This window comes from Pelodiscus sinensis, chromosome 3 (genome assembly GCF_049634645.1).
Source record: "Pelodiscus sinensis isolate JC-2024 chromosome 3, ASM4963464v1, whole genome shotgun sequence".
Classification (NCBI taxonomy): domain Eukaryota; kingdom Metazoa; phylum Chordata; order Testudines; family Trionychidae; genus Pelodiscus; species Pelodiscus sinensis.
In genome coordinates, this window is record NC_134713.1 from 153,753,767 (window position 1) to 153,996,858 (window position 243,092).

A 243,092-nucleotide genomic window follows, 5' to 3' on the forward strand; every position below is an offset into this window, starting at 1 on the left:
AGTTAAATAGACAAGTCATAATTTCTCTCCATCCATCCATGAAGAATCAACTTGTACCTAAGGAACTAAATTGGGACTCATTAAGGTCTGGATCTGAGGACTCAGTAAGGAACTTTTTTGCCAAGAGGAAAACTAATATCGGGTATGTCTACACTACAAAGTTAATTCGAACTAATGGATGTTAGTTCGAATTAACTTTGATAGGCGCTACACTAGCGCTCCGCTAGTTTGAACTTAATTCGAACTAGCAGAGCGCTTAGTTCGAACTAGATAAACCTCATTGTACGAGGACTAAGCCTAGTTCGAACTTACTAGTTCAATTTAAGGGGTGTGTAGCCCCTTAATTCGAACAAGTGGGAGGCTAGCCCTCCCCAGCTTTCCCTCCCCAGCTTTCCACTCTGGCCAACACCAGGGAAACTCTATTGCCCCCCTCCCGGCCCCGGACCCCTTAAAGGGGCACGGGCTGGCTACGATGCCTGTGCCAGGTGCAAGCCTGCCAGCACCCAGCCAGCAGACCCTGCAGCTGGCACGGCTCGAGCCAGCCACCCGATGTCCCCCAGCCCTCCCCCTCTTCCCGGGACCAGGCTGGCGGCTCCCGGGAGCTTGCCCGGGACCGCAAGAGGCAGGCACCCGCCTGGTCTAGTGCGGACATCGTGGACCTCGTCCACGATCTCCGCACTAGGCACAGGAAAGTGGCCGGCTAGGGCAGGAGAGCTGCCAGCCTGGCCACCCAGGAGCAGGTGTGCATGAAAATCAAGGTGGCACACTGAGACCCCCGACCCTGAGCCCTGAGCTTACAATGGCCGTCCTGGGTCAGACCAAAGGTCCATCTAGCCCAGTAGCCTGTCTGCCGATAGCGGCCAACCCTAGGGACCCTGGAGGGGATGGACCGAAGACAGTGACCAAGCCATTTGTCTCGTGCCATCCCTCTCCAGCCTTCCACAAACTTTGGGCAGGGACACCATTTCTACCCCCGGCTAATACCACTCCATGGACCCAACCTCCATCACTTTATCTCACTTCTCTTTAAACTCTGTTTTAGTTCTCGCCTTCACAGCCTCCTGCAGCAAGGAGTTCCACAGGCTGACTCTTTGCTTTGTGAAGAACAACTTTCTGTTACTAGTTTGAAGCCTGCTACCCATTCCTTTCCTTTGGTGTCCTCTAGTCCTTCTATTATGGGAACTAATGAAGAACTTTTCTGTATGCACCCACTCCATCCCACTCATGCTTTTATAGACCTCTATCCTATTCCCCCCCATTCTCCTCTTTTCTAAACTGAAAAGTCCCAATCTCTTTAGCCTCTCTTCATATGGGACCTTTTCCAAACCCCTGATCATTGTAGTTGCCCTCCCCTCTCCCACCCTCTCTCTTCCCCTCTCCCACCTCCTTTTCCCAGTCTCCCCGAGTTTTGTTCAATAAAGAGAGTTTCTATTTTTGACCACACGTTTTCTTTATTTTGTACATCAGGAAGGGGGGCTAGGGAAGGGTAAGTGGAAGGAGGTGAGGGAGGAATGGGGTACGAGCCCCCGATGGGGAGGACTGGGCTGGCTCTGTGGGCTTCTGGGGGTGGAAGCTCTCCTGCAGCCCCCCAATTTCTCCCTCTCCCCAGATGGCAGCCTGTGGCAAGTGCAGCCTGTCTGATGGCCGAGTGCTGTGATGTGCCCAGTGTGGGCACTCAGGGCACTCCAAGCCAGGACTGCTTTGCAAGCGGGGCACCCCTGAGAACTGTCTGTCCGGGGTGGGGGTCAGGTCCCTTTAAGCACAGCCCTCGGCTAGCCTGAGGCAGCAGCTCCATGCTCTAAGTCCTCATCCGATGCCCTGCCGGCACTGCTTCTGGCCATTCTTAACACTGGTTCAGGGTCCACTTAATGTGGACATGCTAGTTCGAATTAGCAAAATGCTTATTCGAACTAGTTTTTTAGTCTGGATCCGTTAGTTCGAATTAGCTTAGTTCGAATTAACTAATTCGAACTAAGTTAGTTCTAATTAGCGCTGTAATGTAGACATACCCATCCTCCTTCCTAAGCAAAGAGGAAACTCTGACCCTTTTGAAAGGTGAATAAGGCAGGAGTGGGAAAGAAGTGGCCCATGGGTTGGATGCAGTTCACCAGGGCTAGCCTCTGGAGGGCTTCCAGCTTCTTTATTTACCTGAGCATCTGCAGATACATCTGCTTGCAGCTCCTCTTGGCTGCGGATAGCCGTTCGTAGCCAATGGGAGCTTCAGGAATTGGTGCAGACTGGGACATTGTTTCCTTCAGATTCCATTGGCCAGGAACAATGATCTGCAGCCAATGGGAGCTGCAAGAAGTCTACCTGCAGATGCTCAGGTAAAAAAAGCGGGTCATGATCCACCAGGAGCTAACCCTGGCGAACTGCTTCCAGCCTTCTAACCACTTATTGACCACCTCTGGTATAAGCAGTCAGATTCTGAGCTACTCCTCATAGGAAGCATGGCCCAGAGAGAGAAGGGCAAAGGTAATACTGAAAGACTTTGCCACTGCCCAATTTCTGGGTTGGCTGGAGGCTGATGTAGCCCATGGCATAAATTAGAGCAGCCCTGGGCCAACTCTAATTTACAGCAAGCTTAATCAGCTGGTGGGCTGCAGATGTGCACCTCAAGGCGAACACACTTGAGTAAGGTTTAGGTGGACCCATAAAGTATGTATATGTTCTCTACCAACGATTATCATTTTTTAAACATTTTATTCAGCCCAATCCTTCAACCTGTGCTTAGGGAGAGTTCCATTAATGTCAATGGGAATATCCATCTGAGTCATAGGACTGGACCCGTTATGAGTGAGCTGAGGGAAAACAAGGATGTTAACTGTTTGACTAACTTGCAAACTTAACGCTTTTTCCATGCGTGAAAAATTGGAGTGTCATTTAAATGCATGTTGCTGAGATTTCTATTTGTGATTGATTCCCCTCTTTTACTAGTTTTCCTTCAACTCTGCTTTCCAGTGTCACTGAGTTATTAATATCCAGATCCAAATCTTGCAGCTTCACTGAAGGGGAACATGTATTAAAATACCAGATTTGCCAGCAAACATCTGCACCTTGCAAGCCTATTGTATTATTATATGTGCAAATCATTGTAAATTCTTTTAAGTCTGTAACTTATTTCACGTTAACACACTGCGTGTTTTACAACACAATTTAAAAAGTTTATGGCCTTTTTTCTTTAGCCGCTTGTTCCAATTGCATCTTATATTTCATCAAATATGGTAAAGAAACCTTGAGACTAAATTGATGCTCCATATGAATTCCCTTTTAAATGATGCTGCCAAAGTGCTGTGAAATGGTTTTCCTTTTTAGCCCTACTGAACTGTGAGTAGGTTTCTGAGGCCAAATTCTACAGGGAAACATTATGACCATTTAAGGTTTCCAAACTTTATGCTTCAGTACAAAAGGCCTAAGGGTGAGGATTTAAAATGGATGAAGTGGAGAAATTTGCACTTCCTTAAGAAAACATATAGCATTTCCTTCCATGTGTCAGAAATGAAAACAAAAAATACAAACTAATTCATCATGGAATTTTCCTTTTGTAATTCCCTCTTTGGTTTGCCCCCACCTAACAAGTCATATTTCCTACTCTTTCTTGTCAGCTTTATGGCTTGTTGGTCACAGTTTCAATAACTGTGATGGACGATCTTCTGTTCGAGATATTATGTCCAAGAATTCGGCTTGTGTTCACAGCTTGTTTTCTGCCACCCACTCTCCATATCTTTTCACAACACACACACACGTCTCTCTTTCGAAGATGTGTATCATTTAGGGACATTAGGAAAATAAAAGATAATACTTTACTGCTTGGGTCTAATTGGACAGGGGTGTAAAATGAAAAACTATCATGAGTTACTGTTTATTAATAAGATACTGTAATTCATTAATTAAAGCACATTCATTCCAGACTCGTGACTTTTTCATTCAAGCAATATTATTTCAAATGCAATGCGGATATTTTTACTCCCAGGCATTGCATAAACCTCAAGGGATTTTCAGCATCAATTATTTTTTTTCGTTATATGCAAGAGGAAAAAAAATGGGAGAGAGGGAGAGAGCAAAAGAAGCACATTAGCCAGATAATCTGGAATTATTATTCAAAAGAAAAATAATCAAAACAAAACCAACAATCAAAAGCTTCAGCCAGCTGAGTAAATGTTATTGTCAACAAAGAAAATTCAAAAGTCTTCAGCAGCAGCTCTGTCCTAAACCCCTCCAACCTTCCATAGTTCTTAGATTTGTCAGAAAGGCTCCTTTTGGCTAAGGTTTCTTGTCCAAGTTCATGTGCTCAAGTCTATATTCATTTATTCTGTTTTGAATGATAAATTCATTAGTGCTTTGCAGGTGGATTATCTATAAATTGGATAAGCAAGAAACGCAGAGGACTAGCAGATGTAAAGAACAAATATATAATCCCAATGTTGTATTTGCTGCTTCAGTGAAGTTCCAGCTCAAGCTGTCCCCCCTGGTGAAGCTATGCTGTGTTTAAGTGTAATATAAATAAGGATGTTCTTTTCTCTTTCTTCCAAACTTCCCCCCTCCAAATATTCCTTAGTATTGTGGATGTTAAAAGCAAAATTTGCCCTTCCTTTGAAGCCATTTTTTTTATTAAATCACAGCTGTGTGGTCTCCAGCCAACTCAAACTATCTTCCCACTTCAGTTCATAGGATCTCACTGCATGCCCAGTCTGTTCAGACTTTGTTATGAAGATAAGTGATCAGCCCAACAGAGAACTTCACACTGGTAACAATATTCATAAAACATCCACATTCTCTCAGTTAACTACTTCATCCATTTACAGGAAATGATTTGTTTAAAACCATCAGAAACCTGTGAAGGCAGCATTGTTTGAAAAACAACCACAAACAAATTACAACATCCCACTTATCCTAATTTGAGACATGCAAGAGATTTATTAAAACTGCAGCTGAATTTACTATTTCTATCTTAATTTAGCAGAATAAACTCCATGAACATACATTGTAAGCCTTTGTTAAGAAACAAACATGGAACAGTTCACGATGTGGCTTCTTTGTGGGTAACAAAATGACTTATTTCACAAGCTCCATTAAACAAACATTCATCCAATACTGACTCAGCCACAAGAATAGAACTTTAAAGAAATTTAAAAGGCAAACAATGGCTGTATTTAAGTACTAACATAGTAATCATAAACTTCTTTGGAAGTATCCTTTGGAAACTAAATCCATAAATTTTATTAGTATTAAATGTTTCTAACGGGAGTTGACAAATAGTTGAACTGACTTGCTTTTTCACTTTGCATTTGGCAAAAGGAAAGGAAAAAAATCCCTATTACCCAACAAGAAATGCATTAATATGAAAAATCCATTCATCTCAATTTTGTACAAATATAATTTAAGACCTTCTGCAACCATTGGTGAAATTACAATGCGCTGCAGGGAAGCTGCAAACATTTTACGAGAGTAATAAAATTGTCATTTTAATATCATTATAGGGTGCAGGGACAATATAGATATTTGAATTACCTATTACTTTTATGCCAGGTTGAAAAAAAAACTACATGAAAGAATTACAGCATGTAAAGGAGACAACTGCTGAAACAAGCCAGAGGAATGAAACCAAGGTCCACTTCTAGATGAGCTAAGAAGAATCCCCATTAAAGCTTTGGAATCAAAATAACCTTCCTATTTGGGTTGACAGCAATGAATTTTAAATGAGCAGTCTGCTTTATTTTCATGTAAACAACTGTATTGAGACCATCTGATTAAGCAGTTATTACTCATATAAGGTAGTGTCTCATCTGATAAATGAAGTTTTTAGCTTCCGTAACACACATTTCCTGCAGTTACACTCAAATCTGGCTTAAGGTAACCAGGGAAAGAATGATGGTGGTCTCTCTTATTCTGCCTTTGTAATTGATAGCCAAAAAGCTCTTCGGTAGTGCGTGGCAAAACAATGAAATCTACCATGGGATTAACATAGTGTTAACTTTCAAGGAATGCTAAATCCCTTTATTGAAGAGCATTGCTGCTGGGATATCTTCAGGGAAAGATTGCTGCACTCTACTTGTATTTGCAACAGATGAACAAAAGGAAAAAGAGAGGAGAAAGGGACTCTATGTTATCAGCATTAGCTGTATTCAAAAGAGTAATAACAGAACTGAAACAGTTCAAGCATCTGCCCTTGGCTGAGGGACAGGTAATTATGCACTGTGGACTCCACTCCCTTGGAACAGTTGTCTTTGATTTCTATCTCTTCTTTTATTATGACTGAAATGAAAAACTGATGAAGCCACTCCCTTCTGGTATGAAATTTACAAATACAGGAGAAACCTCTGCAAAGTTGCCAGAAGCCAATACTTTTACAGATGGATGGGAATATATGGGCACACGCTGTACACTCTGTTGCTAGCTCTTAAAGATTCCAGTGTTTGGGGGTGGGACGTCTGTGGATTTCTGGTTTTAGTTCCAGTCTCAGTAATGACTTAAGAGTGAGAATAAGGACATTTATTTTATTTTCTGTTTGATAATAGCCATGTTGGGAACAGTGGAAGTTAAGCTGGTTGTTCTTAGCCCCATCAATGATTATTCCATTACCGCTGAGGTTATGGAAAACTGCAGTGCAGTCTTACAGTAAAAATTGGTATCAGCGATTGAGTTTAGGTTCAAATCATAATAATTTCATACATCTTAAAGCCTAGGAGCCTATGCAGTCCCAAATGGGAGTACAAGTGAGTGAGAATCTCACTTATTTCCTACCTGGACTTACTTGCAGACATAAGGTTTTCCCAGGAGAAGGTGGGTGGGGAGAGAAAGTGGAACAGAGAGAGCCCAGCTCCACACACCTTTTCTCTCCTACTTATTAGTGATTCCTTTTGGGATTTTCAACTTGCAATCCCTTAAAGAGGTCTGATTTTCTGACTCAGGCCCCTTAGTGTGTCGCATCTCGGGCACCCCAAATGGAGGCACTCAAAACACAATCACTGACCATTTTTGAAAATATAAGTTTTCATCTTTATTTAGCTGCCTTTTGTGCACCCTTGCCACGAGGTGGCAGTACAACGGTATAAGACTTTGGAAGGAGGTCTCAGGGTAGCTCTATTAGTCTGCATATGTGAAAACAACGAGGAGTCCAGTGGCACCTTTAAGACTAACAGATTTATTTGGGCATTTGTGGTTAAAAACCACAAAAGCTTATGCCCAAATAAATCTGTTAGTCTTTAAGGTACCACAGGACTCCTCGTTGTTTTTGGAAAGAGGGCCATCACTTAAATGAATGGAGACAAAAATCAGCCCAGATGAAGAGTTGCTCCCTTGATATGGTATTCTACTAAAAGAAGAGATAGCTTTCCTGCACAGTAATGGAAGCTGTTCAACAATCTGGTCTTCTGCCATGCTAGTCACAGATTTCATCATTTTCCAAATATGACATTTTCCTGCACTGAATCCTTGTATTTATCTTCGTTGTAACCTTGGCTAATATGTCTTGTGAGTAACCGCAATATAATAAATTTCATCGAGCATGACCAGCATACTTAGTTCATATTATTCATTTGCAGTCATTTATTTTTTCCAACCTCTATTTTCCACCTCTCCCCCTAGTCCACACTCCCCAGCACTTACTTTGCGGAATGATAATAATACACACAGAGAGGGGCCTGGCTGAAAAGAACTTAAACACAAGTAAGAAGATCTGTCTGTGCTCACACCTGTTTTAAAATTTGTTATCCTTAAAAAGAAAAGCTGTAGGGATTCACTCTGTTTCTTCCTTGTGGATCCCAGTGGAATACACCATTAAACCACAGGGAGGAGAGAAAGCCTTCAGAGCACTTAAATATACTTATGTCAAATCCATCTCATTCTTCCAGCCTTCTTTCCTCAGTGTAGCCACCGTTCCCAGGGGCTGGAGAACATTACAACCTATTCACTTTATATGAATGGGCACAAACAGACTTTTTCACCATTTCGATATGTCCACATTTGCAGGCATATCCTGTAGGCCAACTGAAACAGCCTTAATTTCAATTTACTGTCTCCCAGAGGGGCATGCCATTCTCCTAAAAATGGAAACACCATGGCCATTTTCTTCCCCCTTCAAGTTGAGATGTGAACTGGAAGTAAAATTTCTCTCAAGATTAATGGACTGTAGTTTTGATGCTTAAAACAGGACACACAATCTTTATTAATCAAGTAATGAACAAGTTGTACCAAAGCACTGTGTTTGGAAGGTATTCAGAGATACTGTACATGGCACAGCTGAATCCTGTTCTAAGTCTCTGTGAACTGTTACTATTCTAAGAACAAGAAATTAAGCCTTAGCAGCCATTTTACTCTGCCTGTTTTTTTATTAAGAGCTAGTAATTAAAAGAAAAAGGAAGAAAAAAAAAGAGAAGCTGAGTTCCCTGTAAAAATTATGATGCTTTTCACTGGTAATCTACCAGACCTGTATTTATTCTAGAACTTCTTCAGTCCACAGTAATGATGAGAAGACCCATCCCGAACTGTTTGTTCTTATTATTTCTCCAGGAAAAAAAGAAACAGCGTAAAAAACACTGAGGGACATGATGCGAGGCTGGTGATGGCTAGTGAAGATTACAGATTAGAGAATGCTGAGGTATGGAAGAACACCCCTACCCCTGGCCAATCCTAAGTGGTCTAAGCCTCATTTTAGAGCAGTGATGAAGGCCAGGGGCTAGGTCGGGCGGTAAAGTATTTTGCATTGCTGTCTCACAGGAATTATGATGTCCCTCACACTGTCATTGCACCTTGAACAGCAGCAGAAACTCACGGATTTTTTCTTCAGGAAACTGAAACCTACAAATTCATTAGTCAATGTATGTTTCTGGTTTATTGAGATGAGGTCCAATCAAATCAGACTTCATGTTCAATGCTGTCTTGATCATCAGCCTATACAGCATGTAGGTTTCATGCCCGTGACTGTAGTGTGTCTGAATCTGTAACTTATTTGTGGACTTCTGTCTGCATGTAATCTAGGGCTCAGTTCTGTATTATTCACGCAGGGAATTTCACTGAATTCAGTGGGAATGTGGACTATGAAGATTTGCAAAAGGGAGCAGAGCTTTCTGACGTTGAAAGCACAGTAACCACTGCCACTTAATAAATAATTACACAGCACAGGCAGGGCAACACCTCTGAGTAAATATGTATAAACGCCAACCTAGTCTATTAAACTCCAACCAGCATGCCTATCAAATTATCCCTTTCCTAGATTTCATTGCTAAATCATGATGAATGTAATTATTATACAATAGGCATAGCTTTGGGATTTTATACCATTAGGCATTCAAGCTATTTGTGGCATAGTGAGCATGGAAGGCGGGGGGGAGAGGGCATAGGTTTTATGTCTTTCTATTTAGATACTTTTTAGTTTGGTGGCATGGAATCAGCCAGTGTAAATTGCCCAGAGCTGTGATTTCATCCTCATTTACAATTGGTACTTCTGAGTGCACTGATAACTGAGGTCCCTGATTAAATAAATGCATGTAAAGACTGAAAGATTAAGAGTGAAATCCTGCCCAACTGAAATCATGGAAGTTTTGCCATTGACATCAATGGAGCCAGAATTTCACCATATGTCCTAGTGATGCAGTGTTCAGCAGGCCCAACGAAGGGGAGGCTGGCAAAATATAACCAGTGACCGGGACAAGTTATAACAGCTGGATCTCACTCTACATCCAGATCAAACAGACCTCAAGGCCAATGAAATTTAGATTGAGAGTTTTTTTTGTAGTCTAATAAAAAGGTAAAGAACCAGCTGTGAAGTTTGGATCCTGATCTTCCTCTAAAAGTCCCCACGCTGCCTCAAGCGTTTCACTCAGACATATCTCTGATAATAGTCAGTAGTCTCCAGTAATCGAGAAAATATATTTTGGAATTATTTATCCATAGGGTTGCTAGCATCCCTACCAATAAATGTCCTTCTAACTTTCTATTAAAGTAGTCAGAAAATTTCACCCCATGCTAATGTCAAGAGGCATTAATTACTAGGTCTCATTCCAAGAAGCAGAGATGCAAGGGGTAAATATATTTGCAAGTGCATCAAAATTTGGGGAAATGGAAATTAAATTGGTTGACTGCCTTTTTTTTTTTTTTTGCCCTTTCGATTAAAAAATACATTGAAACTTTACAGAACAAATCATGTGAACAAGTCTCTTGTGTTGTTTTTTTCCTCCTCTCTTTTCAACTTGTAATCCACTCTGGAGTTTCTCTGTATTAGAGATAAATGTGAAAATTTGGAGATAATTATTAGATCTGCTGGAACTACAACGTGGTTTCAAGTAGTTAAGGCAAGAGTCCTGGTATGTGGGTTGAAAAAGAGAGTCTATAGAATATTTTAACTTTCTGAACCTTCAAAAATATAGAGAATAAGAAGATAAGTAGATTTGGATTCAGATTTCAGATAGGTGGGAGCTTTGAGATACTGGTTTGCCAGCCTGAGTTAGATTATTAAAGCCTTTAATGCACTTGAAAGTGATACTAGAATATGCTATTGTTTTAAGTGAGGAAGAGACTACAGTAACATTTATGAAAAAACATGCATCAAATTTTCTCCAACAAAAGCAACGTGGTTCATGTGCCCAGAGAGCTTTTTCCCTATTCAGATGCATGTAGAAGTACTGTATTTGGTACAATATCATGGAAAATGAGACAACTGTCAAAAATCACGTCAAGGCAGCTAGTAATCAGAATCCTCCATGCCTGACTCAATCTACTGTGGAGCTCTGGTTGAATGTCAGATCTCTGAAGTGTGGCATGTATCTTACAGATTGGTTTCTGGGAGAAGGGCCAAAGCCTTATTTCTGAGTCTGGTAGGTCTTCAAAGATAACATTGGCAGATGTAGTACAGACATTAGTAGGACTGGTTATTTTTATAGGTTTACAAGTCGGTTTCTAAGAGAATTATACTTTTCTGGCACTCCTGGCATGTATGGTTTGTAGTCAGGGTCCAACTGTAAATAAAGACTGATTGGCAAATATCTGAAGCGCCTGATTAGCTTTTCTGATGCAATACATTCTCTATGGTTTCTTTGCATAGGGCCAGATCTGGATCTCAGTTACTCCAGTGTAAAGCTAGAGTAACTTCAGTGACTGAAGTCAGAATCTGCCCCACAGTAAGTGGAACAGATTTCGGGTATGTCTACAGTGCAAAGTTTTTCCAGAAAAACGGCCATTTTTCCAAAAAACTACACTTACATCCATACTGCAGTTGTGTACTTTCAACAGTAAGTTGAAAGAATGCAGGGTTTTTTCTGGCAGCAGTAAACCTTTTTCTACAAGGAAGATGCCTTTTTCCTAAAGAGCTCTTTCAGAAAAAGGCGTGTGTGGACAGGGAAGAGGGTTTTTTTCTGAAAGAAGAGGTCTCCAGGAAAAAGTACACGTGCCCTGGTGGCCACTCCATCTATAGTAATCACAACTTAAATGCGAGATAGTGTCCAATCAATGTGTACGCTATCTTTTGGAAAAGCAGATTGCTTTTTTAATGCGTTTTTGCTGCGTGGACATGCTCTTTCAAAAGAAGATCTCTTCCAGAAAAGCTTCTTCCGAAAGAAGCCTGCAGTCTAGAAATAGCCTTCCAGATTCACATTTTATGAACCACCAGAAAGAACCTCCCTGTTTTGCTTTGACATTCAGCAACATGAATCTGCAAAACAGGCCAAAAATACAAATTAAAAAAACAATAAAAATCAGTTGTTACTAAATGTCAAAGATTTTTTTGGAAAAAGTCTTGAGGGGAAGCAGAGGTTGACACAGCGATTGCTTCATAGGCCACTGGTAACTGCAATAATGATCTAGTTTTGGAACCTATGTCCATGCTCTTTTAAACTGTAGCCAACAGTTGTATAATATTCACATTGTAACTAAAAAATAGCAGTAAGGGCGGCGGTTGCTGGAACAAACACGCAGAAGAATAATTCTATGTAGGGAAATGAGCCTTGCTCCAGGTAGTCCCACATAATTCCCTCGGTGCATAATTAGATGTCTCTTCAGATTGTCAACAACAAGAGAAAAATAAAAAACAGAATAGAATGACAACCCCCCCCCCCCGCAACTGAAAATTCAGAGCAGATACAAGGATCTAAATTGAGATCTAAAATTTGGGTCTGGCAATTATAGAGAGAAAAAGGAATGTGGTGAAGCTGGATCTAGACCCAAATCCAGCACAGCTGTTAAGAACACTCAGAAATGGAAGTTTGTTTCAGGGCCACTTCCTCACCAAATCAGCACAACAGGGATGGGGAACTTTTTTTGGTTGGGGGCCACTGATGCAAATTAAATCAGTCAGGGGCTGCACATGAGTGAGAAGTTTAAAAAACAAACAAAACCCCCAACTCCTCACTGACCTGGTCCCTGAGAAGGACGCTCCCTGCATTCTCCTAGCACACCAGAGCCTAGGGAGGCCTAGGCTAGTAGATTTTGTATGCTCCAGCCCTTTGGTGGGGCAGCAGGGGGCTGGAGCATGAGTGCAGGCTCCCCAATGCTGAAGGGGAGCCCTGGGCCATGGGGGCCAGATCTAGGCAAAATGGGGGCTGGACAAGCCTGAGGTTCCCCACCCCTGATTTACAGCATAACGTGGTCATTCTAGAAGTCATGCTGCTAGCTGCTTCTATGGTTTGGATTGCAAACTGAACAAAAGATACACTTTCAGAAAAATTCACTTTATGGCTAAGGTTTTTTATGCTTGGGCTCTGCCAGAAGATGAACTTCTATCATAAACTTCTTTGCAGAGAGTGTGATAATGTGTTTGAATGATAGGAGAGTAGGGTTAATCACCACCAAAAATCTTCACTGCCCATGGTCAAAATGTTCTAATGACATTTCTTTGAAAGGGAATATAGTAAAAACAGATGAAGATTGAAACTGTAAATTTGGCATGGATGTAGTCAAGCACCTATGACCGATTTTTGCTTTGATGAAACTAGACATGTTTGGAGCATGGGTAGAGTATTTTAATTAAACTTACAGCTGTGTGTTCATAGGGGCTACTCCTGGAACTCCCTCTGACATCAATGGGCATTCTGTCTCTGGAATTAACTGCAGGATCAGGCCCTTATAAATGAGGTCTACCCTGTGTGCTTGAGCAGCAGGAAAGTGTGCACTGTGTAAAGGACTCACTAGTATTGGTTATCCCAGATGTTATGTTAATTGGCTTGAAGCTCAGATGTGAGAAGCCTGTTTTACAAACACCCAGAATGAAGGCTGTTAAACCTCAATTAGGAGGCAGACAAGGAAGGTGCAGATGAGTATGGAGTAATTACTGGGCTGTGTCTGACAGGCAAGTTCCTGTATTCTCAGCCAGAGCAGGTGATTCTGAAACCTAATCTCTCAACAGCTGCAGGCAGGGCAACACATTTACACAGCACAGCCTGCCCGGGGTGACCTTTCAACTGCTGACAGCTCTCTGCAGTTTGCTGCACATGAACAAGTTAGCACCATGTGGGTAAATCGAGCTTTTGGTTTTAATATCCAGGGATCGGGATATAAGGAATCACACAGCTGTAACTCAGAGAGAATGCAGCCCAAAGCCCATTGGAAGTTATCAATCTGCCACTGGGACACTCCACTCTGCGATGCTATTTATATGGTCAGCCTAATTAGCAATGGGTAAACCTGAGTAGCCTTGGAGATACAGACTGATTAAAGGCACTGTATGGAGCACCTCCAAAAACCTACCTCTTTGGCCTAGGTATTGAGTGGGGAATATCATAGCAGGACATTCTTCGCATGCCTAGACCACCTTTCATTGCAGCCTCTCAAAGTGCAAGGGAACATGAACTAATTCTCATGATGCACCTGTGAGATCGGTAAGTCTTGTAATGAGAGGAAAGTGTGTATAAGTGTACTACCGCCCTGACTACAACTGTGTGTCACAGGCCCTACTGTGCTAATATTCTTTCTTAGCAGAGGATGCACACTAAGTCACTCTGGCCTCTATGGGAAGAATTGTCTAGTGGGTAGAGCACCAAGCCAGGGATTGAGAAACCTGGATTCACATCCCTACACTACTGCAGACTTCCTGGATGATCCTGTGCAAGTTTCATTGAGTTAGTTTCATGCAAGTCTTTATGTCAAAGAGAGATACTAGACCTCTGTACCTCCCAGAAATGCTGTGAGGACACATACATTAAAGGCTGTGAGGGGCTCAGGTACTGTGGTAATGGGGGCTGTGTGAAGATAGGGAGAGCAATCCTAAGATTTCTAGGTGGCTACAGTATGAAGTGTGGGAGGTTTTTGCCCTATTGTCTCCCCTTTCCAAATGAGGAAATGGAGGCACAGAATGGTAGCCTGACTTGCCCAGGCTCACACAACAAACAGTAGGCATCAGGGGCAAATTGGGCCTTTAAATCATTGCTGCAGCACTGTGCCTGAGCAGCTCTGAAGGCTGTGGTGGAGGTTGGTGCCACACACTCCAGGGGATGCTGAGAGATGGCTGCCCTCAGCCCTGCCCCTTCCAGGAGCACAGAGCCGCTACCAGCAGTTTGCCTATGGAGCTGTTGGCCCCTCCAATAGGAATAGACTCATAGCCCTGGTCTACACTAGGGTGTTATTTCGAAATAACAAGCGGAGCATCCACATTACCAAGCCCATTATTTTGAAATAAGGAGCTGGCTATTTTGAAAGAATAACTCCTGATTTCCATGAGGAATAACGCTTATAGTTATTTCAAAATAGTGGCAGTGTGGATGCTCCACTGCTGCTATTTTGAAATAACTATTCCCCAGAGTCATTCAAAGTAATTACTCCCCAGTGCTTCCTGGGGCTCTAAGTTGAGGTGGCGCAGGCACATTAAGGGAGGTTGCCTCGGACTAATTTTGAGACGTTAGTGTGGATGCGCTATTTCAAAATAGTTATTTCAGGAGTTTATTATTTTGAAATGAAATGATTTTCTAGTGTTGACATGCCCAGAGATTCCAAGATCACAAAAGACACTGTGATCATCTAGTCTGACTCTGTATAGCACAGGCCACCAGACTACACTGAAAAGCTTCTGAGATAGAGCACCTCTTTTAGAAAAACACCCCAACTGGAGTTTAAATTTGCTAGTGATGGAGACTCCATCAGGATAAATGGCTCCCGTAGTTAATAGAAGCCAGATTCTCAGTACTCTTCAGCTACTGGCCAAAAAGCAGAACTCTCTCTCAGTACTACCCCAAGCTTTCTATATTTGGTCAATATGAGACTGAGATCCCAGTGCTCTTGACCTGTGCTTTAGCACAGCGGTTCCCAAACACCACCGCGAACCCCTGGCTGCTGGGCAGCAGCAGCTCTGGGGGCCAGGGCTGGGATACACCACCCAGTGTCTCTCCTCCTGCTGTGCCTGTTGGGAGAGGCGTGTCCTGCCCTGCCTATCAGCCAACCAGCACCAGACAGGGGTGGGGTTTCCTCCCGGCTGCAGAAGAGCAGCTCATTGCTTGGCAGGAGGGCTAAGTGGAGCTTGGCATGGCAGCCTTAGAGTAGCCAAGACCCGGGCAGCTCTTTCAGCTGGCAGATGGGAGGCAGAGCAGGGCTAGCTGAGGGGGGACAGGGCTAGTGCTGGGGAGTCTGGGGCTGGGACTGGAGGGGCTCTGGGGTGAAGCTATTACTGAGGGGCTTTGGGAGTGGGGCTAGTACTGGGGAGCTCTAAGGGGTGGGGGGCTCTAAGGAGGGGGATGACACTGTGGGGCACTGGGGCATCCAGGGTGAGGAGCTGGAACTGGGGGGCTCTGGAGGTAGGGCTAGTAGGGGTCAGGGGTAGGGCTGGCACTGGGGGGCTTTGAGAGCAGGGCTAGTAGGGGTGGCGGGTAGGTACACGGGCTCTGGGGATAGGGCTAATATTGGGGACTGATGGCTGCCACTGGGGGGGCTTTGAGGGGCTTGGGTGTGGTGGGGCTCTGGAAATGGAGTGGGCACTGACATGTTTAGGATGGGGGGCTGGCACTGGGGGACTCTGAGGTTGGAAGCCTGGCATTGGGAGGGTTGGGTGCAGGGGACTCTGGGGTCAGTGGCTAAGGGGCTGAGGGAGCCAGGATGTACCCCAGCCCCAGCCCCCAGAGCTGCCGCAAACAGCCGGCTTCAGCTGCAGCAGTCGCCCGCCATGTAGTGACTGCTGGAGCTGAAGCCAGCTGTTCTCAACAACTCTGGAGGCAGGGGCTTTTGGTGGACCTGTAACATTTTATTTGCAGATTTGCATATTCATGCAAATCTGCAAATAAAATGTTACAAGTCTGCTAAAAGTTTGTGGATGGGTTTGCCAGTCCACAGTATAAAAAGAGGTTGGGAATCACTGGTTTAGCAGAACTGAAATGCAATAGAAATCAAAACTTCACCAAGTGGCTTTGCCTAGCTCTTTCCTATGCTACTCACTACACACAGTTGCCCACCTCTCCAAAAGTCTTGCTTTCAGCTGCAGAGATGTCACAGCAGCTTTTGCTGCAGAAAGCTAGCACTTCCAATCTCAGCTGAAACCCCGGGGAGAGCTCAGTGTTTGCAAGTCAACTAGTGGATTTCAAGTTCTGCATGAAGAGGCTGGGGAGTGCCTATGTAGCTGACTGCAATAACAAAGTTGTAATGAAAAGCGGATTCATTTTCCAGAAAATGTATGGGGAAACACATTACTCGTGAAAAGATAAGAGATTGGATTGTGTCTCACAAGGAGTCCCTCGATGATTGCTGATAGATGGAACAAAAGATAGTTTTCTGGAATGGCTCCTTAGTATCTGATCCAGAGCAATGCATAGGCAGGGTCAGCATCATGGTTTCTGACGTAATTTGCCATCCCATGAGGGGTCAGAAAGGCCCCAAATATGCTGAACTCAGCTTCCTCTCCCTTAGCAAAATGTAGTTTTGGGTCTCAAGTCACATGAATCTGCCATTCTTTATTTTGGTAATTTGGACATATGTGTGTGTTTCCCTACAGTTATAGTTAAACCCAATGTGTTAACAGAAGTCACACACACTTACCAAGAAAGAACTTGGTGAATGCTCCTGGTCCTCCAGCAGTACATGAAACACACAGGCTTAACACAGGAATCTTTTTCTTACAGTAACTTTTATCAGGAAAACAAACTCAGTTTTGTTGATACAAATATCAGTTTTTTTTTTAAAAAAAAAACCCTCAGTAGTCTGCGTAAAAATAAAAACAGTCTTGATTTTCCCATTGAAACAGAGCACATTTCCTATAAAGCGAGCTCTATTTTTTGAATATGCTATCCCAACAATAAGTCACATAAGGAAACATTCGCCAGCTAAGTTACTGGGAGGTATCTTCACGCAGGTATGAGTAGGCTCAGTAACCCATGAAGATGAGCACACAAGACATAGTACGTCAGCACAACATTTATGTGGAATATTTGAGGAAGGCCTGAAGCACTCAGGTGAAATAAATTGGAGCACAATTTCTTCTCTGAGTGCTGCTTCATCTGCCCTTCTCTTGCTGTTTCTTAGTGATTTATCTCCTTACCCTGCCACTGCTTCAGCGATGAGGTCACGATAAATTATTTGGGATGGGTGAGTCCTGAAATCTTCACCGAGGGAATATTCCACAGGGAACATCAGTTTGAGGTACCACATGAAGGAAATGGGAGGCATTTATTTCTGCGAGGGCAGGCCTTCCCCAGTGCTTCATGAATAGGATTTACTGGGGCTCAAAGGAGCTCCTTTGAAGTCAATGAAAATTTTGCCACTGACTTCAGCAGGAGCAGGATTAAGATCCTAGAGTACAAGGTCTTCTTCAGATGTATTGCCTGAGCTAAAGATATAGGTACTTAGCCTGTTCTAAAGCAGCCACTTTTGGTACTCAGAACCTGGATGCATTCTACTGAATCTGAATAGACTCAGTTTCTCAGGCTCCAGGACAGTTGAGCTGAATTCCTTCCAGCTCTCTTTTGTGTTCCCAAGTTCCAGAAATTCAGACAAGGCAGTAATCTGGGCTGCACAATACCACAGTTTAGATAATCATTCACTTTACTATATTCTGGAACTGTAAAGGAAATAAAATAGCTGAGGCAACAGGTCAGTGGAATGTATTTTAGAAAAGGAAAATTAAATGAAACTCACTGTACTAGATTTTGAGAATGTTTAAGGCTGTGTTTCGATCTGAGGAATGCCAGGAAATTTAAATGATAGATGAGGGGGGAAAAGCACGTCCACTCTCTTTCTCTCCAAGATGTCTTCCCATGTGCCTGTGCATGGCTTGCTGTATGTATTACATTACTAACTTCACAGGTCTCCTTAGATTCTAGCTGCCCTACGTTTATTTCACTAGCTTCTAATGAACTATTCCCTCTTCAGGAAGAATGTGGGTTATTTATAACATTATTATAAACCTCCTTGAGATGCTACAGGCATGAGACACCATCAAACGTCTACGGTATAGAGCGAAATGATTAGGGCCTGAGCCAATAAAGTCAATGGTAGTTTTGACATTGATTACAAAGAACTTGTAAGTTAGGACTAGACCCTGGCAAGTTATACAAAACATTGCATGTAAATATTCTTTAGATGTAAATACAGATTTGTTTTAGGCATCCTTACACTCCTGTTTTGTGTTTTCTTTCCATGAACATTTGTACAGGTGAGCTTTTTATAAGCAGCAATGCTCATAGAAGGCAAACTTTTAATTCACTTCCTGAAACCAGTCACATGAGAGACCTGGGTAGATGCATTGCCATGCCATGCGACTTATACAATCACAAACAGAAGCCGATCACATGACTCACCTCACTTACATGGCCAATCATAACTAAATTGTAACTTTTTGGGGGCAGGGACAATCTTTTAGCTCTGTTTGTGTACAATGCCAAGCACAATGGTGCCCCATGATGGGGGCCCTGAAGTGCTACCAGAATCATATATATAGTAGCCCAGTGTCTGTGCGTCTGTAATGCTGACGTACATGGCCACGCCCTCTGGCCGTGTATGCCAGCGCCCTGCCCCCCTTCCCCTTTCACTGGGGTGCTCTGCGCCGCTCAGCAGGGCCCCAGCGGGGGAGCAAGCGGCAGCAAGTGGCCGTTTGGGGTCCGCAGGAAGCGCAGGACCACAAACAGCAGCTTGCCACCGCTTGCTCCCCCGCCGGGGCCCAGCTGAGTGGCGCTCGCGCTGCACCACTCAGCTGGGCCCCGGCAGGAGGGGAAGGGGGGCGGGGCAGTGATGTACACAGCCAGAGGGTGGGGCCGTGTATGTCACCGCCCCCCCTTCCCCTCCACTGAGGCGTTCAACTGAGTGCTGTGACCCTCATCCGGGCCGCCAGGGGAGCCAGCAGAGCAAAGGGCCATTTGGGCTCCCCTGGAGTGGGAAAGGAAGGGGGCGGGGCGGTGACGTACACGGCCCCGCCCCCTGGCCGTGTACGCCACCGCCCCGCCCCCCTCTCTCATGGCAGCCTGGCTGAGCAGGCAGCACTCAGCCGAGCACCACGGTGGGAGGGAAGGGGAAAAGGTAGGGGATCAGGGAGAGAGTGAGGGGAGAGAGAGGCAGGAGCAGGAGGAGAAGAGAAAGGGAGAGTGAGAGGCAGGAGGGGGAGAAGAGAAAGAAAGAGATGGAGAGAGAGGCAGGAGGCGGAGGAGACCTGAGAGAGATGGGGAGAGGCAGTAAAAGGAGCGAGCGAGAGAGAGAGACGGAGCGAGAGAGCTCAGGAGAGAAGACCTGAAAATCCCATCTTATGACGGGCTAATTGGCTAGTACAAATAATAAATAATAAGAACAGTTCAAATTTTCAATCTTGAACAGTGCCTGGCTAGTTATCTGATAAATATTAACTAAAGATCTTGCTTAATAATTTCAAGCAAATAAATCGGACAAAACCATTCCTATCCCATTGATAGTCCATGTCCAGAAAAAGTGGAAAAATTAACCAGTTACCGTATTTTCCGGCGTATAAGACGACTTTTGATGTTAAAAAACATCCCCCCAAAATCGGGAGTTGTCTTATACGCCGGGTATACAGCTTTGCGGCTTTGCAAAGCCTCGGGGGAAGCCGGCGGCGGGGCAGCCCACGCGCGCCTGGGCTGCCCTGCCGCCGGCTTCCCCCGAGGCTTTGCAAAGCCGCGGAGGGGCTCCGGCGGCGGGGCAGCCCAGGCGCGCCGGGGCTGTCCCGCTGCCGGGGCGTCCTCAGAGGCTTTGCTCCCGGTGTCCCTGGTCTGCTGGAGACGGTCCCCAGCAGACCAGAGGCACCGGGAGCAAAGCCGAAGCGGTGGCGGGGTGCCACACTTCTGAGGCTTTGCTCTGGTAAAGCCTCAGAGGCACGGGACCCCGCTGCTGCTGCAGCTTTGCTCCTGGTGCCTCTGGTCTGCTGGGGACCGTCTCCAGCAGACCAGGGACACCGGGAGCAAAGCCGGGGAGGCGGAGGGGCACTGGGGTATAAGATGAAACCCTATCTTTTAACTAAAAAATTAGGGGGTCGTCTTATACGCCCAGTAGCCTTATACGCTGGAAAATACGGTATGTAATTTTATTTGTTACAAATTATTTATTTGGTCAGACTTTGCCTGACTACTCTAGATCACACCTGAGTTGCTAATCTGAAAGAACCATTATGAGAAATCAGCAGCAGGCTAGAAAACATGAGACACTGAAAATGTTGTCTTTATAAAACCTAGCACATTTTTCTAGCAGTTAAAAATAACATGTATATTTGGATATGTACATACTGTGGTTTAGAAAACAACATTTAGGAAGGTATACCTTAGCTAGAGGGGATAGCTTAGTGTGGTTTTCCTAAATTGTATATCTTATTTTGAATCTATTTCAAAATTGCTTATTTTGAAATTTGGCCTGTCTACACAGCGCCAAATTTTGAAATAACATGCAATGAGGAGTAACGGTAGTCCGAATTAGGAGCTTTAGTTCGAACTACCTAGCCCATGCCGCGTGTAGCTGTGGGCAGGGAGTCTGAACTACCGGGCATTTAAAAATGGTGGCGCCCAGGAACATGCAAATAAAGCCCAGGATATTTTAATCCCGGGCTTCATTTGCAAGTTCAAATGACTACATTAGCCACCCTAGTGTAGACATACCCTTAGCTATTTAGTCCCTCCCGCTACCAGTAATTTGACAGTGGCATAGCCACATGAGTGTTCTCATTAATACTAAACCAGGTTGTTTTAACCTCCCCTTCCTTGCTCATCTCTAATGCACATAGCACTCCATGCATGCATGGGCTGGCAAACACATCTAGATACAGTAAAAATGCTCTGCTCACACTTATCAAAATGCAAACTGAACAGATTTGAAGGCTAGAGAAAGTTTGCGATAACTTTCCTCCCTTTTCTTACATTTTTAATATTTGAATGCCTCTGTACTTCCAGGACGAGAAACACCATGATGGCATAAAAGAAACTAATCTCTTTGTTTTCCTGGACAGTTTGGGAGGAGTGGAAATATCACGAGAGGGACCAGTTTGCTTAAGATTTTATCCATTTTGCAGATGCAGGTGGTTTGATTTAAGATATGAAATGTTGGTGGCTTATGCAAACTGAAGGTTATTTCCAAGCCTTTGTGAAGTCTCCTGTCACTACCGCAGCAGCAATTCATTTTAGTGTTACTGAGCAGTATTTGGAGTAGAAGGGGTTCACTCAGATATCAACATTCTTGGCAGAAAGAGCAGATTTCATAAGCTCAGGCTCAAAATAAATCGAACAATATGCTGCAGATGAAACATACCTCCTTTGTATTTAATCTGCAAAGAGTCTTTATTCCCGCAGGCAATGTGTACAAAATTTTAAACATAAATTATCCTGATTAAAAAAAATAGCTTAAAATCATCATAAAGGCATAAAGGAGACAGTGTTGTCCAGTGGCTCCTAGGAACTCCTAAATTCTCTTCTTGCCTATGCCACCAAGTTGCTGTGTGACCTGTAAAATAAGGCTAATAATTCTTCTTTTCTACCTTACAGGTATAGTGGGATATTACAGTAGTACATCATAAAGTGATTTGAAAGTGGACAGCAAAGTACTTTATGGCTACACTGGCAGGTTTTTGCGCAAGAACTCTTTTGCGGAAGAGTTCTTCTGCAAAAACTCTTCCAGAAGAGAGTGTCTACACTGGCACGTGCTTTTGTGCAAGAGATGTGCTTTTGTGCAAGAGCATCCATGCCAGTACAGATGCTCTCTTGCGCAAGAAAGCTCTGATGGCCATTTTAAACATAGGGCTTTCTTGCGCAAGAAATTCAGGTTGCCTGTCTACACTGGACTCTTGCGCAAGAACAGTTGCACAAAAGAGCTTATTCCTGAGTGGGAGCATCAAAGTTCTGGTGCAAGAAGCCCTGATTTCATACAGTAGAATGTCAGTTTACTTGCGCAAGAACACGCAGCCAGTGTAGACAGGCAGCAAGTTTTTGCGCAAGAGCGATCACTTTTGCGCAAGATTGCGCCAGTGTAGACACAGCCTATAAGTGCTAACTAGTATTATCAGCTGTGAATATATATGATCAGGAAATCTTCAGCAGTCTACTGTACTTAGTCAGCCAACTCTAACCTCATTTTATACAGGAATGGCCAAGTTGAAATATTAGGTTGCTGTATATTAAAATGCATTAGGGATTAGCAAGTAACTGTACAGAAAATCTCTCATCTTAAAGGTAGATGGTTGAATGAATTCATAAAATAGATTACGAGTTTATTTTCATTTCTACTGCCCAAGATTGGCAATACATGCAAAAATTGAATTTGAACTGAACATTGTATATAGTTGTGTAAACAAGTAATTTTTCAGTAGTTCTGAAAATTGAAGAAAGCTTATTTCAGGATGAATTGACATTAACAACTTTTGGCTACCTGAAGACTTGAAAAATATTGTTTCAGGTCAAGCAAAATGTGTCACTTTGTTTTTAAAAATAACGTTGAAGGCAATTTTGAAACAGTCATTTCAAATGTAACTATGAAAACATTATTTAGAAAATGTGGAAATGAAAGTTTGATTTTTTTTTCCAATTTTAAACAATTGGATGAAATTGAGCCTCTTTGACTGAATGAATCAAATTTGTTTTTTGATGAAAAAGGTTTGGTTGGTTGTGGGTTTTTTTTGTTTTTGTTTTTTTTGGGGGGGGGGGGCTATCTTCACCTTCTTTGCTCACTAGTGTCAACCCAAGTCAGGGAATAAGGTGTGTTAGTTACATGCATCGTGAGAAGCAGCAGAAGGCCTTTGATACAGAACAGTGCCCTTTGTCACAATCTTTCAGGGGGAAGATTCTGAGTTCATATAGGCTGTCCTAGGGTTGCCATCTTGGAGTTCCCCCTTCTGGCGCATGGAGGCACTGCAGGCACTCCACCGTCAGTTTTCCCTTCTTATGGCTCCTCAAGAACATTTCTCCCACGCAGACTAGAATATGAAATGGGTTATTTTTTTTTAAATAGAGGCACCCCAGAGCACAAAATAAAGTCCAGTACTACAACCCAAAAGGTATAGGCTCCACCAAGCTCTTTGTCAGTCTCAATTATCCTTCAAACTGGAAGGTTTCCTTAGTAGAGCGCAAAAGCGCTAATGAAGCAATGACTCAATGCTATCTGCCCAGCCTTGGCTTATGAAAAGTCTCTCATTCCTCCTGCATCTTTTCCAGCTCCCTGCTCTTTGTGCTAGAAAGTGGCTACCTCCTGGCCCTGGGCCTTGCTGCTGGTCCAGAGTCGTCGTCCACACTACCCAGACCTTCTGGCCAGTGAAAGCCCCGCAGCTGTTCTTTTTGTCCCTTTCCCAAATAACTCGCAGGCCTGACTCATGAGGGTCCCTTTTATAAGGCCCAGAACTGCTCTCTTAAGTCCAACTGGGAGACTTCTGATGAGTCACAGCTGCAATCCTCTTCTCTCTTAAAGGGCCAGTGACACCCAGTGACATGCCTCAGAGTTACACCAATGTAACTCCACTAGTGACTATACCATTACTTCATGTACACTTTGGTGTAACAGATCTGAATCTGGTGCAGTGCAGTGCAGGGCAATTTTAAATAATATTCATGAACATTTTTAGAAAAAGATTAAGACTGAGCGTGAGTGAGAAGAGTAAAATGTGCATTATACTCTTGGCAGAGGGATCGGGGCAGGTTAGTGTTTATGCACACGATTGAATAGAAATGCTCACCTGCATTTTATAGACCCTACAATGCAAAACACAAAAAGATTCTCCTTTAGCTGAAGCACCAAGGGCCTGTATTTCCAGAGCAGAATGATCAGAGTCCTAGACCTCCTCTTGTTACGCTGTTAGCAACTGGTAAGGGATTTGTTACAAGATTACCTCTGATGCTGATAGAAAAAGAACAGGCTCTGATAGTACTTCTGAATGAGGAGGTTCTGAACAAACACCCCTGAACTCTAGGCTGTTTGAAATCCAAATCTGAATGTTGTAGCTCAGGCTAATGCTGAGCCTTGAAATGAAGAAACATTTTCCTATGCAAACACACAAAAAAGTAAGTCCCATTGGATTAGCTCTGTGTAACTTTACTTGCTTATTTGCTGAAACATAATACAAACATATATGACAAGCCAAGTTTTAGGAAAAGGTGTTCCTAAGCTATATTCTAACAGCTTGAAAAGAGGTCAAATTTTGGACATAACGTTTACTTGGCAGTGTCCCTTTAAGAGGACACAACTCTTTCTTGCGCTTTAGCAGTGGATGCCAGTTCATCTACTCCAACTCAAGCAGAACTTAAGACTCCAGTTGAAATTTTGGTTTGGATGGTAGGAAATATCATGTTGTTTGACCTCCTCGCTCATCTCTCAGAGCCCACTAGGGAGAAGGAGGAGCTACTGCAAAGAGCAAAGCCAGATTTTGAAAAAACAGGAACAAGGGAAGCAGCTGTTACAACTGCAAAAGGCTGCACTTCCAGAATGAAACCAAGTACCTGCAGGAGTCTCCAGGCCATAAACTGCTGCAATGTGAAATGTTTTCCCAGAAACACATGTGCCTTCCAAACCAGGGGTGGATTCCAATTCAATGGGGAGTTCCTGAAGTGGGTGTGTTTCTCTTTGAGTTGCCCTGTAGCCTTTCAGTGTCTTATTGTACTGCTCATTCCATAAAGCTGGCCAAATCTTGCTCTTAGGTGTAAAGCCAGAATAACAAATGGCCAGCTCCTCAACTGGTGTAAATGACTGCAGCTCTGTGGAAGTAAATGGAGCTGTGCCCATTTACACCATCTGGGTTCAGGTTCATTAACTTCAGAAGAGCTTATCTGGATTTTCTTCATCTAAGTATGGTTATGACTACACTGGCGCGATCTTGTGCCAGAGCTATGCAAATGAGGCTAAGCGTGGAATATCGCCGAGCCTCATTTGCATATATAATGAGCCACCATTTTTGTGGAAGAGGCTCTTACACAAGAAGGAGCTGTCTACACTGCCCCTTCTTGCGCAAGAAAAACCCTCTTGCGCAATGCCGTTATTCCTGAAAATAATCGGCGTAGCAGCATTGCGCAAGAGGGTTTTTCGTGCGCAAGAAGGGGCAGTGTAGACAGCTCCTGGCACAAGAGACTCTTCTGCAAAAATGGAGGCTCATTATATATGCAAATGAGGCTCGGCGATATTCCATGCTTAGCCTCATTTGCATAGCTCTGGTGCAAGATCGTGCCAGTGTAGACATAGCCTATATGTTTGTGTAAGCAGAGCCTGAACTGCTGCTTGCTATCAGCCAGCTAAAAGAAGAGAGCTGTCCTGGGCATGGGTGTGCCCACTACAATTGTTTAGCTCTGCAAAATAATTAACTATTAACTGTTGATATGTAAATACAGCTCATGCCAGGAAGGGGAGGGAATCCGAGGTGTGGCTATGTAAATCCAATTCAGCCAGGGCTGATGGAGGATCAGTGTTGGAATGGAATGTGGTGCTTGCAGGAGAGACATCATCATTGTAAGAAGTCTTCAAGGAACAAGCCTTCCCCCTTCCAGAGTTGAGTGAACTGAGCTGAGGGAAGGGCTAAAGGGCATGAGTCAGCCTATGTCACACCTGCCAGGTGTAAGCTGTAAGACTGGCCCAACCTGCCCCTTTGTTTTAAGGACAGACCTAAACCAGACTCCACGAGGAGTCTTTTTGCTGGTTCAGTGGAAGCTGGAATCCTTTGTCAGTCTAGGTGGTGGCTAAAGAGTTGAAATCACTGAGAGCTGAAATCACTGGTTTGGCTGGGATCTAGACCCATTGCAGCCAGCAAAGCGGTGGCAGCCACTGGAGTGGCTGGTGGGAACCACTGGCAGGCGACTGGTAGGAGCGGCAGCAGGTGAGAAGCGGTGACCAAGCGGTATGGCTGGTAGGAGGGGCAGCAGGTGAGGAGCAGTGGTAGGCGACCAGCGGCACGGCACGGCTGGTAGGAGCGGCGGCAGGCGACCAGCGGAGCATCCGGTGGAGTGGGACAAGACAGCTGGTGGAGCATGGCAGAGTGGCTCGTGTTAAAAACTGCAGCAGAACCCTACAGAGAGATGGGGCCATCGGCCTCGGACCACATAAGGTGCCCCCCGTCTATCTCCCCACCTCCATTTCTACCCAGGTTGTGAGGTAAAATCCTGCAGGTGAACTTTTGGACTCTGGGCGGCATTGACTAGGGACAGAGACTTTTGGGGTGTCAGACTTTGGGACTTCGGGTGATTCTTGGCTAAGGGGGTGGGGGCTTAGCTAATGTTTGGGCTATGAACTCTGTTTGTGGTATTTTTCCAAGTCAGTGCCGTATGACTTCTCTCTCTGTTTTATTAAATGTTTCTTTCCTACACTCAGACTCTGTGCTTGCGAGTGGGGAAACATTGCCTTTCAGGGGCACCCAGGGGTGTGTGAATTTCCCAGGTTACTGGGTGGGGGCTCGAGCCGGTTCTGTGTGAGATGGACCCCTAGATATTGAATCTGGCCCTGGTTGCTGCCAGGCCTACCCGGCAGAAGGGTTACATTTGTCTCAGGATTAGAAGGACAGATCCTCAACTGGTGTAAATGCCATAGCACTGTTGACTTCAGTAGCTTCCCACCGAAGGTGCTTTATCAATATGAGCTGAGGCAAGCATTGTATCCATTTTACAGGTTTGTTCTTTGAGGCAAGAAGTGGTCAATAGCTTGTCTAAAACCACAGTGCAAGTTAATGGCTGAGTTCACTATTAAGCCCAGACACACTGGCTCCTGATCACTGTTACTGCCCTGGCTCCTATTCCTTGCAATTAACTGAAGTAAAAACAATAAAAAGAGGAAAAAAATGGGCCTGTTCATACCCTGGTTTAATGACTTGGCTGAATAGTACTTTAAAAAAAATATTCTAGGGATGGGTCCTCTAGAATTAATTCTCCCTTTGCCTGGCAAGGCCCCATTTTACAAAGCTTTCTTCTTAGAAGGGCTGGATCCATCTCTCTTTCAGTTACTGCTGCTTTTCCAGTTAGTCCAACAGATGTCGAAGAGAGCAGTGCACTCTGGGGCTTCCCTTTCTCCAGAGGCAGAGCCCACTGCCCTCACTTTTCTGCCTTCCATTTTCTTCCTGATGATCTACAAAACATGGATTAGGATGCAGATTTCCCTAACATGGCTTGTTGAGGTTTGAAGTTGTCTGCTGCTATATAGCTAAGGGAAATTCTGATAACAATAGAATCTTATGATCTGCCACTAGGTGAGTCTCTCAGTGTATTTTTCTATCAGCCTAAGAAAAATGTGTGCCCCTAAGTTTTTGGGGTAGAAAATAAAAAGCTGGTGGAATTACCATACCATGTACCTTAAGTTACTTTAATGGTAATCATGTAGGTTGGTGTTTCAATATCGGATGGTCCAGCCAAAAAAATCAGCTGCATGCAAAACACGGGGTTAGTCTTTCTGAGACTAGCAGATGCATCAGATAGTCAATGCATGTTATGGACGAGACAAGGAGAGAATTAATCAAGGATATTTTACTTCCATGAAAGAAAGGCAAGGGCAGAAAATGAACAGGCACCAAAGATGGTAAAATGAGAAACATGCGGATTGATAAGCTTTCGCTGGCTCCTTCAAGCTAATGAATTTGGAAAACACTCTCCGTCTTCTAGATAAAAGGCTTCTCCTCTAAGCTTGCAATGACCATCCAGACAAATTCCAGCTCTCTGACTAACAGCACATTACTTATGATGACAGGTAACAGACAGAAACCCTTCTAGTGAGTAGCATTGTTAAAGACACTCTATGTCTTGTGATCTACAAGAAATGTAACTTTTGCGCAGTAGCAATAGAAAACAAACAAATAAATAAATAAATAGTGTCCATTATTCAAGTGCATTTTAAGGCACCTAAGAGATTTGTATGTGTGTATCTTTAAGGCTCCTTAAAAAATTTCAGAGGGGAAGCCGTGTTAGTCTGAATCTGCAAAAGCGACGAGGAGTCCTGTGGCACCTTATAGACTAACTGAAGTGTAGGAGCATAAGCTTTCGTGGGCAAAGACCCACTTCGTCAGATGCATGTCTGACGAAGTGGGTCTTTGCCCACGAAAGCTTATGCTCCTACACTTCAGTTAGTCTATAAGGTGCCACAGGACTCCTCGTCGTTTTTAAAAAATTTCAGATGTTATTGTTTGTTGAGATCCGCACTAACTCCATAAAAAGAACCCACAGTTCTGGGGCCCTTGACAAAATTCTTAAAGATGCTCTTCACACATAATGGATGCTAACAAGTGATCTATAGACAGCAGTACCCTGGCAAAAACCTAAATATAACAAACAGTTGAATAGCTCCTCCAAAAAATCACCACCACCGTCTCATTAGCAGCCATCAGGCTCAACGGGGCTATAAAATATTTGTACAAGAATCCTTTGGGATTATTCCCTAATCCTTGTCAGCATCCTTTAATTTGTTTGGCAAATACAGATGCTTATCAGACAAAGTGGAAAGTATTTCTTGTGCTTTATTAACTGGAATATGGAAGCTTGAGCTCATGATCATGTTGTTTTATGCTAAACATTCTCTTATTCCAGCTCCTGATGTTTGTATATTTGCTAGCAGCCCCATGGATAACAGCAATATATAGCACTTGACAGGTGGTAGGTGAAGTGAGAATGTTTGAGGGTATAGCTTTCAATAGAAACTTCCCTATTTCTCACTAAGAACTTTTAGAGTAGTTTTCTTATCCTTTCCCTCACATGTACCTGGAAGATGCAGAGTAGGTTTTATGACTTTCCAAGGACAATGTTAGATCCATAACTAGCATAGTGCAATCCTTGGTAAAACAGATATTCACAGATTTACAGGGCTCTACTGATGGACAACAGCGGCCATCCAATGGTTCTCTGTGCATGAGAAGCCAGTGCAGATCCAGTGAGAGACATGTAAGACTATTATTATTAGACTAAATGATCTACACTTTAGGCAGCTTGAAAACCAGAAGAGAGGACAAAATCTCCCCCTTCTTGTCTATGACTACACTATGAACTTTTTCTGGAAGAGGAAATGCAAATGCGCTTTTTTGCGCACAACCTTCTTCCGCAAAAAAGAATGGAAGAGATATGCAAATGAGTGCAAGATATGCAAATGAGTGCTCCATTTGCATTTCCTCTTCTGGAAAAAGTTTGTAGTGTAGCCTTAGCCTTTTAGAGGGGGCACTGTTTTCTTGCTATAGGAGGCCAACGTTTTTATGGGATGTTCGATCAGCTTACTGTGACCATGTCCTTGACTTCATCCCTAGAGGTTATGCTGCAGCTCCTCCATTCATTGTGTGTCTTACCTCCTCACACTAGTGAAAGCTGGTCTCCCCAGTGGACCAGGCAATGATTGACAATGCTCCCATTCCCTCATTGGGGCACCTGCAGTTAACCACCTGAGACACCTCAGAACAGGAAACTGTTTCCACCCAGCATGAACATGCAAGTGGCGTGTGATGCAAGCAACATGATTATTATCCCTTTTTTAGCTAACTGCTCTGGGTGCCCGCATGATGTCTGCATATTTGAGATGTCATCACGCAGCCAGATGTTGGGTCTCAGTCATCTAAATCCACTTGAATCTATGGAAAGTATTGTCTGTTTGTGTGTGTGTCGGGGGGGGGGGGGGGGGAAGGATGCATCATGGGGTTTTCTATGAATTAGGAATTATTACTAAATTGTGCATTTGCTAGGAATAGATCCTTATTAATGCTGCAGGTGTTAGTAGTAACTGCTCTTTGAAGCATTACTTAACCACCCCCTTTGCAAATCCCTATAATCCAGCACTCATAAAATACATGGATTATTGATTGAGAGGACCTCTGGGATCCCTAAAAGGAGGCTCAGTTCAGATGCCTGTTCAGTGCAGAAGGTGCACTGCAGATTGCTCCTTGGAATATCTGCCAGGTGTTTGCACTTTCATGCATAGCATGTCTCAAAAACACAAAAAGAGGGAAGGGGGAGGCAGAGGGAAGGTCATTCCCATCTGGGAAGACTAGACTCAAGCAGAGGAAGGAGGTAGGAAAGATGAACGTTAGTAAGAGCTGGAGAGGTTGAAGGTGAGAATGTTAGATGGTTGGCTACTTTCTCGCTATGGGACCATTTAACATACAACAATAGAACAGGAAATTTTTTGAAAAATTTGTTCCTCTCCAGACTATAATGCATAACATGCAGTCATTTCTTTGACACATTTATAAGGCCCTCGCAGTGCAACCAAGCAGTCAAACTGAGCAATGGTTGTCTTGTAATGTGCCTGATATAAAGGTGGTATGATAAAAAGCATTTTAAGATTCTCACATAAGAGGTGAAATTTAAGAACAAAGTATAATTATGCCATGGTGACATCTGTAAAGTGGGTAACTGTAGGGTGGATGAAATTAAAATGCACATATTTTTCCTGGACATTAAGCAATCAAGTAACTGACAAATAAAAGGTTAATTTTATATCAGACATGGAAGTATGATAATAAAATGATTCAGTCTCTCTTTACTGTCTAGTATGGTATTTTGTCCTTTCCTTATGGGGGAAAAAAAGCATAATATACAAGTTGATTTAATGCACTGTAGGGAGTGTTTTTCAAAGAAGCTTCAACCATTTACAATCAAAACACATACCATTAAGCCTTGACACCCTCTTCTTTTAGGCTTTTGTATGCCAAATGACTACCTGACTTAGATAACTTGGATAGCCATTTCTTTGTAACCATCTTATTGTGTGGTTGTCTGAAAATAAATCAGGCAACAAACACAGTAATTTAAACAAACATAGCAGTTGAAAACAAACAGAGCAGATAGCTGCTGTTTCTCTTAGTGACGTTCGCTCATACTCATAACTACAATTCACAGATCTCTTGAGTCGCATTACATTCTTCTAATATTGTGTAAGTGGATATAATGCTTTGGAATGAACAAAACTAACAGCACTCAGGCCTAGTGCATTGCAGCCACACACAAAAATCAAACCATGGTATTTCTTTATGATATTTAACATGACACCATCTTACTGTTTACAAGTGTGTGGCTAATGTCCGTAACACATTGCTTTTTTCCCCCCATGGACCCAAGATGGCTACACATTGTTCACAAGGAAATTGATGTTGTTGTTGTACTATAATATATTGAACCTGAATCAGAATAAGAATTCAGGAGACAGGTTTGTTGGAGAGACGATCCAGCAATTTTTGTCATCTATGTCTGAGTGTGCTCAGTCTCCTGGAAATGGAGTTTATAGGGGCACACTCCAAGCCTTGGCTTTAGTCATTATTGTAGGACTTGGTACAAAACCTGGTGGAGCAAATGGAAAAACTCCCACTAATTTCACTGATTTTTGGATCAGGACCAAATTCACTCTTATATGATAATGCATGCTTTGAATCCTCACTTCCATTCTTGTATCGTAATCACTATTCCGATAGTCACCATAAACATAGAGGTCGTGGCTGATACAATGTACATTGAATGTAAGTTGCCTACACATCAAACACTATGACATTGTTTACTTTAGCAGTGTATTTGAAAACTGCAATATCCACAAAGTTGGTGCACTTCTCTGGAATAGTAAAAGATTCATTAATAATATTTAACGTGGCACTTTTAATCTTCAACGAATTACAATGATCTGCTGAGGACCCTTCATTAACCCTTTGTGGTAATTTTTTCCCAATTGTAGATGAGAAAACAGATGCAAAGAGGAGAAGTGAATTTTTCCAAGGTCACAGAGGGTGACATTATACTGTGAAAAATGGTGGAGCTCAGGATTGCTTGATTAGGAATGTTAAGCTCAGAATTCTAGCTCACCGTGATTTATGGGCTGAAATCAATGGGACTAAATTATGATCCTACCTAATATACACCTCAGTGAAATATGAAAGAGGCACGAGAACAAGTACAAACTTTTAAAAAAAGAACTTCAAGAGTTTAAAAAATTCCTTAGGGGAAAGGATAGGTGCAAAACACATACCCTGACAGAACTCTGTGGCAATGCTAGATTTTTTCAGGATACCTTCATTTGTTCTTTTTTACGCTGAATAATCCTGATCATATTACATTACAATATTATTATTATACAGCAGTGTATTATATCTTAGAAAAACATAAGTGTGAAAAAGATCCATAACATAAAATTTATCATTGGAATAACAAATACAATCAACACCTTATCACCCTTTTGTCTCATGAAGACCAATATAACTTTGCAAATATTTTCCCAAAGCAACTGATATAACTGAGGTGCTGAACATACATATGCACTTACACACAAGGGAAGGTGTGTGTTCCGGGGGGAGGAAATGAAAATGTTTACCTTATACTCCCCTTAATTATCATTCTCTGGAGAGTTCAACATTGTATTTGTAATAAAGTTCACAAATATTAAAGTTACCAATAAAAATATTTCAGGGCTTTTCACTGTCCAACCTACAGCTTCTACTTTAGATTTTCACTACCTATGTGTGGGGTTTTTGTTGTTATTGTTCCCTTTCCATTTTGCCTTGAACCTTGGAAGATGAACAGCTAGGATGTCTCATCTAACTTCCTCAAGCCATCTTGGAGCACTCAAAGTTTCCCCCCTAGTATCCTAATTACGGCAATATCAGTCTCCCTTTGGGACTGAGGCAGTTAATGAACACCATCCGGCAGGTCACTTATAAACTATTTGCCCTGAGATTGAGAGCAAACTGTGGTGAATTCCCAAGGAAAGAATCAAATGAACCTGTTAATGAGCACCGCCTTAGGAGAGAGAAAAAGAGACAGGAAAAAAAGGAAGGATCTGAAGTCTTAAGGAAATGTAGGAAATGCAGGTTTGTTTACTGAATGCTTTTATTGGTGTCAATGAGCAGACCTCTCCCTCCATTTTAAGGCAAACATAATATTTGGTTTCAGTTAAGCTTTGAGTTAGTTTTTACATATGACATTGGTAAACATTCTTAAAGGAATGGAAACAAATAGGGACTGGTAAACTCTAGTTACAATAAAAATGGACACCAACATGTACCTAAATCTTCTAATTAATTAATATTTATAGAGTCCAAAGAGTTGTGGGGCAGGTTAGAGTCTACTGAGACAGTCACTGTAGCAATATAGTAAGTAAAAGTCCACTCCCTGCCCCCCAAATCTTACAGTTTAAGCTTGGCTAAACTTTCGTGTACATCTTTGTATTTCTAAGATCTGAACTGAATCAGAAACACCATAATAACCTGAAAGACTATGTGTTGTTATAGTTTGTTAGACAGCTTACGAGAGCCTGATTCTGTGAGATTTTCAGCCAAGTTTCTATAGAAATTGAAGATCAGGTAAGAATCTGACAAAAACAATTGAATTTTGCCTGTCACTAGAATGACTAGTGTACTGAAAAAAAACAACAAATCAACCAACCAAACCAAAACAAACAAAAAAAACAACCCTGAGTGTATTCAAAGAACAACTAGACCGTGTCTGAACTTATGCACTGTATGTAGATGAAGTCCTCAGTTTGACTGAATTGGAGGTTGCGCCTCCTTTGTTTTGTGGCACTGAACTTATCTTTATTTTCCTCAAACTGTAATGCACAATAGCACAGAGGACTGTGATCCAATTTGAGCAAGTAGCAGAAGACTGGGAAACAATTGGTGGAAATGAATTTAAATCATTTGTGTTCTTTGAAATGAGAGTTAAAAATAAATCAGATGTTGCCAAATTGGGTAATTGATAAAGTCTCACCCTATTCAACTGAACTTTCATACAGTTCAAAGTATATTGGAACACAAAGTTAAACTGATGTGCATTCCTAATATATACTCATTTGAATTAGTTTTCTGTTTATTTACAGAAATCAAAGTGTCACAACAGCAGCTTGCTTTTTGTGAGAGATAGGTCTACAGCAAAACTCCAGAGCTAAACCTTCCCATATAGTGGAAAATTCAGAACCCAATTAAATGTCCCTGTTTATTCCCAGTCTCTGAGCACTCAAAACTTTGGATACATTGAGATCTAGATGTAAACTCTGCAGCTGAAGACCAGAGCCAGTTTAGACAATGCTGCCAAACCCACAATCATAAAGGGCCCAACGCAGCAGGAGAGGTTTCAAATTCTGATGTGTTGTTTTGTGCTTGGGCCATGCTGCAGCTCTGAGTACAGTAAGAGTCACTCTGCGCTGCCTGAAATCTATGATGCCAATTGCTTGAGACCACTGGGAGGTCAGATTGTCTCAGTTCCCTAGGTTGGGGAAGTTGACAGGTTCCTCTGAAAAATTATGTCCTATTTCTTCAGACCTCTAGCAGGAAGCCAGGCAGGAAGAGGGCTGGGGGAAGCTGCAACTGAAGCTCCAGAGTGAAGCGGTTAAAGAGAAGGGATAAGACAGTTTCCTTTTTTCTAAGAAAGTTCCCTGTTCAGTGCTAGAAGAAAGCGATGGAGTTTTTACCATTATCATGATAGGGGATCAGAAATGGACCCATTTTCTGAACCAGTATAATTAAGATGAAAAGAAAATAACAGTACATGGTTTCCTTTAATCTGCTCATCCTCCTTTCTCACGTGCTTTTACCAAAAGAAGTGAAGGTCCAGGGAAAACACAGAAGCCTTAATAAAGGCCATGCAGGAACAACCAGAGCATTGCAACTTAAGTATCAATGAGGAAGATCATATAAGTGAACCTCTGGCAATCAAAATTTTAAATAAGGAAATTTTACAGTAGAGGTCTGTAGTAGGTCTGAAACATTCAGTAACAGCTACCAGAAAAAAGAAAACATAGAATTGGACTGACAGCTCACAGACTAGTGTCCTTCATTTATCCACCCTGGTTATTATCACACTGGATAGATCTTGCCCTGTGATTCTGCCCTTCATGCATCCTTCTCAACAGCTGGAAACTGACATCTGGCAGGAGGGGACATGGCTGGGGCATGCCACATCTAAGGAGGATTGTGTATTTTTTAGCCTCACAAAAGGACATATAGGAGGGAGAAAAGGTGGCTGAAATCTGCTGCTATATTTCTTACTATTTCCTACTACAGTATTAGTGAAATGCACATAGGTCAGATCCTATCCCTGAGGCCACGAATCTGTATAGGGTTCCCCTTGTAGAGTTTCTTCTGCAATCTCTGCTTGTCAGGAACAGGCTCTCTCTGTGAAAAAGAAGTGGTGGGTGGGTTCTCACACCACTTGGATCCCAGGTTTGCAAGAGACACAAGAACCATTCATGTGCCAGGAGGGTTTGTGTTGTCACACTAGCTTGAGGCCTCCTACGACTCTGACCCTGCTTTCCAGTAGTGTTACTAGAACATAAAATTTCCCCTCCATTAACAACTGGCAGTTGTGGTAACCTTCAGTGTTACTCGTAATCACACTCAGATGATATTTTTGGACAGAACTGTGATTTATTTCAAGTGGATAATGGGCAAAATCCTCTCTCAGTTGAACTCAAGAGGTGTTTTGTCATTGACTTCAGTTGGGCCAAGATTTCACCCAGGGTCTCTAAGGGCATGTCTTCACTAGGAAATTATTTCAAAATAACTTATTTCGAAATAACAACTCTCAAAAAAACTATTTTGAAATAACACGTCCACACTACAAGGCAGCATCAAAATAGAGCCGAATTATTTTGAAATAGCACGTCCACACTGATTGGAGCCTGCATTGCATTTAAAGCCCCCAGAAGAACTCAGGGAAGGGCGAACACTTCCTGTAGCTGCTTGCTGAGACTAGCTGAGACATGCGCTTAAAGGGGTTCCTCTCTATAGCTGCGTCTCACACGCCACTCCTCCACTGCCTCCCCCCTCGCAGGACACCAGATGCATGCTGGGTGCTCTGGTTGCCCTTGCAGACACCACGGCACTTACAACATGGAGCTGGAGCTGCTGCAAAGCAATGCCAGGCTCACGGGCCTCGTGCTGCACCTCATGGCACAGTTTATCCACACTGCCCACGTGCTGCTTCAGGATGACAATGACCAGCCCGGACCAGGAGACTTCTTCATCCAGACTCTGGCGCTCCCAATGCAGCAAGTGATCCTGCACCGTGCAACACCGCTTCTGTCAGAGGGAGTCCAATTGAGACTGCTGGGACTGCATTGTCCTGCAGCGATGGGACAACCAGCAGTGGCTCCTGAACTTCCGCATGCAGAAGGCCACTGTCCTGGAGCTCTGTGAGTCGTTCTCCCCTGCCCTCAGGTGACAGGACACCTGCATGAGATCAGCAATCCCCTGTAATAGCAAGCTGCCATTGCCCAGTGGAAGCTCACCATGCCAGACAGCTACCGTTCCGTGGGGAAGCAGTTTGGCATGGGGAAATCCACAGCTGGGGCTGTGCACATACAGCTATTCAAAGCCATCAACGCCCTAGGCCTCTATGGACTGAGGGGCATCACCCTGGGGAATGTTGATCCCATCACAGAATCATAGAATACTCAAACTGGAAGGGACCTTAAGAGATCATCAGGTCCAGTCCCCTGCTCTCATGGCAGAACCAAGCACCATCTAGACCTTCCCTGATAGATGTCTATCTAACCTGCTCTTAAATATCTCCAGTGATGGAGACTCCACAACCCCCCTACGCAATTTATTCCAGTGTTTAACCAGTCCAACAGTTAGGAAACCTAAACCTCCCTTGCTGCAATTTAAGCCCACTGCTTCTTGTCCTGTCATGAGAGGCGAAGGAGAACAATTTTTCTTCCTCCTCCTATCATGTCCCCTCTCAGTTTTCTCTTTTCTAAACTAAACAAGCCCAATTCTTTCAGTCTTTCCTCCTGGCTCATGTTCTCTAGCCCTTTAATTGTTTGTGTTGCTCTTCTCTGGACCTTCTCCAATTTCTCCACATCTTTCTTGAAATGTGTTGCCCAGAACTGGGCACAATACTACAGCTGAGGCCTCATCAGTGCAGAGTAGAGTGGAAGAATGCCTACTTGTGTCATGCTCACAGCACTCCTATTAATGCATCCCAGAATCATGTTTGCTTTTTTTGCAACAGTGTCACACTGTTGACTCATTTTTAGCTTCTGGTCCAGTAGGACCCCTACATCTCTTTCTGCAGTGCTACTTCCTAGACAGTCACTTCCCATTCTGTATGTATGTATAAGAATTCTTACTCAGTCCTGGGCCCCTGGCTGGTTCTCAGGCCTAACTTACTAGTCCAGCGGCTCCTTTAAGACAGTGCAATGCCTGCACTAGCCTAAATGGCAACACAGCTCCGATCCTGGTTCAGGGCGGGCAGGCAAGCAAACAGCTCCCACAGTCAGTTTTAGCCCAGGACCTGGTTCAGGGTGGGGCAGGAAAACACACAGTTCTCAGCACAAGTGGGGAGGGAGAGACTGCTACCCAGTATAGGGATTAATGGGGGGACACGGGCCCTCCCTACTCCACTGCGTCCCAGCCCAGGGTGCTTGCAGTGGCCGCCTTGGTGGCCACTGGGGTCAGCAAGGAATCCACTCTGAAACATGCTGACACACATCACAGGGCTATCAGGTTGAATAGCATTCTTCTCCATGTCACATCCAAACCGCTTACTACATTGCACCTCACTTCAGGTTGACTCAAAATCCAATAAAAGTATAAGTAGTTGGATTTTTAACCAGAAGACTATTTTGAAAATGTTGATAGTAAAACTACAGTAACTAACTGCAGATGCTTCCAAAACTATAAAGCTACAATCAGTATGTTTTGCCACATTAGAACGTAACTTTACTATTTGACTTAATAAACTAGTATTTTATTATTATATACTGTACCTAGCTCCTGTCATTTTATTATAGTAACTGTAACCCAGCTGTGATCCAGGGAGCCTTTTGCACTGGGGAAAACTTTAAAAGTAAAAACACAAATAAATTAAAAAACCCAAGTAAAAAAACACCTTATATTCATTATAATTTTTTACATCCCCCACCTTGATATTTGTATTAACTGAACAAGTGCTTTAGCCTCCAAACCCACCCTTTCCTTTAGCTACAGTGGATGCAGCTTTATTTTTGGTTATTACATCTTGGTGGGTTACCATTAGATATAGGGCCAAGCCATAACATTTAGATACTGATTTCAAACATGACAAATGTTGGAGAGTCTGAATTTGAAGAGGTGATTCTGGGCCACTCTAAAAAGAGGGGCCACATGCAAATATTCTTTTAAAACTTCCCTACCAAAGCTTGGAAGCCTTGGGAATGGAATTCATCATACCTATGCATGAATAAACAACAGAGGACGCAAAGTTTCCCTATTCCCATACTTATGTGACTCTGTCCAACACACATGGAACTCTTTTGTGTGTGCAAGGTTGATAGATTTGTGACATGAAAAAGCTAATGGATTAAACAAGAGGCTCACAGGCCAGAGACGGTTCACCAGGTTAGCCCTTGGCAGGCTGCCAGAAACTTTATTCACCTGTGTGTCCACAGGTACGGCCACTTGCAGCTCCCATTGGCCATGAACAGTAAACCACGACCAATGGGAGCAGCAAGTAGCCATACCTGCAGACACGCAGGTAAATAAAGCATCTGGCAGCCTGCCAGGAGCTAACCCTGGCAAACTACATCCAGCTAACCATGACCACTCATCCTGGACTAAACCAAACATTTCACACTGGCACCAACTGCTATCAGACGCTAACTATTTTTCCTCACGATGAATCAAGCTTGGATTTGACCCAGACTGCTCCCATTAATTTGAGTTCCAGATGAAGGCTTTAAAAAGAGGTGCTATAGAAAATAAATTTTCCTTGCAGTGAGGAGTGTTGTGTACCCAAAAGTAAAACAAGGAAAAATTGGAGTTTGACTCAAATCATAGCATCAACAGCAGTAGCTTGGTTGCTGGCGCAGAAGCAGACATATGCTTCTTTCCAGCTGCCAGAGACTGCACATGTCCCTGTAGCAGTTTTCAATAGAAAGCTCTTTCATTTCAATAGAATGTCAGAACACAGCAGATACAGCAAGAGCATCAGTGTCTTTGCTTCTCACCACACGGCATCATTATCGGAGGTTTGCTCTAATTGGCTGTTCTCAAAAAAAGGCAACTTAAAATGGAGCAATATTGGCAGAAAGAACCTGAAACCCAAGCACTGAATTTGTTCATACCCTACTGTCACTACTACACAAACAAAATCAGCTTTCAAGCATTTACCTAAAATAATAAATTCTTCTAGTCGAAGGAGAATCACTATTGGATTTAATCGTTTTCCTCTTCTGACTCTCCCAGAAGATGTCGCCACTGAGTGACATGACTGGCCCAAATTGAACAGGGTGTACTATTCTAAGTACACAACCTACAAGTCACATTTTTTTGTAAACTTTATTTTGCATTGCTGAGGTGTACATAGACAGACCAGTGTCCTGTCCTAAGTACATCCTGAACCCAGACAAGGGATACAGACAATCCATGGTCTTGGGGAGTGCTCTGGCTTAGATCTGAATTTTGTGATTAAGACACATTTCAGTCATGAACTGAACTGAAACAAAGAGTGTAAATACCCCCAAACTTTGGGAAATTCAGACCAAGGTCCAAATGACATGACTTTGCAATGAGTCAGTCTAAAATACTGAATCAAAACTAATCCACATTTGTCCACACCCTAACTTCATGACTTAGACCCTCCCCGAGACCTGTCTGGTCTTCTCAAGCCTTCCCTACCCTAGAAGAAATAATCCAAAGCCTTGAGATGCCACATTACTAAATCCAGCTGGCCACTGAGAAATATCAGCATCAGTAATAGAGATGTAATAGAGCCATTAAATACTTGGCCAAATTCAGATCCACCTCCATTATTTTTGTTTCCTTCCTCATTCATTTGCTATCACAATCCTGACCAGTGCTGGGAAACACACACACACACACATGGGGGGGGGGGAAGGGGGAGGAGAGAGAGAGAGAGAGAGAGAGAGAGCGCTATTTTAGGCAATGCAATGTATGATTGCAGAGATACAGCCTAACTTCTACATAAACTAATTCCAATATGTTGCCAAGTAAACCCTGCACTGACCTTTGGCTTCTTCATCTGAAATATGACCATAAAAATAATGAGTGTGTAAACGTCTTTTGGCAATTATATTGCTCCTGGAATGAAAGGACATTGTCATTAGCATGCAGCTTATGGACACCAGCTTGCTGGGCTTGGCAAACAGCCAATCTGGGAAATGGAGCTGGGTTTAAAACTGACACAGGTTCAATGGTATAATTAGGCAGCTTTTTGTTCAAGTTTGTTGATATAAATGTGCTACAGATTAGCCTTTCCCCTCTGCGCTCTGGGTAATGATCAGGGCTAACAGGTGGCAAGCTAATGGTGGAACGTGAAATTAATACTTTGTTTCCTGCTACCTTCCTTTGTTGTTTTTCTGTACAGGATTTTTTCAAAATCTTCCAGCGTATTGTAAGCACCTTTTCTGTCCTGCTTACGTTTAAACATTGCCTAAAAAAATCCACCAAGAAGAATGTGTTGTCACGTCACACCAAAAGCAGTGAGGAAATGAAGACTGGAAAATAAATTACAAATAAATAAATAAATAAATAAATAAAACTCATTGGTAGACTGAAGAGTTAAACTTATTGGAAACTGGCCTAAAAGTTAAAATAATAATCTTTTTGAAATCAGGAGGGATTTGCCTGAGGACTAAGGAAAAACAGACTAAGGACTCCCTGGACTTGACCTAATTATGATCCAATTACAGCACAACCAAGAAAAGCATTGAGGACATAGACATGGAATTGAAACATAGATATTGCTCTAAACACAGGTAAAGAGTTATCTTAAGAGTTGGCTCTTATGTACCTTGTGACAGGGAGCAAGGGTAGGAGTTAGTAGTGCCAAATACACTTAACAGGTCTCTATAAATACTACAAGTACATTCTATGTATGCTTAATGTTAAAGTGAGCAAGGCAGCAAGAGACCGCATATGTACGTGGAGAGTGGTACGCTGCCACCCCATGTAAGGAATATGCTCTCATGATAAGTTCATATTTACATGGCACCTCATGCCTTGAAGCTTCCCAAAGCGTTTCTTAAAGATGTTACTTACATTCTGCTACTGCTGATGTAGACTTTTGGCTTGATCAACTTTAGGTGAAATAGTAGTTGCTGCTCTGCACTAGCCATATGAAAGAAGAAGGAGGACAATATGTTAAAAAGAGTTAGGAATGAACCTCCCTTAGGCAGCATGCCAAAAGCTTTCAGCAGTGTAGCATTCACTACAACTAGGCTATGGTACCTCAGCTTCCTTTTTATTCTTCAGGTTACCAACAGGTCCACTAATTCATTTGTTGTTAATGGGGAATATTATTTTTACTAGGGCTTGGATGATATTTTGAGTGACCAAGTAAGTGGTTTTTTTTGTCTTAGTCCAAATGTATTATTAATTATCTATAGCCTGGGGCTAGGCAGTTTCTTCATTTAGTGGATGAAATTAAACTAAGGCTTTGTCTGCTCTATGCTTTTCGGTGATGAAATTGAATGGGACTCTTTTTCATTTGATTGTTTCTCTTCAGTTCCACCTACAGTCAATGCTCTCTTCTCCTGTTTACTAGAATATAGAGAATCCCCATTAACAAAGCCTTCCCTGTGCAATGTTTCTGTCTGAACCAAACCGATTTTGACTCTTCTACCAACACTGCAGGTGCAGATTAATAGTGAACACCATGCTATTAGCTCAGTGTCTTATGAGTCATCAGGTCTTCCCAAGAGACAAATATATCTTGTTGCAAGTCTCAGTGATTCCTTCACCTGCCACATATGGACTCTCAAGTAACTCATTATAACGATCCAGAGAACCCTGACACTGATTACCACCTTCTATAAGGCTCTTGGGTATTAATTGCTTAGTATGTAATTTTTAAAAGCAAGAGTGAATAAAAAGAGAGAGAGAGAAAATAGAACCACTTGCAGGTAAATATGAAGTAATTGACATGGGTAGAATGTATGTTCTAAGAGTTATTCCAAATATATGCAAACTAGCAGGCATGAAAGAAGGTCAGAGAAGGGCTAGTGTCTCAAAACTCAGATCTGATTTGCAGTCTCCCACCCCCCCACAAGTTTGGGGATAACTCAGATCCAGCATATTGTTTTGTGCCAATAGTAGGACCTATAAAGATGAAATCCATCTGCAACAATGAGACCCAAATTTAAATTTGAAAATATCCTGAATCTTAGGATGGATTCAAAAGACAGGTTGTGGCTTAGCCTTCTGTCTGTAAAAATGAATAGCTACTGATGAAAAAAGAATGCAGATGTTCATTGTTAGCACAAAATGGGCCCCATGTTTAGGCATACACTTGCAAAGAGGCATGCAAGCACCACCATAATTGCCACAGATAAATATCACATCCCTCTTCTGTAAAAATGACAGAAGTTTTCTACCTTTATTCCTCATGCAGGACTCTCATTGACATCAGAGCTCTCACTCAGAAGACTGGATGGACTACACAAACTCCTTAGAGAAAGGCATTTATAATCAGCTGTTGTACCTGGGGCATGATCTATCTCTCACTTATGCCTATTTTCCATCCATTGACTAGAAAGATCCTTATTTGCATAGCTGGGAATGGAAAAATCAGGCCCCTAATGCCCCTAAACTAGCTCAGTTGGTGGGGATCCCACAAGTGAGCTCAGGAGATGAAACATTCTAGCTGCATGAAGGGTGAAAAAGATTTCCAGGGGGAGTCACAAGGAGCAGTCTCAGGGGACCTCACATTCACATCCTGTAACAGCTCTGTCTTCATCACTTTCCTCTCTTCTCAAATCTGTTGGAATCCACTTCCCCTTCAGCAAAACACCAACCAACTTTTTCGTACCTCACTGAAGTTTGCTGCCTCCTGTAGCAGTCATGAATTTGTGCGTATCCCAAGCATTGGAAGAGGAGTTAAGGCTACTTCCAGCTGGTCTCCCCTCCTACCTTGGGACAGGGATGACTAGTGGATGAGAAGACATGAAGCAAAGTCCATTACAATACCAATAAGCTAACCAATCCTCAGAACAGTTAAAAAATCTCCCAGTAAGACAGAGACCCCCAAAAAGCTGAGATTGGGGTGGAGCTACTGATGACTTAATACACTATGGCCGTGTCCAGACTCAGGGGTTTTTTCGGGAAAAGTAGCCTTTTCCCGAAAAAACTTCCCCTGCGTCCAGACTCAAGCCGCGTTCTTTCGAAATTATTTCGAAAGAACGCGGCTTTTCTTTCGATGGCGGTAAACCTCGTTTCACGAGGAAGAACGCCTTCCTTCGAAAGTTCCTCTTTCGAAGGAAGGCGTTCTTCAATGTAAAGAGGCCATCTTCGAAAGAGAGCATCCAGACTCGCTGGGTGCTCTCTTTCGAAAAAGCGGATTTTTCTTTCGAAAGATCCGCCTGCAGTCTAGACGCGATCTTTCGAAAGATGCTCTTTCGAAAGATGCTTTCGAAAGAGCATCTTTCGAAAGAAGCCTGCAGTCTAGACATAGCCCAAGTTTCCAATTAATTCCCTTTTGGGGGGGGGCAGTAAATCTCATTATCTAATCTTACACACATGGATCTAACCTACATTTATTTTCAAGGGGATAACTACTATTATTTATTTAGATGGAAAGATGCCAAAAATGTGCTAACCACAGAGGAAGACACAATGTGTGTAGTTTGCTGCAAGACACTTGAAGTATTCCTGTACAAGGCTGGCTGGATTTCTAAAAAGCTGATAAGGAAAAAACACTGAAAAAGACAAATATTGCAGAAAGGGGCCAATAGGTCTGAGTCAAATTTTGAATGAATTGCTTGTCCAAAATATAACTGATATGAGAAATGTCGAGAGATATTGGCCTTGCTTTGCCAATGACTAATTCATGTAGATTTTGCTTATAAGTGGTGATGAATATACATGAAAATTTAGATAGGAGAAATATCATATACAGAACTCAGAACTGAGTGTGCAAGTAAAATCGATTCATAGTACAGTAGAACCTTCATACTTTTCAAAGGATGAATTCCCTTTAGCCTAAGTTCCAATATAGGCTATGTCTAGACTGCAGGCTTCTTTCGGAAGAAGCTTTTCCGGAAGAGATCTTCCAGAAAAACTTCTTTCGAAAAAGCATATCCACGCAGCAAAAGGTCATCTGCTTTTTCGAAAGATAGCATCCACATTGATTGGACGCTATCTTGCATTTAAGTTGTGATTACGATGGATGGAGTAGACACCAGGGTACCTGTGCTTTTCCCTGGAGGCCTCTTCTTTCTAACAAAAACCCCTCATTCCCGTCCACACAAGCCTTTTTCCGAAAGAGCTCTTTTAGAAAAAGGCTTCTTCCTCATAGAAAGAGGTTTATCACGGTCAGAAAACCCCCTGTGTTCTTTCAACTGTCTCTTGAAAGAACACAATTGCAGTGTGGACGTAATTATAGTTTTTTTTGAAAAACGAAAACTCTGCAGTGTAGACATACCCATAGGTAACACTGCAACAAACAGACACAGTTTGGGACTATCATTGTACTTTTCTCTGAAATGTTGGATGGCCCTCACCAAAGCACCAAATCTGAATATCCAGTAACTTGGTGTGTGCTGGAGAGGAGTGGTTGGTATTTCAAGGTCCAGATGCAAAATGTGCTGCTTAGATGTACCTCTACACTAAACAATTTCACTGCAGCTTACATGCATTGCTATAATAAATATCACTGTACATTAATTTCAATTTAAGTTCATTAATATTTCTCAACTAAAGTGCTGAATTACTGTCACGCCTGTTTCTATTTCTTCAGATGTAAGATTCTATGGAAGTGCAAAATTATCATTGGAGTTTTCTTTTTAATCTCACCCAGACAGCATCAATTCTTCTCCTCAAAGAAATCTCATAGAGCAGACCTTGAAAACAATGACAAATATTTTCCATGGAGAATTCCAACCAGGCTTTGCAGTTTGGTCACCCTCCCAGAAAAAGCAACAGGTGTTGCAGCTTGTTGGAGGGAAGCACAATTCTTTAGGGAATCTTTTCTGAAGAGATCTTGGAAATCCTTATGGCACATTTCAGAATATATTGCTTAATAATAGTTTCCCCCTCTCCAGTCTCCCTTTAGTTGCAATTTAGCATGATGAATTCATATTACATAATGAAATCATCTAATTATCTTGGAGCACTCAGAAAAGACAAGGCAGCTCTATTTGCAGTTGAGCTCAAACTCAAGGAAGGAGCCAAAGAGACAAGTAGAAAATACTGCAATATTTCATTACCTCTATGTCCTGAAGTGAAGGCTATTTCTGCAGGTGAAAATGAAGTTACTATGGGAACTGTAAAAGGGAAAGGCTGTAAACAACATAACACAGGAGATAAAGATTCTTCATTATAGTGCAATTAAAAGTTACTTCAACAAATCCCAACAGTACACACAGTAGTATTACCTTGGCAAAGTCAGTACTTTAAAGTAATTAATATCTAAGTTATAAAAGATTTTGTTCAATGCAGCTGTGTCAAGACAGATAGAAAGGCAATATTGCCAACCAGCAGCTGTATGCTTCCAAAAATGCTATGCAGCAGGATGTGCACCAGATTCACACTATTGGTGGAAGGTATAAAATGTACTATATTTATGAGCAACATTTGCATTATAATTAAAACCGAGGCAAATACCACGTGCCTGAGGTGACCAACCTCATGCTTCCAATACGAAATAGGAAATCATAGAAATGAATCATTTGTGCCCACACCTTAGACTGAAAATTATTTATCCAAACACTTTGAAAAATATGATCAAATAGCCAAATACACTGTCAAAAATGAGGATAGCTTCTTGTACAGTGTGTGAACAGGAAAGACCTGTTACTTGCATTGGATCATTTATTTGTAATGATTAGCCTGAAGAGGGACAGTCGTAATTGACACACACATGCCGAAATTCCCCATGGCTGGTGTGTTTGTGTTTATGTTGGACTGTATATGGCAGCAGGAGTTTAGACCATATTTGAATGCTTTGTTGAAAATGAGAAACTAGTGAATGACCATGCCCAGTTGAAGCTGTTTCTTTAGGCTGCAGTTATTAAAATTTGTCTTGCAGGCTGGACACTTGCACTATACTTGAAAGACATTTGCAGCTGATGATGGTTGGTTTCACCAAAAAACATAAATCTGCTGTTGTTTATTGAAACTCCTAGACAGCAGGAATCCAATGTGGGGGAAGGGGAGGCGGGAACTAATCAACAATTGTAATTGAAAGTTTTTATTTATTAGTAGTTTCTGGTGATGGTGCAATCACAAAAGACAGTCTTTGCTCCAAAGGCCTTACCTTCGAAAAGGGCATACAATGGATAATATTTAACAAAATACATGCACACATACACATATTTATTATCTACACACTGTCCCCAAGTATGCCAAAGATATTTGTTTAACAAAATGTAAGGCTTTTTTATTACAATACATGACTTCTATACAGGGTTATTTTAAAGGAGAAAAATTCTCGTGAGTAAAAATGTTCAGAACTTTGCTGCCTGCTATTAGGCACCTACATCTATATGTAGGTATCTACTGGAGACTATTGATTTTCAATGGGATTATTACGCTCCTAAGTCACTGACGTGCTTTTGAAGATCCCACCCGAATAAATGGCCTGAGGGTGCTGAGCACCTGTCGATCCAATTGTTGTCTGTAACTTCAATTTGAACTTTTTGGTCTTAGCTGCCCCAGTCCATATCTCTACACTCTTTGGTAGCTCTGTTATTTCTCCTTCTTCTTGTCTTCAACTTACAGCCAAGAAAGTGGCTCTTATTGTTCACATTTCTATTAGAGATGAGTCCTATCCACATCCTGTGGATCCATATCTGGATATTGAACACCTCCAAAAGTTGGGAGTGTTCAAATTGGAGAGTGTTGGTTCAGCCCATTATATATATATAGAGAGAGGGGATACTTGCAAAATTTGGAACCAAGTTCAGATGCCAAACACCCCTAAAGTCTAAGAATTTGATTTTCAGCATCAATTCTACTGTCTAGTTTTTAATGGCTCTTGATAAGCTAACAATAATTATCACTTCTCTTCCATTTGCTACAGATGTAAAGAATATTTATGTGCGAGACAGAGGGAGACCTTATAGAATCCGTACTGTCTAGGAGAAAGAGAAGGTTTATAAGGTCCCCATTTTAAATTCCTTCAAATATCAAATTTACATGGAAAACGCCCATAGGAATGAAACATCACACATTGGCAAAGCAATTTCAATTTCTTCAAAATGTAGTATGTACTCTGAGAAAAAACAAATAGAATTTCTTTTTCATTAGGAGCAATTTAAATCCTATGCTTGAAAACAGCCCAAGAATTTAAAGCAAGAATGAGACACTCATTATATGGTTCTTTCTTTAAAAATAATTCTTCATCAAGGGAGTTCAATCTGTTTCTCTTTAGCTCCCTAAGTTAAAGGGCCTTATGGTAGGTTTCACATAAGGAACCTTTATCCAATCTATCTCTCTGGCTCACTGAACATGTAATATGGAAAAAAGTGCATTTATTTGAAAAACAAATCTTGAAAGTTTAGCCATTAGCCTCGATGCCTATAAAATCCTTTAGTTTGGTCTGCAGCCTCTCCGGGGTAAATCTACAGGTGTCAAGTGTTGAGCAGCTGCAGCTAGTGATGAATTTAGGGAATGGCAGTGAATTTAAAAAACAAGATGACCAAATGAGATACATTTTACAATCAAAGCCCAAGCTTATGTTAAAAATTAGAATGCCTTTATAGATGCTTTTGTTTTTCCCCTGAGCCTTCTAAAATCAGCATGGCAACGAACTCAGAACTAATGACCAAAGTACCGAGTATTGCTTGCGAGTTCTGGCACAGTGAAAAACTGGAGGTTAGAATGTTGTGGGTTTCCCCCCCTCTCTCATGTATGTGGCAATTAGATAGATTCAAGATGAATCCTAAGGGCCAGATTCTCATTTATACCATAGCCCTTTTATAAAGCACTGAGGCTGTGTCTACATTGGCACCCTTTTCTGTAAAAGGGATGCTAATGAGACACTTCGGAATTGCAAATGCCGTGGGGGATTTAAATATCCCCCGCGGCATTTGCATGAACATGGCTGCCGCTTTTTTCCGGCTCGGGGTTTTGCGGAGAAAAGCGCCAGTCTAGACTAGATCTTGCGGAAAATAAACCCTTTTCCGAAAGATCCCTTATTCCTACTTTCAAGTGTAGGAATAAGGGATCTTCCGGAAAAGGGTTTATTTCCCACAAGATCCCGTCTAGACTGGTGCTTTTCTCCGGCAAAACCCCGAGCCGGAAAAAAGCAGCAGCCATGTTCATGCAAATGCTGCGGGGGATATTTAAATCCCCCGCGGCATTTGCAATTCCGAAGTGTCTCATTAGCATCCCTTTTACAGAAAAGGGTGCCAATGTAGACACAGCCTGATAGTATAATGGGGCCTTAAATTGGCCATAAACTGAATTTACATCTCTTAAAACTTTTTGTATTGCCAGAGTGGTGTAAGGGGATTTAGTGTAAATGTATATCTACACTGCACGCTTGTTCTGAAATAAGCTATTCCGGGATAGTTATTCTGAAATAGCTTATTTCGAAATTGCACTTCTATACTGCAGGGAAGCCTCAAAATTAGTCCGAGGCAGACTTCCCTAATGTAGATGTGCTATTTTAATTTAGAAACTCAGGAGGCACTGGGGAGGAATAATTTAGAATGGCCCTGGTGGGTGGCTATTTCAAAATAGCAGCAGTGGAGCGTCTACACATGCCTTATTTCGAAATAGCTATTTCAGAATAGGCCTTAATCCTCATAGAATGAGGTTTACAGATTTTGGAATAAGCTGTCCGTTATTCTGAAATAACGGAATGGCTGAGTAGACGCTCACATTGTTATTTCGAAATAACACTAGTTACCTCTAAATAAGGGTGCAGTGTCAACACACCCTAAGACAAGTTGGGGGCCTCTGACAAACAGTGAAGATTGATTGCAATGAGTGGTGACTGCCACACTGAGGGGGCCATTTGGGATCTTAGATCTTAGATGAGACTCATACCCCATGAATAAAAGATCTGACTAACAGTACCTAGAGAGCTGTAGTGTTGGGCTCTATTGGCTTGCCTCCCTGGGAAATCTAACTGGCATAGCGAGAGCAGAGTAATTGTCCAGCTGCTGTTCCCATGTGGACACTTTATTCTAGAATAAAAATGATTTTAGTCTAGAATATTTATAATGCTTCCAAAATGCTAATGATTCTAAGTGAAATAGTTATTTCAGAATAAACTCGCTTATTTCAGAAGAGAGTGTCCAGACAGGGACCTTATACCAGCACAATGAGAACAGAATGATTATTCTGCTCTGTCTATGGCAGTCAATTTCCCCCTGGAGTCAAGACCCAAGTAGTCTACAAATAATCCTAGAAAATTGATTAGCAACTCTGGAATTGAAAACTTGGGATCAACAGGAGTTGCATTTGCCTGGTTTAGACTCTAATCTTGCGAAGAAAGCTCTGGGTGGACCCAGGCATTGACTTCAAAGAAATAATGCCACACAAGTACAAATCCTAGTGTAAGGGAGATGAATCAGGGTGGATCATTTTTTTAGAATGTAAAGGCACTTGCAAAATTCCTGGTCTTCAAAAATGCCCGTTAAAGACACAAAGTTTTCTGCAATATTCGACTAGTCCTGGTGCATTCTGTGTCCACCAACTCACATTCTCCTGATGCTAATGCATCTGCCGCATTTTCTGTATGTTCCAAACTACCAGTGGTTTGGGCTTTTCTGTCACTTGCCACCGTCACATCAGGTAACACCAAGAACAGAAAATGAAACAATTCTAGAGATTTTTCTGCTCAGAAACCAGAGAGAAAACGTTGGAGGAAATGAGAAGCAAGGCTCAGTTTTGATCACTTTTAAATGCTCTAGGCCAGAACTACCTCCATTGGTACCAGCTGCCCAGATCTGGCCCAATATCAACAATCCACTTGTTTCAGTTGGTAATTAAGCTGACTTCAGATTACTAGTGCTAAAGCATATAATGGCAACATCATGCTCTGTTGTGTGGGTAGGTGTACCCAGGGGTGACAGTAAGCGGGTGTGCCCTGCTGTGCAGCTCTGGAAAGAGCTGGCTGAGCTCCGGAAAAAGCCAGCAGGGAGCTATTGAAAGAGCTGGCAGGGACCTGGATTGCAATACGACAGTACCTGGAAGAAACATTAAGTTACTTTCACCGCTGGGTATAAACTATAATCTAAATCCCAGGCTTCAGTTGCAAGTTCAAATGCCTACATTAGCCACCCTAGTTCGAACTAGGGTGGCAGTGTAGACATACCCTAAGAGCTGAAATCCCTGGTTTGGCCGGGAGCCTGACCCATTGCAGCCAGTGGAGCAGCTAGCAGGAATGACCGGCTGGCAGGAGCGGCCAGTGGACTACAGGGCTACATCCACACTAGCAGCTTCTTGTGTAAGAACAGCTGTTCTTCCGCAAAAACTTTCCGGCTGTCTACACTGCACGAGTGTTCTTCCAGAAGTAAATTTACAGTATAGCGTTGGAAAACAGGGCTTCTTCCGGAAGAGTTATTCCTCTCCCCACAAGGAATAAGCCCTCTTGCGCAAGAGCTCTTCCAGAAGAGGCCAGTGTACACAGGTAACATGAATTTCTTGTGCACGAAGCCCCTATGGTTAAAATGGCCATCAGAGCTTTCTTGCACAAGACAGCGTCTACACTCCCACAGTGACAAGGAGTCCTGTGGCACCTTATAGACTAACCCAAGTGTTGGAGCATAAGCTTTCGTGAGCAAAGACCCCTGGGCGCCTCTGAGAGGCAATGCTTCCGCACTTGCAAGCACAGAGTGAGTGAAGAAAAGTAACTTTCAATGCCAAAAGCACATGGCAGTGTAGATGCTCTCTTTTGTGGAAGAGCTCTTGCGCAAGAAGCTGACAGTGCAGATGTAGCAGGAGTAGCACAAAGGTGGCCTAGCCTCAGGCTCAAGGAGGGGAGTCATTTGGATGATGTCAGGGTCTGCACTGACTGGACAGAGCTGTAAGTGGGGCATCTGAAGTGGGGTACGGAGAAAGTTTGGGTAAGTGAACTCTGTTGTGGTATTTTCCCAAGATAATGCCATGTGACTTCTCTCTCTTTCATTGAAAGTTTCTTTTCTTCACTCAGACTCTGTGCTTGTGAGTGGGGAAGCATTGCCTCTCAGAGGCACCCAGGGGTGTCTGAATTCCCCAGGCTGCTGGGCGGGGACTTGAGCTGGTTCTGTGTAAGATGGACCCCTAGGCTATGTCTACACTAGCAGCTTCTTGTGCAAGAACATCTTGTGCAAGGGTTCTTGTGCAAGAACTCTTGCGCAAGAAAATGTCCACACTGCCATGTGTGAGGTGTGCTTTGGCGCAAGAGCATCCATAGCCGTTTGGGCAGTCTCTTATGCAAGAAAGCTCTGATGGCCATTTTAGCCATAGGGCTTTCTTGCACAAGAAATCGCTGCCGAGCGTCCACACTGCCCTTTTGCGCATGAGCTCCTGTGCAAGAGGGCTCACACCTGTTAAAAAAGAGCGTAGCTCTTGCGCAAGAAGCCCTCTCTTACCACGCCATCCTGTACATCTTCCTGCGCAAGAGCGGGTGGGCAGTGTGGACGCTTTCCGGAAGAACAGCTGTTCTTGAGCAATAACCCGCCAGTGTAGACATAGCTCTAGATATTGAACCCAGCCCTGGTTGCTGCCAGGCCTACCCGGCGGAAGGGTTACACATGTAACAGCAGGGCTGGGTCCTAGAGAGGGCCGAATGCTCTGCCTGCAGCAGTCTGAGGGTGGGGGAGGGGGATAGGAATTGGCTGCTGGAATCTCTGGAAAGGGAAGGGGAGAGGATAGGGGTGGAAGAGCAAGTCAGGCATTGGGGCACCAGTTTAATAATCTCGCCTAGGGCACCATAAATCCTAAGGACGGCCCTGCCCTGTTGTGCTCCAGATTAAGTTCAAACTTCTTGTCCTTCCTTGTAATACCTCATGTCACTCAAGGTTAGTGACTAGTCATTTCGCTCCTTGGGTTTCTCTTCCTAAGCCAAGGAACACTTCCTCCTCCCCCAGCTTATTCGTTGAACCTAATCTCTAAGGAAGATGTGAACCTATTAAGTCACTGTGGCTCATGTCCCCTTTCACCACTCGCAGGAGGAACTAGGTTAGACATTCTGGGAAAATCCTTCAGATCTAGCTCTGTGAGCAAATGGACCATTTATATTATATTTGAGGAACACGTTTACAAACCAACCCCCACCAAATGGAGGCTTTTTTACTAGGGCAGCTAAAAAAAGAAAGGGTGAAAGCAGACAGCTCAAAATGAGAGCAACAAGGAAATCCTAGTACCTCAGCATAGAGACTCTTAAGTTAAACCCAAGGGAAAGAAAAAATGGATTCTTAAGGCTTGAATGTACTTTAGCAAGCTTTGGATCAGAACCTTAGGTTGTTTACCTCACCTGCCTGTGTTTGACTCTGCTTCCTTTGTCCTGGACATTACTTATGGGTAAACAATAGCGAAGGGGAGCCCCTAAAGGTTTTCTATCCAGATATTTACTACTTGTTTCAATCACCAAAGTAAAACTCTAATGGATTTCAATGGCAGCAGGAAAACCAGTGTCTTCTGCATTTACAAGAGCAGTCATCCTTTAAAAATGGCCAGCACACACACGCATCTTGGTTCAATAACAACCCAAAGTTCTTAGCTCTTTTTTTTTTTTTGCCTTATGAGAAAAATCAAATGCCTCATTTCATTTGTTTCTGATTTTTCTACCCTCATAAATAACCTGGCTCAGAACAAACAAGCCCAACCATATATTTATCATGTTAATCTCCAAATACGATTCATACTAATGTTCTTGTAACCTATGCTTCCAAAACTCTTTTACATGCTTTATAAACACTATTAATCATACACAAAATGTTAGTGGTGTTAGCAAAGCACGCAACATATTTGGAACATTTGCAGCACAACAGCTTTGATTATAAAGGTCAGCATCTCCACATTAACTCCATCAAAATAAATGGGTAAATTTCCTTTAAAAGTACACTAAATTGCTTGTCTAGGAGATCCCATGTGGTGTCTGAACCCAACATCTGTAAAAGAAAGCATGGGGTTGAATGTATAATATCACAAAGTTGCATGCAAAAGATCAAAGAAGGTATTTGCTTATGTTAGCTCACATATAGGAAAATGTCAAAACCATGAAGTGCACCAACATATCCAAGTCAAGCTCTTACAAATGAAGCATTTTTTGGGGTGGAGATAGGAGCCCTTATCCAGCTGAGTGAGGAATCCAGCTGATCTGCGTGGTGTTCTGAGGAACACTGTGACTAAATGGAACCCCCCTGTCTTCCTACTCCTTTCTTTTTTGTTGGCAGTGATTGTGGATCTTTTCCACTGGACATAAGAACTGGAAAGTGACCTCTTCTGAAGGCAAGCCAATACTACTAATCAAATGGCAGGGAGCTGTCATCACTTCTCTCCCTTCTCCATCACTTTGTCTGGGGCTCACTATCCAAGGTGTTGCACCTCATCTCCCAGCCTCTTTTGCCAAATTCTTGGAAAGGAGCCACTGGGCAGCCATAAAAGTGTGATCGTGAAATTTTAAAAATAGAGGTCACTCATTTCCTCCACACAGCTCACACTCGGCTGAAATGTACCCTTCCCCCCAGGAGTACATCATGAAAAATAATGCTCTAAAATACAACTTTCCCCTGGTGGTTCCACTGTATTTCATACCTGATTTGTTTCACCTTTGCATTGAGCCTGTGAATACCTTGGGGTAAGCAATGCATCTTCTTTGGTGTAAAGTACTCAACTCAGAATTCTTTGCTGACAACTTATAAAGAATAATAAAAAGAATTCACATGCCAGAGATTCACATACCTTAGCCTGACCCGCTGAAAATAATAGTTTTAACCACAATTGCAACCAAACCAGAATGTATTATTTATAGTTGGGCTGAAATTACAAGCCCAGTGGGCCCATCATTGTTTGGATTCAGAGGGGTTTTCCCCCTTAGTCCATTTCTAGTATTATTTAGGGTGATTTCAAGGGAACATGGATCTAGTGTGGTCCTGTGGGAGCAGTTCTGGTTTCAGTCCTATTCAGTATATTACTCCATTATCCAGGTCATTAATGGCAGCTATGCTTATAAAATCTGAGATGCCACCAAACTGGAGAGGGGAGAGGGGGTGGTGGTTTCAAGCACTTTGGAGGACAGGATTACAATTCAACATGACCGTCAAAAATTAGAGGCTCGGGTCTGAAATAAACAAAACGAAATTCAATAAAGACAAATGCATAGTTCTACCGTTAGAAAGGAGCTATGTCAGGGACACCATTCCTGACCCTCCTGACTAATAGCCATTTATGGACCTATGCTGCAGGAGTTCTTATTTGAACCCTGCTATATTCTTGGCTTTCACAATATCCTCTGTCAAAGAATTCCACAGGTTGACTGCATTCTGTGAAGAAATGGTTCCTTTTATTTATTTTAAACCCACTGCATATAAATTTCATTTAGGAGTTCCCTAGTTCTTGTGTTATGAGAAGGAGTAAATAACAGTTCCTTATTCACTTTGGGTATGTTTACACTACAGCGTTAATTCGAGTTAACTTAATTAGAATTAGTTAATTCAGATTAAGCTAATTCAAAATAACGCATCTATACACAAAATCTATTGCGAAATAGCGTTTTGCTATTTCGAAATAGCACGTCCACACTGAGTAGACCCTGAACCAAAGTTAAGGCTGGCCGGAACCAGTGCCAGCAGGGCATCAGGTTAGGACTTAGTGTGTGGGGCTGCTGCCTGAGGCTAATTGAGCTCTGTGCTTAAAGGGACCCTGCCCCCATCCCGGACAGACAGTTCTCAGGGTTCTCCGCTTGCTTGTCTACCTCAATGAGGGACAGCAAAGCAGTCCTGTCTTGGAGTGCCCTGAGTGCTCTCACTCGGGACACCACAGCACTAGGCCACATGGAGCCAGAGCTGCCCCTGGGCAGGCCGGTGCGTCTCTTTGGGTTGTTGCCGTCAGCCCGGCTGCACCTGCTGCAGGCTGCCATCCAGGGGGTCCATCGGGGGGGCTGTCAGGATCCAGGAGGCCCTGCAGGAGAGCGTTCACCCCTCAGAGCCCTCAGAGCCCTCAGAGCCCTCAGAGCCTCCCTGGTCCTCCCCACCAAGGGGTCGTGTCCCATTCCTCCCTCACGTCCTTCCACTTATCCCTCTCTAGCCCCCCTTCCTGATGTCAAATAAAAGACCTATGTTCAAAAATAGAAACTGGGTTTATTGAACAAAACTCGGTGGGGGGGGATGAACCTCTGGGGAGACCGGGGAAGGGTGGCAGGAGAGGGGAGGGGGAAAACTTGGAGGAGGGAGCTGGAAGGGGGAAGCAAGGGGAAGAAGGGGGAGGGGAAGCTCAGGGCTCAGGGTTGGGGGTCTCACCGGACCAACTTGATTTTCATGCAAACCTGCTCCTAGGTTCGCATGTGGCCTTTGGTGGCCAGGCTGGCAGCTATCCTGCCATAGACAGCTGCATTCCTCCATCTAGTGCGGAGATCATGGATGTTGGGGGTATCTCCCCCCCAACCTGACTAAGGTCCATGATCTCCACCCTGGACCAGGAAGGCGCCCACTCCTGGGAGCTGGAGACTGCTCCTGGGGAGCGATGGAGGGCTGGCTGCCAGTGGCTTGCTGGCTCATGCTTTAGGGCCACTGGGTCAGGGGCCCCGGAGGCCACTGCTGGCTCTGGGCTGGCAGGCTTGGAGCTGGCACAGGAACTGTGGCCAGGGTCTACCCCTTTAATGGCTCCGGAGCCGGGGGAGAGGAGAGTAAGTTTTCCTGGTTGTGCCCAGAGTGGCCACCAGGGCTCCCTGGGAAGGGCTGGAGGCCCCCTATTTCGAATTAAGTGTCTACACAGCACTTAATTCGAAATAGCTATTTTGAATTTGGCATTACTTCTCGTAGAATGAGGTTTACTAAATTTGAATTAAGCACTCCGCTATTTCGAATTAATTTCAAAATAGCGGTTTGCATGTATAGACGCTATTACAGCATAACGGCTGTTATTTCAAATTAACTTTGCAGCGTAGACATACCCTTTCTCCTTTATTGAGTGTTTTCATTCAATAAAGATTTAAGATGTCTGCTGACATCCTGTAATATATAAAGGAAACACAGAGTAGTGTATTTATTCTATAAAATGCCAGACAAAGCACCAATACATATCAATCTTAGTCCACAAAGGTCCAGCCAAGACTAGTGAGTGGGCCATATGAGTGGCCTTCCTTCACATCTGTGGTTCACAAGCTTGTCATACCCAAGACAGCCTCTCGGGATAGGGTAGTTTTGCTATCTGCGCTTGCAAACCTACAGTTCATAGGGTGTGCCACTTGAACCATTGCAGGACTTTGATTGGCTGCAATGTTGTGTGCAATCAACAAGCACCTCACTTCAGGTGCCCTTGTTTGACATGTGTGTTACTTTAGTAATACTAGTAGAAAAAAACTACACAGATGAAAACCAGCAGAATCTGACAACCCTACGCATGGGCAACGGGAAACAAAATGTCTTGTGGCCACATATAGAACCCCAATGGGCCACATGCAAATAACTTCATGCATCCCCTTCCTTTCTGCCTCTGATAAAGAGGCAGCAAAAGGGAGGGTGGTGGGAACGATGCTGGTTTCGGTGGAGCTGCCTGCCCCTCCCCACCTCCACTGCTGCCTCTGGTATACATGGGAAGCTGGCTCCCCACCACGCTGCTGTCTCTCTATCAGAGGCAGCAGTGCTGTGGTGGGAGGGGGAGGAATAGATGGGAGTAGCCAAGAGCCAAAACACATGCGGAGCTGGTTTTTAAGCCAGTTCTCCGTGCATGCTGGCTCATGGAGCCACCTGTCCTCCCTTGCTGCCTCCCATAGAGGCAGCTGGGGGGGAGGGGGGGGAGAGGAGAGGGGTAGGCAGGAGCTGGTGCTCAGGGGGAGCTGGTTTTTAAGAGCTGCCTCTCCCTCCAGTACTATATCAGAAGTAGCAGCACAGGAGGTGAGGGGAAGCGGGTGGAATCCCAGGCAGCATCCCAAGCATCTGTCCGCAAGGAGCTTTGCCCCTGCCCGTGAACAGGGGCTGCTTCCATCCCACAGTGCTGCCTCTCTATTAGAGGCAGTAGCACAGGGCAGCAGGCAGGAGCCAGTCCACACAGGGAACCAATTTTTAAATTGGCTCCCCTCACCAACCAGCTCCACTAGCCACCCTGCACTGCTGCCTCTGAAACAGAGGCAGCAGTGCAGGTTGGCAGGGGACTCCTCAGGAGTGGGGCTAGGAGCACACTGGCAGCCAGTTTTGCCTCTGGGGAGTATTTTAGTATCCATGTAGCTGATAAACTTTTTGGTGGCTACACATTTACTAAAATAAAGATGATCTAACATCCCTAATGGAAATTTGAGGCATTTACTCTTGTGGATTCTTAGTGACTTTCACTCCCTGTGGAAGTGGCCAAAGCATTTGACAGTCCATCTCCTAATAAAAATCTGTCAATAACTGGGGATCCATCTGACATCCATGTTGTCTTGGTAGTCAACTCTGACATAACATGGTCAGCTCCACCACCTTGCCTCTTCTTATACTATTGAGCTAGAACCCCACAGAAACTCCAAGACTGGACACTACCTGAACCTGAACCTGTGGGTTCCTGTTCCCCTGTGCCTATGGAAATGGAGAGCCTTAGAATAAAATATTAATTCATAATAAAAAATTTTCCACAAATCTGCTTTGTCAGCTGAAGTCAGTGGTCAAATGTATACTCTACAACAGGAAGAAGCCAATGATGATTTCTGAAAATTCTGTGAATCAGTTCCATGAAAAATACACAAGACCCTTATGAAGAGAGAAGTAGTTTGAGTCATTGAGAAAGACAGAAAATAAACTTGTGAAATAGCTATGATCAGAACCGATTTTTTCTCTTGCAAGCTTATTGAAAAAAATAAAATCTCCATATATTTCTTTTTAATGTGATTTTTGTTGTGCACAGTTGCTCTAGGACTAACACTTTGACTAACTTTTTGTGTTGTCATACAATTGGAAAAACCTGGCCCTCCATTTCCCAAAGCTGCATCCTCTAGTTCTTGAGACCCAACATTTCCTTTTTTAATTGAGAGTTATTTAAACTTGAAGGCTACGTCTACACTGCCCTATAAAATGGAATAGTCATGCAAAGCAGGTAAGTCAGAATAGGGAAATCCGCGGGGGATTTAAATATCCCCCGCGGATTTAAATAAACATGTCCGCCGCTTTTTTTCCGGCTTGGGGAAAAGCCGGAGAAAAGCGTCTAGACTGGCGCGATCCTCCGGAGTAAAGCCCTTTTCCGGAGGATCTCTTATTCCTACTTTCAAGGGCTATTCAAGGGCTTTCAAGTAGGAATAAGAGATCCTCCAGAAAAGGGCTTTATTCCGGAGGATCGCGCCAGTCTAGACGCTTTTTTCCGGCTTTTCCCCAAGCCAGAAAAAAAGCGGCGGACATGTTTATTTAAATCCGCGGGGGATATTTAAATCCCCCACAGATTTCCCTATTCTGACTTACCTGCTTTGCATGACTATTCCGTTTTATGGGGCCAGTGTAGACGTAGCCAAAGGATACAAGATAGGGCTCTAAAATCAGACACCTTAAAATTTTGCTCCAAACTATTACAGAAAATAAATAACTGGAAAAATGCCTAAACAGGGAGAATATTGGAACCAAAGCAATTATAGCAGTTATAGGTCTGCATCATGTCTTCCTTCTGATGGGGACCTCACTTGGCTCTGTAGAACATTAGTACAATAAAGAACAACAAGCCATAAAAAAAGTCAAATTCCAAGGTAACCATAAGCAACCAGAGGTTAAGCATTGCTTCCTCTGTGTATACAAATCATAGTTGAGAAATAATTTGCAGATGGAAAACTGCTAAAGACTACTGGATAGAATGAGTCAATACATTGTGGGGAAAGAAAACAGGTGTTTATGTATAGAGACTAACATTATTGTAACAAAATAAAAAATGTGATTTGGGGGCCATTGGTGGTTTCTGGGCTTTGCACAGCCCTGCTTCTCAGATTCATGGAGTCACGTTTTAAAATCATTCTTATAATCTAGGTATTTCCAGTAGTTGAATAGTAAAAAAAGGATCCCAGCTTGTTGTGAACAATCTCAAATCTAGAGAAAGTTTATGCCAGGGTCTGAATGAATAATTTTGTTGTTTGGGCTCCTTTCTAGTGAATAGTTTTTCTTGTGCTAGATATTTATAATGGCTTCTTTTACAATTTCAGTGTAACTGAACTGGCACTCGTCACCTGTCATACAAAGGCCCGTTTTATACCCTCCTGACTGGGAGTTTTAAGGCTATCCAGCTCCCTGGATTTACACTGGGTTATCCCCAGCAAGCCAGTGTGTCTAAACAGGCCACCATCTGTACTTAGCTTTCTCTACCAAGCCTATGACCAGTATATTGTCTGCACTTAAAAGTTTCTAACTCTCACAAGCAACCAACCAGAAAATAGAAGCCAACTATGCTTAAAACAAGTCAATTTCTGCTTATTATGTATGGGTAGACCTGGCAAAAATATATGGAAACAATAAATGTTTCTAAAACCATGCTCACATCTTACAAGAGATCACCCAATAATTCTATGGGACCCTAGTAGGTCAACTTCATCCAACTTTTCCCTAAGGGTTGAAGTCTTTCCTTGGATAGAAGGTCCTGTCCATTTGCTTGATTGGAAAGAAGGTCCTGAGTCAGTTTAAGCCCAAACTATCTATCCCGAAGTCCTTTGTACGTTGGTCTCCTATGGACTAGAATGTAATCATATATAAACTCTCTCAAATATCTCTTGAAGTTGCAATATCTGTCATACCTCTCCATAGTGAGCTCACGTCCAATCCCAACCCACAGCAATACATAAGGTTTATACAGTAAGGACTTTCAAGACTATTACAGGAAATTCTCACAGTTCCTTTCAACAAATATTATGACCACTCAAAGACATGTAGTGGATTAGCCCATTTGATAAGTACTATTTATAGCCAATTTATGAATTATCATAGATTAGCAATATATGTGTATTTCTTTTTTATTCATATTCAGTTTTGGGAATTTTACCTGCTCATGGAACATAATCCTGTCTTCATGGTTTGAATAAATTGATCTTAGAGATGAGCCAGACTGATTTGTAACCCATCAGGATGGCCATGGTTACTGATAGTATATTCATGGATATTTAAGCAATGAAGTCATTTAAATCTGACCCAGCCAGTATATGGAAAAATTGCCTGAGTGTTTTGTACCCTAAGAAACAACTGGAAATAGACTCTCTCAATACCCAACTCTGCTCCCCCAAATGAACCAATCTTTTTTGTAATTTCCAGTGTCTCTATCCCTGGGATAAGGGAGAAATGCTGTGACTTTTTTACTTCTACACCAATCTGACCTCACATTGTTATAACTTGGTCTTGTGGGAGAAAGATTAATTTAATTTCATGGCCATATGGTTCATGGTCTCTCTGCTGAGAGGATCAATTAATGCCAACAGCTCTGGTTTTGTCAAATAAATAGCTGCCTACTAACAACGACATTAAGATTATCAACTCTTTTTCAAACAAGCCACTGAATGAAACACCATCAGAAGGTAAGAGATTTCTGTCACTCACTAACACCATTAGCCAAAATCAAACCAGTGAGCCAGAGGAGAGAGTTTCTGCATCCCATCATGAGGTCCTATTTTCGAAACCTTTAAAATAATACAGCAATACACACAAGCTGGGTTTAGGGACATCAGGTAGGGCAAAGATGGCACAATGAGTACATTGTCTAATGTGCTGAGTATGATGTAATTCTTTAATGGACCCAACTCACAGTCCACACATCTACTATATGTTTGAGAGAGTTTGTGCGTTTGTCTGTCTGTGTGTCCAGCTATATGTCTGAGAGTCCATAAGTTCAAGAACTCCTACAGCATAACAACTAGGCCTACTAAATTTGGCATGCAGCTTCTTGTTAGCATAACTTTAAAGAAAGGTGAGGGGTTAGTTGTTCCAAGACAATAGGATGTGCCTGGAATTCAATTGTTTCTCCTTAAATGGAAAAGAAGGGATTTGGTAGGAGTACATTTGTACTGTAGAACAGAGGTGGGAAACCTAAGGCCCAAGGGCCAGATGTGGTCCCCAGCTTGCCTGGATCCAGCTCCCAGGGCTCAGGGCTTCCCCCCGTCCCCAACATTGGGGAGCCTGCACTGGCACTCCAGCCCCCGCAGCCTCCTGCCCAACTGATTTTTCTATGGGTCGGCAACCCCCAACCCAAAAAAGATTCCCCACGTCTGCTGTAGAATGACCACAGGGCAGTAAGAAGTCAGATGCGGAAACTGACACAGCTATAATCCTATTGGGCCAGCAGGGGGCAGGAGTGAAAAAAGAGACTGCTATCTACTATATATTTGAGACAGTGTGTCTGTTTGTGTGTCTGTTTGTCCACCAGCCAGGAGACATGCACCTCTCCCCTAGGGCAGGGCCAGATTAAGGGGGGAAGGGTGGCTAGCCGGGCAGCTGCCCGGGGCTCCAACCTATGGGGGGGCGCCTGACTGAAGTGGTGAGGGGCGCTGCGCGCCTGGGGACAGGGCCGCGCATACGCTGCATGCCCAGGCGCACGGCGCCCCTTGCCACTTCAATCAGGCGCCCCCCCCCATAGGTTGGTGCCAAGGGGTGGGGCTGCGCATGTGCCACTCACCTGGGAGCGTGGTGCCCCTTACCATGTCAATCAGGTGTCGCGTTCCCCGGGGGCAAGTATGGCTCGGTCCGGCACTGCCCTAGGGCTGGGCCTGCTGCAGCTGCAGTGACCATGGAGAGGTGTTTCTCACCTGGCCCCAAGCTGCTGTGGTGAGAGAAGACTGGGATTGTCCTCTCTTTCCAGGGCAGCCTGAATCCCTCCTCCCCAGCCCCACCCCAGAACAAAGCTTTAAAGGAAGAAAAACAACTTATTTGAGCTAAAGACCTAGGCAATGCTCCATAAATCTTCTAGTCTTCTATAAAGGCCATCTTTTCCAAAAAGGCATGGGCCTAGCTTTTGAGGGTTATGAAGTGCCATATGAATTATACATAATGGTCACACTGCCAATATTATTGGAAATAACTGCCAGGGTCTAGAATGTATTAGAAGGCACCAACGCCAAGGCTGTGTCTAGACTACACCTCTCTGTCGACAGAGAGATGTAGATTAAGCACGTCGAAATCGCTAATGAAGCAGGGATTTAAATATCCCATGCTTCATTAGCATAAACATGGCCACCATTTTTTTTTCGAAACAGAGCTTTTTTGAAAAAAAGCCCCAGCAGTCTAGATGCGGATCTATCGAAAATAAACCCTTTTTCAACAGATCCCGTATTCCTCAAAAAATGAGGCTTACAGGATCCGTCGAAAAAGGGTTTATTTTCAACAGATCTGCATCTAGACTGCTGGGTTTTTTTCAAAAAAGCTCTGTTTTGAAAAAAGCGGCAGCCATGTTTATGCTAATGAAGCATGGGATATTTAAATCCCTGCTTCATTAGCAATTTCAGCGTGCCTAATCTACATCTCTATGTCGACAGAGAGATGCAGTTTAGACGTAGCTCAACAGTGGTTAAGGCACAGTATACCACTGCTTGCTACTCAGCAGTTCCCTTCAGGGAAGCCGACAGCCTCTGTGGGCCTGTGACCAAGCTATGTGTGTGTGAGGATTCCACACTCCTGGAGGGGATGGGGCCTTGGGCAGAAGGAGCTGGGCCAGGGGCAGCTGCCACTGTTGCCGCAGTAGCAGCAGTGGCAGCCAGGAGCCCCAGACCCCCATGACTCACGGGGCCCAGGGCAACTGCCCTCCTTGTCTTCCCCCCACGGGCCTGGTTCTCTTCTGTCTGGTCGTCAGGTTCTATTGACTCAGAAAGATAGTCAGAAGATCTGGGATGGACTCCTGACCTCACATCCTTTGGCAGAATGGGGTCAGGATTTCATCTCTGGATTGTGTTTCTGGCTCTGCCATTGACTCACTGTGCTCCCTCCGGCCAATCACTGAATCTATTTATTTGACAAAACCAGAGCTGTACACTGGGAATACTTGTCCACCTTCGTAAAGTGTTGTAAGGTCTTGGAAAGAAAATTTTAAATAAAGAGGAAGAAGAATTTGTGTGTGTATGTGTGTTAGTCAGAAAGAGAAAGAAGGATGTCAAAGGTATGCGTCTAGGACTGAGTAGTATTTCTGATAAACTCAATAACAGTAGTTTCTGTGAACAGTAAACAATGGTATAATTAGCAAATGTTTTTTATATTTACTTCCTCTAATATGCAATGGGGGGAAATGAAATAAAATGTCAAGGACTCCATCAAACAGATGGTTCTGCACTTATTATTTTTCTCTTCTGTATTGTGTGCGTCAACTGAAGAAATTTTTTTTTATGAAGTGTGACTCATGGATTCCTGTCCTCCTTCTCAGTTGGAGGAGGACATCAGGGAATGAGAGGAAAGGGGCGGTAAAAGAAGTCATATCATGAGCTTTTATTAGGAGTATTATTATGTCTCATTAATTAATCTGACCACTGGTTTAGTGACGTCTCGGTCTCATTTCACAGGAAAAAATTACTCTGGATTGCCAAGTTAAATAGACAATTACAGGAAGAGCAAATTATGCCTACATTGCATTCCCTCAGGGCACTGGGCCAAGTTCATGTCAAATCCATAATAACTAGAATATCCTCACTAAAAACAGCTCCTGTGGACATACGTCATGAGCCATTTGTATTATACGCAGAGGATGTATTGATCTTCCTTGGGCTTCCTTTCTCATAAATGCATAATAGAAAAGAAGGGAATTTTTAAGCATCCTAACTCTCTTCTGCATATAGGCAGAGTATAAACAGTGTTAACTCCAATAAAGCATAATTCAAGTTTAAACAGTAGGGCTACATCTACTTTGCACATTCTTGTGTAAGAAGATATGCAAATGAGACGTGGCAATGAATATTGCCACACCTCATTTGCATACCTAATGAGACACCATTTTGCGCAAGAGGCTTTTGTGCAAGAAGGAGCAGTCTATACTGCTCCTTCTTGTGCAAAACCCCCCTCTTGTGCAAGAACCGTTCTGCCATGTATTTTCATTTATTAAAACAAGCATTGGAATTTTTCTTTGATCACACAGGCGCCAAATTGAGAGGTTTCTAATCATCTGGTACAAAAACCTTTCCAAATCTCCCAGTACAATAGGTGCAATCTCCAGAGCTAGTAGAATGAGAAGGACATTGTTGGCCAGAAGAAAGAGCATTGGGATTTAAAACAAGTTGGCTGATTTCAGCCTCAGTTGAAAGTAACAAGGAAGTTTGTGATTCATCCCCACATCCTGAAAACCTTGCCTGCTGCTACTACTTCCTGCTTCTTCACATGCGCTCCACTTCTCCAGCATGCCAGACGACCCTGCTCCCAACTTGTCTCCAGGCCTTCTGCAATGCTGTCTCTTCTGCCTGACACTCTGCCTGTCCTGAGGCACCTTGGAAAACACTTCTTCCTTGAGGACCCTCGGTAGAGACTTCTCCATGAACTGCAGTGTTTAGCACACCATAACACACAGGCCTCGGCATGCCCACAGGTAGCACTGACTAATGTCCTTCTTCACGTACCCCCATTCCCATAGCCACATTTTAGCTCCCTCCTATATGGCTAAACTGTGGCAGTAGGGAGGACCTCTACTGCCTCCTCCCCCTTCTTTTAGGGCTCTTGCTCAGGGTCGACCATAATTTTCCCCAGAGTGTTTAATTGTTGTCTAAATTGATCTTCTTAGATGGTAAGGAGTCAGGACTGGCACTATGTGTTATCCTTTGGTTCTTTACAGCACAGAGCATGGGACTAGCAGCAGCTAATCATAATCAGATATTTATTATTAATAGTTGGCCAGATCCTGACATCTTATCTCAGATTTCATGCTGTTCTCACTTAAGCACAATTCCCTGGATTTGACCAATAAATATAAATACTGACAAATTAATAATAAATATAGAACTGTTTTGCTCAGGTTAGTGCTAACAGTTGCTTAGATTTGGATTCAGTGGGTTCCTACCTTACACTGTGTATTTCAGTGTTGAGCCCAACATTTCAAATCAAAACGTACACACATACTCATTGTGTCTCACACTGCAACTTTGTGAAACAAGCCCAGGTTGTCTCAGACTTGCTTTCATGGTTCACAAATCTCAGCTCACTTTCCAGGCAGCCAATTGGCTTAAGTTTCACAATGGTTTACAACCCCCAAACACAATCAACATTGACTTGGTTTGTGATTTTGACATGCTTCACACAGCACTCCTTACAAGTCCATGCTGATTTTTAAACATGTTTTTTGTAGGCTAGCATTCAAACTATGCTACTTACAAATTTCATTGAGAAGTGTATGCAAGCACTGTAACTATTTCTATGGGCTTTTATTTTTAAATATGTACTGAAATTTCTAAGAAGCCTTTCTGTTAGTAGGAGAAGCAGCCAATTTATGTTCCACAAAGTTATAGCTTGCACCAGAGCAGAAAAATGTGGTGATTGCTCTAAAAGATTTTACTTTTTTTTTCTTGCATGGTTGTTTCTCTGAATCTAAAATAAAGTAATAAAAAACAAACATCCAGATGGAACGTTGCTGTGGAGAACCACACGTCTTCAGATCTCACTTGGGCAGGTGCACAGTGCGGGAACTGCTGAGGATATTTTTGTGGCATCTGACCTCATTTCCTTTTTCAAGAGACTTTTTAGTAAGAATTATTCAGGATCAGCAATTTCCCTGTTTTGCCTTTGCCCTTTTCCTTTAGCGCAAGCACGGTTCGATTTCAATTTCTTTCTCCCATATGACGCTTTCCTTTGTCAGAATCCTCATGACCCAATATTTCCCTCTCTTTAAATATGCAATGAGCAAGTTCCAGCTGAAACAAGTTTCATGTGGCTTCTATTGGCTTGGCCTTTTGGCATCAGTCTGTGGAGCATGAAGGTCTCCTGGTTAATTCTGTGCTGTGACATGGCGCAGCACACTGAAACAAGCCCGTTAACAGTTAACTAACGGGGACCACTCATAGGCTCAAACCCACCTTTTCTTCCATAATCCAAAACAAATGTTTGTCTTCTAGAGCAAGTTTGCTGTTCTCATCCTTTCAGGGTTATACTGTGAAACTCAGAGCACAACTTGAGTTTTTCTTCTCAGTGCTCATGTCACCCCCTTCAGCTGCCAAGGTTTTTTTCCTATTATAAAACAGTGAGAACTGCTTAACCAGATGGATGAGATTCAAGTCAAGCCCCCAGAGGTGCAGCAAGCTGAATGTGAACTTGGGTCTCATGTAAAATTTAGAATGGTGTTGGACATAAATTTTGTTGTTTTTGGCATCTTGAAATGAAATCTTGGCCACTCGGTTCATGTCTGTCAGAGTCAGCATGACAGAAAAACACAAAAACAAGCTCAGGGATTTGTTTCCAAATTTCTAAAGGGATTCTGAATCTGGACACACACACCCTAAATATCATAAAAACTGTGGGAATTATTGATCCTCCCCCACCATCAGCATCTTGTTGTTTTAGAAAGGGAAGATGGGACCCATTTGGAAATATTTGCTCTAAACAGAACTATGACAATATTAATTCTTATTGTCTCAAATTACATGAGCCAAGCATGAAGTTTTCGCAAGTATTTGCAGAAATTAGTGAGCCTGAGGAAGGTTAGAATTTTACCATACCTTTCAGTGGCAAAGTGCATCATTTTGCTAAGTTGTTTTCAGGCAATTTTTTATCTTTGAACTGTAATGAAATGGCAGCATTTTGGTCTCAGCCTCATCATGGATGTTCTCCCTGCCCTACTTGTAATGATTAAGTGACTTTTTACCTTTTTAGATTCATTGTTTGGGTGGGGAGGTTTACAACACTGCTTGAAATGGAGTGACAAATGTTTGTGCTAATTTTCATACTGCTTTCTTACTGTTCTTGTTAAGAATCTTTCCCTTATAACAGATGTATAAGATCTGTGGGTACCAGTGGCAGGTCATGCAGGAACTCAGTTTACATAATATGAAAAAGTTTCCGCAACATAGGGTATGTCTACACTACAACGTTAATTCGAACTAACTTAGTTCGAATTAGCTAATTCGAACTAAACTAATTTGAACTAACGGATCCAGACTAAAAAACTAGTTCCAATTAGCGTTTTGCTAATTCAAACTAGCATGACCACATTAAGTGGACCCTGAACCGGGGTTAAGGATGGCCGGAAGCAGTGCCACCAGGGCATCAGAGGAGGACTTAGAGCGTGGAGATGCTGTCTCAGGCTAGCCGAGGGCTGTGCTTAAAGGGTCCCGACCCCCACCCCGGACAGACAGTTCTCGGGGTGCCCCGCTTGCAAAGCAGTCCTGGCTTGGATTGCCCAGACTACCCACACTGGGCACATCACACCACTCGGCCATCAGCCCGGCTGCACTTGCCGCAGGCTACCATCTGGGGAGAGCGGGCAATTGGGGGGCTGCAGGAGAGCTTCCACCCCCAGAAGCCCACAGAGCCAGCCCAGTCCTCCCCATCGGGGGCTCGTGCCCCATTCCTCCCTCACCTCCTTCCACTTACCCTTCCCTAGCCCCTCTTCTTGATGTAAAAAATAAAGACAACGTGTGGTCAAAAATAGAAACTCTCTTTATTGAACAAAACTCGGGGAGACTGGGAAAAGGAGGTGGGAGAGGGGAAGAGAGAGGCTGGGAGAGGGGAGGGCAACTAAAATGATCAGGGGTTGGGAACAGGTCCCATATGAAGAGAGGCTAAAGAGACTGGGACTTTTCAGCTTAGAAAAGAGGAGATGGAGGGGGGACAGGATAGAGGTCTCTAAAAGCAGGAGTTGGGTGGAGAGGGTGCATACAGAAAAGTTCTTCATTAGTTCCCATAAAGAAGGACTACAGGACACCAAAGGAAAGGAATGGGTAGCAGGCTTCAAACTAGTAACAGAAAGTTCTTCTTCGCAAAGCGAAGAGTCAACCTGTGGAACTCCTTGCTGCAGGAGGCTGTGAAGGCTACAACTAGAACAGAGTTTAAAGGGAAGTGAGATCAAGTCATGGAGGTTGGGTCCATGGAGTGGTATTATCCAGGGGGTAGGAGTGGTGTCCCTGCCCAAGGTATGTGGAAGGCTGGAGAGGGATGGCACGAGACAAATGGCTTGGTCACTGTCTTTGGTCCATCCCCTCCAGGGTCCCTAGGGTTGGCCACTGTCGGCAGACAGGCTACTGGGCTAGATGGACCTTTGGTCTGACCCAGTACGGCCATTATAAGCTCAGGGCTCAGGGTCGGGGGTCTCAGTGGACCCCCTTGATTCTCTTGCACACCTGCTCCTGGGTGGCCAGGCTGGCAGCTCTCCTGCCCTAGCTGGCCACTTTCCTGTGCCTAGTGTGGAGATTGTGGACGAGGTCCACGATGTCCGCACTAGCCCAGGCGGGTGCCCGCCTCTTGCGGTCCCGGGCAAGCTCCCGGGAGCTGCCAGCCTGGTCCCGGGAAGAGGGGGAGGGCTGGGGGGGCATCGGGTGGGTGGTTCAATCCGTGCCAGGTGCAGGGTCTTCTGGCTGGGTGCTGGCAGGCTTGCACCTGGCACGGGCACCGTAACCAGCCCATGCCCCTTTAAGGGGGTCCGGGGCCGGGAGGGGGGCAGACGAGTTTCCCTGGTGTTGGCCAGAGTGGCCACCAGGGAAACCTGGGGAGGGCTAGCCTCCCACTAGTTCAAATTAAGGGGCTACACACCCCTTAATTCAAATTAGCTAGTTCGAACTAGGCTTAATCCTCGTAATATGAGGTTTTCCTAGTTCGAACTAAGCGCTCCGCTAGTTCGATTTAAATTCGAACTAGCGGAGCGCTAGTGTAGCGCCTATTAAAGTTAATTCGAACTAACGTCCGTTAGTTCGAATTAACTTTGTAGTGTAGACATACCCATAGTCCTTAGATTTATAAAGCTGCCATTTTAATTTGAAAAAAAAAAACATTTCAAAGTGAAATGAAAACGAAAATCCACTTTTTTCCCTCCCCCTCAGAAATTCAAAACCAAATGCAACATAGGGATTTGAAAAATGTCATCCTATTTCAAAACAGTGTCAAATAATAATTGTAAAGGTTTCCAGGTAAAAATGACAAAATCTTTTTAAATACAAAGAAAATTCTGTAGATGAAAAATAAAAACATGTAAAATGAATAATTTCTTAACAATTCTTAGAAAGTGTTTTTCACCCCTGAAAATCCTAAGTTGTTTGCAGTCAAATATGCAAAAAGGAAAGGAGGTAAAATTCATCGGCAAATTATTTACGCAGCTCTATATATTAGTTTTTAGAAGCAGAGAGCATTATATTGTCAAAGCCTTTCCTATTTTGATGTGTTATCTGTAGCATTTGGAAATATCAGATCTTTGTCTGGTCTCATCAGGATTGGTGATGGTAGGTAAATTATGTCATTCTCCTTTTCAGATGGCACGTGTTGCTCAATTAACATGACATGTCTCTGTTTATCAAAATCCAATCAATCTTCACTCACCGATCTGCAAGACAACTAGTATTTAATCACTACATGGAAGATTTTCTAAAGACCCGAAAAGAAATTTTGTGCTCAACTCCTCTTGAAAGCCAATGGGAATTAATTACCTAATTACCTAATTAGTTACTTGATGATACCTTTGAAAATCTAGTCTCACCCTAAAAAATTATTTTCCTAGACAGGGCAGAGGAAAATATCACTCAGAGGTTCATAACACTTATCAACCAAGAGGTCAGATTTTATCACCAAAATAAACCTAAATGGTATGCTTCAGCAACAATCTCAGATAGCTGATAAATTGCATCCCGAAGGAAACTGATGAAGAGAAGCTTCTAGAATGATTGATTGATGTGCAGTTGCATTAGTAGATCCTCATACTTGGCAAGACATTGTATTGATTTTCTGGTACATGTTTTCTGTGCAGTTTCTTGGCACTCCGTAAGAAGGACAGGACAAGGAGTAATGGGCTTAAAGTGCAGCAGGGGAGGTTTAGATTGGACATTAGGAAAAAATTCCTAACTGTCAGGGTGGTCAAATATTGGAATAAATTGCCAAGGGAGGTGGTGGAATCTCCCTCTCTGGAGATATTTAAGAACAGGTTAGATAGACATCTGTCAGGGATGGTGTAGACGGAGCTTGATACTGCCTTGAGGGCGGGGGGCTGGACTCGATGACCTCTCGAGGTCCCTTCCAGTCCTATTATTCTATGATTCTATGATTCTAACCATCATCGGCAAGGTGTGTGATAGAAGAAATGTGGTCAGGCTGGCACACTACAAAGATGTAAAACTCAAGCTGTTACTTTCCTATTTATGGATTTTCTGTCTGCTCTTTTCAGAGGCATTTCTAAGGCTATGTGTACATTGCAGAGCTTTTCTGGGATATCAGAAAACGCATCCACTTTTCCAAAAAAAAGTTGGAAAAGTGGACATGTTTTTTCGGCATCCCTTTAAACCTCGTTTTACGAGGAAGAATGTATGATCCAAAAGAGGGTTTTTTCCCCCGAAATTTGGCCCCGTATAGACAGACCAAATTTCAGAAAAGCCTCTTTCAGGAGTAAATCAGAAAAAGATATACCACAAATTGTGTTTCTTTTTCTTATTTATCTTTGTAGTACTGTATAGACTTAGCCTAAGACTGAAAGAGGCATGTAGATGGGTAGCTAAGAGCAGAACTTCGGATCTGGAACAGGGCTCTTCCTCTCTTGTTCTGCCCTCCAGTTAGGATTTTGAATTTAGGAACAAAAGTTTGTGGGTTTTTAGGGCTATTATCAATTTCTTAGCTCAAAATACATAAATGATTTTGCTAAATAAGGTAAAGAGTTGCAATACATTATACTGGTGGAGAGGTACCAAGGTCACCATATGTCTCTGGGGCATGGAGAGGATAGACCTCTGCCTCCTACACTATTCCAGTGGAATCACCTTTGGATCCTTTACTTTTTTTACAACTCACTAGTCAATCGTCTGTCCAATGGAGAAAGTGTTTATAAGGAGGGCAGCTGCCAAGCTTCATAAGTCACCAGTATAATCTTCCGGTGCATGTGTCCCTAAAGATCTTTTGCATTCTTTATGATCCCCTTGCCAATAAGTTGTGCTATGGAGAAGGTGTTTACAGGCAGAGGTGCTGCAACACTTTACATCCTTTGGCTAGGTTATACAGTTGAAAAAGCCATCATGTAATCTCTCGCTCCCCTCTAGTGGGAGATGTCAAACAACATGATGAAGATGCTGTCTGGTGTACACTCTTCCAGAAGGCCAGGAAGAACATCTGTCACCAATATTTCTACTTCAGCCAGATTTGCACCTGGTTGTTCTCTCTGCAAGTTCCTGTTTTATCTTCTTCCATATAATTCAGACATCCTGCAGTGGGTTTGCAGTCTTATACCGCTTGCTGTGGTCAGATCATTTCATCCAGGAAAGCAGATGAAAAGAAAGCACCTACTCTGAATGAGGAATCAAGTGACAAAACCTTTTCTATGAACAGCTTCTTTTGTGATGCTCAACTTATCCCAGTACTTTGTACATTGTGACATTTTTTTCATCCAGAAAGGTGTTAGAGGAGCAATCAGCAATTTTAGAATTTTGGTCCTATGAGCTAAAACTCCAAGGTGGTCAAGAAATAGTCCAAGAACCATCTTGCATGATGGGGTGAAAATAAATACACACAGTCTTCTAATTCTGTCAATTGGCTTTCAGCATGGGATGTACCACTACACTGTGGCATGTACAGGCTATCTTTCAACACAAAATGTGCTCAGTATTTGTATTTTAGTGATTGATTTTAGGACAAGCTTCAACTTGGCCTCTTTTTTTTATATCGGTAATATTGCAGGCACAAATAATGTCATTTAGATGTGTAAGGACCTGACTTTGTCTACACATGCTGAATATAAACATCCATAAGTAGGAGTTTATACCCATTAATCATAGGTATAAACTCCTATCAAGCACATCTGCAAGTGCACAGTGAGAGGCCACCTGTGACACATCTGACTCTTAATATTTGTTGAGTATTTTCAAAGTATTAATTATTTGCATTACAGTAACACCAAGAGACTCCAAACAGATGAGAGCCCCATCATGCTAAGCATTTCCAGACACACATTAAAACACAGTTCCCTTGACCAAATACCTCACAATCTTACTTTAAGATGTAAAGTGGGGGAAATAAATTAGGGAAGAAAGGATCAGTAACACAACCATGTTTTTCCAATAGACTAGTTATGTGCACAGTTTTGCAGATATAGTAGGCTTTGTTGTGGTAATTAAAGAAGAGAAATATGGAATTAGGTAGTTATAATCTCAGTTTGCCAGTTGACTAGCCAGGAACAGCTAGTGATGTTCTGTAGTCATGGCAGAAAATAGTACCGAGGAAGAATCTGAAGCAGGACTGGACTTCACTGATTTTTTGAATGAAGGCTTTTCATGCATAAAAAGTGGCATGGAAGAAAGAGTAAAGATTCTTGTAGCAAGCCAATGAGCAATCCAAGCTGATGTTGTTGGCAGGGCACTGAGGGCAGCTGATGATACAATAACATACAGAATAGGTAGGCAGGGTGGGGGTCTAATATTAAAGGTCCTTGAGGTAAGGAGAAGAAGCATGTATTTGATGTGGTGAAGGAGGAGGAACACATGGAGGGACTCAAAGGCAGCTGTGATGTAGTCAGAATGAGAGGTCAGGAAAGTGTAGGATGCTTCAATTTGAGTAGAATTTGAGAGGCGCAAAGTTTCAGTAGTTAAGGCCAAACAGGATGAGGCTGTCGTAGTCAAGACATGAGAAGGACCAGGATAAGAGTTTTAATGGTGTGGACAACATTTATATATTTCAAATGTTATGTAGGAAGAAACAGCAACGTTTAGGGATGGTCTGGATGTGGCTCAAGAGAAAGGTGAGTCAGACAAAACTCAGGTTATGGGCCGGATGAATGAGAGGATGGTGGCATGTTCCACTCTGACAGGGAGATGAGAGGTCATGGGAGGAAGGATGAGGATATCAGTTAGGCCCATGTTGAGTTTAAATTGACAGCTGGATGTTCACAAGAAGATAGTGGAGACCCAGGGAAAGATACCAAATTGAACAGGGGAAGCTCACAGACATAGCTCCTTTTTGCTTTCATCCCAATAAAAATTGATTAGTAAAAAATGCCATGTTCCTTGCAGAGATGCTATAGCTGAGTGTTGCTAGGAGAAAAAGGATTTTTTTAAAAAATTCAAAGTCTGTTTTTACTTACCCCATAGGAGTAGCTTATGTGTATTGTAGATGATACTTCTTATCATTAATGTTCCCTATCATCTGAAACATGATCTGACTGCACACACTGGCTGTGTCTAGACTGGCCAGTTTTTCTGGAAAATCAGCCACTTTTCTGGAAAAACTTGCCAGCTGTCTACACTGGCCGCTTGAATTTCCGCAAAAGCACTGACTTCCTACTGTAAGAAATCAGTGCTTCTTGCGGAAATACTATGTTGCTTCCATTCCGACAAAAGTCCTTTTGCATACAACTTTTGCGCAAAAGGGCCAGTGTAGACAGCTCAGATTTGTTTTCCGCAAAAAAGCCCCAATCGCAAAAATGGCAATCGGGGCTTTTTTGTGGAAAAGCGCGTCTAGATTGGCACGGATGCTTTTCCGCAAAAAGTGCTTTTGCGGAAAAGCATCCGTGCCAATCTAGACGCTCTTTTCCAAAAATGCTTTTAACAGAAAACGTTTCCGTTAAAAGCATTTCCGGAAAATCATGCCAGTCTAGACGTAGCCACTGTGTAGCAGCTTGTCACACTAGCAAGAAGATGGTACTTACATAATCCAAATGGAGGATGCTGAAATAATTCAAAGAGGTTGCTTTTTCAGAGAGACAACTAGAAGGTTCTCTCAGAACTCTTACTCATACAAACTGAATTCAAGACAACAGGAGACATATTTAGTCATAGTAATTTTCAGATTAACGGTTTCTATTTTTCTTTAACATAATGTTAGCCAAATGTAGCTGATAATTAGAGGGACTCAAAGGGTATGTCTACACTACCACCCTAGTTCGAACTAGGGTGGTTAATGTAGGCAACCGAAGTTGCAAATGAAGCCTGGGATTTAAATATCCCGGGCTTCATTTGCATCTTACTGGGCGCCGCCATTTTTAAAGCCCCGGTAGTTTGGACTCCGTGCCCGCGGCTACACGCAGCACGGAGTAGGTAGTTCGGATTAGGATCTCTAATCCGAACTACTGGTACACCTCGTTCCATGAGGAGTAACGGTAGTTCGGATTAGAAAGCCTAATTCGAACTACCTACTCCGTGCAGCGTGTAGCCGCGGGCACGGAGTCCGCACTACCGGGGCTTTAAAAATGGCGGTGCCCGGTAAGATGCAAATGAAGCCCGAGATATTTAAATCCCGGGCTTCATTTGCAACTTCGGTTGCCTACATTAACCACCCTAGTTCGAACTAGGGTGGTAGTGTAGACATACCCCAAGAGAGTGACTTGAAGACAGTGAACTTCTGTAACATCCTTGGTAGTGACACACTTATAACACTCAAAATAAATGTCACTATCCATTGGCAAGGACTATGTCAGTGGAATATCCTCAGAAAGAAGGTGTGCATCTAATAGGATGCTGGGAAACATGATTAGCCATATTATGCAAAGAACTTGCTGCTATAAATAGCATGTTATTGGACCCTCAGGGGCAGTGGTCACTTGATTGGAGGGACTGAATGACTCTTGTCTTCTTTCTGGCTCTGGGTTTCATCATGTGACCACACAAGGGACATAACTCAAATATACTGTGAGTCATATTCTGTATCTCAAAATCCTACAAAATATCCATATGGTGAAGTAGGAGCTGCATGAAGATACCTGAGTGGGCACTAGGCTGAAGGATGGCATGACTCCTGGACTTCTACTTGTCTAGGATTTCTTCTCTTTTTTTGGCCCACAGTCTGCTATGTAACTAACCTGCTTATTAAAATAATATTTTGGCATGTGGCATCAGAGCAATAGATTCACACACAGACATACAAAATAAGGTCCTAATATCTGGAACTGTCATGGCAGCACCCTAGATTTATTACATTAATAATACCTCAGTGTTCTCATAAAGGTAACAGAAGGATTCTTTTTATAGCTTGGCTAGAGTAACTCTTGAGTTAGTCAAGTAATAAAACTCTGTAAGAAATTTATTTGGAAAAAGTAGTTACTGCATGTGCTCAGTAGCTACTTTCATATTAAACACCTTGTCCTTTTTATTTGTTTCTTTTCAAATGATTTGGACTTTGCTATCAAATTTATCTGTCAGATTTCCATTTTATTTATATTGCTGCCAATAATGTCTGAAACTGTAATCTCATCCATACTGTACCTTAGAACACTGTTCAGCCAATTCTTAAGAAAAAGTTTAAAAATAACTGCGAGGAATACTTTCTCTGAGCAACACCACTCATGTTATGTCTGATATAAATATAAATCTACTATATATTTTAGAGAGTTTGTCTGTTTGATCAAGAACTCATCCTAAACAGTAAGAGCAAAGACCACCAAATTCAGTAAGGTTGTGCCAGGAAAATGGGATGTGCCTGGATTGGGATTGCTTCTCGTAAAACCGAACAGAAAAGAGACAGAATCACCAAAGCAAGTACAAAGTTCAAAACTGATATAACTGAGCAAATATTGAAAGAGACTGAACCAAGATGAGCCAGAAATATAGGATGAACCTGGAATAGGATTGCTTCTCAATAAACTTTACAGAAAAGAGATAAAAGAGAAAATTGGAGTAGTGCTATGTTTTTGGCATAGCTAAATCAAGGCTTAAGGTTTGAAAACTACAAGTCAATGTAATTGTAAACCAAATTGGCTGTGTCTAGACTGGCAAGTTTTTCCGCAAAATCATCTGCTTTTTTAGAAAAACTTGCCAGCTGTCTACACTGGCCGCTTGAATTTCCGCAAAAGCACTGACGATCTCATGTAGGATTGTCAGTGCTTTTGAGGAAATACTATGCTGCTCCCGTTCGGGCAAAAGTCTTTTTCCGAAAAACTTTTGCGCAAAAGAGCCAGTGTAGACAGCAGAGAGTTGTTTTCCGCAAAAAAGCCCCGATTGCGAAAATGGCGATCAGTGCTTTTTTGCAGAAAAGTGTGTCTAGATTGGCCACGGATGCTTTTCTGCAAAAAGTGCTCTTGCGGAAAAGCGTCCTGCCAATCTAGATGTGCTTTTCCGAAAATGCTTTTAACGGAAAACTTTTGCCAGTCTAGACGTAGCCAGTGAAGATACGATTTTATAGAGATGAAGAAAAAAACCACACTTGATGGAATTCCTGTTTAGTTTTTTAGTAATTTTTTAAATGGAAAAATTTTAACAATCCTTTTTAAAGAAATCTGAAATAAAGATCAACTTTATAAAAATAACACTGTATTTTTGCAAAATACAATAATCTAAATAAGCATGTACATTTTCCTTTTCTTTAAAAAGAACCCTCACTACCCCACAAAAAACTTTACTTGAATTAAGGACCCAAACAACGCAAACAACGCAAGGTAAATCTGCTCTTTCTATATATAATGAAGAATGTTAATAAAAAATAAAAATAATATTTTACATCCCCAGTATAAAATAATGGAGATGTTGTCTCACCCAGAGCTGTACTGAAGTGAGCAGTTATTGGACAATGTAACACAATCAGATATTCTAATTAGCATAATAATGAAGGCATCTTTTCTTTGGTGGACAGTTGCACTTTCAGAAAGGATATATCTGATAATCCAAGTAGGTGAGTATTTTCCATCTCTCCTGTCTATGGGCACAGCAATAATTATGCCTCCTATTATATGATGGAGGCATGCTACGAATGCATGCTTATGCTTGTATCACAATTTTCAAGTTGTATCTAGTATAGAGGTAACGGTGTCAGTCCCAGGATATGAGCAGGTCCAATAAAGGATATTACTCACCCTTGTTTCTCTTTAATTTTCAAATTAACAGTTTCCCCCATCTAGTCCCCAGACAGCTAAATTTGTTACCAAAAGTGAAAAACTTTTTTTCTTAAAATTTGCAGGGCTGTGTCTCTCATGTAATTCTATACCCTTATAATGACAAGATCACATTAACCACATGTTCAATCTGTACACACAAATCCACAGTGTACTTCTTGGAATAAAGTCCCTTCAATATGGGGATTTGGAGACTTTTTGATTTAAAATTATACTTTATGTAGGTCAAGAAAATTAATCCAAAAGCAAACCATCTTTTTAGCACAATGACCTGCACAAAAAATTCCAGCAAGATGCAGATGTCTTTTAACAGAATTAAGATCCAAAAGAAAATATGCCCAATGCAATTGACATTTTAACAGAAAAACAGGCACTGAAAAATTGACTATGAGGCCAATACTTTCAGACAATAAATACTTAAAATAAAGATAAAAAATAAAAAAGCAAAATCCAGCTGCAGGCTCATCATTTAACAGAAGTATCTAGGCAACCACTGAAGAAAGTCATATTGTTGGTGCAAACATTTGCAAATTGGGCCAACATCCAGTGGCTCCACTTATTGCTTTTTTCCTATACTTGCATCCTTTTATAATACCAAGGAAATGAACACTAAAAAACTTTGTAGTCTCTCATCTTGTAATCTTCCTCATTCCTCACCCCTAATGCAAGTCCCAAGAAAATATCCAGTTAGACCCCTAAATCCACATACCTATGCCACCTCTGTTTCCCTAACTGCAAAATGGGTATAACCTTTACAAGAGCCATTGCAACAATTAGAGGCTGATTCTGAGCTTATTTACTTGGGCTACGTCTACACTGGCGCGTTCTCATGCAAAAACTCTTTTGCAGAAGAGTTCTTCTGCAAAAGCTCTTCCAGAAGAGAGCATCTACACTGGCATGTGCTTTTGTGCAAGAGATGTGCTTTTGTGCAAGAGCATCCATGCCAGTGTAGTCGCTCTCTTGCGCAGGAAAGCTCTGATGGCCATTTTAACCATGGGGCTTTCTTGCGCAAGAAATTCATGTTTCCTGTCTACACTGGCCTCTTCTGGAAGAGCTCTTGCACAAGAGGGCTTATTCCTGTGTGGGAGTATCAGAGTTCTCACGCAAGAAGCCCTGATTTTATACATTAGAACGTTAGTTTACTTGCGCAAGAACACGCGGCCAGTGTAGACAGGCAACAAGTTTTTGTGCAAGAGTGGCCGCTTTTGTGCGAGATCGTGCCAGTGTAGACACAGCCTTGGTGTAAATCAGGCGGGAACCCACTGACAGTGGAATTGCACTAATGTAAAACTGGCTCCACAGGAACTGAATCAACCTCACAGTAACAGTAAAGAGCTTTGAGATCCTTAGACATAAAAGACAGTGTGAAGGAGTGTAGTGAGGCAGCTTGGCCTCCCTCTGGCCTGGAAGCAGAAGAACTCCCCACTATACCCTGGTGGGCAGGGCCAGAGCAATCCAGCCTCACCCCCAGGAAGCAGAGGGGGCAGGGCCAGAATATAAAGGTGAAACTAAGAGCTCAATTGAGTCCCAGCCGCTGAAGGAGCCAGACACCTTTCCCGAGATGCTGAGGTGAGAGACATCTCCAGGAAGAGGAAGACTGGCCATGACCGCTGACAATCCCAGACCCCGAGCTGATGGAAACCTGCCAGAGTCCCTGTTCCCTCAAGACCCGGTACCAAGCCCTTGGGGGGAATTGGGAAGTAGCTCAGGGATAGTTGACCCTGATCTGGCTGAGGAGATTGAAGTAAATTGAATCAGTATGTTGGAGTCAGGATCCCTACTGACCCAGTGGCTGGCAGCCCTGCCACTGATAGGGCCCTGGGCTGGGACACGGTGGCACCTCAGGGTGACTGTCTCCTCCTCTTTGTGAGCAAACTGCCTGTACTTCCTGACTCTCTGCCAGAGCTAGGAGTAGGATTGCCAGGTATCCGGTATTGACCTGGACAGTCTGGTATTTTCACCTCCTGTTCGGTAAAAAAACATCAGAAAATACTGGACACCTAAAATGTCCAGTATTTTCTGATTTTTAACCCTGCCAGGAGGTGAAAGTACCAGACACCTGGCAACCCTACCACATTCAGCAACCGGGCCCAGCCTCGGGGCTCCCTGATGCAGCCCCTGAGCCCCTTCCAGACCACCCCCCCAAGTCCTCCCTCCCCCCGCTTACTTGGTTCCAAAGGCCTTAAAGGGGCCATGCTGGAGTTTTTTTCTCAACAGTGTCTTTTTGGGGGGACGGAGGGGATGTTCAGTATTTTTGGTTAAACCATCTGGCAACCCTAGCTAGGAGACCCAACAGTTGCTCAGCCTGTCTCTAAGCCTGAACACCCTGAATGGTCTGCTGTCCTACTGTGAACAAGGACCTATGCCTATTGACTGCAGCTCAACCTGAACATAGGCCTGAGCACTTTAATTGCTTGCTGCCCCACTCTGAACCAGGGTCAGGGCATATTGACTACAGTAATTCCTCATTTAACACTATAGAGATGTTTCAGAAAATGATCGTGTTAAGTGAAAATGTGTTATGCGGGGTCAATTTTCCCATTGAAAATAATGGAAAAGGTGGGGGTTGCGTTTCAGGCGGTGGTGTCTGTAGGGACCGGGACATAAAGTTGGGGGAGAAAGGGCACTGGGTTACAGCAGGGAGGGGAGGTGTTTGTCTCTGGGGAAGGGAAGGGGAGGAGAGGTGAGGGGGATTGGGTTGGAAGTATGCCCCTGAGACGGGTCTGCTGGGACCCGCACTGCTTCTGGCGAGAGGGGGTCGCCGGGGAATGGCGTGGCGAGCGGCAAACCCTCCGACGCTTTGCAGAGAGGCGGGGGAAGCCCCGCGCAGCCACTGGCAACAGGCCAGTCGGGGAAATCGTGTTATTCTGGGGATGGTCATGTAATTCAAAAAACGTTCCCTAAAAAAAAAATCGTGCTATCGTGAAAACATGTTAAGCGGGCACGTGTTAAATGAGGAATTACTGTACTTGTTGGCCTGCGCATAGGCCCAAGTACCAGGACTGGCTGTTGCCCCACCTTGAAGCAGGGTCTGGGCTGGACTACTAACCAGCTCTGCCTGTTGGTAGTGAGGCAGCTTGGCCTCACTCTGACCCTGGATGGGGTCAAGGCTGTGACCCTATCGAGTTCAAGGGGATTTTCAAAAATGTAAGGCTTAACTCTGCTATTGGCTTGGAGGCTTGCATTACAGTACACAGTACATCTCCCATTGCTTCCAGTGGGAATGGACGTAGGCCATGGCTGAGCATTTTGGGAAATCTCACCTTCTGTGTACAAGTATTATTACTGACACAAACTGTCTCAGGCCAGTTTGGTGTCTTTTCCCTTAAAATTTAAGAGTGATAGCATCGTCAATGATATGGTCAGCTATTCTAACTACAAGATCTCAGAGAAAGGATAAACTTAGTACCCTTAGTGCCCTATTTTGACTACAAGACCTCAGAGAAAGGGTAAACATATTTCAACTGCCTCCTCCAAGAAGTCTGGGTGAATCAATTTAATGATATTGTCACAAAGCCGGATATATTTCATTGGGCACTTGGATAAAAAATATAGCTCTCCTCAGAGGAAAAGAGGGGAAAAGCAACAGATTTGTGAAGTCATTCTCATCTTTCTTTGGTCTATAGTTCTAAATTCATCTCATGACCCATTTTATCCCAGGGATTTTTGTTGCTGATTTGTGTCGTGAAAAAACAATGAGAAGTGTGGGGGTGTAGTGGGGTGAGAAGCTGGCAAGTGACTGGTGTTCTGCTGAGTGAGGAGGGATGATACGACTGTGGGGATGGGGCTTCTCCCCCTATCTTGTCCCCAGCTCCTAGATAGCACCATTTAGTCTCTACCTACTAATAATTGGTAGGTAGAGACTAAGAAGCTGAACCTGGACTAGGTGGTGGGCAGGAGGGAGAAGAAGCATCAGCATCAGGAGACAGACGATCCTTCCTTTTTTCTGCTGGGTTCTAGTGAGGCAGGGATTTTGCTGCTGTTTCAATCAACGAGGTGCAGCCCAGCAAGGCTTCACTCCCAACACTCAGCTGAGAAGCCCTATCCTAGAGAATCTATATCATCCAGCCATATTCAGACACAACACAAGCTTATTTCTTCCCAACACTTGTTTCTAAAAGAGGATGCTGGTACAGTTGATACAAAGGAGCAAGTCTGTGGGTTGCATAATTAAAACAAAAACTGGATGCAATGCCCACAAGGAGTGGCCCTGATCTACAGTGCAAAATTATTCAGGCCAGAGGCCTGAAAAATGGAAAATAACTTCAGCTCTTTCAGATGGAGTGAACTACCCATCACCCTTCAATCCCAACAGGTATCCACAATTCAGCTGGCCTTATGTAAGGAGTCTCCTAGAAATCTGTTGCTCAGGGAACTAACTCTGTCTTCCTGTGCCATATATCATGCAGCTCAAAGATGTTCACACCAAATCATCTTAATGAGAGCTGGTCAGGAAAATGTTTTCCTCCTATGAAAAATTTCTAATACAATTTTTTTCATTTCTGTCAAAAATTTGCTTCATTTTCAGGTGGGGATTGATTGAAAAATCTGTAATTCATTTTGTAACAGCAAAATTGAAGGTGTAGACTTGGTGGGCATAATTTTTACATGCTAAGAAGAAGAAAACTCTTTAAAAACATGCCAGAAAATATTTTACAATCCTAAAGTGCTTCACTAAATTCTAAATTCTCCCTAGGGGTGGAGAATTTCCAGGATGTAGGGCATCAACTAGATAGGGAACCAGCACAACGCTCAACAAATTCTTACTCCTATGGAAAGATGAATGGGGTGTTAATGTCTATGGAGAGCAACTAGAATTATCCGTCACCCCAAAAAAACCTCTATAGAGTAAAAAGCCTGGACTTTACCTGAGAAAGAAGGACTGAATCCACCCTGTCAGGATTAATACCTGCTGCTGGAGAATCTAGCTACTTCAAAAACCTCAGCGTTAAAATATTAATCCAGCTGCCTTGACAAAGATTTCTATGGAGAAGAGTAAAGTAGCAAAGGGGGAAAAGAAACAGGACATGAAAATGAGAGAACAAAAAGGAAATCAATGAAGGAAAAGATATTAAATACCGTCTCAGATTTATATGAATGTGAACATTCCAGCAGTTAGACAGCTGTTCCTCAGGGACAGAGGGAAGGGAGATAAATAGAGATGGATAGACAGAATGAGGAGGGAAACCTTCACTAATATACATAACAGAGAGTGTCTTTCAGTTTATATTTGTTCGGGGTGAGATGAAGTGGGCTGTTTGGTTGGAATTAGTTCAAGCTGTCGGAGTTTAACTGAAATTTTATTTCAGCATTTAAGTTGCTGTTGAACTGCATGAGCCTGGCAGATCAGAGAGTATGTGTGTGTTGTGGAGTTGAGGGAATATTTAGAGGACTGAAGCTAATCCCACCTCTTTTTTTATTAACTATGCTGGTAAATAGGAATTAGTCCAGGACAAAAAAGGGGTAAATGATGATGAATGTGCAGTCCCACTTTCAGATGTTCAAGTCTGATGAATGCATGGGGAGAAGGCAAAGAAATGCTATATATTCAAGTTAAACCTCATAACCTTCATTAACACACATGATGAAGTCTGCACCAAAATTAGATTTGTTTTGCACTATAGACTTCTGTTTATGTGCTAGGGTTACAAGGGAATAAGAGCTAAACTAATATACCACAAATTCAGTCCTGTCTCCCTCCCCAAAGGGAAAGAAAAAGGCTTTACACATCCTCATGTCCCAACACAGCTCCTGTAAATTCCCAGCACCTTTTAAAAGAGGGTGGACATAAAATCAAAGTTAACAATTGCCCAGATAGGTAGTTCTGTGCATCCAGCCGTCAGCCTGAATCTGCAGAGTGAAGCCCCTTACTGCAAACTTGAAGACAAGTCACTTTTCTTTTGAAAAAAAAAAAAAAAGTAAGTGTAATGTATATAGCTCCATGTACCCTGAGATCAGTGGCTGGGAATAAAAGCTGCTTGTGAGAAGATGGACACCTAGTGGCCACAGTTCAGAACAGTGCCATATTCATTTGATTACAATTGTGTGTTTGGGGATCGGGTGTTTGTTTATTTATTTAGTGCTGGGGTTTGGGATGGATTGCTGTTGATGGTGGACACACTGCAGCTGTGTGCAAATTAGTATCAAGTTCAAGCCATGAGAGTTCCAGCCCAGCTACATCAGTTCCTTGAAAGCTCCAGGTCATGAGTTCAGAAAATTATTTAGAAAACGGACCAAAGCACCCTGCTAACAATAGTAAAATGCTATTTAAAATGGAAACAAAACTGGAGAATGAATGTGCAGCGGTAATACTTAATCTCCACATGGAAGTGATGGTAAACCTATCAATTTATGTTTTAAACTAAAATGCAGAGAGTTCCTAGATTAAATTGGATTTCCTATGGTTCTGTATGCAGAAAGAATATGGGCTTTATTTGCTTGCATCCTTGTTTCTGAGATGTGCATGAGAGAGTATGCGAGTGAATACCTTAATGTTCATTCAAAAAACATGTATCAGTAAATATTCTATTTTAAAATATGTAATGGAACCTCATTAGCTGATAGGAAAGACTCAGAAACCTTTTGAGAGTGGCTGAATTTGGAAACCAACCATACTCAGTGAACACAATTAAAAATCAAAGATAAGCAGAATCACAACAAGTCCTTTGTTCCTTTTTGACAAATGTTTAATTTTCATGTATACTTCATCATTTATTAGTAAGTGCAGCACATGAAGTCTAAGTGATACCAAAATTCACTGCAGCACTTTGCTGATTCATCTTTGCTGAAAAAGCCAGTGTTATATGTCAATAATAAAGTGTGTGAATTAATGAGGTGTAAACTCATGAGATTCTACTGTAAAAAAGACTCTGGACATTATAATGTATCTTGATGGATAGAATATGGAGTTCACGGCTAAAAAGGAAGATCAGAAAAAAAGAAGGCAAATTCTTCACTTTCCAATTGTTATTTTAACTTGAAACCTTTCATGTTCAGTTGACACTAAAGTGATGGGTGCCTTATACAGCCCACAGCAGACATGATGATGATGATGATGATGATAATGGAATACATTCACTCTGGAGCACCATCAATACCCACTCGATGGCTAAAGTGGGAAATCTTGTATATCGTCGCCCATTTTTTCCTAAATGATTTTTGTCCCTCCTCTAATATAGCTATTAAAAATGAAGCTGCTAAAATATGTGCCAAGAAACTAAATGTTAAAGGTAGAGTAACACAGCTGTATAAACAAAGTAATACTAGGCAATTGTTTTATATGTATGTATATTTTTACTTGCTACTTTCGTGCTGTTTGCTTAAAACAGTTTTTCTACTTTCTTCCTGGCTAATGTGAAATGAGTTGGTGGGCTCTCTCACAGTTCCCAATGGTCAGGTATCAGCATCTGAAAACCTGGTCACAACATCTGTTCTCATTAGTACCATCATTGGTAGCTTCTCAGCAGAGAAAGGCCAAAAATTGAGGTCTGGTCAACATTACAAACCTATATTGAAATAAGTATACCATTCTCAGAGCTCTCACAAATCAGCTTAAGGCATCTTCATAAAAGTGCTAAACTGGTACAGCTGCATCAATGAAGTTAAGTATAGACTTGCCCTGAGTCTGGGTGGAAAATGAACTACTCTCGCACCACTGTCAGGGTTAGCAACTGAGGCACATTATCAAGATGGCGTAGGGAAGTTGGCACTTCCATTGCTTCTATTATACCCACAATGTGGATAGAAAGAGGAGCTCTGCTTTCACTGCTCTCCATTTTGCACTTCTCAGGAATACTCAATTCACTTTTAAAAATATGTATACTGGGCAGGGTTTGCCCTCGTTCAGATCCTGAGAATATTTGTAAAGCAATTAGAAATTCTAGATGAAATTTTATATTTGTCATTAGATACATATGGTACATAACTATGAGCTCTGACCTGGACCAGTATAGATTATACTTGGTAGCTCTCTCACAGAATCCATGCAATTACACTGAAAACTTAATGGATCATATAAACTAAGACTTTCCAAATGTCCCTTGAGTGCACAGGTATGACCACAGCTGCCATGAGGAAGAGCAAAAGGTTCAGGAAATATATTAAGCTCACAGACCTTGTATGCCCAGGGAAAAATCAAAAAATCCAGGGCCAGATTTTGTTTTATTAAATTATGTTTTCAGCTCTCCCAAATGAGCTGTGTCCCTCAGAAAGCTGCCCTTCCTCACCCCCAAACCTATAAACTAAATTCAAAATGAGGCAATAAGTGAGGCACAAACAGGGAAAGGGGAGATGAAAGACAAGGGAGACCAGGCAGGAAGGGAAGTGCATCTCTTCAATATTGCATTTGCTTACTAAAACAATTGCATTCATTTATTTCCTCCCCTTAATTCTCATAGATTTCATGACACAGGTGAACATTAAGGAGTGCCTATGCTTTGCCCAAAACACATTGAAGTCAATGCAGGTTGAGCTTATTTATCCAAGATCAGAATTTGATCCTCTGTCTAGAAGTTGGGACCTCAGAAAAGGGCAGTGGTGCCTTTCTAGCTAAGACATCTAGTCACATCCAACTGTCAAGACATGGGCAAGAAGGGGTAAGGAGTGAAGGAGTCATGGCTCCATCCCCTACTGGTTGGTCATTGGCCAGCTGGCCTACTGGCAGGAATCTCCTCCGCCAGAAGAATAAGAGGAAGCATAAGAGGGAATGTGGATTCGAAGGGGGAATTTGTTCCCTTGTTGGCTGCTGGGGAGGTGATTTACACTGTACTAAAGGAGCACTGTAAAGTTACAATCTGCCCATAGTATCTAAGCTGATAGTTTTCCTTCTCTTAATATCAATTGCTTTGTTATCATTCAGGGCCCCAGGACTGAGTTCAATGTGATCTGAGTAGTTGCCAGCTGGAATGGGTTCAGTGTGCCCCCATTAATGAGGCAAATGGCCTCCAAGGCTACTTGTGGAGTGTGAAATGAGCACTGTGTGAGGGGAAATTCATTGGAAGAATCAGGAGAAAAAATAAACACACTTTGCCTTCACTATTACCTCCAACAACGGTAAGGCTATCTGACAGGAGTACAAGGTCTGAAGGAACAGCTATTTTGATTAGTGTTGGAGACAGTGCTGCGTATTGATGGTGCTCAAATGGAATTGTCCAAAGAGGGAGAAAATAGGGGGGGGAGGGGGGTGGAAAGCATTTGTAAAGATTCCTGTGTGGGAACATTCAAAACTGGGGAGTGGGATGAAATAAAGTTGCTCAGCTGTTTCACAGACAGAGTGGGAGTGCACCACCCCCTTCCCCCAACAAGTAATGGAAGATTTGGGGCATGGAATCTTTAACAAAGACTTCTTTTGTCCCAAAGGTTTATAGGGAAATTCCAAGAAGTACTTATGGGCAGACATCTTTTAAGAATCCTGGTACCAATGGGAGCTATGGATGTTCAGAGCCTTTGAGAAACTGAGTCCATTTATCTGAATGTTGGACATTAGCCACTCATTAAATATGTTGGCCATCCTATTTGCTGAATGTCTAGGAGTTGGCTAGATCATTTTCCCTTTCTAAGGGCTAGAGAAATTACATATTTGTTATTGATCGTGTTCACTGTCACTCTCAGGTTGATTTGTACAAGTGCTATATTGTTAAAGCAGGCTCTTTCCCACTGTTCCAAAAGCAAAAGAACAGCATGTAAAAAGCCAAGACATTTCTGGTCATAATTCTGAACTTTGAGCAGGTCAGGGTAGTAGTAGTATGTAAGAAGTTGGCTGTTTTGCAGCATTTTTGTATGTAATTTGGTTGTCAAATACCAAAATGGATTGAGCTGTTTTTTGTGGTGCAATGTGTTTTTTAACTGGGTAACCCTCTCGTGACAATAGAATGACACATTATAAGCACTTTTTCTTCTTTGCACAGCAGCAACTAGTAACTAGGAAGTGACAGATACAACCACAAAATTGACTGCCCATCCTATAACATGGATGAGAATGGGGAAAAATAATGATATTTTACTCTTTTCGGAAATGGCTTGCGCAAGGAAAGCAGACTTTTACATGGCTCCTTTAGCAGGAGAGCTTAAAACCACTGTGGGTCAGCTAGATGATTCTTTTTAAGCTCTTGCAGCAAAGTATCCATATGTCACTTGCTGCTCTTTTTCCTTAGTGAGCAATCCCACACTTGGCCCGGGTGGCTGAATTCCAAGCCCTGGTCATGGGCCAGCTATGTGTAGAGTATTCTCCTGGGTGGGATAAAGATTACTTTAAAAATAATTTTGTTTCAGTTAAGAGGGATCTCCTAAATCCCAGCATGAGGCTGGAGAGTTCTGGTATGGGAGGGAGCACTGATTTTGTTTATTTGCTTGTTTTCTTACTTTAAGGCCTGCCTGGAAGGTCACACTTCAAGTTCAGGATTTTCCATACCGAACTGAACTTGAATCTGTCGCTGAGCCCCGATCTCCCTACATCCTTAATCAGTTTAGAGCCACATTCTGTCATTAGATATGTGTGGGCAATTCCGATTGGAGCCAGTGGGAACTCTGTGTGAAGTTGGCAGCAGAATTTCACTGCATAACTATTTAATAACATTTGAATGTTTCTAAATTTTGTTGCTGCTATATTTAGCAGGGATTCGTTTTAAAATGGAAACTTTGCTGAGAACTGGGTTGCCCCCGGTGCTCATGCTTACTTTTATAAAATGATGCATCCACTGGCCTCCCACCATGCTCCAGTAACTAAAGCAGAGATTTGGAAGGGTGGAAGGCAAGCCAGAGTTATGTCCTCACCTCTGCCACGGATTTGCTAGTCCACATGGTCAAAGTGTTCCTCTCCTTAGATACTCAAGGGTGAACATTTTTGGCTTAGCTTCTGTGCTCCTTCAAGCCCCCACTATAAAATGGAGATTGCACTTCCCTAATTCAAAGGGACTTTCAAAGACTCATGGAACTCTTGTGCAGCACTTTGAGAACTCTTTTAAGGTTTCCATGAAAAAGATACAAACAATAGCAGCAGATCCCAAAACAACCAGCCTGATTCCACCACTCTTCCATACACAGAGTTGTTCCTTTTCTCCATGAGCAGATCCACTGGCTACCTTTTCTGAAAGACAGGTTCTAGCTCAGCCCAATTCTGTGGGCCTCAAGATACAAGAATCACTGGGCAAGATTCTTTGGCTTGTGCATCTAGTAACTCATTGGGAATGTGACATGATATGAGAGTGGCAGGCTTACACCTCATATAGGCAGAGATTATTGAGTAATACCCAGCGAGTGGACCCATCTCAGTTCAAGAGGCATTCCCTGTTTGACAAATAAGGAAAATTGCTGGAACTGGTCCACTCTAAAACTGGACGGAAGAGGACAGAACACACACACACACACACACAACACGCCCCCCCCCCATATACTTACAAATGTAATAGAGCAGACAGAAGCTAGCCACCTTTGTGAAAGTCCATCATATTTCTCTAATGAACACAGTTTCTTCCTATGCTGTATGTAGCTTGTCAAAGGGATACCATTTTGTTTTCTGGTAAGTGCACCTTTACATTTCTGCTCTTCTGTGCAATAATCAGAAGTCATTTTGTGCCCAGAGACAGGTACTCTCATACGGAGACCTTACTTTTGCTGTTCCTTGATGATGTTTTCCTTAGTCAAAAATGGAAATAGTTTTTGCATAAACCCTAGGGTGCTCTGTGTATTGAAAAGTCAACAGTCCCAAGAAATGGCTCACCATAAGCATCAAGCTCTTGGGGAACAGGGAAAAACATTGGACAAGAGTTAGCTCTGGTAGAAGTGGATAAAATTTCCCGTGGTAGTGGCACCCGCTTACACCAGGCTTGAATTTGATTCATGGAACTCTCCGGGTGGTCAGGTAATTAAATTACATGCTGGTTCAGTATATTGCTGCAATGCCAAGCGATACAGTAATTTTTCAGAAAGGACAGCTGTTTCTAGAAACAAACCCATGCACCTTCATAACCAGTTTGATCATAAGAGCATGTTCAGAAACATCAGCGATGCCCCTTCAGCTTTTGTCTTTAGCCAGGAACACTTACAATCTGAATTATGCATTGCTTCCTCCTTATTAGGTCCTGCTTATAAAAAAATACTGCCACTGTGGTCTACTGTTCAATGAAGTCCATTGTAAACTCTCCCATATAATATAAACCTCCCTAGAACATATAAAATTATTGGCTTCCAAGACCAGTTGCAGTGAAAGAGAGCTCTGTATTTAGTCTTTGCTTAAATCACATGTATTTGGTTTGGAATTCAAACTCCCAACTCAGTTTTAAAAGATTAGGTCCAAGGAAAGTCGACACGGACCGTGTAATTTTAATTAAAGAAAGATTTTTACTCCTTTATGGCCAACCAGGGCATTGTAACTTTGACGTATTTATGTTAAATAATCACAAGTCCATAAATAATTCAGTATATAAAAAGTGTTGCATGTCTGGTGCCAAGGAGCAAAGGGAAACAACACTGAAATAGCTGACCAGCTAGGCTACTGAGACTACCCATTGATATTATAATCAGGCAATGTGACCCACCAGATATCACAATAGTGTTGCTGGGGTATAATGGTACCCCTCTACCCCCAAAGTACTTGGAAGGTGGAATGGCTAGGGGTATCCAGTTTCATCACTTCAATATTTTAATACCAGGCCTGCAACAGTATCAACTTCAAATACCAGTACCAAGGGCTACGTCTAGACTGCAGTGTTAACGTGGAAAAAGATACACAATTTGCAGTATGCAAATTGCGTATGTTTTTCCGATTTATTTTCTAAAGAGGCTTTTCTGAAATTTGGCATGTCTACATGGTGCCAAATTTCAGAAAAAAGTGCACTGACAGTTACAGGAATGGTGAAAGAGCGCGTCCGCTTTTTCGAATTTTTTTTCAAAAAAGCAGATGCGTTTCTTGGACGCAACTTTGCTCTTCCGGAATAACTCCAGTATCCCAGGAGAGCGCTGCAGTCTAGACTTAGACAAGAAGGAAAAAGTGGGGAAACACATGCAGAAAGAGAAACATTAAAAAGCAGATTAGCAATGGCTTAAGAGGAGGTAACTACTAGAGCTAGACAAATTGACTCAACTAATATATATTCACTCAAATTTAAAACTGAATTTACTTTAGATGTGCTCATGCCCTGTTTGTGTTTGTTTCCCATAAACATTCCAATGACTGATTTCTACTGCTATCAATATTTTGGGATTAACAAATGTTAACCTCATCCTCTGGGGTCTTCACTTCAGAAATGGCATATTTAATATGAGATGAGACACTGCTTAAAGCAAAGGACAATATTCTTGAAACTGCTCAGCACAGAGTACATTGAATGAGCCATGAAAGTCTGACCACTCTTGTTACAACTGTGGTGCATACATGAAGTCATAGTAGCGGACTTCTCATTTTGCCAAGGGGTTCTTGATCCATTCCAGGTCCCACTCCCACTCCATCCCTTCCCCCCCCCCAAGAACCTGCTTCTACCCTGCCTCTTGAACTTCATGAACTCATAGGCTACGTCTACACTGGCCCCTTCTTTGGAAGGGGCATGCTAATTTTGAAAGTGGGAATAGGGAAATCCGCAGGGGATTTAAATATCCCCCGCGGGATTTAAATAAACATGGCCGCCGCTTTTTTTCCGGCTTTGGGAAAAGCCGGAAAAAAGCGTCTAGACTGGCCCGATCCTCCGGAATAAAGCCCTATTCTGGAGGATCTCTTATTCCGGAGGATATGGCCAATCGAGACGCTTTTTTCCGGCTTTTCCCAAAGCCGGAAAAAAAGCGGCGGCCATGTTTATTTAAATCCCGCGGGGGATATTTAAATCCCCTGCGGATTTCCCTATTCCCACTTTCAAAATTAGCATGCCCCTTCCGAAGAAGGGGCCAGTGTAGACGTAGCCTTAGTGAAATTTGATTAAAACTGGAAACTTGAAATTGATGGCGAAAATGTCACAGGTAAGTTTTAATAATTATATCAATTCGGACCCATGTGTAGACAGTCTGCAACAAGAGAAACTGGTTCTTTGCAGTTCCATACATAAATTGGTTCCATTTATTTAGTTATTACTATGGAGCTGGGTCTCTCTCATTCCCTTCTAGGTTGTATTTGTAGTTGTGGATGATAAAGTAGTTTTTGTATTGTCTCAGTCAAATCCATACAAAAGCAAATCTGATCTTGGATTTGACATGGATTTGAAATCTAGATCTGAATTTTGGAGCTGGCTCTTAACTTAGAGTGGGATGAACCAAAATCCTTGATCCTGACCTAAAGCCACATGTTGGGGATCAGACTCATCTCTAGTTTTGAAGTAGGAGATTTTTCTGTCTGTCTCAGGACTGGCTTATAGGCTGCCAGGCAGTTAAGTAGACACAACTGAGGAGACCAACCAAATTTCCATGAAAATCCTGATGCTAAACTATTCACAAGAATTAATAAAATTTAATTGTGGAAAATTCTTGTTATACCTGCCACCAAGCACTACCTATAGGATGAGATTTTCAAAAGCATTCAACATTGGCTTGACTCTACTGACATTGAAGTCATTGGAGTTTTACTGCTGATTTCAACAGGAACAGAACCATTGAAATGCAGGAATGGGAAGGACCTTGATCTAGTCCAATCCCTCAGCAGGACTAAATATTATTTAGAACATTTCTGACATTAGGTGTTGAGCTAATCAGTTCTTAAAAACCTCCAATGACAGAAATTCCACAACCTCCCTTTGCAATTTGTTCCAATGTTTAACTACCCTCACAGTGAGGAGGTTTTCCCAATATCCAACCTAAATCTTCCTTGCTGCAATTTAAGCCCATTGCTTCTTGTCCTGTGCTCAGTATATAAGGAGAATAACTTTTCACATTCCTCTTTATAACAACTGTGATGCTCCCAACAGTGATGTAAGAGCAAGCATGAATCTCAGAGCAGACTATTAAAAAAATGCACAAACCCCAAGTTGATTAAGAAACTTAAAAAACAACAAATAGTCTAGCAGCACCTTAAAGACTAACAATACATGTAGATGGTGTCATGAGCTTTTGTGGGCAGAACCCACTTCTTCAGATGACTGGAGTATTAAAAGTCCAGATCCAAGAATAAATAAGGGAAGGCGGGGGGAGAGGAAGAGAGAAAGGAAAAAAGGGGAAAAATAGTGAATTAGATTGTTCAAGTTACAAGAGGTTGATAAGAACAATTTGCACCTCTATAAATACCCATTGATTGGTTGGTTGGTTGGTTTCTTGGTGAAGTCATTAGGATGTGGAAGGTAGTGTGTGAGTCAGACAATATCTTTATTCATTCCTCTCTTATAGGAATCAACTAGTAAATGAAGTTAAGTTCCAACCCTTCCCTGTGTATTTGGCTTGTGGAATTGGCCTGAAACAGCAGGGTGACTTGGAGATCCATTAATGAGTGCCCAGGCAGGTTAAAGTGTTCTCCAACAGGTTTCTGTGTGTTGCCTTTTTGGATATCTGATTTGTGTCTGTTAATTCTTTCCCGTAGAGACTGTCCAGTTTGGCCAATATACCTGGCAGTGGGGCAAGTTGGATTTTGATGGTTAACCTTCAATTTCACCAAACAAGTGAACACATGTAAACTCCTTAGGCACTTTAACAGCCTTATTATAATCACAGACAGTCCACCTTGGGTACTCTAGTCTGTTTTACTACCCGGCATCTCTTTGGTAGATGGCTCCTTACATGAAAAGTCACTACAATATTCAGGTTACTAATACTCCCAAAGCTTAGGGCAAGGCACTTACCCTTAGTCAATTATGCATTGGGTTTTACACCAAAGACAATGCCTGTAGCCAATCCTATAGTAAACTACATGAAGATTTACTAAATTGGAAAATAAAATTAAGAAGTCATTTGAAAGATTAAAACAAGCAAAGTGATACACAAATGAGTTGCAACCTTAGGTTTCAAAGGTGGACATAGGCTTCTGTAATCAGGAAGTTCCATTTGTCCGTTCAGAGCTAACCAATGTCAAGCTGCTAAGGATCTCTTGATTATGCCTAGAAATGTCCTGCTGCCTATGCCCAGTCCTAGCAACATGAAAGTTCCTAGTTCTCTTTGTTTGAAGTTTTTATCCTTCTTCTGCAATGTGCTCTGAGTTGCACACTCAGTTGATGGGAGGAGTACTCTTGCATAACTCAGCTTCATAGGAGGACAGCAGAACAATAAGAGGTTTTAGACTCTTTTATTGATGGTTTCTCAATCCAAATGGAAGGGAGTTTCTAGTTGTAAGAACCTACCCCATCTGATACCGATGGATCTGTTCTTTCAGGAGGTGTCTTAGACTATGCCGCATCCCAAAACTCCCACTGGTCGGGAACAGCGATCCATGGCCAATGAGAGCTGCAAGTGGCTGTACCTGTGGACACATAGGTAAATAAAGCACCTATAACTCTCCAGGGGCTATCCCTGGCAAACCACCTCTGGCTTATTACCTACCCACTCTAGGTACTTACAGATTGATTATTTGCTCCATTATCTTTCCTAGTATCTAAATTAAACTGATGGGTCTATAAGTCCTTGGGTTGTCCGTATTCCTCTTTTTATAGATAGGTACAATACTTGCCCTTTTCTAGTCTTCTGTGATCTCTCCCATCCTCCAGGTGGTCTCAAGGGGAATAATTAATGGCTCAGAGATCTCGTCAGCCTGTTCCTTATGTGTTCTAGGATGTATTTTGTCAGGCCCTGCTGACTTGAAGACATCTAACTTGTCTAGGTAATTTTAACTTACTCTTCCACTATTTTAGCCTCAGCTCCCACCCCAACTACAATGATGGTTGCTGCTAACCTATCAGTGTCGACAACAACAACAACAAAAGAAGACATTTAATACTATGCTCATTGCTGCTGATGCTTCTTTTTAAATCCTCTCTTTCTTGCCTCATTGAGTAATAGGTCTATTCTGTCCTTGGTATTTTTCTTGCTTGTAATGTTTTTTAGTTATCCCTTATGTCTTGAAAGAGTTTAATCTAGCTGTGTGATTTGGCCTCTTTTCTTTTCTTTTCTTTTCTTTTCTTTTCTTTTCTTTTCTTTTCTTTTCTTTTCTTTTCTTTTCTTTTCTTTTCTTATATTCATCCTTTATCATTTGAACTAGTTTCTGTTTTTTGTATGACTTTGAGTTTCAGGTCATTGAAATTCTCCAGCTTAACCCAGGTTGGTCTCTCATAATACTTTCCTCCATATTGAAATAGTTTACTCTTATGCCCTTAATAATGTCTCTTTAAGAACTGCAAACTCTCCTGAACTCCTTTTTTCCATTTAGACTTGCTTCCCACAGAACCTTCTTATCTAGCAGTTCACTGAGTGACGTGCTATAAATGAGGTTGTAACAAAAATCAAACTTGCAATCAGTCAGAATTATGGATTTGTCTAGTCTTTGAATGAGCACAGAAGTTGTTCTAAAAGCAAAAGGATATTATTTCCATTTATTCAGACAGGCATTTGGTTCAGGAGAATGTTGAAACATCTGTTTTGTTTTTCTTTTACAGGCCACTGCGCTTTGTTAAATTAACACCTGGAGAAAGAGGGAAACAAATTTCATTCCATCTTGCAGTTCTGCCCTAAATTTCTAAATTTCTTCACTGACCTATTTTGCAAGGATCACACCAGGCAGCCCAAACAGCTGACTCACAGAATTTGCTGTGTGTGGCCCAGCTCCTATTCACAAGCTTGTTGCTGTTTAATTACCATACCTCAAAGGGTCAGTCCTTGGCTAATGAATCCTCATCCCTGAGTTATCCCTCATCCTAATGAGCACTAATAAAAAGCATTTAGTTGACTAATGCAACTTAAAACTCTGCACTATTTCAATGCATCTGCTTAATAAGAACCTTGTTTAATATCAAATTACTGCCTGCTCAGCCAAAGCCTTGTATTTGTGGTAGCAGGGCTGCGAGGTGGGAGTATCAAGAGCTGTAATATGGAAATTCCTCACTCATATTCTCTGCAGTATTGTATGATTGCTTAATTCATTTAGCTGAGCAAATCTGATCAGTCTGCCAACTGTTTCACAAAATATAATGCGACGCTAAGCAACTGGCCCCACACAAGGGCTAGGAATACAGTATCGCTTTTCCTGGGACCGAGCTATTAACAGTTGCTTTGGGGATTTCAAAGAGGGTCAAGGATAATGTTACCAATGGAAAGAGCTTAGATATATTCTTGGTCCCCAAACTAGAAAGGTGAATATTAAATTCTCCTTCTCCCAAGCCAAACACCAATACTATACAATGTAACACATCCTCGTTCAAGCACGCATGGAGGAATGGCATTCGAAGGCATTATCCTTCATCTCTGCATATACCAGCAAACATACCATAATAACTTGGAGATAACACATACTGTTGTATATTTAATGCCAATTAAAACATTCTTTGCTGCAATTTTCAGAAACTTAAAATTCTCCATGCCCCCATTTTAAATTGTCTCAGCTGGTTCCTCAAGAAAACTAAATTCTTTATAGTGAATGTCAAATGTTTCAGTGTAATTAAAACATATAAACACTGATAAATTCCCAGCATCCATGAATAATGGCTTCTCAGAAATATTTTCACACACATTCTTGACAGCTATAAATCAACCCTTAATAGCTTAGGAAGAAGATAATAGAAGTGATTACATTATGAGTAATAATTTTTACCACTGTTGGGTAGTGGGAGTTCTTCCTTTAACAAATGTTTTTTGGAACCATTTTACCTTTGAAAATGGGATTGCTGAGACTGAAACTGGCGTATTACATACAGTTCTAATGTCCACATTTTAAAATGCCTATTTAAATGTCCATGCATCTGACAAAGCAGTTTTTGCCCACAAAAGCCTATGCCCAAATAAATCCGTTAGTCTTTAAGGTGCCACAGAACTCCTCATTATTTTCACACTTTAAAAGTGAAAAATGTTTGGGAGGGTGTAGAAAAAATCCACATAAGTGATTAGATGGCTGGAAAAAATGCCCAACAGGGACAGAGTTAGAGCAGCCAATTTGTTTAGTTGATCCAAAAAAGACCGAGAGGTGACCTGATTAGTATAGAAGTATTTTTAGGGGGAGAAATAGCTACTAACGGACTAGATAAAGGCACAAAGAATCCATGGCTGTAAGCCAAAGCCAGACAAATTGTTATTAAAAATTAGGCACACAGTCTCCACAGAGAAGGTGATTAAACACTGGCGCTAACTACCAAGGCAGGGGGGCAGGGGAGGAGTTTCCATTTCTTGATGTCTTCTAATCAAGACTGGATATCTTTCTGGCAGAGACATTTTAGTCAGACACAAATAAGTGGGCTTCCTACAGAGGTATCTGGGTGAAGTTGATTGCGCTATGACATAGACATATGTTCCTTCTGGCCTAAAATGTTATGAATATTTCTCAGTGCAATATTGTGCAAATGAGGAAGAAGGGGAATCAAAGTAAAACTCTGAGGTATCCTGACAATAATCTGCCATGTTTCTATCACCAGAGAAACACACACAACTTCCTGTTAATATTTACCATGTTGTGCTTCTGTCTGTTCCCAAATCCCTCCCGCAGCGCTTTATTGCTATAGGATGAAATGGCCTCTCTTTATGGCCCTTCCCCCAAATATCCATCCTTTCAAAATGTTGGTCATGAAATCACTTGCTGTGATCATCAGGACTATGATTAGGACTGCAATTAGAGGGTATTGAAAACACTTTCTATAGTATGTCACAGATACCACATACATTGGGACAAAGCAACCACAAAGCTTAACTCTCTCTTCTTCTACAAGAAGAAAAGCTGCAGAAATGGCAGGAAACTCACATGGGTTTGAAATACTTCGAAGTCTGCAGGTGTCCTGAGATCTGCAGGGAACAGCCTTTGCGTGAAAGCCCAATGTCCGCATTATGTCCTCAGGTTTGCACTGACTTGGCTTGAAACTCCCCTCCAGTGAGGGATCTGCACATTGAAGGTGGAACAGCATCAGACTAGTGACAAGATAAACATTGTTATATTGAAATATCCTTGTAGCAACAGGATGAGACAAGGCTAGACACTCAGGGTATGTCTACACTACCCCGCTAGTTCGAACTAGCGGGGTAATGTAGGCGTACCGCACTTGCAAATGAAGCCCGGGATTTGAATTTCCTGGGCTTCATTTGCATAAGCGGGGAGCCGCCATTTTTAAAACCCCGCTGGTTCAAACCCCGTGCAGCGCGGCTACACGCAGCACGAACTAGGTAGTTCGAACTAGGCTTCCTAGTTCGAACTACCGTTACTCCTCGTGAAATGAGGAGTAACGGTAGTTCGAACTAGGAAGCCTAGTTCGAACTACCTAGTTCGTGCCCCGTGTAGCCGTGCTGCACGGGGTTCGAACCAGCGGGGTTTTAAAAATGGCGGCTCCCAGCTTATGCAAATGAAGCCCGGGAAATTCAAATCCCGGGCTTCATTTGCAAGTGCGGTATGCCTACATTACCCTCCTAGTTCGAACTAGGAGGGTAGTGTAGACATACCCTTAGAGAGACCACTAACTTAATCCTGCCTTTTCCTCACCCTCCAAAAGTCATCCAGGGGTGAACTGTGAAACCAGGAAGTTCAATGGAGGAGCTACTGAGAAGTTTTTATTTCCCTTTCCATGACTTTTACCCCAGATCTACCGTATCAAGTTCTTCTGTGCTAATAACTTTTGATTAACATTTTTATTGGGGGATAACATGGAGGGTAGATACATCAAAACACTCAAAACTGGAAATGTTTCAGTCTTGGCCTTTTTTGGGAAATTTATCACCCAGACCTCTCTTAGTTAACAGGTTCTTTTTTTTTTTTTTGTCAAAAACCCAAACAATGTAGTCAAAAATGGACATTTCCTGGAGAAATTCCTGTTTTCACAAAAAAGCTATTTTTTACACACAAAAGATCAACCAAACCCAAACTTTGATTGATATTTGACTAACATTCATGGAAGCCTTAATTTTTCCTTCTCTAGATTTTTTTTGTCTGTTTTCTTCCATTACATACAGTCCATTTTGTCAGGGACTATCACTGGAGATATGGGAAGGTTGTTGTCCGTAGTTTGCAGGAGGTTCCATTCTGATTAATTCTTTGTTTTGGCTTGCATAAAAACTGATTTTGATTACAGGTTTCAGATGAACTCGTAACTTCAGTGTTAAATTCAGGGTAAACCTAATTAGTGGGCCATTAGAATTTCAAGTAAAACCATAAGGCCCTTTCACAGGAAGAAAGGGGCTCATAAAGGACTGTAGCCCAGGCTAACCAAAAAAAAAAATTCAACAACCTGGGCCAAATGTTTGGTTTAAAACAAACCACACTAAAATTTTGCCTGGTTTCAGCATTTTAAGAAATTCATATAAAGTTGCCATTAACTTGGCTACTGACAGTCCTCAGTCCCAGGTCATTTGTTCATCTTGTTATCATTGGCAGGCTGAGACATCTCCACCAGGCCTCACAATACCATGGACATGACATTACATGGGCACGTATGGATTGGAATTGTGCCCTGGTTGGTACTCTCATTCTTGCAACTATTGGCCTCCTTTATCTCCAGCAGAGCATGAGTTCTATAATTGCCCCCATTTATTCCCTACAGTTTCATTCTGGCTCCTTCTCCTGGCTTCCAGTGCATTTAGAAGAATCAGAGGCTGCAGAAACTTATAAACAGATGTACCTCTTCTCATGTGCGAGCTGAGGGTGAGGAGGGGGTCAGGTAACCCATCTGAGGGAGCTGCAGGAAGGCAGAAGCAACATGGCTGCATGAAAACCAGGAGACTTGGTGATACAATCAGAGCTGGATCCCTTCATATGCTATTTAGGTTCCCTCAAAACCACATGCCAGCATTGCTATTTAATACTCAGTCCCACCTGCCTGCCACCTTGCATGAAAATCCCTACATCAAAAGTAACTGAAATTTTTGTTAATCACTGTACACATGTACTCTGTGGTACCATTAATAGCCAAGAGAAAGACTTGGCTTTAATCAAAACACATGTTGTCACAGTAACATACTGTCATTTAGCAAACAACGATATAATTTCTACACATTAGTGTACCATATGTAAGTTAGCAAAATGAGTCAGCAAAAGAAATAACAGTTGCAGTCAGCAGGTTTGCTGATGGGTGAGGTGCGGTGGGGTGGGGTGGGGGAACGGGACAAAAAGGGCTACTGCCCTTTGGCCTGCTGATTAAAAAGGCCCTAAGGCTCTGGACACTGCTACTATGGCAATGGTGTCAGGTGGAGCCCTGGGCCCTGTAAATTGCTGCTGGAGCCCTACACAGCTTGCTTTGGGCAATGCTGAAGGCTGCCTGGGGGAAGCATGGAATGCTTGGGGTGGCTCTGAGGTGTTCTGGGGGAGGGTAGCTCCAGTTCTGCCCCTTCTGTCTGAGGGTAGGGTAGCTGTTCTCTTCCCCCTTCCCTCCCCCCCCGCCCCACCCTTCAGGGACCTGGCGAGTCTGTTGGCTCCAATGACAGTCAGCTATATCTTCTTCCTCAAGAGAAGGAAGGAAGAAAGCAAGCCAGGCGGGACAAACTCCCCAGTCTGAGCTGAGCCCTTTCTTCTCAATGATTTCCTGCATCACAAGAGGAAGGTGAAGCTGAGATGGAGTTTTGATCCCTTCTTCACCAGGGTCCAGGCCATACCCCTGTAGCCTGACACAGTATATTTGAAATTAACCTAAAGCCAACTCCTTGGTCTCCATTCATTTCAATGTGAAAATGTGTTAGGTTTGCTACAAATCACGATATGAGATGAGTTTAGTGGTAGGCCCAGATCTGGCAATTAAACTACACCATCTGTCACATGCTTCCCATTTTAAGTGAGCTTTTCTAGGTGGCTTTGTGGATAAAAGATTGTCTCAGAGGACCAAGAGAGCCTCATGGCAGAATGTATGAGGTGGCCTCTTCAGGCTAGATAGGAAGCACATAGGCAGGGGACACAGTAGGAAACTTGCACTGCTGCTATCTGCCTGTTTTGTGGGGTAAAGAGAACTTGGAATGTTTAATAAATAAATAAAAACTACTTCAGGGCTGCCCAGAGCAGACTTTTGAACCTGAGTGCCCCATGTTTCAAGTGAGTGCCCAAACAACTGAGCTAAAGGCTATAGGGTTGGGAGGGGGAGAATGGAGTGGTGATGCCTATGACTTTGAATATGAATATGAATATGCACAACTCAAATATGCTTTAAACAAAAGGTGGCATGTAATCTGTCATTGAAAAGCTTGTAATCTGCGGAATGTGTATATTTTATTTGTGTGCATGTATCATTCTTGTATGTGAAGTAGAAATATGAAGTATAAACCCATTTATATTGCTAGATGTGCTAGTGAAGTCCATTAGCAGTACTCAAAGAAGTTAATGGCCTGGGGCTCAAGACAATATTCTGTGAATAGTCTTGTTTTTCCTGTAAATCTGGACTATGATTAGTTTTAAAAAGACATGCAACCATGCCACCTAGTGATGGAATCCATATGAAGTTTTGTACTTTTCCATAGGGGTAGGGACAATTGAACAAAGAATTTCTGCCCTGGGAAAATTCTATTGTAAGCAAACCATGATTATCTTCAATGGGCTTCACAGACTTCTTCCCATGCTAAGAGGATATATGAAAAGACCTGAAAACACAAGAACTCTAGAGAGGCGCTGCTGGATCCAGGTCAGAAAGAACAGCTCTGGACTGAAAAAGACTTTTCCTGAAACAAGAACTAAGGTGAGAAGTTATGATTTGTAACTAATTCTCATAAGCTGTGTCTAGACTACACCTCTCTGTCAACAGAGAGATGTAGATTAGGCACGTCGAAATTGCTAATGAAACAGGGATTTAAATATCCCATGTTTCATTAGCATTAACATGGCCGCCGCTTTTTTTTAAACGGAGCTTTTTAAAAAAAAGTGGCAGTCTAGACACGGATCTCTCGAAAATAAACCCTTTTTGGAGATACTGTATTCCTCAAAAAATGAGGTTTACAGTCTAGATGTAGTCATTGGCTGTGTCTAGACTGGCAAGTTTTTCCGCAAAATCAGATGATTTTGCGGACAAACTTGCCAGCTCTCTACACTGGCTGCTTGAATTTCCAGAAAAGCACTGACGATCTCATGTAAGATCGTCAGTGATTTTCCGGAAAAACTATGCTGCTCCTGTTTGGGCAAAAGTCTTTTTCTGAAAGACTTTTTCCCAAAAGGTCCAGTGTAAACAGCACAGTAGTGTTTTCCGCAAAAAAGCCCCGATCGTGAAAATGGTGATTGGGGCTTTTTTGCGGAAAATCGTGTCTAGATTGGCCACGGACACTTTTCCGCAAAAAGTGCTTTTGCGGAAAAGCATCCTGCCAATCTAGACGTGCTTTTCCGAAAATGCTTTTAACGGAAAACTTTTCCGTTAAAAGCATTTTCGGAAATTCATGCCAGTCTAGACGTAGTCATAGTGTTTTAAGCTTAGTAGGCATGATGTAGCCATAGTGTATTAAGCTTAGCAGGCATGTTTTGTTTTATTTTAGCTCAGTAACTTATTTGAACTGTCTGTTATCACTTGCAATCACTTAAATCTTACTTTTATACTTAATAAAATCACTTTGGTTTATTATTAAATCCAGCGTAAATAATTGTTACCTTTGGGAGCAACAGCTGTGCATATCTCTCTTTCATTGATAAAGAGAGCAAACTTAAGAGCTTGTTCTGTATAAAACTTTTATGCAGAGGAAGATAAATTTATCTGGAGTTTGGGTCCCATTGGGACTGTGCTCCTGAGTGCTGTCAGGTCCCTGTAATTGATCCTTCCCAAAGCTGAGCTGTTCTCAGTGTTACTCTGCTGTGGGCTGTTACCCCAACTCTGTGCCTTACTGGGGGAAACCAAAGCTTTTAGCTCATCAGGACAGGGTGGTAGGGTGCCCCAGAGGGAAGGTAGCTGGGCTCAGTAGTATGATCAGCCCATCATGTGACTGTCTCAAGGGAATCTCTGTGATCCAACCCATCAGAGTGCCGCTACCTCCTCCGCTGGCTGTTTTATGAATGGCCAAAACCCGTTAGAGATCAGCTTCAGTCAACAAAAATTAACGTTTGCATCAAGTCAATTAATCGGCTGAAAATAATTGTTCAACTCTATTCGTAAACATTAATGTCCCTATCTGAATGCCAGTACACATTTAAGAGCGCTCTTGTCTTCAGTAAGCTCACACACCCCCTTAAGCATTTGTAAGGGCAGGCCTTCAATCACTTCCAATTAACTTTCATTATGATACCTGCACAGTCAGGATAACCTACAACACATTATTTTTAATGTTTCCTGTTAGAGGGAGAAGCAGAGTTTCTTAGAAGACAAACTCTGCCTCATGGCTTAGCGTGAACCAGCCCTCTGCTTAAGTTTGCAAGTAGTAACGTGCAAAAAAATCACAACATGACGAAGAAGGTCATGGAAGTGATGGGGAACTAAGATGAATAGCCCAGCAATACAAACTGTAGGCAGAGATTGTCATGTCTACACTAGAAAATGATTTTGAAATAACTAAATTTGAAATACTAACTCCTGAAATAACAAAATCAAAATAGCGCATCCACACTACAGGGGAACATTAAAATTAGTCAGAATTATTTTGAAATAGAGTGTCCACACTAATTGGAGCCTGCCTCGGATTTAGAGCCCCCAGAAGCACTCTGGGGAGGGCACCAGGAAGGCGGACACTTCCTGTGGCTGGTTGGTCGGGCAAGATGCAGTGCGTGCTTTCATGGGTTCCTCACGACGGATGTATCTCACACACTGCTCCTCCGCTGCCTCCCCCTCTCGCAGGACACAAACAGACTCAGTGCACGTTGGTTGCCTTTGCAGATGCCACAGCACTCAAAGCATGATGCTGGAGCTGCTGCAGAGCAGTGCCAGGCTCATGGGCCTTGTGATGAGCCTCATCATGCAGTACTTCCAAACTGCCAGCATGCTGCTCCAGCAGGATGAGGACCTGCCTGGACCGCAGGCCCGGCTCATCCTGTCCTGGTGTTCCTGCTGCTGTGCATACCTCTCATAGATGTCCGCACTCCTTTTCCTGGTCTGGAGATCCTGGAGGTTGGTCTTCTCCCACCAGACCTCGATGAAGTCCAGGGTCTCTGCACCATCTCAGGCCAGAGCTCTCCTGCATCCCTGGCCAGCAGCAGGAGTGCTGGGAGCTGTGGGAGGCTCTGGGGGAGTATTGGGGATGCTCATGGCTGCTTGGGATGCTGCTGTGTGGCACAGGGCTTGCAAAGGATATCACATGGCACAAGCCCTTTTCCTGCAGCCTGGAGTTTTAAGCTTCACAGGAGAACGGGGGCAATGGAGATGCCAGGTGTGGCCATATTGGTCAGAAATCCTGCTATAAGAGGCCTCCGGAGGCCAATTATTTTGAATTAGCAGCACCAGGTCGTCCACACTAATGCTATTTCGAAATAACAATTTTTAAATAAGCGCTATTCCTCGAGGAGAGCAGGAGTACAGATTTCAAAATAATCAGCCTGTTATTTCACAATAAATGGCTTGGTAGTGTGGACGCTCCGCTTGTTATTTCAAAATGAGGGGAGTTATATTGAAATAACTCCCTAAGTGTAGGCCAGGGCCTAGAAATAATAGGAACATGCTCCTCCCTGGGAACTGTGGAAACGACTCAGGAAAGAAAGAAGTAATCATAATAATCGCTCCGTATTTTGAACCAACCTATTTAGCTCTGTGCAGCAAACATTCTGAAATGTAAAAAAAAAAAAAAAAAAAAAAAGGCTGTTCACCAGCCATAAACATCCAAGTAAATACAAAGGCTGACAGGAGTCTTGAGGGGGGGTGTACACTGCAATTGGAAGATGTGACTGCAGGATCGGTAATGAAAAGTAAAGCCTGTAAACTAAGTAGCATTTGCTGAGAAAAAAAGTTGATTGTAAAAATGTCATTTTTAGGGGCTGGGATTTTGATTAAAAATTGCATGTGAATTTTTTTGACTAGACAACTGTATTGGATCTGTACTGTATCATGTTCTTAGAAAGAGCATTAGCTGCTAAGGTGATTGGTCTGGCATTTTAAAAGAAAATGAAAAATCATATTAAAAAACAAAATTTTAAAAAATACCTAGAAATGGAGATAATGCAGAGCTTCTGTTTAATTCCTTCACAGGAAAATTTCCAAGAAGCCATAAACAAACCAATGACTTGCTTTCATACTCATTTGCCCCATGAAAAATAAATATTTTTTCTTTATGTCTTAATGTGTAATTTTAACTGAACTGGTCCATAAGAAACACCTTTGGTAAAAACTTAGAGATGGGCTTAAGTTGCAAATAACTGGATCCAGGTTTGTACTTCTTCAAAGCTTGGAGCTATTTGGAGTCAAGTTTCCCATTCCACCCAGTTACAGAGAAAACTCAAAGTTCAGATCAGGAGCTAGGCCTCAGTTTCCCCAGATCTCCCCAGAAAATGGGACTGAAGAAGGGTTGGTCTTCATTAATAGGAAAATCTACTTGTGTACTTTGTAGCACACATTGCTGTGAGTTGCACTAATGCAGCATGCCCACCAGGTGGTAATATTTGTTAAACTTTTAACAGATAGCGTCCCTGAACAGTGATTAATTGCACTTGCTAGACAATTTTTTTAAAAGGAGTATAGGGAAATATTTGTTAAAGTTTGTTCAAATCTCAGCTCACCCTTTTGGAGTAATGAATTGCTGCAATGTGCATTGCAAGTACTACACATTGAAGCAAAGGGTCATTTTCTCTAGTGTATCTTCACAACATAAGAGGATCATGAAATATATGACAAGGTAATAGCCTTAGGCGTAAACTGGGATTTCTGCAGAATGTTTAGAAACCATGAAAACTCCTGAGACTGCTGTAAAAAGTAGATGGGGGCTCTCTCAGCTAGAAACTGTTGGCCCCTTTTTCATTTCATCCTGCATTTGGCTTAACTTCCCTTTTCTCTGATTTACATTTAATATTTTGGTATTTATACTTGTGCTTATTTGAAAGGGAGGCATTGATCCAGTTGTTGGAATGGAGGGTTTACAAACCACCACCAAGTTTTATGAAGAGTAAGTTCTTCCTGAAAACATGCAACAAGTTTTTCACATACACTTAAGCCATATGCAAACCAAGCCCCTAACTGTTCCATGTTTGTCTCTCTCTCCTTTCATGCAGAGTGCTACAGTTCTGATTTGGTAGCATTTGGCACTAAGCTAAGGGCTTATACATTGCAGGGCAATGGTGAATCAGACTCTACATGAGTGCTCAAGATAATCAGCACATGCCTCCAACCCTCCAGCAGCTGAGGAACCCCCCACTCTCAGTTTAGCAATGCACTGCTGAGCTGTAAAAGTAGTAATGGCAAGTACACCAGCAGCCCAACTCAAGTATTTGGCTCTACTTCTCTTGTAGCAGGAGATGTGAAGCAGTAAAAAGACTCAAAGAGTTTCTCTCTCATTTTTCTCACATAACTTAAATTGGGAAATGTCTTAAAGAACCATCTCAGAAGCTCTTTTCACACTTGTTAGCCTTGTGCCCAATGTGTAACAAATGGGATTCAGAATTGCTTGTGTGTTATATCTATTTTAGTAGAGAAGGACAAAAATGCATATGTAACAGGCTACACCAAAAATACTCAGGCTGGTTCTGTGTGGTGTTTCAATATTTAATTTCTCATTTCTCAACTATTACATCTGTCTCATCATCAGCTGTGGATTTTGATAGCATGCTTTTAAAGGTTCTCACAGCTAACATTATTTTCCTCTGAGGTTGTTTCCTGGAAGATTGTGAATGCCCAGAAGCTAGTCAGTTAAAGGACAGCAAAGTATTTGTACAGACTTCCCTTCCCCCATTGTCTTCAGCATACTGTACATTAGCATTTACTAAGGCAAGCCATTATTAGAGTGCCCTCCAGTAATTATAGAAGCTGTTGCTATTGATTTGATTATCTTGCAAATATTGCTATTTTCTTCACCCTCTTTCTAAGTGTATTTGAAATGATAACATGACTATGAATAAAAACCATCCACTGATTAAGGAACAACTCTGGGAACTGATTCCCTAGATTTCAAGGCCAAATGGGGTTATTATGATCTACTAATCTATCCTTCTGCATAATACAGACCAAAGGCTTCTTAACAGTCTCCAAACAAGATTTGTGTAGTTGACTATTGCTGAGCAGAAGTCATGAGAGCACTACACTAGCTCTGTACATGTCCTCTGTTAGCAGACTCCCCATTCCCACCCACCAGATTACTTTTAGAAGTCAGGAAATATTCACCATGAGCTCTAGCTACACTTTCAACTTAAAGCTACTTGAGTGTCTGTTTATAATACTAAATGCCCCACTGGAGTAACAGTTCATAGAGTAATTCAGTGAATCTCCTCTGAAGAATAAAATGCTATTCAGACACTTAGCTCAGGATGTGTGCTACACCACCAGTAGAAGGCAAGTTGCCTGAAATAAAATCCATCATACACAACACTTGGCCAAATTAGCCAAATAGTTTTGACCCTAGCAATTTTTTGCTTCTTTCTGAAAAGAAAAAAGAAATCTCTATAATATTTTTCATTCCTTGAACCCAAACATAATCTCCCTCCCCCCAAAAGTGAGAAACTAGCTGCGTATATAGTAATAGAGATGCAGCTGTGTTAGTCTGGTCTAGCAGAAACAAAAGACATAGTTCTGTCTTTTGTTTTAGCTGTGTATATAGACAGGATCAAACTGCTCTTTTCTCTCAGGTGTCTGCATTTTCCTGATGACCCAAGCTTCCTCCACCAACTGTGTTTGTAATAAGGTTTAACTGGCCTTTCTTGAAGCTGGCCAAATCAATTAAGAAGAGGTTACACTCTTCTCTCAGATTTTTTTCCCCTGGTTCTCTAACCGTAGGTATGCCTTAAGTCATCATTAAAGAGGGACTGGTTACTTATCTAAAGGCAAATCAACTATACAGCCTCAGGTATTTGATAACTTCCCCAAAGAACTCCATGACATGACAAACTATGTTGTATCTCTATAAAAAGCAGCTGAGACACTCAAAATTGCTTGTTTGTTACACCTGACCTTAGTTTCTGTGACCCCAATCTCCTTCTAGTCCCAATGAGGGGGAGCCATCAAGTTAATCACATGTGGAGAAGTTGTTTCTTTAGTTCAATTGAAAGGAACTTGTGCACTTGATATTGAAGGACCTAAGTAGTTTCTATCTCTGATGACCCCTGTGGTGTTTCTGTGTTTACAGCTGTGGTACTCATTGCACAAATACACCCCAAATGACAGGTCTGATCCTACAGTTTTCAGGTGCTTATCTAATAGGGTCATGTGTATTTAATACATTGGTGTTGTGAATGTGACTGTGTCTCCATCTAGTGACTGAACCCAGTGAAATCTTACTCCAGATCAAGAGTTAGTCAGGGTTAGTGCTTCAATAGGTACTTAGAGATGTAAATAGGTATCTAAGGGGATTTTGAAAAGCTCCTAAGCTTCTAGACACCAAACTCTTCTTGATTCAGTGGGGGGCTAGGTGATTTTCAAAATCCCACTAAGCACCTGTGTGCCTCTTTAGGAAACTAAATAAATTTGAAAAATCTGGTACTCAGTCCTTCAACTCAAGTGGCAGAAACTCATGTTTTTGGTTCTGAAGAGCCTAGGAATGTTGACCTTGACCTTTCTGTGTGACCTACAAACTTTATCAGTGATGATTTTATGGGGTTTTTTTAAGTCATTGATGATAATGTTAAAGAGTATAGGGCCAAGTGCCAGTGGCCTTCAGTAGATATACACCCACTTGCTGATGATTCCCCAGTTACAGTTGTATTTTAAAAATTGTGGGAAGTCCTATGGCCTATGTTAGGCAGGAGGTCAGCCTAGATGACCACAATGGTTCCTTCTGGTCTTAGAATTTATGACCGACTGTCTGCCTATGCAGTCACAGTCCATTACATGTGGATACAAAGCTTAGTAATAGCTTTCTGAACTAACATGGCTTTCCTTCCTCTTTCACCCTGCTCCTTCCCCCTTGCTTCTGAAGATTAATTGCTCCGGAACAGACTGTCTTGGAGGGTTCACCAACAGATCTTCTCCCTGCCCACATATCAACTGTGCACTGAACAGAAGATTGTACAATGCTAAAAGCAAATGAAAAAAATGGTTCTGAGCTTCCTAAAGAACAGTCCTTGCCCTGGGATCTGGATCCAACAGGAGGAAATTTGCAATCCCATGAAAGACTCTCAGTTCTTGGAAGGTGATCTTGCAGGAGAGGCTCTGATCCTGGGGCAGAGTATCTTACAGGGGGGCAGCTACAGTCCTGGGACCCCAAGAAGAGATTCCATAACCCAAAGTGCTATTGTGGGGGAGGGGAAGATGTGGACCAGATCTCAGGTTTAGAATTTTGAAGAGGAAGCTGATTAAAGCATTTTTGGGGGACAGGAAAGAACCTTTGGATTGCATCCTCTGCAGGAGCATTTGCCAGCTGTGTACAAAGTGGCTCCAAATAGTGTTAAAAGTGAGGTGATTTCTGGCTCATCAACTGCTATGCAGATATAGAACACCTTCCTTCCTCTTGTACCAGATGTAGTGAGTCATCATGGGAGGAAGGAGACAAAGGACTGAGAGACGCAGTCATTGTCCAAACCCTCTTGTGTATACCTCCCTTCCCCTGGGACAAATGTCCCATTTCTTCACCTTGAAAATCTGGATATCTGACAAACAATGTGACATCCTGCTGGAACGGAGGGTGAGCTGCTGAAGAAGGCCTTGCTGCTGTGGAACCTGTGTAAATATTCAGGATGATATAATTGCCTCCAAACACCAGGTATTCTGTATTCAATTTGAATATTCACTCCCTGTCCCCACTACCAATTTAGCTGCTTGCACCCAACGCTCTGAGTTTGACGCTGCTTTGCATCTTTCCTCCTAGCTCAGTCATCATTAAAATGATTCTTGTCTAGAAAGAAACAAAATAGGAGGGGATACACTCAATTAATCAATTTGTCATTGTTTATTGGGTTCTACCCATTTGGCAATACATCAATGCCATGTCTGTCCTTTCAATTTGTCACCCTCTAGTCAGGAACATTGGGACTGCTAAGTGCTGATACGGTGCTAAGTGATTACCTGGAAACAACTGTTTGTGGTTGGACCAACAATAGTCTCATCAATATTCAGCAGAACCACTGCCAGACCAAAGAGGGGAGTGGAGAAGGGGGAAACAGATCAGGATGGAGAAACACAACCATGTCATTCCTTAATTCTGCTATGAAGATGTATTTAAAAGATTTCTTCCTGTGCTCAGCACACCTTAACTAATTGGTATGGGGAATTTTCTTCTAACACTGTCATCCATATAGGTGAATATATCTGTCCCACAGAGGGCTGATATTAGTACTGTAAAATAACTTGCAATAATAATAATAAAATTTCTTTGCACCATTCTTCTAAACTACAAGAAAATACTTTACAAACAAAAGGAGGTAACTTTTACTGATGGCATTTGCCAATGGGTAAACAGAGGCAGTGGCAGGCAGAGGGAAGAGTTTAGCCCATAGAGAATTAGATTGGTTCAAGATCTAAGCAGAAACAGTCAGGAACATAATGACTCTCCCAGTACTTTGTTTTAAATGCTAACCTACAAATAACCCCTATCATCTGAATTTTCAACCAAGCTCATGTTTTCCCCACACACACAAAGAGCAAAAGATATATTCCTCTGAATTAAGGAAAGCAACAAAGGAAGAACACTCACAAATCCTCCTTCGGTGAGGAACTCACTTTAATATTTTGCATCTGATCTAAAACACAAAATGAAGTTGCCTCCCGGCTGGACCAATTCCTCCACATTTGAAGGTGCAATACACAGGAAGTTTCATGAAAACACCTCCTTTTATTGCCAAAGCAGTTACATGACGCATCAGCATCTGTTCTCATGAGATAACCCGTTCCTCTCTTCAGGCCCAAGAATTTAGAATAACTGATAAGACCACAGGAGATTTTGAGTGATTATTCAACACAAACCTCCAAATTCTTGAAAGTCAACCAAGTAAGATTTCATCCTTATATAATAAAAATTAACATTTTGTGCTTTTGCAGTACTTGTTCTCACGTACTTTTCCCATTTTAAAACATTAAATCTCACAGCAGCAAGGAGAGTAGGGCTGTAGCATTTCCATTTTAAGAATGAGGAAATTAAAGGTGCGTCTACATGCACCCTTAGCTAGAAATAAGATATTGCGTATCTTATTTTGATTCTCTTTTGAAATAGGTGACTTCAAAATTTGGCGCATCTACACAGTGCCAAATTTTGAAATAACATTCTATTTCGAGACATCCCTTACAGGGCTGAAATAGTGGGTCTGCTATATTTCGCAATAGTGGACGCGTTCAAAAGACGCTGGTATCCCAAAATAGCCTTGCAGTGTAGACGTACCCTAAGATACCAACGCTATGCTCTGACAATCAGACCGTGTTCTCTCTCCATTAGTTCTCATCGAATGATGAATTCAAAAGCTTTCCTGAATGTACAGATATGAAGCACAGCTTTACTATGGACACGCATCTGTCATCAAACCATACATCTCAATCACAGTTGCACCTGTTCATGTGATCTATGCATGTGCCTTATTGTTCATTTTCTTCACTATTATTTAGGAGACTTCCATGGCTTGTGTTATATGTTCAACTAAAATGAGATGTTTTAAAAATCCTAAACTTCTTAATATTTCATGCTAACATTATTGGCATACAACTGAACATGTAGTCTTTGATATATACTGTAGAGACATGTAGAACAAAGAGAAACCACAAGAGGCAACCCACTTCACCTGAAAATGAGAGGTGTGTCAATATTTTCAATATGCATTTCAATGCATGGATCTTCTACTTGCTATGTTGATATTCATACCCCAGGGATACTGCTTGGTGAGAAATAAATGACAAAATCATTTTATACTTTGCATTATACATTTCAGCTTATCTTTACTTTGCAGTTACTGTATTTTCAAGCATTCATACTAAGAAAAATTCACAGAGCTATCAAAAAAGGGACCACATAAGAAAAATGCAAGGGCAGTTGAGTTAGCTCCAGCAGAGACTTAGGATGTCTCTGGGCTATGCAAACTTAGATGATGCTGTCCAGTGTTCACAGGGCAGCCATTCTTTCTCTTTTGAGGTTCCAGTTATACTTTTACACAAGAGGGTGCTCTCGATTAATATTGCAGTTTCCTTTGCAGAAGGTGGAGACTTTTCCTTTCCTCATTGAGCAGATGAGCAGACTCATGAGCTTTAGGTTTTGGTAAATGTAGCCTTCTTTCAAGTGCGTGTACTAGTATTTACCCAGTGAAAGTCAAGACTGCAAACTGCCATGAATCTTCTTAAGCTTCAGAGGGGTAGCCGAGTTAGTCTGTACAGGATAAACTTAAAAAACAACAAATGGTCTGGTAGCACTTTATAGACTAACAAAACATGTGGATGGGATCATGAGCTTTCATGGGCACAGCCACAAAAGCTTATGTGAAGAAGTGGGCTGTGCCCACGAAAGCTCATGATCTCATCTACATGTTTTGTTAGTCTATAAAGTGCTAACAGACCATTTGTTGTTTTTAAATGAATCTTCTTGATATTTGTGCATCACATTCAACAAAAGTTGCTGGTGTGTGTGTGTCACTACACACACACCAGTTAGCACCAAAACCATAGCTTTGAACACTCTTCTCTCTAATTAAATTTGAAACCTGCACTAAAAAGTTCTGTTTGAACCCATCCGTCATCAACACAGGTTTCATCCCAAAAGAAAATCCAATAGCCCCATTCACAAGGCAGATTCAGGAAGGAGCTGAAATTAAAGATGATTGTACTTGGTGACTGGACATTCCTTCCATATTAAGGCTGATATTAATTAATTAAAATAATTATTGTGAGCACTGTTCCTAGCTGAGGTTTGCAGACTCAAAGTAAGCGAGATGGGGTGTGGGGTGTGGGGGGGTGAGCATCATTTCAGATTTGTGGGAGAAGAGGGAGAACAGCTTTAACCATTATTGTATTCCAGAGATTACTTAGGCACCTGAAAACTCCTGGGTTTTTTTGCAGGTGATAACTTAAAAATTAACTGACAGGAACTGTGTTTTTAATGCTTTTATAACAAAAAAAATACAACAAATACCAATTAAAGCAACATTTTAGGTTTATTGTAAATTTAGAACAATCAACAGCAAGCTATTTCCAATCCAAAATCTTGAGGTGTCAGTTTTAGAGACTTAACACAAGTTTGATACATAATATGCTATCTTTAGCAGCAATAAATAAAATCTGCTTAAAATCTGCTTAGCCTTGCCATTACTGGTATTTTTTAAATACCAAATACCAATACTTATGGTCAAAATTGTGAAGTGGCGAATGAGGTAGTTAATTTCTCTCAGGAATGTTTAAAAGTAAATAAATTACTAAAAAATAAATTATATTCCCAACTAGAAAGAGGTTCCTTGTGTGTTACTCTAAGGATCTGAGAGTATAAACCAGTGGTCCCCAACCTTTTGAGGTTGTCGGGCGCCAGGGGGCGTGGCCGTTCGCCCGCCGGGCGCCAGGGGTTGGAGACACTTGCGCGCCCAGGGGCGCCCCCCCCATAGCTGCATGCCCGGGGCCGGGGCCCCCCCATAGCCATGCGCCCGGGGCCCCCCCATAGCCGCGCGCCCAGGGCCGCCGCTCCCCCCCCCCCCGCAAGCGCCGTGCGCCCGGGGCCGCCGCTCCCCCCCCCCGCAAGCGCTGCACGCCCGGGGCCGACGCTCCCCGCAAGCACCGCGCCGCGCCATGTGCCCAGGGCCAGGCCAGCCCTGAGCACCCGGCGGGCGCATGCAAATGCCCCCGCGGGCGCCATAGTGCCCACGGGCACCGTGTTGGGGACCACGGGTATAAACATTATCTCCATGACATTCACTGAAGGTATTTGAGTTTGTGCCATCCTCAGAAATATTAAAGAGTAAATAAACAGGAGCTAAGACTTACCAGCTGGAACAGAAGGGCGTACAGCACAGCAGACACACAACTATAAATGGATGGCTGATTAGGGTGGCATTTGTTTGCATCTGTACATGTAAAAACCCAGCTGCTCCTGAAAAAGGTGTTCTGGGAAAAAGTCATAGAATTAAAACATGCAATTGAAACCCTGCTGAGGAAACAGCATTTGTGTGTAACAGTCTGTGTGGGCCCTACCAGGTAATCTGACCCAAAGCCCATTGTAGTCAAAGGAAAGACTCTCATAGGCCATGTCTACACTACAGAGAAGATTGAAGCTGCTGCAGTCCAGGGTTCAAATTAGCAGGTCTAATGAATACACACAAATTCAAACTGAGAAGGCACTCCCATTGGTGCTGGTAGTCCTGCTCATATGAGGATAAGGGAAGTTGAAGGGAGAGTGTGTTTCCCTCAACCTCCCACTGTGTGGATGGCGCCAAAATCCGATTTAAGACACTTCGACTCCAGCGATGTAATTAACGTAACTGGAGTTGCGTATCTTAAGTCAACTTCACCCTTTAGTGTAGGCCTAGCCATAGACAAGTGAGACTACATGGAAGAATAGATGACCATCCTGAGGTATTGCCATTCCTTCCAAAATTGGGATGTTGGAAAAAATGGAAAAGTTTTAAGTGTAATTTAAGCAATGTTTGTGGTTTAACACATCATGTTAGTTTCCTGAGAGCAGGGAAGATCTCAGGTGGTCATTCTTTAGCTCTGCTGTGCTTGCACTGAAGCATCCAAAGCTGGGCTAACCTGATTGTGCATGGGGGCAGCAGCCCTGTATCTACTGGTGTCACAAGGGGCTTACTCCTCCTAGCCTTTGTAACATAGCAATCTGTGAGGATGAGGGCAGAACATGATGAAAATGTCAGCAATCATCTTCTGACCTTCCTTCCCCACCCACCACTCACTGAGCCTGCTGGTCTCAATGAATTTTTAAAAAGTGCAGCGGAAGCTCCCAGCCCTGCTACTGGATCTGCCAGATACACCTTTGCATTCTTGTTGGTAAAGCAAAGAATAGGCAAACCCGGAGAGGAGAGGAGAGCAGAGGAGAGCAGAGGAGAGCAGAGGAGAGAGAACTACCTTTTCAATCAGTGTGGCTGAGGGGTTGCAAGGAGAGCCTGGAGAGGAACAGCAGCATAGGTAGAATTTGGCTGTCTGGTGAGGGAAGAAGAGTAAGCCAAGGAAGGCAAGCAAGCAGTATGACTGCTGCCCTTTGTGTTTTGCATTTGCTGCTGCAGTTCTGTTCATTCCAAGAATGGAACCAGTATCTTAGTTGCTCTGATTCTAACCAGCTGCTCCTGATTTCAGATAGGAGCCAATTAACTGAGTTGGGTCTTCGGTTGTGCTTGCTGAGTCTGCCTTCCTTTCATGGGGGAGGGAGAGAGGAGTAAATGAAGAAAGCTTCCTGTATTGCTCTCACTGCTGGCTAGAGGGGAGGCAGGAGACAGTGTCCTGATACAGTAGGAAATTTAGGGGGGGAGTGGCTACAGCCCCTGAGCCCCACCCTCCCACCCCAAATGACACCCTTGGGATAGTAAGATTCACATACACAGAAGATTCACATCAAAATCCTTAGTTGCTTATCTCAAACTTCAAGTTCTTGGAGTGTACCACATCATGAGGCTCACCAATATTCATAGGCCACAAGAGCTTATTAATTCAGTGCCTGTTTGCTATGGCTGTAGATTACAAAGCAGAGGGTTCTACTTCTACATATAGTGGCCTCAAGGAGAAATAATAGTTAAAAGTTCCCTTTTTTACCAGAGATGTATGGAATGTATCTCACTGCGGTCACATCTCTGTACCTATCCCATGGGAATCAGCTGAATGGGCAATTTAATGTCTCACATTCCTCTGATTCTAGGCCTCTAGTACATTTTAAAACCAACACTTCTCAAAGAAAGTCTTTGGGTGCATCTACATTGCACCCATAGCTCGTTATAAGCTACGCAATTTGAGCTATGCAAGTTGCATAACTTATTTCGAGTGTATTTTGGAATAGAGTGCCATTTCGAAATGCCCCTTCATCCTCATGGAATGAGGTTTACAGGGATGTCAGAAGAGCGAGCCCATTATTTTGAAAGCTATTTCAAAATAATGGGTTTGTTTAAAAGACACAGAATAGCTATTTTTGGGATACCAGAAATATCCCGAAATAGTGCTGCCGTCTAGCTGCACCCTTACAGTATGCATAATCTCTCTGGGTATGTCTACACTAGCTCAGTAGTTCGAGCTAGGTAGGCAAATGAAGGCAACCAGAGTTGCAAATGAAGCTCGCGATTTAAATATCCCGGGCTCCATTTGCATCTTCCCGGGCACCGCCATTTTTAAATCCCCCTTAGTCCGAACTCCGTGCCTGCAGCTACACGCGGCATGGAGTAGGTAGTTAGAATTAGGATTTCTAATCCCCGTTCCACGAGAGTAACGGTAGTTTGAATTAGAGATCCTAATTCAAACTACCTACTCTGTGCCGCATGTAGCCACGGGCACGGAGTTCGGACTAAGGGATATTTAAAAATGGTGGCGCCCAGGAAGATGCAAATGAAGCACGGGATATTTAAATCCTGGGCTTCATTTGCAACTCCGGTTGCCCTCATTTGCCTACCTAGCTTGAACTACCAAGCTAGTGTAGACATACCCTCTCTCTCTTTCCCTTTATTTAGGTCTCCTACTCTTCTGCTTTTGTATTATATTCTCTGCCTACAAAACATTGGGAAACATATTTGCACGCTTGACATAAAAAGCTGTGTTTGTTTATACAACCAGCTCATTATGTGAAGATGAGGAATTGAATTATTTACTGGATGACTCAGACCTTGATGAATAAATTGAAACTTTTTTCTATACCTCGAGGGGGAGGACGAGAAGAAATCTAATAGGGCTGCACTGTTTCTCCATCCCCACTCTTGAGTGCATCACTGAATGTTATAATTAACTACAGGGGAAAGCGGAATGCAGACAATATCATGGGAAACATAGCTTCATAGAACCCATTATAAAATGGCTGTAGATGGTGCTACCTGAGCTGTGTTTCTTGCTGGGATTCGTTTTTTTACTCATAGACTGTGGATATTCACAAGTGTCCATTGCGAAACACAATAATAGGGAGAAATGAAACTTCCAAATTACAAATCCTACTTTCCTCTTAAGCTGCTAGCAACAGCGCAGTATGCAGAAAAAGAGGAAGATCGTAGTGATCTATATTTTCAAAAATGATTTTGGGCTGTCCAACATGAAACAGAAGGGGCCTGATCTGTAGACAGAAGGTACTCAGCACTTTTTGAAAATCAAATTCATTGAGGTGTCTCAAGCTTGTCACCCAAAAATAGAAGCACCCCAAATCACTAGTCACTTGAAAATTCAGACCACTGACATCTAGTTGTATGGGCCTCCATCAGCAGATAATGTATTTACCCATAATGATGTTTCATGCTTCTAAACAAATTCATCCCTCAGAAACTCCAGGATGCTGCAGTAAACCAGAGTATGTAAAAGCTCTTCAATTCCTACACTATTTTGTAATATATGGGGTCTGATTTATACCAGGTATAATTACAAGCATTCTGCGAATAGTCTGAAAGGAAATAACTTTTATTTTTTTTTAATTTGAGAACTTCGTATGTGGTTTATTCCTGTAATTCTCTATTTGAGTAGAATTGTGTGGATTTTAGTGGAGTTAAATCAGAGATGAATCTGTCCTGGGAGGATGAGAAAGGTAAGCCAGGATAGGAATTGAGGAGACTGGACTTCACAGTCAGGATAAAACAGTGTTCTGTGTATATGTCAGTTTCACTATATATAAAGTAATACATACAGATCAAATGCTGAAGTCCTTACACTTTTCCACTCAGTTTTGCCTCAGTAAGGCATGAATAAAAACTGAGCACAGTCTTCAGGATGTGACATAATAATAATTCAAACCATGACAGGTTTTGGAAAATGGACAAAAGCTGTATTAGGAACTCCCATATACTTCCAACTTGTCCCCGGGAACTCTCTGCTATGTGTTGTAAAATCAGTATGGGGGAAAAAAACCCTGTTTCTTCAGAGTTATGTAATGAATTTCCATTTTTTTTCTCTAATCGCTAATTCTCCCAACTAAAACCCACTTTCTCTGGCCCCATTCAGTCACTGAAGTTCTTTATGTCATGTTGTCTCTGTGTAATCCCATGAAAAGGCATGTCAGAATGTCAAAGGCAATAACAGCTTGTTTACCTTTAACAGAGCTGCCAGTGTTAACACAGACATGTTGTTCCTCTAGCTGTCCCACATGACTGGAGCATGTGATTTTGCAAAAGTCCCTCTCCCCCAGGCAGATGTAGGAAGTGATGAGTAGTGGAATCGGACACCTGAGGACTGTGCGGTAGTTCTGTTTAGGGCCGCAGCCAGGTAGAGTATGTTCTGTGACATTTCTAGAACTCTCCTGCAGATTCTAGGTCTGTTGGTGCTTGCCCCTGTATGGTGGCCCAGCGGGAGGGGGGGGGGGGGAGGCAGGAAGAGGGCACAAGGAGAAAAGAACTCCTTTGTGAACTTTCATCCCAAGCATGAACTGAGAAACAATGTGTCAGAGAAAGAGTTCCATTAAACATTGCAAGCACAAGGATGTGCAAATGGTATCTTCTGTGTCCCTAAGTTCTTGTCAAGACCAGTTAACTAATGAGGCAGGGCAGCTTTAAGATGCAGCTGCACCTCCTTTTGAGCCTTGCTAGTGGAGGACTCCTAGCAGGTGCACTGAATCAGCTCATCTTCCAACTTCTCTGATCTTGTCAGTTCCTTGGCCATCCCCACCCTCTTTGGGGGACTCCACTCACCACTGGCAGGCCTGTCCACCAGGGAAAAGCAGAGTGCAGCTGACTTATAGCCAACGGTGACATTTATGATGGGGCAAAGGGGGCAGTAGCCACCCCCCCAAGTTTGAATGCCCTAGATTTCATACTTGAAGTCTGCTTAAAACTGTATGCCCTGACTCCACAGGCAGTTCTTAAATGCAACAGAGTTTGAGCTGCTTGCAGCTTTGCCTTTGGGACAGGGAGTTTGTTATAAAAAGAGGAAGGCAGGCTGATTAAGAATAACAAAAGGCTGGACATTGCAGTAATTGAAGGATCATTAGATCATCATGAAAACATTGCCAGGAACTCCACTTAAAAGATAAGGGAGGAAAAAGTAGGAATGAATGTTGAGCTGCAGGGATGTGCATTTGGATCTGCATTTGGGTCACTGTGTTAAACTTACAAATGTTCTTGAAAAAGGGGTGAACAGGGACTAATCCCAAAGTAATGGAAAAATATAATCCTAACTAGAGATACAAAATAGCTGTTACCACTCAGGAAAGAGATCTTGGAATCCTTGTGGATAGTTCCCTGAAAACATCTGTTCAATGTGCAGTGGCAGTCTAAAAACTAAATAGCTAACAGAATATTGGGAACATTAGGAAAGGAATAGCTAATAAAACCAAATATCATATTGCCTCTATATAAAGTCATTGTATGCCCACATCTTGCATACCGTATGCAGATCTGGTCAACCCACCTAAAAAAAGATATATTGTATTTTGGAGAAGTACACAAAGAGCAACAGAAATTATTAGGGGTACAGTACAGCTTCCATATAAGGAGAGATTAACAAGACTGTGACTTTTCAGTTTAAAAAGAAATGACTAAAGGATAAGGGGATATGTTAGAGGCCTAGAAAATCATGAACAGTGTGGAAAAATAAAATAAGGACATGTTATTCATTCCTTCACTAACATAACACAAGCAGCGGACCCAATTACATTTATAGACAGTAGATTTAAAACAAACAAATCAATTATTTTTTCACAATCAACTTGTGGAACTCTTTGCCAGGAGATGGTGTAAATTCCCAAACTATAACAGGATTCCAATGAGACTAAATAAGTTCAAGGAGGTTAGGTCCATCAATGGCTACTAGCCAGAACGGGCAGGGATGGTGTCCCTAGCCTCTGTTTGCCAGAAGCTGGGAATGGGCAACAGGGGATGGATCATGATGATTGCCTTTTCTGGTTATTCTTTCTGAAGCACCTGTCATTGGCCACTGCTAGAAGACAGGATACTGGGCTAGAACAGCCTTTGATCTGACCCAGTATGGCCATTGTGACGTTCTTCTATAGAGCTGAAATATATCTGCTCCCTTGCTGTAACCCACTAGACCCCACTCTGCTTCCAGGGCTGAGATAGAGCCCAGGCGTCCTGACGGGGTCTCTCCCTTTCCACAGAGTTAGTAACAAAGTGAGAATATACATTAAAATGCCAAGGCTAACTAGTGTCCCTTCGGTGACTTGCCACAAAATGTCAGAATACGATATTGTTAGAGCTGAGTGGGTCTAATATTTATTTAATTTTCTTGCTTTTATATAAGAATTAGATATAGTACTCCTGTCAGCTAACTGTTAAGTTGTCTGCCCAAAAAAGTAGAGTTTTCCAGTATCTTGGTAGCCCCTGGATAGAGGTTATGCATGTGGGGAGCGGGGGGAAGGGGGAATGGGTTTGGTTCCCCCTCTCTCTGTTTGGTGCTTGGCTTATACTGAGCATGCTCGGTAGGATTGCTGAATATTCTGTCCTCAATCTGCTTCCCCCTTCCCCCCCCCCCCCCCCGTGCTCTCACTCTCCTCTCCACCATCATGGCATGCAGAGGTTGCCCCCCCCCAAAAAAAATCCGAAATGGCGCCCCTGCTTATAGCACTGCCTTTATCTGCTACATGCAAGTTCCAGCCTCAGGAGCCCTCTTACACATTGAAAAGCAAAGGTGGACTCTAGGATGATGGCTGAACTAAGAGCAGAGATGAGCTGGAAGGGGCTTTCTGGAGCCCCTTGTTAAAACTGTGTCACAAAATCAGAGGGAGTTCATCTCTGGATCCTGCTAAATCATCCCTACCTGAGAGCATTTTCCCTAAACCATTACTAAGGCTACGTCTACATTGGCAAGATTTTGCTCAAATACTTTTAATGCAAGAGTTTTTGCGTTAAAGTATTTGTGCAAGAGAGCGTCTACACTGGCATGTGCTTTTGTGCAAGAGATGTGCTTTTGAGCAAAAGCATCCATGCCAGTGTAGACGCTCTCTTGTGCAAGAAAGCTTCAATGGCCATTTTAGCCATCGGGCTTTCTTGTGCAAGAAATTCATGTTGCCTGTCTACACTGGCCTCTTGCACAAGAACAGTTGTGCAAGAGGGCTTTTTCTTGAGTAGGAGCATCATAGTTGTTGCACAAGAAGCACTGAGTTCATACATTAGAATGTCAGTGTTCTTGCACAAGAACTCCCAGCCAGTGTAGACAGGCAGCATGTTTTTGCGCAAAAGCAAGTGCTTTTGCGCAAAATTATGCCAATATAGACACAGCCTAACATTACACCAGGCACTTCTGAAGATAAAATTCGTTTGCCTTTAAAATGTACCACCTAGCACCTATGATAGCTATGATCAAAAATACTTCCCAAGGAAAGATACCTCCAGCTCTTCCTCCCATAAACCTGCACAATCACACATGCACATGGGCTCACTTCAAGCAGCACAAGTGGAACACTTCACTTTGTTATCGATACATTCCGTATATTTTCAGAATTAATGTGTGAACATGAGCAACCAAATGCACTCTATAGAAATCTGTTTGCCAAGTCATGGCACCTCTTTCCTCAGTTAGGGTATGTCTACACTACAAAGTTAATTCGAACTAACAGACGTTAGTTCGAATTAACTTTGATAGGCGCTACACTAGCAAACTGCTAGTTCGAACTTAATTCGAACTAGCGGAGCGCTTAATTCGAACTAGGTAAACCTCATTCCACGAGGAGTAACGCCTAGTTCGAATTAAGTTAGTTCGAATTAGTGCTGTAGTGTAGACATACCCTTATAGACATATAAAAAGCATTTTGGTGCAAAAGGCAAAACAGATTAATAGTTTTTCTCATTCCTTTCTCCTTTGCCCCATTGCAGAATCCCTGGGTATCTGGGTTTATCAGAAGGAAATTTTTGTGGGAGCCGCCTATTAAGATATTTCCAGCACATCACAGATCAAGACCCTTCAGAAGAGGTTAGGATTCATTTGCAATCCCCAAATAATACTTCAGTACTTCACTGTGTGTAGAACCGACACAGCTCTAATACAGACATTCAGTTAGACTATAATTGCCTTAGAAATGAACAATGTAGAATGTCTGTATGATTAATTCCTTTGTGCTGTTCATCCACTTACTCCTCCATCCATCCATCAGCCTTTCTCATCATTTTCCTTTCCAGGGACCCTTGGTACTCTCTCATCTCAAACGCTAATGACTTTTTCTATACAAAAGCCCATCTCTGGAGTTGAACATCAGCTAAATACTGGATAAAGTTAGCTCTCCAACAGAATAAGCAGCTTTCATGAGGAATATTTTCCATTGCCCAGACTAAAAATGCTGCAAAGGACTTACTTAGCAGTCTTGTTGGAAGGAAACATTCAGTGTTGGAAGCCAAATTCTATTTTGTTTGCTTAGACTTGTCACTAGCACTTACAAGCTTTTTAAGCTTCTAGCTGTAGCAATGTAATAATTGTTTCAATCCCCATGGGAGTGTAAACTGGAATGCTTACAAAAAGGCCAGGTCAGAGTAACAATATTTTAGTAACACCAACACAGAACTGAGTTCCAGGAAACATTCTCCGATGCTGAGTAGTTAGTTCGTTCTTGGTTGTTTGATTCTGGGAAATATCTAAGGGGGAAAAAAACCTTTGCATTGTATTCATTCTATATAAGAATAATAATACTTGTCATTTATAAAGGACTGAAGGAAACACGTTAAAGACCACTAAAAAGTCTAATCAGCCCATGAGACATTCACCACAGGATTTGCTTCTAAAGACCTACATTGGTTACTGCATAGTCCCACTGTAAATTTCTCATGGGATGACTATTCTTTCAGGTGGCCCTCATGGTACAGTTTTCTTATCTTAGTATAGACTGACATGTAGGGATAGTCAGAAATTTTTCCAGCAAAACATTTTTTATGGGAAATCAGGTTTTTAAGTAAACAACCTTTGGTATGAAAAGTGTCTGCTTTCCACAGAAAATTTATAGTTTTAGTCCAAAAAGTTTTGGTTTTCGTCTGAAAATGTACCGTATTTCAGAGAATTAAATAAAAACAGTTTCAATATTCTTCAGGAAAGAAAAAGTCACGAGACACAGTTTCAGAAGCTCTACTATCATGTGTATTCCAGCCAGGGCTGGACCGAGCCATTCCAGTGCCCCAGGCAGACAGTTTAATTGCGCTCTGGGTTGGGGGAGGGGGGAATGCACAGCCCGGTCCCACACCGGCACGTGGGGCAGGGTGCATGTGCGGCCCCGCCCCCGCCCGGCGCGAGGGGGAGGGCGTGTGGAGCTGGCAGAGGCAGGACACACGTGCCCGGCCCGGCCCAGCCCAGCTACTGCCTCTGGCGCGCAGGTTGCGGGCCGAGCCTGGCCGGCCAGGGCCCCTTGGCCATGGGGGGAAGGGCGCTGCTGGCCAGCGCTGTGAGGGTTAACACTGTGCACCCCTGACAGCTGCCATCAGACGCCCCCCATAGGTTGGTGCCCCGGGCAGCTGCCCGGCTAGCCCATGCCTTAATCCGGCCCTGATTCCAGCAAACATCACCTTGTCTCTCATGATTATTGGCCAGCCATTGCATTTATTAAAAAAATATGAGAGCAAAGTTCATGCATTTTAAATAACCTCACTCCAATCTGGTGCTATGCTCCTTTGGCCTTTGCCGTCCACTCCTAATTTTATGCCTTCTTTTGTGCCCCTCTATGCGCTTAAAACAGCTTCTCAGTTGACTGGGCCAACACAGCAGGTACTAGTATCTTTTTCATTGAGCGTTTCCTTTCCTGGCAGCATCTTAATACCTCCCTCTGTTCCTCACCCCGATTGCTGCTTCTCCCTGCCTCCACCCCAGCCTCAGGCACTAGGAAACCCTCCCCAGCAGCTGTTCCTTTGCAGTTCACTGCAGGGAGGTGGAGCTGTAAAGAAAGAAGTAGGCAGAAAGGACCGGGGGAGGGGACTATATAGGACAGATTGGCCACTCCTTTGGGAACAAAAGAGAATAGATGGGGGAAGTGGTTGGCAGGAGAGGTGAAGCAGGCCACTCTGACTTGGAGAAGTAAGATACATTATAGTGCTACTCTGTGAATGACATCTTTTAAAGGTAAGGATTCTTTGGAGTAGAATCACAAAGGAACCACTTTGACTCACTTACAGGTCAAGTCCAGACTGTGTGGCTACGTCTACACTGGCATGATTTTCTGGAAATGCTTTTAACAGAAAAGGTCTCCCCCTTAAAAGTATTTCCGGAAAAGCACGTCTAGATTGGTCCCGGAGTTATCGTTATAACAATGCGCTTTTGCGGAAAAGCGCGTCTAGATTGGCGGCGTGCTTTTTCACAAAAGCAGAAGCCCGGAACCATTTTGAAGAGGGCAAAAGGCCACCAGACCGTTCCGGGGGTGGGGCCGGAGCGTCGTTCATATACGTGCTTAAAGGGGTCTCACCGGACAGCCGTTTGTCTCGTGCTCCCGTGCATTGGGACCTCTGGCAGGGACTGACACCCTTTGCAGGCTTGGTGGTTGCCCTCTGACTTTTGGGGACACCACCCTTTTGCCCCCAACTGCTTTTTCCTGCGTTTTCTTTCTTCTGCCCTGCCCTGTCTGCCATGGAGCTGTGGGTGGCCATGTGCCTGCTCGGGCCCCTGTTGGACATGTGCAAGTGCCTGCAGCTCATGCTGCAGGCTGGTGCCCTGCTATTTGTGGACCAGGAGGCAGAGATTGCATTCGACTCCCTCACCGGGGGGCATCAGCACCCCACCGTGGAAAGGCCACTCTGGAGATTGGACACAAGCACCGACTGGTGGGACTGGCTGGTCCTCGGACTATGGGACGACCAGCAATGGATCCGGAATTTCCGGATGAGAAAGCAGACCTTCCTGCAGCTGTGCGCCTGGCTCGCCCCCGCGCTACAGAGAGCCACCACCTGGCTGCGGGCACCCATCGCCGTGAACAAGAGGGTCGCCATCGCGCTGTGGAAGCTGGCTACCACTCGGTGGCACAGCAATTTGGGGTGGAAAGATCAATCGTCAGTGTGATCGTTGTGGAGGTAAGTCCCAGAGGGAGTGGGGTGGGGGGAGGGTGCTGCACTCCATGCCCAGGGGCAGCCAAGAGTCCAGGCTGGGTCGTCCAGGGGTTTGGGCCGTCCCTCCCTTGCACAGGCCTGCTGGTGGGGGGGTGGGGCGTGGGGGGCCCTGGTGTGTGTGTGTGTGTGTGTGTGTGTGTGTGTGTGTGTGTGTGTGAGGACAGAGGGAATCAAGGGGGGGCCCAATGGCGCGCACACTCACCCCTGCCGTATGTGATATGTTCCCTTGTGTTTCTCTGCACCCTTCTGCAGGTCATCCACGCCATCAACGACGTCCTGCTCCCAAGAGTCATCCGCCTGCACGACGTGGATGATACCATGACCGGCTTCGCTGCCCTCGGGTTCCCCAACTGCGGGGGAGCCCTGGACACCACCCACATCCCCATCCGGGCCCCGGAGCATCGAGCGGGCCATTTCATGAACAGGAAGGGGTACTGCTCCATTGTTCTGCAGGTCCTCGTGGACCACCGGGGCCGCTTCCTGGACATCTACGGGGGCTGGTCCGGCCAGGCACATGACGCCCGCATCCTCCGCAACTCCTGACTCTTTCGCAGGTTGGAGGTGGGCACCTACTTGCCCAGGCGGGACTTGACTGTCGGGGATGTGCCTATGCCCATCTGCGTCATCGGTGACGCGGCCTACCCCCTGCTGCCCTGGCTAATGCGGCTGTACACGGGGCAGCTGGACCAGAACCAGGCCTGGTTCAAAGACCGCCTCAACCGGGCCCGAAATCCGGTGGAGCTCGCCTTCGGACTTTGAAAGCCTGCTTCCGTTGTTTGCTCACCCATCTCGAGATGGGTGAGCGGAATGCAACAGAGGTACTGGCCGCGTGCTGAGTGCTCCACAACATTGTGGAGCGCAGTGGGGAGGCCTTCCTCCCTGCATGGATGGCAGCCGAGGCACAGACGTTCGAACAGGCCCACACAGCTGCCATCCGCCAGGCGTGCCAGGATGGGGTGCGCATCAGAGAGGCCCTGGTGGACATGTTCGCCCAAGCCCCGTAGTAGGGTCGCCTGGGTCTCCCCATACGACTCCCTCCCATCCCCTACCGTTCCCCACCCTCTCCCCTTACCTCCTCCCACTTGTAAAGCGTCGGTTCCAAGCACATCGGCCATCATTGTGACTGTTTGTCGGGTGCGTCGGACGTAGTTAGGGTTTTTCTTTTTAGTTTAGGCTAGGGTTTAGGCCACCATCGCCTGTCCCGAAGAACAGGAAAGAGGATTCTGGGTTCGTGCGGAAGGCTCAAGTCAGCGTACCCGATTCCAGTCGTCTTCTAGGGATCTCCTGGCTGTTCCTCTCCTGAGGCCCGGAAGGACCAAAGAATTGAGGTTGCCAGCTTCGCCGTCATCTTCCGTCGAGGGATCCTCCTGGCTGTTCCTCTCCCAACGCCCGGAAGGACCAAAGGATTGAGGTTGCCAGCAACACTACCAATCGTCCTCCCTGCGTCTAGACTATGTTACATAATCTTTAGTGTGCGTCTTTTAACCGTTCTTGCTTGTTTGTTATCTATGTTAATATAGTTTGTGGTTTAAATTTTACTGAAAAGTCTCAGTATTTATTTATGCGCCACAAACCAATGACCACTTAAAAAGGGACCCCCGGTGATAGAATACAGAATTTGGTGTCCACAGTTTGTAACCCTTTTAAATATAGGTGGCTAATTGGCCTCTCAAATCATTTCTTATAGTTACCTCGAGTAACACAATAACCAACACAAGAATCAACTGAAAAATAGACTTTTTATTTACAAGGGGGAGGGGGAGGAGACTTTCAACTGGGATGGGGAAGGGGAGGTGCTACTGGGACGGGTGGCCCCTGTGAGCGCTCTTTTGGGGATGGACCTGCACATGCAGGGCAAGCCGCATCGGGGCAGGCTGCACAGGGAGGTGGGCAGGAGCTGGGGTCATAGGAGCAGGGGCGGCAGGAGCAGGGGCAGGAGCTGGGGGCATAGGAGCAGGGGCCATTGCGGGGGCAGGAGCTGGGATAGGAGCAGGGGCCATTGCAGGGGCAGGAGGGGGCATGGGCAGTGCTACGGGAGGGATGGCGGGGGCATGGGGTACAGCCATGCCATAATGGACGGCGTGCACAAACTGTGTAGTGAGGATGGCCATGGAGTCAGCCATCCTTGTACACTGTGCCTGGAAGGCGCCCCAGGCCTCCTGCCACCACTGCAGGTCCCCCGCACGCGCTCGCGAATGGAGGCCTGGATTGCTCCCATCGCTACAACATGGCGGCGAAGCAGCTGGTCCCGGTGTCGGAGCCTGCGCCTCCCGGGTTGGCCAGCTGGGGATGCCGCTGCTGCCGGACTGGAGGGTCTTGTGCTCGGTCCCGCTGCAGGGAAGAGAAGAAAGGATGGGTCAGTCAGGCAGGCCGTCCACTGTCCCCACACTTCATGACCTCCACCCCTGAGCCCAGGTGACCCCACAGTTGTGTGGCTTGGGCCCACTTGGTTCCCCCCCTTTCCCCCGTGTTGTATGTTTGCAAGGAGGACCACCCCTGGAGTAGAGTCCTCCTCCAGTATTGTAACCACCGGTCTGTGTTCTGGCCCCGTGGAGGGCGGGAGGGTGCTTGTGTTGCGTTCACCTGTGGAACTCCCTGCTGGTGGAGACTGTGAAGCTTTGGGCTAATCACTGGTGTTTGACAGGGAGAGAGATGCATCCCCACACAGTGCCTGGGAGCACATCTGGCAGAGGTGGTCTGGGCTCTCAGATCCCATCGCATGGGATATCTCCTGGACGGAACCAGAAGAGTGACTGGGGGGTGGGGGGATGTCCCATCCTTGCAGCAAAACTCAGGATAGCCCAGGGACATGTGTGGCCACAGTGGGGACTTCCCTCGGGGAGCCAGCCAAGGCACCGGGAGCAGGAGAGGGGCTCGGTGGGGGCCACGGTCACAGGACTGTGACGCTGTGTTGTACCCAAGAGCAGCTGGCTATGCCTCACAGCCAGGCATGGGACAGTGTGCCGTTCTCCGTGCTGCACCCTTGGTGGAGGTGCGAGCTCTGGGCTGAGACCCTGGGGCCCTGGCCGGTTCCAGCCGGCATCCACCCTTCCCCCTGGTCCCGTCAAATGTCTGTGAGCAGCACGGTCCCAGGCATGCCCTGCAGCTGCCTGCCATGGCCATGTGCCGCTCGGTCACCAGGCTGCACGTGGTTGCACGTGCTGCTTCCTGCCTCATGCTACGCAGCGTGCAGCTCACGTGGCCTGAGTGACATGCTCTCCCCCTCCCCCCTCCGGGTGCCTGGCTCCCCCTCCCCCCGCCCTCCGCCCTTGTGAGTGCAAACTGCAAAGACTCACCAGTGGATCCTTCCCCGGCCTCGGAGGAGCTGCTGGAGGGGGACTGCCGGGTGGCAACGCTGGCCTCCTCTCCCGAAGTGCCGCTGTGTCCTCTCCCTCCCCCGCCTCGGTGGTTTGGATGATGGGGGGGGGGGTGCTGGCAGGTGTCCACGGGCACGTCCGGGCCTTGCATGGCTGGCTGGCCCAGTATGGAGTGCAGCCAGTCGTAATGGGGGCAGGTGTCTGGTCCTGCCCCCCTGCCCTCGCTGGCGCGCACGTACCCCAGCCGGAGCTCTTTGACCTTTGCCCGGACTTGCTCACTGTTCCGGGCAGGGTGTCCCTGTTGGGTCAGAGCCTCGGCCATCCAGATGAAGATATTGACATTCCGGTGCCGGGACCGGATGTCATGGAGACCCTCCTCCTCCTGCCAGAGGTCCAGGAGGGTCTCCAGCTCCCTGGGGGGGTCCAGGAGGGAGCCCGCCTTTTCTGGCCCCTGGGGGCCTCCTGACCTGGGGGTGCAGGGGGCTCACCACCAGGAGCTGCCATGGCTGGCTTGTGAGGCTGGCTGGGCAGGACAGGGGTGCCGTGGCAGAGCTCAGGTCGCAGGCCTGAGGCACGCTCCTGCCACGTGCGCTCAGCAGCCTGCGATTGCTTTAAGAGCTCGGGTTACCAGGAAATCCAGGGCTCCTACGGGGTGTCCAGGCGTACAAACTGCTTTTTTCCGTTTCCTCTGCTTTTTCGGAAAAGCGTTACCTAGCTGTCTACACTGGCCCTTTTCTGGAACAGTTTTCCGGAAAAAGGACTTTTGCCCGAACAGGAGCGGCAAAGCTTTTCCGGAAAAGCGGCTGATTTCTTACAGTAGATCGTCATTGCTTTTCCAGAAAATCAAGCGGCCAGTGTAGACAGCTGGCAAGTTTTTCCGGAAAAGCAGCTGATTTTCTGGAAAAACTTGCCAGTGTAGACACAGCCACCATGTTTGTGATACGATAGAGCAGTAGATCCATGTACCATACGAGAAGACAGCAGTCCTCTCCCTTGATCTCTCACCCCCACCCCATGTCTGTTGTCTGCTTAGGCCACTTCAGGAAAGGAAAAATTACTGGCTCCGAACAAAAGCTTCAGTGGGGTAGCCGAGTTAGTCTGTATAGGATAAACTTAAACAACAAATAGTCTGGTAGCACTTTATAAACTAACAAAACATGTAGATGGGATCATGAGCTTTGATGGGCACAGCCCACTTCTTCAGATGACAGCTCATGATCCCATCTACATGTTTTGTTAGTCTATAAAGTGCTACCAGACTAATTGTTATTTTTTAAGTTTGGCTTTGAACAGAGTGTTGGACACAAAATGGGAGTTGTTGCCTGTTCTCCACATGTGCTCTATACTTCAGAGAGAGATTTACAGCTGAGAGAACTACTCTAATGTAATGACATATATTATTGTTATTGCTTTGTCTTGCAGTAGCTCCTAGAGGCCCTGTTGGGCTTAGGCACTGTATAAACACATGGCAAGAGACAGTCACTGCTCCAAAGAATCTGCAAACTGAACAGACAAGAGAGACAAAGGAGGAGAGTAAGGAATTAAGGAAGATTCTCAATACTTTACAGATTGGAACTGAGGTCACACATGAAGGTGTTGACCAAGTTCACTCATGATATCTCTGAAATCATTAGAAAATGAACCCAGATCCAATCTGGGGCTCGAACCACAAGACCGTTCTTCCTCTCTGGACCATCCCACCTTCTAGACACATAGATGTTAGTGCCAGGAGGGAAGGTCATGAGCATGTAGTTTGACCTCCTGCACATTGCAGGCCACAGGATCTCAGCCACCCCACTCCTGTAATAGACCTATAACCTCTGGCTGAGTGACTGAAGTTCTCAAATCTTGATTTAAACATTCCAGGTTACAAAGAATTCACTGTTTCCTCTTGTTCAAACCAGCAAGTGACCCCCTTTCTCCATGCTGCAGAAGAAGCCTTCTTACTCCATGGCAATGACACAGAGTAGCAAGTGTGAGTGTCTGCAGCTAGTGATTAGACCCAGGATTACCACATGCAAATCTCAGGTGAGGTGAGGTGAACTTCACTCAGCAAATAGAAGTGTTTGACTGGCATTCAGTCACAGCTGCTCCTCTTTTGTGCAGGGAGTGCCACCCAGAAGAACAGAGAGAGGACATGAGGGGGCATCCCATTTAGCAATCAAAATTTTGGCAGGGGAACCAGGGACAGTGAACCTCCTAAGTGCTACCACAAGTTGCCTATGCTTGGGAGACCTGAATTTAATGCCCTGCTCTGCCACAAATTTTCTGTGTGACCTTGAGTAGGTCACTGAGAGTCTGTGTATCCCACCTCCCGCTCTGTATACAGGGGATGACAGCACTGAGAAGTCTGGTGAGGATAAATACAAGGAAGGTATTCAGATGATATGGAAATGGGGATCTGAGCTGGGAAGTAGACACTGTTTCTCTCCCTTAAGCAGGGTAGTTTTTACTACAATACACCCTGACATTTTTACCTTTTCATGAACTGCACTGTCTCTGTCTGGAAGCCAAACAACTCTTTTATATGCAGGATAAAAGCAAACATACACAAAAGGACAAAGAGAACTTTAAAAAAAAGGAGTCAGGGCTGGTCCTTCTATTTGCTTTTCTCTCACAGAACCCTTTGGGAGATTGAGAAGGAATTCAATTTTTTTTCTTGGTTTCTGCTCTTATCTTTCTTAAGATTGATTTCAGTGCTCAGAAAAGGGAAACATGTACCCCCTGGGCTCCTGTGCAGCTGATCAGAACCAATAAAAGCTTTCAGCATTCACCACCACTTGCGTACAGCTCCCGTGTTATTACTACACCTTGCATCATGACTCACGTCCAATCCAGGTTTGCGGGTGTGTTTGTGTATGATGAGGAGGGTGTTGGGAGCCTGAGCTGGTAGTGATAGGTTGTAATAGTGGCACAGAGCAGGAAAGGAGATGAAAACAGCATGCTGATGGGAGAACGCTGCACTCCAGTGGCTAGAACATTTAAGAAAGCCAGAGTCAGTGGATAAATTAACTTTCTTATGGAATCAACCAAAAATGATGTCAGATTTCAAACTCTCCTGTTTCTACAGGAAACCCTGGCTAATTCACTACTGTGATGTTTTGTTCATCAATAAATATTTTGAAGTCTGTATTGGTTTGGGCAGAGGAAGTTGGATAGTATACTATAAAGTTAGAATACTACAAACCAATATGAGCTTCAACGTTGCCTTTAATAATGCCACCTAATTAACACTTCTCTCATTCTAGGGTATGCACATGTAAAATAAATATGACTCTTGTTTACACAGTCACTATAAAATGAACAGTGTGGCCATATAGAAGATCCCTTTATAGGCACATGAAGGAAACAATATAAGGTTTCCCATTTCTTTACATTCAACAAAGGCAAAACCAGCCACACCATTAACATGCACTCTGGAAAAGTGGACACTTGATTTTACATAGGGCAGTTACTGAAGCAAATGCATTCCAGAGATTGCCTCATAGATGCAATATTTCTGCTTTCATTTTCAATCTGCACTAACTTTGCTGAAATCTGTGGTGTTACTGTGAGTTTACACTAGCGTAACAGAGCAGATTTTCTCTCTCTTTATAACCACTTATCGTCACTTGTAAGTGGAAAACTTGGTGCAATTTCTGAGGTATTTATGTTTATCTCTGTGCAATTGTGGAAAATTCCAGTAAATTCTCAATGTGTGGGCTATATTTTAGATTTTAATCTACTCTCCAACCCCCCTGGTTTATGGATTACTGTGGGTAGGGAGATGGGAATGGGAGGGAATAATCTATGAGCAATACTTAATAGGTCTAGGTTTTTTATGCTTTACAAAGCAAAACAATTTCCCAAGGGGCTGCGCAGCTTCCCACACCATCCCCCATGTGTCAACCAGTCCTCAAGGCAGATCATGACACAACACGCTGGAGCTTGTTGCAATCCATCAGGAGACCAAATGTCTCATGAGCTTTTGCACAGTTCATCGATTTGGTGAGCAATTTTCATGCCTGGCTGCCTACCACCCTGAAAACGGAGATGCCTGAATGGGCCAAATCTGAAGAGGATGGAAATGCCACAAAAGAAAGGCTAAGTAGACATTGGGGTGGGGGGAGTCCAATGACTTTTAAAGTACCGACCACTTGACTTTATATTCCCCAGAGAGCACAGCAAATGTTGGAAACTGCTGCACAGATGGGAATTTTTCAGAGGCGTTTGCAAGTCTTAGCAATTGGATGTGTCTGTCAAACGCACATGTGCTCTCTCCCACTTGTTTCCCTATCTGTTTCCTAAAATTCCTCTCCAGTGCACACATGGTGCTACCCCCCCTGTCAGTCTTCTTCCTTGTCCTATAAGTCACACCCTCTTAAAATGGGGCTGTGGCATCTGCCTCCATCTTCCGGCCCAGTCTGGTCCTAACTGATTCTGAGATGGCATCTGCTGGCTTCCCTGGAAGGCCTCCATTGTGCCAGGAAGCAGTCCCGCTGTAGAATGGGATCTCAGATATCACAAGGCGCTAACTGTTGGCAATTTTCCCTAAAGGGCAGCCATAGCAGTGCAGTAGATCAGATCCTCTGTCTCTTGGGCCTGACTCAATATACTCTCTGTCCTGTCATCATGAAAGGCATCACAAGCTACCAGGGTCTCAGGGAGAGAGGAAGTCCTCCAGTTTGACAGTATTTTGACATTATTTCGAAATAACTGCTTGCTGTGTAAATGCAGACTAAGTTATTTCAAAATAACACTAGTTATTTCAAAATAATGTTTCTGTGTAGACATACCCTAAGAGAAGTTATTCAAGATGCAGTTCTCACCCTTGTTCTTATCTCAAGCCAGAGTTGATCTTTGTCTGACTTGGGCCCATCAATTTTGCCTTCACCCTCTCACTACAGTTTTTGTTTCCAGGTAATTTCATGTGTATCCTCTCAGAGTGGGGAGGCAATTTCAAAATCCAGCTGAAGACAAAAACCTTATTGCTTTCCATTCCTTAAAGAGACTTTCCCCCAAGGTAGGAACCCTGTGGTAAGTCTCCCCATCCTCATGGAAAAGTACTAGATTCAAGATGGATTTCTGTATCAAGTGGCATGGTCACATGTCACATGTCATTCTAGTACCAACCACAGTTTGGGCTTACAGGAAAAATAAAACCATTCACAAGTCATTGGTTTGAGTACTGAGCCATTAAGTTCTGAAAGAATAATTGCCGTCATTAGCACATTAAGAATTAAAACAGATTCACACTTTATATTTCTAATTTCACATATAAGAATGATACATGCACAGACATAAGATATACAGATTTAGCAAAGTGTAACTTTAAAAATGGTATGTTACATGACCTGTTTTGCATAATGCATCTTTGCGTTATGCATATCCATATTCATATGTCAATTTTCAGAAAGCTTGGGGGGAGGTGTGACAAGGAGAGCTGAAATTACTGATGAGCAGATCAATGGGCTAAGCTTGATACCTGGTGTGGGGCAGCAGTGAAAGACAATGAAGCGGTAGCAGGACAAAGGGTCCCCACTACTCAGTGAAATCGCAAAGAGCTACACTAAGTGGTGGCACCCGAGAGCCTGGCATCACAGTTAGTGGCTGTGAACAGCAAGCAACTGTGACAGAGTAGAGCAGCACTACAGACAGCAGCAGGGTGCAGAGGGAGAAAACAGAAGTGGAGTGTTAAAGGGCCATTCATTTGTCAGACGTTGCGAGGTGTGAACCTGCCCAGGTAGGTGTTTGCTTATGGTTACATGCTTTTTAATCATGGTTATGGTGTTTTCCCAAAATACTGCTCAGTTTCCTTTCCCTTTTAATAAAACTTTTCTTCTGTCATACACAGACAATGTTTCTGAGTGGGGAATAAGACACACAGTGGTGGTGTGTCATTTTCCCAGATTACTGGGTAGAGGATTGAGCTGGTTCAGTTTTGTATTGTTAAGTACCCTTAGATATTGAACCAAGCCCTTATTGCTGCCAGTTCCACCTGGCAGAAGGCTTACGCTTGTCATATCTTGGATTTACTATTGTGTCTCCAGTGTCAGAGCACTTTTTCTCCCAGTAGCTTCACTCCGCAATGGATGACATCCTTTGCTTGGCAAATTCTAGTTGCTTTGTTAATGGTGAGTTCTGGGTCTCCCAGGAGTCCCTCTTTGAGTCTTTTCTTCCAGATCCCAATTACGTTCCAGGCTCTTATCAGATAGCCCTCCCCAGAGATTCCAAGATTCATTTTTCAGCCCTATAGCTATGGTTTCACCTTCCTTTTTTAGACAGTGATTAAAACATATTGCCCACGTGTCTCCTTTTTACGTGACGTGCGGTGTTTTTCAAATGCATGTACTACAGTTTCAGGGTTGGCTGCCTCTGCCAGAGTGAAATGAAATCTGCTAAACACATGAAGGGCTTCAAAACTAGCTATAGTCAGGCTCCATGCCACACATGCTGACCTAAATGCAGGTTATGCTGTCTACTAGGTTTTTGTTCCATTTTGTTTCCCTGTTTATATTCATTTTCCATCTAATATGACCAAGTAAGCGCCTACCCCCTTTGCTGATACCATTAAGTACAGATAGCTGAAATGGGCACAATAGCTCAGGCTATATAAACGTGAATGAAGCACTTCAGAGTTTCTGCTGTTCTGTGCCTGAGCTGTCTTTCAGGGTCTTGGGACTGGCTAGTTTCACTGAAGCTGGCCCAGGCAGTTTAATGCTGTGACATGCTCCCTTTATGAGAAAAAAGCAAATGATCCTTTAATAGTAAGCCCCATTCATTGTTTGGGCTGAGCCATGTGACCCCTCTTTCCCAGTTGTGGATGTGAGCAGAGATTTAAATGAAGCATTACAAAAATAGACCATGGAAAAATCTGCAATATGCCCAAGGAGGCAGTAGAGCATTGAGATCAATTTGCTTGATAGCTTTCTGCAGCAGGGGAGCGATAGCATCTGCTATTTATGTGATCATTAAACTTCCATGAGCAGTGAACCACTGAATCTACAGCAGTGTCACACAGCCCTCAACCCCAGAAACATCACTGATGTTTATCAAAGTCATAGCCTTTTGCAAACATGAGTAATGGACAGAGCAAACGAGTTCACACTGAAGTACTCCAGCATAGTTCCTAGTAGTTGTAAACAAATGGAGAGACATATTTATTCAATGACATTGGGCAATACTTTCACCTCTCGTCAACTGTTATACTTCATCAGGGAAAATAAAATGGATTATTCATGGAGGAGTTAGGTTGATTACTCTGAAAGTTGTAGCATATCTCTATTAACCAAGAACCATGTGCACACCAGTAGGGGCAGATAAGGGTAGCAATAAGCTGAATTCTCTAGCTCCAGAGAATCTTTTTTTTTTTAATTATAGGAAGTGGCCAGTGCAATACCAGATGTTACCTACCTGCTTTACCACCATTGACCCTGAATCTATACACTCTATGGCAGGGCTTCTCAACTTTGGAAGCTCCAGGGGGCACAATGATACAGCACATGCCGAAGGCCGCAACTTAAGTGTGGTTGCATATAAATGCAAATATATATGCAAATGTTTGCAAGTGGCTTCTTTCACTCTGACAGGCATGAATACAAAGATTAAGGCAAGATTACATAATGCACAGGCCCCATTTAAGGCAGTTCTGCTGATATTAATAAAATACAATATTTACCTAATTTCTACCCATATGACAGCACTTTTCATGAGCAACAACAGTCCAGGAATTTAGCTACTAGAGTGCACATCATCCGAAGACCATTATATTGACTACTTTTTTGTTTTGGTTCCCACCCATGGGCCGTATGTTGAGCCCCACATAAACCCAAACTGCACTGTGGGCTGCGGTCCACGGGCCACGTGTTTAGTAGTCCTGCTCTATGATGAAATACCTGAGAACACTTATTCACTGACACTTCAAACATACACACCTTAATGTGAGACAATGCTTAAAAACATACATACCTTAATCTGGGACAATGTACCCAATGTCTATAATGGACCTTGTAATCAATACTTTTAATTTCTCATAACCCAAGATTGACCCCAGATGTTCAGTGCCTTCTCTTTTAACTTGTTTGAAATCAAGCTCACATTACACAGTAGCTTTAAGAATTTTTTTCTTATCTGAGGAAGTGGGTTTTGCCCATGAAAACTCATAATACTAATATATATGTTAGTCTCTAAGCTGTTTTTCATCTGTGAAATTGTTCACAAATAAACCATTATCAAAATCAGAGGCAATGGGCTCAGATACCTGCAATTGCCACTATTTAGGGCCAAGATATTGTATCAAAATCATCTGCTACTTCCGTTTAATTTTATCTGAGCCCCATTAATGATAAAAGGATCTTAGGACAAAGTCTAGATTGAGTGAGTTCCTATCACATACATGCAGTTTGGAAGGATGGAGCCAGGAATGTATGAACCAAAAGGATGTATTTGGCTTCTTGTAAATGTCCCCTCCACCATTTTTGGAAGATGAAATCCCCAGCCAAAAATCCATTCTCAGGCTTCAGAAAAATTTTGACCACACATGGTAACCTGGGAGGAGCATAGAGGAAGGGTGCAGTAGCCAAAGCTCTGGCTCCCATCTGATGTTAGGTCTGTAACACATACCTGCTGCTCTATATGTCTGAACTATTAAACCTTCAGACCAGTGCCAAAGTCCACTGGATATTCCAGGCTTGGCAAGAACACAGTTATTTAAGAAGATTTACTTGGCAAGATAAACCTACATGCATTTGACTCCAGAAAATTGTTTTTTTGGCAGAACAGAAACGAAAATTATCATGATTTCATCCAATTCTGCAATCCAGTGCTATTACCAGCATGCCCTAGAATGAGATTGTAAATGTAGTGTAACTTGTACAGGTAGTATTTCCAGTAGATTGTTGGAAAGAATCTACATTCTAAATGGGAGCGCTGCATTTATAACTCATTTGTTTTCAACAGACTTGTCACTGGCTAATTGTCTTGCCTGATGTTTAATGTGTTATGTTGCCCTTTTATGTCCAGGTTCCCAGCAGAAACTCAGATTTCCTTTTCCCTGAACCAGAGTGGTATCTCTTTCTGGAAGCACATGACATTTTGATCTTTGGGTTGGGGTGAAGCTCTTAGCAGCCTGTCAAATTTCTCTAGTTTTTTTTTCTTTTTTAAAAAAACTCTATGCTCAACACCGTAGTGCTTTATACTCAACTTCTTAGCCAAAATGTGAGAGACATGAGGGGTCAGCTGAATTTTTTCAGCTGAAACTTTTTTTGGTGAAAAATATTGATTTGGTGACACAGAAACATTTCACCAGTTCACATAGGTTTTGCCACATTGTTTTTGAAAATAATTCTGAAAAGCCTAAATGTTTCATTTTGACATTTTCAGAATGAAGTGTTTCAATTCTTTGGGTCAAAATGACATCTGATTGAAATGTCCTTCAATTTTATTTATTTAATGAAAAATGTAAGAAAAAAAGTTCAACATTGAAAGGAAACATTTCATTTTTAATTGAATGAAATATTTCCATTGACCCAAAATAATTGTTTCCTCAACTTTTTGATTAATTGAAAAATTTCATTTTTGGATTGAGCCCAAACAAAGCTTGTTTTGATCTTTTGGAAATGCCCCATGAACCTAAAGATGTGTTATTCACAGAATGTTAGTTGCAATGACTCAGAAAGGAACGGTTGAGTCATCGGTACTTTGGAAAATATTAGAGGGTTGATTCAATTCAGGATTTTAAGGTTAAGACTCTTCAACCTATGGCAATAGAAACATTTTAAATTAGTTGTATCATATGATGGTCTTAGCTCGATATCTCAAAATGGAGCTGATAATGAATTGTTCATTATGTAAGCTTAACTGCTGTAAGTCTGGTGTGACCGAATTGGATGATTTAAAAAAAGGTATTACATTTTTATATAGCCTAATTTGATTGGAAAGCAAGCTGTGCCAAAAGGGGTTCCATACACTGTTGCAAGATATTTATTCAAATGCATGATAATAAATTTTGCAATATTTCTTCAGTGGGGACATGAAGGCAAGACAAAGATGGAGAAAGATATTGGTTGCTGGTGGTTATATAACCCCAGCCCACTTTGAAGCAGTGCATTGATAATGAATGCTGTATATTATAATGCATCTTTGAGCCCTATTCCAAGAAAAGACTAATACGTGCATTAGTACAAAATGCACATTTCCACTGCCTAGCCAGAAGCTTGGTAATTTTTGTCCTGATTCACAATGACAACTCAGAGTACAAGTGACCTATTTTCAAAGGTTCTCAGAGGTTTACTGCCAGCAAGCAGATTCCCGTGGAAAGCACATATGAGCATGGGGTGAGAACATTTTGCCATGCATGATAGAATAGAAATGACCAATCTGACCATGGAGATATTGAGCTATGTATGCTGTCACTTGAAAAAGTAAGAGTTTACTCACCATTATCTAGTGGCGTCTGATGCCTATTTCCCCATAAACAGAATTTCCTAATGGAGGAAGAAGCCATTCCTGGTGGTTGTTCCTCTGTGTCTGTGGGAGAGTAGAATTCAGCTTTTAGAAATTCAGCTGCTAAGTTGCACAGATATTAACTTTTTTAAAAAAATTCGCTGCAAAACTTAATCGTTTTTGATTTCTTAATTCTATTGCTTTCACCTTATGTAGTGAGTGATTTGAATTATCCAGCATTCAGTTACCGCTCAGTTATCCTGCAGGCACCACTGCTCCTTGTGTTGTTGTCAATGTGATTCACATACACAGGTTGAACCTCCGAAGTCTGGGACTCTCTGGTCCGGCTACGTCGGACTAAGGATGTAGCTGGATCAGAGAGCCCCAGAGCCTGGGAGTGCGAGCCAGCTGGAAGCCCTGTTCCCCTGCTGCCCTGGCAAACTAGGATCAACTCTCAAATGAACTGGGGCAAATTATGATTTCACTGAAAAAAGTTAAATACAGAAGAAGAACTGAACTTTCCCCAAGTTCAGAAGTATTTGAATTCAAGATACCATCTCTGATCAAAATGATGAACAATTTGTGCTTTTACACTGATGCAAAACCAGGTAAAACACAGAAGTTTCAATTGTTTGGCACTGAGTTTGAGGTTTAAATAAACTCAATACCCACAGATAGAGAACTGAACCTTCTATTTCAGAGGGCTCTAGAGAAGAACCTGAAACATAACCATCAGGTCAAAACTCTTGACCTTTCAAAAAGTTGGATCAAATCTTTGCATTTTGGGTCATCTAAAATAATCCTTACCCCACATAAACAAAAGGGGAGCTATTATTTATTTGCATTGCAATAGCATTCAGAAGTTGCAGGATCAGGGCCCACTTGTGCCAGATGCTGCACAAACATATAGCAAGAGATGTTCCACAGGCTTTGTCTACACAAGAGAACTGAAGCACTGATAACTGGTGGTTTGTACTGAATCAGATTAAGTACAGTCCTTTGAATGCATCCATACTAGCCATGTTGAATCTGTTAACAATGTCCCTGGTGTTCCTATTAGTGTTCACCTGTGCCCTGTGATGGGGCTGGCCAGCCCTACACTGAACAGGGGGGCAGAGAGCCCATCTATTGGGTAGAATACGCCCCTCCCCTGCAGCCCTGCTGGGCATGCTTGCAGTGCAGCCCCGGTATAAAAGGCTGCTGGGTTGCTCCGTTGGGGCTGGCTGCTGGAGGGGAAGGAGCTCCTCTCTAGACACCAGAGCCACAGCCACTGCAGCTGGACCAGGAGGCGCTGAACCAGTTACCCCTGACGCTGTTGATGCGGGGACTGTCATGATTATGAGGGTTAGCCAGCAGCCTGGGGATTAAGGGGTTAACTACACCTAGCCAGGTGGAGGGACCAATAAGAATGTAGGTGGGACTTTTCAAACTGGGACAAAGGAATTTGGGTTTTTTTTCTCTCTTCTCCCTTTTGTCTCTCTGAGTGAGTTCTCTGCAACTACAGAGAGGGACAAGCATGTCTCTCTCTCTCTCCAAGACACCATTCTTCATTTTCTGTAAGTAGGGTAAAGTTTAGGCAGTTTCGTTAGGTTTTATTGTTTTAAGGATTGGGTATGGGATCTGAGATCTGGCACTGTTTAAAAGATGTTTTAGCTTTTCTTTGTAACTAAGTTCTAGGCCCATGGAGTTTCTCCATGAGTATATTTTGTTACCTCCCTATCTAGTCATTATGGTTGCAACAGGAATATTGTTGTAATAATAAAAGTTCTTTCTTTTCTTTTTATTAACCTGGCAGTGGTTAATTGTGTGCCTTGATTTTTATTTTAGGGGTAAGATTTCCCAAATGATCTTTCCCCTGATTTCTTTATCAACATTTGGGTGGTGGCAGCGGAAGTTTTATTCCCAAGATCTAGGTTTTTAAGATCTTGGGGGGGGGGGAGTTTTATACCAAAGCCTGGTAGATAAGGCTTTGGGGTACACTTGCTGGCCCCCACTTCTGCATTTATCATGCCAGAGTGGGGAAGGAGCCATGACAGGGACGAGCCAGGCTGCAATGCCGGCTGCACTGTGCAGCCTCCCGAGAAGCCATCGCTGACCCAGCCCCTGCTGTCTCCTGAGCCACATCTGCCGACGTCACTGCTGTTGCCAGACCCGCATCCACAGGTGGGACCACAGGGCGAGGAGATAGGAAGCAACCCAGGGCGGGGGCCAGAGAAGGGCCAAGCAGGCTCAGCAAGTTTCGGGGAGGACTCCCCACTGAGCCAATGGTGGGAATCACCCGCCACTGATAGGGCCTTGGGTTGGGGCCCGGTGGAGAGGGAGGGCCCAGACCCCCCTACCCCTTCTGCCCAGATCCTGGACAACGAGGGGATCCAATTTTAAGGACTAGGCCGCGGGGCCTGCATTGAAAGGACTAGGTCTCCGTGCCTGCATTTCAAGAGACCAGACCATGGGGAGAAGGGGGCAGGGCTGGTGAGCCCACCATATGCCCCCTTGGTTCCTGATTCAGACCCCAGAAGCCATGAATTCTAGGATATTGTGGGACAGTAGTGCAGAGACTAGCCCAGTGTTCCCTCTAAGGTACATGGCCCCACACACAAAAATTCGAAGCCCACCCACCTCCTTCACAGAGCTGCACAGCAGCACTCACCTTTCAGGATCTGGAAGGTGAGTGGCGTGCTGTTCCCACGGCCATGTGGAGGGTGGGGGCGGGGACAGAGACACAGCCACGACTGCGGAGGGAGGCAACTGCTCTGGCTCCCACTGTGGCAAAAGCCATGTTGGGAGATGGCTGCCACCAGGACCGAGGCTGCCACCTGGGATTGGGGCCTTGGGGCTGGCAGATGGCTGCTGCAACCGGGAGATGGGACCATGGGGCTGGCAGGTGGCTGCTGCCGCAAGGAGTTGGCGCCATGGGGCTGGCAGGGGGATCAATATATTTAAATTGTTATGGAAGAAAGCCCCACTGACTGTGCAGATGCATTAGCTCCTGCCCCATCTTCTGCCCTGTCACACAGCAAACACTAATATATATATTGTCAGTAACCCAGGGGCAGATGACCGTTTTGTGGGGCCCGGGCAGCATAATTCCGCGGCCCCCCCACCCACTTTGCCACAGCGCATGCGCAGTGATGCCATGCGCATGTGCAGCGGCGCCGGGGTTTTCTGAAGCGCGGGGCCCAGGGCGGCCGCCCTGTTCGCCCTGCCCTATATCCGCCCATGCAGTAACCGATGGGTGTCACAGTGGCACACATCCAAACATGCACCTATGACATCAATATTGGCGCACAGGTCAAAACTCGCTCCATTCACGGATGGAAAATCTTAAAGGAAACACTGGACTAGCCTGTCCAAGACACATTAGTACCAAATGACATCAGATTGAGCCAGTTAAGTTTTAATTGCTGATTAAACCACCTAAAGGATAGTCTGTTCTAAACAATTACTAGACCATTTGTGAACCATAGTGGGTTCTATTGACATGGACAGTGTTCTACAATGATTCTAGGGGCTTTTACCAGTTTAATTTCTCAAGTGTAGATCAGACCAAAGGGTTTGCACTCTAATACAAGATATAATGAGAGTGGAAAACAGCCATAAGTGATACAGAAAAATGGAGGTTTAGATTCAGTTTGCTTCAGATAAGCACCCACAAATTTGCATTCTTATTGGAAGCCTTATATGAGATATCCAAAAGTTTTGGTTCTACAAAAAGGAGCCAGCTATCTCATGTAAACAAGCTTTTTCATTTGGTTTCCAATATTTAAGTAAGGAACAGGAACAATTTCACTATTGATACGAGAAGAGTTTTGGTACATCTCTTTTTCAGCTTCTTTCTGGAACCCAAGAGTGTAGAAAAGCCTGCAAATAGGCAACTATATATAATAAAAGTTAAATGAACTTTTTGAAGCCTCAGAAATGGCAGAATTTAGATCTGGGATGAAGGCTCCATACTTATGAAATATTCTCCTATTTTAACCAAACCACTTCATCTCTTCCCAGTTGCATGCTCATCTTTTCTGTTACTGAGCACCATAGTCTCATGCAATATCATATTTCAGAAGGAAACAATAGCCATGCAATGAGCTAATTGTAAGAGGAAAGTACATATTACACACTGAAATACCTGCCATTAATTTCAATAACTATCCAATTAGATTCTTAGATCAATGGCTCATGAATAATGTAGGAGAATGGATCATTTCAAAATATGAGAACACTTTGTGAATTTAAATAGTATAATATTCCAGTACTCTTACCTCTATTATTAATTTTAATTTACTTTTACTGTGTAATATGGGTAAGGAAGCTCCTGTATTTCATCTTACAGCTAGTTCTCTCATTTTAAAATGGTTGGGAAAACAAAAATGGAATGATTTCAATTAAAATATAATAAATTACTGTTGTAAAATACCAACTGTTCTGGAAGCTGTTGATGAAAGTAATTACAATTCATATTTCTATCCATTAAGAGAAAAACCTGCTGTTGCTTCTTTTTCTTTGGGTTACATTCAGAAATCCTTACTCTGGCAAAGTTCCCAGCTGACAGACATTGCAGCATAAGAAGTGATCCTTTATCCAAAGAATGCCCCTCTGCTCAAAAGGAGCACTAGAGAAAGGAAGAAATGGCCTGATTTAGATCTCATTAAGGTCTGTGAAAATCAGGAGTGAGAGTCAATGTAAATCTGGTATAAGTAAGAGGAAAATCAGTTCCTATATGTTTCAATTAAAAAAAACCTAGCTCTTATGTAGCAGTTTCCATCAGTCAGTCCCCAAGTGCTTTATGAAGATCATTGTCATCATCCCCATTTTCCATATGGGGATGCTGGGGCACAAAAGTGGTGCAATGATTTGCCCAGCATGACCTAGCGAGCAGTAGCAGAGCCAAGAATAGAAACCAACTGTCCTCCCAGCACACTGTTCACCAAGTTGCCCTGCTTCTTATCTGTGTGGCAAAGGATCTGGGAACAGCCTGTGTCACTTTGGAAATGGGGGTTGACACTACTAGGCTACGTCTACACCGGCATGATTTTGCGCAAGAACTCTTTTGCAGAAGAGTTCTTGTGCAAAAACTCTTCCAGAAGAGAGCGTCTACACTGGCACGTGCTTTTGCGCAAGAGATGTGCTTTTGCACAAGAGCATCCATGCCAGTGTAGATGCTCTCTTGTGCAAGAAAGCTCTGATGGCCATTTTAACCATAGGGCTTTCTTGTGCAAGAAATTCATGTTGCCTGTCTACACACTGGCCTCTTGCACAAGAACAGTTGCACAAAAGGGCTTATTCCTGAGCGGGAGCATCAGAGTTCTTGCACAAGAAGCCCTGATTTCATACATTAGAACATCAGTGTTCTTGCGCAAGAACTCGCGGCCAGTGTAGATAGGCAGCAAGTTTTGGTGGAAAAGTGGTTGCTTTTGTGCAAGATCGCACCAATGTAGACACAGCCCTAGCGTTTAATACAACCATGCAGAGATTGACTTCAGAATCTAATCCTGCTGTAGCCTGGAGGAAACTCTGCATAACCACAAAGAGTTTTCTTTTCTTTTGTCTGTCTGCCATTGTCAAATCAACCATCAGATTAATGACCATTCACTCAGAAGAGTAGGAGAAGCACATGAATGTAAGGACTAGTCAGATCCATGGACGAGGAAAGCTTGTGTAGTGACTCTTTCCCTTATGGTCTCATCTCCTTCTTTGATACCCACTCCTCATAGTCAGGGCACCCTCTTTCTGTATGCTCCTCAACTTGGCAGAAATGTTGAGAGGCATTACAATAAAGAGCACCCTTCCTTGGAATCGTACTGGCTTCCCTTCCACCTCATTTCCCACCCAGAGGAGACATCTCTATGGGAAGAAGCAGCACTAGGTAACTTGGTGGCAAGGGCCAAGAGCCATTTAGGTTACATCTATAGAAGCAGGGCTTGCCGAGCAGCGGTGAGCCCCGCTCGCCAGCCGCACGGTTCTGCGCTCTGTGCCGGCTCTTCCAGGGTATAATCTACTCGCCATGGGCGACTAGATTACATTGTTTGTCGAGCCCTGTATATAAGGGTATGTCTACACTACAGTGCTATTTCGAATTAACTTAATTCGAAATAGTGAATTCGAATTAAGATAGTTCAAAATAACGCATCCATACACAAAAACTATTTTGAAATAGCATTTTGCTATTTCAAAATAGCGCATCTACACTGAGTGGACCCTGAACCGAAGTTAAGGCTGGCCGGAACCAGTGCCGGCAGGGCATCAGGTTAGGACTCAGTGTGTGGGGCTGCTGCATGAGGCTAACTGAGCTTCGTGCTTAAAGGGACCCTACCCCCACCCCAGACAGACAGTTCTTGGGGTTCCCTGCTTGCTTGTTTACCTCAATGAAGGACAGCGAAGCAGTCCTGGCTTGGAGTGCCCTGAGAGCCCGCGCTCGGGACACCACAGAACTCGGCCACATGGAGCCAGAGCTGCCCCTGGGCATGCCGGTGTGTCTCGTGGGGTCGTTGCCATCAGCCCGCCTGCACTTGCTACAGGCTGCCATCTGGGGGGGCCCATCAGGGGACTGTCAGGATCCAGGAGGCCCTGAGGGAGACCGTCCACCCTGAGGAGCCTTCAGAGCTTCCCTGGTTCTCCCCACTGGGGGCTCGTGCCCCATTCCTCCCTCACATCCATCCACTTAGCCCTCCTTAGCCCCGCTTCCTGATGTCAAATAAAAGACACGTATGTTCAAAAATAGAAACTGCGTTTATTGAACAAAACTGGGTGGGGGGATGAACCTCTGGGGAGACTGGGAAAAGGAGGTGGGAGAGGGGAAGAGAGAGAGTGGGAGAGGGGAAACCTGGGAGGACGGAGCTGGAAGGGGGAAGCAAGGGGAAGAAGGGGGAGGGGAAGCTCAGGGTTGGGGTCTCGCCGGACCAACTTGACTTTCATGCTAACCTGCTCCTGAATTCTCCTGTGGCCTTTGGTGGCCAGGCTGGCAGCTATCCTGCCATAGACGGCCGCTTTCCTCCATCTAGTACAGAGATCATGAACATTGGGGCATCCCCCCCAAACCTGAATAAGATCCATGATCTCCACCCTGGACCAGGAAGGCGCCCACCTTCTCCAGCCCCTGTCAGGCTCCTGGGAGCTGGCAGACTGCTCCTGGGGAGCGGTGGAGGGCTGGCTGACAGTGGCTTGCTGGCTCAGGTTTTGGGGCCACTGGGTCAGGGACCCCGGTGGCCACTGCTGGCTCTGGGCTGGCACAGGAACTGTGGCCAGGGTCTACCCCTTTAATGGCTCCAGGGCTGGGAGAGAGGCGAGTAAGTTTTTCTGGTTGTGCCCAGAGTGGCCACCAGGGCTCCTTGGGAAAGGCTGGAGGCCCCCTATTTCTAACTAAGTGTCTACACAGCACTTAATTCAAAATAGCTATTTTGAATTTGGTGTTACTCCTCGTAGAATGAGGTTTACCAAATTCGAAATAAGGGCTCCACTATTTCAAATTTATTTTGAAATAGAGGTTTGCCTGTGTAGATGCTATTAAAGTTAATTCAACATAACTGCTGTTATTTCTAATTAACTTTGTAGTGTAGACATACCCTAACTTATTTCTTCTGGAGCCCAAGGCTCAGAAGCTGTGGAGGTCAAAGGATTTAAATGCATTGCAACCATATGGTTGTTGGACCCATTGTCAGCAAGAGCCAAGAAGCGAGGGCGACCCTTTCCAAAGTGAGTATTTGGTTTGTTTTGTGGCACTGGCAAAATGTGGGTTGCTACGTTTTGCTAACCCTGTAAAATTAAACACCTCCAACTTCACAGAGGTATTGAGGGTCCTTAAGACATTGTCCATAAAAACAGGCATAGGAAATTATTGAAATATAGGAGCAGCTAAATGATTTGGGACATTCTCCATCAGCTTCAGTTGGAGCAGGAATGGGTCCTTAATTAGAAAATAACATATGGAAAATCACAGTCTTTCTGCCTACTGACAGAATTTCAGCTTTTAGAATAAGGTAAACTCTAGTTTAAAGATGAATAACATGGATTAAAATAGGCCTAAGGGATTTATGTTCTGGTATAGTACTAGCTTGTATACTAGAACTGATCAAAGAAATAACCTGATTTCACCAGAATTCACTACTTTTTATAACGCCTTATTATTCATTACATGTCAGTATTCAGAAAAACATGAGAATTCTTGAAAAAAGTTTATGTATCTCCAAATCCCTATGAATTTTAGTATTAATAATTATTCAGACAAAAACTCATACTGGAGAACTATTATGAGCCATTATTGGCTAGTTATTTATTTTCCTGTTTAAAAAGTTTCTGTCTCCAAGTCAGGAAACAGAAGCAATCCTATGTGGGTTAGGTGAGCATCCACAAACCATGAAGAATGGAGAGTGATTTGTAAGCCATCAGTATGAACCTACCATGGACTGAAAAATGTGTCCAAGTTGTTCTGTGAATATTTATCAATAAAAAATTCATCTGAAGAAGTCAAGATCTGGTCCCAAATGATCAAATGGGGTGGAAGGAAAGGATCATTTTCATTTTTCCCTCAGTTACTCTTCACAGTTGAGATTTTCCAAAACCCTGCCACTTCTTCTTGTACAACATCTTCTAAATCTCTGCTTTCCACTCTCTTGCTTCTGCTAAATATCTGTCTCGCCTGCCTTCTTCTCTTGCCTGGACCCAGAAGCCAGCGAAGGCAATTGGCTGCCCTATTCAGTGCTTCTGTGTACCACACCTCATCAGTTTTCCCTCTAAGCTGTGGGGCAACATAGCTTCACAGGTAATTAATCAGCCCCACCCAGCCAGAGGCTCAGAGCTCAGACTGACTGGGCAGGGCTGATTAATAACTTGTGAAGCTGTGTTGCCCTGCGGCTCAGAGGGAACACTGGCCTCATTCTCTCAAATTTGGCCCAGCCAGCCCTCCACCATGACAGCAGGACAGCCATGTCAAATCTGCCACCCTACCATTCTACCAAGAAATCTGCCAGCATAGGCATCAGCCTACTTTGCTTATAGCTTGAGCAGCCTCTGCATGGGCTACTGTTACTTCTCCTTTCTGGCCTCATGGTTGCCACTCTCTCTCCTCTCCAATCCACACAACAGAAAAATTGTCTTCTTTGCATGCTGTTATGTTGGTGTAACCAGTGCCTACTCGCGTTGCCCCACTGGGCTCCCCTCTCATTCTGTATCACACTGAAATTCTTCACCTTCCCACAGAAGTTTTGCATAGAGCAGCTTTGACCTTGTTTCCCACTCTATCCTATCTTTCTCCACATGCAGCAAATCTACATACAACCTAAACTGTGGAACTGCTATGACACCTCAGAAATATCTTTTCTCCCACTTGCATCACATCCCTACCTACGTGTCTTTGTTTAGGTGAAAGTAAGACATGAACATTTTTTTAAAAAATTTCCCTGACACGAATGGAGGATTTTCAAGGAGCCCAAACTAATTTCTCAAAATCCAGTTTTAAAACAGGTTGGTGCTTTACAGATAGACAAAGCAAATTGTGTGACATAGCCCAGTGAAACCACCATCATGTTTCCACAATGCGTGGCTGTTAAGCAGATTGTCCTAATTGTGTAAAATGGGACACCAACAACTGAAGGAAAGAGACGGAGAGCCAAGTAACATACTGAGTATAAAAAGAAACAAGTGAAACATATTCTTTGCTTATTTTCTCTCCTGTGGTCATCTGTAATGGTTCTTCTAGACAAGATGGAGGAGTGAGAGTGAATAGATATAAACGGGCTTTCTAGAACACACAGATCTGTGTCACTTTTCTTTAGAATTGTAGCAAAAATGAAACAGAGAGGGCTGTAGCAACTACCAAGCAAAAGTAACCCTAAGGCAGATTCTCTATAATTAAGCTAAAAGAGATGTAGAGTAGCTGTAGGGATAATACCATAATGTTTCTCATTCAGTCGTTGAAGAAAGCAACAATTTCTATCTTTGAGTCAGAAGTTTGCCTCTGACGTCAGAGAGACCGAAGCACATACTTAAAGTTACACATATGTGATAGACTTAAGCATGTGCTTAAATGCTTTGCTAAATTGAGGCCGGTATGATTCTTTATTGCTGGCATAGGCCAAGTTGTGCAGAAGGCCACATTATGAGATGCCTAGAAAACCATTAAAAGCAGCATAACAAAATCTCTAGCACTGCAGCCAAATATACTTTACCCTCCCAATGAGAGCTGAAAAGATCACAAAGTAAATCAATTGCTTTGGAGAAGTGAGGGACGTGTCCCTAACATCCTCCTAGAAGGCGTGAACTCACTCTGAGGTCGTGTGAGGTGGCATGTTGTGAGGTCAGCTAGTGTGCAGTGTGCCTGTATGAACATTCTGCTTGTTACTGGAGCATGGTACAGCAATAATTAGAAGATCTGAATGGGAGTGTCACATGTGGTGTCCAGGGTTACTGGCTCTGGGTATCCAGGTACCTTACAATCCTAACTCCTCATGATAGTCAGAACAGAGGGAAGCTTTGATCTATGGTCACAGGGTCTGCAACAGACAGACGGACGGACGGACGTAGCTAGCTGACTGCACATAATCCATTGTAACTGTGTGCAGGCTGCAAACAACTATGGAAATGGTCTCAGAGGGCCTCTGGCAAGTGTCTGGCTGCATGTTGGAAGTAACACAGAGCCTTCCTTCCTTTTCTTTACCCTCTTTTCCTATTCTGTCTGAAGATCCCTGCCCTTTGTCATCTCTGCTGGCTTTGATCACACAGCTCCTTTCACTCACATCATTCACTGCTTCTCCACCTGCCCTTTTCCTGTTGTATCCCCTATTGCCTTGAGTGTGCATAACTTTGTGCATGATTTAAAGACTCCAGAGACTTTTTTATTACCTGCTGCTTTTTGCCAATATGTATCGGTAAAGAGGGTGGGTCACAATACTCTGGGATTTTTCAATTGGTTATACCCCAGTTTGCCATGTTACATGGCCACAAAGTGCAGTTTGGGAATGGCTTTGTAAATCAGCAAGGTGATAGTAACACAAAGTTTTTTAGGAGCTAATTGTACCCATTCAGTCTGTCTCATCTGCCATTCCTTACACACTGTACACGGGATAGGCTAATGATTAGGCCTTTGTTACCAACCATGCTACTCAGTTTTTAGTTGCCTAAAATCTGACTGCTCTTGAGTCCTGATCTCCTTTTACATAGTCCAGACAATTATGCCTACATCACATAAGGGCAACAAAAATTATTAGGGGTTTGGAATGAGTCCCCATATGAAGAGAGATTGAAAAGACTGGGACTTTTCAGTTTATAAAAGAGGAGACTAAGGTACATCTACACTGTACAGCTATTTTGAAATAAGTTATTCTGGAATAGTTATTCCTAAATAGCATGTTTACGCTACAGGGAAGCCTCAAAATTAGTCTGAGGCAGGCTTCCCTAATGTAGACATGATTTCTTGATTTAGAGCCCCAGGAGGCACTGGGGAGGAATAACTTAGAATGGCTCTGGTGAGGGGCTATTTTGAAATATCAGCAGTGGAGCGTCTACACATGCCTTATTTCGAAATAGCTATTTAGGAATAGGTGTTATTCCTCATAGAAGGAGGTTTACAGTTTTTGGAATACGCCATCAGTTATTTCAAAATTATTTCAAAATAGCGGAATGGCTGTGTTGATGCTCATATTGTTATGTCGAAATAACACTAATTATCTCAACATAATGGTGCAGTGTAGACGCACCCTAAGGGGGGATATGATAGAGATCTATAAAATCATGACAGGATGGAGAAAGTGAATAAGGAAAAGTTATTTACTTGTTCCAATAACATAAGAACTAGGGGTCACCAAATGAAATTAATACATAGTAGGCTTAAAACAAATAAAAGGAAGGTTTTCTTAACGTAGTGCATAGTCAACCTGTGGAACTCCTTGCCAGAGGATGTGGTGAAGACTAGGATTTTAACAGGATCCTAAAAAGAGCTAGATAGATTCATGGAGGTCTATCACTGGCTATTAGCCAGAATGGGTAGGAATGGTATCACTAGCCTCTGTTTGTCAGGAGTTGGAAATGGATGACAGGAGAGGGATCACTTGACTACCTGTTCTGTTCACTCTTCCTGGGGCATTTGGCATTGGCCACTGTTGGCAGACAGGATACTGGGCTAGATGGACCTTTGGTCTGACCCAGTTTGGCCGTTCTTATGTTCTTATTTACTCTACTTTTGTTCACAGAGGGAAAGAGGTTTTCACTATGCAATTATAAAAATTATATGCTATTTGTGTTGGCTGTTTCTGGGTTTTTTCTAAGTTCTAATCCCTCCTACTCCTGTTTTTCTCCTTATAAAATAGTGAAACATTTGTCTTACTTAGTGTGGCTGCTCAGTTGGCCATATTAGTGCATTTCACTCAGAAAAGCACGCAAAAGAGGAGTGTTATTTCTTTTTATGCCCACTGAGTGTCAGACCCGGTATTTCTGCTTTGCAGTGATAAGTGAAGTCTCTTTGAAGATCCAATTTACAAGCTATTCTCCTGGTCTCCCAAAGAATGCCAAATATTTCTCAGTTGGGATGTTTCTGTACTTGCAGCTCCAGTTCCAGATGTAAATATCTGCTCAACACAACCCTTTTAAGGGTAAAATCAGAGTGTTTTCTTATAGGACCATGTTTGTCTTCCAGTTGCATCTGGACCATGGATGCTGGCCCCTGAATCATAAAGCACCTCTTTTATATGCATAAATGAGTTCTGCCATATATAGCCTATATTTTCTGCAAAAGACATGTGCACTGATTGATTTCTGCGACTAGCATAATAATGTCCATTCTCTTAGGCTATGTCTAGACTGCAGGCTTCTTTCGAAAGAGCCTCTTTCGAAAGTATCTTTCGAAAGAGCCTCTTTCGAAAGAGAGCGTCTAGACTGCACACGGAACTTTCGAAAGAGCAAGCCGCTTTTTCGAAAGAAAGCACCCAGTGAATCTGGATGCTCTCTTTCGAAGAAGCCCTATTTACATTCATTCGTGAAATGAGGTTTACCGCCGTCGAAAGAAAAGCCGCGTTCTTTCGATTTAATTTCGAAAGAACGCGGCTGCAGTCTAGGCGCAGGTGAAGTTTTTTCGGAAAAAGGCTACTTTTCCCGAAAAAAACCTTGAGTCTGGACACAGCCTTAGGTAACTGTTCCTTTAGAGAGACAGGCACTACATCAGCAGGGAGCCACTTTGGTTGGGAAGATCCCAGTGCACTAAAAAAGGATAGGGTAAAAGATTGCTTCATTTAAGTGACCTTTACCCTGGAGTAGGTTAAGGATGCTGGTGCAGTGTACAGGAACAGTTTCTTGTAGATGTGTCGTAAAAGTCCAGTTTCAGTAGTGATGCAAACTGACTGAACTATTTTCAGCAAACAACATATTCAACTAATGTCTCTCTTTTTGCTGATTTTGATTTTTATAAGAGCACTTAAAATAATTCACAATTTGTGTGTGATTGGTCATTAATATCACAGAGTATCATTTTTGCTTTCTCACTAGATGATTCCTAAATGTCACAGTGGTCTCAGGGTGGCTACCAAACCATGTGGTGGGAACAGTTGTGTAATAGGTCTGATTGAATGTCACAGAAAGCAAATAAAGGCGTCATGAGTAATACTAAAGTGACCCAATTATTTGTATTCAATTGTATTTTATTTTTCCTCTCTATTTGACCACTTCTAAAGATAATGTAGAAGGCACACAACAATACTAGCTATAAAATGGATGTGCCTATCTGTGGCAAAGTAGGGCAACTCACACTCACCTAGTATTTAACTGGTTGCATAAAACCAACATAACTCATGCTGACTTAACATCATGTATGGCCAAAGTCAATTCTAAAATAAGTAGGTGCCACTGCCATGGTAGCTGTGTCATGCTGCAGATGGGAGGGAGAAGAGCACGTCAATGCAAGAGGATGCCTGCTTTATCTTACATCCTCCTGCAAGATATTTTTCCTGCTGCACCAGTCTGTTTTACTGTTACGGTACAGTCACTCTGAACATGCACTGACTCCAGATCAGTAAAAACCATTCTGGTTTGCCACTTAGACTCACTTGAATGTGAACTTTTTCCCTATGTATAATTTACTCCCCCGATTTATTTCACTGTTGGATTTGGCCAGGAAGCTTCTATGGAGTGCTTCACCAGCTACTTTTGGCTTATACACCGGATGTTTCTTATGGTGAATTTGGATATAGAGACCACGTTATAGTGAGGTCACTGTGCCATTCTGATTAGCCTGAACATCTGCTAATGCAGGAGTGGGTAATAATTTTTGACCAGGGACCATTCCAAGATTTTGAAAAGTGGTCAAGGGCCGCACTTTTACACAATATTAATGGAGAAGATGTGAGGTCTGTGATGGAGGTTGGGTGGAGAAGGGAGTTTGGGGTAAGGGACTGGGGTACAGGAGGGATACTGGAATCTGGGAGGGAGTTGGGATGAAGGAGGTGGATGTGACCTAGGGCAGAGGACTGGGGTGCAGGGGTTTGGGATGTGACCTAGGGTAGAAGGGGATTGTGATCAGGGGCAGGAGATTGGGGTGCCAGATCTGGGAGGGTGTATGGGTGCAAGAGGGGGACAGAGGGTTTGGGTATGTTGAGTGGGGGGGGGAGAGGCAGAGAGTTGGGGCAGGCAGTGGCTGGAGTGCCAGAGGCAGGCTGTGGCCAGGAGACTTACCAGTTAACAGCCAAACCAGCCTGCCTGCCTACAGAGCTAAGTCTTGCAGAGTTTAAAATGTTTCCCAGCCAGCCTGCCTACTTTCCTGTTCATGTGCTTCAGTGAATAACTGAGCCGAGGAGAGGGGGCATGGTTCTTTGTGGCTGACTGTTATTCAAAAAACCAGCCAATGGGATTGTGCTGGGGGCAGGGTGGCTCCTGAAACTTCCCTCCTTCCCTCCAAGCTGCTTGGGGCTCCCCGCTGCCTCCGCAGGCCGGATGCGGAGGCTTGGTGGGCTAGATCCAGCCTGTAGGCCATATTTTACCCAGGCCTGTACTAATGGCAAGGTTGCTGAGTAAATAAAATGACTTCACGATAAAATGGGTTCCACTGTACTGCAAAAGTGTATGAAGAATAAGAAACAGCTATTGGGCAAAAGTATAACTACCGACCTAAGAATTCCACCTTCCAACATTTGACCTGTAGGATACTGAGGGAAGAATATACTTGCAAGTGACATGATTAGTATGTTTTTTAAAGGCTAAGGGGAAAAATTCAAAAATATTTACATACTTTTAGAGCCTAAATCCCAAATACTTTCAGAGAGATTGAGAGTGCATTTAGATGCTTTTGAAAATTTGACCCTATCTCTTTATTTGAAAGCAAAATCACAGAGCAACGTCAGGCCTTTTTACTTCAAGCTGTCACAAACACAGGGCCAAATTCTACCAACCTTGTGTTCAGTATTCCCTTAAGCCTAAAGCAGTGTTACTGAAATTGAAGTCAATAGGACTGTGTGGGACTGCCTACTCAATCTGAATAAGGTGGATCTGTGGATTAGAGTGGAGGGATTGGGTGAGGATAGCAGCCACATGGCCTATGCAGGTTGTTCCATAGGCTCAGATAAACATCCACATTTGGAAACTCTTAATGTTTCCCCATCACTAGATTGCCAAGTAGTTTAGTTGTAGGTAGCCTAGTTTATAATGTGCTGTATAGTTTGGTTGTTAGGTTTATATTGGAATTTCATGTCTAATTTGGCTAAAGCAAAGCTGGTTTGTAGCATGATTTGCTTTCACATGTGTTTGGCTATTATGAGGCCAATTTTCAGTAGCAAGCTTGGGTAGGATAACACTGAGATTTGCATGCTGTTTATTCTGTTGCTCTTTTAAGTAGCATCAAGATTATCAGTGTGTCCAGGTTAAGCAATTTTGGAGATGCACCTGAGGTTGGGGTCTTTGGGCATTCAGCCAATGAAATGCAGATAAGAAATTTCAAATGGAGAGGGGAGGGTTTTTTCTTCCTTCCTTTTGTTTTTAGGGTCAGCAGCAGTTTTTCCCCAGGTAGCAAGAGAGATGGACTCTCCCAGGAACAGGCTCCTTGACTTCACTGAAATGTGTAAGTAGGAAAAAGTTTAGATAGTCCATCAGGTTTTATTGTTTTCCTTTGGGGATTTGGAAATCATGCTGGTTAATGGTTTTTCTCTTTGGTAACTAAGGATTACAGCTTGGGGATTCTCCATGAATCTATTTCAGTCCATGGCTTTTAACATCCAGTTATTTACTATCCTTGCATCAGTAGTCTTGTTTTAATAATAAACGTGTTTTCTTTTTGTTTTGGTTAATTGGTATTAGTTGATTTTTCTATCCTTAAACCTAAGTGCTTAAGTTACCCAGGAGAAGCAGAGTCCCATTGTTCTCTGTGGATTATCTCCATTTGTTTTCCCAACTCCAAGCAAAATGGAGGTTGGAGCAGAGGGGAGAGCTTTGCCTGAGGGAGGGGATTCCAAGTGATCTCTTCCCTGGAAAAGAGTTTATTTTATATTTTTAGTTACACTTGGTAGTGGCAGTGACCAGTCTTCTTTCTTTCTGGGTCTCAGGAAATTGAGATCAGACAAGTGTATCTCTGGGAGTTACAGAGACAGGTTCTCACATAGTTTATTCTGCTAGCCAGTCCCCATATCTACACTCTAAGTGCCAGGTTGGGGAATTGAGCCATGACACTGTGTCTGTAACATTTTTATACAGGGTCAGGTTCAGGTAAAAAGCAGGATGCTCTCTGTTCAGACTTGTTCTCCTTCCCCTGGAGAGTGATAATGGTTGCCAGGGTAGAATCAGAATCTAGAACTGGAAGGGACCTCAAGAGATCATCAAGCCCAGTCCCTATAGCCAGACAGGAAACACCCCCCCTTTCCTCCTCCCCCCCCCCCCCCCCGGTAACATCTATCTTGCTTGCCTTGAGCATACAGGGCACACACAGAGCAGTAAAATCAGCATAGTCTTTGAAGCCCTGACAGGAGGCCCGGATATGCTAGCTCACAGTGACCCTGGACAACTGTAAGCAGAGATATGAGGGTGATAGAGCTAATCGCTTACCAAGAGACTTCAGAGGTGTCCCCTTGACTGAAACCTATATTGATACGATCACACAGCCGTCCGCGGGGGGAGGAATCTCCCGCCCAGTAAAGAATGTCCAGTACTCACAATTTAGTTATCTCTCTCTTGCAAGTGTAAATTATGTTGAAACTCCTTTATAAGAACTGGCGTCACAAAGACGGACCAACACAATTTGGCGTCTTAGATAAGAAAGAGGATACGGGCCCCTATGGGTATAAAGATGGGTCCAGCAGCACACTCACTCTGAGCGTCAATCTACCATCTATCTGCTGGTCGGATTAGGCGATTTGCCTCCTGAGGTTCCACGGGGACACCAACATCGTATTCGTCTTTCCTAGGAATTGAGGGACCAGTCCTGGCCTGATACACTGGAGTCGAGAGGCACAGAAGGGGGTAAAAATTGTAACTGTATGTGTCCTTTGTCTTAAGTGTACACATAGACATAGAGCTCTTTAAAGATTAAGCTGTCACTTGGTACCATTATTTCTATTTTCTATCTTTATTTTCTTTGTAACCATTTTTAAGATCTATATTTGCTAGCAGTTAAGAAATAGAGCAATAGCCATTGTAACCATATGATTTATAAGCTTCTTTAATAAACCTGTAACTGTTTAAGCTTTAACCTGACTCCTTCAGTTGCTGTAACAGAACCAAGCACAATTAAATGAACTCCAGCCGGTCATAGGGCAGACACAGAGAGGGAGAGCTGGGCGTTTGGGTCCTGTCGCCTCCACGGGACAGACCCTTTGGGGCATCCGTCAGCCTTCCCTAGGCTGCCCTCGGCGAAGGGACCCTGGTCCTAGCAGCTAAAGACACGGATGAAATAAGCTCTCCGTGCACACCCTTGGGGCGCCTGTCAGCCTTCTCTAGGCTGTCCACTGCGAAGGGATCTCGATCCTAGCAGTTGAAGACACGGGTGTATAACACACACGCACACACACATATACCACGCACTGCCCTGACCATCGGCTGACAGTCCTCTGCCCTCACGGCAGGACCCAGTACCATCTAGACCATCCCTGATAGATGTCTATCCTCCAAAGCACTCACAAGCCCTCCCAGCTTGGCATCCTCTGCAAACTTAACAATTGAGCTGTGACACAGTGCCAGTAACATTCTGTACACAGGGTCAGGTCCAGGTAAAAAGCAGGATGTCTTGTCTGCTGCTTCACCATAATAAAAAGAGTCAGTATTAAGGATCATGATGCTCTCTGCTCAGACCTGTCCAATACTTAATAAGTATTGACTTAATAAGAGTACTCTCCATGCCAATATCTAAATCATTGATGAAGATATTGAACTGAACAGGTCCCAAAACTGACCCCTGAGGAACTTCACTTGTTATGCCCTTCCAGCATGACTGACCCATTAATAACTACTCTCTGGATATGTCTACACTGCATGAGGTACCTCGAAATATCTACCCCGCGTTTACACAAACCACCCATTATTTCACAATATTTTTCAAAATAACGGGCAAACTATTTTGCCATCCCGGTAAAACTCATTGCATGAGGGATATGAGATGGCTCAAAATAGCGTGTTGTTTTGAAATTTGGCACTGTGTAGATGCACCAAATTTCAAAATAAGCTATTTTGAAATAGTTTCAAAATAAGATGCGCAATTTGCATAGCACAAATTGCGTATCTTATTTCGAGGTTAGGGTGCTATGTAGATGCACCTTCAGAGAACGGTTATCCATCCAGTTATGCACCCACTTTATAATAGCCCCATCTAGGTTGTATTTCCCTAGTTTATTCATAAGAAGGTCATGCAAGACCGTATCAAATGCTTTATCATGTCCACTGCTTTTCCCTTATCCACAAGACTTGTTATCCTATCTGCTGCCACCAGTCATGTTACTGTAGCCATCCTGCTTTTATGCTCAGACTAGTTCAACAAGATCTAGTACAAGGGTGTGTATGTGAGAAAGGGAACTGTAGTGTAGATGTAGCCTCACTGAATTTCATACGACAATGAAGAGGAAAATTGAAAAATTTGAATCCACACAATAATCCTGGGTTAAAAAAATAGCATAATTTTTAGTGCAAAATGTAATGCTCATTTTTCACCAGTTGCAACCAGCTTTGGTGATTATTTTCTAGTGGCATTCTTGCTGGCATCCATTTGTTAAAAGAATTTTAAACGTGTGCTTAAATTTAAGCATGTGTTTCAACTGCTTTCCTGAACTGAGGTCACACTGTGGGTCAGGAAGAAATGATACATATATTTGGGAAGATGTCTTGTTATAAGACATCTTCTACATATGCATTACTAAATTTTTTTAAAACACTATGACTTATCCACTGCAGTGGTTACTGTTAACTCTTCCATATTAAGTTCCCTACTCAGGTCCCTGCAGTGATCAAAAGTCACACCACATCTTCCTTCACTGGTGTATTTAGTGAATTAAGCTATCTGAAATTCCCCTCTAACACACAGTAAAGGATAGATACATGAGTCTCTCATGTGTAAGCTTTATCAGATTGTATTTGTAAGGCAAAGACTGTATCCTTGATCACATAGGTTCAGCCTGTCATCTTACAGTAGGTCTCCACAGCACCCTAAACTCGAAATAAGTTATGCAATTTGCAGTACGCAAATTGCATATTTTATTTTGGATCTCTTTCAAAATAACCTATTTTGAAATTTGGTGTGTCTACACAGCACCAAATTTTGAAATACCGTGCTATTTTGAGACATCCCTTAACTCTTGTGGAATGAGGGTCACTGGGATGCCGAAATAGCTCACCCATTATTTCAAAAAAATCCCAAAATAGCCATGCAGCGTAGATGTACCCTTATACATTGCATAATTTTGATTTATGTGGGTCACTGAAGAAAGAACCCAACAGTGAGTTTTCTGAAAAGAAGGAATACAAAGAAATAATGGAAAGCAATATGTTCCTAGGGACTCAGAATCTGCAATTCTTTAGAGGGTGGAATGCAGGTAATTGCCTCCCGGACAAGATTAAATGTATGCACATAGTACTGACCCAGATCTATCTGTAGGTCTTTGAGAACCTGCCATGATATCTGCAATATCCACAGAGCTAAGGTAAGTGAAATGCTGAGGAAGAGTCAAGGGGAAGGGAAATTAAGCACATGCGGAAGGCTTATATGCACTTATGCCTTATTTTGAGGATAGATATTCTTCTGGCACTCAGAAGAGGGGTGAATTTCACCTGCAGTAAATACTAGGATAAGAAGCTTTTCACCATAGCAGAGAATTCAGACTAAACTGGGCATGGCTGACAGTTGTCATCACCAGATATTTGTTCAGAGGCATATGTGAAACGAATAGGCAGTCTGAACCCAGATCCTGGTAGACAGGTGATCACATCATAGAAAAATACCAATGGGCCTATGCTTGTTAAGAACCTTGTTAGCATTCTCCACAAAGAGGTCCAGGAGACTGAAACTACCTCTCATCCTTAGGGGCGATTCTTCTAGTTCAAAGTTTGGCAGGGCAGAGTAAAGAAGAGTGCACAGCTGCAGCTCATGCTGTAAATTATTCCAAGGCAAAACAAGCACCCCTCACTTAGGCAGAACTACAGTCAAAGTCAATGTGAGTTCTACCTGAAAATAAAGACTACAAAACAGGAATCCTTGGAAACCCGATAGCTACACCAGATTCAATAGACTATGTGCATCCTTCTTTTCATAGCCAGGCAGGAATTACCTGCATTGCATCAGACCTGCATTCAGCAAAGAACATAAATGTGCTGGACTTGAACTTAACTTTAAGCATATAGTTAAGACCATCCCTGTTCAGCAAGCACCCAAGCAAGTGCCCAGTCTAGCACTTTCCCTACTACAAAAATTCACTCTAGTATAACAAAAATAAAAATAAAACATTAAAAGAACATTGCGGTCCAACCTCAAATATATTGACATTAGGAATACTAGAATTCGGGGTGTGGAGGCAATCTTAATTCAGCTTCTCTGTGCATATGCATTAAGGGACATTTTTTAATTAAATAACTGCATGCTATATTTTCCTCCACACCCCGGCCTTATTCAGTGCACATGGTGAGTAGTGTTCAGGGAATGAATCAGGGCTTATAGTTAATGTGCAGCCCATTGTTATGAAAAATATAATTGCAAATTATAAAACTTTGGCAATTTATGTGCAACTGCAAACAGGTTTGATAATGAGAAATGTGGGGCAGGCTTATCTATAGGCATCACCTGCTCCACCTTTAATAGTGAAATTAGAAAGCACCGCTTGGCTGAAATACTTTGGACTTACAGGCAGTCCCCGGGTTACGTACAAGATAGGGACTGTAGGTTTGTTCTTAAGTTGAATCTGTATGTAAGTCGGAACTGGCGTCCAGATTCAGACACTGCTGAAACTGACCGCCAGTTCTGACTTACATACAGAATCAACTTAAGAACTCCAGGCGTCCCCAAGTCAGCTGCTGCTGAAACTGATCAGCAGCTGATTCCAGGAAGCCCAGGGCAGAGCAACTCTGCCAGCAGACCAGGGACACGGGGAGCAGAGCCGCAGCGGCAGCGGGGTGCCGCGCCTCTGAGGCTTTGCTCTGGCAAAGCCTCTGAGGCGCGGGACCCCCCGCGGCTGCGGCTTCAGTCCGGGTGCCTGTGGTCTGCTGGGGACCGTCCCCAGCAGACCACAGGCACCCTGACTGAAGCCGCAGCCGCGGGAGGGTCCCGCGCCTCTGAGGCTTTGCCAGAGCAAAGCCTCAGAGGCGCGGGGAACCGCCGCTGCTGCCGCTTTGACTGAAGCGGCAGCAGCGGCGGTTCCCCGCGCCTCTGAGGCTTTGCTCTGGCAAAGCCTCAGAGGCGCGGGACCCCCCCGCGGCTGCGGCTTCAGTCCGGGTGCCTGTGGTCTGCTGGGGACCGTCCCCAGCAGACCACAGGCACCGGGTCTCATGTGGCAGCAGCGGGGGTTCCCGCGCTTCTGAGGCTTTGCTCTGGCAAAGCCTCAGAAGCGCAGGAACCCGCCCGCTGCTGCCGCTTGGGTCCCGGTGCCTGTGGTCTGCTGGGGACGGTCCCCAGCAGACCACAGGCACCGGCACCCAAGTGGCAGCAGCAGCGGTTCCCGCGCTTCCGAGGCTTTGCTCTGGCAAAGCCTCAGAAGCGCGGGAACCCGCCCGGTGCCCCTGGTCTGCTGGAGACGGTCTCCAGCAGACCAGGGGCACCAGAGCAGCTTACGAACGGGGCTTTCTCGCCCCGACTTCCGGGGCGAGAAAGCTCCGTTCGTAAGTGCGGATCCGACGTAAGTCGGATCCGTGTAAGTCGGGGACTGCCTGTTCTTTTAAAAATCCTGTTATATTGTCATAAATATGTACACACAGAGCCCCAGTAAGACTTTGGGAGTGGGGCGGGATGGGGTGGAGGAAAGAAGAAACTATTGATGCTTAAGTATCTACAGAAAATGAATGAGACCTTTAAGAAGTCAGCTAACTGGGATGTCAGATAATGGATATGTTTCCTATAAATCCTATGGCAAAAAATATGTTTATGCTGAAGAGATACAAATTCTAAAATGACAAATCTGCTTCAAACCTTGAAAAGGTCTATTTGATTGCAAATCTCTTCAGCTGGAGAAAAAAATACCAGGAAAGGATAGGCTGGAAAGTCAATTTGCTTGCAAATCTCTATAAATAAAGATGACAATGGAATAGAACTAAAGAAATAGCATGTCATCATTTCCTTAGTTTTGTCATTTGCAGCCTATGACATTTTCCCTAGAAAATATCAGCAACTTTGGAAGAGTATAAAAATTACAGCTGGATTGGCATTGTGTTTATTTGCCCAACATTTAGATAGCATGTTGTCTACATTTTGGCAAAGTGACAGGACTGTGAACACAAAAATAAAGTGTTTAATTTCACTCCCCTAAACTGAAACAAGCTAATTAAATAAACAAGTTTCAACTGTTAGTATAACTTTTGATATAGTAGGTTTTCTTGTACAATACTTGTTTCAACAACCAGGAAGGTAACAATATTAATATTGTTCACATATATAACTCCTTTCAAATGTCTCACAGTATTATACATATGCTAATCAAATCTCAGCGCAGAAGTGGGAAAGTATTATTTATCTTAATACATCGCCTTTAAGGAAATAAACACCTTTTAGGATCTTTTCATTCCGGAGAATGAATATGACTCATAGACAGACAGTTCAAGGCTGACATGATAATGAATGAGACGCACACACTGTGTGATTCTAATCTGACTTATTTTGGGGTGGTTGGAAGTTTTGTTATACAACAAGCCAGATTAATGTCTAGATGAATCTAGCAAACCATATGTGCAGCCCACAACCTGGCTGACTGGATAAGAGACATAAAAAGGCAGTGTGGATGCCATCAAGCATAAACAGAAGCAGGCAACTGAAGACAGAGCATTTAGCTTTTTACATGCACCCCACCGTTATTATAATCCACACTTAGGGAGACCAGCGAGCCATTTCTGTTCAATCACCCAGACAGAGCGCCACTCTTCAGTGTCTGAGATGGGAAACATTAGCCCCAAGAATAAAGTTTGCATTGCATGGCCAAGAGTGGAAGAAGATCCCTACATGTAGGGGCCATGAGGATCTGAACCATGATCCTGCCCCCCCTTTCTGATGCCCCTTCTCAGTGAGATCCTGCTCTCACACCTCCCTTTCTCACTAAGACCTTGCCCCTTGCTCACTTCTCTCCACCCTACACCCATCATTCACCTTTAGAGTGGGTAAAAAATGGGGGGAGGGGTATGACCCTTGTGATCCCCCGTTCCGTCACCCCTGCACATGGGTGCGCCCATTTTCAAGGCACTGCATGCAGTCAGTATGCGTGTGGCTCTGTTTGCCTTCTCCATCTTACATGTGATCTTTGTGTATATTTTTAGTGCAGTATGTGGCACCTGAAACAGCTGTGGGCCACGCTGCGCCCAGCTGCTGTGCAGGTGCATGACAGGGTGAGAAGGGTAAGAGCCCCACCATGCAGTAGCTGAGCACAACAGCATGCAGAGCGCTGCTGAGCACAGGATTGGGTGTTCATCACCTCTACGAAAACAGGGAGAAAGCTGGGCCTGTTTCTCCTTTCATATTAGTCAGAAGAGGAAGCCAGCATAGACGAGGTAGAACATTGCATGCCCTTGCAATCCACCAGCACACCTGGGCTCTCCTCTAGCATGGTATGACCACACCAGTACATGCATACTGTACTGAAGTTCATATCAGTCCTTACCCAGGTGAATTGCCTGTATTTTCCCCAGAGTCCCCCTGCACAAGGGGATGGAATTACCACTGTCTGTCCAGCCAAAGTCCGGCTAGTACAGAATGAAACCATATATCTTCTCCCTGATTCAAGCTGTCAGGAGCATGTTAAACCAATGCCCAAGTCCCTCCCCCGGCTGCCAATCACCTTCACATGCCAGTTTAAAGCCTTGGCTTTAATATTCAAAGCAATTAATGGATCAAACCTCTGCCATATAAATCTGTGAATTACCAGAACAAATGCCCTCCACTTGGACAATACCAAACACAAAGTCTTCTCCATCTTTCATGTGATCTTTGTATTTATTTTTAGTGTAGCATGTCAGAGTGGAAGCCCAAGCATTCTCTATTGAGGGGATCTGGCTGTGGAATAATCTTCCAGAGGAGCTTCAGAGTCTGAGCAGCATTTGGACATGCTGCCGAACCGTCCTCTTAAAATAAGGGATAACGGATCTTTCGGAAAAGGCTTTATTTTCCAAAAGATCCGCGTCTAGTCTGGCACTTTTTTCCGGCAAAGCTCCGTGCCGAAAAAAAGCAGCAGCCATTTTTATGCTAATGAAGCGGGGGAGATTTAAATCCCCGCTTCATTAGCAATTTCGATATACAGGCAGTCCCCGACTTACGCGGATCCGACTTACGTCGGATCCGCACTTACGAACGGAGCTTTCTCGCCCCGGAAGTCGGGGCGGGAAAGCCCCGTTCGTAAGCTGCTCCGGTGCCCCTGGTCTGCTGGAGACCGTCTCCAGCAGACCAGGGGCACCGGGCGGGTTCCCGCGCTTCTGAGGCTTTGCCAGAGCAAAGCCTCAGAAGCACGGGAACCGCTGCTGCTGCCCCTTGAGACCCGGTGCCTGTGGTCTGCTGGGGACGGTCCCCAGCAGACCACAGGCACCCGGACTGAAGCCGCAGAATCAGCTGAAGCCAGCAGACCAGGGACATGGGGAGCAGAGCCGCAGCGGCAGCGGGGTGCCGCGCCTCTGAGGCTTTGCTCTGGCAAAGCCTCAGAGGCAGGAACCCCCCCGCGGCTGCGGCTTCAGTCCGGGTGCCTGTGGTCTGCTGGGGACCGTCCCCAGCAGACCACAGGCACCCAGACTGGAGCGGCAGCAGCGGCGATTCCCCGCGCCTCTGAGGCTTTGCTCTGGCAAAGCCTCAGAGGCGCGGGACCCCCCGCGGCTGTGGCTTCAGTCCGGGTGCCTGTGGTCTGCTGGGGACCGTCCCCAGCAGACCACAGGCACCCAGACTGAAGCCGCAGCCGTGGCGGGGTTCCTGCCTCTGAGGCTTTGCCAGAGCAAAGCCTCAGAGGCGTGGCACCCTGCTGCCGCTGCGGCTCTGCTCCCCATGTCCCTGGTCTGCTGGGGGGGGGGGGGCACAGCTAGTGTGCTCCCCCCCCCCAGCAGACCAGGCTTTTGTTTTGGACTCTGGGGCAGAGCAGCTGGGGCGCTGCCGATTGGTCCTGCAGCGCCCGTGGGCACTACTGGACCAACCCGGCAGCACCCCAGCTGCTCTGCCCCAGGTCCTGATTCAGCCGCTGCTGGTCAGTTTCAGCAGCGGCTGAATCAGGACGTCTGGGGCAGAGCAGATGGGGTGCTGCTGGGTTGGTCCAGTAGCACCCCAGCTGCTCTGCCCCAGGCGTCCCCAAGTCAGCTTCTGCTGAAACTGACCAGCGTTGACTACAGGAAGCCCCAGGCAGAGTTGCTCTGCCCCGGGCTTCCTGGAATCAGCTGCTGATCAGTTTCAGCAGCAACTGACTTGGGGACGCCTGGGGTTCTTAAGTTGATTCTGTATGTAAGTCAGAACTGGCGGTCAGTTTCAGCAGTGTCTGAATCTGGACGCCAGTTCCGACTTACATACAGATTCAACTTAAGAACAAACCTACAGTCCCTATCTTGTACGTAACCCGGGGACTGCCTGTATCTAATTTGCATCCCTTTTACGAAAAAGGGATGCAATCTAGACGTAGCCTATGGGAGCATCTACACAGCACCCTAAACTCGAAATAAGATACACAATTTGCGCTATGCAAATTGTGTATCTTATTTCCATCGAATTTTGAAATAGTGTATTTCAAAATTTGGTGCATCTACATGGTGCAAATTTTGAAATAACATGCTATTTTGAAACATTCCTTGACTCTCATGGAACGAGGGTTACAAATGCCAAAATAGGTCTTGAAATAGTGCACATGCTATCTCAAAATAGCAGGCACGTTCAAAAGATGTGGAGTAGCTATTTCAGAATACTTCTGGTATCCCGAAATAGCCCTGCTCTGTAGACATACCCTAAGAGATGTGAGTCCATTTTACATGGTCAGTTCTTCCTTAAATTAGAGGCATGCTTCTTCCCAGGTAGTAACTGGCTTTCTGCAGCCTCAAATCCAGGCCAATGCCTTAATGCACAATCTGTCCTTAAAGCGGGTTGAGACATGAAGCCAGTTTTGAACATTTCAACCCTTTTACTTTATAAATTATATGCTGCTTTACTTAGCATGAAAGCAGTTCCATCATCTGAAATGACTGCTTCTGACAGGACAAAAACAACCACTCTGCTCCCAGGACTAGGACTGCCAATTTGGGCTGGACATATTCCTGAAGGTGTCATCACATGACACAATCTTTCATTAAAGCAGCATCTTTAATTCCTGGAGACTCCAGGACACTCCTGAAGGGTTGGCAACCCTTCCCACTACTCGCCAGCCAATTGAAAGCACTGGTACCATTAGTTCCCGGGAGCTGTCACCTTAGGGCTGACTAACCACCAAGAGGCCCTGGCAGCAAATATACAGAGTAGGAACTAACATTTAGATTGATATTGATTCTATCAGCAGTTCTTACTGGTTACTAAACAAGTCTTAGCTGAAGGTTAACAGTCTGGGCTCAGTGTGAAGAATTACTGTAGAATGAATGCCTGACACGGAAAGGTCTGATTCATTCTTTCTGGAAGAATGCACACACTTGAATTTCATATTTTAAGAGCATTCTAATTTTCCCAACTGTGATGAGGGGCAATGCATTTGAAGAGGGTTGTTGATTGCTTCTCCAATTTCTGCTTTCCAACAGCAAACAATTTAAGGATGATATTTTATTGATAATAAATATGATGCATTAGTTGGTTTGCTAAAGTTACTGATGTTTATAAACTTCTACATTTTCTTGTTTTAGGGGGAATGGCTAGTCAAGAAGACCAGTGAGTTCTTTCCTTCCTCCCAATGGTAGTTTTCCTGAGATGTGTATGTGGTAGAGAGGGTTAATTTTTTTCCCTTTCACATACTGTTCTTAAAGGCATTTTCTTCCATGAGTTTTTCCTAATGCAGATTGGGCCAAACCTTGCTTTTAGACACTCTTTCTTCTCACCATTGTGGATACATATAAGTTGCTTGTAAGATTTTCTCCCTCTGTCTAGTAGTCCCATACTGAAAATAAGCTAAATTCACATTTATGGTGGGGAGTTAGCTTCTGTGTCCTGTACAAATGGGTAACTATGGTCTGACAAAGAGGGGTCTATATTGGAAACCTTGCATGTCAGTACCTATGTAGAACCAACCTATAGGCTACGTCTACACTGGCCCCTTTTCCGGAAGGGGCATGTAAATTTCACCAGTCGTCGTAGGGAAATCCGCGGGGGATTTAAATATCCCCCGCGGCATTTAAATAAAAATGTCCGCCGCTTTTTTCCGGCTTTTAAAAAAGCCGGAAAAGAGCGTCTACACTGGCCCCGATCCTCCGGAAAAAGTGCCCTTTTCCGGAGGGTCTTATTCCTACTTCAAAGGAATAAGACCCTCCGGAAAAGGGCACTTTTTCCGGAGGATCGGGGCCAGTGTAGACGCTCTTTTCCGGCTTTTTTATAAGCCGGAAAAAAGCGGCGGACATTTTTATTTAAATGCCGCGGGGGATATTTAAATCCCCCGCGGATTTCCCTACGACGACTGGTGAAATTTACATGCCCCTTCCGGAAAAGGGGCCAGTGTAGACGTAGCCATATAGTATGCATATGCTTCATGCAGTTTAACATTTAAAAAAAAGCCAAGTCAGCATTCCTCATTCAAGATTACCAATAATAGTGAAATCAAGTAAAAGCCAAAAGCAGAAGACATGCCTTTAAAGAAAAAGAAAAGAAGAAAGCTGGCTGGCCTCTATTAAGTGCCTAAACCAGTGTGAGGTTAATATATCAATAATACAACTGAGAAGATAAGCCCAACTTTAAGAATGGCATGGGTTCATGTGTTTGCCTCAACTTCAGGAGGAAATTTACAGAGTTAAGATGAGAACTGCTTCCATACTGCACAACCTCCACACTGATTCTATGGAGTAAAAGCAGGTGTATATTTGGGTTTCAAGTAGGAGGAAAAGCTCAGTGATAACTGGGGGTATGTCTACACTACCCCGCTAGTTTGAACTAGCGGGGTAATGTATGCATACCGCACTTGCTAATGAAGCCCGGGATTTGAATTTCCCGGGCTTCATTAGCATAAGCGGGGAGCCGCCATTTTTAAATCCCCGCTGCTTCGAACCCCGTGTAGCGCGGCTACACGGGGCTCGAACTAGGTAGTTCGGACTAGGGTCCTATTCCGAACTACCGGTACTCCTCGTGAAACGAGGTGTACCGGTAGTTCGGAATAGGCACCCTAGTCCGAACTACCTAGTTCGAGCCCCGTGTAGCCGCGCTACACGGGGTTCGAAGCAGCGGGGATTTAAAAATGGCGGCTCCCCGCTTATGCTAATGAAGCCCGGGAAATTCAAATCCCGGGCTTCATTAGCAAGTGCGGTATGCATACATTACCCTCCTAGTTCGAACTAGGAGGGTAGTGTAGACATACCCTTGTTCTGTAGCAGGAATAATTCTCCTACCTCATGAAGCAATGGAATGACAGCATGTACAGGCATCCTAGCTACTGTGTTTTTTATTAAACCATCCTTCTTTGTTTGATTTACAGTCTATGCTGGGACTCAGCTGAGTCACATAGAAGAGTTCCTGGTTCTACCACAGACAAGCCATCTTTCCAAATGCATGGGTCCTACACATACAGTGCACTGGATTTCCCTATAACAGTTTTGGGGAAACCAAACACAACCATTTACGCTTTAATGAATTCACACAGAAAAATGACAGAAGACAAAAGCAGCCCATCACCTGTGGGCAAACACTTTTCACAAAGCAATCACTCCATAACTGACCCCTCAGTCCTCATCCTCAAAGGAAAGTTGCACCATACTTTCAAAAGATGAGCATGGGAGTTTAAATTTATCACTGAAAATACTGGACTGAATAGAGACACTGGATTTATGGGTTATTACAACAATTGACAACTCAGTATTCTCCTCCATTACTCCTGTTGATTTTTCTCCTTTCATCTCTGTCACTGGAGAGGTATTAATGGGCCATTTCATCTTTAATAGCCCCTTGAAATACGTATTCACTATTTACTCTAAAGTTTAAACAATGGCTTCCACCTTGTGTTTAGCTGTTACACTCTGAGTACTTCCCCAGAGTGGAAGAAGAGCCATGTGTAAGTTCAAAAGCTTCTCTCTCACTGGCAGAAGTCCGTCCAATAAAAGATATGATCTCATCCACCTTGTGTGACTTTGATCTGTTCATAAATTCCTTATGTCTACACTGTAGCAGGGAGCAGTTTGGAGCTAGCATAAGCATGCTGGGAATAGCAGTATGGGTGTTGCAGCCCTGGAGGTAACTCAAGGTAGCCATCTGAGCCCAAGCCCACCCAATCTTCTGAATCTGAGCTCAAGAGTGTCTAGACAGATCCTGGGTACCTTCAGTGTAGACAGACCCCATGTGCTGCAGTTCTGCATCTGTAAAACTGGTATCACACTTCCCTGAATCTCTACTTCACAATGGTATCGTGAAGACAAATTTATTGTGTCTGAGGGTCATTGAAATAGCCAGAGAGACTGATTTAAACAACTTCTGCTGTTTCAGCTTGATATGATACTCGCCAACTTCATGTCCAACACTGTTATGTATTGTTTGTTGTGTGCTGCTAGGCAGCTGCTTCATTTCTCCCCAGACGTGGTTGCACGGAGGTGATGGAAGAACTGATTCCCACTGGTATATAATTATAAAGTTCTTTGGGGTCATTCTAAGAGTAAGATTCTAAATAAATTAGAAATACATTGAACTGCGACATTCTGAATGTGAACACCCCAAAGAGCCAGGAGGTTTGCACCCAGGCCTTTGCCCTGTCTATAAACATGTGATACTATTATTTTTCCCACTTATTTATCTGAAATGTAAGCTGAAATTTGTTATGTCATAGATTAGCCACAACATAACCTTCAATGATTTAAACAGAACCAGATGGCAATTTATTGTGGCATCTCCATAACACTTATGTAAGAGCAGAACATTTTGTTTTTGAATTCAGTCTTTCAATTCCATGGGCTTTTTCTTTTCTTTTTCCTTTCCTTTCCTTTCCTTTCCTTTCCTTTCCTTTTTTTTTTTTTTTAAAGTTTGAACCAAGGACAGGACAAGTACTAAGCATGCAAAGGAGAAACTGCTGCAAGAAAGCAATGACTTGATTCATTACAACTGGAAATTTCATTTACATAAAATGAGAACTAATTAAATTGGCTCTGAACTGTGCACCCTATCAGTTTAATTGAATCTAAGCCACATGTCTATGGCTGTTCTATGAGGGATGGTTTCTAGGGAGCTTTTTTTTTAATTTTATTTTAATTTTTGCTCTACAGTGAATGGTTGACCAGAATGTCATAACTGGAGTACAGAAATGAATTTTGAAATAATCTCTTGGCATGTACCATAATACAAAATAGAAAATATTGACACATCTGTAAGACTGTGGAGAGCTTAATTAAAGTCAATGTGGAGTTAATAATTGCTGAAGAAAGCACTTAAAATTAGCAAAAGCATTTTTGATGGATTTGTCGATGTTAAGACCGGAAGGGACTACTGCAGCCTGACTTCCTGCGTAACACACATCATAGAATCCATCCAGTAACTTACTTCTCTACTAATTAAATAGGCATTATTGAGTGCAACAACTTGTGATGGAACTGAAGTATGCCTTTTAAGAAGACAGCTAGTCTTGGTTTGAGGACCCCAACTGAAGGAGAATTAAGCGTGTCCCATAACAAGCAAATTCAATGTTCTCACTGTTAAAAGTTTAATCGTATTTCCAATTATACTTTTCTAACTTCAACTTCCAGCCACTGGTTCTTGTTGTGTCTTTGCCTTCTAGGCAAAAGAGCCCTTGGATATCAATCAGTTATTTTTTTCCTATATAAGTACATACAATTAACATATTGCCTCTTACCTATAGCTTATCATACATCCTGGTTTTCCCAGTCATGATCTCTTTTCTGGTCCTCCCGTTTCTGTTCTGGTGGATTTTGAAATGTGAACAAATGTCTCTGAGTGCCACTCTTACTTCTATGCTGCTGTTGGTGGCTGGTTGCCTTCAGAGCAGAACAACCTGAACAAGAAGAACCTAGGGAGAAGAAATCTGATAATTTATTTTTGCCCTGTGTTTCCTATCTTTTAGTCAGTTACAGATCCATGACAGGACCTTCCCTCTTATCTTGTGACCCCCTACTTTGCTTACAAGCCTTTGGTGAAGGACCTTGTCTAAGACTTTCTGATAATCCAAGTACATTATATTCACGGGGCCCCCTTGTCGACATGTTTGTTGACCCCCTTCAAGGAATTCTAGTATATTGGTGAATCATGATTTCCCTTTACAAAACTCGTGTTGATTCTTCTCCAAAATATTGTGTTCATCTATGTGTCTTAGAAGTCTGTTATTTACTATAATTGCAACCAGTTTGCCTGGTATTTAAGCTAGACTTACCTGCCTATAATTACCAAGACTGCCTCAGTAGCCTTTTAAAAGTCAGTGTTATATTATGTATCCTTCTCTCACCTAGTACAGAGATTAATTTAAGTGGTGTGTTATATACCATAGTTAGTAATTCTGAAATTTCATATTTTGGGGTAATATATAATTTATTTGCTAAGCCTGCTCATAGAAATAATAATGGAAGTTGCTGAACCTGTAATGAGAAGTAGGAGAACTTGAGTTAGTAGACTTTGTTATAATAACAAGGCCTGAGGACATAAGGCCAGATATTAGTTTATGTGCTCTCATTCTATACAAGTAAGCAGGTGACCACAAAGGTATATGTATACTACATTGCAAGTTGCACAAGTTAGAAGTAGCCAGGGGATGGAAGGCTGCAATATGGTAATGAAGCAGTATCTGGGCAGTTGGATCACAATGATGTATAAGAAAGATAAATGATTGAGGCATATTATTAATATTAATGACCAAAAGATCAATTGCAATAGCTCAAGTACCACAATGGATAGCTACTAATCTTGTTATGGTCATGGCAGATAATCAAATATGATTGTGTATCCAAACAGTTACATAAAGAAGGGATATAAAAGGTGCAGCCTAGTTCCCTAATTTTAAGGTCCATCAGGTCCCTGAGGTGATGTAAATTACATCTGGACCAATTCTTTGCTATACACCACTTACTTATGCTTTCATTTTTGTTTCTAAGTCTGCAAGTATGAACAATGCAGGGAACCAATTCACTGTACTTATCTTACCATCATGAATGTTGATTTTTCTAATATTCTTAATTATAGACAATTTATCTTAATTAACTCTCAGTAAGTGCCAGAAAAATAACTTATCTGTGACGAGTGCATGTCGCACCCCCATAAATAATTTTATAATTCTAATCATCAACTGAAAGGCTACAACTCCCACAAGCTCCATAGGTTTGAAAAGCTCCTTCTCCTGTCTTCATTAGACATGCTTGAACTATTCATTTGCTTCTCATAAGTATTCCCCAAATGGCCTTGTTTAACATTCTTCAGCTTCTGAGTTGTATGTAAACTATTTGCAGCAAGATTCATGGTGTCTGATTAAGGAGAATAATGAATAACAAATAACAAGTGCATTGGTTTGAGACTGATAACCGTTTGCCCTAAATATTCTGAAGCATTTGGGTCTCATGCATATTTTAATGAACACACAGTGATCTCTGAATCTGTGCAAGTAAAAAACACTATGACATCATAATAGCACTAATTCAAATGAATCTGCTGTGCAAAACTATAACAAATCAGTTTCCTTTGACTGAGCCCCAGTTTCTATGCTCTGTTAGCTGGAGACAGGTGTTTTGGTGGGGAGAACAGGAAATGTATCCAGAATTGTGTGTGTGTGTGTGTGTGTTAGGGGAACAGTGGTTTGAAGTTTCCTGTTTCACAGTAGGATAGTAATAACCAGTGATGTGCTCAGCAAGCAGAATGAGAGGTGTCCTGATTTCCAAGAAGCTCAATTCATCCTTACAAAGCACGTGATAAGCACAAAACAGTGCTACTCCACACCATGCAACAATAGCACATGATCTAGTGAGGCAATGCTGAACATTTGCCTTGATCCTATAGGAAGGTTTGAATGACTTCCCTTACAGGTGGAGAAAGTCATTGAGATTGGTAGAGTTCCTCATTCCGATGCCTTCCAGCAGGCTCAAAGTAGCTGGTATTCTACACCAGTTTTAGGATCCCTATTAAAGAGCACACATGGCAGGCTTTCCCCTCAGCATTGCTCAGGTGGTGTTGACTCTTCTCTATGGTAAAAATGGGTGGAAAATCTGAATTTCATGGTTTTTACCATCCATCTGTCCAAGTATTTTTACGGTACCTATCACCACAGTATCAAATACACAAATGACATCATCCTCAAAACCCCATTGTGAGGTAGGAATGTGTTGTTATTTCTACTTTATAATTAGGGAACTTAAGTGCAAAAAGTCTGAGCGGGTTGTTAAAGGTCACACAAGAGCCCTGGTAGAACTGGGAACCAGAATACAGATTTTTTTGTGTCTCCCGCTAATGCCTTAATAGAACACACATCCTGGAAATCCCTAATGACCATGACAATATATTACTTTATTTATAGATGATGGAATTTTCCAAAACACCTAGGAGACTAAAGAGCTCAAGTTTCATTGAAAATCAGTGGGTCTTTTGGTCTGAGTCATCTAGGGGACGTCTATACTGCAATGTAAGTCCAGGATGTCAACTCAGACTGGAGTCTAATCCCCCTTCCAGCTACACACAAAGGCTGCGTCTAGATTGGCATGATTTTCTGGAAATGCTTTTAACAGAAAAGTTTTCCATTAAAAGCATTTTCGGAACAGAGCGTCTAGATTGGCACGGACGCTTTTCTGCAAAAGCACTTTTTGCGGAAAAGCGTCCATGGCCAATCTAGACGTGCTTTTCCGCAAAAAAGCCCTGATCGCCATTTTCACAATCGGAGCTTTTTTGCGGAAAACAAATCTCAACTGTCTGCACTGGCCCTTTTGCGCAAAAGCTTAGCGCAAAAGGGACTTTTGCCTGAACGGGAGCAGAATAATATTTCCGCAAGAAGCACTGATTTCTTACAGTAGGAAGTCAGTGCTTTTGCGGAAATTCAAGCGGCCAGTGTAAACAGCTGGCAAGTTTTTCCAGAAAAGCGGCTGCTTTTCCGGAAAAACTGGCCAGTCTAGACATAGCCACCAGGCATGTTCTACACTAGGAAATTATTTCAAAAGACCTAAATTTGAAATAACTCCAAAATAACAAAATCAAAATAGTGTGGCCACACTACAGGGGAGCCTCGAAATTAGCCTCAACTTACAGCCCCAGGAAGCACTGGGGAGCAATTACTTTGTATTACTCTGGGGAGGAGTTCTTCTGAAATAGTAGCAGTGATGCAGCCATATTACCATTATTTCAAAATAACTATGTCAAAATAAGCGTTATTCCTGGAGGAAATTTCATTATTTTGAAATAATGGGCTTGGTAGTATGGACGCTCTGAAATTGATCTAACCCAGGGCTTGGCACCAGGGTTCCAGGACTATACAGGATCCTAGCCTGAGACAAGCCAGGACAAAGGGTTCAAACCCTATTGCTTTTCAGTGTAGACACAGCCCTACTGGACTTGTGCTCTGAGAGTCTGGAAATGTATTTCATAATTCCACAGCACAACTATTTTTTGTCTTCTGGACAGTCAAGTTTAGTGGATAATTGAGTTTTCTCACACTGCACCACCAACAAATGGGGAGAGGGGCTACCCATGGGAAGATGCTAGGAAGTCTGGGATATGGGTGGCTAGACTCAGGTCCAAATAAAACAGTGTAGATGCTGAAACTTCAGACCGGGATGCAGGGTTCAACAATTCCTAAACTGGGGATACACACACATGTAGATGCTTAAGCTCTAGGTTAACAAACCCAGGGAGTGCTAACTTGAGTTCTACTAACCGTGGACTTATATTGCAGGGTAGGCATACCCATAATTACTTATAAAAATCCAAACCCACAGTGATTGATATAATCAACCTGTTGAATAAACATTGACAGCCCCTCAACAACAACTTTTGACACAGGCAGCTGAGTATGAGTGTCTTGCCCAAGACTATGCAGAAAATGAATGTCAGAGTGGGTCTAGAATTCAAGAGCTTCAGCCACCTGGCCATGTGATTGAATGTTTAGGAATTGTCAAATAATCCTGCTTCAACATTTTTAAAACCAAATGTTTAGGGAGAGTTGATTTGAACCAACTTTTTGTTTATAAATTGTATTTGTCTTATACAAAGAAAGATACATTTTTTAAAAAAGATCAAAACAAAACAGTTCAACATGCTACCAAATCTAGGAAAAGGAAAATTGATTATGGGGTGGGGACAAAAAGACATGAAGGAAGAAATTGTCTAGGCTGGAGATTAGTAAGGGAATAATGAACTGGTTCACTGTGGTCAAAGGCAGTACTAGTACCCAAAAGCTATTCCCATCTGACAACTGTCAGATGCATATGTGAAATCAGTTGGTGGTTCCATCCAGACAGATGTTCGAATTACAACAGTCATGTTCAGAAATGTGGCTTTCTTTTGGCACTCTCAGCGGAGAGATGAAAGATTAAAGACCAGGAGTGTTGAGCTAGTTTCTGATATCATAAAGGCAGTTCCTCCAGAATAGCTTTGAGTGTGGGGAAGTAAACACTGAGGGTATGTCTACACTACAGCGCTAATTCGAACTAACTTAATTAGTTAATTCAAACTAAGCTAATTCGAACTAACGCATCCAGACTAAAAAACTAGTTCGAATTAGCGTCCCAGTCCATTACAAGGAGGGCTCCATCTTCAAACCACTGACACCATTCACAGGCATCGGCCTTCAGAAGAGAGAGTGGCCATTTAAGCAGCCAGAGATGATGAAGAATGTAACAGAGTAAAAGCCACACTCTGCTCTCCTACAGTAGGCATACTCTGCACACTTATTTCAAAATAAACTATTGTGGAAGAAATATTCCAAGATAGCTTATTTCGAAATAGCACATCTACACTACAGGGAAGCCTCAAAGTTAGTCTGAAGCAGGCTCCCCTACTTTGGATGCACTGCCTTGATTTAGAGCCCCAGGAAGCACTAAAGAGTAATTGCTCTGAATGGCCCTGGGGAGGAGCTATTTTGAAATAGCAGCAGTGGAGCGTCCACACTACCGCTATTTTGAAATACCGATTTTGAAAGAGGAATTATTCCTTGTGGGATGAGGTTTTCAGAAGTCGGAACAAGCCATCCATTATTTCGAAGTTATTTCGAAATAACGGAATTGCTGTGTAGACGCTCCCATTGATCCAAGTCCCAGAATGTCATTAAAAGATGCTAGCTTCTCTCACATTTACCAGATCTGTACAAGTTAGGTCTTTGAAAGTTAGGTCTTTCTTTGGCTGTCTTGTTTATAAACTGAACACCCAGCTATCCATTCATCCATTCAGGATTTTATAGCAATGCTCATTATCACACAACATTAATTCAGACTCCTTGTGCATATGCATTATGATAAAGACTTTTAATTACATTTTCACATCAATTTTCCCACTGCACTGCTGCTTCATTCTGTGCAGGATACAGATGGTATATAGGATCTGAGGCACAGTGCCAAAAAATTGAACACCAAAGACAAATTAATGAACGGTAAACAGCTGCCTTGTTCACTAAGCATTGCCCTCCTAAACATGGGCTCTGGAAAACTTAGCCCACAAATTTGTGATTAAAGATTCTATCACAGTGTAAAAACATGTGATTCCAGAGTCAAGTTTGTACAATCCCCATTTACAGGATCATTTCTTGACTTAAATGATTCAGTTTGGAATCTGAATGGTTTTTTTGCATGGAAATTCCTATTTTTAACAAAGATAAATGAAGGGCCAAATAAATTCCATATGTTATAGTGTTTGCTGGACATCAGAAAAATGGTCTATATTGTGCACTACAAATTATATGCGGTCAGTAAGGAAAAAAATATCACTTCACTTCATATATACGTTTCCATTTTGTATGGACAGAGAGATGTCTTCTTCAGAGTCCAGCTTCTTTCTGCATGCACCATCACAGGCCACGTTACACAGAACCCTAAATCTTAAGAATGTTTTTTCACTTAGTTCTCTTGTGGATGATTATGGAGATCTGCTGTAACACTATAAGATCATCTCCACAGTGCATGTGTCCACTCTATTTATATATACATATATGCAAATGGTCAATTGTATGTTGATGGAGCATTGTGATCGAACAAAAACCTGCTTGCATACATGGAGTAAGCCTTCTTAGAAGCCTTGTAAGGCAGCCAAATTAATGCCACTGTTTTCATACCAAAAAAGAACACATATGGTCTAAAAGCCATGGATCAGATCTTTAGTTGGAGTAAAGAGGCATCATTTAATTGGGCTATGTTGATTTAATGTCAGCTGAAAAATGTGGCCCTAAGTTCCTGTTACAATTCAAATATTTAAAACCAACTACAGGGTATTGTAAGGTAACTTTGCAAACTTTTCTAATGAGGGAAATAAGTTAATATTTTTCATCCTCTAAAGCTAATCCATCATTGCTCAACTTTCTGCCTCCCAACCACCAAAATTTACTCCTATGCCAGCAACAAATGTACTAAAATTCCAACTAAAAGTGCCAAATGTTGGTAAACTAACAGCCATCTGAAAATGACCCTTGTGAATGAAATGCCTTGAGCATCATACCGGTTTGCTTCACTCTTTGTTTTGTCTATAATTTTGATCATATCTAATTAATGAACAGAAAATTAGATTTGTTTATAATAGTAGTCTACCTTCTCTGGCTTTATCTCCAGGATGATTGCTTCTGCTCTTATGTCATGATGGATTTAGTGTTGAAAGGAGAGATCTAAGAGGCAAAAGATTTAGATCAGTATAATTCATCACATGACATGTCTTTGTAAACAAACACAATCCCCAGACAGTGGCATCTCACCTGAGAACTTGGCCCAGCTTTCTCTTTGTCTTCATAACTGAACTAGCTCTTGGGCAGGAAAACAAAGAAGGAAACTGGAGGCAGGGGCACAGAATACCACCATACAAATATCAATGCACTTTCCACATCTTATTTCAGTTGGCATTGCTTCTGGCTTAAGTGTCCTGAAACACTGGGTTCTGGCTATGGTATTTTTCATTGCCCACAAAAGTTTTATTATTGTGATCAAGATATTTTTATCTTTATAGGCCAGATGAATATTTTAGACTTCCAACAGCAGGTGATGATTGCACAACTGTACCATCCGCCACTCAAGTGGAAAGTCTAGTTCCAGAGAACAGATAACATGACAGTGGGCTCGAGACTGGTTGAAAGTTTATACCTTTGGCATGAATTTCCTAGATGATTTCTTACATGTAAATCTTAGATGATTTCCATTTTCATGATAACCATGTGAAAAGGGTTGCTCAGGGTCATATTCATAAATGATCTAGCAAAGGCAAGTATGAAAAATAAACTTTTTTTTCTTTGTCTTGCAAGCACTGAACACTTTGGGACGCATTCTCAGTTATGGTACGGCTCCTTTACATGCTAAAAAGCCTTCTGCATCACTCATAATTGGAATTATGCACTTGGTACAGTGGTATAGCTTCAATGTATTTTTCAAGTAGAAAATAGAAGCAACTATAGTGAAGTGGCTCTCGAAGAGGTTTTATTTGCTTAGTTGTGTTGCCTTATCCTTAATACTGGTTAAGAGAAAACATTTTTCTTTAAATACAGAGACAGACAAATAGAGACTGGAAATAATGTGCCCCTTATTAACAGTGAGGGTAATTTAGCACTGGAGCATGGGGCAGAGTCTCTATCAGGACTTATCTGCCCTCCTGGAGACCCTCACTCTCCCCACCCCAAAGACTATCCATTTAGACAAGATGAGTAATAAGACAGGGCCAGGAGGAAATACCAATGCTGACTTTGCTTGGGACCAGAGTAGGGTGAGACTGGGACAGAGGAGGAGTTCCCCAGGATAAACCAGAATGCAGGCCAGGACCTTCCTCTAAGTGCTGCAACCAAGTGCTTGGATTTTGAATTCCCTCATCCTCTCTCAAGAGGCAAACAGCCAAAACCTGAACTGCTAGTCTGCTACTCGATTGATTCCAAATTGATGCCAAACTTACAACACGTGCTGCCCAGCCCTCAAATAGGTGGCTAGACTTTGCAGAGAAAGATGGGAAATTGGTGCAGCGCCTTGAAGCAAGCACTTCAGAGGATCTGTAGCAGGCAGGATTAATGTGCCAATCCCTGGCAATTTTTAAATCAAGAATACATGGGGGGAAGGGGGGTTCCTAAAAGCCATCCTATAAGTCAAGGAAGTTCGAATTGATGGGATTCCTATGATCTCTGTTTTACAGGAGGCCAGAATAGATGATCACAGTGGTTCCTTTTGGCCTTATAACCCATTAAAACAACTAACGTAGATTTCTCTGTCCCTGCACAGCTTTCCCATTGCACCTCCATCTCAGGAGGACATTTTTGTGAAAGAAGTACCACCATTGTTGAAATACTGGTAAGCCCCTCACTGAAAACTACTTGCAGTATAATCCAGAGCAGAGTTGGGGAGGAGCAGTTTTCACACTGTGAGAGTACATCTAGACTGCACCCTAAAATCAAAATAAGATACGCAATTTGCACTATGCAAATTGCGTTTCTTATTTAGATTTTATTCTAAAATAGGCTATTTTGAAATTTGGCACATCAACATGGTGCCAAATTTAGAAATAAAGCACTATTTTGAGACATCCCTTATTCCTTGTGAACAAGGTTTACCGGGATGCTGAAATATCGTGACTGCTATTTCAAAAATTATTTCAAAATAGCGGACGCATTCCTTGGACGCGGGGTAGCTATTTTGGGATACCAGAGGTATCCCGAAATAGCCTTGCAGTCTAGATAAACCCTGAATGTTTTTTAACTTTCCATTCTGTTTCAAGACTGATTTTTCCCCCCATTGGCAAATGAAACATATTGCTTTGATAATTCCGAGGGTTTTTTTTATTTCAACCTTTTAAAATATTTTGAATTTTTAAACTTTCTAAGAATACAATCCCTTCCAAATGGAAAAAACAAACTCTTTTCATCTGGCAAGAACTGTATAAAAATGAGACATTTCTATACTCTTTTTTACTTGCAGAAAATTGTTGAATCGGGAGACTCATCAAAACCAACTATTTCACACACAAAGTTTTCATTTTCAGAAACTGACATTTTCTGGTGAAAAAATGTTTTTGTTGGAAAATGCCCAACCATCTCTAATCAAGAGGTTCCCCCCCGCCCCCCCGACTATTTAGTCCTGGACAGGACTTACAGAGACTCTGGACAAGATCCTGACCTTTTAAAGACATTGGGAGTTTTGCCATCAACTCTAGTAGGGCCAGTATTTCTTCTCTTGTGTGGCATCACTAGATAAACTATGCTAAAATATGTCTGTTTGAGAGCTAGAGAGCCAGAATGAACTACAAGTCCAATATGCGTCAATCTCAATAAAGTATCCCCTTTGTATTAATTACAACCAGTCCAGTCTCTTCGTTAGCATGAGGAACACGACTGTGCGTCCACTAATTCTTCACACACATTCTCTCTTCCAGTCTTTTCAGATCTGGTGCACAAGGCAGGATGACAGTAATTCAATGTCTGTTGTTTTGGCAGAGGAGATCTGCATTCACACTCACTACTACCTTGGAAGGATGTCAGAGGATGTGAAGTAGATAAATACCTCTCCTTTAAATACCATTCTATTCCAGTTCAGCCAAGTCATTTTGCCCACCTCCAGCAGAAATGTGCCCTTTTCTTTGAAGTACAGGAAAATAGGTAAAAAACCAGGCATCAGATCTTTTACAGGGCTTGAAACAAAGTGAATGAAATTTAATCACACGAGAACATAAGCATTTCCTTCTGCCACTTGATTACACAGAATAAAAACTGCCTCTCCTTAATGGAGAGAAAAATATAACCTGCTTTTGAAATTTACACTACAAAACATAAACTGCTGCCAAGCCAACCACATTCCAAATACCCGAGTAACAATGCGGCTGTTGCTTCCTTCTTGCAGATATAGCAACCAGCTGGCTCCTAAAGCCTCCCTGTCATGGTAAAAGAGCTTTGTCTTTTAATGATCCATCTGGTGCGGTGTTGTTTGCATATCTTGGTGAGAAGGAGCCTGCATATGTCTGTAGGTCAAGTTCTCTGCTCCTTGACTCCTAATGTTTCCAGGATGTCTGGAAAGTTTCTGAAAGTTTTTGGTTGATGTAGAGTGCGGATTGGGGGCACTTTCTGGGAGCTGAACAGCATTGCCTGTGAATTTCCTCAGGTGAATACTTATGTCAAAGCAAAAGCCTCACTCAGTTTACACGGCTAAACAGACAGCTTTATTGATCAGTAAAGCCAAGTGAGCCAAACATGGTCCCAGCAGAGCCGGGCCCAGTAAGGCTGGCTAATACAATCAATCCTAGTATCTTTATCCCCTTAGCCAAACAGTCTGACGTCAGGGCATCCAATTACAGAAATCCTCAATTAAACTTGGAAAAACAAAGTCTTATCAACAAGATGGCAGACAGGTATGAGGGAGTACATCTCCTGTCCCAACCAGCCCAATTAACACATTCCAATAGCCCATTCTGTAGGCCTCTTCTCACGGGGTGAAAGTTCACTCTGGTCTATGTGCCAAAGAGAAAAGCTGAAATGGTTTCTGTTATACAAGATGGCTTCTAGCTAAATATGAAATGGTTTCTACAGCTTCTACAATTATTTCCATCAGGAATCTCACAACCATACCGACCCTCTTTTTCCAACTTATATAGTTCTCTGTTAAGTCTGTGTCAGCTGAACTGGTCCCACTGTATTCATGGGCTTGGTAAGTGAGCTCCGCCCCGCCTCTTACCCCCCATTGCTGGAGCTACATGTTTACTGAATAGCAGAGAGACAGTCTGTTTCTTAAGCCTCCTTCCACGCTACTGGTGTAACTCAAGAGTAACTGTACTGAAGTCAATGAAATCATGCAAGTGTCCAATCCAGCATAAGCAAGAGGCAACTATAAGGGCTTGTCTAGATGAAGTTGATGTGCATGCAGAGTTCCCAGGTGCACCTTATTCTATTCTTGTTTCCAAGAGTAGGTCAAAATGCTCTGGGGCCATATGGACAGTGAATGTGCAGCATGCTAGCATCGGCAGACTCACAGCATAGCCTGCCACTCACAACCTGTTTGTCTAGTCAGTCCTTCCCTCAAGGGCTTTGAATGAAATCCTAGGTCCACTGAAATCAGTGGGAGCTTTGCCACTGCCTTCAGTGTGGTCAGGATGTCCCCCCATGGGAATGTAAGCCAGAGGTTTAACAGTGTGCAGCCTACCCCTCCTTCTCCTTCCTGGCCAGTGCAAAGAAGAGGGCAGTGCCAAGGCCTAGAGTTCACCCTCCCCATTCAGTCCCCTGTGAAGAAGACTAGCACCGCTGTTGCCAGTCACTCTGGAGCAGTCCGTGCCCTCAGAGAGCACAAGGACTGGAATTGTAACTAGCACATAACTCAGGGTCTCCGCTTTTCTCTTCCACATCTGTTCAAGGCAAACCATGATCAAGCCATTCAGCCTGTAGCCATATTAGAAGGTATCGCCTAAATTTCCTCATGGCATTGTTCTGAGGCTGTATGTTTTCATAAAATAAAGGAAAGGGAAAATGATGTCAAGAGTGTAATTAAGTGGAGGCCATGTAAACAGTTGCTGGTGGTCAAGTCAGGAATCTGACAGCAAGTTTTATTAAAGCTGTCAATTGTTTGCCTCTCTTTCCCCATTGATTAAGTGCAGTGCCAGGCTGTGTTCTTCGAGATATTTTGTCATATAAATATGCCATTACATATAGAAACAGAACCTCTTTTTCTGCTATTAAGAGTTGTGTATTGCACTGTTGATACACACAACTTCACATTTGTAATGCACTCAGTTAGGGAGGAGCTCGTGAACCTCAAAGAGAGACTGCAAAACAAAAGAAGATGGTGGTAGAAAATGACCATGCATCAATCTGTATTCACATTCAAGAGGCAGCCACTGGATGACTCTTGGGGCTAGGTGCCAGAAATTGCCAAATTCTCCTTCCAGCTCCACCGATGACTAGGTGTGATCTTGGGCAAGTCACGGCCTCTCGGTATCTCAACTTCCCCAGCTGTAAAAGGAACTACTATGCTGTAATTTGCATCCTCGAACTTGGAGTGAATTACTGAACTTGATCAGTCCAGTGGTTCATCTAAACCTGTATCCTGCCTCCAACAGTGACAACTTGAGTTGCAGCACAAGGGGTTCGTGAGACTTACTTAATGTTGATGCTTTGAATAGGGTGAAGCTCTGGATAAGCACTAACTATCATTATTAAATTCAACCATGTTAACACAACGAGAGGCTTCCAACAGCAGCTGATACACATGTCTAGAGTGAGCAATTGGTTAACAAGTGAAAGGGAGGCCTTCCTTTATTAGCTAGCGTTGATGTAAATGAGGGACCTACCTGAGATCTTTCCCACTGCCTGGCCTGACACATGTAGTTTAGTCCTTCTGTGCCACTGCATCAGCAGTGAAAGTACAACAGGGAGGCTGTTGCCCAGTGGTTCTCAAACTGGGTCGAGATCCCAAAGTGGCTTGTGATCCCATTTTAATGGAATCACCAGGACCAGCGTTACACTTGTTGAGGCCTGGGGCTGAAGCCAAACCCTCAGGCCTTCAGCCCAGGGCAGTGTTTGAGAACTGCTGTGCTAACAAAGTGAACTAACGATCTTCTCCGAGGCTGGTGCGACTGTAGTGCAGTGAATTACATGTCTGTTTGAGTCTGGTGACCGTGTGGGCCAAATATTCCTCTGGTATGACTCCATGTCGTTGAAACCTATGAACTATGCTGATTTACAGCTGTTGAAGGAGGAGTGCTGAGATTACAAACACTGCCAAATTTAGTATTTATGGAACCCTATGAGGTACTATTAAGCAGATGCCCCTGTGTCAGATGGCAGCCGGCGGGGATGGTGGGAATGACAACTTTTTAAAGAGGTGATTTTATGATCTTCAGCAACACGCACTAGCGAAATATTTTTAGAACAAATTTTAAAGTAAGGTCTTGTGGACTAACACAGTAAATTCAGAAACTGACAGTATATACCTGGGGTTGGCAAATGCCTATTAAATGGCTTCATTATCGTTTGAATGGCTCTTTCACAGGTTTAATGCTCTGCTAATAGCTCTGACAGGCTTCTTCACTTTTAAATTAATGAGATCCTCTTTGGAAAAAGCAGAAACACAGAATAGGGATAAGAAGAGGCAGGTGTTGGACATTAAGATGAAGTAGTGCCCCAGATTGTTGGGTGCCCTATGCAAGGCATATTCTGCATTTGGGTAGATGGCTCTGATTACAGGGTGTATTTTGCATACAATTTGCTCAGCAGCTCAGTCTGTAGGATCTTCATAAAGTGAAGGTTTTGGAACATCACCTCTGCTGCTGGTCTCCCCTGCCCCCACCTACAACAAAAAGAACATTGTTTCTTTTCTCTAACCCTCTAAAAATGACACAAAAGTCACTATTTTCTACCTTCCCATTTCACTCCCCATTTAATCAAATCTTACTAAAGTGTCTCAAATGAACCTAGGAGATTTGAGTGTGGGTGGTGCTTTGGGTCATACTTCTGCATTTTTAAGCACAACAACATGTAGAAATTCCTGAATCAGAAGGTCAAATTAAAAAACAGCACTGAGAAAATCCCTACTGTCTACTTTTGTAAGATACGTAAGAAAAGAACGAGAGAAAATAAGAGTGACACTAGCTATCCAGCAGAATATAAATTGCTTGTTATTGCATTAGGAGAGAAGATGAGGAATCCAGATATTTACTTTCTTTGCTTTAAAGCCATCCCCCCAATGAAAATTATGGATCTGCCCACCACAATTCTCTTCATGATCCACAACTTCAGTTAGGATCAGTAGAACACTGGTGTGTTAATAGCATTATATAGGACCCTCAGCTATGGAATTTCAAAGACAGGGTGGTCATGGATCTTCTCTCTTTTAGGGTATGTCTACACTACAAAGTTAATTCGAACTAACAGCTGTTAGTTCGAATTAACTTTAATAGCGGCTACACATGTAAACCGCTAGTTCGAACTAGCAGAGTGCTTAATTCGAACTAGGTAAACCTCATTCTACGAGGACTAACGCCTAGTTCAAATTAAGTAGTTTGAATTAAGGTCTGTGTAGCCACTTAATTAGAACTAGTTGGAGGCTAGCCCTTCCCAGGTTGCACAGGTGGCCACTCTGGGCTAAACCAGGGAAACTTTTCTACCCCCCTCCCGGCCCTGGAGCCCTTAAAGGGGCACGGTCTGGCTACAGTGCCCATGCCAGTTGCAAGCCTGCCAGCACCCAGCCAGCAGACCCTGCACCTGGCATGGCATGAGCCAGCCACCTGCTGTCACCCAGCCCTCCGCCTCTTCCCAGGACCAGGCTGGTCTAGTGCGGATATCGTGGACCTCATCGAGGTTTGGGGGGAGGCATCCATCGTCCACGAGCTCTGCACTAGGCACAGGAATGTGGCTGTCTAGGGCAGGATAGCTGCCAGCCTGGCCACCAAAGGCCACATGCGAACTCAGGAGCAGGTTTGCATGAAAATCAAGTTGGTCTAGTGAGACCACCAACACTGAGCCCTGAGCTTAGAACATAAGAACATAAGAATGGCCGTACTGGGTCAGACCAAAGGTCCATCTAGTCCAGTAGCCTGTCTGCCAACAGTGGACAGCACCAGGTACCCCAGAGGGGATGGACCAAAGACAATTACCAAGCAATTTGTCTTGTGCCATCCATCTCCAGCCTTCCACAAACAGAGGCCAGGGACACCATTCCTACCCCCTGGCTAATAGCACTCCATGGCCCCAACCTCCATTAATTTATCTAACTTCTCTTTAAACTCTGTTATAGTTCTAGCCTTTACTGCCTCCTGTGGCAAGGAGTTCCACAGGTTGACTATGTGCTGTGTGAAGAAGAACTTTTGCATATTAGTTTTAAACCTGTTGTCCATTCATTTCATTTGGTGTCCTCTAGTCCTTCTATTATGGGAACTAATGAAGAACTTTTCTTTATTCACTCTCTCCACACCACTCATGCTTTTATAGACCTCTATCATATACCCCCTCAGTCTCCTCTTTTCTGGGACTGAAAAGTCCCAGTCTCTTTAGCCTCTCTTCAAATGGGACCTGTTCCAAACCCCTAATCATTGTAGTTGCCCTTTTCTGAACCCTTTCCAAGGCCAAAATATCTTTTTTGAGGCGAGGAGACCACATCTGTACACAGTACTGAAGATATGGCATACCATAGTTTTATACTTTCCCTCCTCCTTGTTCCCCTGGCTTCTCCCTTCCAGCTCCCTCCTCCCAGGTTTCCCCCTCCCCTCTTCCCCCCTCTCTCTTCCCCTCTCCCACCTCCTTTTCCCAGTCTCCCCAGAGGTTAATCGCTCCCCCCCCCCCAGTTTTGTTAAATAAAGAGAGTTTCTATTTTTGAACACACGTGTCCTTTATTTTGTACATCAGGAAGGGGGGCTAGAGAGGGTTAAGTGGATGGACTTGAGGGAGGAATGGGGCACGAGCCCCCGATGGGGAGGACTGGGGTGGCTCTGCAGGCTCCTCGGGGTGGAAGCTCTCCTGCAGGGCCTCCTGGATCCTGACAGCCCCCCAATTGACTCCCCCAGATGGCAGCCTGAGGCAAGTGCACTCAGGGCACTCCAAGACAGGACTGCTTTGCTGTCCCTCATCGAGTTAGACAAGCAAGCGGGGAACCCTGAGAACTGTCTGTCTGGGGTGGGGGTCAGGTCCCTTTAAGAACAGACCTCGTCTAGCCTGAGGCAGCAGCTCCACACTCCAAGTCCTAACCTGATGCCCTGCCGGCACTGGTTCCGGCCAGCCTTAACTTCGGTTCAGGGTCCACTCAATGTGGACATGCTATTTTGAATTAGCAAAACGCTAATTCAAATTAGTTTTTAGGTCTATATGCACTAATTCGAATTAGCTTAGTTCGAATTAACTATTTCGAATTAGTGCTGTAGTGTAGACATACCCTTCGATAGGAATACCCTTCCTCATCCCAGGAGGCATACCTGGGTGGTCGACAAATGCCTTTGATGTCGACACCCGCACGTCCAGACTACCGCGCTGAGCTGACAAACAGCTGATCAGCTGTTTGTCGACTCAGCACGGCAGCCATGTAAATTTAAATGAAGCGGCGATTATTTAAATCGTCGCTTCATTTTCCTATGCCTGGTAGCCTAATCTACATGCCTCTGGCAACAGAAGCATGTAGTCTAGACGTACCTTTAGTCTCAGCTTGCTTGGGATGCCTTTGGCCCTGAGCCCCCTCTCTCTAGGATGGAGTATACTGGCTGCTTCTGGGTACTGTGCTGACAAATCTGTTCTACACTGTGTCCCCGTTGACTAATAAACCTTCGGGTCTACGTCCTGGCTGAGAGTCGCATTTGGCTGTGAATGGGGATGCAGGGTGCAGAGACTCCCCACACCTCGGTGACAGCCGTAACAAATCCTATACACTCACAGAGCCAGTTCAATATATACATTGAGAGTGCTCTACCAAACGCATCCACATAGAAAATAAATACCACATGTACTTCCAACCTCCCAATCTCCCTAGCGGCCCCTATGACTTAACTCCCCCTCACCAGACTATCTGTCCCAAACCCACACTCACTCATCTGCCCAAGAGCTCGTCCTAAGTCTCGTATTTATGAATGAGATAATGAATCAGCTGCATCAGTGAGTCAGCAAAGCCCACTTAACACTTCCCATCAAGATCATCACCTACTAAAAGGGAGAGGCTTCCAGGCAAGAATTGCCGGCCTGTTACACCATCTCTTTGCCACAACTGTCTCAAAATAAAATTTTCCTGGTGTGGCCCAGCAATACGTCCCAGCTTACTCTAGTGCATCACTTAATATTTAAAAACAGTTTTAACGTGGAAGAAATTAACTGTCCTTTGAAAGCACAGTATTAGAGAAGAGCAGAGAATACAGACTTTCGGCCTGATCCTAGCTCTGTGTCCTTTTATTGACACTCAAATACCACAGGGAGAAGCACAGAATTTCACAGTTATGAACACACCACTTTGGCTTAAATAGATGGGAGGAAGAAGTTCTGAACCCAAATCAAGAGCCAGATCCAAATGTTGCAGCTCTGCAATGGATTAAACCAAACCCTTCCATTTCAGCACCTCCAAACTTTTTTTTTTTTTTTTTTTTTTTTTTTTTTTTTTTAAGTGGAAGGATAAGAGAGCAAAATCTGGTTCTAAGTTGTATAGCTTGAGCCTGTCTGGGGTTTCCCTCCACGCTCCAAAAAGATGGTATTAAATTTGCATGAAGGTGGTTGGGATTATTGTACCCAAGAGAGAATCTGGTAGGTTCACCAAATTATGTTTCATTAATATCTGTTGTAAATACTTAGTGCATAATTTTACTTTGCATAATTTTATTAAATGGGAATGGCAGTGAAAGGAAAACTCAACACTGGCAGAGCATTTATACAGCAATGTCTGCATGACAGAGCAATGTGAAAGTTCCTTGAAACACTGCAAACTAAACTACACAGCATACTGTACTCTGGTGCTGGGACAAGTTCTGAAAGTTTCCAGCACCTTGAGTTATACACCTCACTTATCAGTCAGCAGGCTGGCTACAGGAAAGTCTTACCACACGTATTATCACTGACCATTTAGATAACTAAACAACAGAGACTAGGGAAATTTAAAGAAGAAACCTAGCTAGAATGACATAACAAGACTCCTTATTTCAAAAGACTGTCTGGGCAGAAGAGTTGAGGAACAGGGGATTATACTAGAATTGTTCACCTTCGTGGTGCTTGTTGAAATCTAGTTCTAACTGGTGCTGACTAAAAGTTGGTGGTATTGGTCCAGTTACCATTGGTGTCCTTGTCAAAAAAATGCACCACAGTAAACATCCTCTTTGACCTTATCATTCCAAGGATTGACAGCGTCATTATCTTGTCTTTCATTGTCTTGCCATCAGGAGTAGGGTAGCTTGGAGGGAAACATTGCCCATGTTACACCAATGTTGTGCATAGAGAACTTCAGCACCTTCTAAATGTTGTTTTAGAGACCTATATTATGCCAGTGATAACAAAACTTTTTACAAATATATTTTGTCAAGATTTTCTCTAGTTATGTTGCTTTTTGCACTCTGAGGGGGAAAGGTCATTATGCTTTTGTTTCTCAGTTATGTTGTTCATTTGCTTAAACATTGCTTTCTCTAGTCATTTTGATGCCCCAATAAGATCGTCTCCTTTCCATGAAGACAAATGTACTCAGCATGAAAATATTGGAAGGAAATTAATTTTTCAGCAATTCTAACCACATAAAAGCACAATCTGTGGTCATTCCTAGCTCTCTTTTCCTTATGTTTTCCTGTGTTGTAAGAGGTCTGTTTATGGGAGAACTGAGTATCACAAAGCTCATCCAAATAGGAAAGCAAATGACACTGTAAAGAAGAGAGATTATATCTGCTTTTCTATACCCAGAGCAATAAACACCCCAACTGTAGCACCATCTGAACAATTACAGAACTGTTTGTTGCATCTCTGTCAAAAAGATTGCACCTCACAGCTGTGGCTGTTCATTCTCTCCTTTTTAATTTCTCCAGAAATGTTACAGCGATGGCTCCAAGGCAGCCCCTGGAAAGGAAGGTCATATTTCATATTTATAATGGGAAAGGTGACCTTTTGACAGTGGTAGCATGTTGCAGATGAACGAATCAGTAAAGCAATGTCCTGGAATACACTTGCAGGCTTGAAGAGGACTGCTGAATGCATTGCAGGGAAGACAATATGTCTTAAGGCTACCCAGATGTTACATATAGAAACATCAGCCATCCAGATGGTTAAGCAGTGGCATCAATAGCATTTATGTAGGTAGTCATTCGTCTGTGCTTCCAGCCTGAGACTCCCGAGCTGGAACTGTCTATGACTTAGAAGGTGCATGGAAACAAATAAGACCACGGTAATGAAAAAAGAACACAAATGCCTAGATTACATGCTTGCCAGCTTGCCCTTCATTACCCACAGGTGATTACTTTTATGATACTGATGTGCCCTATAAAAGGACTATTTAAAGACCAGCTGGAGTGAACAGGATACTGACCTTGAAAGATGACTCATATGGCTATCAGAGTGGAGATATTTTAAAGGCATACTGCAGAGCAGCCAACCCTCAGGCCTCCTCATATTAATTTTGTTCATGGATGCACTGAAAATAAAATAATCATCTGTTGACATATTAAAAAGAAAAATATATCCAGTGTGGTTGTTTTCTCTGGAGTTATTTCTAAACATCAAAGAGGAGCAGAATTAAACATCCAAAATGAAAAACTCAAAGTGCATCAACCTCATACATACAAGGTTAAAGGCCTCTGGCTTCGAATCCCCATTATGCTGTCATACAGTGATGTACAGTTAAGGAACTATGGATTGGATAAACAGAGTATAAGGTGGATAGAAAGCTGGCTAGATGGTGGGACCCAATGGATATTGATCAGTGGTTCGATGTCTGGTTGGTGGTCGGTTTCAAGCGGAGTGCCCCAAGGATTGGTTCTAGGGATGGTTTTGTTCAACATCTTTATTAATGACCTGGATGAGGGGATGGATTGCACCCTCAGCAAGTTTGTGGATGACACTAAGCTGGGGGAGAGGTAGATACGATGGAGTGTACATAGGATCCAGAGTGAACTAAAAAAATTGGAGGATTGGGCCAAAAGATCTCTCATGAGGTTCAACAAGGACAAGTGCAGAGTCCTGCATTTGTGATGGAAGAATCCCAGGCACTGTTACAGGCTGAGGATCAAATGGCTAAGCAGTAGTTCAGCAGAAAAGTACTTGGGGATTACAGTGGATAAGAATATGGATATGAGTCAACAGTGTGCTCTTGTAGCCAAGAAGGCTAATGGCATATTGCTGTTCATTAGGAGGAGCATTTCTAGCAGATCTAGAGAAGTGATTATTCCACTTGATTTGGCCCTGGTGAGGCGTCATCTGGAGTATTGCATCCAGTTCTGCCCCTCCCCACCCACCCTCACTAGAGAAAGGTCATGGATGCATTGGAGAGGGTCCAGCAGAGGGCAACTAAAATGATTAGGGCCTGGAGTGCATGACCTACGAGGAGAGGCTGAGGGGTTATTTACTCTGCAGAAGAGAAGAGTGAGGGGGGATTTGATAGCAGCCTTTAACTATCTGAAGGGAGGTTCCAAAGAGGATAGAGAGAGGCTGTTCTCAGTAGTGATGGATGACAGAACAAGGAGCAATGGTCTCAAGTTGTAGTAGGGGAAGTCTAGGTTGGATATTAGGAAAAAATTTCATTAGGTGGTGAAGCACTGGAATGGGTTACCTAGGGAGGCGGTGGAATTTCCATCCCTAGAGGTTTTCAAGTCCTAGCTTGACAAAGCCCTGGCTGGGATGATTTAGTTGGGGTTGGTCCTGCTTTGAGCAGGGGGGCTGGACTAGATGACCTCCTGAGGTCTCTTCTAGCCCTAGGATTCTATGAAAAAGCCTCACATGGCTTGGGTCCTGCCATGAATTGATATGGCAATTGAGGTCACTTGGAGGCTGGAAGCTGGTACAACATATGGAAGCTGGTACCGATGCTGGTAGCCATGGCTCTAATTCACTTCCCTGATGTTTCTGACACAGTCTGAGTAAATTGTCCTTACAATGTGCTTCTACTCTGAAATATGGTTATTTTAAAGCAGGGGTTCCCAAACTTTTTGACACAGGGACCAGTAAATCCATTCACAAGCTTTTGGGGGACCAGTAACATTAATTTGCATATTTGCATATTCATTAAGCAAACGATGAATATTCAAATAAGTTGTTTCTGGTCCTCCCAAAGCTCCCAGTGCCAGTGCTAGCAAAGCTTTTGATACAGTCACACACAATATTCTTGCCAGCAAGTTAAGGGAATATGGATTGGATGAATGGACTGTAAGATGGCTAGAAAGCTGGCTAGATCAGGGTTTCCCAAACTTTTTACTTTAGTTGGAACCCGTTTTTTTCAGTACTGTTTTTTGCAGCCCAAAAATATAAACATATATAAAAAAAGAATGAAAAATTAATAAATTTTCAGTTTTCACCCGGCTGCATCCTCCGCCCAGCCTGGGCCAAGGCTTGGGGGACCCGGTGCCGCATGGGCACTCCAGGAGGTGGGAGCAGGAGCAGACTAGGGGAGGGGTAGCTGTCTAGGAGGGAGGGTGCAAGGAGGGGTAGGGTTGCCAGGTGTCTGGTTTTGTACCGGACAATGTGGTATTTGAGGGTTTTGTCTGAGAAACAAATTTAGAAATTACGAGACATAAAATGTCTGGTATTTTCTAATTAGGTAAGTTTTATTATAATTAGGTGTATCAGCCCTTAGCTGGGAACTGCCTGGATAGTAGATGTGCTCACGCTGCCTGAGTGTGTCTACCTGCCAGGCAGTTTGCAACTACTGGAGGGAGAGTATGTGGGGGGAGGGGGCAAAATGGAATCCCCAGGCAGACTCACTCCTCTGCCAGGGTAAGTAGGGTCTGCATGTGCCCAGGTCAGTCCTGTCCCCCCCCCCCCTTCTCTTCCCAATCTCCCAGTCAAACCCTGCTGCCCCCGTCCAGCCCTGCTTCCAGCGGCCAGTTCCCCCCACCTCCCAGCAATCTCCCCCGTCAGCCCTGCTCCCCCAATGACCCCCCCAACCAGCCCAGCTGCCCCCGTCCAGCGCTGCTTCCCATAGCTGGTTCTCCCGTCCTCTTCCTCCTGTTCTCCCCTGGCCAACCCTCCCGCCCCCCGTCCAGCCCTGGTTCCTCCGCCTGCCCTCCCCGATTTCTGCTGGATAGTCCCACTGCCTCCAACCCTGCTTTTGCCACCTGCCCACCTGCCCCCCGCCCATCTCCGTGGGACAGCCCCCCTACCCCCAACCTTGCTTCCGCCCCCTGCCAGCCCCCCCATCTCCATAGGACAGTCCCGCTGCCCCCAATCCTGCTTCGACCACCTGCTTGCCCCCTCCCCCCCATCTCCGCGGGACTGCCCCGTTGCCTCCAACCCTGCTTCTGCCGGCCACCCACCTGGATCTCCACGGGACAGCCCTGCTACCCCTAACCCTGCTTCCACCGGCCGCCCACCCGCCTGCCCTGATCTTCGCGGGACAGCCCCGCTGCCCTCAACTCTTCTTCCCGGCGTCCTGTTCTCCCTTCTCCCTGCTGCCACCTCCTCCCAGCTCACCCCGCTCTGCTCCCCTACCGGCAGCCACACTGAGGCCCGGTATTTTTTTCCTGTGGCCCGGTACCGAGCCGCGGCCCATAGTTTGGGAAACGCTGATTTTAAAGGAAGTGTTTCCTATCAAAAATTTGCTCCCTATGTTTGTTTACACTCATGTCTGATTTCAGTGATGAAAGTAATGATTTTGTCTTTACTACTCTGCGCCCTGCAGAGCCAACGTACCTACGAAAGAGTGAGTGGGTTGTACTCCTTCATGTACAACATCAAGGGAATTATTCACTAGGTTCCAATCGTTTACAGCCATGCAAATCCAGCAGGAAGAGCTAATATCTCCTGCAGGACCCTTATTAACAACAGCTTGAGTTTTCAGGTTTGACAGTTTGACACGGGCCCTTTATTTTGTACATCAGGAAGGGGGGCTAGGGAGGGGTAAGTGGAAGGAGGTGAGGGAGGAATGAGGTACGAGCCCCCGATGGGGAGGTCTGCGGTGGCTCTGTGGGCTCCTTGGGGTGGAAGCTCTCCTGCAGCCCCCTGATTGACCCCCCCCCCAGATGGCAGCCTGCGGCAAGTGCAGCCGGTCTGATGGCCGAGTGCTGTGATGTGCCGAGTGAGGGTACTCTGGGCACTCCAAGCCAGGACTGCTTTGCTGTCCCTCATCGAGTTACACAAGCGAGTGGGGAACCCCTGAGAACTGTCTGTCCGGGTTGGGGGCCGGGACCCTTTAAGCGCAGCCCTCAGCTAGCCTGAGACAGCAGCTCCATGCTCTAAGTCCTAATCTGATGCCCTGCTGGCACTGCTTCCGGCCATCCTTAAGCCTGGTTCAGGGTCCACTCAATGTGGACATGCTAGTTTGAATTAGCAAAATGCTAATTCGAACTAGTTTTTAGGTCTAGATGCACTAGTTCAAATATCTTAGTTCGAATTAACTAATTCGAATTAAGTTTGTTCAAATTAGTGCTGTAGTGTAGACATACTCTGGGAGGGAGCTTGGATGCTGGGTCCAGGCTCTGGGCTGGAGTAGGGGTACGGGCAGGAGATTTACCATTAAATACACTGTGCAGTGCACGGACACCTAGTGTGCACCTCCCCACAAGGGGTGCACCGAGACGTGCCAGCAGCCACGTGGGGCCAGCGGCATGGCGTGCAGGCAGACTGCTTGCTAGAGCCTTGCTGCGCTCCCACACTTTGGGGGCCTCACTGTTGTCGGGGGGCCCTGTGCCACCGCAAGTTTTGTTTAACAGTAAATCCACTCCAGCTTCTATCCCACACAAAAGTGAAAGAGTAATTCATTAGCAAATGGAAAATTATTAAAAAGATCCAGAGGATGAAAGACAGATGTTTCTGAACCCTGGTGAAAACTGTACTGAGGAAATGTATTTCAGACACACTCCCAGGAAATGGATAGCACATCAATATTTTAAAGGTAGCTCTCATTTCACTTTCTGTCCTAAACCATGTTTTTGCACAAAGAGCTATAATAAGTATCTCTGCATGTAGTGCCACTATGTTTCTAATTGATCCCTCGGAAATAGGTTGTCTTGAAATACTGCACTTTCACAGTGAACAGAGATGATGTTGCTATTTTATTCCAATGGTCATCTACTATACAGATAGCTGGCACTTCAAGCACCTTCTATATTTATTCTATTTTTAGAACACACACTTTATACTTATACTTACATCTGTCATCAGCATATCTATGGCCAATATCTTATTTATGCTACTGTACTTTGACACACGGTTGGGCCTGCTTTTCAGCTGAAGTTTGATGCTCCATTGAAGGTCATGTCTTTTGTAACATGTTGACAATCACTCTCTTGATATAGGCTGTGAACGTTGATCCTGCAAAACTCCAGAGCCTCATATTCAAATACAAGCGTGTTGTCTTATCTTGTAAGCCGTGAATGGGTTTATCAGATGGCAGATGACAGCAAACACCCTGTTCCAGAACTGATAGTCTATAAAGACTGAGCAGAAAGACAGAATAAAGCAATGTCTTAATAGCAACTTGAAGTGGTCATGAACAGTCTCTGAATTGGCAGCAATGCAAGGCTGAGGGAATAATAAAATGGCAAAACTCCCTGAGACTAGATGTCCTGATGTACAGCCATTGCTTTAAAAATAGCACCGGGAAGATTATGCAGGATTAGTTAGCTTTAAGTCGTTAGCATTTCTACATGTTCTTCCACAGAAAATAGAGCCATTTCCAGAAGTATTTACAAAGAAGCATGCATGGTGATAGACTCTCTCTTAGGATAAGAGGATAGGGCCAGATCTTTGCTCCTTTAACTCATGAGTAATAAATCAACAAGATTATTTGCAGCCTGAGATGATGACTCCACAAAGAAAGAGAGCTCAGTCTGGCCCACAATGTTTTGCAAGTAGCATTTGGAAAGGATTTGAACTTTTTCCTTTTTGGTTCATATGTCAGATAGATCTAGTCTCAAGCTGACACCTCATATAATTAGATTCCCCTACACACTTCAACACGGTAAGTCAATTTCTTACTGGCTGATCTGAGAAAGTGCATTGCCTCTCTTGGTTATTCTTTCATTAATAGGACAAAAGGTCTGGTTCTGGCATCAGACCTTTAGTCTCCAACCCTGATGATGTCACGCAGACACCACAATAATATGCACCTTAGAAAAATCAATGGGGTGGGCTGTAGTTGGGAGTCCCTTCCATGCTTGGATTAGAATTCACTTGTGCTAGACCTCTACACTGACACAACTTTTCATTAGTTCAGAGACCAAGACAAAATCTGTAGACTCAAAAGGCACTGTGATAGCCTATCACTGGGTCTCAGACATTAGTTAAAGTAGATTTCATGTCCTTTGGGCTGAAGAGGGCAAACTTACAAATATTCTGAATTATTATAGTTAAATATTCCTCTGTGAAGACCAAGGACAGGGTAGGCCCACTGCTTAGTGAGGAGGGAGAAGCAGTAACAGGAAACTTGGAAATGGCAGATATGCTCAATGACTTCTTTGTTTCGGTCTTCACCGAGAAGTCTGGAGGTATGCCTAACGTAGTGAATACAAGCAGAGAGAGGGTAAGTTTAGAAGATAGGATACACAAAGAACAAGTTAAAAATCACTTAGGAAAGTTAGATGTCAGCAAGTCACCAGGTCCTGATGAAATGCATCCCAGGATACTCAAGGAGCTGATAGAGGAGGTATCTGAGCCTTTAGCTATGATCTTTGAAAAATCATGGCAGACAGGGGAGATTCCAGAAGACTGGAAAAGGGCAAATATTGTGCCCATCTATAAAAAGGGGAATAAGAACAACCCAGGAAACTACAGACCGGTCAGTTTAACGTCTGTCCCAGGGAAGATAATGGAGCAGGTAATTAAGGAAATCATATACAAACACTTGGAAGGTAATAAAGTGATAGGGAATAGTAAGCATGGGTTTGTGAAGAACAAGTCATGCCAAACTAATCTGATAGCTTTCTTTGATAGGATAACGAGCCTTGTGGATAAGGGAGAAGTGGTGGATGTCATATACCTAGACTTTAGTAAGGCATTTGATACGGTCTCGCATGATATTCTTATTGATAAACTAGGCAAATATAACTTAGATAGGGCCACGATAAGGTGGGTGCATAATTGGCTGGATAACCATAGTCAGAGAGTTGTTGTTAACGGTGCTAAATCCTGCTGGAAAGGGATAACAAGTGGAGTTCTGCAAGGGTCTGTTTTGGGAGCCGTACTGTTCAATATCTTCATCAATGATGTAGATATTGGGATAGAGAGTACGCTTATTAAGTTTGCAGATGATACCAAACTGGGTGGGGTTGCAACTTCTTTGGAGGATAGGGACATAATTCAAAATGACCTTAGCAAGTTAGAGAAATGGTCAGAGGTAAACAGAATGAGGTTTAATAAAGAGAAATGCAAAGTGCTCCACTTAGGAAGGAACAATCAGTTCCATACATACAAGATGGGAAGCGACTGTCTAGGAAGGAGCATGGCGGAAAGGGATCTAGGGGTCATAGTGGACCACAAGTTGAATATGAGTCAACAGTGTGATGCTGTTGCAAAAAAAGCAAATATGATTCTAGGTTGTATCAACAGGTGTGTTGTAAGCAAAACTCGTGAAGTCATTCTGCCACTCTACTCTGCACTAGTTAGGCCTCAGCTGGAGTACTGTGTCCAGTTCTGGGCGCCACATTTCAAGAAAGATGTGGAGAAATTGGAAAGGGTACAGAGAAGAGTGACAAGAATGATTAAAGGTTTAGAGAACATGACCTATGAAGCCAGGCTTCATGAACTGGGCTTGTTTAGTTTGGAAAAAAGAAGATTAAGGGGGGACATGATAGCGGTTTTCAAATATCTAAAAGGGTGTCACAATGAGGAAGGAGAAAATTTGTTCCTCTTGGTTACTGAGAACAGGATAAGGAGTAATGGGCTTAAAGTGCAGCAGGGGAGGTTTAGATTGGACATTAGGAAAAAATTCCTAACTGTCAGGGTGGTCAAATATTGGAATAAATTGCCAAGGGAGGTGGTGGAATCTCCCTCTCTGGAGATATTTAAGAACAGGTTAGATAGACATCTGTCAGGAATGGTGTAGACGGAGCTTGGTCCTGCCTTGAGGGCGGGGGGCTGGACTCGATGACCTCTCGAGGTCCCTTCCAGTCCTATGATTCTATGATTCTATGAAGATCTGGCGCCCAATAAAACTGCAAATAGATGTGTATCATTGGTATAGAAATTTTTAGGTTGTTTAAAAAAAATAGGAAGGCCTATTTCAAAATAGTTTTCAAAATAATGGGAGAACTATTTTGGCATCCCTGTAACCTTCATTCCATGAGGGTTAAGGGATGTCTTGAAAGAGAGTGCTATTTCAAAATTTGGCGCTGGGTAAAGGCGCCAAATTTCAAAATAAGCTATTTCAAAACAGAATGGAAATAAGATACATAATTTGCATAGCACAAATTTGCTGTGTAAATGCACCAGAGTTTAGAGCAATTTCCATAAAACCTATTGGCTATATCTTGATTCATTTCTTGAACTCTTTGGTAGAGGCATATCTGGTGCAGTGGAAATTAACAGTACATTGATGATAGTAATATACATAATCCTATTGCATGAATATTTCTCCTGCTTGTTTTCTGGGAATCACTCGATCCTACAGCAGTAATGTGAGTCGTCTCTTCCATTTACCCTATTGGTTGACTGTAGCACCCAGAAGACATGACATGAAATAATCATGCCTGGGAGTAAGTACGTGTTGCTGCTGTATTCAAAGTGGAGTTAACAGCTGCAGGATTATGTGATGTTCATCATGTAAATCATCCTGGGTACATATAAGGGTGTTTCATCTAGTTTTTGGAAACAATGTGGCCCAGTGTATCTGTGACAATTATTTGGATTACTGAGCGGGTTTCTTGTGTCAGATCTGTGGGTGGGAGCGTGGGCTGAGAAGGGGATTATAATATACTGTTTCCCTCTAGTCCAGACTTCATCACAATCTCAACATGTACATTCCTATTGTGCACATGTAGAAAAACCTAAATACCTTCCCATTTACTAATGGAATAGTATGCATTTTACTTAGCGTCTCATCACTATCTTTGTTCAGCCTCTCAGTAATTCTGATTTAATAAATTAATTTAATTAAATAGCATAAGTGACAGGTGTCCTGTCAATGCACCTAGCATTTTATAGCCACCCACTTCTACATTCTCAAACTCAGCAATATCCACACACACCCACTTCATCACAAACCAAATTCTCCCCTTTCCACACACTCAGAACTATCCCCCACATTCAGATGTTTCAATCTTCCTCCTCATGGACAGCCTGGGAGAACAGACACGCTTTTATACATTCTCTGAACATACAAATAGCCAGACTCTGACAGGAAGAAGGGGAAATTCCAGAACAGAGAACTCCTTAATGAAAACTCATGCCACCTTATCACTCCCATATGAGTGAGTGGGCTATTGGCCCAAGTGCCTCAGCGGACCTCACCAGCTATGGTATCAAAGAGAGGGAGTTTCTCAGGTAGGCAGGGCTCTAACCATGTCAAGCTTTTCAGGTCTAAGTTGGGACCTACACTTGAAAATGACATTGGTTTAAATATGTCAATGAAAATCCACAGGGTGTTTCTGTCGGCAGAGGGATGCAGATTAGGCAAGTCAACATTGCAAATGAAGCGGGGATTTAAATATCCTGCACCTAATTTGCATAAAAATGGCCACAGTTTTTGCCAACTCAGCGTCTTGTCGACAAAAATCGGCCGTCTAGAGGGAGATCTGTCGAGAAAGAAAGCCTTTTTCAACAGATCCCTTATGTCTCCTGCTCACTCCTCTTCAAAAAGTGCTGAGTCAGCAAAAATGGTGGCCATTTTTATGCAAATTAGGCGCAGGATATTTAAATCCCTGCTTCATTTGCAATGTTGACCTGCCTAATCTGCATCCCTCTGCCGAAAGAGGGATGCAGTCTGGACATACCCAAAGTGACACACAGGCAGTGGGCATGTGATTCAGTCGTCTTGCTCGAGAACTGAGGCAGGTTTAGTATCTTGGCTGCTGCACCCATGACTGAGCAGTCCTCTTTGGGACCCACTTTGCTCAGCCCACATGGGGAAGGGGCTAGAAAAAGTGCCCTAAAAATAATCTTGCCTCTTTTCCTCCTGGCTCGATAGCCGCATCCAGCAGGATCGCCACCCCAGCAGTTGAAAATGTAAGAAACTTGTAACTCATTTGGAATTTACCCGCAAACATACTGAAGAGAAGTGGCGCAGGGAGGAAGGAGCGATTGGCTTCTGGTCATGGTCAATCGTCTCCTGCTGTGCCTGGAAAAATCTGTCCTCACTGTAATAAAATCTGTGGTTCAAGGACCGGTCTTATCAGCCACCGAAGGGTCCACAACTCTGATGGAAGATGACCATACTCAGCAACAATCATACCCAACATCATGTCCAGTATTAGATTCCTAAATAATTAAAAAGCCTTATACCAAATGGATAAGCGATCGAGCTTCCACTTTCCTCAAAGGACTGGTTAAATCTTTTATTGTTTTAATGAACGGCAACAATGATGTTTATTTTTAAGAATTTCTGTCAATTTAAATTTTCAAAATTGCAGGAAATTATAAGGGGATCACATAGTTAGATAATGACAAATGATACTGACATTCAACAAGTTAAATGTTATAGCCATTAAGTGTCTCCATCACACATCAAAACATACAGAATGAAATAGCCTTTGATCAACAAATCTTAACTGTTTTTGCTATTCATTTGCTTGCCTATTTGTAACAATCCCAATTCAGAAGTCTAAATAACTGGATTTTGACTTTAATATGTTTTCAAGCAGTGTTTTTCTTACTTTGCTTGTCTGTAATTTTCTGCTGATATTGATGAAAATATTTTGTCATTGGATTGTGTGTGCAGATTGAAACAGACATTTACTGATTTTAAAAGTTCATCTTTCCAAGTTTAAATAAAGGGGTCTGTTCCTGGGAAGAGAGCAGTAAGACCCAAATGAGCAACTGGAAATTCTAACATACAGTTCATGATTTCCTCTAAGCCAGTTTTTCCCTCTGAGGTGAGCGAGACCCTAATTAGGTTCACGTGGAGATTCTCTGACTTCCATGTCTGGCAGCTAGGCTATTCTCTCTGGCTACGTCTACACTGGCATGATTTTGCACAAGAACTCTTTTGCGGAAGAATTTCTTGTGCAAAAACTCTTCCAGAAGAGAGCATCTACACTGGCATGTGCCTTTGTGTAAGAGATGTGCTTTTGCGCAAGAGCATCCTTGCCAGTGTAGATGCTCTCTTGCACAAGAAAGCTCTGATGGCCATTTTAACCATAATGCTTTCTTGCGCAAGAAATTCATGTTGCCTGTCTACACTGGCCTCTTACGCAAGAACAGTTGCGCAAGAGGGCTTATTCCTGAGCGGGAGCATCATAGTTCTTGCGCAAGAAGCCCTGATTTCATACATTAGAAAGTCAGTGTTCTTGCGCAAGAACCCACATCCAGTGTAGACAGGCAGCAAGTTTTGGCACAAAAGCGGTTGCTTTTGTGCAAGATCACACCAATGTAGACACAGCCTCTGAGGTGAGACACCCTCCATTCCCTTACCTCAGAGAAGCAATTGTACCAACTTTCTGTAGTCCATGTGCTGGTTACAGATCATATGATCACACTGCATATTCTGGGGCTAGCATAAGAGAATGATCATCATGGATAATGCTGAATTAATAACCATACTCTGTTTATCAGGGGATGTTACTGGCAGGGAGAGGGGGATAATAGTATGTATATGAATATTAATATACTTCCTGTAAGCAATCCCATTTGAAATGTAGTTAACACAAATTACCACAAAATAGATTGTCCTTTGAGTGTCGTCAGATCATCTGGCAAAACAGATACATATCCAGGAGTAGGGTATGGTGTGCAAAGCACTTAAAATCTTACCTGTCTTTTGTTATTAAAGTTGTATGCTGACACTGCACCTGCTGTTTCTAAAATGTGATGAAGGAAATCCTATAACAGACCCTGCTATTACATTACAACTCACATGGCAAGTACCAAAGAGCTGCTGAAAGACCCCAATGACAAATTGCTGAGGTATAAATAGATGCAGGACCCACATAACTGGACAAACTTGTAGCTACAGAGCAGGCTTTCCAATTAATGACATTTATGAGGTTCTTATCTGTGATTGACCAGATAGAAAACTGAACATTTGGCATCTAGAAGGTGGTGAGCAGAAGTTTGGCTCTAGAGTTTATAGATGAAGTAGGCAGGCTAATGGAACAACTCCAGTGAAGGAATATTCCCAATTAAGCAACATGGAAGTAGAACTGAATATATACAGAAAGGAGGGGAACAAAACATTGTTTCAATGTCAAACAACTCCGGTGAATAGACTGTGCATAGCTCTGCATGGTGCACTACCTTTATTTAGCCGCACAGGAACAGAGCTGAGGAAACAATTCAGTGTTCTCACTGATCTATAGCCTGTGGTAGTGCGTTAAGTGAAGAAGTGCTACCTTTTGTTAGTTCTAAGGTTCTGCTTCTTAATGTCATTGTGTGACCCCTGACCTTGGTATTATGTGAAGAGGTAAATAAATCCATTCCACTCAGGATTTTATATACCTCTAACATATTCCTCCTCTCCCCTTAGTTGTCTATTTTCTGAGCTGAACAGTCCCAGTCTTTTTCATCTTTTTTCATATGGAAGCTGTTCCATACCCCTAATAATTTTTGTTACCCTTCTCTGTACTTTTCCAGTTCTAATACACCTTTTGTGAAATGTGGCGATCAGAACTATATGCCGTATTCCAGATGAGAGTATACATGGGTCTATAGAGTGACCTTATGTTACTTTCTGACATTTATTTACCCCTTTCCTAATGATTCCTAACATTTAATTACCTTTTTTGACTGCCACTGTACTTTGAGCAGACATGTTCTTGAACAGTAACAGCTAATTTAGATCCCATCATTTTGTATGTATATTTGCAGTTACGTTTTCCAATGTGCATTTCTTTGCATTTACCAGCATGATGTTTCATTTCCCATTTTCTTCCCCGGTCACCCAATTTTGTAACCCTTCACAATTGGCTTTGGACTTAACTATCTTGAGCAATTTTATATCTTCCGGAAACTCACTTTGGCAAATGACTCATGGATATGTTGAACAGCACATGTCTCAAAAAACAACAAATAGTCTTGCTTTTTGTTAAGTTTTGTTGTTTTTTAACTTTTTTCAGCTAGGCTGTGTCCAGACTCAGGGTTTTTTTCGGGAAAAGTAGCCTTTTCCCGAAAAAACTTCCCCTGCGTCCAGACTCAAGCCGCGTTCTTTCGAAATTATTTCGAAAGAACGCGGCTTTTCTTTCGATGGCGGTAAACCTCGTTTCACGAGGAAGAACGCCTTCTTTCGAAAGTTCCTCTTTCGAAAGAAGGCGTTCTTCAATGTAAATAGGGCTTCCTCGAAAGAGAGCATCTAGACTCGCTGGGAGTTCTCTTTCGAAAAAGCGGATTGCTCTTTCGAAAGATCCGCCTGCAGTCTAGACGCGATCTTTCGAAAGAGGCTCTTTCGAAAGAAGCCTGCAGTCTAGACATAGCCCTACAGACTAACTCAGTTACCTCTCTGAAGCTTTAGTGCATGTCTCAATATAGATCTTTGGGTGACCTTGCTATTTACCTCTCTCAATTGTGAAATAAGTAATTTATTCCTTTTTGCCAGTTCCAGATTATTCCTTTTTGCCAGTTCCCCTCCGAAGCTTTAAAATAAAGATCAGAGTTCATTAGCTATCCAGAAGTCATCTATGTACAGAGGCTGATTTAAGTGGTAGGTTACATACCACAGTTAGTAATTCTGTAATTTCAGATTTAATTTCCTTCAGAATTCTTGGTTGAATACAGACTAGTCCTGATGAGCTATTACTATTCAATTCATCAATTTATTCCAACACCTCCTCTACTGACACCTCTTTCTGGGATCATTCCTCAGATTTGCCACCTAAAAAGAATGGCTCCAGTTTGCAAATCTCCCTTGAATCCTCATAACCAAAAGGATTTGAAATAAAGATTTGTTTTTATTTACAAAAACTTTAAATGTAGATGCTAGGGCAGAGATCTATAGCTAAGGGTGGATCCTGTAGTAAATTCTGTGCCTTGGGAATATACAAAGGCATGCATATTGTGTATCTTTATATTGACCAATGTCCTTAATTACTTTATAGTGTAAATAGCAGATGCACCCGGCATTTCTTGGGTCTGTAAGTGAAGGGTTTGGGGGGGGGGGTTAAATAAATGAAAAATACACATATGTAATTTCACTGAATGTATTTTTTGAAAATGAAGGCTGGAGTGAGAGTTTGGGTGGTGAAAAGGGGCAGAGGGTAGGGTGGTGTGGGGAGAAGGGGTCAGGGAAGAGAGAGTGGGTGCTGAAGTCCAGGCAGGTGGAAGGTGCCGAACTCAGGGCAGAGGGAAATGTTGTGGGAAATAGTCCCATTCCTGGCATTTTCCATTTTCCAGGAACAACCAAACCCAACCTTGGTTTAAGTTAGGGTCAAAGGAAGCTGCCTATCAAATATGGTGATTCTAGCTCTTACAGTATAGGGGGACTTCTTGAACAAATAGACAAACAGACTCACAGCCAGACAGACTCTAAAATATATAGAGAGACTGTACCACCTGGCGTACTACAATGGCAGGGGCCATATAAGAGACAAGACTAGAAAAGATCCCATCCCCAATGTTATGAATGAGGAATGGTTGGGGGTGGGGGCTATTTTTTTACAACAGATCAGTACCTGGTTATTTAGCACTGGGTGTTTTTAAGCAGTTTTTAAGATATAGTCCTCCCTTCAGGAAAGCATCTTCAGGAAAGAATTTAAGTATGTGCTTCAGTCCCTTTCACGTCAATGTAATTTAAACATGTGCTTAAAGTTAACCACACACTTTTATGAATCAGAGCTATCACGAGGAGATGCACTGACTTAAAATAAAAACAACCCAAACCTGACAGTGAAATCATGAGCCTGAGAAAATCTCTTCTCTACCCTTCAGATATGGGGGTGACCAGAACTCATTAGAAAATTTCAAAACATTTTGAAGTTTCAGTGAAAATAAAAAAGTCAAGAAAACTTCCATAGTATTTCTTCTCTGTTTTTCTACCAGCTCTGGGCAGCTCATTGAACATGCAGAGCTTATTGTGATCATGAGAATGATTGAACACATCTCTCACTAGTCAAAAAAAGGGGCCATATATGTAAATGAGACAAATTCACTTGACTGTAAAAATATGAAGATGGCAATGTGTCCCCCCACCTACCCACACCCAAAAAAAGATCACAGCAAAGCAACAAAGGTCAAAAAGACCTCAGTAAGATGAGCCACTGAAAGTGAGACTGTTGGGCTGTGTCTTTTTGGCCAAGTCACCACAGGAAATTGTTGAAACTTAATGCCAACAGAAGAACTTCACATAGTCAGCTGATGACTGCAGCTAGTTTATCAGAGTTTCCAATCAGCACAATTTCACTTGCTCCAGGAGGCTACAGTGACTATAGGATCAGAGAGAACAGATTTGTTGGGAGTGCAGATTATTAAAGCTTAGCCACCGGCTCATTTTATTTGATACAAAACATAAAAAATGTGCCTTTCTTTTATGGCAAAGATACCTTTTCCATATATTAAAAATACTGTATGAAGTGTGCTCAACAGTGTTCCTCACACTAAGGAGAAGAAGAAAATCTAGTCTGCCCTTAGTTTAGCCCTCCTTATTTATAAATAATAATAATAATAAATGTTTATATTAAGGGAGTAACCAGAAGCCCCAATTATGACTGGGGCTCCATTATGCAAACACAGAAGATAGAAAATCCCTGTCCTGAAGGATTTACAATCCAAAGAGCATAGCTCTCCATACCAGAAGTCTAGAGATGGAGAAAGGCTTTTTAGCATCCTCTGAAGGTCAACACATTTTCCAGACCATGGAAAGAGGTCTTTATGGAGAAAGCCCTGCCATCATCAGTCCTTTATGCTCTAAACTTAAGGATACCAGTTGATATGTCTCTCCTGATCCAAACTGGGGTGGTAGCATGGGGAAAGAAAGATGGTCCCTCAAATACCTTGGCACACTCCATTTAGCCTTTGTATAGGTCAGAGGTAACATTTTCAAACACTGCACAAGCTGAAATACTGGGATTTTTCAGAAGACAGAAAATTCGTACCCTAAATTTAACACATTCAACTCTACCTGGAAATAAACAGTCAGACAATGGCTCACTAGAGCCATGCACTCACAGACAACCTCCATTTAGCAAACTGACTGTAACACTGTGCCGGTGCTGATGTAAGATGCAGCCACATGTAATAAATCTCAAAAGTGACAAAGGCATATATACCAAGAACAAGATGCACTTCCTGAAGAAATGGTTGCACCTTCTGGCCAGACATTGGTGAATATAAGTTGTTTTGTCACTATTACTATAGGACCCCCTCCTCAAAAGCATTGGGATCTCCAATAGCATCCTCTGATTGCAAGCACCTGTCAGAAACAGTGATACCTGACCGTGATTAAAGTAGCAGATGTAATTCTTCCATATCATAGGATTGGCTAAATTAAATTAGACCATTACTTTGTATTCCAAATGACTGTGATATGCACCATGCCTCTTCCGTGCTTTTAATACGATCAGATATAAACCGTACATTGCAGTTGAAAGGATTTCAGAAGACAGTAACACTGAACTACCTCAGGGTATGTCTACACTACAACGTTAATTCGAACTAACTTAGTTCAAATTAGTTAATTCGAACTAAGCTAATTCAAACTAATGGATCCAGACTAAAAAACTAGTTCGAATTAGCGTTTTGCTAATTCGAACTAGCGCGTCCACATTAAGTGGACCCTGAACCGGGCTTAAGGATGGCCGGAAGCAGTGCCGGCAGGGCATCAGAGGAGGACTTAGAGCGTGGAGATGCTGCCTCAGGCTAGCTGAGGGCTGTGCTTAAAGGGTCCCGACCCCCACCCCGGACAGACAGTTCTCAGGGGTGCCCCGCTTGCAAAGCAGTCCTGGCTTGGAGTGCCCGGAGTACCCACACTGGGCACATCACAGCACTCGGCCATCAGCCCGGCTGCACTTGCCGCAGGCTGCCAACTGGGGAGAGGGAGCAATTGGGGGGCTGCAGGAGAGCTTCCACCCCAGAAGCCCGCAGAGCCAGCCCAGTCCTCCCCATCGGGGGCTCGTGCCCCATTCCTCCCTCACCTCCTTCCACTTACCCTTCCCTAGCCCCTCTTCTTGATGTACAAAATAAAGATAACGTGTCTTCCAAAATGGAATCTGTCTTTATCGAACAAAACTGGGGGAGACTGGGAAAAGGAGGTGGGAGAGGGGAAGAGAGAGGCTGGGAGAGGGGAGGGCAACTAAAATGATCAGGGGTTGGGAACAGGTCCCATATGAAGAGAGGCTAAAGAGACTGGGACTTTTCAGCTTAGAAAAGAGGAGACGGAGGGGGGACAGGATAGAGGTCTCTAAAAGCATGAGTGGGGTGGAGAGGGTGCATACAGAAAAGTTCTTCATTAGTTCCCAAAAAGAAGGACTAGAGGACACCAAAGGAAAGGAATGGGTAGCAGGCTTCAAACTAGTAACAGAAAGTTGTTCTTCACAAAGCAAAGAGTCAACCTGTGGAACTCCTTGCTGCAGGAGGCTGTGAAGGCTAGAACTGGAACAGAGTTTAAAGGGAAGTGAGATCAAGTCATGGAGGCTGGGTCTATGGAGTGCTATTAGCCAGGGGGTAGGAGTGGTGTCCCTGCCCAAGGTTTGTGGAAGGCTGGAGAAGGATGGCACAAGACAAATGGCTTGGTCACTGTCTTTGGTCCATCCCCTCCAGGGTCCCTAGGGTTGGCCGCTGTCGGCAGACAGGCTACTGGGCTAGATGGTCCTTTGGTCTGACCCAGGACGGCCATTATAAGCTCAGGGCTCAGGGTTGGCGGTCTCACTGGACCCCCTTGATTCTCTTGCACACCTGCTCCTGGGTGGCCAGGCTGGCAGCTCTCCTGCCCTAGACGGCTACTTTCCTGTGCCTAGTGCGGAGATCGTGGATGAGGTCCATGATGTCTGCACTAGCCCAGGAGGGTGCCCGCCTCTTGCGGTCCTGGGCAAGCTCCCGGGAGCCGCCAGCCTGGTCCCGGGAAGAGGGGGAGGGCTGGGGGGCATCGGGTGGGTGGCTCGATCCGTGCCAGGTGCAGGGTCTGCTGGCTGGGTGCTGGCAGGCTTGCACCTGGCACGAGCACCGTAGCCATCCCGTGCCCCTTTAAGGGGTCCGGGGCCGGGAGGGGGGCAGAAGAGTTTCCCTGGTGTTGGCCAGAGTGGCCACCAGAGAAAGCTGGGGAGGGCTAGCCTCCCACTAGTTTGAATTAAGGGGCTGCAGACCCCTTAATTCAAACTAGCTAGTTCGAACTAGGCTTAATCCTCATAAAATGAGGTTTTCCTAGTTCGAACTAAGTGCTCCGTTAGTTCGAATTAAGTTCGAACTAACGGAGCGCTAGTGTAGCACCTATGAAAGTTAGTTCGAACTAACACCTGTTAGTTCGAACTAACTTTGTAGTGTAGACATACCCTCACAGAAGCAACTGTATTTAGGGAAGCCACCCATTGCAGCTTAAGGAGAGGTGCAATAAACCCAACATATCGCAATGATGGAATAATCTGCCTGCTGAGGAATTTCTTCCTAACCAGAGTCAGTTAATGGCTAGTTTGGGTCCTGATACATAAGGCTTTCTATCAGGTGCGGGGACCCTCAGGCCTGGGGGCTGGATGCAGCCCTCAGCTTGCCTGGATCGGATTCCAGCCCCTGAGGTTCATACCCCCCACCCAGCATTGAGGAACCTGCACTGGCTCTGCAGGCCCCACCCCTGCTGCCCCACCTTGTAGCTGGAGCACACACAACTTACAAGGTTGGGCCCCTCTAGGCCCTGGTGTGCGAGGGGCATCTGGGGAGTGACTTTCTCCTCAGTTGGGGGCCACATCAGTGAGGCTTTGTTTGTTTTTATGTGCTTCTCACTTGTCTCTTGCCAACTGTTTTTTTTTTTTTTGTGGTCAGCGGCCCTGACCCAAAAAAGGTTCCCCTCCCCTGCTTTATATGCTTAACACATTGCTATCTTATATGATTGTGGAGGTCCTCATCATACACATGAAGGCACAATACTTTTTTGGATTAAACTAAATTCTTGGCCTACATGCTATATTGTGTCAGTGAGTGCCACAGGTTAAACAGACATTTCCTAAAAAATCATTTTAGTATTTAGCAAAATATTATATAAAATATAAATACAAAATCTTATATCTGTATGTTTTATTTCCATTTTTCTATTTTGTTCTCTTTTTCTTTTCATTTCCCACTCCATTCTCATTTTTCTATGTCCTCTTTACCTATTATCATTTCCTCTGTGTCTTTTATCTCTTTCTCTGTACCCTCCCTTCATCCGCTACTCCATGTCTTTTTTCTGTTCCTCTGTTACCTCATTGCTTTGACTCAGAACCCCTCATTCATCACCCTATCTGAAAATCTGATTCCCCCCTCTTTCCATCTCTCTTCCCCAACCTTTTCCTGAATCCTTAGTATCTCCTAGATGTACCCACTACCTCCCATTTCTCAATCTCTTCCTGTGCTAGCGTTTTCCTCCTAGCCCTTCATAGCTCTTTGTAAATAACACCACTTCCTATCATCATGTTGTTGCCTCACTGTTTTCTCCAGCTTGCATTCCCGGGAGCACAAGGAGACTCATTAAACTGCTCCCACTCCTTCCATTGGCAGAATGGGGCATCTTTGGGGTCCCTTGCAAAGGGCCAAGCATCTTGGGTGTTCAGCATCCTTCACCCCTGACTGCAGCCTGTGTTTGACAGAGGTAGAGGTCATCTAGTATAGCCCAGGATATTTTTGTTGAGTATTTTGAGTTACACACCATTTTTGGGTATAGCCAGTAGGTTACATCAAAGTAGAAACAGCAGACCTTGGCATCACAAGCCAGTCAGAACACATGGGAAGAGTCATACTGCAGACTAATTTGGCAGACTGGCCCAGGAGTTGAATGCATTAATCCAATTACTTTACTTGGTTTCTGAAGCCAACACACAACCAATTTTCAGGAGAGCTTAAACACCCGCTGCAGAGATGACAGGCTAAGCTTACAGTGTTAATGGCAGACCTAAAAATACACCAGCAGGAATTTAGAGTGTATGGCATAATCATTAGAGCCTCTTCTTCCCATGATGATACTTAGCTGAAAAATCAAAGCTCCTGAAAGTTCTTCAGAGATGTACCCAGGCAGTCCTGGCTATTAACAAGATGATGTAAAATAAGTTGAATTCATAGAGTTATATCTTTAAAAACATACCTTTGCATGTGAAAAATGTGCTTGGTTTAATGAAAAAAAAAGTCTGTATCAAGCAACTTAAATTAACAAGCCATTTCCCACTGTGTGACAAAAATGCCAGAGGCCTAGGATTGAAAGTCGTAGCAGAATTACCTGTCCTGTTAGTCCCCTCTGAGGCACTTGGCATTGGCCACTGATTACTCTATTTGCCCATCACAAGTGTAAAGTCCAAACCAATTATATGTAAAAGCACAGTTCTATAATTGAGAAAGAAGGCCACACTGGTTAAAAGCCAGGCTGTCATAGATGGGAAGTGAAAGAACCCATATAAACAAGTAAATAAAATACATAGCAAATAGAAAAAAAAGATAATGTTTGACAATTCATTGTTATGAATTAGAAGCGAGGAATGGAGGAAAACAGATAAGGAAAGCAAAATGACACAACTGGAAATTTATGGTCAGCAGAGTTCAGGATAACAAAAAGAAGGTTTTTAAAGTAGATTAGGAAGAACAGGAATCCTAAGAGTATTATTAGTTCACTACTAGATGGAAATAGTAAAATTTCAAAAATAATGCAAAAAAGCTAACGTGTCCAGTAAATACTTCTGGTTAATATTGTATGCTGATAAAATGCTATCAATTCCAGCTGTGACTACCGGAGGATAAACAGCAAATACTAAAGACAGACATTTTAAAATAAGAAGTTTCAGATAATTTGCAGCCATTCAAGAATTGGCTGGGAAGCTCACAAGACCATTGGGCCAGGTTTAAGCTATAGCAGAAGGTCAACCTAAGATACACAACTACAATTGTTTTAATTACATAGCTGGACTCGTATCTGAGACATCCACACAGCGGAACATTGACAGGAACAAATGCTCCTGTCGATTTCCCTTCCTCCTCATGAGGAGCAGGTGTACCAGAGCCAACAAGGGCACGCTGAAAAATTGAACCCGCGGCAGTGTTGATTTCCCCTGTAGTGTAGACATGGCCATAATGTTGACTTGCAATAAGTCTTGGAACACTGAGGAATTTCCAGAGCACTAGGAAAAAGCTCATATTTTAAATGGGTAAAAGTGATGATCTGCGTTGTTATAGGCCTATGAGCCTGCCATTGCTCCCGGGCAAAATAATGGAGTGGCTGTTATAGGACTCAATTGATAAAGAATGAAATGAAGACAATAAAATTAATGCCAATCAACAAGAGTTTATGGATAATGAGCTTTACAAACTAACTTTTTTATGAAATTACAAGTTTGACTGATAATATATATAATCTAATATATTTAGACTTCTGGAAAGTGTATGACCTAGTAATAATATTTTGATTAAAAACTAGAACACAAAAAAAATCAACAAAACACATATTAAAGGGATTAACAATGGTTTAACACCATGGTGTCCAACCAGTTCTGAAGCAGTAAACTGCTATAAAGTACTAGCCACACTCAACCGGCCAATTAGCCATATGTGGCTAGTGGCTAAAGTGTTGGACATCACAAGACTAATGGCTTTAAAGATGTTATTGTAAATGGGAAATCGTCATGAAGTAGGTGTTTCATCTATGATCTGGAAGAAAATATAAAGCCATTACTGATCAAGTTTGCAGATGATACACATATATTGAGGAAGCAGCAAATAGTGACAATATTAGGTCACAGATACAAAATGATCTGGGTCACTAGGGGTATGTCTACACTACCCCGCTAGTTCGAACTAGCGGGGGTAATGTAGTCATCCGCAATTGCAAATGAAGCCCGGGATTTGACTTTCCCGGGCTTCATTTGCATAAAGCCGGCCGGCGCCATTTTTAAATGCCGGCTAGTTCGAACCCCATGCCGCGCGGCTACACGCGGCACGGAATAGCTAGTTCGGATTAGGCTTCCTAATCCAAACTAGCTGTACTCCTCATTCCATGAGGAGTACAGCTAGTTCGGATTAGAAGCCTAATCCGAACTAGCTACTCTGCACGGCACGGGGTTCAAACTAGCCGGCATTTAAAAATGGCGCCGGCCGGCTTTATGCAAATGAAGCCTGGGAAATTCAAATCCCGGGCTTCATTTGCAATTGCGGATGACTACATTACCCCCGCTAGTTCGAACTAGCGGGGTAGTGTAGACATACCCTAGATGAGCAATGTGCAAACAAACAATATATATTTTAATATGGTTGAAAGTAGTTATATAGCTAGGCTCAAAGAGCGTAGGTCACATTTACAAGATGGAAAACTCTGTCCTGAATAATTAGCTGAACATGACCTTCCAGTGCACCATTGTGGTCAAAGGGCTAATCCAGTCTTTGGATGCATAAAGAGGGGGTACTCAGGTAAAAGGAGAAACATTATTTTACCTCTATGTTTGGCACTGGTGTGACTGCTGATGTAATAGCATGTCCAGTTCTGGTCCCCACAATTCAAGAAGGATGTTGATAAATTGCCAAGGATTCAGAGAAAAGCCATAAGAACGACTAGAGGATTAGAAAACATGCCTCATAGAAAGTGACTCAAGAACACAATCTGTTACATTTAACAAGAAGGTTAAGGGGGTAATTTGATCACCTGCCTCGGGAACAGAAATTTGACAATTAAATGTTCTTCAGATTAGCAGACAAAATTCAATGGCTGGCAGCAGAAGCTAGAGAATGAAGACAAGAAATAAATCTTCCACTGTGAGGGTAATTAGCCACTGGAACACTTACCATGGGTTGTCAGTAATCCAGCTGCCCAGAGAAGCTACCCTCTGGCCCCTCCCTTTGTGCCCTTCTCACTTACCCCACCATCACTCCCACGGGAGCCCAAAACATATCGGCTGTGGCCCAGGACTCCTGCAATGCTTGGCTGGGGCTGAGAGGAAAGGCCCCAGCCCTAGTATGCTGCAATTTCATCAACCACAGCTCCTGGGTAGCACGGCTGCTGTGCCCACATCCCCAGTGCTCTGGACTCCAGAGCACTGGGCAGGCAATGCATCCAACCCCGACTCCCTGTGGGAAGTGCACTGGCCTGGGGGAGGAGCCACACTAGGCTGTTTGGGGATGCCCAGCCTCCCCCTGCCTACAATACCCGGTTCCTTTACTGTTCTAGCAATACTGTATTAACCCGTAAACGAGCCAGACAGACTCCAGGTATGTGTCTGTCAGTGTCCCACTGAGTCATGGAGACCTTGGCATGAGCTGGCAACTACTCTACCAACCTCACAGCATCTACTTAAGGAGAGACTTTTCATCCTAAATTAATAAGGCAAAATGTTGTATAAGTGTACCTAGATTACTCCAATAGTGCTCCTCTGTGACCTCATTGTATAAGAGCCTTTAAAACAGGCATTTAAAAGCTCCACAAAGTTATTACTGATCTGAGAAAGCTAAATTAATCATGGCTGACCACAAGGCTGCCCCCTGTCTATGGCTGGGCAATGTCCCCTCCTGACCTTAAGTCCAGTCTTCAGGGCTCGGTGTGCAGGGGTTTATCTCTGAGGCAGCCCCATGTAGCTAACTGGTTGATGCGAGCCCTGCAGATTGGGGGTTCACATCCTTTTCTTGCCTGTTGCTCTCTTACCTCTCAAGTGTCTGGCCTAACTGCCAGGCCAGGAGGCAACCCAATATGCTGGCTCTCTCAGTGTTTCCTTTTGAGGATGGGCCACTGTCATTGAGCCACAAGGAGCCTGTGAGTCTCCCTGTAGTCCAAGCATTTGGAAGCTTGCCTCTTGAATAGTGCTGGTTCAAATTCCATTTATACTCCCTGAGAAATGATTTGCTGCTGGGCAGTAACCCCCTTTCCATCCTGCATGACCATGATACAGGCTCAGGTTGTGGCAGACCCCAGGGCACTCCCCTGCTCTATTGAGCAGTGTGAACTGGGAGCTCCCGCTCCTGGGGAGAGTCACTGGTGAGCAATCCCTGCCCGAATCCCCTCTCTGTCCCTAGAAGACAACAGCCTCTTGACAAGGATGGCCCACCATAAAGGATAGTCACCTTGGAGGAAGGAAATCCCAGGGCAAACCCCTGCTGAAGAGGCACCTGGGGAATTTGAACCAGGACCTCCAACAACCAAGGCAAGTATCTTAACCCCTGAACAAAAGAGCGAGGGTTGCGTAAGGCAGCAATGGATTCCCCATCACTCAAAATTTTAAATCAATGTTGAATGTATTTTTAGGAGATATGTTCTAGGTTAGACACAGCTACCTGATCTTGTTATGGGTCCTCTGTTCACCATGGGGTCACCTCCTCATGACTGAGATATAGCTCCACCTAGATTGACACCCCTGCCCTTCCCTCACATGCACTAAGGCCCCTCTCACGTGCTTGAAGTTGCATTGCTTCCTTGGAGGCTTTTCAGTGCCTTAAATATCCATCTTAGGAGTCTGGGAGAGAAGCAAGAGGAATTGGAAATTCTCACAGAGGGGAAGAAACTTGATAATTAACATTACTGAAACCCGGTGGAATGATTCACAGGACTGGAATGTTAAAATCACTGGTTATAATCACTTTCAGTTGTCAGTGGGGATTCATAATTAATTGCAGATGATTCTAGTGGGGTTCGTCAGAGACCGGTACTAAACCCAATGCTATTCAACATTTTTATGGTCTAGAAGTAACTATAAAATCACTGCTGATAAAACTTGTGGCTGAGTGCTTAATAATAAGTTTGGCAGAGTGCTTAATAATGATGAGGTTAGGGCAGTCATCCATGGTGATCTAGATCATTTGATAACCTGGATCCACTCAAAGAAAATGCATTTTAATATAGCCAAATGTGAAGTTATACATCTAGGAGCAAGGAATGCAAGCAATATCTGCAGAATGTAGCCCATACCTTCTATACTGGAAAGTAGCGACTCTGAAATGGGGTGGACATTGAAATTTCCATCCCACAGAAAATTCTGAAATTTAAAAATATAGTTCCATTTAGGAAGAAAGAGTATAAATTTAAAGTTTTCCTACAAGTGGCACATCTTTTAAAAAAAGGCATTTTGGAAGATTTTGAGATGTTTTGGTGACCAAATTTCACAATGAAATTTTCCCTGGGAGGGCAAACTCTGAGGCAGTCCACACCCCAAGAAGTCCTGGCTCTCCAGCAACTCATCATGCAAGTGGGCAGGAAACTGTGTCGTGGAAATCTACCAAAGCAAATACTTTGATTTTGATGCATTGGCATTTTCTGACTAAATTCGACCAGCTGTGTTTAGGGATTATAGTGGACAAGCAACTGAACATGAGTTCCCAGCACAATTCTGTGGCCAAAAGGGCTAATGTGAACCTTAAGATGTAAACAGGGGAGATTGGAGAGACTTGCAAGTGAGTTATGTGTTGCTGCACTCAGCATTGCAGTGCCTACACTCCTCTGTGATTCTGGGACCAAGTCTCTTTTGAAAAGGAGAATTAGGACCAGTTTTTTAATGGGAGATATGTGCCTGGATACGCTTAGAAATCTGGCGTTTGGGCTCCTAAGTCAGTTACGTGGTAGCAGAACAATACTTAAATACCTTTAAAACCTGACCCTTTGGACTTTTTTTAGAAAATGTTACTTCTCCTCCATATGTCCTCCAGTAATTCACAATCAGAGAAAAAAATATATCCACCCAGATTCCAGAGAACTACATGTTGCAGAAAGGCAAAGACTAACGCTGAAAACCCAGAGAGGAGTAAAGTTCCTTATCTTCTTACCTATCCATTGCTATATCATCCAGGTCCCTTTTCTATGCTACCTTCTGTCAATGTGTCAGCTGAAATTCTGACTAAATGACATAGCTAAGGCTTTACCAAATTCATACATACACCGGTCTAAAATGTATATAGTGATGTCTCTCCAAAATTAACTTTCAGAGTAGAGATCTCCAAATCACAGTATGGTTGTATTCTATAGCCTCATGAGATCCATGCTGTATTTGGTAAAAGCAAATAAAACTGGAGCCAAAAAAGTTCCCTTCTTTGACTTCAAACTTTTTTTGAAAGTAGCCTTTTTAAGACAAGAACTTTTTGGAGACCAATGGCTCTCAGTGAGAATGGAGAGGATACATTCAGTATACTGCTTGCTTGAATGCAGGTCTCATCTCAGGGATTATATTTATCAGGTATGAGGTGAATCATGTCACCTAGAGAAACTTCTGCTGATTGTAGGCCCCAGACAGAAATTATTATGTTAATCCAATGTTTGCAGCAAAATTTCCTTCCTTCTTGTCTGGAGCCAGGTTATGAATTGTGCCATCAACAGCTCCTTTGATCCACAAGAAATCGACAGTTTGCCAAAGCCATGGCTGGCTTCTCAACTGCCTGAGCCTGCCAATCTCAGTTATGACATCTGTAGGGTAAACGCTAAATATAAGTCTTTTTTAAATGAGGAAGCCAAGAGAAGATGACACCATGCTTTCTGACTACTGTACTCATGTTGTGTCACCAGGAATTGAAAGTAAGCCTAGGGAAACCAGAAGTGACCTCTGCCAACTTCTGCAATTTTGACTAGAAGAACATTCACTCACCCTGTCTCATCCTGTTCCAGGATGCATAGGCTTTTTATTAAGTTAACAGAGAGGGAATCATGTCTGCGTTTTTGTAGCAATTAGTGCATGTAGTGGTTAGGCTAGTGGATTTGAAACAGAACTCCTGGATTCTGTTCCTGGCATAGTCATTCTCTGAATATTGTGGCGTATGTTACTTAACCTCTCTTTGGGTATGTTTACACTGCAACACTATTTTGAAATAATTAGCACTATTCCAAAATAACTTAGTCCGTCTCTACACAGCAGGCAGTTATTTCAAAATAGTGTCAAAATACTGTCAAGCTGTAGGACTTCTTACTCCAACTACTGTAACCCTCAGGCCATGTCTACATTACGCTTTCTTGCGCAAGAACAAATGCAAATGACGCACGGTGATTAATATCGCCGTGCCTCACTTGCATACTTAATGAGCTGCCATTTTTGCGCAAAGGGCTTTTGCACAAGAAGGAGCAGTCTACACTGCTCCTTCTTGTGCAAAACCCCCCTCTTGTGCAAGAGCCGTTCTGCTGCTTATTTTCAGGCAGAACAGCTCTTGTGCAAAAGCCCCTTGTGCAAAAATGGCAGTTTGTTAAGTATGCAAATGAGGCACAGGGATATTCATTGTCGTGCCTCATTTGCGCTTACTTGTGCAAGAACATATGCAATGTAGATGTAGCCTCATTGTACGAAGAGTAAGGGAAGTCAGAGGAAGAGTGCTCTATTTCAAAATAAGTGATGAGTAGATGCTCCCTATTTCGAAATAAGCTATGCAATTAACGTAGCTCAATTTGCATAGCTTATTTCGAGTTAAACCCTGCAGTGTAGACACACCCTAAATTTCTGTTTATTTCCCTGTCAAACTGGCACCAAAAGTCATCATGAGGCTCAATGATTTAAGTATTTGGCAAACTCTTTGAGTTCTACACATGAAAGTTGATTATAATCAGTGCAAAATTTTATTTGGTGTTACACTGTATTATTGGAAAGTGAAGAGATCCCTACTGGATTTAGGGGCTGAATGGTAATTCAACAAATTCCACAGTTATTGAACCATCATTTTATCCTATGTTTCTTAGTCAAAATTATTCAGTGTCTTAATTTTAGTGTTTTAACCCTATCGGCCAGATCCGCAGCTAGTGTAATACGCATATGCTAACCTATACCAATGGATTGAGGTCTGAAATACAACATTTTTGTTGCTTAGTTGTGGTTGGGGAAATAAATCATGTGGTATTTTTTCTGTTTCCTAAAAATCTGAGCATAGCATTTATAATCAAGTTTCTGGTACTAGTGCACATGAAAGATTTTTAAAACTGGCTGTTCTTATGTTTTCTGGGCTGTGATCTCTCCAGACACATGTTTCCTTAGCTGTGGCAAAGATTCCTTCATATTGTCATAGAATTATACATAACCTATTTCCATTTCAGTCTAAATAATTAGGTGCCTAAATGCCTTTGAAGATCTGAGATTTAGATTATAAATTCTTGTGGACAGAGACATAGTGCCTGGCCCTACAAGCTGTGAGTGCAGGAGTCTGTCTGCAAAGAACAACTTGTAGGGCAGAAGCTATGATTCTTCATTCATTTCTACATGCAATATCAGAGTAGAAAAAAGTCTTTGGGCAGTGCAGATGGTAAGGGACAGAATGCATGTGGTTCAATAGATTTATGATCCCTTTTCACTATGTGTCAGTTCAAAATTGCCCATCATGGCTTATTTTGTTTTTATTAAGTTATTGATTGCCTCTCTCTCTCTCTCTCTCAAATTTGGCAGCTGTTTCAATTGCTTGAGATTCTTCTCTGTCTTCTGAATGTGTTGTATACTGGTCAGGCTGCTGCTCAATATATTTTGATTATGATTTGCCTTGAAATATCTGAAGGAGGGAGTGATAGAAATGTAGCCGTGTTAGTCTGGGGTAGCTGAAGCAAAATGCAGGACAATGTAGCACTTTAAAGACTAACCAGATAGTTTATTAGATGATGAGCTTTCGTGGGCCAGACCCACTTCCTCAGATCAAATAGTGGAAGAAAGTAGTCAAATAGTGGAAGAAATGAGGGAGAAATCTTCAGATCCCAGAAGGTATGTGTACCTTTTTTTACATGCCATTGAAGATTTAACATGAAGTCTTTGTGCTGGATGGATAAGTTTCTAACACAGCACTGTGGCCAGAGTCTGGCAAACATAAAACAGCATGTTGTTCACAGAAGAAATCCTGTGACTGGACAAAAAATACTCTTCTATATTGACAGTGGCATTTTCTACTTGGATAAAAGAAAAAGTGGAGTATCCTCATTTTGAAATGCCTGAGATTCCATAATATCCTGACTTTTCGTTTCCCATGGGTCACTTTATTTTTACAATAATGCTGGGTTTGTGTTCTTAAAGGGAAAGCAAAAATTCTTAAATTCTTCTCTAATGGACTTCAGGGGAGCTACACTGGATTTACAACACTGTAACCAAAAGCAGAACTTGGCTCCGAGTTTTTCTGAAACTTCTCTTGATATACATTCTCAAATTATGTCTGCTATAACCAGCATTAAACGGTTGCCCACATACTGACACATCTTATGTTGGTTGGCTTTAAATACCCAATTGCACCGACTATCAGAGTATGTGCTTTCGTATAGGTCCTGATCTAGTTTCCCCTTTGAAGTAAATGGAATGCTGTTCTCCTCCCTCCCAATGACGTCAGAGCCTTTGATCAAGCTCTTAACACTGTAAATAGAATTTGTTTCTATGTTATCTGGTGTTAATTTACAGAGAAATCAATGTAATAAAGCTATAAGCACCAAATAAGTGCATGTATTGACTAGGGTAATGTAATTTTCTTTTTTCCAGGATCAATAATATAATATATAGCATTTTTCATGCATAGATTAAAAAGTACATTACAAAAAGGTAGATAAGGATCATACTCCTCAGTTTTCAGATGAGGGGAAAGAGTCACAAACAGATTAAGTGATTTTCAAGACTTCACAACAAGTCAGTGGCAGAGATGGGACTAGAACTAGCTCTCCTGATGCCAGATAAGAGTAGTACCTTTTAAACCACACTGTTAGAGTATCTGATCTATCGTCCCCCACAACTCACTCTTTCTTGGGCAAGACAGATGGGGAAAAGATCAGTTGCTCAAAAGTCCTTGGACTGAACTGAATTCAAAATTATTGTGGAAGTTCAAAAAATCCATTCAAGTTCTAAATGAAGATGGACTGAGACCAGATCCATAGACTTAAAAATCATTGAACTCTGGGCTAAACCCAAGATCTGAATTTGAATTTTTTCATATGGCCTTTATCATTACAGCCAAAACAAGACTCCCAGATGTATATATCCTCATTGTTTGAGATGTTCAAACTCCAAATGATTCAGGTAAGAATGTAATGGCTCCAGCCCATCTCTAGCTTAAAAATATTTGAACTAGCTGGAGGAAAAAAATCCCCACCAAAATTTGAATGAAAACAAATTGCTTTTATAGAGATTTTTATTGAAAGTGTGGTCATGACCAAAAAACTTTTTAACCTTCAGTCTAAATGTAATGGTTCAACATTCCCAATTCTAAGCATTTCAGTTTGTGGAACCATACTGAAATATTTTGTTTTGACAAAGCCTCATGAATATTGTATCTGGTTGCCTCATGACTCCAGTCTCTTCTGTGGCCTAGCTACATTTCCCAAGAAACAGCAAAATCTCCCCTCTTGACCCTGGTTTACACTAGGACCATATTTCAAAATAACCCTCCTCCCTTCCCCTCTCTCGCGACCCCCCGGTGAATTTATAAGTGGATTTATCCACACTACCAAGCCCGTTATTTTGAAATAACAGGCCATGGAATTCAAAATCTGTACTCCTGCTTTTCAGCAGGAATAATGCTAATTCTGAAACAGTTATTTTGAAATAATGGTGGTGTGAACACTCCAGTGCTGCTATTTTGAACTAATTACTCCCCAGAGCTTCCTAGGATTCTAAGTCCGAGGTAGCACATTGACATTAATGGAGCCTGATTTGGACTAATTTTGAGGTTTCCCATAGTGTGGGTATTCTAGTTTGAGTTTGTTAAATCAGGAGTTAAGCCAAATTTAGTAATTTTGAAATACTTTTCTAGTGTAGACATGGCATTGCCAAGCTATTATACTGCATTTTGGGAATCCCATGGCTGCAATACATAATAGGAGATGTGATTTAAAATCCTGTCCTTCAATACATCCCAGAGAAAGCAGAAGCGCCCTGAATGTCAACAAATAACAAATCTGATTTAAACCAGGGCCTGGTAAGCTTGAGAAATTGTTGGGCATCATGTAAACAGAGGAGCAAGAAAAAACAGCCAGACCCAGAATCATGTCAGCTAGTGAAGGTCAAACTAACACCTTAAATGTCACCCAGAAATTAATCAGAAATAGTGCCAATTGCAGATCTGTGTGTATCCTTCTCGCTTCACAAATTTCCTCTCTATCTATAAGGATATCCTGCTTGATATTTGACCCCTTCAGTGACTAAGGATATGTCTCTCTCATTGAAAGGACACTCTGCTTGATATTCTGCCCTTTCAGCATCTAAGATGTGCCAAGACTCATTAAAACTCTATGATCCCTCCCACCAAAAATACATGCAATTCCCATTGGTATTTATGGGAGTTATGCAAGCATTTCAAGTGGAAAACTGTACACTGTGGGCCACATTCTCTGTTGTGTTAGGGCCAATTTTTACTGATCTGCTATTGAAAAACTGCTATATAGCAAGCATTGCCAGAAATCACTCCACTGCAGGGGGAGTCTTTGGTGGTATAGACCTTGTGTGTAAGATTCTAGGCATGTGGCATAGGAGACATATCTGGAGGAAACAGGGCATAGCAAGAGCTTTCCTGGCTGATATAATGGCTCTCTGAGGCCACTGACAGTAGTGCAAATTAGGGCATGTTTGGACTGGCCTGACTCACAGCTGGACCAGACAAAAAGAAGCATAAAGGTGATAAGTTTACCTTTGCATTACACACACACACACAAGATCTACTGCAATTAAGGATCTAAGACCTATATATGTCCTTTTATGCACTTAAATAGGGAAATCTACTAGTCAAAACAAAACTCAGTGGTGGATGTGTAGTACACTAATGATATAAGATGGAAGAGCTATTCAAATAGTATTCAGCAGATCACGTTGAAAACCTGTATTTGAATAATTTATTTTAAAAATTTAGTAAAATATTTCAAATAAAATGTTCAATAAATATTTTCCCCGTCATTTGCCCAGCACTAGGACCACGTCAAACTTTCCTCTCTCCAGATGGGAAGCTGCTACAATTTCTTGTATCTGATTTCATTGAATTCTAATGAAACACTATTAAAGTGACAGATTACTTGTCAGCCTTGTTTATAATAAACACAAAAATCCCTTTTGTTAATGATGAAGAGGGGGAATTGAAGTATAGAAAAATAAATAAAAGCATAAATAAAACGCTACCCTTGAAATGAATCTCTAAGAAAATACTATTTTTGCGTAACAACCAACATCCAGGGTGTGTTTAGAATCAGATCATCAAAATCTACATTGTCACTGCTTTCTACTTCTGTTAGTCCTGCAGAGGAAGTCCAACTGCGAATGAGTTGGAGTCCCTTTCTTCTTGACCATCATCAATACAACTATTTAACCTCCACACACTCTTATCTATGAGAACACACAGGACAGTTTGTAAAGATGAAAATGATGCTGGATAGACTAGCCAATGGTACAAAACAATGAAGATATACTTCAGCTCATCTCTTATTAAAATAAATATGCACTGCACTGAAGTACCTGAACTTTGCACTTAAAATGCCTTCAGAAATCAAATCATGAGCTGCCAGATGAATGCACCTGAGTGAACATTTATATACATTGGTGTGACATCCCATGACAGGTTAGGTTAATCTCAAATGCATGCTTTGCATACAGTCATCCCAGAATGCCACAATTCCCCTACCACAAACTGCAAAGGCACATGGTTGCTTCTGTTCAGCACTCTATTGTCAGTGCCAAACTAAATTTCAGGTTGTATATTTTAATCCACTCTAGATTTACACCTTTCTAAGTTTTCTACATTGGTATTCCATGCTGTTATATTTATTCTATCATTTCATTCATTGTTAGATGCAAGCATTGGATCTGCATGTAATTTGTCTCTTTCTTTCCTGTCAGAGTAAAGAGTGCACTAATACTTTTCTATAATTTGGACATCTCTGCACAATTCAAGTGCTACATCACATCCCCTTTTTTGGAACTTTCCCCCGCATAATAGGCCCGTAAACAGTGGCAAATTTTCCTACTTTGTGAGGTATGAAAGACATGGTCAACTTCCTCTAGCAGACCCTATTCTCGGACAATTTTTGTAGGGTACATTTGACAGGGTGGATCATGCCTTAAGACCTTGTGCCAGAGGCCTTGCCGTCCTGCCTACACTGCCCCATATTGTTGATAGAGAAACCCTCCAAGGAGGCTAGAGTGGCTGTAAAAGAAGTGACTAATCAGGGACCAAAAAGGACTTATAAAAAGAGCTGAAGGACTGGATAGCAGTCAATTTCTCTGGAGATCTTAAGGTGCACAGATCAGGAAATTGTCTAGAAGAGACGAGTAGCAGCAGCAGCTCCTCCTTCTCCTCTTCCTCTGTGTAGAAAGATAATGTGGATTATGTTGATACTCTGAGATAAAACCCTAAGGTAAGGGGGCAAGGAAGCTGTCTCCAGTAAGGAAAGCCCTGGAAGCTCCACTCTCAATGATATGTCTACACTATAGCGTTATTTCGAAATAAGCTATTTGAAATAGTTAATTTGAAAAGCTTATTTCGAAATAACGCATCTACACACAAAGTGCTTTTTGAAATAGCGTTTTGCTATTCTGAAATAGTGTGTCCACATGAGTGGACTGTGAATTGCATTTAAGGCCAGCCGGAAGCAGGTCCAGCAGGGCATCAGGTCAGGATTTACTTTGTGTGGCTGCTGCCTAAGGCTATCTGAGGCCCGTGCTTAAAGGGTTCCCCCCCTTGACAGATGGTTCTCAGCTCTCACTGCTTGCTTGCCTATCTTGATGAGGAACAGCAAAGCATTTTGTCTCTGCGTGCTCTGGTTGCCCTCACTCGGGACACCACAGCTCTCTATAACATGGAGCCAGAGCTGCCCCTGGGCTCTCTGGTACTTCTCGAGGATATGTTGAAGCGAGCTGGCTGCATTTTCTGCAGGCTTCCATCCAGGAGGTCCATCGGGGGGCTGTCAGTATCCAGGAAGCCCTGCAGGAGAGCTTCCACCCGGAGGAGCACTAACAGTCTCCCTGATCTGCCCCACTGGGGGTTTGTGCCTCATTCCTCCCTCATATCCTTCCACTTACCCCTCTCCCAGTCACCTTTCCTGATGTAAAATAAAATACATGTTTTTCCATAAACACAAACTGTCTTTATTTAACAAAACTGGGTGGGGGAGGGGGGAATGAAACTCTGGTGAGACTGGAGAAAGGAGGCAGGAGAGGGGAGGAGAGAAGGTGGGAGAAGGGAGGGGGAAACCTGGGAGGAGGAAGCTGGAAGGGGGAAGCAAGGAGAAGAAGGGGTAGGGGAAGCTCAGGGTTCAGGGTTGGGGGGTCTCGCCGGACCAACTTGATTTTCATGCAAACCTCCTCCTGGGTCCGCATGTGGCCTTTGGTGGCCAGGCTGGCAGCTATCCTGCCATAGACGGCCGCGTTCCTCCATCTAGTGTGGAGATCACAGACGTTGGGGGCATCCCCCCCAAACCTGAATAAGGTCCATGATCTCCGCCCTGGACCAGGAAGGCGTCCGCCTTCTCTGGCCCCTGGCAGGCTCCTTGGAGTTGGCAGACTGCTCCTGGGGAGCGGTGGAGGGCTGGCTGCCAGTGGCTTGCTGGCTCATGTTTTGGGGCCACTGGATCAGGGGCCGTGACTGCTGGCTCTGGGCTGGCAGGCTTAGAGCTGGCACAGGCACTGTGGCCAGAGTCTACCCCTTTAAGGGCTCCAGGGAAGGAGGGAAGGAGAGGAGTGTTCTTGGTTGAGGCTGAAGTGGCTACCAGGGCACACTGGGAAGGCTGGAGGCCCCCATATTTCGAAATTAGTGTCTACACAGCACTTACTTCGAAATAGCTATTTTGAATTTGGCATTATTCCTCGTGGAATGAGGTTTGCCAATTTTGAAATAAGCGCTCCACTATTTCAAATTTATTTTGAAATAGCAGTTTGGCTGTGTAGACGCTAGGAAAGTTATTTCAAAATAAGGGCTGTTATTTCGAAATAACTTTGTTGTGTAGACATACCCAATCAGAGTGGGAAATGAACTATGGAAAGGGACTCTGACACTATATGCAGAGGACAGGGAGATGGGCTTCTGTGAAAGGTGTACTCTGGAAAGGGTGTTGTGTGATACACACAGGAGTATGACTTGTCTGGAGGGCTGAGTTGCTGAAAGACTTTTAAAGGGAGATTGTGTAGGCACGTGCACTTGACTACAGAGGGGTGCTTGCAAGAGGTTAATGTTTCAGTGTTACAATACTATTACACTGACACTGAAAGTTAGTTCTTGTCCATGGCCATTAGGCATTTCCCACACAGCCACAAGGACCACAGCCCTGAAAGATAATAAATAATTTGGAGGGAACTCCAGGGTGTGGGGGGTCTTTTGACCAAGAAAATGCAATTGGATAGATTCCAGGCATCCTCCTGTCCTTAACTACTACTTTTTAGTAACACAAAGGACCTTTTCTAGATATTTCCCCACCTGTTAATGATCCTAGTTCATCCACGCGTCTCAGATGCCTCATTTTAGCCCCAAAGTTATCTTCATTCCACACAGACTAGGCATCCTCTAACTTTTTCTGTTGACAATTCTTTATACCAGGAATAAAAGTTCATGGAGATTATGCTAAAGGAAGGATTCCAAAGACATTAAGTCTCCTGAATGACTAATTCTTTTGTATCTCTTACTTTAGATTTTTGAGGGTTTCATATGAGGAAGGATCATAGCAGATAGAACAATGAGATTGTTTCACTATTGTGTGTAAATATTGGGATCTTTTGTGGCTAGATCCTTGGCTAACTCAAGAGTTTTCAGTGCTGTCAGTTAGATCTGCCCCAAACAGATTTAAAGACTTATATTATTTGAGTCTGTGAAGAGTTGTTAAAGGGTATTCTTTTGTTGTTTATACTTCAGGAAATGAAGTTATTCTGTTTCACTATAAAAATGTAACACCTTTCATTAAACTATTTTTTTTCTGAGAGAAAAAGCATTTGTAAAGTTCCTGAACATGTTTTCTATTGAAATAGGAGCTTCGTGGTATGGAAAAACCTAGAGAGTCACTTACATAAAAGATCGTTTTAATTATAGGAAGATTTTTCTCCCCTGAGAATTTGGACTAGGTTTTATGTATGTACACACAGAAAAGCCTCATCTCATTCTTGGAGCACTAATCCACACACCTCATAATTTACACAGAAACGAACAGCACTCTTCCACTTCTCAGCCAAAATGTATACTGTTTTTTTTTTCTAAAATGTTGTTAATTTCACAAAATATTGCAAATAATTTTTACATAAATACACATTATACACCTATCTATGTAGGTATTTATTTACTATACTCTATATTGTGATAAATATACATACAAAATAAACACATGCACCTATGGAGGCGAGGACACATTTATCAGTGCACTATATTTTAATGTATAAAATGATTTTGGTTCCATCAAATGTTTTATGCTGTATGGTTCAACTTCAAGATTGTGCCGTTGGACTGTTTAAATTGCTTTATCTCACTGGATTTAAATGTAAATTCTTGTGATGCCCTTAGAATCTCTTGTGAATCCTACACTTCCTGGGAGCAGCACTGACTTGTGTATTTTCTGAGCTGTCCTTTCAACTCTAGACACAAATGTACTCGGTCTTCAGTTTTATCATAGCATCGGTATATTTTTCACAGCTGTGTCCAGGTTCACTTAGGCTTCGTAAAGTTTATTTTTAATTGGAAACAGTGACTCTGAGAAAGGCTTGGGAGTCATGGCCACAATTCCCCACTCATGGGAGCTTCAGGGACAGAGCCTCCAGGTGAGGGCACTGCAGGGACAGAACTTTGTGGTGCTGCGAGCCACCGTTCCAGCTGGGAAAGGGGGAGGAACAGGAGTGCACCAAGCCACCTCCTCTAGCCCCACCAGGAAGGGCTGGCCTAGAACACGGAGGGGGGGGCTTTAGGTGCTGCAGCACAGGGCCCCCCTTTAGCCCTAAAGCCCTTTTCTTAATCCAACCCTGCAGTAGAATAGAGGGCTTTAAAAGGAGCTAGTGGTACACTGAGATGTAGGGGAATCAGGGGCGAATGGGGATTTGAGGACTGCCATGGGGGTTGAGTGAGGTAGGGACTAAGGAAAGGAAGGTAATAGTAGGAGCTAGCAACGCCCAAGAGCATATATGGCTCAGGGAGTGAAGCTCCCCTCATCAGCTTTTAAGTGCCTTCTAGAGGAGTGCTGAGGAGAAGGCTGGTTGTGATTGCTTGGCACAGGGACAGTAGAAGCAGGCAGTCTCCTTTTCCAGCATAGGGACATTACAAGCTAGCTGTTTTCTCCTTTGGGATCTTTATAGAGAATTACAGATAACTCTTGCCCTCCCTCCCACCCCCCACCGCAAAAAAAAGCTAAGTGATTATTTCAGAACCACTCTGCTAGCCCTGTCTTTGAAAACAGCCTCTTGTAGGAGCCGTCATCCCCATTTATTTATGGTATGTTCACTGTGGTTTTGGTGTTAGATAATTTGGCTGCACTGAGAGGAAACACAGAAACCTTGCCAAACCACGTCTAAAAGGCTGTGTCTGAGCTTTTGAATCTCAATAGGCACTTATTCCACTTTCCCGTGTTTTTCAGATCAGAGAATAATTGCCAATGAGCCTTAACCCTAAACATCTGAAAGCAAGACACAATTTTGTTTTTTGACTGACAAGCGTGGGTGAGAATCTCCCTTATAAAGAGGGCATGATTGTAAGTCTCTCTAGAGACACTATAATCTGTACAGTATTTTCAATATTCAAGGCTGCCTCCAGCAGCTGCATCCTGGGCGTGAGTGTCTACACTTTGATACCCTTCCCCTCCCCCCCCAATTCCAAGGGCTCTGCTATCACAGCAAACAGTGGGGCACTGAAAGGTTGCTATGCTCTCCCCTCTTCCCCCCAGAACATGGAACTTGTTCTGGACAGAACTGCCTCAGGCAGTTCATCCTCTTTACCCAGTTATTGGGGAACATTTCAACTTGCCTGGACACTCACTGATGGATCTAAAAGTGTCTATTTCAAAGCAAATTTCAAAAGCCAGCTTGAAAGAGAAACTGCAGAACTTGGTTTTATTTACAAATTTGACACCTTGAATAGAGGTTTAAACAAAGACCTGACCTGGACAAGCTGCTACATTCCACAACCTAATGACATAAAAAGCCAAGCACCAGGTACATAGAATACTTAGAGCCCACTCTGTCAGCCTTATTTAGCATGGACTCTCTGAGCGTATGTCTACACTACAGCGCTAATTCGAACTAACTTAATTCGAACTAAGCTAATTCGAACTAACGCATCTAGAACTAAAAACTAGTTCGAATTAGCGTTTTGCTAATTCGAACTAGGGCGTCCACATTAGGTGGACCCTGAACAGGGCTTAAGGATGGCCGGAAGCAGTGCCGGCAGGGCATCAGAGGAGGACTTAGAGCGTGGAGATGCTGTCTCGGGCTAGCCGAGGGCTGTGCTTAAAGGGTCCCGACCCCAACCCCGGACAGACAGTTCTCAGGGGTGCCCCGCTTGCAAAGCAATCCTGGCTTGGAGTGCCCTGAGTGCCCACACTGGGCACATCACAGCACTCGGCCATCAGCCCGGCTGCACTTGCCGCAGGCTGCCATCTGGGGAGAGGGGGCAATTGGGGGGCTGCAGGAGAGCTTCCACCCCCAGGAGCCCGCAGAGCCAGCCCAGTCCTCCCCATCGGGGGCTCGTGCCCCATTCCTCCCTCACCTCCTTCCACTTACCCTTCCCTAGCCCCTCTTCTTGATGTACAAAATAAAGATAACATGTCTTCCAAAATGGAATCTGTCTTTATTGAACAAAACTGGGGGAGACTGGGAAAAGGAGGTGGGAGAAGTCTAGGCACTAGGCACAGGAAGGTGGCCGTCTAGGGCAGGAGAACTGCCAGCCTGGCCACCCAGGAGCAGGTGTGCATGAAAATCAAGGGGGTCCACTGAGACCCCTGACCCTGAGCCCTGAGCTTACAATGGCCGTCCTGGGTCAGACCAAAGGTGAAGAACAACTTTCTGTTACTAGTTTGAAGCCTGATACCCATTCCTTTCCTTTGGTGTCCTCTAGTCCTTCTTTATGGGAACTAATGAAGAACTTTTCTGTATGCACCCTCTCCACCCAACTCCTGCTTTTAGAGACCTCTATCCTGTCCCCCCTCCGTCTCCTCTTTTCTAAGCTGAGAAGTCCCAGTCTCTTTAGCCTCTCTTCATATGGGACCTGTTCCCAACCCCTGATCATTGTAGTTGCCCTCCCCTCTCCCAGCCTCTCTCTTCCCCTCTCCCACCTCCTTTTCCTAGTCTCCCCCAGTTTTGTTCAATAAAGACAGATTCTATTTTTGAACACAATTGTCCTTTATTTTGTACATCAGGAAGGGGGGCTAGGGAAGGGTATGTGGAAGGAGGTGAGGGAGGAATGGGGTACGAGCCCCCTATGGGGAGGACTGGGCTGGCTCTGCAGGCTTCTGGGGGTGGAACCTCTCCTGCAGCCCCCCAATTGGCCCCTCTCCCCAGAAGGCAGCCTGCGGCAAGTGCAGCCAGTCTGATGACCGAGTGCTGTGATGTGCCCAGTGTGGGTAGTCTGGGCACTCCAAGCCAGGACTGCTTTGCAAGCGGGGCACTCCTGAGAACTGTCTGTCCGGGGTGGGGGTCGGGACCCTTTAAACGCAGCCCTCGGCTAGTCTGAGACAGCATCTCCACGCTCTAAGTCCTCCTCTGATGCCCTGCCAGCACTGCTTCCGGCCATCCTTAAGCCTGGTTCAGGGTCCACTCTGTGTGGACATGCTAGTTCGAATTAGCAAAACGCTAATTCGAACTAGTTTTTTAATCTACATCCGTTAGTTCGAATTAGCTTAGTTCGAATTAACTAATTCGAACTAAGTTAGTTCGAATTAACGTTGTAGTGTAGACGTACCCATATAGAGTAATGGAAAAAATGCTGGTGAGACCATATCATCATTTTATCAGCAACATTTTTTCCTTCCAAGTAGGGTTGATTGAAAGAGTCAAACTAAGAGGTGCTCATCTCTTTTGCAAAGTGTCCTTTGCATGCTGGATGTAATTGTAGGAGTAGAACTGTCAAACTAGAACATAGGTGGCTTTAACTAGAACACAGGAACATAGAACCTTCAGGGTGAATACAGATCAGGAAACGGATGAGGACCTCATAGTTTTTAAACTGTTTGGGTTTTAAATAATGGTTAAAAGTCTTAAAAGTTACTAGAGGGAATCTCACATGACAATGGTCAAGCATCCATGGTCTGTTAACGAGGAGTAACGGTAGTTCGAACTAGGAATCCTAGTTTGAACTACCTAGTTCGTGCCCCGTGTAGCCGCGCTGCACGGGGTTCGAACCAGCGGGGTTTTTAAAAATGGCGGCTCCCCGCTTATGCAAATGAAGCCCGGGAAATTCAAATCCCGGGCTTCATTTGCAAGTGCGGTATGCCTACATTACCCCGCTAGTTCGAACTAGTGGGGTAGTGTAGACATACCTTCAGAGAGTAGTTATTAATGGTTCTCAATCCTGCTGGAAAGGTATAACAAGTGGAGTTTCGCAGGGGTCTGTTTTGGGACCGGCTCTCTTCAATATCTTCATCAATGATTTAGATACTGGTATTGAAAGTACACTTATTAAGTTTGCAGATGATACCACGCTGGGAGGGGTTGCAACTTCTTTGGAGGATAGGGTCATAATTCAAAATGATCTGGACAAATTGGAGAAATGGTCTGAGGTAAACAGTGTGAAGTTTAATAAAGACAAATGCAAAGTGCTCCACTTAGGAAGGAACAATCAGTTTCACACATACAGAATGGGAAGCGACTGTCTAAGAAGGAGTACAGCGGAAAGAGATCTAGGGGTTATAGTGGACCACAAGTTAAATATGAGTCAACAGCGTGATGCTGTTGAAAAAAAAGCAAACATGATTCTGGGATGCATTAACAAGTGTGTTATGAGCAAGCCACGAGAAGTCATTATTCCACTCTACTCTGTGTTGGTTAGGCCTCAGTTGGAGTATTGTGTCCAGTTCTGGGCACCGCATTTCAAGAAAGATGTGGAGAAATTGGAGAGGGTCCAGAGAAGAGCAACAAGAATGATTAAAGGTCTAGAGAACATGACCTATGAAGGCTGAAAGAATTGGGTTTGTTTGTTTAGAAAAGAGAAGATTGAGGGGGGACATGATAGCAGTTTTCAGGTATCTAAAAGAGTGTCATAAGGAGGAGGGAGAAAACTTATTCATCTTGGACTCTGAGGATAGAACAAGAAGCAATGGGCTTAAACTGCAGCAAGGGAGGTTTAGGTTGGACATTAGGAAAAAGTTCCTAACTGTCAGGGTGGTTTAACACTGGAATAAATTGCCCAGGGAGGTTGTGGAATCTCCATCTCTGGATTTAAGAGTAGGTTAGATAAATGTCTGTCAGGGATGGTCTAGACACTACTAGACTGGTCCTGCCATGAGGGCAGGGGACTGGACTCGATGACCTCTCAAGGTCCCTTCCAGTCCTAATATTCTATGATTCTATGATTAGTAAACCAGCAAGCTGGGTAGCTAATGTTCTATTTAACAATACAAGTTATGAGCAAATTTTTTTAAACGGCCACTAATTTTGCGTGTCTCTGTTTTGGGGTTTTGTCTAGACATCCAATGTGGGTTTGAGAGTCAGACTGGAATTTGAACAGTCATGGGGTCATGGTTGACAGAAGCTACCCTCCTGGGAGAAAATTAGCTTTGTGGTTAAAGAACCAGCCTAGGAATCAAAACATCTATGGTCAGTTTCCACCTCTACCAACAACTTTATTTGTACAGCCTAACTTTACACAATGCATCTAACATTTAGAAATTTACTAACGTTTTGTTCACAAGAAATGTCTGAAGTCTCAAGAATTTTAAACCCTGGATGTCATTAGGAGACACTCCTAAAATCTCTTGTTCAAGCCTCAATATTTTTTCTTTCAGGTGATTTCATGGATGTGCATCATAGTGGTGGATGGCTAGGACTAGATGGGGCTTAGCCCTTGCCCACCCTCCAATCTATCACTTTTTGCCTCACTCAGCAGATGAAGTTCTATAACCAGTGGTAGCAGGGTCAAGGAAGAGGCCAGGTTAGCACTGGAAGAAAGAAAATTTCCTCTCTCCTCAGTCTCCTGCAGTCTGTGTTCTGCCACAACCCATGACCTGGATTCTTCTGAACAGGATTTTTTGTGGCCTCCTTTGTGGTGTGTATTCTGACAAAAATTTAGGGATTTTAGTATTATAAAACCGAGTCTACAGTCTCTTTTTACATTAAGAACTATGCAAAGTTCTTTCCCTGAGACAGGTAATGTCCTGTATTCCTGTGAGCTAGCTTCATTCAGCCAATACAATCTTAAAGCCAATTTGAATATATTCTAGTGTAGACTTGATCCAGGAATGATGAGCTTTATTGTAAGATTATCACAAACACAAGTCCATTAGATTTTGGTCAGCTTCAATTTAAATGTTGCCTTTAATATTGCGTATTAAAGAGTAGGTTGGTTGTTTTTGTTTTTTAATTAAATTTAGCCATGTGACAGGTCTCATGAATGCTACTAACCTTCCAATGAGAGTGAGAATGAGATGGATGAATGAAAGTTCAATGACCATTGTTCATTTGAAAGAAGTAATTCATTAAAGTGTTTCTCATACATATATAAATGGTTTCTTTCAAATGAACAATAGGCACTGGGCCTTTGTTCATTCATCTCATATATTCTATCAATGTTTGAATGCATGCAGACCTACATGCACAGAGTTAAATTCAGCCCTTGTGTATAAGACACCATTTCTGCTGACTTCCAGGGGAATTGCACCAATTTATGCCAAAACTAAATTAGTTATAGAAAAGCAGGAAGTCAGGTAGCCATCCATTAAAAGCTGAGGAATATACTCAGATATTCATTCTCTGATTGCTTCTTCAAGGCCAGGTCAGAAGGACCCTGTTTGGTGATGCTATGCAGCATATACTGTTTTAGTTAGCTTTGGTAACAAGAAAGCCCATGACAAAAATACAGGGTCTACCTATCAACAGGCAGCATTCTAGATCCTGGACATTACACTTGATTCCCTGATTGCACAGGATAGCCCATAAAATGTTAATCTCTAACCGTTTATTGATCGAGAAAGAACATCCTTTTCTTCCCCCATGGTGGGGAAGATTAAAGATAGAAAAATGGTGAATTGTCAAATAAAGATTGTGTCTGAATTACAAAGATGCTAAAAATCTCTTATGGCAAATTTGTTCCTTGGTCAGCAATCCACATATGGGAAGCTTCTCTCTAGGCTTGGTTTGATCACCATTATGGACCAGCTTTCTATTTCCAATACACCTTCCACCCAATTTTCATAAGCTATATTGTAGACCTGCACCATTACTTAAGTTTGCTCCCTTTTATCATACAATTTCCAACCTTCACCTCTCCCCTTTCATAATATTCTTGACTATACTTTCCTTTTAAGCATCAGACTTACTTATTTTCATTAAGCCACTAATCACCATCCCTAATTAATGCCTTGACCATCTCTCTGCTGTGCTTTGAGAGCTGACTTACCCCGAATAAATCCAGTTATGTATATGCAACAAAGGCATTAGGTAACAGAGTACTATTCTTATGAAGTTAAAAGGAAACTAACTTACCATGAAAAAAGAGTGCTAAGTGCTGTAAACCGTAAAAGGCATGATGCACTCTGGGCTTCAGAGAAGTGTTCGTTCACAGCAAAAATAGTCTCTTAGCAAGTTCAGTAACAATGGTGCATTTCTGGGATGCTGTTCTTAGTACAGTGATTTTCTCTTTATATTGTGTCTCCCCAGTGAGGATCCTTGCACACTTTCCCAGTGTTAATACACTGAGCACACTGAGTCCTTGGACAATAGGTAGCTTCCTACCCTGGCTAAGGCCTCAGTTGTGAGCCTTGCTCAGTGCCAATACAGGGAAACATTAGGGGTAATAGGAGCCCTCTTTTGCAAGCTACCTGCAACACCAGACCCTGTGTGGGGCAGAAGCCACTGTAGGACTGTTATTCTTCCTTCTGTAAAGGTAAGCAGAACTTGGTGTCTGATCCCTCAATGTATTGGCCAGCAAAACTGAGCTGGCACAAAGAAGGTGCTAACCTTCAGGAAAAGGGCTAGAGCATTTTACTTCCCCTGTGGTTCCTGTGCTGCTACAAAGGAATGTTTGAAGATCACAGTTTGTCCCAGCCCTGATCCTGGGACAGTGCGGCTATGCACTTTGCTGGATTGCAAGGTTTCAATCCAATGCTAAATGACTCGCCCAAGGACACATTGGAGTGCAATAGTAGCAGCAATATTAGGATTTAGAAGTCCTCGTTCTTGGACTTGCCGTTCATCCATTAGACTACATTGTCTTTTGGGCCATCTCTCAGCTCTAGAAGCAAATCTCAGCTGCATATTTATGATGTTTGGAAAGGTTTCCATGATTCCTTCAGTTTGGCTGCCTCTGCATGCCATGGTTCCAGTAGAGATCAGAAAAGTAAGTGATTGTACTCATAGGATACAGAATTTTGTTAGAACCAACTTTCTAGAGAAAGCATCTCTCTAGACTTCCTTCCCAGCTCTGCAGATTCAAGGGATTCCGTGAGTACTTTAGATAAACGCTGGGGTATTTCATCCATATACAAGTTGAACCTCTCTAGTCTGGCACTTTCTGGTCCAGCAACACCCATGGTCTGGTATGATTTTAGTTGGCTACACACATGATAAGCAGACATCCTGCTAAGTTTCCTCTAGCCCCATAAAGGTGGTTTACAGCTGCCAGTCTTGGCTCTCGGTGTTCTGTCCTGTTTTTTAGCTCTAATTTACCCCTTAAATGTCTTCTAAGAATCCAGTGGAACAGCTGGTAATGCTGCTAAGCGTAAGCATGGTTTTTATGCTTTATCTAACTTATTTCCTTATGCCAATACAATAAAATTGTGCAACACCACTAATGCTTTGTTATGAAGAGAGCAGATAAGCTATGGCTAGGCAAAGGATGTTATGGTGTGTATCAGTACAGTCATACATTATTAAGCAGCATTGCAAGCATTGTTCCATTTATTTGCCTCAGTGAAATAAAAATAAAACCACTCACTACAATATTGACTTCCTGCGGTTCAAATTTTCACTGGTTCGGCACCAGTTGGGTCCTGAAGAGAAGTTCAACCTGTTATCAATACATCAGAGTATTTCAAATAAACAGAACCTAATCTAGTGTTATCTTAGGGACTGAGTTTGGGAACATCTCAAACTAGATTCACTTTGTGCCCCACAATTTTAATTGCACAAAAAATATAGAGACAGGGTGGATATCTATTTGACATGTAACAGTGTTGCAAGTGGAACAAGGTTGCTAGACATCTGCATTTATCACTTGTACCCTCACAATTATAGACTAATTCTAAAATTAGATCCCTTTAAACAAATCTACCTTCAATAGTGTTGGTATGAGGCCATCTTTGGCTGGAGCCTTTCTTCCTGTATAGTTTTTGAAGGGAATTAATTTACAAATTCACTTGAGAGGAGCATCAGCCACCCTCCAGTTCACAGGGGCTCTGTTTTATTTATTAGTGACAATGAATTCCTTTCATAACTCTCAGCACGACAGTAAATTATTCATATATTCCCCAAATACAAAAGGCTTCTGCTTTTGAATATTTGATATGGTTGATAGTTGTATCTCTAACATGTTTAATGTACGACTTCTCGTTCCTAGGGAGTCCCAGCAATGACAGTTTTTTTTATTCTTTGCTTGCTAGGACCAAAAGGCCTTCTCTGCTTGTCACATGATGCAGGGGGGCACCAGAGTTCCCTGTAAGCTGAGTGCTTGGGCAGCTGCCCAGCAGAAATTCAGATACTGCCCAGCTGATTGGCAGAGCACCCACAGCTGCCCATAGCCAGCACATGTGTTTCTATTGGTGGTGTACATCTGCACATGCCTCAATGCACATAGCAACATTCTGCCTATGGAAAGAAAAAATTAGAGGGAATATTGAAGTGTCCCCCAATGAGGCCACACAGCCCTTCTAAATTTTACATATAGAGTGATGAGTTAAATAACTTATTTTCCGGTTTGCTGGCAGTTTGTGGAGAATGGGGGCGGGGGGTAGAAGGAGAGATAGAAACAGTTCAACGTGACAAACTCATTCAGGAGTTCACAGAAAAAAATTGAAAAAAATCAACATAAATTTCATTTTGAGAAAAATAATGAAATATTTTATTTCCAGGCAGTTTAAAATAAGAGTAAAAAGAAAGTAAAAGGGCTGATACACAAAACTGCAGGAGATGCTGTAGAGGCAGGCCTAGACCTTTTGCAGTCTGACTCTTCTATGTTCAAGGTGAGCAAGAACTGTGTACACAATACAAAAGAAAATAGATAAGGAAAAATATTTCATGTTCCAGCAGAAATTAACCCACTCTCCTGAGTTTCCCACTGCAGGACTCAGTGAATGGAAGTCATTTGTATCCAAACTCGCATTTAGGTATTCAGAAGCCAGAACAGTGATATCATTTATCTATGTTTTTCCACCCAGATTTATCCTTCCACTTGGTTAGTTATCCTCTTTCAACTAATGAAGAAAGTACAATCACTTGCTATCACCTCAGGGCATTTATAGTAGTACTATGTGGACTTGGGCACATCATTTGAGCTTAATTCCTCAGTTTCCCCGTCTCTATGCAAGGTTTATCATCTTCAGTTTTGGTAATAGTGTCAAGACATTTCTGTGAAAAGCCCCAAACGCTAAGGGTGTGTCTAGACTACATGCCTCCTTCGACGGAGGCATGTAGATTAGCCAGATCGGAAGAGGGAAATGAAGCCGCGATTAAATTAATCGCGGCTTCATTTAAATTTAAATGGCTGCCCCGATCTGCCAATCAGCTGTTTGTCGGCAGATCGGGGCAGTCTGGACGCGACGCGCCGACAAAGAAGCCTTTCTTCATCGGCACAGGTAAGCCTCGTGAAACCAGGTTTACCTGTGCCGATGAAGAAAGGCTTCTTTGTCGGCGCATCGCGTCCAGACTGCCCCGATCTGCCGACAAACAGCTGATCGGCAGATCGGGGCAGCCATTTAAATTTAAATGAAGCCGCGATTATTTTAATCGCGGCTTCATTTCCCTCTTCCGATCTGGCTAATCTACATGCCTCCGTCGAAGGAGGCATGTAGTCTAGACACACCCTAACAGATTGTTAATATTGGGCAATGTTTTCAAAGAGCACCCGACTTAGGCGTTTAGGCGATGCTGTCCTTGTGACTAAAGTCTGCATGCACAAAAGAAGTTAAACTGACTATGTTCAGTATCACAACTTTTAGGTGCCTAGAAAAACTGCTGATTCACAAAGCCTGAGTTAGGTTCCTGAGCTCCTATACCAGTGGTCTCCAAACTGTTTATGCCTGAGATCATTTGAGTGCAATCCAAGATCTACCTGAAACCCAAATTCCCTTGCCCTGCCTCCTTTGTGCCATTTCTCTGAGGCCCTGCCCCTGCTCACTCCAGCCCTCCCTTTCACAAGCCTAGGACAGGAGGTTGGGGCACAGGCTCTGGCCTTGGATTAAGGGATTTGGAGTGTGAGAGGGGCTCTGAGCTGCAGGCAGTTGGAGTGTCAGGGGGAGGTTCTAGGTGCAGGCTCTGGGAGGGCATTTGGATGCAGACGTGGGAGGGTGCCAGAGGGGGGTTATGACTGGTATGTATCCTGCTCTGTGGAGATAGGATACAAAGTGGGAGAGAAGCCACCTTGATATCAGCACCCTCCCCTTCCTCCTCTGCCCTGCACACCAAGCAGGAGGCTCCTGAGGGGACAGCACTAAGGCAAAGGGCAGGAGATGTACAGCAGTGGGGGAATGGGCAGCTGAAGTGCCAGCACTTGATAATAGCCTCTTGGCCAAACTAGTCCGGATCACCTGTCAGAGGCTCCGAGATCCTGGTTGGTGACCACTATCCTATACAGTAAAGGGGGAGAGGAGACTTGGAGTGATTCACAAAAGCCAGCATGCAGCAGAAAGCTGCTTTTGACTACCTGAGGGAGATACCATGCAGAGGTGTGCGTGCTGAACCTTGCAGCCAAGACTTACACCCCCCTGTATCATGGGTGAGGAGGTGCCTATCTCTGCTTCGGATTCTCATCTGCAAATCCTCTCTTGGCATTAGCACTGTTTTAGCAAAAGCCCAGGAGAGGTCTGCCACGAGTAGGAGCAGAATCTCTCATAATTTGTAATCCTGTGATTAGTGCACTCACCTGGGACATGGGAGACCTCCCAGTTAGAGTTCCCTATTTTCCTGGAGGGGAGCAGGGATTTGAATATATATTTACCATCTCTCCTCTACACACCAGATTAGAGAGTCCTTTCCATGCCTGTAGACATGATCATGTTCTCTCATGTAGTCCTGTTCTGATGACTATTTACTCATCCAGAGGGCAACAGAAGAGATCATGGGATATTCTGATAAAGGAGTCCCTCAGTCCAGTGGTGAGAATGGTCACCTAAAAAGTGGCAGAACCCTATTCAAATCCTTTCTTCCTCTCAGGAAGAGGAGGGCAGCATCTCCCAGGGAAGCATCCTAACCCTTGGGCTAAAAGTTATGAGGAAGAGTCCTTCCTCCTCTCACACTCCCGGCTGGTCTGCATGAGTTTGCATGAGGATCTGGATGTGGCCTCAGAGCAGGCCTACCGGACCAGATCCCACATATGGCAGCCCAACACCAATTTTCCCCTGGTTCATGAACCACTCTCAGGGGAGGATGCAGTTGCTGAGAAACAAGAGGGTGGGCACTGATAGATCTTTTATTGCAAAAACTTAAGTGCTGAGTGAGTTTAGGTGCCCGCTGGGTTTAGCAGGAGTTTTGTGGATCACAGTGGCCCCCAAAGAGGGATTGAAATGCCTCACCCCTTTTGTGCATTGGTCACTTTGTTAAACAGGACTTGCATTCTTACATCACTGTGCGGAGGGTGGCTGGGGAGGGGGAGTTCCATCCATTAACTCTACTAGTGCTTCCCTCCGTATAAGCTGTTACTTCACAACAGTTTTGTGCAGCTCCCGAGAAGCATCTCAGGCCAACAAAATACTTATTTTTCAGTCTCTCTTCCTTCCCCCCCACCATTATTTTATGATCTATGCAAAATTACTCGTCTAGTTCTTAATGGTCAGATGTCCACTTTGCCACCAGAACTTAGAGTGTTGGCACCAATATTGGTGGTCTCAGCTGGCTGGCCAAACACTGACTGATCAGAGACTGAACTATTCATTCACCCCTATAAAATAAGGCAATGTGACAGTGACTGAGTCTTACTGCAGCCACTACGCTGTCTGTTCTTTGACAACCTGCCAAAGAGCAGTGCTGTTGCTCACTAATGCGGTGTAAAGTTCACCAGAATCATGCACTCTTTCTGCATGGATATATTCTTAGGAAGGGATACAAGCCTCCATGGGTTCTGTGGCGTCTCAGCCATATAAAGCCAGCTCAGTCAAGCGGAAATCCCTTTAGGCCCGCTGTAGAAGCTTGCCTTTTCCAAATACGTCGAAAACACAACCCGAAGGCTGAATGCAGGATTGCTGAGATCAGGGCTATTCTGGTGCAGACAAGTTATGTACTGCTGATAGGGGAGGATTAATGAGCCAGGCTGCTCATCTGTTGCAATTAGAAACAACACAAACTATTTTGGTGCTATTTCTATGCAGAGAACTTGAACTGTTTATCAGACCTTCTCCACTTGTAGGTCTCTGTGTAATCAAGGCTAAGTTAAATATAGGATGACAAACCAGGGGCAACATCATACATGTTGCTCCTGTTTTAGAGCTAAGGCTGCAAAGGACTACTTAGAACACTCGAACAGCAGCAAAAATGGGATTAGCAAGAGATACTAACAGGATTTTTTTGTCATTAAATTGAGTCTAAAATTGTTCTGGCATTTTAGCTGCCTACAGAACAGCAGGGTCCAATTCAGGCTTTTAATTCACCATTGACATCAAGTGAATGGGCCTTGCCGTGTGGGTCTTTATTAGCCAATCAATACATTAATCAGTCACCGGATGCAGGCAAAAGCTAGGCATATAGTGTAATGACTGAAGAACTGGAAGTGAAGACTGTTGGGTTCTTCTCCTCATTCTGCCACTGATTTACACTGTGTCTTGGTTAAGTCACTCAGGGTATGTCTACTCTACCCTCCTAGTTCGAACTAGCGGGGTAATGTAGGCATACCGCACTCGCAAATAAAGCCCGGGATTTGAATTTCCCGGGCTTCATTTGCATAAGCGGGAGCCGCCATTTTTAAAACCCCGCTGGTTCGAACACCGTGCAGCGCGGCTACACGGGGCTCGAACTAGGTAGTTTCATACTTGTATCCAAGATGTCCTCCACTAGTTTTTGTTCAACTTGAATCATTAAAAATACACACACACACACACACACACAAGGCCAAATGAACAATTTTTACACGGTTAAAGAGTTTAAATTTTCTGGGGATTTGCAAAGTAGATTATTACATGTGCTGCTTTGTTTTACATATAGCAAAGAGTGGGACAGAAGAATGGTCAGTCTTATGATTAAAATATTTGACTAGAATTCAGGAGATCAGTATTTAATTCCCAGTTCTGCCGTGGTCTTCTTGTATGACCCTAGACAAGTCCCATAAGGCTAAATTTTCACAAGTATTTAGACTCCTGAAATTCAGACAGACCCCTACTGGGATTTTTAGCAGCCTGCCAAAGCACCTTAGAAAGTCAAGTCTCTAGCATTATCTCACTTCCTTCTTAACAATTACAATTGCACACTCATCAGGTCAGGCAATCTCATACTAGATGTAGATACAGCACCGAGGACAATGGCACATAATATGTGTATAGTAAGGACGGGAAGCTAGCCCAGGACTGCAGACACTACTTCAATACAAATAGAGAAGAAATCCAAGACAGACTTTCTTATTCTTCCACCCAACAAGTTGCAAAGGAATGCCAAAAGATTCTTACCAAGTGAACTTGTGTTGATCCTTCAGATTTCCACCCACTGCAGTTATTAGGAAAGATAGCCCCATCGCTGTGTTATGTAGATGTTTTGTTATTTCACCATCTTGAATGTAGCAAGTTAGTGTTTGGACTCCATGTCGGATCCTTTATTTGTTAGGGCTTGGCACCTTTAGGCAAAGAGAGCAGTAAAGCAGCCTTCACATAACAGGTATAATCTGCCCAGCAAGCAGGCAGGATTAAGGCCACTCCACCTGTCAGTGGGTTTGTCTATCCTTGTGGTAGATGGTGAGCTACGGTTTGGTCACATCTGTGGGATACATACCTGCATATCCAATAGCTGCATATCCAATCTGATATCCAATAGCTGTAGTCACACCACCATATGGGATGTCATGGCGGGGAAGAAGGGGAGGGGAGAGATAGAAGGGTGTAAGGTCTAAGACTTAGTAAGGCTCTTACTGGCAGACCTAAGGGAAAGGCTGCTTACCTCTCTGCAAGGGTGCCTCTACACAGTCACTCATGTCAAGTCCATCAGTGAGCACAACTGCAGGAAACAGTAAAGGAGTCATCAGTACGGTGTGAAAGAGTGTTTGTCTGTCATAGCAGCCATGTTCATTATTGGTTTAGTTCTCTGGGAGTTCTCCCTTCTCAAAAAAAAACCAGACCTTGGTTTATTTAATCTTATCGTCTCTTGCACTGGTGGGAGCAGAGGCATAAAAATACAACCCTTTGAATGTAGAAGCTAAGGACATGAATACCCCTGTGGCCTTTAAGATTTCTACTGTCTGTGACTGCAACCCACGGGTTCTGTGTATGGTGTGTGTTACTTAGGTCTCTGGCCAAGTGATCAGCGGGAGGCTAGTCAGGGGAGCCAGCAGAAAGGGGACCACTGTTAATTGCAAGCCACAGGAGCTGCTGCTCCAAAAGGAATTGTAGGCCACTTGCCTCTCCACAGGTTACCACTCGGGGAAGGCACCGACTTTGGATGCTGGGAATGTGCATCAGGCATATTACACTGCTGCCTGACCCCATAAAAATCCTAGCTAGTACCTAGGAGGGGTGTATTGTGGGACGTGGAAGGTGGTTGTTAATGGTATAAGTCATAGTGGCTGCTTACATTCCCGTCCAAACGCAGTGGGCTAAGGTAAAGAGCAGGCTGTCTGGCCTGAGGCTCTACGCCCTGTGCTCACTAATGAAGGCAGGTTTTGTTTAGGCAACTTGGATCTTCTAGCTTAGCCTGTGCAGACCATAACTCAGCCTACACTTAGCCTGCCAGTGGAGAGATAGTCTCCACACACATTTGACCATTAGTAAGGGTGTGGGTCAGCTACAGCAAAAGGAGTTTCCTAAGAGGGCCAGTGTTCTGTGACTGCATACGGACACACCAGCCAGCTCATGGAGACAAAAAAGAATCTCTTGCTTTTGGGGTTTCTGTTCATCCAGGGAAAATAGCCCTGGGTAGTTGGACTATTCTAGGGTCAGGAAGTTTTCTCCATCCTGTCAGAGGTGGGAGGAAAATGCTACAGGAAAAGCCCAAGCTTCCCTGTAAGACCAAAACAGGGCCCTCCTGCATGGATTGCATAGGGTGGCCAAGGAATTGGATATGGTGAACTCAACACAGCATTGCAAAACAAAAAGGAAATGGAGACCGTAGGGCATTCCTGGGAGATTTCCAAGTTGCCAGCTAGGCTAGAGGGACTGGAAACCCAAAACAGCACTTGTGTGTCCCAGGTAGGATGCTTAGAAATGCAGGTCCACGACCATGATCTAACAACCATGGGGTATAAGGGAACAACCATGGGGTTTCACGAGGCATAAGGGATCGGTCAACAACAGCTTTCCTTGTCAACCGATCCCCGTCTTGACTGCCGCTTTGCGCCAACAAACAGCTGAGCCAGCACAACGTGGTGGCCATTTTTATTCTAATGAAGCAGGGGATATTTAAATCCCCGCTTCATTGACTATGTTGGTATGTCTAATTTACATGCCTCTGTCGGCAGAGGCATGTAGTCTAGACATCCCCATGTATCAAAAAAAAGATAAGGAAATCCTAGTCCTTCTTACAGAACTGTGTGAGCAACAAGCAGCAATTAAAGGAGGTCTGTTTAGACCAATGTCAGTCAGCTGATCACTCAGTGACAGCATAAGATAGAGAAGCTGCAGTTAACATTTAAAAAGTAGTAGGCATACAGTGAGAGCTGTAGATTTAAACCTGTTGAATAGGCACAGATTGGGAACCTACAGCCACAGCAGCAGTGTGGTTGGCTTGAAAGTGGAACTTTGTAGAGCTTCCTTAAAACTGTAAAGACTGGAAGCTGCAGGGTCAAAGCAGACTTCAGCTCCTCCATATGATAACCAGGGGTAGGGGTAGGTGCCAATGGCTCTGGTCATGACCACAGCAATATCATAGGATCCCTGGCCTTCTCATTCTTCAGAGATCCAGCAGGAGCTAAAAGCATTTGCCCCAGAACAGGCTTGTGCTCTGGTAAAGGTATTAGGTCCTTTAACAAAGGAAGTAGTGACGGGGAGAGCATAAACCAGGCCTGCACAACTCAGAAAGCGGCAAGGGCCATATTACTCCAAAGAAAACAGCTGTGGGCTGCAAGTAGGGATGGTCTCCCAAAAAATACTGAACATGTGGGCTACACATTTTTGTCAAGCAAAAAAAAAAAAAAAAAAACCGACATGTATCTCATTTGTCTGTCCTGCACATTGCCCCTTGGTGCCTTCCCCTTTCTCCTGACCTGACCCCTCCCCTCAATACAAGTCCTACCTGGCTTCTGCCTTCCAGGTTGCGGGGCTGCCGAAGCCTTTTTGAATCTGGCGGTCGCTGGCTGTGACGTCACGACGCCACGTCAAGCCAGCATCCTGGCGTCTGCCAGCATCCCTCTCTCTTGCTCATGTCCCACCACCTCGCACCGGAGCTGCACGCAGGCAGCCCGGCAGTGAGCATCGCCGCACTTCCCCCTCCCCGGCGGCGCTCCACTCCTCCACCCAGCTGGCGAATCAGATGGGGCTGCACCGCCTGTAGTCGGCATGGGCCACACAGTGAGCCCCTGCTGGCCGCATGTGGATCTTGGGCCGTATGTTGTGCAGGCCTGGCATAAACCTTCACCAGCCAAACTTGGTAGTGGGGGATTCAGTGGCCCTAGTTCAGGAACGTGTAACTGGGGAAAGGCACCAGGCAGGGCCCCAAATGATCTGAAGGAGTATGCTCAAGCCTGCAGCTCTGAGGGCTTATTTAAATGTTACTTTCCCTACCAAAGACCTATTGTGTGCCATTATTCAGAACACCCCATAGCAGGCAAGCCCCTACAACAATGTGTGATGCAGGAAGCTTGTGTACCTGTTAGAGGGAAGAAGTTGGGATGCTCCTGGCTTCTTGGAAACAATTGACCCTGACTTGAAGGTTCACATTGGGATTCCTGATTCCTCAAACCCTTTCCCTTCGAGGGCTAGAGAACCAGCTCAGGGAGACATTCAAAATCCAAAGAGAGGTATTCCCTGCAGCTGCCTCTGCTTGTTGGAAGGCCACAGCAGCAGAAAGTTTAAGGTACGCCAAGAGGTTGTGATACCTACTGAAAGCCTATGAAAGTATCTGGCTGGTAAGGCAGACCACAACACT

The 243,092-nt window shown here is 43.4% G+C and overlaps 2 long non-coding RNA genes across 6 annotated transcripts; both read right to left on the reverse strand.

The window, feature by feature from the left end:
• Positions 1-94,195: 94,195 nt before the first annotated feature.
• Positions 94,196-117,524, reverse strand: LOC142828027 (uncharacterized). Of its 4 annotated transcripts, none has more exons than XR_012902937.1 (5): positions 117,355-117,524; positions 113,125-113,244; positions 110,949-111,038; positions 96,984-97,118; positions 94,196-94,721 (listed from the first exon to the last, which is right to left on the reverse strand). It is a non-coding gene; the product is annotated as an uncharacterized LOC142828027 (long non-coding RNA). The 4 variants fall into 4 exon arrangements; XR_012902939.1 differs by having other exon boundaries at positions 110,949-111,041; XR_012902938.1 differs by lacking the exon at positions 110,949-111,038.
• Positions 117,525-128,800: 11,276 nt separating this feature from the next.
• LOC142828028 (uncharacterized) lies at positions 128,801-194,506 on the reverse strand. 2 transcript variants are annotated; one of them, XR_012902942.1, is made up of 6 exons: positions 193,582-194,506; positions 188,810-188,914; positions 176,429-176,502; positions 169,567-169,740; positions 138,020-138,109; positions 128,801-130,575 (listed from the first exon to the last, which is right to left on the reverse strand). It is a non-coding gene; the product is annotated as an uncharacterized LOC142828028 (long non-coding RNA). The 2 variants fall into 2 exon arrangements; XR_012902941.1 differs by having other exon boundaries at positions 176,429-177,079.
• Positions 194,507-243,092: the final 48,586 nt, after the last annotated feature.